The 286,351-nt window shown below is 39.8% G+C and overlaps 7 protein-coding genes across 24 annotated transcripts; 4 read left to right on the top strand and 3 right to left on the bottom strand.

Annotated features, from left to right (window-relative positions):
• Positions 1-31,259: 31,259 nt before the first annotated feature.
• Positions 31,260-46,681, top strand: NIPA1 (NIPA magnesium transporter 1). Its single transcript, XM_021546611.3, has 5 exons — positions 31,260-31,489; positions 34,653-34,700; positions 38,594-38,684; positions 39,936-40,096; positions 41,350-46,681. Exons 1-5 carry the CDS (start codon positions 31,330-31,332, stop codon positions 41,859-41,861), a joined length of 972 nt encoding a protein of 323 aa, XP_021402286.1. The 5' UTR covers positions 31,260-31,329; the 3' UTR covers positions 41,862-46,681.
• A 3,555-nt stretch (positions 46,682-50,236) lies between these two features.
• On the top strand, positions 50,237-63,096 carry NIPA2 (NIPA magnesium transporter 2). Of its 3 annotated transcripts, none has more exons than XM_021546671.4 (8): positions 50,237-50,426; positions 53,389-53,445; positions 57,199-57,259; positions 57,625-57,840; positions 59,533-59,589; positions 60,404-60,494; positions 61,029-61,189; positions 62,124-63,096. In XM_021546671.4, the coding sequence occupies exons 4-8, from the start codon at positions 57,702-57,704 to the stop codon at positions 62,759-62,761; spliced, it is 1,086 nt and encodes a 361-aa protein (XP_021402346.1). In that variant the 5' UTR covers positions 50,237-50,426; positions 53,389-53,445; positions 57,199-57,259; positions 57,625-57,701; the 3' UTR covers positions 62,762-63,096. The 3 variants fall into 3 exon arrangements, with proteins under 3 accessions (XP_021402346.1, XP_031360019.1, XP_031360020.1); XM_031504159.3 differs by lacking the exon at positions 50,237-50,426 and adding an exon at positions 50,461-50,849; XM_031504160.3 differs by lacking the exon at positions 50,237-50,426 and adding an exon at positions 50,475-50,597.
• A 2,280-nt stretch (positions 63,097-65,376) lies between these two features.
• CYFIP1 (cytoplasmic FMR1 interacting protein 1) lies at positions 65,377-140,216 on the bottom strand. 3 transcript variants are annotated; one of them, XM_021546665.4, is made up of 31 exons: positions 140,058-140,216; positions 122,647-122,770; positions 121,999-122,088; positions 121,125-121,202; positions 119,983-120,084; positions 118,323-118,504; positions 117,419-117,515; positions 117,153-117,281; positions 115,620-115,724; positions 115,367-115,458; positions 113,979-114,096; positions 113,175-113,297; positions 110,550-110,675; positions 110,082-110,248; positions 108,182-108,329; positions 106,625-106,772; positions 104,811-104,967; positions 104,169-104,265; positions 103,705-103,781; positions 103,501-103,609; positions 102,802-102,921; positions 100,681-100,880; positions 93,758-93,845; positions 82,803-82,946; positions 81,173-81,263; positions 72,685-72,815; positions 70,355-70,427; positions 69,139-69,233; positions 67,773-68,011; positions 66,718-66,865; positions 65,377-66,255 (listed from the first exon to the last, which is right to left on the bottom strand). In XM_021546665.4, the coding sequence occupies exons 2-31, from the start codon at positions 122,761-122,763 to the stop codon at positions 66,091-66,093; spliced, it is 3,756 nt and encodes a 1,251-aa protein (XP_021402340.1). In that variant the 5' UTR covers positions 122,764-122,770; positions 140,058-140,216; the 3' UTR covers positions 65,377-66,090. The 3 variants fall into 3 exon arrangements, with proteins under 3 accessions (XP_021402340.1, XP_021402338.1, XP_021402339.1); XM_021546663.4 differs by lacking the exon at positions 106,625-106,772 and adding an exon at positions 106,171-106,324; XM_021546664.4 differs by lacking the exons at positions 106,625-106,772; positions 140,058-140,216 and adding exons at positions 106,171-106,324; positions 130,771-133,631.
• LOC110479391 (fibronectin type III domain-containing protein 9) lies at positions 84,978-92,674 on the top strand. 2 transcript variants are annotated; one of them, XM_021546672.4, is made up of 2 exons: positions 84,978-85,406; positions 87,706-92,674. In XM_021546672.4, exon 2 carries the CDS (start codon positions 87,827-87,829, stop codon positions 88,496-88,498), a length of 672 nt encoding a protein of 223 aa, XP_021402347.2. In that variant the 5' UTR covers positions 84,978-85,406; positions 87,706-87,826; the 3' UTR covers positions 88,499-92,674. The 2 variants fall into 2 exon arrangements, with proteins under 2 accessions (XP_021402347.2, XP_085413499.1); XM_085557373.1 differs by lacking the exon at positions 84,978-85,406 and having other exon boundaries at positions 87,372-92,674.
• A 6,157-nt stretch (positions 140,217-146,373) lies between the features above and the next one.
• TUBGCP5 (tubulin gamma complex component 5) lies at positions 146,374-169,999 on the bottom strand. Of its 5 annotated transcripts, XR_013339505.2 has the most exons (25): positions 169,729-169,997; positions 167,312-167,365; positions 167,119-167,227; positions 165,114-165,210; positions 164,413-164,523; positions 163,788-163,867; positions 163,170-163,305; positions 161,481-161,598; positions 159,996-160,085; positions 159,223-159,316; positions 158,658-158,904; positions 158,341-158,543; positions 157,555-157,670; positions 155,988-156,256; positions 154,927-155,125; positions 153,575-153,763; positions 152,827-153,009; positions 152,476-152,560; positions 152,252-152,372; positions 151,448-151,626; positions 150,587-150,712; positions 149,961-150,049; positions 148,754-148,854; positions 147,557-147,672; positions 146,374-147,269 (listed from the first exon to the last, which is right to left on the bottom strand). XR_013339505.2 is itself a non-coding variant. In XM_077781520.2 (24 exons), the coding sequence occupies exons 1-24, from the start codon at positions 169,887-169,889 to the stop codon at positions 147,626-147,628; spliced, it is 3,204 nt and encodes a 1,067-aa protein (XP_077637646.1). In that variant the 5' UTR covers positions 169,890-169,999; the 3' UTR covers positions 146,374-147,625. The 5 variants fall into 5 exon arrangements, 2 of the variants coding, with proteins under 2 accessions (XP_077637646.1, XP_021402274.2); XR_014949467.1 differs by lacking the exon at positions 164,413-164,523; XM_077781520.2 differs by having other exon boundaries at positions 146,374-147,672; positions 169,729-169,999.
• Positions 170,000-197,972: 27,973 nt separating this feature from the next.
• Positions 197,973-204,954, top strand: CHST7 (carbohydrate sulfotransferase 7). Its single transcript, XM_085557300.1, has one exon. It carries the CDS (start codon positions 198,265-198,267, stop codon positions 199,666-199,668), a length of 1,404 nt encoding a protein of 467 aa, XP_085413426.1. The 5' UTR covers positions 197,973-198,264; the 3' UTR covers positions 199,669-204,954.
• A 13,027-nt stretch (positions 204,955-217,981) lies between these two features.
• On the bottom strand, positions 217,982-284,750 carry SLC9A7 (solute carrier family 9 member A7). Of its 9 annotated transcripts, none has more exons than XR_014949532.1 (17): positions 284,408-284,750; positions 253,836-254,035; positions 252,453-252,530; positions 251,713-251,789; positions 250,970-251,082; positions 249,548-249,653; positions 249,114-249,260; positions 245,677-245,777; positions 245,260-245,348; positions 245,034-245,147; positions 243,117-243,228; positions 241,611-241,764; positions 236,231-236,290; positions 231,522-231,585; positions 228,668-228,782; positions 225,440-225,518; positions 217,982-219,723 (listed from the first exon to the last, which is right to left on the bottom strand). XR_014949532.1 is itself a non-coding variant. In XM_077781517.2 (17 exons), exons 1-17 carry the CDS (start codon positions 284,673-284,675, stop codon positions 219,475-219,477), a joined length of 2,121 nt encoding a protein of 706 aa, XP_077637643.1. In that variant the 5' UTR covers positions 284,676-284,750; the 3' UTR covers positions 217,982-219,474. The 9 variants fall into 9 exon arrangements, 7 of the variants coding, with proteins under 7 accessions (XP_077637643.1, XP_085413334.1, XP_077637644.1 ...); XM_077781517.2 differs by having other exon boundaries at positions 225,440-225,545; positions 228,700-228,782; XM_085557208.1 differs by lacking the exon at positions 231,522-231,585.
• Between the last annotated feature and the right edge of the window lie 1,601 nt (positions 284,751-286,351).

Here is a 286,351-nt window from a genome sequence, read left to right as displayed (position 1 = left end):
GGCAGGGCTCCATTTTCAGATCAGTGCTCTTCAATATTTTCATAAATGACTTTGAATACTAAGTGAGTTTGCCAGTGATGCTAAATTGGAAGGAGTTGTGGACTCTGCCAAAGACAGAGAGACCTTGCAGAGAGATCTTGAAAAATCAGAGGGCTGGGCAATGAATTTCAACAAGGACAAATGCCAGATTCTACACCTGAGATGGGGCAACCCTGGATGTGCATCCCAAGTGGAGAACAAGATGCTGGAGAGCAGCAGGAGATCTGGGGGTCCTGGTTGATGGCAAGTTGAACATGAGTCAGCAGTGCCATGGGCCAGCTGTGTCCTGGGGAGCATCAGGCACAGCATCACCAGCTGGGCAAGGGAGGGGATTGTCCTGCTCTGCTCTGCTCTGCTCTGGAGCAGCTTCACCTTGAATATTGTATGCGTTTTTTGGGCACTGCAATATAGAAAAGGTATCAAGCTCTTAGAGAGTGTCCAAAGGAGAGACACAGTGATGGTGAAGGACCTTGAGGGGAAGTTGTATGAGTAGGGCCTGAGGTCACTTTGTCTCTTCAGCCAGAAAAGGAGACTGAGAGGAGACCTCACTGCAGTCTACAACTTCCTCATAAGGGAAAGAGGAGGGGCAGACACAGTTCTTTGTGTTGGCTAGTGACAAGTCCCAAGGAAATGGCCTGAAGTTGCCAGGAGAGGTTTATGTTGGGTATTAAGAAAGTGATTTTCACTCAGAGGGTGGTTGGGCAACAGAACAGGCTTCCCAGGAAAGTGGTCACAGCACCAGCCTGACAGAGTTCAAGAAGTATTTGGACAACATTCTCAGGCACATTGTGTGACTCTTGGGAGTGTCCTGTGCAGGACCAGGAGGTGGACTCAATGATGCATGTGGGTCCTCTCCAAGTCAGGATATTTTATGATTCTGTATTTTATGTATGGAGCCAAATCTAAAGAGAAATATGAAAACTTGCTTGAAACCACAGTGCCCACTGGTTGTGCCTACTGATTGCTAAAACAGTTTGCAAGTCATATCTAAATAGCATAATTTGTATATGCAGCATTCACTGCCAGCTCTGGCTTTGCTTTTCAAGATTATCATCTTTAGACAGTCTACATTGATGTCCAGAAGTTTTCTTTTATTAAATAAAAAATGGCAATAGATTTTGCTGGAACTCAATGTGAAGAATTTGGAAAGTGCTCAATGATCCGACTCATTAGATTTGAATCACTGGTCCAATTAGGAGGTACACACTCACTTCAAGAAAAATTGTATTTGAGTGCATTAACCATGGAAATTCAAAGCCAGAGATACTTATGAAGAATTTATGGGTTATTTTGTATATCCAGATTTAGATTTCACTTCTGATGAACATTTTTTTTCCATTTGAAATGCACTGTAATAGCATGGGGCAATATCAAATGGCATTCTCAATTATAAAAATATGCATCCGCCACATTTTCCAGAGAGTAAGTATGTCTGGTACAACTGCATGAATAATTTATTTGATAACATTATTAAAAACAGGTTTTTTTCAAATAATCAGAAAATTTATAGTCTCAGGAACCTGAAATTTGTCTTTATACAGAGCATTTGCAGTATTAAGTCCAGCAATAGCTGTTATTCTGATGTTATTTACATAACAATGGCAAGCTGTATTACTTTAGACTGACCAAAGTAATGAAGGTCTGACAGACTTCAGAAAGCAAGTTCAAGAGGAACTGTTGAAATGATACCACTCTAAGACTTGTGTTTCACTCTCCTGATGCATATTTCCATCTTAAAGCAGGGTTATATGATCCTGCAAATCAGTTCTCCAGGCATCATTCTTAGTGCTGTAGGTTGCTTGAGAAACCTGCTTTACATCCAAGATAATCATTACGTGGATCTTCATTTAGATATTAGGAAGATACTCTACCCTGTGAGGGCATTGAGGCACTAGTACAGGCTGCCCAGAGAAGCTGTTGGAAGTTGGAAGTTGGAAGTGTTCAAGGCCGGGTTAGATGGGGCTCTGAGCAACCTGGTCTAGTGGAAGGTGTCCCTGCCCATGGCAAGGGGTTTAAAAAGAAATTACCTTTAAGATATGTTCCAGCCCAAACCATTCTGTCATCCAATGATAGCCTTGCCTTAGAGTCACCAACCTCCTCAGGAGCTGCAGGGCAGAGAGCTAGTGAGCTAGGTGCAGCTCACTGCATTCGCTACAAGTCTGTCAAAATCTGTCCCCATCTCTCTTTCTTCCTCCAGAGAAATTGTTGGACATGGAAAAATCTAGTTTCTATGCTTAGATACAGTCACTCATTTACTTGTATCCACTTCTAGGCATATTCTATATCAATTAATTCTTATTATAGATTAAAGCAAAAATTAAAGACATCAAAATGAAAGGCACATTAAAACCAAGGGGTCACATTTTCTGGTCTACCTCTTAGAACACCTACAAACAATACAGAGTACTTTAAAAATTTTAGGCTGTGGGCAGGAGACCTCTATTTTGTTGTAAATGTGGTAGAGGAACCACACTGCCTTCTACAAGAGGCAAGGTGCTGTAGAGGTGCAGGATGTAGAGGAATAATGTCTGGTGGGGCACATGGGAATTGTGAAAACCTGAAGAAGGTAGGGCTGGTAGCATGAATGGTACCCTCACCTCCAATTTGTAACACTGTCAGGCCAGCCTAAGGAGGTGAGGAGGGACATTAATTGAATAAAGTAAATCCATCATAAGAATCTGAAGCACAACAGGCAGAAGAAAGAGAAGTATCTTTGGACAATCTGTGCAGTGCCATATTTCTTTCTATTTCAGTTGTGAAAATTAGTTCATAAGTATTGATAAGACCAGTTTCACAAATTGAAGTAATTGCATTCTCAGCAAACTAAATCTAAATGCAAAACTCTAAAAGCCAATTAACAAATGGTGAGAACAATTTTTACTTTTTTTTTTTTAAATGAAAAATGGACAAAAATAAGCAAGTATATGTTTACATAAAAATAGCATCTAGTCCTACCTGCAGGTCTTCTTGGTGTCAGCATGAAATCTTTACTAATTAATAATTATTTTAAATGTGTACACTCTAGGGAATCCATTCTAGTTATAACAGCAATGGAATGTGGGGCGTTTTTGTCTCTCATTAGTGAATATCAAGAAGTGTTATGCATGTGAATGGGACACAAAACCATCTCTGTAAGAGCAGTGCCTGGCTGCTCACTGCAAGACAATGCCTGTTTTGTTTGTAATTTTTTTTTGTCAAGAGCCATTTGTGTTGAGCAGTCCCACTGAGTTTGGAAGCCTTTGTGTATTATTATACACAAAACACAAAATCCAGTCCACTTCAGGCTTAAAACAAGTCTCAAAGAATTCCCTGGCTTACTTCTGAAGGATGGAGGCTTTCCCAAAGAAAGTAGGAAATTTCTATAATTAGCCTTTATTATTGCAATACTCTGTGAATTGAACAGTTGGCCTAAATTTAAGTTTTATACAATTAAAAGCTCATGGTAAGGCCCATTATTTCTTTACTGTGTTATTTGCAAAGAATGCCATCAGTTCAAATTGGTCAATATGTATTATTATGCCACACCAGTGCTTTCTGCAGGGGGGAAACAGAACAGTAAGGACACAAGAGGATTCTCCTCCTTTCCCATATTCACCAATATTTCTAAACAGTCACAATAGCACTTTCTACTAGCCATTTTCATTACTGAATAAATATTATTTACATAAGGAGAAGAATAACCAAACAAAGGAAGCAGCTTCCATGTTCAGAAACCCAAGCCTCTTGCAATCAGTAGCCTGTCTTTCCTCACGCTCCTCAGAACAATGAAACAAGATCTTCCATCTCTGTGGATGGCTTTCTGTTCCTTTCTCATTTTCAGTGGTAACAGCCCTGCTACATCTCTTCCATTTCTCTAATGATTTCCTTTCCAACCTAAATCCTTTTCATTCTTCTGCACTTCCAAGGTGATTTCACTCCTACCTTTGCTGGGCAGTCTGTAAGTTCTAGCGTGGAAACTGTGTTGTTTCTCCATTAAACAGAATTAGGTTAGCCCCTCCCCATCTTTTATTATTCCAGTTCAAAATGACAAATATTGCTTACAGTCAAAATTTTAACAAGTTCTTCTCCTGTGACAATTTTTCTTTCTGAAAACACTGTTGTGTGAATCACAGTATATTGCAAATCTGACACAACTCAGTTGCAGAGGTGGTGTTGGAAAAGCAATTCAGAGTACAGAGGAGTGGGGAAAAAAAAAGGAAAAACGGTGAGAATAAAGACACAATTTCCACAGGTAGCTAATTAGAATTCATTGTTAATCAAATTATAGTTAATTATTTTTAATATTATAGTGAATTCCATCCTCATTAAACATGCAGTAACATTTTCATCAGCTTCATTAAGCTCAGAAATTCAGCCTCATATAACCTTACTCATACATGTAGCATCACTCACTCAATGCTAACCATGCTAGATTTTAGTCTTCCAGAAAAACACAGGCCCAGAAGCTTGCTTTCCAGGTTATGTCTTCCATTAAAGAAGAACAGTTGTTTTGCTTCCCCCAGGCCAGACCCAGTGTTTCTATCTGGGGAGTCTCTTGCTTTACAGCCCAAACCAGACTGATCAGATTTCATCCTCCATCTCTAAAGGCATCAACAATAATGAATTCTCTGTGGCTCTTCATGTTATTTCTTTAAATTATCAATTCAAAATAATCACTTCATAAAAGATTCGAGCTGCATGTTGTTCTCTGACTTGCAAAGTAGTTTTGGAAATGCCAGCTTGAGTATGCCCACTAGACAGATCTTCATGAGGCTTTGGAAGCATACATCACACAGATATTCAGATATCAATTACAGACCTGTTGAAATTAAAAACATTTGGCATACAGTAATGTATGTCAGCAATTCAGATGAAATATATATATATTCCATACACTAAAAAATACCCTCTTCTATGTACTAGAAAATAGAACTTCCATAGGCTGTCTATCATTTTCAAATTAAATATAATTCTCAACTGAGAAGAAGAAAATAAGAAAATTCTTGCATTTAAAAGGCCTTTTCAATTACATTTCAATTACAAGGAACATTCTGTATAAGGTTAGCTAATAATACTACTTAAAGATTTATTACAGTGCTAAAGTATATTCATAAAACTGATCACCTAAAAATATTAGATTTTAAAACTGGTCAAGATGTAATATAAAAATCTACCCAAACCATAAGGAAATGCTAAGGGTGGTAAAAATCAACATGGTATTAAATTATGGAAATTGAAATGTATCATTATTGTTATACTAACCTATCTATTGAGGGCAGAATTGTCCTAATACTGTAGAAATAGATTATCAGTATTCAAATATCAGCATTCAAATTTTCAACTTAACCCTTCAATGGACAATGCAACACAAGTGCTTCACAATAATTTAAAATGATGGAGGAATGATCAATAGGTACTTTCAGCAACAAGACCATTTTGAATTTTGAGTTTAAACATGAATGTTGCAACTTGTTCCTAATTTATTATGCACAACTAGATCATTGCAGAAACCTTAGAACCAAAATGAAAGTGATTGCCAGAATGAGAAAAAGCATTAAATCTATTTGATCTCAAAAATAAAAACGTATCATGCCCTTTACTTAGCGTGGGTGGCTGCAGCAGAAAGAAATTTTACTAGATAGAGATGAGAACAGTAACCTTTAGCCAATGATCAGTGCATAAGATAAATCTCCCAATATATGAGAAGGAAGTGGGATGCTAATTTTAATTCCTTCCATTTAGAAGCTACCAAGTATTGTATTTCTCTTAATGCCTGGAAGGTGGCCAAAACTACTTTAGATTTTATACATTGCTCAGTATATAGGGAAATCCTCTGCGAATGTTGATAGGAAACCTTTACTCATTTAAACAGGAAAGGAAGTGGTGTTCCTACAAAGGATTTGTTAACCTAGAGCCATATGGTATCCTTTCATACCAAAATGCTTTATAAGGATAAAAGAACCAATTTACTTTAAAACAAGAAAAAGTTAGGACAAGTTCATCTTTTGCCATGGATTGTCCTGGCTACAGGATTTTGGGAGGGGCATTAGCAGTGCAATAAAAAGGTCAAGGGCAGGTGGGTCAAAGCACAATCCCAGATATAATGCTTAGGGTGGGGGAGGAGGAAAGGGAATAAAGACAAAATGTTAGGTCTTTCCTTTAATATTTTAAATAAATCTAAGCCCAAAATAACCAGGCTACTTGTACTAATTAATCAAGCAACTGTCCACAGCTCTGTTTACAGAGAGGTGTAAAAAATGTTGTGGAGAATCTGTGTTGGGCTTCTCCAGCATGCCCTTTCATAAACAGAGTTTTTTGCAGCTCTTCTGTTTTGCCAACCCCACATATTACAATTTTGGGAACTTGTTTTCTCCTCAAGGGAAAATTGCATGATATTTCAGATATGCTAATAATGTATGTTGCGCCAATAAAGTTTGGGGTTGGGACGCCAACAATGTTAGAGATCTAAAATTAAATGAGCTCAAACAGGAAGGAAAACAATCTACTGGGACAATGTGTGCTTCAGCTTGTTCCTGCACTTGGTCTTCTGTTGATTTGTGTTATGTTGGCTACAAGCACAATAAACCCCCAACCAACAGCATTTGCACCTGTTGTCTTTTCTGCTCTCAGTACAGAAGTATTAACACCACTGACCACTGCACAGGACCCGGGCCCATCATATAATGCTTTCTTCAAAGCCATAGTTCTGCATGCCCTTTCAACTAGATCACAGATTTGTCTCTGACACATCATTTCAACATGCCAGTTTTTTGAAAAATCAGACTCAACATGCCAGTTATCAGTATTTTTGAAAAATCAGACCTTGAATATCTTTTCCACCTTATTCATATTCCTTTGAAGAAAATTAGAGCCTAGGAAAACGCTGCTATGAATCTTCTCATCTGTATCAGTTTCAAATTACTGCTGTATTTGCAGACATGGAAGATTACAACAAACATTTATGAAAACTTTGCTATAAAGTTGACGGACTGCTTCTCTGTGATAGAAAGCTGTGATAGCCATGCTGGGTGGGAGTTGTCCTGCTTTATCACAAATCTCAGAGCCCTTCCTCTACAGCTTCCCTATCACTCACACAAATAACCCCTGGCAATTGTGTGCACTTCTGGCTCTGTATACATATGCATTTCAAAACACCAAATACTCATCTTCCACCACCTGAAGAGTCTGATTCCTGCTCCTACTTCTTTCCAGAAGGACTCCATCTTTCACCATAATCCATTAAAGACAAAAGTGATTTTTAGTTTTTAGCCTTTGTCACTCATACCATCAACCCTTTCAATTACTGATGGTATTTTAAATTATTTTCAGTTGCTTGATAATTCACTTTTCTCTTTGATACTATTATTTATTAGCACAGCCTCAAGAGAACCTCAGAAAATCGAAACTGGCTTTGAAGGCATTTGAAAGCAGAGCCAAAAGGTAAATCTTGTTTTACAGCCTGTCACATTTATATTGAAGTAGTTCTGATTCTGATATTAGTAATGTTTGTTAATATCTTTTTAATGTACAGTATGTCATAGGTAAAAAGGTCTCCTTACTTTTATAAGTTACTCAAATTATGCCTGCCTTCCTTCCTGTTTTGAGGACAAACAGCTGAAATCCCATTTGAAATATGCTGTTGTATTTACTTCTTGTCTGAGAAATACAGCTGCAGACACAAGGTTTGACCAGGAGTAAATCAGTTAGAACTGTAAAAAGTAAAAGTTAGAACTGATTTACAGGGATATAAACTAGATATAATTGGATATATGTCACTAAGATTATGCATATAAAATACAGAAATATCAGATATGATACTCCAGAAATATATTGTTTTGTTGTAATCAGTGACCATCAATTCTCCTCCCACTTACACTGTTGTGAAGTACAGGTAGGATTGATTTTAGCTGGCATTATCCATTCTGAGATAGTCCTTTGGACTATTTTTAGTGACAAGGGATAGACACCTCAAATGCAACTCATTCTACTCCAAAGTGAGATGGAGGAATTGCACTGAGAAGTACAGGCATCTTTCTTCTCACTACACAAGAAAGAAAGACAGTGAAGTGCAACCTAAATCAAGATTGTAAGACTGAAATATACAGATGGTGCTCAGAATAACTCTTGTCATGGCTCTTTCTGTGACCTTTAAGAAAAATTTGCCACGTTTATAGTTTTATTCTTTTTATTTTTTTTTTTTTAATTAAGAAGAGAGGTCACTGGACTCTCATCTCATTTCTAAAATCAATTTTGATAATAAGTTAAATGCAGTAACTCCAGTAATGTTAGTCTTGTTACATTACATTACAGCTGGCTTACTCCCAGGAAATTACAAACTAGATTTGGTTAGCAATTCATGTCTTGACTGTAAAGTTCTCTGTTCAGAAATTAGTAGTTCAAAATTGTCATTACAGCCTCTCTGTAATGACAGTGCTGCTCCTCTGCACTATCAGAATACTTTTTAGCAGGAATTATGATGTCCAAATTTAAATCAAATTTATTAACCTTTGTCACCTCAACAAAAATATTACTACAAACACAATGATTCTTGTCATAATACCTTTACAATGTTTAATAGAAAAAAAACAAGCTATGATAATATATTTATCGTGTACATAATAATCAGGAAAATAATTTAATTCCAAAATACAACATGACAATATATTTTAAAAAACAGTTACTGAATCTACTTAGGAACCTGGTAAGGCAAAAACATATCATTTAAGCTATAGAATCATAGAATATCAAGATATTTTATGTTATTCTAAAGTTGGAATGGATGCATTAAGATAATCAAGTCCAACTCCCTTCTTTTCACAAGATTACCTAAAACTTAGCCATATGACTTCTTAGACCCTGACAGGATTGGTGCCATCACCATTCCCATGGGGAGCAGGGCAACCACCTGTGGTGAACCTCTAGTGAAGAACATTCTCCTGATGTCCAACCTAAACCTCCCCTGACAGCATTTTGTTCCATTTCCATGTGAGCTGCCACTGGTCATCAGAGAGGCGTCATCGCCCATCCCTCTGCTGCCCCAGTATAATCTCTTTTTTGAGACCTGCAATCTAACATGAGTTTCACTAGGAAATGCTTTCTACTGAAGACTCTTCTACAGTGAGATTTTTCTCTAATGCTCCAGCCCCGAGGAATAGCTCCAGACATTTCTGTTTTAAAAATTACTTTAGAATAATAATTTAGGCTGTATTGTCTATTTTCATTGTTCACTAACTGGTTAAATAATAGTAATTTGCTTGAATCCTTCCTTTTGGGTACCAGATACAGGAGTTATTCAGAACAAAGTCCAAAAGTTCAGGGAGTTACTCCACCATTTAATGCAGTTTTATCACAAGAACACTTCACAGAATAGATGAGAGAAAACTCTGCTACCACAAAGTGAAGGCAAGTTAACTGGAAACAAAAGAAAGGATCTAAAAAGGCCTACCCATACAAATATTACTGCGCATAAACTCACTCATGCCCTAATTTTTCACTTTTTACCAATTGTCCAGAGTATTAGAGACAATGCTGAGGTAACATCCTCACCACTTTGTCAATCCCCTGCTGACAAGTATAGTGATGTAAGAGATGCTGAAACATACAAGGTTGTATGTACTCTGGAAGATTTTTCATATATTAAGAAATCAGTGTAAGTTTTAATTATCTTCAACATTTTGGAAAGCATATGTTACATCTGATTTTAGCATCTTTTACTGGTCTGTGGAAGAGTCTCACACTGTCTTAGCTGAAAATTAGCTTCCCTGATGGAGTCCAACAGGGGCAAAAATAGCCAACACCTTGGATCTTTATAAGATGAGCAACAAACAGGTCTCCAACTACTTCACATAACTGTCATAAGTGGCTTTGTGGATGATACTTCAAGTGGTCAAAACTACATAAGGACAGAAGTTTTTCCATTTATGCAAACAGCTCTCATTTCAGTAGCTAACACAGCACTAACTCCTCTGCATGTAACAAAGGCTTGCTGGCTGCTGACTCTGGTCAAGTGGCATTTCAGTAGCAATGAGGACATCTGATACAGCTTTAATATTTCACTATTCTAATTCAAAAAGTAAATCAGTTGCAGTGCTTTTGCAGCTGCTTGGTACATTGGATGTTTTCTAGATTAATCACCACATAGACAGACAATTTTGATAGACTGACTCTAAGTGATGCCTTGCCTTACTTCACTGGTATGGAGTACCTGCTATTAAATCTACATGGCAGTCTTGTTAGCTTAGTTTAGCTGGAAAGAGCTGCTACTGGGCTAAATTAAGTTAGAGTTTGAACTCTAAAGCATTAATGTCCATCAAAATGGACAGTAGCAATTAACATGTCACTAATTCTAGTACATCCAAAATATTACTGCAACAAAGTAAAGAAAGATAATAATGGGGAAAGTACAAAATAAATAACCCTGCAGATGAAAATCACTTTGCATGTATTAATTCAGCTTTGCTGTTCAGCTTTTCAGAGTCTTGTTTCAATACTGTGCTGGTGATACAGAGTAAATATGATTTTGCCCTGTAAGACATTTTTGCCTGTTATGCAAATATTACATTCAAATTTAGCTCTCAGAAGCATCCTATGTATTTTCTTGACACATTCATCCTGGACATGAGAAGAAGTGGAAAATGGTGTCCAGTTAGTCTCCATTAACAACCCAACTGGCAACTAAAATAACAAACGATCCATTTGTTCACTGATCAGTGCCTTTTGTAATGAAGGCATCTTGTAAAGCCATCTTTAGTACTTAAAAAAATTCATCATCTAACTAAAGATTGCAACCTTTGAGCGGTCCTGATTTTCCACAAGACTTTTAGAAAGCCATACAGACCACACAAGTTCTATTTTCATCACTATAATGTATAGTAATTTGTTATGGACTTCAATAAAAATATATCAACCAATTTATGTTTGATTTTTTTTATATGGCACAATCTTGAACTAATATTTTATTCTCAGAGTTCTCCAATTCTGAAAAATATCTTTGAAATATATTCAAAAGCCAGTGTACTACCAGAGAGCACCAACAAGGTTAAGTACAGAAGAGATTGTACAGAAGAGAAAGTGCTTGGATGAGATGTTATAGTCTCTGCCTTCAAAAGTCACATCATTCAAACTCTGCAAACATTTTCTCTCCTACTGTACTGCTATGTCGCAGATAAGTCTGGAAAATTTTTATTGTTGCATCTTTTGATTAGAACTTCTCAAAATTACTTAGTTTGCTAAAAATATTCACCAGGATTTACAGTATACTGCAAAAGCAGGTGAATGACCTCCAGAGTACTTTGCAAAAAAACAACTAAAAAATTCTGAGTGGCAGCAACCAAATGGCTGATGCTGAGACTACCTCTGGACTGCCAAAGTTTTAAACAAAACCTATAATCTCAGTATGTAAAAACATTGCAAGAAAAATCTCAGATTATCTCAATGAACTTGAAAATCCTATCCTCTTTGATTCTAGAACAGGTTTACTTGAGTTCAGAATCAATGTCTGGGAGAAGAGCCAGATATTTATGCAGCCATTGCATTTGAAACTGTACAACAATTAGGTTTAACAGTTTTGCGTATTTTGGAACTCATCCACTTCACAATGGTGACATTGTGGAGATCAAGGACAGAAGAGGGTGGGTTTTACCCACACTACCATTATTGGAGAGAAGAAACATTTTAGGAGCCTCAGCACTGGCTGCATGCCTTACAGATAAACAGATTTTTATTGCTAGCAATCTACCCTTATATATACATTGCAAAACACCTGTTTTAATTTCTAGAATACTTTGATCAAAACAAGGAAATTCCTTCTATAATTACCAAGGAATTACATTTCTTAACATCAAGAAGGTAAGAGGTATGGTGACTAGAAGCCCATGTAAGTGGTTAATAATTCAATGTCTGCCTTTACAAGAGGCCTTCCACCTCTTCATGAAAAAAGAGTAGCTGAAGTGCTCCCCTTGTGATTTTTTATTAGAAAGGGTCGCAGCTTACATTTCCTGGAGTTCAAGCATGGCCATTTTTGCCTCTCTGTCCAAGGCCTGTTTATACAATTTAAGAGAGGCTGGACTAGCCCAAGCCTTGGCTCAGAGACTGTGTCACATGAGGCATCTGAATGTGTCCAGAGCAAAGACCCAGTGGCCTGGAGCACGGCCAGCACGCTGAATAAATGTCACCTGAAAGCAGCCTGGAAGACACACACTGGGGTCTGAGTGTTCATTCACAGTGGGGGAGGCTTGGGGGTGGTGGTCTTCTCTGCAGCAGGGGCAGAAGGGAGGCGCTTGCCAGCATTTCAGGCCAGAGTACTGGGAGCTGGGATCAAGCGGCTCAGGTGCTCCAGGTCAGGAGAGCAAAGCTACTGCAAACAGTGGAGTGGGAAGGAACAGCATGAACCAAGAATTGGCAATGAACTACAGACCATAGAACCAGAAAAATTCTAAACAGAAAAGCCTAATGTTGCAGATTCTAAAATGACATTAATAAAGCACTTCAGTGCAACTAAGGATCAAAAGAAGACTGAGACTGTAATTATTGTACTACCCATTTGCAGAGGTGAACAAGAAAAAGCTGGCAAGATATAAGGGTTCCTCTTCACTGAATATTTTCTAATCCCCACAGTGTTACACTATTACCTTCCACATCTTAAATGAACCTAACTTCTATGATTGTATCATGCACACAACTGTAAACCTTAATTTCAGAATTATTACATCATCCAGTCCATTTTTTTCAATATAGCATGGGTTGTAAAATTTTATGCTTTCAGGATCAAAAGCACTTGGCATAAAATATGTACCCAGTCTAGCTATGAAGCCATCTAGAATCAAAGATGTGTCAGGGTCTGAGTATATCCTCCTCCATTTCCCAGGGGTTTGACTGCTTGGGCCCCAGGTTGTACAGCTGTCCAGCCTTGAACCAGAACTGTAAGAAGTTTCCTTGGTGGGACCATTCTTCTCTCTAGAGATTCTTTCAAGGTGAGACTCTTGTCCTTGGTCTCTGCCCAAACTACATGGCAGCTCTACCACACCTAGTGTCTATCAGTGTCCCAGACCTTGACTTGCTGTCTTGATTTCCAGGCCTGACCTCAGGCTTGGTTCATCATTTCAGTCTTGTACAGTGATCTGGACTGTTGGATGAGCCTGGTTACCCTCACCCCTTGTCAGTGAGGTCACTGCCCCTACTTGCCCTGCTGCCACAGCTCTCTCCCTTCCCTTGCTGGGCAGCTCATGATTGGACCAGGTCTTCCATTGGGAGTTCTCTCCAACAGGTCATTACCTCTGCAAAACAAAATCAAAGAAATACATCTTTGATAAGTAGTAACTATTTATTCTTGATGGTTTTCCCAGCAAGAACTGAAGAACATCAATGCCTCCTCACTATAAGGAAGGGATTACATGTTTTGATCAAACTGCTGTTTGATTTCCTGTAGGGATGTAAAGGAAGTTTTTGAAGATATTCACTCTCAGGCATTTCCTTTTATCTCTCAAATAATTTACAAGCCCTTTTCTACATCATTAGCTTTTCAACATGCTTATGAAACATTATGAGCAGAGAAGCATCTCCTATTTCTTTATGTTATATAGAGCACATCATACAGACATCCTGTTCTGTCACATTGCCTGTTTCTGGAAGTCCTCTGCCATATCAAGATTGCACATTCAGATGCTTGTTCACTGAGGTGCTTCATCCTACTCACAAAAAACTGCTTTTGACAATACACTCACCCTTCCTCTTCTTTTTCAGCTCCCACCCCCTTCATTGCCTTTTTTGTTCTTGGGCCAAATTTGATGCAACCCCAATTATGCAAGGGTGGGTTTCTCTGCCCCATGAGAGTAGGACACGTGTGCTGCCCTTCCGTGTGGCAAATGGTCAGAACAGCTGTGTTGCTTTAATGTGGTGAAGAATTGATGAGGCTGGTTGGAAAAACAAGCTTTGTCATAAATCTGGTTCATTGAGGAGATAAAGATGCACACAAAGACACTCTGATAAAGGTCAGATGGCCCTACAGGTGCCTCAGTACATGGAGGAAGAGGATCAAAGTGTTTATTCTACCTCTTTTGTCAACTATAAATTTTGACCAAAAGTAACTAAGACCCTCATTAAGCTCCATTAACATATTAGCTTACTCACCCCTTGAGATGCAAATGAAAGAGAGCATGGGACGTGTAATGCACATATAACCAAATAACACAATAGCTCTATCCTACTGGGATAGACAAAAATTATCATATAAAAGGGGGACTTCACACAGAAAGGGGAAAAACATCTTTGCCTGCTCAAGGTCAGTCAATAGACCATGTCTCTCCTCTTCTCCCAGAAGGAAGTCTTTGCATGAGCTTTGCACCTCCATCTGCATTGGAACACAGCTACGAATATTCAATTATAAATATATCGCATGATTAGATCTTGCTAATCTTTCTGTGGCAACACATATGAACACTCTGTAGCTGGTGCATTAAATACCCACAATCCTGAACTTGCTTGCCCAGTAAGCAAGTTATATTCAATAAATTAATGAATCTGGAATGTTTGTAGTCCTTACTGAATTGATCATACCTTCAGTAATGCTATAGCAGTTTTTTACCTGTTATTTTGCCTAGCATCAGTGTAAATCCAACACCTAGTTATCCAAAAATGATAGATAAGACATCCTAAGGCCAGACAAATGTTAACATCTCATTCTTCCTATAATTTCCAAAGTGTTTCCAGATGTATTTGTATAACTAATGCAGATATGGTCTCAAATAACTTTGTGAGAATTAACTTAGACCTGCTAATTCCAGAGTATCCATGGAAAGGTGATTCTGAAGGAATACTAATTCCACATCTTTTGACTCCTGGAAGAAAATAATGGAGATTGTAATGATACCATGAGGTCATAGGAGCACTGGAGAAGGCAACCAGCACAATGGGATACACACAGCTGTTGGATGGAGCTGCTCACATAGGCTCTATAGAGTTGACAGATTGGAATTTAAGTCTGCAGCCCCAGAGGGCTGATCATATGAAGGCTGTAAGACAATTCAGGTAACCATTATACACCTAGGTCTGCACCACTAACAGGTGACACTACAAGGCTTGGGCACAAAGTCTTCAAAAGTTATAGGCAAGAGACTTCCAGAGCATGTCCTCCCTTTCCTACACACATTATGGCCTTTTTACACAAGGTTTACTGGCTTGTATAGTACGCTGCACAAGAGATATCAGGGCAGCTCTCAAGTGTTTGTTCTTCTTTGTGCCAGAGAAGATGGAAATGGTGCTGCTGCACTGGCCCCTCATCCATGGCATAGCAGGAAAGTGCCTTAACTACTAGACAGAGACAGGGCTTAGATTTTTTTTTTTTGTTTCAATCATAAAGAAAAATAGGTTGAATTTTTTCTTTAAAATAAAGAAGCTCAGCTTATTTCCCTCAACCGTCATCTTTCCACAATCCCTTCCACTTTATCAAAACATCCACACAATTATGCTTCAGACTGGTTTATTTCTTAATATTTCTTTCAGCCTCTTTAAGCTACATTTCTGGATCAATGCCAGTACTAGCTGTCTTTCTAAGAAAATTAATTTGAGTCATATAATATCCTGGCTTCCTGATTTTATCTCTCTATTATGCTTTTTCAGAGATATACATTTGTTTGTGACTGTTTTGAGAGCTCAGCTCTCTCTTAATTTAAATGTAGCTATCATTCATGTGTCTCGGGGTGACTTTAGGATGCTGAATTGTATCCCCATTTGTCTGTTTAGCCCAGAAATAAGTTTTGCACTATTAAAACTATATCTGAGAGTGAAGAGGGGAAGAAGGAGAGGTGGTGGAATGTCTGAGGCAGTTGTATTCAAGAACATTAGAGAGAAGAGTTTTCCTTCTCACAGATGGTGTTGTCTGCAGCATGGACATGTGGGAGAGAGCTCTCCCTTGCTTTTTAGTTAGTTTTATTTTTAGCTAGCTGAGGCAGAGATGTTCCCTGGACTGTGGTTTTTCTTTTTCTTGGAACTGTTCAAACCTGCTCTGGACTGAAAACCCAGAAAAACACCAGGAGCTCACACCTGTGGCCCGTTGGGGCCCAGGATGTGGCATCCAGCACAGGAGGGACTGATAAGAGACTAAGCAAGCCAAGCCACCTCACAGAAAGGACTTTCTGAATTTTCCATCTCTTCAGAACAGCAAGAGGTTCCATTGTTTAATATTATTCATTTTTATGTTTGTAAATATTTTGTTGCTTATTAAGTAAACATTTTTTTTCCTGCTTTTCTCCAAGGAAGTCTTCTCCTGAACCAGTAGGAGAAGGGGCCACCTGACTCTGCTTTCTAGAGGGACCCCTTCTGGAGTTTCCTCCCAAATTTGCCCTAAAGCAGGAAATCATCTTTCACTAGTCTTGTAACTGCAGGTGTTCCTGCAACAGACTTTAAGAGTTGATTGAAAAAGGACAGCCATTATAATTGCAAAATTCATATTATCCTAGTAGTCTCAACCTATTTTAGGCTAGATTTAGCCTAAAATCATGTTTTATATTGTTGAAATACTCTTAATTACTGTCAAAATTGTCTTGAGTCCCTGAATTGGGAAATGGCTGGATCCACTTCTGGCATGAAAGGCAAAGAAAATCAAGATCTTGCCTGCTGTTGCTCTGGCTGCCTGGCTGACTATGTATGATGGCTCAAACAGTGGCAAACGTTTGTCCCAAGACCAAGGCCACTCTGGAGCTGACTGCCAACTTTTCTCCCAGAAGATGCCTCACATGGAAGACACCTTGTTCTCTGACTGTGCTTTATCCTCACCTTTCATGAACAGGCAGAGCAAAGAGCACCACATGTCCCAGCCCAGCTGCTGCTCTGGGCACCTCTCATGCACTGTTTCTGCTCCTTCACTCTTCAGTTGTAATGCAGCACATTTTCAGCAGCCTCAGATATTGCTCCTGCTTCATCAGAGTAAAGATTGAGCCAAGAAATGTAATTATTGATTTATATGTAAGATACCACTATGAGCAGGAAAACAAATGATTCAGTGCCTCTGCCAGCATTGGTCTTACTAAAATTGTTGCATGAGTTAATTTTTTACCTCCATTCTCTCAGAGATAATCAGGTCCTTTTCTAGTGCAAAAAGGAGATAATGAATCTAGTTGGAAAAAAAATCAACTTCAGTCTGTACTTGAAATTTGAGGAGAAAAAGGGAAAAAATGAATTATTAAAAAGGAAAAAGCATTTTTCCTTCAAATAGGCCTCATTTATATGTCATTTACTCATACAATAATTTTGCAGGAACTGGATTTTGGGTGGAAAGACTATTTATGAGGAACAGGAAAGAATGCTTGCCTGTGTTAACAGCAATTTTATCCTCAAGTTTTATTTTTCCAAGAGAGGAAGAGGCTATTAGAGACATGTGTTTACCTGTGAGTAAGAAGCAGCAAGGGCTGTACCTGGCTACCCTTCTAGGCACCCTTGTTCTCCCACACTGTGCTACCAGGGACTCCCCTGCCTGTGCTGGTTTTAGTTTCTGCTATAGTGCGACCCAGCCTCTCAAAGGCACATCCATTCTCCTCAGCATCATCCACTCTTTTACTAAAAGAAAACCTCCTGCAAATCCTGCTCCTCAAAGGCAATAAGTGCTCCAGAAGAGAATTCAGCTTCAACATTTACAGATAACAAAGGGTCCTCGAGCAGCAAAGGGATAATTAACTGTTGTCATCTAATCCTGCCTGTCTTCAGCCTCCAATCTCCTTTCTGCTAGCCTGTGCTTTGGGCTTTAGAGAAGGGCCTGAAAGAAACCTGGACAAATGGAAATTCCCAGTTGACACTTCCTTTCTTTAGATCTTTTTCCCTTATTCTTTAGGAGTAACAGTCTACATATATATTTGCACATAGGTTAATACTGTAAGGAATTATCTACATTTGATTCTGTCTAGAGTGTTTGATGCATTTTTTTAAACTTTAGCTTTGTTAACCACACAGGTCTTCTGTTAAGTTTCTGTTAAGGCAGAAATATCATAACAGTAATATTGCTTACAGTTCAATTATCAGTACAAGAAACTGTATCAAAAAATAAGATCCTCTAATTTTAATTCAGTCTCCCTTGGGCTGAGACTGAGAAGTTTGAGAAGAAATGCATCGTTCAAAGTTACAAGAAAGTGAAACAACTGTATCAAACATTGCATAGCTGATTATTTTTTCATCACAGACTAGACCACAAACATCTTGCACGTTAGTGAGCACATACACACAGTATCAAAAATTATCAGTTAAGAGCAACAAGCTACCCAGACTATCCTTTGAAACAGACCAAAAGCCCCAAAGGCATCAAGCACTGTGAAGCCCTGAAGGTCTTTCAGTAGGAGGAACAAATAAATCCTTTGTTCTTCTCCAGATGTTTCTCTTCTCACGGATACATCTAAGACTTTATCCCACCTGAACATCAATGATGCTTTCAACACTATAATTTCACCAGTTACCATTCCAGTGGCTGAACATTCCTGGAATAAACATGCCAAATGGATTCTGTGTGACTCTTGTTCTCAGATCTGCCAGGTGAATCACATTAAAAAGACTTGAAAATGTGTCCTACAAGCTGTGGAGTCTCTCCCATATCGCTGAAGTCTAAAAGCACCTCACAGTCAGGATTTTTCTTAAGCACATGCAGGAGCATCCAGAGAAGAGTGTATGGGAACTCACTCCCATGACCTCTGATGCATGGTTATGGGACTACCTTCTGTGGAGACAGACTCCCCATTTCAACCAGAGTTTCTTGCCCCTCTCCATACTTCCTTCAGCCTTGACTCTCTTCTTGCCCACTTTGCCCACCACTTTGTCCTGCTGGTACAGAACAGGAGCCAGTCCCTTCTGCCTTGCTGCCACAAGGACCAGTGTGATCAAAACTCAGCAACTGCAGAGGAAGCAGCTTTTCTCCCTGCTGCCCACAGACATGACTTTCTCTTAGGTATTTAACACACAGCATTCCCATGTTGAAGCACAGGTAAGTATCCACTATGGGGATACTACTTCATACTCAATAGTGGCATTCTCCATTTTCCTAGTCACATAGCACAAGATTAAATCAAGACCTGTACAATGATCAAAAACATTTCAGACACCTTAGGCCTCCCTTGCCATAAAGGATGGGAGGAAACCTACATGCTGGTGTAATCAGTCTATACAGGTACAGTAAACCATATAGCACAGGTACAGCTGCTGGCCTAAGAAAGCAATTCTGAAATGGCTTAAAATGAGATTTGCCAGGGTTTGGGATCAGCTCTTGTCTTTGTTCTGAAGGATAAAGTCAACTATCTCTCTGGAAGGAACATAAAGTATTCCTCTCATATATGCGTTCAAGAACCTATTTTTTGCCTATTTCACAAGAGCTGCCTGTGTATTTGAGCTTTCCAGTATCTTGCCCTTGAGTGAGCCATAACTTACAAAAATTCAGATTTATGCTGGGCAAGAAAGGGAAGAGGACCCTGGGAACCGAGGGCTGCAACTCTGAGAGCTGAAAGTATTTGGCTGATGTTTTGCAACAGATAGCTTACCTTAAACACTACATTTCCTTCCCTAAGTGTATAGAAATTTATTTAAGGCATTACAACAAGGTTTTTAATATAGCACTGATGCTTTCCTATTTAAGAACCTCCAAAATGTTGGCCTACTGCCCAAGAATTCAGCATAGGGCTGCTATTCAGGGCAAGTTTAGGATTTACCAACCCATCTGCCTATTTCCTTTGTGACAGAGCTCCACATTGTGGGAGGAACGTGCACAGGAGCAACAAAAACAAGGGATGCTGAGAAGAGAAAGCATTATCCAAAATTTACTCTGCTATTTCACTAATCAGTTTTTTGCAATAATAATGTCAAGCAAAAACTCTAATCTTTTCATTTTTAAAGACAGACTTACTATAACAACATTATTTTATCCTAGTCTTCCCAAGCATGTTAGATGCAGCACAGAAATGGGGAAGTAGAGAGCCATCCAAGTTCAATCAACTATTTAAATACAGACCCAGCTAAAATGATGGTAAGTTTAGATGTCTTGTAACCACAGGCATGGATCAGCATTCAGAAACAGCTATATCTCAAGTAGTAAATGTGTTCATCTTGCTGAAGCAATGATTTACTTTAAAAGTGCATGTGTTAGAATTTTCTCTGATGTCATTTCATACCTGTTTCATTTATCTATGAATTTTAGACTTTAAAATGTGAACGGCATATTTACCTCTATTATTTTTAAGAAAAGTTAATAAAGGAGGTACTGCCTATTAGTTATCTAAAATGCAGGATATGAGAATCAGAATGCAATGACCTTTAAAAATGAAGTTGCTCAGTACCATAAAATTTTGTTTGTATGCCATGACTGGGTGACATTTTGTTGTGCCAATTTTGTACTTGGCAAAAACTTCAATTAAAAAAAATTCTTTCAGCCTGTTAGGGACAGTGGTCAGCCTATTCTCTGTAACAATTTTTTCTCATGAGGCCAAATTCTGCGTCCGCTGGATGGCAAGAAGTTTTTAATATCAGAATTACCCCCTTTCACTACCATTGCTGACACATTTTCTTGCTGGGGAGCAGGATCCATGGCACTGGAAGAGCTGCACTGACTGCCAGGGAGCAGCAGCAGCAGAGCTGCTCTATCAGGGAAGGCAAGCCAGGAGCTGAGGGTGACCACTGGGCAGGCAGTGCCTTCTCCAGCAGGGCACAGTCCCTGGGCTGGGCAGGCAGGTGACTGGCAAAGGCAGGGTGACAAATCAGTCTCAGTCTTGGAGATACAGCAGTTCAGGCATGTCAGGGAGGTGGCTGGGAGCACTGCTATGATATAGCTCATAGGCCCTGACAGCAGTACAGGACAGTCCAGCCACCCCACAGGTGTTGAAGAAAATTACAGACCTGTCCATCTGCACCCCTAAGCCATCTGACATCTTTCAACTTCTCCAAGAAGGGAAGATCTCTGCCTCATAGTAGTCTCCTTCTTGACTCCTTCTTGTACAGGTTCAGTGCTTCATAGGTTTATGATGCAATATTGCTATATCAGCATACACTTTCACTAGAGGGTCAAATTAAAATTGCATGGAAGAGCTAAATTTGGCCATTTCTTGTCTGAAACACCATTTAAAAATACTTTATGCTTAACCCACATGGGCCATCTAAACTGTCCAGACTTTCAAACAAACTTTAAAAACACACACGCTTCTGTTAAGTTGCTGATTCACTTTGTAAGTATTTCTTACATGGAAGAAAAACAGTTTCACAGCAAGGATATTGTTCATTTAATTCTATCATATAGGTATGGGGTCAAAGATAATGATTTCTGTTGCATAAAAGTTCAATAATCTATATTGATCTCCCATTTCCTCTACATTTCACTGTAGGAAACCTTTTGCAGCAATATTTAAGTGTCTGACTAGAAAGGAGATAAAAAACACAAGGCTACACCCTTTCAAAAACATTAGTCATTGGAACACAGGTAAGTAACCAAAAATACTTAGAGGAGTAGATTAGAAGAGTTTGAAATTTGAAAACATATCGTAGGGGGAAAAAATCCATTAAAGAAAAAGCAGAGAGGGAGCTCTGAAACCTCCGACAAGGAGAGGGAAAATTTTTCTGTTAAAATTTGAATCACAAGTGAAGACCAGCAGCCAAAATTACAGTTTTCCTGGCTGTTACGTTTTGCATGAATGATGCAGATTGTGGTTCATGTCATGCGGTGACAGGACACAGACCCAAGGCTCCCTCTGTTGGAGGCAGCACCGCCGAGCACCACCCCAAAGGACAGGGCAGCTGAACAGCAGGGCACTGCAATATTCATACCTAAGTTACTGCCGGGCAAGTCTGACAGGCTGGACAACTGCCAGGAGGGGACAGAGAAGGTGGGGAGATGATACCTGTAATTTTTTTCAGAGCAGATATCTATTCTGCCAGCTTCCCTAGCTTGTTCCCTGGGAGTCAGACAGGTACTAGCACAACTTGGCCCCTACAGAGGTATTTCCTGTGACAAAGGAGAAGCCCCGTCACATATGCACACAGTGGCATTCACACAGTGGCATTTGGGCGTTCAAATGTTGTCTTGCTATTTTGGAGTGTAGAGAAGTGCTGCTTTTCCCTTTGCAGTGTGGAAGGAGATGCACTGAGCCAGCAGTCCTCAGATTGCTTTTCTACATCCCCCTCACCATAAGTGTGTTCTGCATTTTGGATGCTCCTCCCACGTAAGAGCTGCTTTTGGTTAGGATGGATGCAGGGTGATGCTGGCTGGAGTGTAGCAGGGAAGGTGGCAAGCAGAGGGCAGAGGGAGAAGGGGACAAAGTGGCCCCTGACAGCCAGGCTGAGAAAGGACTCAGGAGAAGGCTGTAACTGCTGCAAGCCAGAGCCAAATCAGCACCCCTGAGCAGGACAAAGAGACAACAGAAGAAGAAGGCTTTTCCCTGCAGCTGTCAAAATCTACAGATTGCCTCAACCATACTTTATTAGTGAAGCCTGTCTTTCACCCAAAGGGAGCTTTTTAAGCACTTTGCTCCCAGGTAATTTTCTTGCTTTCCTACCTCCCTGCTCATCTTTCAGCAGCTCCCCAGGGACAGGCCATCTTCCCTCACCAGAAGATGTATTCCCCAGATCCCTAATGAGGCATCCATTATCAGTTTTAGAAGAGTTGTGCTAAAATGCCTTGTCCTCTCCAAAGATCATAAGCAGTAGCCCACAGCCCAGCATCCAATTAATTAATTAAGATGTGTAATTTTAGTGAAGAAAATTGTTGTCAGGCAATGAGAAAGCCAGGCAGGATAAGAAAAGCAAACATAAACCAAAACAAAATACCCAGAAAAAAAAAAAAAAAAAGAAGTGAAAGTGTTGACTCATATTCATTATTAACTCAAGGTCTCCAGAGAACAGTTCTGATGTGAAAGTTAGAAAAGGCAGGTAAAAGACAACAGCTCATCAATACAGAGAATTATCCTGCTCCAAGGAGTGACAAAGACTGATGTTTTCCCACATGATGACAATGGTGTGACCAAGAAGAACATGTTGCCCTGGGGTGCTGAGGCTTGCATGCCAGATGTGTTAGGCCTATTTATCCCCATGGTTATTTATCCCCATGGTAGCTCCCTACTGTGCACATTCACCAAGGAATAATTGCTGGGTACTCAAAAACCTGTACGCTTTTGCTTGCAATCCTCTGTGCATGCAAGAAGATGCCCTAACATGAGTGAACCAGGGGAACAGAAGGCTCACAGTCCAGATGCTCAGGTGGCACTTAAATGTGCCACTTTCACCACGCCGCTGTTAGTAGGTTCACTTGCCCAAATTTAAATACTGGAAGAGCTTAGTTCTGAATCTCGGAGCCTAACTGTAATGCATTCATTTCACAGTTCAGATCAGCAAGTGTTCACAAGTATTTATTTTAGCACTACTGCAAATAGCAGGTGGTTTGTTTTCTTACTTGCTAGAAAAAAAACATTTCCATCCACTTTTTATCAGCACCTCAGCATGGGGATCATTTCTTCAAGCCCCTGTGTGGTGGTAGCCCACCTTGAAGCAGCAAGGCAAGCTATGGCTTTGATTTCGCTATAATTGTTCTTTCCATTTAGATCCATTGATAATTTTTTGCTTTTTGAGGAAATTCTAACAGCCATGGATGAAAGCCTTCTCTGCTCTAATATGGCAGATGTTTCAGCACCTGTCCTTGTCCCTGGGTATAACAGAAGATGTTAAAAGGAATGGTAGGAGGAGGAGGGGGGCAAAACAAACAAAACAAACAGATAAAACAATGATTTATTTAAGGTCCCAAAGAGGGAAGTCTCCCAATATCAATTTTGGGGTTGGCAAAACTGAAGTCAGCCAAACAGAGTCCAAAAGAAACATTAAGGTAGAGAATTATTCTGTTCCAGCTACTGTCTAAAACTCAGACAGGAGGGAGCTTCGGGCGCTCTGGCTGTTCTATTGCTGAAGTAGCAATTATCTTCCTTTCACAGCTCTATTATGCAGGCAGTCTCATTTGAAGAAAAGATGTCCTGAAATAAAAGATTTTTAAATTCTCTTTTGTTCACAGGTTCCTTTTAAAAACTGTTGTTTTCTTCTGTTTCTTTTTTTAAAGTGGCATTTATTTGACAAAGGAACCTCATAATTTCATTGAATTTAAGATTAGATCATTAAACTTGAGACACTATTATTGTTATGGTCATCCATGACTCTCTACCACAAGATCTCATTTCAGCAGTGGTTATCATTAAAATCATAATCAAAATACTCTTAATCAGTAAAACTAGAGACAGTATGATGTACATCAAAGACCATTTTATCTCTCTGCAGTCTATACACAGGAAGACTTGCCTTGAAGGTGTCTGCAGTATTTGCTGGATATCTCACATAGCCAGTAAGCATTTCTTGGCACTTCAAAGTTAGTGACAGGTAAGCACAGGGATTCCTGTTCTCCAAACTGATTCTGAAAGTTTACCACCTAATACCTTTTGTTCAAAAGCCAGTTGCTGTCAGGGTGCCAGTAATCACAATCTCCATATATCCTGGACAAATATAACACTGTGACAATTATCAGTAGAACTGTGAGAGGGACCAAACCCTTTGGAGTAAGTATTTGAAGAAAAAACATTATCAAATGAATCCTTAAGACAGATGTATGTCAAAGAGAGCCTCAAATACATAAACAGAATAGCTGAAATAAGAAGAAACTTAGTAATTCAGTTGTCCCATTCCCTTGTTCCTCATCTGCTAAGGACAAGAAACATGGCTTCCAATTTCACCTAAGTAGTCAGCATTCTTGTCAGCTACTTTGTATGAAGTCAGACCAAACTCAACCCAAACATTTTAGTCATCATTAAAACCCCAAATATGTTAGGATCCATGATGTACAACAAGACATTAATGTTGACCTATCACATAAGAACTTCTATGAAAATGACATTTCAGCATGGACATTGACAGGATCTAGAGAAGATAGATTTCCCTAGAAGGTGACAATACCATTCTGAACTTATCTGAGATCTTGATGCCACAATTAATACAAATGAATATAGCCATGTCTTATTAAAAGGTGCTGACAGCATGTGCAATGATTGTCATTGGATGAACATCTGCTGAGCACAGTAAGATTAACCTCATGACAAATGGTTTCCTTCCAGCATAGGTCAATAACTACAACAGCTGGCTTTCATTACAACTCTTTAACCAGATGTTTTATATATTAAACTCTATTTTAAATATTAAGTACGGTCCTGGTTTCTGCTGGCATAGAATTAATCATCTTTCAAGTAGCTGGTAAAGTGTTGTGTTTTGAATTTAGTATGAGAATAATGTTGATAACACATAATTTTTTTAGTTTGTGTTGAGTAGTATTTATACTAAGTCAAGGAATTTTCAGCTTCTCACGCACTGACAGTAAGAAGGCTGGAGGGGCACAAGAAGTTGTGTGGGGATACAGCTGGGACAGCTGCTCTAAACTGGCCTAAGGGATATCATATCCCATAGCACAGGGTAACATGGTCAGCATATAAACTGCTGGGGGAAGCTGGCCCAGGGTCCCTGCTCAGGACATGACTAGGCATTGGTCAGCAAGGGGTGAGCAACTGCTACACATCTTCTAGATATTATCATCATCACCATCATCATCATCCCCATCATCATCATCATCATCATCATTTTCTTCCTTTTCTGTCCCATTAAACTGTCCTTATCTCAACCCATGAGTTTTCTCACTTTTACACTTCTGATTCTCTTTCCCACCCTGGCTATGTGGTTCTTCATTGCTGGATGGGGTTAAACCACAACAAATATTAATTACTGCAGTAGCTGTGTCTGCAGCTGCCCTTATCTGTAGCGGATCACAGAAAGCCTCCTTCCATCATGGACTATCTGGAAGACTCTCCCTAGAAACAGTTTGCATCAGCCTATCATCATTTCTTCAGCTAAAACTCTGTTTAGGCCATTAGCTGGGAATCCCAGCATCTCTGCATTGTTCTCCCAGAGCAGACAGACTGTTTCTTTGTGCTCCCAGATGTAATGATGAGTGAGATTTCAAATGTTGCTTTGCTGCTGGGAAGGTACATATTTAGTCAATAGAACATATTACTATGGTGGCATACTGCAAACACCTGGAACTAAATAACCAGGTCCCAGAAGCACAATGGCTTTACAGTTTGCAAATGCATGGTCAGTTGAAAGTGAAGCTTCAAGAGGAAACTAATTAAATAGGGGCCATTTTCATGGTATCCTATTGTTAGGGAAAAAATCAAATTCAAATATATTGCAATGCATTTTCAGTTTCCCAACAACAGTGACCAGTGAAAACCCATTCAAAAGCACCCACATAAAAATAAAATTTATCATTACATTCCAGCTTCAGAGTACAGTTTGCGCTCAAGAGTACAAAGATTGATCTCTGAACTGCCAGCTGGTTGCAATATTCCTTGAGGTGTTTGCTAGAAAAAATGTTTTGCCAAAGAACAATCGAAAATCCATACTAGAAAATCCATCCATACATTATTGGAACTACCCAGCAAGTCTGACAAGTGAGTTTACTTGATTAATTAGAGTGCCTCAAATGTTCCTCACTTGAGAGAATTTTAATTTTTCAAAACTCCAAGGTATACCCTAAAATGTAGTCTTCACTCATGGAATTCAGAAGCTGGCCAGCTTAACAGGAAGAGACTTCCTGTAACCACAGGTAGACCACAGGTAATTCAATTATTACTATGCTTTATTTAGGTATGTAACATATGAAGCAAAAAAGGTCACCATGTCAAAGTTTATAAAACATACAGACAACACCTGTAAGTCTGAATCACATGCCAGAACTCCCTTTATCTCAAATAGAAGAACAGTATGTCTATTTAACAGACAAGGTATGGGAAAGACAGGCAGGCAAATTCTTCACTGAGATATTGTAATAAAGCCAGAGGCAGGGAGGGCTTTAGGATGATTGTGATGACCATGCCTTGGAAGCCCAGTTGTAAAGGTTCATGCTAAAATACCATGCTGGGCTTTTACCGCACTCCTAATACAGGAGGAAACAGAGCTGGATCTACATATGCTATACTCATCACATTAAGATTTTGTAATCAGCTTTTGGAAATCAGCATAGAAAAGAATGTCCTGGTCAGAGTTTGCAATTAATGTAGGTGAACTATAACATCTGCTACAGGATTAACTGGGAAATCTCTGCTTTCTTCTGTGTTCCCTAGTCATTCTGCAGAGCAAATGTGAGCAGACATGATGTTAATTAGCATGGATTCTCTGCAGCATGATCATGCACACTTATCAGGACTAGCTATCTGACTTCTGCCTGCTGCATGAAGGACAGGTTTTCTCTGAAAAGATCTGTTTTCCTTGCAGGAAAGCTGAAATGGTATGGTCTGTTTGCAGTAGTCTTGCCATACTTCCTGTGTCAATAACTTAAAATCAGTCTTGCACCACCTCTTCAGGATGCTGAGATTCTCCAAGTACCAGAACTATGTGTGGCCACTGTCATTTAGCAGAGAAGTTGTTTTCCATGGGCAAAAGTGGCAGCAAGCCTTCATTACTCATTCAGACCAGACCTGTGCATCACTAACAAGCTTCCTTGCACCAGCCTTGGACCCTTTGAAAAATGAAACCACCCCTCACTTTCCTGCTTAAGACTGCTCTGAGTTGTGTTGATTTGCAGCCCGTTCTGCCCTTGAAGAGAGCTGGTGTATGCCAAGGGCTACCCTTCCTCTTGTAACCCACTGGACAGAGACACCACAGAAGCTTGTGTGAGCTCAGTATTGCAGATAGAAAGCAACATTTCATTGCAGTCCTAGACAGTCAAATTCAGTCACCAAGGCTGAGCTTAATTTTTAGTTCTAGCTGCAGAGGAGCCAGTCTTGTGGCCATTGTCAACAGTGCAGTAGAACTCAGCACTACAATTTCATTTCACAAAGATCACTCTGGACTTTAAAAGCCCAAATCTGGGCCCAAAGACTCAACAAATCCCTTGTTAATGAAACAAAGAACCAAAAAGCTGACAAGACCCATCTTTGCAGAGCAGTACATTTCAGCAGGCTTCCATTCATTCTCCCATCCATAAATATGTATGCCCATAGCAAATCAAGGGCTGGACTGCCACAAAGGTTCAGGTCCCTTCCCTTCCTTTCCAAAGCAAGACCACCCGCACCAGTGATGTCACACTTATACCAAAGCCATGTTTTATACTCCAAGCAACTGATCAAGACTGCCTATAAAGGATTTTTAGGTTTCTTTTCTGGCCTAGGTTCAGTGGATAATTACACAAGTCTTCATAAAACTGCCCTTACTTTGGTCTTTGTTTCTCAAGAGCTAGAAAAGTAGGATTGCTGCTGCCTTCTCGCTGTCTAGTTTACAATCTCGCTTCCTACTGCTTCAGTTGCTGGCACAGTGGATCTTTATAGTGCTTCTGCCAAGGAGATTTACTGCTGTTGTTTCAGGGTCTGATTGAGCTGTTGGTAAACTTCCACTCTGCTCTCCCAGCTATTTTATAAGGAGCTTCAGATTATCTTCTGGGCTCGGTTACTGTATTTTCCTTCTATGTCAGATACAGAATTATCTGATTTTCCTCTAGCTTTGATAAAACAGCCCAACAACTGATTTAATTTTAAGAAAATCTTTTTTTGTACATAAACCAACCATAACAGAGGAATCCAAGGCACTACAGAGGAAGCAGTCAGTTCCTTTAGATTAGGCACAAGCATTTTTCTTCCCTCTAAAATCAGGGAAAAAAACCATCCTAATCACAAATGGCCCATTGCCCCTGAAGAAAACCATGGCATCACCTCTACCAACTTTGCACACTCACTTTGAAATCCAGCTTACCTCAATCACTCATCCCTCCATTTGGAGACTTAGAAAAGTCTAACAAATACTCCTCCTACCTCTTGGCTGACCCTAAATACCCATGCTAAAGGAGGGGAGCAGAGTTTTTTGGAGGAAATGCCACATAAATCTGAGGTTCCTCCTATGCAATTTGTGTGTTCATGAGACATCAAGCTGATATCAGTAATACTGAGCATTGCAAGGTCAAAGCCAAATTCACCCAAAGGACTACATGATGACACAGCTTAGGCAGGAGAAATGATGCTATCACAATGAAACTTAGCCCCAGAAGACTAGATGGACCTAAGGAGTTTATATGTGCCATACATTTAATAGTTTAAAAAAGGTCATTTTATTTCCATTCAAATAATAACAGCTGTTTTTCATTGAGGTACTTTTATGTCTTGGTCCAAATTATTTGCAAACTTAATAAAGCAGATATTGGGTGATGTCAGGCTGTTTTTCAAGATATTTGCAAATGTAATATTTATCATTGCTGCACATATTGAGTCTATGACTAATCCTTAGGAACATTATACCTATTATATGGCAAGTGCAAGAATAACTACTGAATAAGGCAGATTCGGTATGTTAGAATTGCCTATCCAAATACATACTTTGGAAAGACATATATAATATTTATAAGTAGGATATTAGTTTTATAAGTGAGATATTAAAATGACATGGTTGGAGTGGGTTGGATTGAAATTGTTTCCTTGAGACCTCTGGTACCTGCTTTTGTCTTAGTTCAACCACACCAGAGAGAGATTTTGAGTATAAAAATTGTCCAGGTTTGAGCTGTGTTTAGAAACTTGTCTGATAATTAGATGCAAAGGCTGTTAAATATATATTATTTTTTCCACCGTGCAAGCATAAATTATTTCCTGTAATAATTTTTTCTGTACATGTTACTAGGCTGTATATAGATCAGAAATGGATATTTATAATTAGCCTGTATTTGTCTTCACCTCCATCTTTGTTTCCAAGTGTTGCTATGGATAACTGTACTTCCACCTCCTGTGTACTCATTTTGCAGGTCTTGTGAGTCTCACAAGGATGAATCCTCTCTTCTATTACATTCAGTATTGATACAATGACCTGATGAAACAACCTAGGTGAAAATATGGGCAGTACTGCAGTAAGTATTACATATCCTGCCATTAAGCCTTTAAAAAAATCATCACAGTTCTTGTGCCTTCCTAGGACAGCTGCCTCAAGCAGTGTAGGCAAATCAAGAAATATGCAGACAAGAAAAATATTTCCAGGAATTTGCCTCTTTTCTAAACTCGTATTTCCTGGGAATGCCAAAATACATTCTAAGAACCATGCCCAATTGCTAAAACTTACAAAAATTTCCACTTTCATTTATATTAAGCCAAGATACCATAACTCATTTCCTTAGATGGATGTTGCCACAAGAATGCATTATGGATTGATTTATTTCAACATGTATCTAGAAATAGTATGAACTGCAGTGAGATACCTGCCACAAAATATTTTGCTGAGCAAGGAAGATTACTTTCATCTCAGCACTTCATCTTTGAGAGATTGAGTTCTCTCAAACAGGAGTGGCCCTGTGATGGCCCAGCTGTATTGCTGCCAGAGGGATCTCCAGCCCACCTCTGCAATGGCAGGATGTGTTCTGTTCTTGCCCTCCCTGGAAGATGCTGAGTGATAGCTGAGAGAGGAGGTTCATAAATGCAAGCATCTGACCTTGGCTGCCATTTGAAGAGAGTGAACTTGTTTCTGGAAATAAAAGTGGATTCTTGGATTTACCGCAGGAGTGATTACGTGTCCCCCAGTTTTCAGGCAATGTGCACGACTCCCGGCAGAGGCCAAGCTTTCCCAGTGTGCAGCCACACAGCGCCTGGCTGAGCGTCCGGCTCTGCCCCTGACATTGACCCGGCAGGGTGGATGGAGCCGCAGCTCCAGGTCACAGCGGCGGCTGTAAGGGCAGCCTTGACCCCCGCCTGGTCCTGCCGTCGCAACATCCCTCCGTCGGGCGGACCGGGAAGCCAACGTGAATTTTTAGAAACCCCACGGGAAAGCGAGAGCGCTGGAAAGAAGCGCTGCTCCCACACCAGAAACACTGGCCCGGCGGGACCCGCGTGTCCTGCACAATATATAACACAATATAACCCTCTGCACGTCTTTCCGCATCCCTTCGCCCTGCTGTCATCCTCTCCTCCTTCCACATCCTTGTGCACATTTCTCCACATCCCCCTGGTCTCCGCATCCCCCTACACCTCGTCCCGCACCCCTGCCCATGAAGGCTCGCAGCTCCGAGCCTCGCCCGCTGTCTGCCGCCGCCGGGGACCCGCCGCAGCGGCACTGGGGGCGCGGGGAAGGGCGGCCCGGCGGCCGCGGCGTCCCGCTGCTGCCGCGCCCGCGCGGGACGCGCGCCAGGAGCCGCGGCCCCGCCGCCCGGAGCCGCCCCCGGCGCGGCGCAGCGCGGCGCAGGGCGGGTCCCGGCGCAGAGCCGCCGCCGGGAGCGCTGGGCCCGGCAGCGCCGCGCCTGCAGCTCTCGCCGGGGCCATGCGGATGGCGGTCGGTGCGGCAGCGGGCGAGGGGGCGGCGCAGAGCCCCGGCCCCGCCGCCGTGTCGCTGGGCTTGAGCGTGGCCGTGGTCTCCAGCCTGGTGAACGGCTCCACCTTCGTCCTGCAGAAGAAGGGGATCGTGCGGGCCCGCGGGAGAGGTAAGGGCCCGGCGCTGCGGTGGCGGCGGGTGGCAGCGCCCCTCCCCGGGCTCCCGCCGCCCCCCGGGAACCTCCCGGGAACCTCCCGGGAACCTCCCGGGTGCCGGGCCCCGGCCCCGGCCGCCTCCCTCGCCCCGCAGCCCTTCCCCGCGCTGCGGCGGCGCCGGCCCGGAGCCGGCAGCGCCGCCGAGGGACCCGGCCCGCCCGAGGGGAGGGAGGACGGGCTTGTCAGAGCCTGGGGGGGGTGGCCGTGTCGCCTGGTGTGCGGGACACCTTCCCGGCGTCTGCACCGGGGAGCCGGCTTCAGTTTGTCACCTTAAGCGCGTTTGACATCAGAGGTCCATGGCTGGATGGAGGCGCAAGGGGGGTGATAAATGAGCGGAGAGGCCGCAGGTGGGGTCAGTCGGGATGTATTAGCGGGGCAGCTGCGAGCGGTTGTTAACTGCGCATCAGCAACAGCTGTATGATGTATGGTCAGCGCGCTGGGCTGTCGCGCTGTAACACAGCACTGGGAACTTGTGTGTTGTCTGCACTTCTGTCCATACACAGGTTCTTCTTTCATGTATTCGTGGGACTTTACCACCAGTTTCTGTGGTAAAGTTTTTTTGGATAGTTTCCTGCCATGAACAGCACCAGCACATCTCGTCACTTGTTATTCCAGCACTTCCAGAGACACACGCAAGTTGTATCAGTCACATGGTGGTTTCCTCTTTTTGAGAAGAGACAGAGCAGTAACATGAAATAATTTATTACTTAAATTTTTCATATGGAAACCCCACACTTCATTATTATTTCCTGAGGTGAACTTATTCAGGAGCTGCCTCTGCTGTCTAGACAGTTTAGCCAAAACAAAGCTGTAATTTCACAAGTGTGAAGGTCTTCTGAATTTTATTTTGAACTTTGAGCTCCCCAAAGCATGTAGCTGAACAGCATTTGCTAGTTGCATCTTCATGCTTTGAATATAGGAAAATGCAATTTAAAAAAAATTATTTGTTTTTAGTATCATGCTTTTGTGTAAGGGAAAGACTGTAAACACAGGTTGCATCATGCCTTTGAATTGTATTACTGTGGTCAGTAGCCATTTGTTTTTGTAGGTGATGGCGTCTGTGTATGAGCATGTGTCCATAAGTTCTATGAACTCTTTTTTGTAAAAAATCCTTCTTAGTTCCAGGAAAAAGTATTTTCTCGGTATACGTTGCACATCTATAAATATGTACATATACAAATAATATACAAATAAGTATTATATATATATTTGTTTGTACTTGTATTTCCATTGCCTGCTGCATCTAGCATGTTCAGGATGAATGCAGTGGAGAAAAGCAAGCTTGGAACTATGTCACTATAACCTGGCAGCCTAATCTAAAAAGTATTTTTTGCTTTTTCTGCAATGATCTTACATCTAAAGGCATCAGACAAACTTTTGTTTTGCAAGCATAGTCTCCCTTTCCCGCCAAGATGGCTGTAACCCATGTTTTGATTGTGCACAAAGAGATGATGTTTGCATCATAAATACAAACTTTTTTTTTTTTTTTTTTTTTTTTTTTTTTTTTTTTGTAAGGGAAACAGTGAGCAAACACAAGAGAAAAATAATTTTGCCTCCCAAGGCAGCTGGAGGAAGTTTCCATTTTGAGTGTACTTACTGAAGAGCTTTCAGTGGAGCACTGGGTTAAGTGAGTGATGGGCATGTGCCTGCTTTCTCAGTGTTAGCAGCTGTAAATTTTCCTGTTTTGAAGATACTACTGGTGTTTGTGCATCTTGCTGAGCATTTTGTAGTTCTTTCTCTTGGCATGCTCAGTGAGGAGGCATCCAGGAAAATACCCCAGGTTTCCCTGTATTTCATGTTATCAAGCAGTAGGGATCCGCCTTGAATCTAGCAGTTGGAGCTGTGAGCCTGAGATGGCCAGTGTCAAATGATGTCTTCTTTCCATTGTCTTCAGCAGGTGTTGTATAATTAACAAGGAGGCACTTCACGTCTCTTCTGTCTTGTCTCTTGAATCAATAATATAGTATTGATGTAATTAGCAATCCTTGTCTAGTTAGAAACAGCAGTGGGTGACAAATATTTTGCAAAGTTACCCTACTTGAGTCAATATTTTCTACAATTTCTGCCCCCAGCAGTGGTTTTATTTTATATGCAATAAAAAAAGTCTAAAAAATTACTACGCCCACTCTAAAGCTGGCCATTTTCATTAGTCATATTTCATCTCTTTTCAATTGTATAGTGTGATTTCCAAGTGCTTAATACTTTCTCTGTCTCTAGAGTTAGTGATGACTGTGTTTTTCTTCCATTTGGGATTTCAGGGTAGGTACAATATTTCCTACTACTCCAGCAGCTTTTGAGAGGGCATCTTCCCAAATTATTGCAGAGCTGTTTTGCTCGAAAGAGGAGCAAAATATAGGAGTGTGACTTGATGCCAAGGTTGTGCCCAGAGAAGGCCATGCTTCAGTTTAGGAAGTGGTTATGAGCCCTGATGTTCTACAGAAGCAGAACTTCTGTGGTACACAGGCTCCACCTGGGCACATCCCAAGGCAAGAGCTTATAATATGACAGTGAAAATAATCATCCTCCAGTTTGGGAGGCACTAAGGACAATGCAGAATTTTTACTCCTCACTGAAACAGTGAGCTGTGTTAGGAATTCAGAGGCTGTTGTAGCACTTCCCAATGCTTAAATGCAGGAGGATCAGGCAACACCATGATCCTGTCAAACCTGTGTACCAAAATTGCCAAAACAATTTCCCAGCTGCAATTTTTCTGCTACAGTTTCACTGAGGTTGTGTTAGCAAACTAGCTGAGCCAATTCATGTTCTGTGTCCATAGGTTTACAGTTCTCCTAGAAGTGATTCTAATTCCTATGTTTAAATGTCACCCTCAGAAGCACTTGGTGATATTTTGGATGCTTTTCTACACAATACTGCATTAGTATCACATAGGTACTTCAAACTGGGAACCAGAACTTCTGACTAACACCTTATCTTAAGAAGGTCTTACTTGGAAACATAAGCCAAATCCAATATTCTCTCTATTTTTTTTTTTAATCTCAGATTCAGTTGCCTTGAAGAATAGGTTTAAGATTAAGGTCTTTAATAATCGAGAGTGTTGTTTCATAGTTCCAATATTTTGATTTCATATTTTTCTGATACATTTTCCTATACTTCCAGGTACTTCATACTTAACTGATATAGTATGGTGGTCGGGCACTATTGCAAGTAAGTATCTTTAAAAAATTAAATTTTTTTTTTAAAGAGAGCTTTGCTTAGATGATGATAGGAGACATCAGGAAATCTGGGTTCTCGTCTTGAATCTTACACTCCCTTTTCAAGGAATTTTCATCCCTAGAAATATTCCACTTTTAGTAAACTCTTACTATGGCTACCATGCCTGGTGGTGTTTGCAGAGGCAAAGAGCTGGGACAAACGTAAGTCAGACATCTTTTGGTACTTGCAGCCCTTGGCAGCCACATACTGCTCTGACTCTAGGTTCCTGTATGGTTTGTGTCTCTGTACTGCACTGGCCAGCTCAGTTTTTAATAAAAGTCAAAGCTGAATTAAAAATTGTTGCTCTGCACAAAAGGGCTCATTGAGCACATGTTATGTTGTAGATCAGAAAGCATTTAACCAGCCTCCATTAAAAAAAAAAACCCAAAATGCTTTTGGTTTCTTGTTCAACTGATAGAGTTTTGCTTTTAATTGGCAAGATTAATGCAAAGCCTTCTGTAGTGCTGATATGAGATCAGTGTAATTTTACCCTTAATATCTTTGTAGCTCTGCTAACACCAAGTTCATTCTCTGATGTGAATCTGGAGCATGGGGAGCAACTAGCTTTCTCCCCTTACACATCAGCCTGCCCACAAGCTTAGAATCATACCGCACCTTTAGACTCTAATCCAGCCTTTTGTGAATTATTTGGAAAGTTCTGATGCTCTTTCTGAGAAGTATATGAGTCCAGTTGTGCCCCTGGTTTTGTGGTAGCAAGGTAAGTCCCTGATTTGTGGTTTTGTTATCTTGAAGCTATGCAGAAGGAATGAAAACCAATCGATCCCATTGAAGGACAAAGGTCACAGCAAGTGTAGAAGCCAACAGAGCTTCAGAAGGAAAATCCTCAGCTCTCAGCTCATTTAACCTAAGTTTAAGTAGTTCTTTGACAGCTTCCTCCCCTGACAGGATCACTACTGCCTAAGTAGAAGTAAATCTGTGCATCAGTCACTGTTTATTACTCCTGAGGCTCCTGAATTTGAGAATTCATCATTTAATCTCTAGCAGAAGGAGTTAAAAAAAGGGAGGTTTTATTACAGGACTTATCTTTGGTGAATCAGAGAAAACAATTTCATGCTTAAAAGAGTTGACAGAATTTAATTAAGGCAAAACAGCTGAAGGGAATGGCATCAGTTGGCTTTTTTGCAGTAGCTAGACACAGGTATTTCAAAACAAAACCTTAGTAGCTTTACCGAGGAACCGAGCAAGAGGAATTATTTGTGGATATTACAGATTCACAATGGCAGCACAGTCACAAACAGCAATAGCAAGGGCCAGGGTACCTATGGGATGCAGAGAAAGGTGCTATTAGGGGAAAAGTGTTACTTGTGGAATTAGCAATACCCCCAGTTATCTGGGTGAAATGATAACAGTTGACATCATTTTCTCAAGCAGAGAATTTGGAGTTTGGATGACTAACAAAAGCCACATAAACTCTCTCAACTTGTTCAGATGGTGAATAAGTGTTTCTGTGTTGGCATGCTGACTCAGCATAATGATGCCCAACTGTTTGGGGGCCCTGGGATTCACTGGATTACTGAAGACTTCAGAGGAAGGGCTGCACATTCTGCTAAGGGATTTTTCCCTACTCTGTAGTCAAAAGAGTGATTGCAGCATATGTACAGGTATTTCAATGATCATTAAACTAATTAATTGGCTAATTAATTAGTTTCAGTGCAGGTTTTGATAGCAGCATAGATGTGGCTGGTTCTTATAGTGAAAACATCTGCATTAGTGTTGTATTACAGATGGGGAGTACACTTGTGAAGTGCATCTCCTGTTTGTCACCATAGATTGGGCTGTATTTAACATTTCATAGCAGAGCTGGGGCTCCTAACCTGGTCTTTAAAATGAAAGTAGGTTGGAAGATGAATTCTAGGAACATACTTAATGTACTTGATGCATGTGAGCTGCAAATAGACTTGAAGTTAGTGGGAGCAGGCTGAAGTTAGTCTGAAATAAACCCCCTGGCATGCCTAGAATAGATATCCTTTGCTGTACAGGTCTACTCTTGGTCTCCTTGCTAATGGAAACATGCCAGTGTGCATCAGGTTTTTTGTTGCAGTAACTTCAAGGGTACTGGTACTTGTTTATCATATTAAAAGCTTGGTGTGCCTTCACAAACTGAAGTCATGTCTTGACTTAACAGCACTCTGATGTATCTGATGAGGAATTTCTGTTCAGAGATGACTGGATAGGTTGGCAGCAAAGGTCCTCAACATCAGGTAGATGGTAACAATCACTGAGATTCTTTTTTTTAATTGATGTTAACTAGTCCTGGTCTGTCATTTGTAGTGGTAAGGGACTGTTAGTACTACTGGTTATTACTACATGGTGATATGGAAAATCTCCAGTAAGATCAGTTGCCTTACAATATGTTCCATGTGACTGAAACTTTGGAGATCTACGTTATGGATTGATGTTTGTCCATCTGTTAAAGAGTTCTTCCAACAAAAAGTTAAGACACTTGATCTCCAAAAAAAAGCAACCTTTTGTCCGAGTCATTTGGAAATGTATGAAATCTGCAGAAATGCAGAGTGCACCATTCTCCATCCAAGATCTGCCCCAATGCCTTCAGATGCCTTGAAGATAATGCCAGAGTTGCTGCATAGATCTCCAAACAGCCTGAGGCTGATAACCGAGTTACTCTGTTCCCAGGGACAGGGAGAGACCACCACTGTCTTTTGTGCCTTCGAAATGCTGTTCATCAATTTCTCCATCTCACTCCTGCATATAGAGAAAGCCTCGGTGAATTTAATTAGTATAATTTTTCCACACTCTGCAGTTTTGTGAGTTTGTTTGTCTCCTTCATATTTTCTGTAGGCTACACAGGTCTTCAGCTCTACTGATAATGTGAGCTAAATTGGTAAATTAATTAACATTTGCAGAATGCTTTGCAGATGTAAAAAATTGGGTGATCGTAATGATATTTGATAGTTGAGGGCAGTGCCAGCCTGAGCACAAATACATCTTGGATTCTTGAAATGTTTTTAAATGCTGATAATGGCTTTTAACTGCAACTGGAAATTTGAGCAGTATGTAATTTGTGCTCAATCTCTAGCTTCTTGCCAATTACCACAGACCCTGTAACTATGCAAGTTGACCTATTATAAACTTGCCAGCACTTGCAAAACCATCCAGCTTTTATTTTTTATCTGAAAACTTGAACACAACTGTTTTCACAGCTGTGATGTGCAACACTGTGGTATATCTTGGAATTTGCTTTTACTGGAGGAAAGAAAAATAACGTTGAGGCTGTTACTGTGTTTTGTCAGGCATGTTCTTTTTACAGTCAGGAATGACTCTGGATGTTACACAGTGTTATGAAAAGTTGATGTAGTATATTGAAGAGCCCTTATGCATGTGCTTAGTGTTTCAGTAGAAGATTCCTCAGCACTGTCTCCATTTCCCCCAAAAATACTAGCACTGCTATTAGGAACTATAATCAAGTACTTTTGTTTTACGTGAATGCATATTCTAAAGATGAAACCATGGATTAGATATACTTTTACTCCTCATTCAAATATTTGAGTGTAATACTGAGATTATAATCCATGAGTGTTTCTAATTCATAGTTTTATTTATATTTGACTAAGAGAAGTTACAAATTAGATTATTTACTGTGCCCACTTGGATAATCTTGTGTGGCAAATATAAATCCTGTATTAACAAATACAACACTATAGAAAATTTCCAGCCATTTTGTTTATGTGCAAAATTAACAGAACTAAGAAAATTGTAACATCTGTTTTCCAGTTAGGTCAGTCTTTCCCAAACAGTATTGGGCAAGTTTTGATTACTTATTTTTACAAAGGAGTTTAAAGGCTTATTTCTGGTTCTCTTGACAGTGGCACTGGGTCAAATAGGGAATTTCTTGGCCTACACTGCAGTCCCAACTGTGCTAGTGACGCCCTTGGGAGCTCTTGGCGTTCCATTTGGGTAAGAGTTTGCTTTTCTTGTTCTTATCTGGATGTCATTACTATTTAATAAAATGTCAGATGGACTCTGTGCTCCCTGGAGATCCACTGAGAAATGTTAGGCTTATGGCTGTTCATGATGTGTTACAATGTCACCTACTCCTATTTTTCCCCAGGAAAGTATGGCTGGGGGAAGGCAGTGGTGAAGAAGGGTTTTCCTGAATATCTTCTGCTTTTAGCTTTCACTATTATTTGGAACAGATAAACTTTTTTTTTTTTTCCCCTCCCTTGTCTGTGGTTATTCTGGACTCTTCTGCCTGTCTCTTGTTCACAGTTCCCTTACTATGCTGATCTTTCCTTTTGTCTCACAGTCTTTCTCTACCCAGCTATCCACAGCTGTGGATAGCTCACTTGTGTTTATTGATACTGATTTCATTTCATTGGATCTGGCCTCTTTCCAAGGAGAAAAACTCAAGAGAGTTCCTTGTACACGCATGCCCCCAACTTCTTAGAAGTTATGTTTGTGATAGGCACAGAAAAGGCAGTGAGTTTAAAGAGTTTAATATGTAATGAATATTTTGTGAATAGATGAGCTACAGTTGTGGAACCACTGCAGTAAAAAAGCACAACTCTTTGAAAACAAAGCCTTGAGATTTTTCTGTTGCCTGCTGAATTGTGACTACACTGATCATCTGCTTCAGAGTGTAGATGGCATTGCTTCATGTCCCTCTTTAGTTCTATGACTATGAAGCACACTGATGGTGCTCTAAGTACCACCTATTATTTTTTTTGCTTACTTTGGTCAACTACATATCTGAGCCCAGCCCTGGGATCTTTGTAACCAAAGGTTACTTTTATCTCATGACTGCTTAGCACCTATGAAATGGGCCTTTTTGTCAGCTCATCAAATTGGTAGTGCGTAGATGTCTGCCTCTGGGGCCAGATGTCTGGTTTGAGAGGTTTTGGTTGTTTGGGGAGGGGTTTGAGGGGGTGATGTGGTTTTGTTTTTTGGGGTGTTGTGGCTAGGAGTTTTGTTGGGATTTTTGTCTTGTTTTGTTGTGTTGTTTTGGGTTTTTTCCCCTAAGGTGAGATGTCAAGTATTGAGTAAAACTGGAAATGGATTAATCTTTCCTCAGGTAAGTCATAAACACATTTTGAGAATTTATCAGTTTTTGATAATACTCCTTTAAAGGGGAAATTCATATGGCACAGCACTGTCAAACATTATTAACAGGATGTAGTCAAATTTCTATTTTTCTTCCTCTTTTCAAAGGTCCATCTTAGCTTCTTACCTGCTGAAAGAGAAGCTGAATATTCTTGGCAAGCTGGGGTGTTTGCTGAGCTGTGCTGGGTCTGTTGTTCTCATTATCCATTCCCCAAAGTCCGAGAGTGTAACGACTCAGGCTGAGCTTGAAGAGAAGCTTACAAATCCAGGTAATTTGTTTTTTCATTAATTCATAATGATTTTCTGAGGTTGAGCAGGAGCATGCTTGAGGAAGAGGCTTACCACTTCTACCAGGTAGGGAAACTGACTTATGAAGAAGTCATGACATGACAGAGGCAGATCAGTACAGGTTTTGTGTAAGAAAACTATGCCCCACTCTTCTTAGAACTTGTCGTATTTATTGGGACATGTGTGCAGAAAGGAGAGCATGGATACTTTTGAAAACATTATCCTGCACAGCAAGCTCAGACAATGGCCAGTTGAACTTGTAATTTTGTAACATTATGAAAGACTGTATCTTGCTATTTAGAAATGAAAAGTATAAATCTAGGACCTCCATTTAAGTTGTTTTATACAAACCAAAAAATACTGTCTTTCTTCTCTCCTTTATTTCTCCATGGTTTTTAAATTAAAAGTTTATACTGAATACCGGTTATGTGCCGAGATTTATTTACACAACAAAGGTATGTAGAAATAGGCTGTTGAGACATATGCTGAAATGCCTGTTCTTTCTCACCAGCTGGTGAGACACATACTGGTACTAATATGTTCCAGGCCAATTTTTATTTTTCTTGCTTAAGAGCTAAACTGCTTTGTTTTTTGTGGTTTTTTTTTAAGTGAGAGATACTCAAACCTAGTAACATCAGCTATTCAAAACGTCTGCAAACAAAGAAAAAAAAAAATTTTGTCTTAGTTTACCATTTAAATCTGAACAAAATGCATTGGCTATGTATTTTTTAAAAACTGTAAAGCATGAAATGTCCTTCACTGGTCTTATACATGTAGTGATGGTATAATGTAAATAATATGGCCTCATGTTTGTTGTCTCTACTCATGTGCTCACCTTAGTGGGATCTAACTTTATGTTTAAGCTCTTTGCTGGATCCACACACTGTGCCTTAATGATTATGAATGAGGTGTTATCCTTCTGTCTGTCTTAGGAGACTTTAAAGAGTATAGTGCTAATGGAAAAGAGAATAAGATTAAAAATGCTATCTGAAATCCATTTCAAATGTGCCGCAGTGTGTAATTTTCTACATTTGTTTTTCCCAAAGAACATGACAACATCAATCGTGGATGCCAATATTTCTGGAAGCTCAGTGATTTGGGTCTATCTTCAATAGCAAATCTTAATTGTGATGTATACCTCAAAGCCACTGCTAGGACATGATTTGCCTGCTAAAATCTTTAGAAGACCAAGAGTTCTTATCTTGATACTGTTTGTTTTCTTTTTGTTTTCCAGTTTTCGTGGGTTATCTCTGCATAGTGCTGCTAATGCTTCTCCTGCTTATCTTCTGGATAGCTCCAGCTCATGGACCTACTAATATTATGGTTTACATCAGTATTTGCTCTCTGTTGGGCAGTTTCACTGTTCCCAGCACAAAAGGCATTGGGCTGGCTGCTCAAGATATCTTTCACAATAACCCATCAAGCCAAAGGGCTCTGTACCTCTGTCTGGTACTTCTGGCAGTATTAGGATGTAGCATTATCATTCAGTTCAGATACATCAATAAAGCACTGGAGTGTTTTGACTCCTCTGTGTTTGGTGCCATCTACTATGTTGTGTTTACCACCCTAGTCCTGCTGGCTTCAGCCATCCTTTTCAGGGAATGGAGTAATGTAGGAGTCGTAGATTTTTTGGGCATGGCTTGTGGATTCACCACAGTGTCTATTGGAATTGTTCTTATACAAGTCTTCAAGGAATTCAACTTCAATATTGGAGATTTAAACAAACCTAACATGAAGACAGATTAAAATATTTCTGAGGGGAAACTGGATGGCTCAGGGAAGGATGCAGAGCCGTTCATTTCTAGGTCACCATTTCAAATAGGATTCAGGTTGGTAACTGCCCTCTAACAATTTGGTGGCCTATGTGAAATGAATTGGAGGCCTCCATCCAGTTTCAAAGGAACAGCTGTCCATGTAACCTAGTCAACACAATAAATGACCTTAATTGGAGCTACTAATTGAGTCAGCATAGAGACCGATGTATTTCCTCACTGTAAAAGGTAGTCCATCAGAAAAGCTCTGTGAATATTCTGACAGACTTGTGTGAAAGCTTGTATTGTGACTTCTGAGGTACCATTTCTGTGGGCAGAGGACATCAGTTTCTAATGCACTCAATCTGATACCTTTCATCATAAGTGATGTATACCTTAAAATAAGAGGGGAAAAGTAAGTGGAATGGTTTGTGAATCTTGGTATAACAACGTCTTCACTGTCAAGGCTGTGAATTTGTTGGATCATGGACTGTAGATTTGTTCTTTTTAGTGACTGTCTTGGCAACTTTGTCTGCCATGTGGTGAAGACACAGGGGAATTGTAAATTGAAATCTTTATAGAGAGCTGTGGACCCTTAAATATCTTTCACTAATTACTTATCAGCTCATGGTAGTGTCCAGGTATGCATTTTTCTTTGTAACTTACATATATTAAGACATACTACATTCATCTGAGACTTTTAATTGGGAGCAGGTGGAAAGACTGTGAAGGATGTGGAAATGATGCACAGGCTCACTGCCTACATGGTGGCTCATCTGTAAGCAGCTCGGAACTGTTTCAGTGCCTTTGCAATCAAAAAATACTGCATAATTTTGAATGTATTTTTTTCAGATGGCCTATACCAGTTTAATAATTCAATTTCATTGTCTATAATATTGGACTATATTCAAATTCTAAACACATAAAGCATCTAGAAGGACCATATGTTTTTGGAAGAATTTACAAACCTGAACTGAAACCCCTGGATGCCTTGACAGCTTCTGAAAAACTCACAGTCCTAATAGGAAGAGGAGTGTTGAAATCAGTCCAGCATACTTTTAGTTTAGTTTAGTGACTAAATGCAGGAGATCATTTTGTGAAACAGCTAAAAAATAGGGACCACAAAAAGGAAATTTAAGAGAGAAGAGCATGAGATTTCTCATAGCTCAAAAAAGAAGATCTGATGTTCTTGTAACGTGGGAAAAGGAGGTTAAAGACTGAAAAAAAAAAACCCGAAAGCATTCAAAGAGCTGAGTTTTAGGTAACTGATGGGAACATTAATAGTCAGATCAGTAATTCATAGACTTGTGTGAACACTTCAGTTGTAATATTTTGACAAGAAATACAGCCAGCTTAAGCTATGATGAGGATGACTCTGAACAGCTCAGTTTAAACCATTTACAGAATATTGAGACATTAAAGAATGAAATAGTTAATTTCATGTTCTACTTATATTTGGTAGCAAAAACATCATGAGTCAAAAAGCTGAAAGCTTGAAAAGCAATTAATGTTTGTTTCCATCTAAGTACAAAAATGCAAGAGTGCAGTGCAGCTCAGCATCTCTAGTTCAGAATATCTCCCAAGAAAACAGAAAATCCCAATGTGATTACAAGACAGTATTTGAGAAAAATCAGAATATTTTATCAAGAAATGATGAATGTCATTTTGTAGCTGCCTGACAGGACCATGGATGCTGATTAGTGAGGAGTGATACTGTCTGCTCTTGTGATGTTTTTTGTTGACCTGAATTGAGATTTCCTTAAAACTCGGCCTCCATTTTCATTTAAAATGAATCTTGTAAGCCCTATTAATGGTAACAATAATTGCAAAAGTGAATCCAAAAGATTTAGTGTTCTGAAGGTATTCTTCTGAGGGAGTAAGAGCCCTACTATGTTATTTGCAAGGTTGTTTTAAAACTCCATATTGCAGGGAATGGCTCTGAGTTTGCAGAAATGTGCATTGTTATAGACCAACACACAGGAACTGGGTATCTTAATGAAATAGAATAGCTCTAATAGAGAAAAGACCATCTTCTAGGATTTTCAAATATTGTGCAAGGTTTTAGAAAGTCTTAGAATTGTAGATGAGAGTAATTGGGCTAGGAAACCTGGTAAAATTAGCCTCTGTCCAGTATTGATTGGAAGATGGCATCTTGGTTCTCAGCAAACATTCATATTTAGTCATATTAATTCCCCCTTTTTTTTCAATTGAACCTGGAATTGCACATAGGTTATAAGACCTGTACTAACCTACTTTTTAAAACAATGTTATCTCTTTTCTGAAGCAGTCAAGTTGTCTTTTCAAAATTCAGCTTCAGAGATCATGAGTTGTATGTTGGTTTTGTATTAGCCTTCAATCTCTGAAGACTTCTCTGAAAATCTTTAGGTCAGAATGGAAATTATTGTGGTCTCATCCTACTCCTTCTTTAGCCATATTTGTTTGTCTTAGTTGTTTTTAAAATTAATTATTAATTATTTATAAAGTGCCTGTCCTAGTATGTTAGATGCATATGCAAATTATTAGTAAATGTTAGATTCAGAATAACTTGATTGCCCTGTCTAAACCTTGACATTTTCTGCACCACATGAAGTTTACTTGGTAAGTGCTCACTATGCAGAGGAAGAATAAAGTAACAACCGTGTTCTGTGGTCCTCTGACCATTGTAACCACTGATAAGTATCAGCACAGTTTTCTTCTCTTCTCCCCAGCTGCTCCTCATCTGTGATGAGCTTTCTAGAAATGTCTGATTAATCTTGATGTTTAAAACAAAGATGTCAAAAGCCAGCACATAAGGTGAAAGAAATTCTCGTGGCCTTGCACATCATTTGTATCTGCAGCCTTTTACTTCTTGAATGCTAAGTAACTGGAAGCTTTATTTTTGCTACTTCGTTCAGTGTGTAGCAGTGCTCTTTCAAGTTCTGCTGTACCTGGATCTGGTTCAGTTCTAACTTTAGAAATGTATTAGCATTTTCTGTTGTCACTGTTGATATAATTCTTTACCCCTCCATCCCACGCCCTCCTCTTTCTAGGTGTCCTACCTTTTTTAGTCCCATTACTTTTCTGATTTAAAAGGAGGCACTGTAGAAGTTGAATTTTAGCTGTTCCCTCTTTTTCTCCCCTCCCCTTTGACAAGTAAGCACTTTGAATAAGACAGATAACCAAGTTCCATCATCTCAGGGAGCAAATGTGCATAGTTGTCTCCTGAGCTCTGGCATCCCTCATGGGTCTGCTTTTTTCATGTTCTCATTGTGTTATATGCATTGATAGCTGCAAGCCAGATGACTTCAGTTGTGATTCCAAACTAGAAGTGGGAGAGGCTACACATAGAAAAAGTGGGCTCATTACAGTGGTGGAATGCATTTGAATTATGTTCAAATCCACAGGAAAGGTGTTTCACTCTGTATGTCTGACTTCTGTTATACATGTCAAACATATTTACTTGGTACTCACTTGAGGATAACTCTTTAATAATTTTCCCTTCAGTGTATGGAGGATTTGCATTTGTCAATCACGATCTCTATTAGGTATCAAACACAAAACCCCCTCAAATGTTCAGTAGGAGAAAAGAAACCTTTTTGATACAACAAAAAACCACATTTGTTACACTTCAAGTACTTCTGTAAAAAAAGAAAAATATCTAAACAAGTTATCTGCTGTATTGACTTTCCAGGACTCTGTATGTGTAAATAGAGCCTATTATTAGTGAACTGCAACTAACATCAATAAGAACCTATCATCACAGTTTGACAAGTGAGGCTTCCTGTTAATAATATTGATTTTACTGGAACATATGTATTTTTCTGAAGTAACTAGCACTGAAAAATCAGAACACTGGATTAAGTTGTTGAAATACTAGAAAGTGAGCTTGAGCTTTCATTTTATTTTTAAAAAATACAGGCTTTGCATTTGAAAAAATTTGGAGTTAATAAATAAGGGGTACTTTAAATGGGAAGTTGTTTGCACATTGCAACCCCCCCCCCATCCTTTTTTCATATATATAAGACATCAAGGATTCTACAGATATTCCCTGGTTGTCTTGAGATGGTGTAACTGCTGAAGTTTTACTGTTAAATCAAGCATTATCAAATATTTATCTGTTACCTGTTATCTTTGTAATAATTCTTTGGTGCTATCTGTGGGCTTACAGAATGCAGAATTTCAATGTGTACTGTGTTAGGCACCAATGTTGTCAACAGTTATCATTACTAATGCCCAAGTGTATCAGACAGCAATGTTGAAATGTTATGGATTAAGAAATTTCTTTTTAAAAGCTGCAAATAAGTTTAGGGTTTCTTTATTGTTTGTGCTTGTGTTGGGTCCTTCCATGTCCACATCCCTCCCCAGACAGTTGCTCTATAGAGTGGAAAATATTGGAAAAGATTACACAAAAAGGGTATTTTTAAGTCAATTTTTTAAAACTGTGTAACTTTCTCTTTTTTTCTTTTTTTTTTATTTTTTTTAATTTCCCCCCCCTCCTTTTTTTCCCTGGAATGTAAAAAGTAGTTCTAATGGGATATAGGGAAAAGGTAGTTGGCAACAAAAATACAATGCCAGATTTGGTTGCTTCAATGCTCTTGCAATATAGTTACTACAGATTACATAAAAGCGGTTTATTTTATTAGCTTCCAAATAATGTATATATAGATTTGTTAATGGCTTACAAGTCAAGCTTACTCTTTGCTTTTTAAAAAATAGTTATAGGCATGTTGTATTTGCCTTGTGTAAATTATAAAAGGCTATTTATTAAGTTTTCTGATAACTAATCTATTTATTAACCTGTATTGTTTTAAAATAAATGATTTATTTCTAGCTCAATGCTTGTTTTGTGAATTGTTTTTAGCAAATGGGGTCGGGGGGAAATCAGGTTTCCCACACACTGCTTCACAGGCTAATTCCAATTCATAAGCCTAAACTGTTTCCATTACCCTTTCATAAAATAGCAACTTTGCTTTTAATCAGAGTAGCAGATTCTTGCATGAGTACACATCAGTTGGTCTGCGAAGGGCTCAGTTGCCCTGTACCGGTACCTACCAGCAGGCTGCAGTCTTAATGTCTCCATTGGACTGAAGGTCGCTCACAGGTAGAATAAAGACTTCTCTGGCAAAAATATTTGCTGGGGCTTGTGTCACTTCAAACTGTGTATTCAGGGTTAACATGTGCTCTATTCCTGCACTGCTGTACATCGGGTACTTGCTAGAGCTTCTATTTCAAGATTTACTGCTCCACAGTTGGGTGTGCATCAAGTGGCAACAGCTGTAAAGAAGTCTGTGTCACAAGTCTAATTTACTGTCTGCAATAATAGCTCTCTGTAGAAAGAATTTCTTGGAAAATTACAGTGATTGCCCATCTCATTCTTCATCTGAAATTCCTAGCCTCTTGTATCAGGTACTGGCAAATAAATAACTTAGAGTCTCTCTCTCTGTGTGTGTGTGTGTGTGTGTCTTAGATTTTGGTTGGCTGGGTTTTTGTTTTTTTAATGGGATTTATGATTAAGAACTGCTTCATTCTGTGCATTTGTGTTTTAGGGGATGCATTGATAATATTGCCAGTCAAAATTCAAAGTTATCTTTAAACAAGGAAACTAGCTCCTCAATAATATTAAATGTATGCAGTGGAAAAAATTGGTATGTATTTTTTGTTGCAATTTTATTTTTAAAGGTATTTATGATATTAATGGAATGTACAAAGATAGACCAGAAACCTTGAAAGGCTTTCAGTTCTGCATGCAGCATCTCTGACTTTTAAGTACGTAGGATAAGGAGTCTGTATGTTGTTAGCAAGAAAATTCAGCTATCCCTGTCTTGTGCATGTCAGGAGCTAGGCCCCTAAGGTAGCAGCATTGTGGTAAAGGCAAATGTGCCATTTACACCACTGGTGTTGTTGAAAGTCTGGGACGTAATCCTAAGCATATTTTTCTCAGCAACACAGTTAATTATCTCAGCAATGCAGTTCATATTGGAAGAGCATTAAAGGCAAAAATCTCATTGTGTTGAAAGAAAAAAAAGTTCCTGTTGATTTTTGTGAGGTTTGTTCTATAAATTTAAGTCTTAAGCAGAGTCCCTTAAGTTCCTTGTGACACTGTAGATGTTGCACAGGTAGACTTACAGATGTGGTTTCTTTGTTCTGCTCAGCTGTCTTTACAAAAAAACAGCAGAGGAGTGGTCAGCAGAGACCCTGTTAAAGCTTCCTGAGGTTGTACAGGTGTATTTTTGCTCTTTGCCCTTTTAAATTTTACAAGATATTTATACACAAAGTAGATACTAAGCCCTAAAAAATCTGTCCACAGCCACACAAAAGGACCTACATTGACCACTCTCATTAAATTCCTTGGGTGCAAGGATGGTTTGTGCACCTGAGAACAGGTTAAATTAGGCAGGTTACCACCATTCTCATGCTTGGAGTTTTTGCCAGATACTCAGCAAACATGCCTGAAATTCTGTGCTGTTGTAAATTACTCTGAGATAGTTTGAGTATTTTCTATTACTGAACACGTCCCTTGGCTTTGAAATAAATATTTAATGTGACAGATTTTGTGCAAAATGGAAAGCATTGAATTTGCACTTTGAACAGTTGCACGTATGTTAAGTAGAACTTGAAGCTGAAAAAACACAAGAGAGGGGATTAACAGTACAACTGAAGTTCCACAAACGTCTAAACTGCTTAGAGGTGTTCAGTTAATATTTTTAGGTACTTATTCATTATTGTTTTAGCTTGGTTGAGAGGTGTTTTTGAAGGGAGGAGAGCAGAGGGAGACAAGAGTGGAAGGGGAAGACTAAATTGACTTGCTTCAGACATTACTTTTAAATCATACACATCAGCATTTGGCATTATCACAGGCACATGAAGTTCTTTGGCTCCTTTAAGCTTTGAATCTAGCTATCAGTACTTAGATGCTTTGCTTATACTGTACTGGTTTAGGTGGTACAGGTTTTGATCTTTTAAACCATTTGAGAAACCATTTTCACCAGCTGTTAACTTTTTCAAGGACTTCACAATTTTGATATCTTTTGGTAAAACAGAAAAGCCAGTGTCTTACTGTGTCAGTACATAGGCAATTACTGTCAATTGCTTAGCAGTTTTTTTTAATCTTAAAGTATATTTTTATATACTCACACACATACAATACTATTTTGTGAGTGCAAAGTTCATGTCAAGAATACTAGATTAGTTTTATATTGGAGAATGGAATGTTGTCTTAGAGAAAAAAATAGGCCTAACATTTTTCCATGTGCTTTGAGTGGTGTAGAATTTTAATTTTTGTTTCAGAGCGAGGGACCATTTTTAATGAGATATAACACAGCAAGTAATGTGATGAGGAGTGGCTTTGTCATGGGTATCCTGCAAGGGAAAGCCAAGATTGGTTTTGTTTCCAGGTCTTCCAGGTGTAGTAAAAATGAAGGAGCTGCTAGTGCAGACTGGGAAAATGTCAACACAAATCCTGAGAAGACTAAAAAAATAGGAACTACTATCACTAAGGGATGTGACAAAAGTCTTGAGTTTGAAGAGGCAGAGCTGAATCCTACATGTGGACCTACCACAGGTATTTTGGCAGTGTTGGTTGTTCAGATTTAATGTTACAAGGCAGCTGGGTAAAGCAATCCTCAGAGATAGTCGTGAAGAAACCAAAGAATCCTCTGAGCCTGATGCTTGTTAGCACTGTTTCAAAGACAACAGTCCTGTGTGAAAGGACAAATATTTGTCTAACTGTATTTATCCATTTACTTTTAATGAGATTAAAACAGCTTGGTTAAAGTACGTGCTGAGAGTGGGTGACCTGGATTAATTCGATTCATTAACCGTTCCCTTTACCTGGCTCAGTAAAATGTCTCTCTCCCTTACAGTAAACAGCTTGTGTTTATTTCAACTTGCAAAAGAGAAGGCTTCGGGGTGACCTAATTGCAGCCTTCCAGTACCTGAAGGAATCTTACAGGAAAGATGGGGCAATACTATTTATGTAGTGACGGTGCAGGAGGGAATGGTATCAAGGTGACAGAGGGCATGTTTTAGATTAGATATTAAGAAAAATTCCATACTGTGAGGGTGAAGAGGAGCTGAAACAGGTTGCCCAGGGAAGTTGCGGATGTCTCATCTCTGTAAGCGGTAAAGGCTAGGCTGGATGGGGCTTTGAGCGAGCTGCTCTAGTCGAAGGCGTCCCTGTCCAGGGCAGGCTGGGTTGAAACTGGATGATCTTCAAGGTCCTCTTCCGACCCAAACCGTTCTGTGACTCTACGATTTTCTGCGCGTGTAAAATCCGCGCGGCGCGGGCGGGCGGCGGGTGCCCTTCCGCGGCGGGGCTGCGGGGAGGGCCGCGCCGCGCCGGGCGGAGCTCGGGGCCGCGCCGCGCCCCTTCCGGCGGCCGCTGCCGGAACCGCGGCGGGAGGGGCGGGCGGGCCGGGACACCGCCTCGCCTGCGCTGCCGCTCCCCCCGCCCCGTCCCGTCCCCTCATGGCGCTGCAGCGGACGGGCGCCGGCCCCTCCCGCCGCCCGCTCCGGCCTCCCCCGCCCCCGTCTCGTCTTGGCTCGCCGCTCCCGGCGGGGCTGTGAGCGGACCCGAGCGCAGGTAGCGGCGGGAGAGGCGGGGAGGGGGCCCGGCCGGGGGAGGCGGGGCTGCCTAGCGGAGCTCGGCGCAGGGCCCTCCGCGCCGGGCGCTGCCGTGAGGAGCGAGCGGGGCGCGGGCCGGCCTTGAGTCCGGCTGTACGAGCCCCAGGGTGGTCTGCCCGCGGTGGGAAAGGTGCGCTTTGCTCTGAGAGGCCGAGGTTTAAAGCCCTGAATCGCGCTGTTTGCGGGGCTCTCCCGCCGGGCAGAGGCGTGCAGGTGCACTGTGCTGGGTCTGCCCGTGCTGGAGCCGCTGTGCCCCGCTCTGGCGTCTGCCTGTGCTTAACCACGGACCTCAGCGGGCTCATCTTCGGTTTGGTCCAGCCTGCTTCCAGAGCACCTGCAGCAGAACTTCGGAGCCCTGGTGGATCATTTTGACGTGGAAAAAGTAACCATAGCTTTGCATTGTAGTTCATTGTAGTCTTAAGCTGACCAGGGGAGGTTTAGTTTGGACATTAAAAGGAATTTCTTCATAGGCAGGGTGATGAGATGTTGGAATGGGGTGACCAGGGAAGTACCTGGTGGAGACACTGTCCTCGGAGCTGTTTCAGAAAAGACTGGACATGGCATTCAGTGCCAAGGTCTATTGACATAGTGGTGGCTGGCTCATAGGTGTGACTCCATCTCGCATGTCTTTTCCTGCCTAGTTGATTCTGTGATTCAGAGTAAAGATTTTTGCTCATTCATAAATACTTTGTGAAGATTTTGCCTGGATCTAACTCCTTTGTCCCTGTTTTTTTTTTCCCCAATCTTTTTCGAACAGTCAACTTTCTCTATTTCATTACAATAGCTTTAACATTGTTTGTATTGAAAACGTGATAAATGTAAGTCAGTGTGGTTCTATCTTAATGCCTTTGATGTGCCTTGTTGTGTACAATTAGGACTTTTTCACAGCTTCATCGGCAGAAAATTATTTCATAAGGTTTTGTTGGTATCACTGGATTTAGAATTCAGTGTCACACTAGTTCTGCTTTTGTTAAAGTACTTAATTCTGATGATAAAATTCTGGTGACAAGAAAGCATGTTATAACAGGTTATCAGTCATGTCAAAAGAGTAGCTGTGACTAATGTATAGATTGGACTTCAGCTTCCTGAGTTATCTTAAATTTGAACCTGCCCATATTAAATACCAAAGGTAGAACTTCAGTGACCCTATGCTGGTTATTCCTCCCACAAGAGTGGAATTCATGTGCCAGGTGCAACAAAGATGAGGCAAGTCTTATCTTGAGTCTATTTTGATAGCTTTCCGTGAAAACAGTCAATGCAGTATCAGTTATAAAGCACTGCCTGTAGTTTGTATTCAGTTAATGAATAACACTGTTACAGTGAAGATACTTTCTAGCTTTATGTGAAAGTGCTTTAATTAAAGGTCAGGTTTTTTATAGAACAACTACAAGCAGCATGTGCAAAGAATGGGTTTTTGATGTGGAATTTTTTTGTTTCCTTCTGGGTTCATAAGATGAAGTGCTTGTTGCTTTTGCTTTATAAATAGAAATCTGCTCTAAAGTATTAATTTTCCCTATAGTTTATGTAAACCTTTTAAAATAGACAACTTTAGGATAGTTAAGGTATGGTTTGCTTTCTGAGTTATATATATATGCATATATATAATGTTATGTATCACATGTATGTGCATATATATAACATAAATATGATTTTAGCTTGCCTGTGTATAATATGTAAATAATTATTTGTATAAATTTAGGCAGTCTTTAATTTGACAGAGCTGGAAGACTGTATCCTGTATTGGGGCAAATGTGCAGTACAAAATTGAAGGTATTTTTTCCTAAACAGTGTGTACAGAATCCGTAGGTACTGCGTGCATCCGTCTTGGTTTTTTAAAGGTGCACTAAGGTTTGAACTCGTTTATCCTAACACTCTGTTGTGTCTATGCATCAATATTCTCTCTATACGTATGTTTAAAATACACGCTTGTGAGTGGATGAAATATGACTGAGGAAGGCTTGGATTTAATAATTAGGTATATCTGGGGGGTTTTGGTAACCTTCTAAGAACATTTCTGTGTTCATATTCCCCACTGCCCCAGCATTCTGCGTATCCAAAGGAGGGCTGCAAAGACAGTGAAGGGGGTAGAGGGGAAGCTGTATGAGCCACTTGGTCTGTTCAGCCTGAAGAAGAGGAGGCTGAGGGGAGACCTCATCAGGATCTACAGCTTCCTAATTGTGGGAAGCAGAGTGGTAGGCACTGGTCTCTTCCCTCTGGTGACCAGTGACGGGACCCAAGGAAATGGCCTGAAGCTGTGTCAGGGAAGGTTTGGGTTGGATTTGAGGAAAAGGTTCCGAGCCCAGAGGGTGGCTGGTACTGGAACAGCTCCCCAGGGCAGTGGTCACAGTGCCAGCCTGCCAGAGTTTAAACTTCTGTGTGTTCAGGCACATGGTAGGTTTCTTGGGGCTGTCCTGTGCAGGGCCAGGAGCTGGACTTGATGATCCTTGTGGGTTCCTTCCAACTCAGCATATTCTGTGATTCTATATAAACATTATCTTAAAATTCACCATATCAAAGCAAATAATTAAAACTTGATATTAGTTATTTTGCAATAAAAATGCCTTAGCACGTTAGTTACAGAATGAAGCTAGGAAAGTGTTTAGTTCAACATTAATATGGTACCTTCTAAAGAATAACTTACATCACAGGTTAGATTCTTTGATTTGTGAAGTGAAAAGCAAAGGGATGAAATAACTACAGCTTCAGGCAAGATGTGTCTAAGGAAGATCAAATCTAAAATCACACTGATTTGTTGTACAAGTGTTTCTAAAACAAAAATCCTCTTCCTTTTTGCAGCATAGATGGACATTGTAAAGTCTTGTGTGTCATGCATGAAAATTAAATAGTCTTGAAATAATGGACATAATTTTTTGCCAAATTCCTAACATGCCAATTAATGCTATTTTTGATTTCTGTTTTAGAAACCTAACTTGGAAATACTTAAGAAGTGAATGCCTCTGGATTTTGGAGTAAGATTGGTATGTATTATGAGCCTTCTAGAGGCTCATCACTGAATAACTGGATTTCTGTTTTTTTAGGGAATATTTGTTTCATGTAGTTTTATGTTTGTGGAAAGGAAGAAGGGAACACATAATAACCAACATGACACATAATAGTCAGTGTGTATTGGTTAAAGCAACTTGTTGATTCAACCTCCTTTTCTTCCCTGACAAGCTTTATGGTTAGGAGGGCATTAAAGGTGCTTAATTCCAATGTTAAAAACATAAAACTTAAGCAGAATTGACAGTAAAATACCAGAGAACAGTTCAAAAGATGCAGAATGGCTGTACCTAGAGTATTATTGTCTTGTCAAAGCAGGCTTTTGTTCAAAAATCTGTCATGTCTGAATCTTTGGCTGTTTAATGTTATTGATCTGGCTCAAAAAACAAAGAAATAGTCAATACCATTGGGCAGGGAAGGATTTCCAGTATGTAACCTTGGTTAAATGTTTTCAGGAAACATTTCTAAAAAAAGAGGGTTTTTTAATAGGAATAAATGTAAGGTATTACACCCAGGCAGGAGTAATTTGCTATGTAAGTGCAGGAGGTTATACTAATAGAGAAGTTGAAAATGAATCAACAGTAGGTGACTGCAGAAAAAGGGCTATAAACCCCACTTAGTTTGGATGTTTAAAAATAAATACAGTCTACCATTTATTGCAGAAGTGATAATAACTCAAGCTACAATACTATATACAGCTTTTGAAATTGCACTTAAAAAAAACTTTTGGGAAAGGACTCAGAAGGTGGCACAGCAGGAGGCACTTGGAGGGTAATTCTGATATGTGGATTTGAAGATAAAGGGACTTGTATCTTTTTTTCAGCAGTGGAATTTGGTAGTAAAAGTAAAGATGATCAAATAATGAGAGTTGCTAATGGCATCAAAGCATGGCTGCCAGATTTTGAAGTTTCCTTTGCAAGTATTTCATGGGAGAAGCTTGGCTGAATTATGTATAATGAGGAGCAGCAGTGAATTATGTAGTACATGGCAAAGGGTTGAAGTAAATGACCTTTTAAGGTCATTTTTTTTTTTTGCTTAATGGCATCATCCTAATCATAGTTGAAAAGAGCAGGTTTAAAAAAGATTCTTGAATTTAAATAATGCAGTGTATATTTAGGTTATTTCTTGTAAGTCTTTTAAGACTGTCTACTTTACTCCAGGGGGCTCGTGGCCAAGTAAGCAAAGTTGGAACAATGCACCATGTCTGCCTTTCCAAGCTCTAATTATTGCTTACATATAATGTACAGCTTGTGGAAGTGATACTGATTTTCTTTGGCTGATAACTCCCATATTCTTACTTATGCTTATCTGCTTTTAAATGTAAAATATTACTTCTCTCATTAAACCACTTTTAATGTTTCCGAATATTTAGAGAGGTCAGTTGCTGCAATTAATGTAACATCTTTGTAGCACTGTGTTTGTGCTGCTTTTGAGAGAAAATGACTTCTGAGCAAAGAGGCAAAGAAGTGTTATCCTGTGTTTTAGATCAGAGAGTCTGTATCTTGCTAGCATTTGTGATGTATTTGGTTACATCTTGAAAATAAGCAAAAAAAACTTTGTGGCTAATCTGGATTTGCTTATCTCCCACAGGTTTTTTTTCACATTCTGAGTTTCTCCATCTCTCCCTCTCTGATAACCTTCAAACCCAGTTCCCTGTGTGGTCTGTCATTGCACTGTTGCACACTGGGAGTTATGACTCATGACACCAGCAGATCCACAGGAAATTAATTTAATGAATGGCTCTTGGAGGCATTGTAGATGTTGTAGTTTCTGTGAGTAGGAGAGTCTCAGCCCTTCTTTATTTCTCTGAAATCAGAGGAGGAAGCTAGTACTCCTCCATGACACTGCTGGTCCTGAGTGGATGAAGTGTTCTATGTGTTAAAATCAGCTGTGAACTTGATTAGAGAACCTTTGCAGAACTACAAGACTGCCAGCTTTATTAACTCCTACATTTTCTGGCTTTTCTGTTTATAACGTAGTAGTGGCCCTGGTTGCTGGAATGTAACAGCTTTGGCATGTCCCAAGGCAGAAAATGAGAGGCATTATTTATTCCAGACACTGCTCATTTCATGGCATTTTCTCATGCTCGTAGATAATTTTTCTTGATTATGTTTATAAGCATGCATTAGTTCTTCTTCTAGTAAGTCTCAGGGTTAGAATTAAAGCCCTGATTTCCTAAAGTGTAAAACTTCCAGTGCCTGATACTGGTTTGACCTTCCACGTCAGTTCTGCACATGCAAATTATATCTGCTGCGTACAGAGGCAACCAGATCTCTTCAGAGGGAAGCTGGGTCCACCATGACTGTGTGACATGTGTCTACAACTGTAGACATCTGAATAAAACTTAGGAGGAAATAAGGCAGTCCAGCCAAAGCAGGAATGGGACTGGCTATGTCTATGAGGACAAATAAATGTGATGGGAAGAGCTAGCAGCAATTTATCTGAATTGATGTAATTTAAGTGGTTGCGAATTGAGTCATTTACAAGGTTAACAAAATGGGTGACAGGGCACTTCAGTGTATTTGAGACATGAGGGAAAATAAAAATACTAGTTTTGAAGTATAGCATCCTTTTCAAGTGTAAATTCATAAAATTACCTGTGAGCACACAAGTTTCTTCATTCTTCTGCAATCAGATTCTTCCTCTGCTGCAAAGAAAAGCAGCCTGCGCTCCTTCCTTGTTTCTGGAATGCAGTGGGTGGAAGGCGTCAGGATGGTACTAACTGATGCTCTTTTCCTCTGTCAGTGTAGGTGAAGGTATGCAAGCCAGGGAGAGAAGAAAAGGAAAAAAATTGGTTTTGCCAATATGGAGAGTTCTCTTTTATAAAAAGCTACCCAAGTAAAAATAATCCCATTAGTAATATACCTAAAGTAGCAACTGTTGGAAAAAAACAGTAAAGCATAAAACTTTGCAAAACAGCCCCTCCCCCAGGTGATGCTATACCACTGTCACATTTTGCACCAGCTGGAACTGGAAGAACATTCTTAGCTTGATTACCTGAACAGAGTGCCTTACACGTGCTAGAACAGATGGTGGAGAGAACAGTCACAAAAGTCGTACGTCTTTTCCTTGCATTGAAAACTTCAAGGGGCTGAACCTCTTGTTTGAATTTAAAACCAGGATAATGTTTTATGTAGTTGGTGAGATGGGTTTGGTCTGTCTCACACACTGATGGTTTGTCTTTCTTAGTTTCGTTTGTTAGGTGGTTTTGTGTCATGCAAGAATCTAGTTTATTTTTAAAAGTTTATAGAAAGTGAAAGCACTCTCTTCTAGATAGTTTACGTAGTTTCTCCTACAAAATAAGATTTAAAAATTACTGTGCAAGGATTAAGGGAAATGGATTTGAGAATTTTGAACTGTGGCTCATGCAGTATTTTGAGTAGTGCTATGTTGAGTGCTTATTGTTTTTCTCTACTTTTTCACAGCCTAACTGGGTGTGAGTAAGAGGATCTGTGCTCAGTTGTAATGCTGACCTACCAGTAGCTCTCTGTTAGGTTTTCCTAGAGGTGTAGCAAATTAATGAAAGTTTAAAGCATAAAAGTACAGGGAAAAGTAATATTGAAAGGTGCTTCACACAAGTATGGGAAACTGTAAAATAATTTAACAAAGGACTTATTTCTTGCCAGATCTTCCTGTTAAAGAGTAATTGCATACGCATGCATGTGAGGTTTGTTTGTATTATAGAAATGGCTATGTGATTAAACAGCCTTCTAATACTCTCATTTTTTTAGGGAGCTTATATGGAAGAAATGCTGCGACTGTTCTCAAACTCTCTTACAGACTGATTTCAATGTAAGTAATTTTTTGATCAGTATCATGGTGTGCCAGACACAGACTTGCATGCTCAGTGAAAAGAGAAATAAATGACATATTTGTAAAATTTCCCTAAAGCTTCTCAAAGAATTTTTGTTTGTTTGGATTTCAGTTTTTATATGCCAGGTCAGAAATCCTTCCTTCCCGGTGTTCAGACTTAGTTACTTATTCTTAGTGCAAGCTTACACATGCTTTAGATTGCCTTTTTTTTTTTTTTTTTTTTTTTTGCTAACCACTCTTTGCAGAGCCACTTGCAGGAGTCATGTGAGCTGTTGAGGATTTTCCTATGCAGCACCTTTTTCTACCAGCTTAATTCTAATGTGTTTATTTTGCTCATGTTTCAGTGTTGCATCATTTTTTGTTGAGTATCAGAAGTTGCGCTCCTCATTGATCAATGTGACAGTGTTCAGTGGTTTACGAGATGAGCCAAACTCGTGGGAAGTATGACTTCTGTATTGGTCTGGTGTTGGCTATGAGTTCCAGCATTTTCATTGGAGGAAGTTTCATCCTGAAAAAGAAGGGTCTCCTCCGGTTAGCCAGGAAAGGCTCCATGAGAGCAGGTAAATACATACATCTTTTAATACATTGCTGATGTTTAGGTTTTGCTGTTTTAACAGAAGATTACTTCTGTTCATTAAACTAATGATCTTGTTTTGACTTTTTTTGTTTTTTGTTACATGTATATGAAATCTGAAACATGGAGCTGCTGTGTTTTTTCTCTGGTGTCAGATACCCTTAACTGTGTGTGTGGCACATGCTATTTAATGCATATGTAATGCCCTCTGGGGACACTTGTCAAAGGATTCCTTTGTATGTCAGTTAAGTCTAAATTGTACTTGCAAATTGCAAGCAGCACTCTTAACTATGTGCTCCTGAATGAGTGAATTTAAGAGAGTTTTAACCATGTTTGGGTGTCAGGAGATTGTTTGAGAAAACTAAAAATCATGTGTAGGAACTGAGTGTGCTGAGTAGAGCACCTCAAGGGTTCCTACTGGAAGCAATGCTTTTAAAAATCCTCATCAGTGATACATACAGACAGTGGCACTGACTGAGTGTGCTGGCAGTGGGGTTGTGGTCCACAGCGAGCCGAGGGGGGCACTTGGTGCTCTAGAGCAAAGGAAGTGGCATCCAGAGGGTCCTGGATGGCCTTGGGGAGTGGGTGTGTGCAAACCTCATGAGGTTCAACAAGAACCAGAGCAAGGTGCTGCACCTGGGTCAGGGCAGCCTCTGATATCAATACAAGGCTGGGGGATGAACAGATGGAGGGCAGCCCTGCCCAGAAGGGCTTGGAGATAGATACTGGTACATGAGAGGCTGGACATGACCCAGCAATGTGCACTCACAGCCCAAAAAGCCACGTGTCCATATGAAGTGTGACCAGCAGGGCAAGGGAGAGGATTCTGTCCCTCTGCTCTGGTGAGACCCTACCTGCAGTGCTGCATCCAGCTCCAGGATCCCCAGTGTGGGAAGGACATGGACCTGTTAGAGCAAGTCCAGAGAAGGTCCATGAAAATGATCAAAGGGACAGAACACTTCTGAGGATAGGCTGACAGAGTTGGGATTGTTAAACTTAGAGAAGAAAAGGGTCTTGGGAGACCTTATAGCACCTTCCAGTACCTAAAGAGGCTTATAAAAAAAGAGATGAGACTTAGTTTTGGGTTTGGTTTGGTTTTGACCAGGGCCTGTATTGACAGGACAAAGGGCAATGGTTTTAAATTGAAAGAAGATAAATTTAGGTAGGATAGTTACAGCATCCTCAGATGATTCAGAAGATTGACTCTGACTATTTTTATTCAGTACCTGTCATCTTTGCTTCTAAAAGATGGTTGATCTTAAGATACATAATTCATGCACCCTGGATTGGAATCAGAAAATGTGCTTGCACATGTAATCAACCACATCCAAACCATGCACAATTTCTGCAGAGCATCAGTCTTAGTAAGAGACACATAACTTGGCTTTTCATGTAATTTCAGTGATTTGAAAGAACTGTTTCTCAGGGTAATGCAGATATGATCAAAACTGCCATTTCTAACACAAAAGAAGTAAAATAACTGGTTGTAGGAGGCACAGGCACATCAGAAACTGAAGATGCTTTGATTTCAACCCTTTTACCTAGAGAGCCTAGGTATCAAATGCTGCTCATGTTTTTAAGGGCATGGGTTGTAAAAATTATTTTATGTCATGGCAGTGTTGTAAGTGATAGGGTGTCAATGTTTTTAGTGGAATAGCCAACATTCTTTCAATTTTAGGTCAAGGTGGTCATGCATACCTTAAGGAATGGCTGTGGTGGGCTGGACTTCTTTCAAGTAAGTATCAAAAATTATATCAAAAATTATTCATCTAAGTATTAAAATTGCAATCTGCATTATATAATTTTAATAAATAACTATGCCACAGATGGCAGCATGGTTATAAAAAGGGAACCAGATTACATTACTACAATACATGGTAGTATTGTATTACTATCACCTGGTGATTTGATGGATGAATTTCAGATTTTAATATAACTTCTCTCACACCAGAAGCTCTTCCTTTAATATAACTGCCCTCTTTGTGCAGTGGAACTAGGCAGACATTGAGTTTTGTATGCCTTTGCTACCCATATGCATTTTGGTTTTTGTCTTAGCAGAGAAGTGCTTATATATATATAGGATTTCTTAAAGGGAAACATATTTTGGGATTATACCCGTTTTCTTAGTCTTTGTCATTGCTTGAACTCTCAAGTTACTGTCTGTATTTAGGTAATTATGGCTTACTGTATGTGCTGTGCTATATCCTGCTATTTCAGATTTCTCCATGCAGAACTTCATGAGTCAAGCTGGCAGGCTGGGGAACTACAGCACAGACACTAAAATAAAACACCTCCTGATTTGGTAGAATTAATTCTAATACCTGTTGTATGTAGTTCACAGTCTGCTTTTAAAACTTAATAGTGGGGATGAGGGGCAGGGGTGGGTCCTGCTAGTACTTTTAGCTGAATGCTGTCATTAGAATTTTGCATTGTTCCCTTGCTGCATGTTTGTGTCTACATGAACACTGTAGACACTTACTTGCCCTGGATCAGAGGTTTCTTGCAGGAGACAACCTAACTCCTGGGTTTTAATTGCTGTTCCTCTGCAGTGGGAGCTGGCGAAGTAGCGAACTTTGCTGCCTATGCTTTTGCACCAGCTACGTTAGTGACTCCTCTAGGGGCTCTCAGTGTTCTTGTAAGGTAAGAAACACTAACAGAAAGCAGTGTGACTTGAGGCAGAAAATTATTTCTTTAGAAATATGTCACTGAACTATGCTGCAATAGATGCACTCTTCACAATGGAGTGCTTATAAACATCAGGAATAACTTTTAAGTTTCAAAATATGTAGTGGTTATGTTATAAAAGGGTTCTATGCATCTATGCATCTACATGTCCATCTCTGGAAAAAGCCATTGTCTTCTGCATTTCAAAAACATGGTGATCCCAGCAGAGCAGTATTTTCATTCCTAAGTAAAGATTTTTGTCATTCGAAAACTATTTTTGTAAGTTCTTAGATACAGCATTTTTTTGGCAGGCATCATAAAAAAGGGGTTCTAGGCAGAGATGCCAGATATTAACAGGTAGTTCTGCCCACAGCAAGTATCTCAAGATAGAAAACAGCTATTTTTAAGCTCAAGATTGTGTTTGCAAGTGACTTGTACAGTCAAAACAATCTAACTTGATGAGCAAATGAATATTACTAATCCCATGTTTGTTGGTGCCTTTATTTTTAGTGCCATTCTGTCATCCTTCTTTTTAAATGAAAAGCTCAATTTACATGGAAAAATAGGATGTTTGTTAAGTATACTGGGATCAACTGTGATGGTAATTCATGCTCCACAAGAGGAAGAAGTAGAAACTTTGGATGAAATGTCCCACAAACTAGGTGATCCAGGTAAGAAAAATGCTGGTTTGAGCTGTACACAGCTCATCATTTCTTCATTTTATAGTTTCATTATATTCAAGTTCCAGGAAGATGGCCTGTGTCTCCTTCATGTAGACATGTCCAAAAGAAGTAGAGATTTGAATTCTGTAGCATAATTCTGTAGGGAACTTTGCATGATGGCGAGATGAACTTGTCTAGCCTTGAATAAAGTGCCTTGATGGCAACCACTGAGGTGGTGGTTTAAACAAATGCAGCAGCACAGGTGGATAAACAAAACTTCTATAAATTTTGATTGAAGTGTGTCACCTCTAAGCCCAACTTTGACCTGTCCTTAAAATGAAAAGGTAGGTGTTGTGGTGTCTGCTGAGAATTAAAGTCCTGTAGATGAGCTGCTACGCCCATGTGGAAGATGAGGCACACACAAATGCACGTCTGCAAAATACAATTTATACAAAGGCAATTCTCATCTTAAACATGAGGAAATAGCCAGCATAGAGATTAAAAAGTTGTTCTTAAGGAATGACCTGATTATTGGAAACTTGCTGATGAATACAGCCACCTGCCAAAACATATCTCCTAAAAAAGACTCAATTCACATTCAGGCCTGTGTCTAGTGGCATCTACACTTCAGTGAGACTGGGTGTAAGGCAGTTTAGTAATCTAATCCTGTAGTAGTCTTGCCAGTAGACTGGTAAAGGTAATACAGCATGCCAGAGCTACAACCTTTGTTTTGGCTTGCTCACTCTGAAATCATCTAAACCGTGATGTTGGAGGAATAATGAGAAACATCCTGAACTCTTCTGTTTAAGCTGAGTCGGTCCCATTGTTAATGAGTGTTTTCCCTGCACCCCTAAGATAAATACCCCTGCTTCTGATAGATAGAGTCCATAAGTAACAACTGTGTCTATAAATAACAAGATTTTTTTTTTTCCTCCAACCACAGGTTTTGTGGTGTTCGCAACACTCGTTGTCATTGTGTCTTTAATTCTAATATGTGTGGTGGGACCTCGCCATGGACAGACCAACATTCTCGTGTACATAACAATTTGCTCTGTAATTGGAGCCTTATCAGTCTCCTGTGTCAAAGGTCTGGGCATTGCTATAAAGGAACTTTTTGCAGGAAAACCAGTGCTGAAGCATCCATTGTCTTGGATTCTGCTGCTAAGCCTTACTGTCTGTGTGAGCACGCAGATCAACTATTTAAACAGGGCTTTGGATATATTCAACACTTCAATAGTGACTCCAATATATTATGTAATCTTCACAACATCTGTTTTAACTTGTTCTGCCATCCTTTTCAAGGAATGGCAACACATGGGGGCTGATGACATTATTGGCACCTTCAGTGGCTTCCTGACTATTATTGTGGGGATCTTTTTATTGCATGCCTTCAAAGATGTTAACTTCACCCTAGCAAACCTGCCCCTCTCTCTGCGGAAGGATGATAGAGCAGCAAATGGCACTTTGCTGAGCACATATGACAGCTTTAATGATGATGAAGAAAGTTCTTCCTGCCTAGGTGAAATGCAATCCACTGAGAGTCTCTCAGCCAGAAGAAATGGAAGCCTGTCAGCCTTCTGAAAATATCTACGTGTTACTTAAGAAAAGAACAATTCTGTAACCCTGGAATTTTTTTTTCCCTGCTGTGAAATGTCTGAGCTTGTCTGGAAAGTCATGTACTTTTTAACAGTATGTGTAGACAATCGTTGATTTTTGAGTTTGATTAGTTTGGATAAAGAACACTGAAATGTTTTTTATTTGCCTTACTTTTACTTTAAAAAGTACTAAAATGACCTCAGACCACAATTGGTTTTGTTGCTTAAGTTATGTGTAAATACTTTCATTTCTTTCTTCTGTTTTAAAGATGTATTGCACTAATTACAATTTTATCAAAAATAAATGGCTTTATTTCTGCATTGGTGGTAAAAAGGTTGCAGCAAACCTGAATCCTTGTGCCCTGACTGACCACAGAGTGACTGTAACCGTATTGAAACAGGAGCTGCAGCAACTACTCCTGTCCTAGTTTGTAGAAGAAAAAAGGGAAGGCTACCAAGCACAACTGATCCTTTGAAAATATTGGTTAGGTAAAGCTGCATGCAAAACTTGTTGGATTTGCATAAAAAAAACCCCAATTTTACCAAATCAGAGTAACTGGCCAGCAGAAACAGGAAGGCAGGAGCTTGTGTTCTGAGTGGACAGGTGAGATGGTAGCTCCTGCCATGACAATTTATGCAGAAGGAAGGCTCTGAATCAGTACTCATAGCCAAAGAAGCTGCTCCTTCTTCTTCTGTAACAGATGTCAGGTCTGTCTGTGCTGCACCATGCTGCCCTGGCTCTGCAGACCTGTTCTTGTTCCTGATGTTACAGCTTGAACTCACAGAATTGCTGTTTTGTTTGCTGCAACACTGAGATTTTCAAAAAGAGCCAAAAAAAAAAAAAAGAAACATTAATGATATTGCTTTAAAAAAAGGGGGGAGGGGAGGAGTGAGGCAGGTAGATGGTAATTCACTTTAGTAAAGGCAGAAAATAAAAATAAGGGAAGAACATTTTATAAGAACTTTCTACCATGCATGTGAAAAATGGAAATATTTGTCACAGAGACTAATAGTTACTGTTCCATTTAGTCAGATTTAGTGCTTACTGTTTAAGAGAAATAAAGATTTTTTTCTAGGACAGAAAAAAACCCAAGTTATCACCTGTGAAACAAAATTCTGCTGCCTTCCTTTCTTACATGTCATAACATACAGGAGGAGTCAAACAAGAAAACTGTCAAAGGTGTCAGAAGGTATCAAACAATAAAAAGATTTTTGATAAGAACTAATCAGAAATTAAAAAGTTATGCCTTTTGTGCACCTTGCTGCATTTTTCCTTTTAGGTAGGAAAGGTTATACTAGGCAAAGAATATTTAGCTTCTATCAAGTCTATAATCCTTTTTGAAAAATAATAAAATTTTACATTATAAAAATGGGAAACAAACATCTCCTAGGACTAATGTCTGAATTGTCTTAAACTTTCTCCCCCTTTAGTGATCATAAAATATGTATTTATTAGTAGTTTTAAGATGTTAAGAGACCAATTCTCTTACTGCTGAAAGCTAACTGGTAAGAATCAGAAATGATTCACATCATGATTAGTTATTTTTAAACAGTTCTTAAATAAAAAGAACTTTATTAGTTAACCATTTCTGTACCAGTGCCAAGCCAAAATCTCAGGCGTGTGAGACATCCTTAAACCAACAATGATGTCAGCAAATTAGGAAAGTTGTTAATTTGTTTAACTAAGGCTGGAATCATTGGGAAGCATCTGGCTGACCAAAAGTCTTCTGTGAACTAAAAGACTGTTTCTTAAAGAAAATAATATGTAAAACAACTTGTAAACAAAGTGGTGTGACAAAACACGAGTGCTTCTGACTTCTGTCTCCCATGCACCGGACAGCCTTGTGTACACTCTCACCATGAGAGACACCACTCCAGAATGGCAGCTCTCAATCACAGATGTGCTAGGGAAACCTGTGATTGTGAAACTTGCTGATAGACTGCCTGGAAAATCTCCATCCTGTTTTGCTGAGGAAATTTCAGTTAATTTCCTTCCTAAAAATCAAGTTCTCTGCCACTCCAGTACCTACACGTTCCTCACTTCCCGTGTACCTCTTCTGTCAGATGCACATTTCTACCCACTGTTAAAATCAGTTCCATGGCTGTGAAGCACCTGGAAAGAGCTGAGCAGGAGAAAAGATGTACTGTAACCTAGCCATGAACTACTAAGAGGGAAGGAAGAAAAACAGGTTCTCAAAGGGATGCATTCTTGGTTTCACGCTATAGGTTAGAAACAAACCAAGTAACATCTCCACAAACCCATATCCTGGGTAAAACATGTAATTATCTGTCTCTGTGTGTTTTGGCCATCTTAACATCTTGGTTAGGGCTGATCCCAAAGCCAGCTGACAGGATCCTGGAGTAAGCAAGCAGAAGTTACTACTTTTGGCTGAATGGTTTGCTTTAAAATTTAACTTCTAAAGTTGCAAAGTTTTACAATTTTACTGATGCAATGTTTGCATTATACGGCAAGTGTAATTGAACAAATACTTTCCATAATAAAGAATGATTAACATCATTAGAGTTTATGTACTGGGATAGATTACACCTGATCACTGTAGTCAAGATTCTCTTAAACAAGAATTCCTCATCACTTGTAAATGTGTTTGTGTACACAGGTATTTATTGCAAACCAAAATATAAACTGTGTTAAAGCTCTCATTAGGAAAAAGTAAACAGTCCCCCTTCTAATCACTCAAACTTTCATCTTTTTAAAAGATTAGACTCATATTGGCCACCTCCATGTTAAATAACTTTGAAACACTTTAAATAGCCTTCATATCCATAATTACTGATCTCTGAAAATAGATTTGCAAACAGGAAAAGGAATCAACTGACTAGAAAATTATTCACAAAGCACAAGCAGAGTTTGTTTTGTTATTTTGTTGTTTTTTTTTTTTAATAAAGGCAAATTAAGCAATTAAGGCTCTAATACAAACAATTATTGATTTCTAAAAATTTTTTCTACAGAACCATTTTTTACCCTCCACAGCCATTATTTCTGTAGCTTCAGGGGAAGATTATACCAGTCCAGTCTAAAATGGCCACCTTGGACAGGAATGCAGAGATTTCAAAAATCTTACAGGCTTTTAATCAAAGTGTATAAAATTTTAGTCTAGAAAAATAAGTATGGATTGTATACAGTTACTGTGCTTGGAGACTGGAGAGAACAGTGTGCCATTCAAATAGCACAGGCATACTGAAAAATGCAGATGAGAGTATTCTTCAAAACTGTTGGTGTGGGTATTATTTCTTGCTTTTTTTTCCTCACACTTTTAGCCTAAAGAGGTGCAAAAAGTATTGTTAGGTGAGAATCTAGTTGCTGGCAAGGGACTGATGAATTGGTGGCTGGAAGCAGCGCACATGTTCCACGGGTGTGCTCTCTCCATCACCAGACTTCAAATACTTGTCCAAAATAGCAATTATTTCATCATTTAGAATCTGGAACTTGCGAATTCTCTCAACCATTTTCTTCAAAGGCTGCAAACATCAAAAGAACAGACCCAGGAATTAGCTTTGGATATGAAATACCTTAGCCAGAAAACCAGCAAATGCTGTTACCTCATCTCTCCCAGCAATGTTTACAAATGTTTCCCTTGCACTGCTAAACCAGTGGAAATACACGGTGCAATTTGGTTTTTGACAGTGCTGTTTTGAGTACAAAGAAGCTCAGTTTACACCTGCCTTGTCATTTTGGGAATGAACATATATAAGATGGAAGGCATTAAGAAAATCTAAAATATTTGTGACATCAGAATTCTGCTTGACCAGTCTTCCAACCCCACCAGCCTTAATCTTTTGTTTCTGAAAATCCTGGTGTCCTCATTTTCAGCATTCATTCTAAAAAAGGATTGCCACATCTACGCTGCATCTGAGTAAAAACAGCTCAGAGTTGTTGTCTTAATTACTAAGGTAAATAAATACAGATATTTTTCAACTCACCACATTCTTGATAACTTCATCTTTGCCATCGTGCTTTTGGACTTTCAGCAGGTGGTAGCAGAAATCCAACACGTCAAAGCGCCGCTGCTGTCCCAAAAGCACGATGATCATACATCCAGCCCAGTGCAAGCCATCCCCAAAGCACTGCCTGGAAAACACATCACAGAGCAGGTTTCAACTACATCTTCAAAACACAGTCACAGCAAACACTCAGTAATCAGCCACATCACTAAATAATAAATATGTTAGACATTAATCTAGAAAGCAAAAGCTCTGGTATATTAATTATCATTGGAGATATCACAAACAATTAAAATAGATACTTAACAAAAAACAAAACAAAAAAAAAAAAACAAAAAAAAAAAAAACAAAAAAAAAACAGAACTCCTCCTCCTCCTCCTTGAATTTCACATATCAGAGTTACTCCAAAAACATTTACTCCCCATTAGACTCCTGTGCCATTACATTTCATTTTCAGTGGAAACAACACTTGCAAAGAAAACAAAATGGGAATTCAACACCACTCTGCTTTTTTAGGCTGCAGGCATGAAAGGAAGTAAATGCCCTATGCTCTTTTCTGATTGCTCAGTAAACAGCATGTTACAGCTCAACAGTTTTTCAAAATAAGTATATTCTCAAAACCAACAAAACCAAGAACAAACAACAGTTCCTGGTTAACTTGTGTTAATCATGTTAAATTCCTGATCTTAAATTCAGAGAAAAAATACTTGTTAAAAGTTAGATGCACAAATATTCTGCTATTTTATTTAAGCCGGGTGTCCATAGGGGCATGACCTCTATTGAAAGACACTTGCTAGGGCCTGTTTGTCACGGGATCATTCATTATACACTGGCAATACTTAAAATAGAGGGTTATTTTCACTACAGATAACAATAATATCTGTGTTTGTGGATGATGAGCCCCTCATGGTGATGGCAGCACTTCTCCCTGGTTCTGCACTAAGCTCCTGCAGACAGGCACAGCCCCGCTGCCACAACAAGGACAAGCCAAGCACTGTTGCCACAGGGCACTGCGGGCAGCTGGCAGCACGTACTCCACAGTGAACTCGTGCGTTCCCACGGGGATGCAGTAGACGAACTGCATTGCGCTCCAGAGGCGATGGAATTCCACACACTCATCCACATGCATCACCCCGTTGCTGGGCAGGGGTCCACGCCAGATGGGATCGTCCAGGAAGGAACGGATCCTCGTCAGGATGACCTCAAACATGGACAGCCCGCAGCAGAGACGTTCTTTGGTCAGCAAGTCGCCTTCCCTTGCGATTGCTATTTGCTGGAGAGAAACAAACAGAGAAACAAAGCATAAAATCTGGTAACAGCCACTTCACCACAGAATTTTATTTAAAAAAAAAAATAATGTACATTTTTCAGTTTCACGTGGCTCATTCTAGGAGAAATGTCTTCTGATTTAAAGTGAGGTCAGACACTGCTAACCTGGGGATCAGATGAGTGGAAAAACATTCAGAGAAAATTGTAAAATCCTTCTTAAGCAGATTTAAAGTAAGTAACACTAACTGCAGTAATGCTAGTCCTGGATTTATCTCAGGGAAGTTTAAAGAATTTTTTGTCTGAATGGAGGCAGAAAGCAAAACCAAAGAGTTCAGTGCTCTGCTGTAGTTCCTGCGTGCACTCTCTTGCACACCTCCCTCAGCTGCTGCTGTTAGAGATGAGAAAGCTCCAAAGAGGAGCACCAACAGGCTCAGACAAAATCCAAAAGAGGAATGCTGCTTGTGCTTGTCCCAGCTTGTGCCATCACACAGACAGCTCTCTCCTAGCACAGCAGCATCTACTGAACTGCAGCACCTACGATGACAACAGCAGTCTGAACTCTGGGGCATCCTGCTCTTACTTTCTACTATTCACATCTCAACCACTAGTAAACTGCTAAGATTAGCAGGGGATTAATGCACCCTCACACCAGGAGAAAGGAAAACAGTGCTGAACCTGCAAAGGCAGTTCAAAAATGTTCTCTTTGGTCATTGTTTCCAGGAGACCTCAATTCAAATGACAACTCACTTTCTAAGAGTTTCTTAGTTGCTAAGATTGACAAAATGTTTTAAAAACATATATACATGTGCACAAGAAAACCGATTGCTTTTCATTTTGCAGGAATTTGCAGGAGGAGCTCCAGGCTGGACCTTACACTGGAGGGTATCTCATGATAAACGTATCAATTAGCATTTTCCCCCAAATGTCACTTCTGTGTCACTTCTGCCTCGGTTTCGAATGTTTTAAACTTCTAAGCTTTAACAGCTTTTTCCAAATTTATGGATCTAAATAAAAATCATTTGTGTGAACAAGCTGGATGTGCAGGTTGAAGTTCTGACAGAACTATTAGGACAGGCTTTCTGATGCTCAGAAATTTCTTGAATTGCCTCTGACACAAATGAGAAAGATTACCTGGGGTGTGCCAAGTCTTTCAATGAGAGGAACCAAATGTAGTGAAGCATATTTTGATTCCAGTCTCTTCATTTTAGCATCAAGTCTTTCACCCTCTGAAAGAAAAAAGAAAGTGAAGAGAGAAATCATAAATTGCAATTAACCAAGAGAAATCTTATTTTAACACAATCTTTACCCAGCAAGGAAGAAAATTGTGTTCTTTTTAGGCAATTTTACTATTACATAGCTGGTAAATCTTCCATGCACTTTAGAGCAATACACACATATTTTAAAATGCTACATTACATGTGCAAACAGAAAGGAGGATTTGTAGCAGAGTACATCTAATTAAGTAAATTCAAGGAAGAATATACAGCTCTGTTATGCTGCTGTTGCCAAGATATTTGACCCCCCGCTTGTACTAAGACAACTAAGTTGTCTTTATGCATAAAATGTTTATCTCTAGAAGGTGAGGTAAAATGAGGATGCCATCTTGTGTATAGCAAGGCTAAAAAGCAGCTGGCACTTCCTCAACACCGGCAAGTGGGAAATGTTCTTTGGCAAATGGGAAAATACCATTTACAATGGTCTGGTTAGTTTTATGCAGAGATGCAAGTAGCTATCGTGAGCTTGGAAATATTCTCAGAGTTTTGTAGCTGAAGGGATCTCTCCAAGCAGAACAAATCAGCTTCTCCAGCAGTGAGAAATGGAAAACAAAGGACACAGAGGAGGAACACAAAAAGAAGAGAAGGCAAAGGGGAGGGGGAACAGGTCACTTTCTGATGATGAAAGATGAGGAGAGCAGATACCATAGGAAGCAATCCTGCAAATATTCACTGCTGCATACTCAGCTTAGTGAAAAGCAAGTGAAAAATCTACAGGGATCACCTTTATTTACTTACTTGCTGACAGACTCACTACACTCCATTTAACTGACAATTCTATAAATTCTAAACAGCAGCTTCAAAAAGGCCTCTCCTTGTATCCACAAAGCAGGATAATACTGCCCCTGGGCATCCATCCTGCTTTTTTTCATGGCATTCCTCCTCTTCCCCTTGTAATTTGCACAGAGCATCCCCAGGAAACATTTGTTTTTCAGCCAGGCAAACAGACCTGGATCTGATACCTCTGTCCTGTAATTTCCAGCGCTGTGGCTAGAGGTGCTTACTGGAAGCACGTCAGCAGGGAGGGAAAGGGGAAAGCATTACCGAGGAAGGTATTTTCACTTTGCCGATACCTTTCACGTGAACCCTGGGCAGGATGTTTTGGAATGGCGCCGCGTGCAACAGGTCACACACTTCCTCCAGAGACTGGGACAGAAAGAAAACGAGAGGCATTTAGGACAGAAGCATCAGTCCCCGGAGCGGGATTCCAAAGGCAGGCCGATGCCGCTGCGCAAACACCAGAGGGCAGCGAGCCTCTGTCACCACGGCAGGAGCCGCTCCGAGCGCTGCCTCTCCTCATGGACCACTCCCAAGGACCACTTCATTCCACCAGGTCACTCTGAACTCCCAAAGAAACTCCAGCAACTCCCCTCCCACCCTCAGCTGGCAGTTCATAAAGGTCGGGTATTTATTAAATAAACTAATGCAGAATGAGTAATTTCGGTGGGAAAGTGGCAGACAGCTCCCGCACAGACAAAAGGGGGAAGAAGATGACTCACTGCTTGGTTATTTTTACCAGAGCCACAACCCATGATCCTAATGGGAGCTTATCGTGGTGGGAGTGTCTCCCTGCCAGGCAGGCTGAGACATACGACAACAGCAGAGAATCATGTCTTAGGAAGTATTCTACATCTTTAGGGACAGGGGAAAGGAAAACAGATGTCTCCTGTTTCTTTGCTCCTGTGTGTACACACGGAAAATGCAGATGACCAGAAGCAGATGCATGACTTTGCTATGACCCTCTCCTCAGTTTTGAAGCAGAGACCATACTAATTTGTAATCCCTCAGCACTAATATTAGAAAAGTTGGTCATCATCCATATTCTTAGCAAGGTGCTGGGGCTCATGCACCTTTTCCAGTTCCTTTTCTAATTCCTTGGTGTCAACCAGGGAAATGCATGAGACCCACCCACTACCACAGATATACTCAGAATTACACTGAGCTAAAATCTAGATTAGCTATGAGGGATGACCACAATGGAAAAATATTTAAATACATGACAGGACATGGGGGCCTGACTGAGGACAAAAACAAGAGGTGAGGCAGCGAGTACGTTGGTGACTGGATGTGTCTGTAGTGGGGTGTGTGACCGGAAAGGGTAACCTCGGTGGTGTCCCAAAGAAGGTACCTCCATGCTGGTGTCACGCTGGTACACCCTCAATGCTCCCAGGAGGCAGTGATGGCCCTCGCCTGCCTGCCCTTTCACCACGCACCCCCTCAGCCTGAACCCAAAGGAATCCAGCTTCTCATTCTGTTTCCGCTGTGCCATTATTGACTACAGGTTTGCTGCGTGACCCCCAGCCCTACGATTGCACTCCACCATGAGGGAGGGATCCTCTAACACCATGAGCAGGAATCCTGAGGAACAGCCTGTCTTCGTTACCTTATCTAACACTGACAGCTTTAATACACCCCAGAGAAGCCTTCCGTGAGGGTTTATTTTTGTCCAACAGCAGGCCCCTAGCCAGCTTGCTGAGGAAATGACGTGGCTCGTTTGCAGTCAGCAAAGATCTCTGCATGCTGCCCAACCTCAGCAGCACCATGAGATGGCACAGCCTGGGCAGGGTGCCTGCATGCACAGCAGGAAGAGACACTCCCCACTTAACATTCAACACCACCATGTGGGTAAGGAAAAGGAAGCCAGCAGACCTGCTGCTGTTCTGATCCATTATCAATGCCCACCTTTCCTCTGTAAGTACCCAATAGCATTGAAAACAAAGAAATTACAGGTCTGAGCATTTTGTTTGATCAACAAATAATAATAACATGGGAGAAGGGTGGGAAAAGAAAACTGGAGGTAGGGATAAAGATAAATTATAGCACCGTGCTGCCAGCTGTGGGCAGGTTTACACAGTGTAAGGTAAACTCTAGATATATCAGAAGCAGCTGAAAGACTGACACATTTCAGAGTTTTGTTCAAGCTAGGACAGATGAGTGAATTTCTGCACCACTGTCAGCCATCCAAGCAGCAAGGAGGACGTCCAAGGATGTCGACGTTAACCTTGTGATGTTTCAGACCTCAGCAGGAATGACATGCAGGAAAGGAATACAGCAGTACCAGATGCACAGCTCACTGACATAAAGAGTGGCCACACTGGGACTGGCTGCAGGAGTGGCATATGTGATTATAATTTATGGTGAAGATTGCAATGTCAGATCCTCAGGTTCCATACATGAGGCAATGTCTCTCACCCAGCAAAGTCAGGCATCGCTGTATCTAACAGACATGAAAGCCCCTGCAAGACTGTGAGAGATGAGTGCAGGGAACTGTTCCTACCCATCTGCCCATCAGTAACAGCAAACTCACAGATTTCAACCTTGTTATTGATGACGTTAGTAACAAAAATATGAGAGTACATTTTGAGAGACAGATGGATTTTAAACTAGCACAGCAGGCACCTACCAGACTCTGTTCAATGAGGAGGCAAAACAGGACAGCATTTCCCACTTCCCGTAAATTCTGGAAGCAGACAGTCTTCAGTTCTGCATATTCAACAATGTCCTTCAACTGATGGTGAAAAAACTCCAAGATACCTGAAATCAGAAGAGAAGTCAAAAAAAAGTCTCAGGAGCCAGAACAAACCTAGTGATGACCACACAGGCACACTGCTACCTCAGGAAAGCAGACAAAAGATACTGGCCATGTGAGTAAGAGTCATAGAGATGAGGATTAATTTAAATTTCTGCTTCAAAAACCCTTTTCTAACCAATTTGTCTATTCAAAGGTTGCACAAATGTGCCTCCATACACTGTGCCTCCAAACACCACAGGCGCAGGTTTAGACTTCCCTCTCCATGTATCAGCACATGAGGTTACATCTCCAGATGTGCAGCCCAGAGGAAACTGAAATGAGCAGCATTTAAATGCATTAAAACTCAGAGATTATGAAGCATTATGCCAGTGCACTGACCTTTTTAACTGGATAAATCATGCAAAGTGGAGTGCCTAACTTTCCACTCCTGGAAAAGGGAGCCAGTGTAAGAGCTAAGAAAAAAATACCCAGGAGCAGGAAGAGAGACTAGAGCTCTCATCTGCTTTAAGCCCTGTTCCAGCCACCATTCCCCAACCTGCTGCACTACTGACACACTCAATTCACAGCTGCTATTTTTATGGATGACAGAGCCAGCACAGACCTGAGACCTCAGATAACAGGGAAGAAGGGTAGTGTCAGGCTATAACTCTGACAGTGCCAGAGGGCCAGAGCTGATCTGTGACCTCTCAAAGCAAGTCAAGTTCTGCAGGCAAGGGTACACCAGATCCTGCTGACAAGCATAACCAGAACACAGTTTCTGTCAAAGTTTTGCAAAAGCTGTTAAAAACAGCTAAAATTATGATTTTCAAACCCACATAGTCTACATAATCATGTATCTTTTCCACCAAACTTCTCCTAAACAATGGCAATGTGTAACACGCTGATGGACAGCCAGTCCTTGCCCTCCAGCCCCAGAAAGGCTGTACAGTCCCTTGGTTAGAGAGAAGCCCAAGAAAACACAGGCTCAGTAGCTTTTGCAGAGACCCAGTCTGGTTATCTTTCAGAGGTTAAAGCCATGTGCAGGATGGGAGAGGAAGAGAAGCAGAAACTACAATAGGTCAGATAGCTCTTCAGTTTTTGCAAGTTAATCCTTTGCAGCATTGCTCTATCTTTCTGCACAAGCCTGTCCCTTCTAAAAAGACACCAAAACACGTGACTGAGAAGAAAATGCATCATAAAAAGCTTTCAAATTGCATGCTGCACATAGCAATTCACTTCCATTACACTGAATCAAGCCAGATAAATCTCCACCCAACTGCATCTAAAGCAATTGAGAGAAGACATGGAAAGATAACACAGACGCCCTTCAGCCCCTTCCCATGAGCTCCTTTGACACAGCTGATGAACACTTCTCATGCAGGAGATCAGACCTGGCTATCTACCCAATGAGGCAATGGCTGAAAAGAGCACACAAACATGAAATCCAGCCTGCAGCGTATCTCTTCCAAGGAAATTCTTCAAATTCAGAGGTGTTGGAATGCATGAAATAGAAGCCTCTGGGTCCCTCAGAGAGAGAAAGGCATGCAGGGATTGAATTGGAACCTTTAGAGAAACTGAAATACATTAAGCCACACAGATATGAAGTAAGAGTGTAAGTTTAAGTAAGTAGAAATATATCTTAAGTGCCTTAAGAAACTGTATTAGCTAGTAAAAAGGCCTAAAGCCTAGCTTAAAGTTCAGTAGTGTTACATTTCACAAAATTAATTTAGCTCTAGGCATAATGAAAACATAGCAGAACACTGCTTGCATATCTAGCTAGAACAGATAGAATTATATATGTAGATTTTGTGTACTGACACTACTTTCGCACATTAGAATCAAGCTCGAATTGGTGCAGGAAGAATGTTTTAGAATAATTTTTAGCTTATTGAACGATTTATGAATAAAATCCCCCTGTACTGAGGTAAAAAAAAGAAAGAAGGAAAAAAAAGGTGTAGGAGCTGCTGCTGCTTCTGCTCGGGACATTGGGACTCTATTCCAGAAAGCACGGACTTTAATTCTCTGAACTCTTCACCTTTGAGACTTAGGTATTCATGCAAAAACAACTTTACAGCAGCCAAAGCTGCTCTTGTCTCTTTGAAGACCCACTCAAAACTTGACACAAAGGAAACTGAAAACATACAGTGAAGGAAAGAATTACGTAGGTAACCCACATACTTCTACAGAAAGCCTCATATCATTAAAATTAGTAACACAAAACATCTGTAAAGTGTATGATCATAGGATGCACATCTGGCTCTGTTAACATCTCAAAGAACTGTTTGTCAATAGAAAATTAACAGTAAATGAGTGCTTCCACATGGAGATGAATTTCAGACCTAACTTTAGTACTTTGGTGACTTCAGAGAAAAACAGAACTGAAAAACTGATGGAGAAAGGTCAGACAAAGTGAGTGCTTGCTGAGCTTAATTTCTTCCAAAGTAACACATTTACAACTAGCTAAAGAGCAAACAATGCCAGCACATCACCAATTCCCACCTCCCCACAATGCAGGGACTGTGGAATGGAAAAGCTGTGGGAATGGCTGTCCGTGCTCACTGAGCACTGCAGGCTAGCAGCCAGTCACAATCCCCAGGTGTGTGAGGAGCAGTGAATACTTGTGTTTGTCATTTAAACAGACCTGCCCACCATGGCAATAGGATGCTGCAGTGCTGAATACCAGGACTCCTGTTTTAAAGATCAGACTGAAAAGGTTGAAAATTTTTCCCAAAAAAGTTTTTGATGCTAGAAAGAAAATGCAAAGTTAGGGGAACTGAAATCAGCTTTATCACAAACTTCCAGTGTGTTTTAGTTACACACCCTAGTTTTTCTTTTGTGTTTGTTGATGAAAGGATTTCCACATCTAGAAAGAAAGGTTTTCTAAGGATGAACTGCAAGAAGTCAAATACTTTCCTCATTCCAAGACTTTCTGCAAACAAATGTCTGATGTATTATCCTGGATTTAAGTCTGTGCCATGGAGGAAATCAAACTAGAACATCTACTCATGTTTCTGGTCTTATGATCTGTGTCACATACACAGAGATTGATGGTGAACCATCAGAAGGCCTGGAAGACTCCGTGAAACACCACAAGGAACTGTGGACTTCTCCAAAGGGTCACCATGGAGAGAAAGCACTATCCAAGCAAACAGGATATTGGTGACATGCGTGGCCATGGACATGCTCTTCCCTTTAGCTTGTGTGGTAGGTGGGGAGCAGCTTGGTGAGAAACAGAAGCTGAGCAGAACAGCAAGGAAGATTCTGCTGCTGCAACATGGAAACAACCATTGGTCATGACAGGGATCGCAAAGAGTAGGGTTTTCAGATTCCATTCAATCTCCTACCCAACCTGTGGATTTTGTGGGGAGTTTCAGGAAAAAAGACTGACATCTGGAAAGGTAAGAAATATTTTTTCACGGTCAGTGAAATCCTGAGAATAACCCATGTCACCTGAAGCAAATATGAAGGAGCAGGATGGCACAGAGAGAAACCACAAGCAGCACAGAGAACTGTGGCGAGAAACAAGAGATTCATATTGAAAGTGTGACTGAAACAAAAATGAGACATTAAGTCCACTCAAAAGCAGCAGAACAGTAAAAGTCAAAGAGGCTTGAGGTTCATACCATAAAAATTACTAACTGTCTTTTACAGTCACTCCAGGTGACAGAGCTCCTCTCAAAGTTCTTAACAAAGTTCCTTATTTCTTCACTCTAAGTCCCAGTCTCCATATACAGATATACAAATATGCACACCCACACACATTCATGAACAAATTGTGATATTATTTTGAAAATCTGACAGCCAGTATTTAGCATGCAGATGCTCCAAATGCTGCCATCATTAGTGTACTTCTTCCCTTTAGATCAAGAGCTTGATTTACCAGCAAAACAAAATAATGTTTACAGAGCTACACAGGCAATTTCTTATGAAAGACCAATCTGCTCCCCAGTGGAGTCCTGTGGCAGAAATAAATCATGTTTTCACTAATGTTTGAGCAATGCCATTCCAAATTACACTCTGTGCACATTACACAGAAGTGTATTTTTATGAAAGATTATGCATGCCTACTAAAGCCCTGGAAAAAGAATAAGTGTCTTAGGAAAGTTAATTTCACTTAATTGCTTGCAACCTTCCTTCTTCCTCTAATTCTGTTTGTGGGTGGAATTCATAAGTTACTGAATTAGTTATATATACAGAGAACTTTGCAAGGTAAATGAATCAAGGTTTTTTTGCTCCCCCTCTCCAAGAAAGCAGTTTTAATTAAATCCCTCTATTCCTGCAGATGGGACAACATTAGGTGTCATAATAATTGATTATATAATCCCAGTTTCTGATTTGCACAGAGCTCAACAGAAGCAAAGACTGTTGATATAGAATAGATCAGTAAAGTACAGGAGATTAGTAAAGGATTAGGTTCCCTCTCTGCTTCCAAAATCCTATCTCACCAGCACTCAAACAGCAGATGCCAAGTTTCAGCTGTGCAGTCTGTACACTGATTAATTTAGGAAGTCAGAGAAAATCAACACCAACTCAAAGCTGGTTGGATTCCTTCACTTTGGTCACCTTTCATTTCTCAATTCACACCTACAGACTGAAATCAAACAGAGCTTGTTCCAGAGCTTGTAACAATTCTGGTAGCTAAAGATTAGGACAAAAATGAGGTATTAATTATAGAACTGAATTTCTGACTACAAACTGGACCTTGATTATAATTCTTGGTCTAGCTGTGTTTTGAGTTATTTTCTGCAAAGAACTGACTTGACTATTATCAAATAAAATCTACTAATCTGCAATAGCACAGCTGCTCCCAAGAAACTGGGTGCTATAATCACCTTTAATTTATGTTCACTTTCACAGAGACCTTCAAATGCTGCATCCAAATACTTCTTTGGCTTACAAGAGGCATCATTAACTCTGCATATCAACAGTGCTGCCATTCATTCCCTTCAATGGAAATATTCATCAGGTTTAAGCATATACATGTATCCAGGACTTATGACCATGGAGCCTGTGTACTGTGTTCATTTTGCTAGAAAGGAATATTCAATTTTTCTGCATATCTAATGAATTCTTACCACCCTCTTAAAATCATCAAGGTGATCTGGCTTTCCTTTAAAATCTTTCCAACAGTCTGTCTCCACTGGGCAGGTTTCAGGAAGACCTATGAATACATTTCCTCTATCCAATGTGGAGTTAAGCCATTGTGCCCTTACCTGAACTTTTCTCCTCCTTATCTGAGGTTGATCAAAAACCTGGGATAACATGTAGAATTACAAACCCTTCTGCTATGCCCCAAGTGATGCTTCCCTCACAGCCTCCAGCCACTGATGCCCTTCCCCACGTTTCCCAGACCAGGCTTGCTGCAGTTCCTATTAGACTCTGACCTGAAATATTCCAGAAAAAGAAGAGGTGGAAGACTCTTTTTTTTGCCAGACTGATGTGCAGAAATAGTTCCCACACTGTTGCCAGCAGCACAATCAGCCCAGGGAGAGATGGGAACACAGCAGCCAGTGGGGCACACGGCTTTGGAGGAATTCCCCAAAATGCCATGCCAAATTGTGGGATTTCAAGAGGTCATGGCCTAGAATAACAAGTGCTTTGTCCTGAACCAGCTTTGAGTTTTCTGTTTCTTTGGTTTGACTTTGTTATGCGGCGTTTTTTTTTTAAAGAAGAAACATGGAAATGTTACACTTAGGAAAAAATACACAAATTGGCTACTTTCTCATGAAGTTTGTATCTTGCTAAGGTCCTTGATATTTTAAAAAGTTTGTTTTGGAGGGGTGGTATACCAATGACAAGAGCCTCATCTCACAGCAGAGCTGACAAACTACTTTTCTTCATGGTATTCAATGACACTTCAGAGTGGCAGGATACTCAATTCCTTAAAAGCAGAAATGTTCAAAAAATAGCAGAAGCAAATGTTACCTCTAAGATGAAATTTCAAGCTTAAACTCTTACAAGGCAAATATTCCTTTAAAAGGTCCCTTTTAAAATCCTTATGCTTAATGTATTTTTAGACAAATATTTTTATGACTACAAGATGAACAAGTTCCCCACTGCTTTAGACTGTTCCTATGGAAACAAACCCATTGGCAAAGAGGAGTCCTGAACAACTCTGATACCACTGTCTGTACCCTGCTCCTTTTAGCAGCAATAAATCACCATTTAGAAATCCACAAGTCTAGAAGGCTGATTATGAAGGGGCCAAGGAATTGCAATCAGCAGAGTCCAAAAAAACTCTCCAATTGAAAAGTCTAAAGTGCATGAAAGAGCTAGAGGCTTACTAACTGAGTGTGCTTAAATCCATGGAGAATAGACTCAGGAAATTAATTCTGAATTAATAAATGCATGTTGAATCAAGATAGATGAGAATCTACATACTTCATCTAAAGTCTGTTATCACGCTTTTGGTCTATATATATCAGTTGTGCCACTTATAAAGAAGTTATTAAATTATTTGTTATGAAAGAATAAAAGCAGCACACAGACATACCCCACAGCACTCAGGCTTACTACAACTAACAACTTCTGAGGAAGCTTTTGGAGGCAGAGGAGGGAACAGACAACAGTTGGTGTGTATTGGCTTGCATTTTCTGTGACAAAACACAAACAAGGTGTGGCAAAGACTGCTAAAGCGGAGAATTTAGCACAGAAATGAGAGGACAGTGACTCAAAAGGGAGCATGCTTTGAGCCTGCCCTTCTACAGCCTGGCAGTTCCTATCCCAGTGAAGGCTAAAATCTGCAGCACATCCTCATCACAGAGAATGTTTTCCTTCATCAGCCAGTGCTGTTCCAAGGGCAGACAGCTCCATGGTGTGGAGGTGTCAGGGAGCACAGGGCAGTTTCTCCCTGATGTGAGACAGCAATGGAGGTGTCCTGATCTTCCACAAGCCTTTTCTGTCTGGCAACTTGGAAAGGAAAGGGAGAGACAGCATAACTGTGCTATAAAGGCTGTCAGCATTTCTTGGAAGAGACTCTCCAGGGGGTTATTATGTGTCCTCTGCTAGAAATAGTTCAGAACAGGAAAACTGTATGTGTTAAGACAAAACCTGACAGGAACATTGGCAGTAAAGGAGCAGAGAATGAGGCAGGGTTTTGAGAGCCAGTCCAATTCTAAAACTAAGTATGATATTCCATAGTAAAACCAAGAGTTGCTTTGATCTCTTGGTACAGTAGGCATCTAAACAAATGGCATTTCTTTTGGAATAGTAAATATGAGGTCAAAGTAGTTCATTACCCTTGCACCAGTAAAGCTCTTCCTTTCCTGTAGGATGGATTGTCTTTCAACCTTAAGAGAAAGTTTTCTCCTAAAATCCCTGGGCATCTCCTGCCAAATATTTAGCCCTTACAGGTGAGAATTTCTGGCAAGCTTCCTAATGTCACCTGTAGCATCACAGATCTTGGTGATGCATTATCTCTATTTGAGAATACCTACTGCTTTTGCGGTCAGACCTTAATGAATGGCTAAAAGCCTCAGAGAGATTATTTTTATACTCCTAACTACCATGATTCATCCATTTCTATGCTCCAGGGAGAAAAACAGGAAGGAAACACTTAGTAAGACCTCAATTTCGTTTAACATTGGTAATGAACGTCAAGCAAGCTGTGGGAAGCAGAAAAAACCCAACCTCATTCCAGAGTGGCATTTAATAAAACTAAGTGACTCTGGAAAAATAAACTCAGGAGGTGGGTGGCACATGGAAGGACTAATTTGTGTTAATTAGAAGTTGTGAAGGAGGAATATTTTGAAGGGGAAAGCAGATTCAGAATTTCAGTGAACAATGTGATAAATACTAATTAGCCAATTATTTTTCCATAGTGGCAAGCAGCTTTCAATGCCATTTCTTCTTCTGCAACTGTCACACCTCCTGTTGAGAGGCTAAGATGCACCCCACACAAGCCACAACTATTCTGGCAGGACCAGTTTACCTCCCAGTATCACTCCTTTTATCTTGCATTTGGTGAGGGCAAAGGAAAAGAGAAAAGAGGCTGTTCTAGAGAACCGGGTTATCTAAATTAGACATTTAAACAGAAAAAATGTGAGAGGCTAACTTGCTGAGGTAAAAGCTCAGCACGCTTATGAGAAAGGCAAGAAACAGAAACTATTGTGGACATCCCAGCTCAAGATCAATTATGTCATAAACTGTGTGTATACAGATTGTCATCCTTTTTTCCTACATACAGAATTCTTAAAACTTTCAGAAAGCATAGCATTCAATGATTCTTTTGATGGGAAAAAAAATACAAAAGCAAAGCCAGGCTAAAATCTGATTATCAGGAAAAAAAGGAGGGAGGGAAAAACAGATATAAAAGATTCAGAAGATAGTGGTTAGTATCATCTTATTAAGGCTGCTAAGGTAACATCAAACACAAACTAACCTGGAGAACCATACTCATGTCTTGGTAACCTACAAATCTTAGGCATCACTTCCATTAGGGTCTTGACATACTGAAGAATGGTCCCTTGTAACTAAGAGAAAACAGATGTATGTAAACATGTCAGTGCTGTTGAACTATGAAACTTTAAAACAAACTGCATTCAAACTATACATGAACTGAAGCAGCTCTAAAAAATCTTGCATTTAATTCTGCCAGTCATCATCTTTAAAAAGGCAACTTTTTCAAATTTAAAGACTTCATATGGCATTAACCATCTTTGTACAAGAAGAATGGCACAACAGCTAAGGCCAGGAAGGTAATAAAGGAAAATATGTTTTTCTCTTACAGACTCTTTACTGTCTAACTAACTTTTAGGGTTTTGGTTAAAAAGTTGCATTTGAATGTTTTCAAAACCATTCAAAAAGCATCTGAATGTATTCAAAAGCAACATGAAAAAAGCCCTTGTGATTAGGACTGGCTGCAACAGCCCAAGCTAGTTCTTCTGGGCAATACCAGTTGAGATAGTCCCAGCCTGCAGTCAGCCTGTCTTCTTACCACTAGACACCTCTCCCTTATCTGTTCCCCTACATCTGAGCAGCCGCATCAGGCATTAGCAGGATACCCTCCCCAGGCCTTTTAATCTTCTTTATAAGTGACCAAGTGTTCAATGCCACCTTTAATGAATTGAGACAATTTACCACTAAGTTATAAAAAATTCCCTCTCATAAAACACAGCAAACCAATACTTGACACTCAAACCCTGAAAAACAGAAGTGTTTTCCTCTATCTCTGAAGACTAAATTACAGCATTTTTCAAGTAGGATTTAGCTTTTCTAGAACATCAAAAATGTACTTAGAACATTGTGGGAATTACTGTAAACAAACTGCCAAATGTGTCAAGTGCCTGAAGTACGATTACAAACACCACGGCTTTCCTTGGTACAGTTGGATTATTTTGGCAGCATGCTCCTACAAGCAACAGGGAGGAAAATATAATTTCTTTGGCTTAAATTAACCTCAGTGCACTATGGCTGTATATATAGATTCTAATAGTATAGCAAACAGCCAGCACCTCAGCCTCCTCCCAGTTATAAAGAAGGCCCTTTCCAATACAGGATACCCAGGCTGTGTGGATAATGTCTTCAAAACTGGCCTGAGCAGCATTGCTAATCAAGCACAGAGGTTAAACTCCTGTTGTTAAGGAGTGATGTCATTAATGAGAGCCCTGAAGTTAAGTGGCAGGCAGAAAAGCACACTACAGCTGTTCTCAAAAAATGTGAATGAACAGTAAAAAAAAGTGAATGTACAGTATTGTCTTTAAGTTGAAATAAACTAATTTAAAATACTCATACATTTCCAGGGCCTACCTAGGCCCTAACAGCTCAGGGCACAAATTGCATGAATCTCCAATGAAGAATCCAAATTTTCAAAACACTGCTCAGGGCACCAAAGCACTTCTTTCTATTGCTCACACAAGACATTGAGTACTGTCAAGCACAGCTTATATCAAATTTCAATGGAAGTTATTTTAATTATTTTTTCCAGGATCTCAATTTCACTTTGTTTTTCCTGAGACATTTCCTATAAGAAACCATGTGGACTAGCAGAAGAATAAAGACAATTAGCATACCAGGCTCTTGACAACTTTCAGCAATTCCTCCATGACCACAGCAATGCCTTGATATCCAAGAAGTCTACAGATGACTTTAAAGTGAGGGGGACCAACAAAATTCCTGTAGTTGCTGTAAATGCTGGAATATGCCAAATTCAATGCCTAAAACAAGAAAACAGATATGATTAATGAAAATTTTGTCTGCCTGTAGCTCAATAATAATGTAATTTGAATATAACTTTAAAGTATATTAAAACTGAAATAAAAACTTTGTATCTCACTGTCTTTCAAAGAGGTTTAACTATACAGTTTCTCTTTCGGCAGTTTCTCTTCAGGCAGGAACATCAACAAAAATCTCTCTATCAGCAAGACAAATTTGTAAGCACTTTTTTTTTCAAGCAGACATCTTCCATTTATCATTTATAAAGCCACAAACACTTTCTCTTTTGTACTTTTCTATTTACACAAGCATAAAAAGGTAAAAGTAGTCAATGCCATGTCCATATCCCTGAATTTAAAGCACAGCTTCTATTCCTTTATCTTCCATTTCATGCGCAAAACATCTTGAAAGAAATTACCTCCATTTTCTGTTCATAATAGGTGTTTTAAGTCTCTGAGTACTCAACTACAAAAAAAAATCCCTCTCTAATTAATTAATAAGGATCTTTCCTTTTCAAACCCCTTTGCTGTACACAAGATCAAAGCAAATTTAAGTCTGGATATAACCTCATAGAAATTATTTGGAAAAAAAGATTTGTATAAATAGGACCAGGTGCTTTGCCACAGTCACGTTTACTTCCATGAAAGTGAACACAGCTGTACAGACTGATGTGATGTGAGGATTTAGGAACTGCTTGCTGAAGGTGCAGATTAGGCGGGGTTGACTAACTTAGCATCCTCCGTTTCTGCAAGTGGGTTGTTCTCCTAATAACCTGAAATATAATTTTAGCAGGAATCTTGGCCACCTTTCTTAGTGTGTTTCCTTCAGTTTTTTCGAAATTTCATTCTCTCTAAACAGCATACTGTTAAACTTTCAACTTCACACACAATTGTAACAGAAGATTTTCCATGAAGAACATTCTCTTCAATCCAGATCCTGCCCTAACTACCCATGCAAGTCAACACCAGATACTGTAAACACACAGCATTAAGCTAATTGGAAATCAATTCAGAAAACTCTACCGAGCTCTTGAAGGATTTTATTCTTATAAAGGACTTAAAAATCATCTCTTGAAGCAATCAGAATAGAATATGCACATTTTTATTTATGTTGCATGTCTCTATATAAACACCAGTTTCCAACTGAGGTCTTAGAAATATAAAAATTCTAGATGCAAACTGAAATAGACACTTGGATAACTATTAGAATCCTAGTATATAACACAGTCCTGCTGTTACATCAGAGCTGACTAAAAGGCCAAACTCCAAATGTGTCCCACCAGGGGACAGCCTAAAGCTGCGTCCCACTAGTACCACCTGTGCATTTCCATAGCTCTCCACATACAAAAATGAGGTCTGGGCCAAAGACAGCAGAGAGAACTGGTAAAACCTTAAGAACATATGTGCAGATGAATATTCTGATAAACTAAGGACTTACACAACTGCCCCTAAGAGATGAGATTTCGTTTTTTGGTTTTGATGTTTCCAGTTAGGTAGCTCTCCTACAACAAACCTGTCAGAACTATCTATTTCAGCTACTGCACATGGAGAATTTTATTTTAGTGGGTTAAGGTCTTTTACTGCCATAAGGTTAAGGGGAAGGAACGTCTCTTCACACAGCAGGAATTTGTCATAGAAAAGCAAGTCCTAAAAACATGATTTTGGTATTTAAAACATTTGTCACTACCTAACAATAAGAAGCCAGCCAATCTAAAAATATACCCTACATGTAAACCTCACGGGGAAGTACCTAAAATTCACAGTCCACCTGTAAACATTGGATTAGTGGATCTTTCTAAACTGCAACAAGGAATTTAAAAAACATTACACTCCAACACCACTTCCCCCCCAGTGAGACACAAAGGCATAAAATCCTTAGGGAAGAAGCCATTAACTAGAGGGGAGTGGAGGTGGAAAGGGAGGGAGGGGAAGTTGCTGTTCATTATTTTTTAAGCTATACTTGCTCCCTCCCCTACTTAAATTAAAAAAAAAAAAAAGAAAGAGTTGTTAGTTGCTGATGTCATCAAAGTGCTAACATTAATCACTCACAGCATCACTGGTCCACACACAAGAGTATATAACAGGGATGCTCAGGCAGCATACTGTCAAGGGGAGGAGAGGAAAGCAAGAGAGGGGGGAAAAGACACTATTTTCTTCTCCTGTGTGTGGTCTTTGAAAAGCAAGGCAACAGCATCTTTAGACAAGATGTGCTCTTGCAGGAATTTAAGTGGAAGAGACAAAGAAATCATGCCACCAGCAGCATCAGAGAAAAAAACTGAAATCACCAAGCAATGAGAATTCAATCCAGAGATTCTGAGGAGAAGAAAGAGCAAACTGGCAAACAGAGATCAGTCAGGAAATAATTCATGTAGAAAGGGATACAAAAAATTTGGTGCTTGCAACATTTCACAGCAGCATCACCATAAAGCAATTCTGTTCTGGAATTTCCATCAGGGAGCGACGGTAAGTACTGACTTTATGATCCATAAAACATCAGATGGCTTCTCCAAACATTTACATGTCAGTAATTGTGTGTTTTCTAATAACTGATGGTTTGTAACAATAGAAATGTGTTATTGTTATTTAATTACAGTTTGTTCTACTTACAAAATGCTAGGAGGATTAAACTGTTGAAATTAATCATTCCTAGGCTATGTTAAAAAGTGTTCTAAAAAATAGATTATAATTTTAAGTAATAGGGATCTACCAGTTAAACATAAGGTAACTGAGGAAGTATAACTCTGATCTCACTAATGCACCCTATTATAATATCTGCAGTAGCTGGGTAGATGCCAAAATGTGTCTGTTTGGTAAGTTCATCTGATAGCAAACTCAGTTCCTTTATATTGTTGCTGTATTAGAAAGGGTGCCTTTACCACAGAACTAGAAAAGCAGCATCTACCCAGATCAGTCATATCCATGGTTTTACACTGTCATGAAAATAAACATACATATTTTTCTTCCCACTTCCCAGTAAGTAGAATCCAAAACCCTTGAGCAACAATTCTCATACATAAACAGGCACAGAATTCTTACTATTAATGTAATGTCACTATCTAAATCCCATTAAAAATATCTTATAAAATATACATTTTCCAAGCCTCCTATCTAGTACAAAATACTTGTATTACAGAAAAATTTCAAAATATGTTATGAGCAAATCTCACAATCTTTCTTCCTCAGAAGAATTTTTAATAATTAATTGTTATTTAGCAAGGAAATGTAACATTTTAAACTTGATCTTAAAAAAGTATATTTGATTTATTTTTCACAACAAAGTCATAAACAATGAAATACAGTGTTACTGTCATGGGCATTTATAGCCATAAAAAAAAAAAAAAAAAGAGAAACTATCAAAGTGTAAAAAACTTCCATGAGTGCCACTGGAAACTGACAATCAAACTAAGGGATCAGATTAAATTGCTGAGGTAAGCTCTTTTTCAAAAGTTACCATCACGACAGTAAAAGAATAAAACCCAAGCCAAACAAATGAAAATATCCACTGGTTGTTATTATATATTTTTTAATAGATGTGTTTAGAGAAATTGCAGAAAAGAGATGTTTTCCTTTCACTATTCACAGTGGTTACATATGCTGAGAATCTCAAAATACTGGCAGATTTTCTAATTTGAATTGAGGGCGAGGAGGAGTATAAATTCAGGGCAGACAGACTATGGGATTACATAAAATTACTTAAAACAGCAGAGAGCAGAGAGTAATTTCTTTAAAATCCCCACTATTTATCCAAAAGGTAAAACATAGTGAAAGCTGTGTTTCACTAAGCTTGACAAAGCTTTTCCAAGAGGCTGACCAGCATCAAGACTAAATATTGTGATACTGATACCAGCAGTGTTCACAGCCACTGCTGCAGTGTAGCTGCAGTGGCTACAGATGTGCAATTTACCAGCAAAACAGAGAGTATCACATAATCATAGAACAGTCTGGCTTGGAAGGGACCTTAAAGATCACCTAGTTCCAACACCCCTGCCACAGGCAGGGACACCTTCCACAGCTTGTCTGGGCAACCCATTCCAGTGCCTCACTGCTCTCACAGCAAAGAATTTCTTTGTAATATCTAATTTAAATATACCCTATTTAAGCTTAAAGCCATTTCTCTTTGTCCTATCAATATCTGCCAACATAAAAAGCCCCTCTCCAGCTGTATTGCTGTATCTAGACACCAGAAGATGCTGTAAGATCTCCCTGGAGCCTTCTCTTCTCCAGGCTGAACAGCCCCAGGTCTCTCAGCTTGTCTTCATAGGGAAGCTGTTCCTATGTGAACTTGTAAATAAGAAACTAACATAAGATATCGGAGACAAAATAATACGTGGTCAGGTTTCCACATACTCTTTTGTTCTTCAACTGATTGTGACTGGCAAAACTAAAGACTTGTGGATGGTAGAGGCACTTATTCTTCTATATCCACTCCTGCTAACCCCTCTTCCCACTTAACATAAAATACAAGATACACAGACTAGAGAAAAAAACACCTGCTGCATTTTTTTTACAATCACCTGGGAAAAAAATGTGAAAGGGAGTGATTCCCCAATTGTAAATTCTCCATCTCTCAAGATACAACTGGTCACTTGTACAGGCAGCAGCTCTGGTTAAATTTCTCTAAGTTTATCTTTACCCTTTCACTTGGAAGAGAAATACACATTTTAAAACACCCCAGACTTTATGAACTTTCATTCCCATTTTTACACTGCAGTGCCAAAGATGAGAGCATACCTTCCTAACAAACTCCATTCCTACATTACAGAGCACTACGATTAAGATCCAAACAACATCCTTGGTGCTGCAGCTTCTCCAAAGAACATCTTCCCTTTCCACAGGGAGATCAGCATCAAGAGAGGGGAAAAAACCTCCCAAGCAACATCCTGATGGGAATAACCATCCAAAACATCACAGGAAACACAGCAATGGTAATTTGGCCAAAAATGGCCAGTTGTGTCGACAGCTTTTACAGCATCATGTACCACCCTAACTGGAACAGCATGCTGTCCAGCTACTCCAGAAAGAGCTTTCAGAGGGAAGAGAGGGTGCCCACCACTCGCTCCTCCTTTGTTGTCGAAAACCTGACTCCCCTCACAACATACATCATGTGCGTGACCTGCCAGTCCGCAAACCCCTCCAGCGACCAGTGCAGAGTTTTTAACACACTGGAACGAGACCCAGCCTCGGCGAGCAGCACCAAGAAAGAGCTGGCGCTGGGCATCTGGCTCACCAGCAGCGTCCTGCTCCTCACCATCGCCGCAGTCCTGCTCTACGGCTGCCTGCACCTGCTGTGCCGCAGGAGACACGAGCGCTCGCAAGAGCGCAACAGGACCTCCAAACAAGAGCATGAGGAGCCATGGACCAAAAGCGCGGCGCACGCCTCAGATGAGCTCAGCAGGCAGAGCCAGCACACACAGGATGCTGAGGAAAAGCATCCAGGTGGCATCCAGCTGGCCACAATCATAGAGAATCCCTCAGTGTGCAATGAGCCCATTGTGCCATCTTCTAAAAGTCAGGAGCGTGTCCCAGTAACGGGACATTGCTCTGCTATAAAATAGAAATGTTTTGTCCAGGAGAAGATTTTTGCTACGTAAGGTACCCAGCTACTTCAAATGCATCACATGCACTGTTGGTGCTCACAACAAGGAGCTCCAACTGCTCGCTGCAGCACTCCTGGATGTACATCTGATATCACACCCTTTCCAAGAGCCTGCAAACAGTATGCAAAGGTCCACATGCCCAAGAAGTGAGCACTTCAGACACCCTCCGTTATTTAAAAATGAAGCATGTAGCAAGTAATTGGTTTATAGTCTAAGGGGATTTTTTTCATTGCTTTTATTTAGCCTAAAACAGCAAACAAATATAAAAAGTAACCAAAAGTGACCAAAATAATTTTTGTTAACTAGCATGAATAAAACTGAGTAGGAGTTTTCAGATGGCAACCCAGACTGCTACACTATAGGCAACTGGAACATACACACAGAGTGCACTGGTTTGCCAGTGTGAGTTTTACCCTGACAATCCCAGCTGCTTCCCAAAACACACACTACAAGCAGTACTATACTTAGACAACACAATTCACTGCCCATGGTGTTGTCCACTCCTCCCATGTGCACTGAGGTCAGTCATAGAATGTAAGAATGTAATTAATTGTATCCTCCCATCTGTCTTATTTTCCCTCAGTCTAATACATGCAAGATAGTGACTTTGTAAGGATGTGTCTAATTAAGGATATATCCTGGGTTATTTTTCACTCTTCTGCTCCCACCTCAAGCTACCTTCTGCTCCATGGGCCAGAGACTCCCTGCAGAGAAATGGAATTCAGAGATGCAGCTCCTGGTCCTTCCTTTTCTCTTTCCCTTTCAGTTTTAATGATAACATGTGTTAATCAGCTGCAAATTTCTTTCCAATTGCACAGTACATTCTATGTAATGAAGGGGGGCAAAACAGTAAAAACATGCCAAAATGCATTTTATTTTTGTAACAAGAAAACCTGCTGATCATCTCACTCTGCCTTGAGCTTCATGGCAAAGTGCCAAGGTCCTTTGGACAGAAATTTGCTCACCCTCACAACGTGACAAGTGTTGTCTGATTTACATGTACAAGTCACCCTGTTTAAAACCTCTGAAGTGCATTTGTGTTCCATAAAAACATAATAAATCTTAGTATTGCTGTATATTATGCCTAAAAAAACCAAAGGTGCACTGTGATCGCAGACACTTAATTGCTCTGGGTAGGAATGTATGTGTGAAGTCAGCTCTCTCTCTGACACAGCTCGGCTGCACCAGTGAAGGCTGGAGAGCTGCTGGCTGGGCAGCTGCCATCCCTCTCCACCGGTCCTGGCAGCTAAGGGGGGTTACAATTTTGGCAGGAGAGCTCCCCATGAATATTTCACAGCAGGTAGTGGATCTTTTCAGCTACTCTATTTTGACAACAATTCCCACAACTTGTGAAATGCACCGACTCTGAGTGCTAAGGAGAAGCTGGCATAAGTGTGAGGAATCTTTCTTTACATTTTTTTTTTTTTTGAGTAGGATAAGCATGACACACGGAACACTTGCTGAATGGGGGCGAGTATGACTTTCAGAAAACACTTCAAAAGGCATTTTTATTGTGTGAAGTTAGCAATAACGTGTTCTCCACCTGCTGCAGAGCACTTCCTTCAACTGACATGTTTTTCTTTGTCTTGCACGTCAGTCTCAAAACTGTGAGAATAACAGTTCACTGCTGTTTCAAATGACAGTGTTACATGAAGCCAACACAACAGGATTAGTGCCATAAAGGGGTGCCTGGGTAGCGAGAACAGAGAAAATGCTTTAAAATTATCTTGTAATCAAATTAACATTAACACTTCTCTGATTGGGTTTTCATCAAGAAAAGATTATTTTAATATTAATGGGATGAAGCCAAGAGACACACAGTCAATCTCTGCCAATATTTTGGGCTCTTGGAGACCTGTTTATTTCCCTGTATGTCCGTTTCTTTATGTGGGTTTTAAGGCAGTCCAATACATATATAGACATACATTATATTGAATACACATGTACACACCACACCAAGAACAAGGAGCAGTTCTGCTTAAAGCAGTTTTGAGGCAATTCACCTACTGCATTTTGTTATTTATACACAAACACAAATAACCAAAAGACATGCCTATATCTGACTGAGAAGGCAAAGAGCTACCATGGTAGTGCCTCCCAAGGGATTTACCTTCTCTAAATATAAAACCATGCCACCCACAGAGTTTGCTGTGTGCTACTAAGATAAACATTTATACCATCTCACAAGCAATGGACCATCTTGCAGCTGCTGCAAATGAGCAATTCATGCAGAGTGTCATCTGTTTTCTGCTCTAGTTTTGAAAAACTCATGTCATCACATGCTCACAGAACTACACGATTCTTTGTTTCTTGCTGAGAAAGTTTTATTACAGATTAATTCAAGTTCATTCAGGCAGTTCTGTATTAGATTTGATTATTCACTACTCACTATTAACAATCATCAAGTATGGGGCAAACATTCCAAGTGATTACCAAACTGATAGCAAGTTGCAACATAGTGCAAACTGACTTTAATTTGTGCACCAACAGTAGATAAAAAACATTATATTCACAGTGAGAAGTATCTTTCAAACATGTGTTTTTCACAAAATAAACGAGTTAGCAACTACAAAGTGCCAGAGACATAAAAACATGACAATATTTGGAAAATGCTGTATAAGACAGATAGAAAGCCCTTCAATTGTGGTCTACACAACCTCTATAGAACCAAGTATTTCATGGAAAGTTAGTTCAATTCCCCAGAAAAGATACTTTCTTATATGTATATTATAAAATATTTAATGCATTCACCCAATGTTGCCGAATTCCAACCTGCTAACATTAATATCATTAATCCTACACGTACTTTACCTGAGTAAAGGGATTTCAGTGATCGTGCTCAACCAAACTTTTAAAATAATCCAGCTCACATAAAAGGCTAAAGAGCTTTTGCAGGCTGGCTATTTCCCATCTGACAGCTCTGCTTCCATATCAACCAGAAGAAGGAAGCTGTATCTGTGGGTTTTTGTTTTGCTAATTACATGAAGATACCATTCAGAAAACTTTAGGTGCTAAAGAGAATGTTACTACAACTCTGTGCTAAGTATCAAGACTCAGTAATGTAGACCAGATGCTTTGATCCATTTAGAAATATCTGGGAATATGTGAATGCTTTGAGACACAAACAAAAAATTTCTTTAGTTACTCCTGTAGTAGTGCAGCCTCTATAATGTAACAATTCCTATCTGTACTGGCTATATAAAGTAGAAATGTTAAAAACTCCATCCAGATATCCTCAATTTCAAAATACATTTAATTCAAGAATAAAAAATATGCACTTGTTCAGATTTAAAACTAGAGAGAGTCCTGAGTATTTTCTAATATAGGCCTATCTAGTTATAAAATTTGCCCCAGAAAGGCAAGAAAGACCTACCCCCTTGATTGCTGCTGCTCATACACAAAAATATTCAAGAATTCTGAAAATATATAGCTCTCAGTGGGAAGATTGCTAAATTCATTTTATTAATGTAACCTGACTGACAAAAAAAAGGGTACCCCAGTTAATCTTCTGTCACTCACCCCACTGTATCATCACTTAGATAAATTAAGTTAGCAATCTCTATGAAATTCAGTCAGGCTTTTCTTCTATGCTGCATCTGGTCAGTTCCTAAAATAGTAAGGAACACAATAATTCTAATGTAAGAAAATTCCACTTTCCTATAATATACTGTTCCTTTTTTGGAGAACAATTACATAAAACACTATTTACAGGAGCAGACAGTCAGCTGTTACATTCCACATTAAGACATGTAAATCCTTTTCTACCTCCTTTATATTTTAAAGGCATGAAAGTTTTACAAATGCAGCAGATATTTTAGCACTGAAATTCATAACTGTTGAGATATCTCAAAACCTAGATTACTGGGTTGAAACTGCACCATACAACTATGCTATGATGTGCAGAAAATAAGAGTAAGACAAGGACTAATTATGTTCATGTTTAAGCAGGAGGTATACTGAGAGCAGCCACCCATAAGACTTACAGCTCACTTGCATAAATTAGACATATAACTGAGTACATATTTTAAATAATTTTAAATAATAATAAATATTTTAAGCTTTTTTATTGTCTGCCCTCTAATTTAATCTTTATATTTTTATTTATCTTTTCCATACTTCATCTTGCTACCCTGATAGTCAAGAAAACATTGCAAATTTTAGAGTGACACCTTATCATATAGTTCCAAATGATTTGCTGAAGGTTTGCACTGCTGGTTTTTACTGCTGTTTGAAGTAGATCAATATTTCTGACTACATATAAAAAATGCAAATATATGTTAATGTACTTTGTCTTTAACTGTCATTAAGACACAAGTAATAATTCTGAAGAATAAGAAAATAAATCTGCAGTGATCAGGGAGAACAAATCTATCACACATGAGCATAGCATTGGTCCTGTGAGAGTACAGGCTAACTTTCCTCACTTGGGTAGCCCACAGCTGTTCTCTTCTGCCAAGTATTCTTCCAGTCTGTCACCCACACAAGCTTCTTTCCAACCTCAGTACTGGGGATTGCCATAGGGACAGAGTATGTGACTGCACATCACGTACCCATCTATTGAAAACTTGCACAAACCTTCCCAGCCACCTAACTGCAAAGCAGGAAATATGATGCTAATACAGAAGATGAGATAGCCAAGACACCAAGGTCATCACTGCAAGTTTGCAGCTCTGGGGTTGTAGAGTACAAAGAGACATTACATTAAAAAAAAAAAAAATTAACTAATTAGGTATCTGATAGTTTAAGATGGTCAGAATCTATAGTCCTTTTAAGTCAGATAACATCTGAAGCAGTTTTTCCTATCTATTCCCTTTTCTTCTGTGATCACAGTCTTCATCACTGGAACAAGGGAGAGCTGCACCCAAGACAGGCTCTTGTTCTCACTTTACCAGATGAGTAATTAATGAGTAATTAATCTTTACTTTCAGTCTGCTCTGCCACTGTAAGCAACTGAACAATGCAAGGTGGTTGAGAGAAGAGTTTATTTTTAGCTTTGTCAGATAAGACTACCCATCAGACTAAGCAACTGCACTTTGGCTGAAACATATGGTGAGCTTCACAGCAAAGTCTTAAAAAAAGCGTATGTTCAATTTAAAATACACATAAAATGCATTTCAGTCCATTTCTAATAACTTTCATATACCATAGTTTCTATAATTTAAAAAAAAATCCTTTAAACATTAGCAAACCATAAAGATAAAGGGAATTAAATCCAACCTTTGATCCATAGAGATACTGTGGCTGTGCATTAGGCTGTTTATCACGCTGAAACTCCTGAGAAAATGGCAGCACGGTCCGAACAAATCTATATACAAAAATAAAAAGAAGAATTCATTATTTATATTTATGTGAGCAGGTGTGCACCTAATGCCCCCTACCCTGCAGAAGACTGCTTTCGTCTGCACACACAGTCAAAGCCAGACCAGCAGCCTTTTAGCCCTAATATTAACTGGGGAAGCACACAGCCTGAATTGCCCAAAAGCATGGACACAAATAATACTGCAGTTCAACAATTACTGTTCTTCCTTCCCAAGGTGTGCAGGATCCCAAAATATTCCTCACCACTAGCCCAGGCCAGCAAACAGAGAAGTAACTAACAAAGTAGCAATAGCCTCTCACAGGGCACAATATGGTTGCAAAATTAAGTCCTTGAGAAAGAATTACGCCTTCAAAGAGGAACATGGCATTCCTGTTTAATGTTTCAGAGCTTTTTACCCCAAAATTCACATCAGGAGAAATATGTTAGATGTTAACTTTTTTTTAAAAGTCATGAGGAAGGGTATAATCCTTGCAGCAAAATCAATGTTTCAAAAGTTTGATCATACTTCAGTGTGAGCATTTACCAATAAAAATCATGCTTAGCTTTACGTTTGTATACTGTTAAGAGGATGGTGAGAGAACTACAAAGTTATGGAGCACTGCCAAAGACAGGATGAGCCATTCCACTCACAACTGAGGGCACCAGAGTCTGAAGGACCACTCCCAGTTCTCTTGTGAGCAAGCATCACAAACCTTCCCCCTTGTTCCATGTTGACTCTGTAATGCACATTTGGCAGCACCTCAGTTTTAGTGCAGGAAGAGGTTAATCAATATCTACTACTATTCTGAGTCTGCTTAACTTCACTAAACAGAGGAAAATTCTTAGGGGATGTGTGTTTACAAGCTGGATGGCTACTTTATTTTTTACCTTGACTAAAAAGTATCACTTGATAAATGGTGCAAAGCTGTATATAAACAACAAAGAGGAAAAACAGCTATTTAAGAAGTGTACATTAAATGGTTGTATAGTATCAGGCTGGTCTGAGTCATAACTGAGCAAAACAAACATATCTAGGAAAATGTTTCAGGAAAGAAAACTTGCCTTACAAAATAGTATCATAAAACTTGCCTTACACAATTATATCTTGATCTTTTTTTGTTTCAAGTATTTGCATTTCATCAGCACATAAAATTAATTATTCATTATTAATTCTTCCTAGAAAGAACAGAGACTCTCTATTTTTAACATATATCTGTCTTCTAGCTAAAAACAAAAACAGCCACGCTAATCAAAAATCGTTTCACCCAGAACAATATAAATTACATCATGTTGCTTAAAATTACTTCCACTGTGTTTTATTTCTGAATCATTCCTGTGAGAATCTATAACTTCAGAACAATATTTCCTGCATTCTCAAAAAGAGGTACAGATACTTGCTCATACATAGTTTGGCCACTCTTCCCAAAAATACTTGTACTTGCTGTAGTCCAGAAAGAGTTTGCATTTAGAGCTTTTGAGGAAAAATACATTCTTTACATGCATTATTTTTAATACTATATATATTATTTAGATCTCCTTACACTTCTATTTCCTCAGTTTGCAAGTTTCTCCCATTCTCTCTCACTTACACAGAAACTGAAAACTCCTTTGAGAGAGATTACTTGAGTCTGTATTCTGCAGATACTTCATTAATGAGTTTACCAGAGATGATGCAAACATTTGATGGAATTCAAAGTAATCTGCAACATACGACAGTGCCAGAGATTACTCTATTCCCCCTTTTTTTTTTCTCTAAATCCCACTCCTTTTTAAACTGACGTCAATTTTCAAGCCCTAAGAGTATCTCTAAAATAAAATCATAAGAGATATCATGTTATTTGAGATAAGGTTTCAGTGTGCAGACATTATTTGGCAAAAGCTGATTTGTTACTACTAAATTAAAACACTCACAAGGAAAGGAGTATTTCAACATGTAAGTGGGTGCATCTCATGATATAATTCCTAGATTTATCAAAAAGTTATTGTATGTGTATATGTCAGTTACAATGTAATTAGTGTCTGTGAGCAAACCAGTCAGTGCAAGTAAATGCTCAAGTAACTCGTGTGTTTCCTAGTGCTCCTCTGCATGTTTGGGGGTTTCTCCATCTCTAATGCTTCAGAGTAGTAGCAAAGTAGTCTTAAAGTTTTCTTAAAGACTTGAAGCAAACACACTTGCTTATACTGTCTTGGGTGAAAGAGGCTAAGATAGGAAGAAAAAGAGTAAGGAGATAGGGGCAAAATAGAACAGCCACTTGTTAAATTATGGAGAGGCAATGTCTAAGATTGAGGCTACAGCAGCCGAAATGGTGCATCATCCTAAAGGAATGTGACTAATCCAAACATATAATTCAGGTAAATATTAGAAATTTCTTCCCTAAAAAATGAAGGGCTATATGAAAACCTTACAGTTCATCTACAGACTAATCCAAACATATCATTCAGGTAAATATTAGAAATTTCTTCCCTAAAAATGAAGGGCTATATGAAAACCTTACAGCATCATCTACTGTTCTTCAAAGTTTTTCAATGTCCATGTGTATTATGTGTGTGCTTTCTTTCTGACATTCTGCTGGTTGGCTTCCTTCTGCTCCCCCTCCAAGAAAGAGGAACGTCTCTTTGAAGGATTGGAGCTCTTTGAATATCAAAGCTAAAGCTAGGCAAACTTTTACTTTCCCCTGGATGCTGGTAGGTTACAGGTTTCAGTATATTCCAAGACAATCAGTTTCATTTTTAATCAGTGTTGATGATCTCACAGCAATTTATCCATTTTAATCAGAACAGGTTGCAAGCAGTCAAAGCAGATTAAGCAGATGAAAAGCCTACTGGCTTACCAAAGCTTTGCAAGTGATTGCTAGAGGACAACATGAGCCCCCAAATTAGGCGTTTTAGGGATCAAATAATTTAATATTAATTTTTCTGTGATACCTACCAGGAAAGAGTTCATAGTGAGCACTTCACACACTAATCTAAATGATTCTATGATTTTACTATAATCTATTTAAGGAGATAACTGAAAGAGACTGCTTTGGTCAATGAGCCTGCTGCCTTGCAGGCACCAGGTCAGACAAACCCCATACATAAACTTTCTGAGCTTCATCTTAGAAGTAATAAGATATGACAGTCTTCCCTCCCTGCTCCTACAGAAAGCATTCCTCTGCACCTCCCTGTGTAATTGGTATGAACACTTTTTGCTTCAGGCATGGTCAAATTAGTTTGTCCTGTCTAGCAGAACTAATGGTAGCCCTACACTCCCTCTCAGTGAACACTAGATCTGACTCGCCCTTCTCAAACACAGCTGCCAAGATGGAGAGAACAGAGGAAACAACAAGGAAAATACTGCATGAGAGAGTAAGAGATCTGCCAACCCATTGCTGTCACTTTTCCTTTTGGCAGAAAGACTTTGGCTGGTTGCCTGTTATTTTAGGAGGGGAATGGTAGTTGACTACAGTCACCCCTACTTTCCATGAGCCTATATCCCTGTACCATTTGGATCTTGGTAGCAGAAACTAGATGGTTTTCACTGCTACTTTTCAGGTTTGCTCCGGCACTATGTGCAAGGGCTGAGAATTTTTCTGAACAGTGACTGTCAGAGTATATGCAACACAAGAAGACACAGCTGTTGTCTCTGAAAACCAGTCTCAAAAGCAGTATGAGAGAGAGCGAGCTTGCAAAAGGAAATGGGAGAGGTTGTCAGGAAGAGAGAAAAATAAAAAGCTGGTCTTTTTGTTCCTTCTGTGACAAATCTGTACCCTTGGAAGAAACATGTCAAACTGCACATTTGGAAGAGTGCTATACACATGAATTTATACCAGAGAACACAGATTTGGGTAATGTGTTAAAGGAGATGAAGCTACTAGTTTGACTACTGTCTCCAGAAGCTTGTATCATTTGTGTCAAGAAAGCACAGAATATCTTCAATTCAAATAAATATAAGGCTGTCTCACACTTGTTCCTCTGTTAGTCCTTAGTACAAAGCAAGCTGTCAAGGAAGGAAAATATCAGTTTAGAAACAATAAAGAAAATAAAGCAGAAAAAGGGACACTACAGACAGTGGAAAAGGAACAAAGACTGAGTGTTTGAGTCATTTGAATCTAGATAACCTAACTTGACAAGGAAAAAGTTGAGATGCAGGCCTAAGCATGACAAATATTTCTGATGTGGAAAGACTTGGCTTGAGAAGACATGCCATTGAGGGCCAACAGGAGAGTGGGCTCTTGAAAAACAATCCCAGGCAGTACAGAAAAGACAACAAGTGGGAAACACCTGTTTGTGGTCACTTTCAGTAAAAGAACTGGTGTACAAAAGCTTGAGAGCATCTAAAAGAGATGCAGCACAAACTTCATGTCAGACTCCTCACTGGAGCACATAATGAATGCCAAAGCCTCACACAGCTTTATAAAAGGGATGGGACAAACCAATGGGGAAAAATAAATACCCCTGTAAAGGGCTACAAATGCACTAACATCCCACCATTTTTGTTTTACAGAAACACCTAATCGCTGCTACAGGCTGGCATGTCTCCTGGGAGAAATATCACCTCAAGCCTCCCTTGTTTTCATATTCAGCCCCTTCGTGGCTACTGACAGCATCAGGACACTGGACTAGAGACAGCTTTGTCCTCACCTGCAGTTCATATGCTTGTGCACTATCCAAAGGTTTGTTTTCTTTCTTTCATGATGGTCAAAAAGTGGATTAAAAATACCCTTGGATTTCACTGCTAAGGCCCATCTGCAAAGGTACCCTCACTCATCTCTCCATTCCTTCTCCACAAACTGTTGCCCCTGAGTCTGTGCAGCTGGCCAGCATTAATGAGGCTAAATTTCAGATAAATGGCAACTCCAATTATTAAATTGCTAAATCTTTTAATAGCAGTCTCACTGTTTAATCTCAGTACATTATCAGATATAAAAAAAATTTCCTAAGTCCCAAATAATTAAACATGCAATGTGCTTCAGCACTTCATGAAGAGCTTTAGCTTTTGAGCTAAACCTGCAGGGTTTCTAAATAGTTGAATGCTTCTACATATATATGAAATTACCATGTTCAAGCATCCTTGGGAAAAGAGCTTCACAAAGTACTGGAAACAAGTTAATCTGACCAAAACATTAACTTTAAAAGAAGAACCCTTATATCAAGTTATCATATTAAAAGAAGACTAGCCACAGGTATTACACATTTTCTAGGAATTCTGCCTCCAGCCCCTCACACTACCAAGTAACCTCTCTGCTTTTCATCACAATTATTTCTCTTTCTTCCAGCCTTTAATTACTACTTTTCTTCCCTCGCTTACATGTAACCTTCATGCAAGACAAAACCTATGAAGAGTCAAGCATTAAACCAGCAGCTCTCACACAGCTCCTCACAGTGCACTCCTGTGTTTGCACTCAATAACCTCTATACTTGAATGCAGAGAGAGTGCATCAATTTAAAGTTCATGCTAACAGCAAGGCAACAATGAACATGCTTAAGGACTATAAAAAGGCTAAAAACTTCCTGTTCTCTCTCTCACCAAAAATATCAAAGGGCATTGTATAGCATGTACAACACATACATTAATTCTCTCCATACTGCAGCTTTTGACTGAAACCAAAGCACTTCTGTGATGAAATCAGACACATGGTACACATACTGCCTAAGATCTGGCTCCCTTTAACATCTCTTAAATTAATTATCCTGAATTAATTACCCAGCAAGCTGAGCCTGACTCAATTCTTGCACAGATTTTTAAAACAGACAAACCACAGTGCTACAGGATTCTGCTAATGTCCTTTGGCACCTCACACTCATTTCCCAAGCACTGTGGTCTGCAGTATGTCAGCTTTTGCAGCCAGGATTAACACAGACTAAACTGTACAGGAGCTACTGAATGCCTTTCAATAAAGCTGATGGGTGGAAGAGTAGCATTTCATCAAGATTTTTATATGATTCTTTATACAGCACACTATTTAAATACTGATCTCCAGATACATTAACTGCATAGAAGCTCCCTTGGAACTAAATTCAACTTTCCCATGCAAACAGATTCCTGTAACAGAAGTTTCTCGGGTAAAACTTAACCACAAAAAAATACACTTTTTTTTTTCCTTTGCAGACAGAATCTTGGATCTAAAGTACAACATAACCATCACAGAACATGTCAGACAAGGAAAGCTCTCCAAGGAGACAGTAAAACATGAGAACAGGCTTCCTCCTCTTCCTAAAGCTCAATATTCACTATCACTTTACTGTTACTTTATGGGGCTTTAACCAAAACCTGAGTAAAGACTAAAAGTAGCACAAATCCTAAAAACAGCACACAAGCAGGAAGCACAGATATGCAAAATCTTGAACACTGTGCTTCCCCTTCCCCCTCATTCAGACCTTAGATCCTACCTTCCTCTTTCTATTTCCATAACTCACTCTCCTTAAAGGCTACAATTGCAGTTTGCAGTAAGTACTGAACTGTTCCTTTCTCCAGAAACAATCTTTTTCTTCACACTAGCACAGAATCAGGAATATAATTTTATTTCCATCATCTCACCCTTGAGGATCCTGTTTGAAAATAACTTCCTGATATACACTTAGCAGTGTTTTGACACACTCTGTTTTTCAGTGTATCATAACTATGTCAGAATTTGGATGCTGTGGTTCCATTTGCCTCCTATTGTGGACAAATAACAGGCTTTCATACATTTAGCAGTACTTGGTAAAATGACTCATTCTGCTTCATTTCAAGTAAAGCCTTAGAAGTGGAAAACACCAAATGAATGGAGATGAACTTGTCAGCACTTGCTAAGAAGGAAGTTGCAAAAGGGTGGTAGAATAAATAAAAAGCTGCAAACAAAAAAGCTGCCTTGCTAACCTGTTAGTTGATCCATTGTAGCAGTAGTTTGGAAGGAAATCATAATTGAGTTCCCAAAAGACATGGAGAGTGATTCTGCCGTAAGGGGCTGAAACATTGTGGTTGGCTTCTCTGAACATGGCATCAAAGCTGTCCAAGGTCATATATCTACTCAGAAGCTTGTGAGTCATTTTGTTTATCTCTATCAAGCCATCCAGCTCCTACAAAAAACAAGAGGAAAGAAAGAGAATGATGCATTTAATAAAGTGGAGAAGCTGAACAAAGTACACAAATAAACTTGAGGGAAGAGAAGACTAGAAAGAAGTCAAAAGGAGCAATTGACTCTCTCCCAGTCTTACTTTAAAAATAAGGGCTGGAAATAATCAGTACTCTTGGGATGGTTTCTTAAACCTTCTGAAACTTTAAGGGTGTTCAGATGCAGATAGGTCTCAAACACAGATTTCTACCAACACTTCCTCCACGGAGCAAAACTTAAAACTCCAACATTTAAATATGGTCAGACATAGGTCAGAAACACCTCTCTGCATTTCCTACTTTACAAGCAATCACAAAGTAACTTCTGCTCAGTAGAGTAACTGGTGAACTAACCATTGTAGTGGTAATGTTATTCCTAACATCACATTTACCATAAATGCTTCTCATGGTATACTTCAGTGAAGGAGATAAAAAGATGGAATGAAAGACCAGATCAGACATTAACAAATGTTGTGAATGTATCCACAAAATCACTAGCTGCAGGCTACATGACTATATATGTGTACTGCATTTCATAATGTTTCTCCTCTTGACAAGAAATTCCTACAATCTGTTTTGGAAATTTCTTTAAAATAAAATAAAATAACTCCATATCTGACATCAGACACTGAAAACATCAAGCACAAATAACACAACCTTTACTTCAAAAAAATCCAAGCACTGCTTTAAAGATTAATGTGCAATGACCTACTGAAGAAATATCCAATGTCTTCTTCTAGCTGTGTATCAAACTACTACTATCTTCCCATGGAGTGCTCTCTGATTTTAGTGCTCCATATTTCAAAGGAGTTTTAAACCTGTGAAGAAGTTAGTTCAAGAAAACTGAACTAAGTCCAGTTTGAGGAGAAAATAATAGCTTAGTCTTGTAAATACCTCGATTTATTTTATTTATTGTGAAAAACAGCAGAAACTACAAATTACTTAATCTATCAGGATCATTTTCTTGCTGAGGAAACCAACCAGTTTTCAACAGAAAATATTTTGCATAAATTAAAAAAAAATACAAAAAAACCTAAACAAAACAACAACAACAAAAAAAAAGGACCATGGCAAAGGGACAACTCTTAGTTTTGTCACTTTCTTACTCAAAGAATAAGAACTTGTGACCTAAGGAACACATCACTGATGGTTTCTGTTCACTCAGCCACTAAGAGTGTACCACACATAACAAAAAAAAACTACGTTTCAATAATTCAAAGCTATAAAACCAAGCATTCAGAAGTCTAGGGGCTCTATGGTCTCAGTATTTGATTTCTCTTCAGTAAAGAATGAAATTAAACCATGATAGTTAACTGCATGACAAAATATCATTGGCAAAAATCTTATTATAGAAAGAACAACAGTAAACTCTTTTGTACAACTTTCAATTTATTTTAATTTTTCATTCCAGCAGAACTGAATGTGCCTGATATTTTTCTTGCTGACTGCATGTTTACATGTCAAATTTATGCTGTCTTGAAATAAAATTTGTTTCTTAGCATTTTAATCAGGAAACTAACTCAAAAGGACACCTCAATATTGCACAGATGCTCTTCCTCCATAGGCACAAGTCAGATCTCTTTCCTTCACAAAAAAAATTATTTTTGTCTTGCTACAAAACCAAGCTGCCTGAGTAAATCAACGAATTCTGATTCTACCGAGCACAAGGCTGTTTTTTTGATGTGCAATTAATTTATAAGCACGTGTAGAAATGGGCGCTTACAAAAATTTAAATCACAAGGTGATCGCTTTCCTTGTTTTCTCACAGCTCTGCATACATGCCTTCTCTACACTTTACTCCCAAGGCCCTCAGCTGCAGTAGGTTTGGGGTAGTTCCATCTCAACTGGTGTGTCAGTGATCTGGTAAAACGGCAGCACAACACTCACCACGATGGAAGTCAAATCCTCGCTTTCGAATCGGCCGATGGCCAGCTCCATGGACCGGTACATGGCGGCCGAAATGCGCTGAGTGATCAGTCGGTTCAGGTCTATGGACCTGCCAAGGAGCTAAAGGAAAACATGCCGTGAGGCTTTGAACTGACAGCCAGGGTACAAGACAAACTGTACAAGGACTATGAGACTCCCCAGATTAACAGACTGTCACTTTGTGAACTTGCATCCCAAACACACTGAAACAAAGCAGATGGACAAAATTTATACATTCATGAGCAAATGTGGTACTCCAATTTGCATCCCAATTCTCACAAAAAAAAAAAAATTAAAAGTACACATTGCATCTACATTTAAGTACTTACATCAGCATCTTATGCTTCAATGACATTGTGCCAACAACATACTGAACACTGGTGAAAGACATTACTAGGAAGACAATGCTACCACCCATGGCATTCCTATTTGGCTCATGTTTTCCTAACTGCAACAGACATTTGTTTTAAAATAGGATCTTGTAAGTTTTCCTTCTTAATTTACACCTTCACGTGACAAAAAAGCAGATCTCAAGTGTTCAGTTATGCTACTGAGATGACAGAACATGAAGCACAAAATGAGTTTTGTCTACCTACATAAATCAACACCACTGGAAAGCTGCCAATCAACTCAGATACAAGATGGCAGGAGTTAACTCACTTGAACGTGTCTCTGTTTCAACAGAGTCTCGTAGCGGTTGGACTGCAGCAGCTGAATGGTTGCTCCCTGGTTCTTACACTCTGAACGCAGCCGTTTATCCAGAAGCAGGCTATAAGAAAGGAAGAAAATGCTTAAGGTATAGTAAACAGCAAAGCAGAACAGAGAAGTGTTAAGAAAAGCTCTCATACTGGAATAAATAGCTACCTGCCAGCCATTGCCTTGTAGTATGCAAATATTTGGTCTGCCAGCTTGTAGACAAATTGGTCAAAACACAGGTTTACCTTGGGGAGAAAAATATGATATGTCTAGAGATACTTAAAACTTAAAAAAACAGTTTATCTAAGACCTCCCACTGTTGATCAAACATAGTTAAGGAAGTTAACAGATCCAAATTTTCCAGTACAAGAGATTTCGATCAATTTTCACCATAAATGTGAGGGATTTTTGTACAGGTCTACAATTTCCAGCATTATTGTGAGGCATTTTTGCACAGGTCTACAGCTTTCCTCACAACATATCACCCAACCAGTTACTCATGCTCTGGTTGGTCTTCTCAGTTTTTCTATTATCTCCAGCTGTTCTGAATCCCTTAAAAAGGCCTTTCCCATTAGCATAATTTTCACATTCAGGTACAGATGATTTTTCTCCAGTAAGTAAGGTTACTTTACCTCTGCCTCAATTTCATCATAGAGGAACTGCTTCTTAAATTTGGTAAGTGCATAATGAGCACTGTCATTATAAAGGTCCAAAGAATACAGAACATACCTGCAAGAAAAAGAATAAAACATGAGAGTTACATGTGCACAAAAGTCATGATTCTTTAGGATGGTGCAGTAAAGATGATGTAAGCCAGTCAATATTGTAATCCACAACTGTTTCATGAAAACAGGGTATTTTCCTTTTTCAGTTTATATAAAAAGGATCGCAATTTTTCCTTTAAGAAATTATTTGTTGGTTATAAATTATATGTATGAAATCTAAAACTTGTTTTCTAGATGTAGCTGTTCATGGAACTAGGCTTTAACCACTATACATTATGTTTGACATCTTTCAAGAATAAATAAGGAGAACTCAAAGAGCAAAATACATGGCTGGTGGAATGATATGAAAGTTTTAGCATTTCAATTATTCACTTCAAAAACAAAACTTAAGAGACTGAAAATGGGCAAATGTAAGACAAAAATTTTATCAAAGTTTAAAATACCTTCTCAATGACTACTTGTTAAAACCAATTAAAAGAGCAACATTATAATAAGGAATGGCAATCATTAAGAATAATCATTCAGTGGAAGATCACAAATGGGTCTTACTCCATCATTGATGCCTCTTTGGTCTCCAAAATATGATCCGTCAAAATCCAAGGCATAGACATCTCAATTGGAAACTGGATTCTTCTGCCCATGGTCAGCTCTAAGAAGAATTCCCTGAACCACAGCTGGGACAGATCACAGCATTGCTGCAGGGTTTCTTTCAGAATGAATAAGAGAGAATTACACTTCTCATACAAATACATCAGGTACAATACAACTGTGATTCTGATGGTGCAATGCAAAACAAAAAAAGCAGGTGCAAGTCACTAGAGCTGTACATAAGCCGTATAATCTAAAGCAAATTCAAAATGTAAAGCCCATGACTTTTTGTAAGAGTTTTGAACTCCTCACTGGCCCCCAATGTAGTGCCTTCTTACAGAAAAAAAGGAGTGGAACTGTATGAGACTATCAGTTAAACATAAAAACTGGGTACATCAGTAAAAATGGATTTCAAGTTTAATTTCTCAGTTGGGGTCTGAGAAAGCCATACACTGAATTTGGGAAGCAGTAAGTGAAGGAGGCAAAATTGCACTGGAACTACCAGTACCACCCCTCCCTATGGAGGACTGAATTGCTCCACATGTTCCTGTTGGTTAAATGGGCAGGAAATGACCGACAGACAGATGAAATAGGGATTAAAACAAGAAGTTTCTAAGGATGCCATCAAGGGCACAGAGGTGTGCTTCCCACCTCTCCAGAACATTTGGTACAATCCTGCCTTTCCTGAAGGCTCGTGAACTAAAACAGGAATGCACTTTTTACACTAAGACCTTCTGAAGACCTTTTGCAGCACTATGACTGGTATCAACAGGCTCCCTCTTCTCCAAGGGTAAAGGAGACCAGCAGCAAAACAAAAATGAAAGACAACACAGCATGGTGATGACAAGGACTAGGTACACTCAATGTCAGTAGGTGAATTCTTTAGGACAGCATGTTTCCGATTACAATTAACTGAATAGTAAGAGTAGTGAAATGACATCAAATTTACCACAACAGAGAATTTGTTTCCTCTGTACTCAAAACAAAAACAAAAAAAATTTCCCAAAACACAAAACCTACTTCCTTTAAAAAAATTTCAGTGTGTATATAGGCTTATTGTTTATGCAAGTACATACATAAAGAAAATAGAAAAAGGAGGTAACAATATGAAATTTGACGCATTATAAACAAACGTATAACAAGTAAAAATAAAAATCCCACCACAATGCTAAGTACCATCTCAGAAAAAGTTTGCACAGACCAAGGCTTTTGATAAATAAACCAAAGGTTAAGTTGACTAAGGCAATCGGAAACATTTTCCAGATCGTGTTAGAGGTGTTAGGACATGCTAAGCTGGACACTGATCATCTACATATCTTACCACTGAAATTTATCAAATGAGTGTAGAAGAAAGACTCGCGATGGAATTTTTCTATGTCCAATATGGTGGGCCCCTCAAGGCTACTTCTCAAGGTTTTCTTGGAACCACTTTTGTCAGCAATGAGGGACTCTAACATAGTTCTCACCATGTAAAGCTGTATCATTAAAGGAAACAATTATGGTGGAAAGGGGAGGGAAAAAAGGAAAATACACATGGTACATTAGTTGAGCAACACTGAGAATTACTATCAGTAAGCGACTGCTCCATTTCAAACTGAAAACTGGCACTGTGTGGATAAAAGCCTTTGAGGCAAGAGGAACAGATGCAACACTAGCCTACACACCAGCACAAATGCCTACCCATGCCAAGGGGACCTCCACTGACAGCAGCAGACCATTTGCAGTGGAACAGTTCACATCACCACAAAAAGTAAAAGTAATAAGTAATGTCTTACCACCAAAGTTTAAAAGAGGCGGATAGATGTAGGACTGCCTCAGAAACTTGTGTGTCACATGCAATAGCTTTTCCAATCCCAGAGACTTGAGCTGCTTCAACAGCTCAGCAGAGTTTAAGGACTCTGTCATAGTGCGAACCATGAAGAGCTAAAAACCAACAGACAGGGGCAGGCAGGGGAAGAGAATCCGTTAATAAAAACACATGGGTAAATAAGGAATGGGAAGAGAAGCAGAGAAACCATGTTAGTTTGTTAAAAATGAAAAGCAGCACAGTAAGCATGCAGAGCAGGTCATACAGAAAGGTTGTTCAGAAAAATCACTGAATCTGGGGCTCCCTCAAGCAAAGGGAAAGTTACCATTAATTTCAGAGAATGCTCAGAGAGCCATTAGCTTATCAAATTATTTCAAAAATGATTTAGCACCAATTACCCATTCATACACAGCCATTTTAGAACCACATGAAACTGAGGAAAACCTATCTAAAATGGATATATTTGACCTCTTGCCTTCCTGTCAACCCAGACAGACAAATGTGCCAGCCCAAGAGCAGAAAAAGCAGAGAGAACCACATACTCTGAACAGCCTGTTGCAAAGGTGAAGTAAAGTCCTTAAAGCACAGGATAAGCAAACTGGTGGTGATATTTAACCCTTTCTTTCACCCCAGGAAATTAGAAATCAAAACATTTTTTCTGCAATTATCAAAACAAAATCTTCATTAAACCAATCTTATCACACACTAAGCAGCTTTGTATTATCCAAAATTATTAACCATATGTGCTCTCTTTCCCACACATTTTAGGTATTAAAAGATTGTCTTCACAAACCACAGTTGCCTTCAATTTTTCACCCCAAGTACTCAGTACCTCATTTTCTCAGATGAGCTACAAATATCAGACCATACATTCTCCAAACATATCCACAAATGAAATAAGAAAGAGAACTATATGGAGGTAACAGGCATGAGTATCTAGGTATGGGATTTTGATGACTACCACAGAAACATTTGAAATATCTCATTTTAGTGGCAGCAGCAGACAAATTAGATTCTAAGGACCAGCTTTATCATTCATTACTGAACAGTGGGATTTTGTCAGAAGTCATATACATTCCCACATTTTAACAGACATTAATTTATACTTTAAAATATTTTAAAACTACTAGACATCTACTAAATAGTGTGATTTAAGAAAAAAAAAATTTCACTAGCCATACCAGAGACAGAAGTCAGTCTTGAGTCAGTCAAGAAATAATTCATACAGTTCAAAATTATTATTTAAAAACATTAGGAGCGCAATGAGAAAATATTCGTTCCCAGAAAATCAAACTAAAGAGATTGAATCCTTGGAAAAATTATGTATCAGAGTAGAAAATTACAGCAATCCAGGCAAAGGATCTTGGTTATGTGCATCTAATTTTGCAAATATAAATCAGAGTAGATTTTTAGCATTAAAAAAGACCACAATAAAACCTGCAATTGTAAAATAGTTCAGGACAGAAAGAAAACACCTCATGCAATAATTGTTGACAGGCATCACAACCACCAGACAGGAAAATACCTGAGTGCTGGAGGGCCCAACTGCACGTCTTGGGACTTTGATGTCAAAACCACTTTTGGGATCCTTCTCTCCCCTTAGAGCTGGGTCATTGAATGGCTCGTGACCTGCTTCCCAGTCACACACTGTCTTCCTTATGGCCTGCAAAACACTGAACACAATTCCCACGACTTCAGACTGCAGCACATCCAAGTGCCCTGATAGAACACTTCTCATTTTTTTAAACATTCTTCCATGAGCACAGAAACTTTGCAAAAGCATACAGGATCTCAGGATAATTCCAACCAAGAACAAAGAATTTCACCAATGTTTTCAAGAATGACACATGCACAAAATCACCACTCTATGCTGTTTGTCAGAAAAGGTAGACTAGACCCCTTAAAGAACATATGGTTCCAACTCTCCCCCTGCCAAGGGCAGGGACACCTTTCACTACATCAGATTGCTCAGGGCCCCATTCAAGCTGGCCTTGAACACTTCCAGGGATAGGGTACCCACAACTTCTCTGGGAAAACTGTTACAGTGCTCCATTACCCTCCAAATAAAGGATTTCCTCCTAATACATAATGTAAACATGCCTTCCTCTTTCAGTAAAGCCATTGCCCCTTGTCCTGTCACTATCTGCCTGCATAAAAAAGTCCTTCTCCCTCTTTGTCATAAGCCCCTCTAAAGTACTGGAAAGCTGTAATAAGGCCTCCCAGAGCCTTTACTTCCTCACACTGAACTACCCCAGGTCTCCCAGCCTGTCTTCATATCAGAAGTGTTCCAGCCCCCTGATCACCCTCATGGTCCTCTGGACCCTTTCTAACAGGTCCACATCTTTCTTGTGTCAAGGACCCCAGAACTGGATCAATCAAACCAAATTCATACTAATATGAATACATATTCACAATTAATCCAATTAGCATTCAATCAAACCAAAGCAGATTATTAACCAAATTAAAGAGAGACAATGATGGCTTAAAATTTTTAAAAAGCAGAATTCCTGTTTCCAGAAGACATTCACATTCCAGAACTCAGCTGAAATTTACACAGTTTCATACTTTTAGGTCCAAATACTGAACTGGAACTCAGATACTTGCCAGGAACACAGTCAGACATAATCTGTGGCGTGCTGAATTATCGAGAAAACGTCTCATCCCAAATCTAAACAGGTATGAAAGTAATATTTTTCTATTTCATTAAAATCCTGTGACAAAAACACTCTCCCTGCAAACCTGATAATGTGGAGTAATTTATTTATTTTTAGCTTATGATGATATTTTTGCGGCAGCCAGAGCACTTAGCAATAGCCTAATTAGCTAAGGACTTTCACCTCTAAGAGCTTTGCAAAGAAATGTGGGAGTAAACTAATGATAAACAAGTCAAGATTAAAAGCAAACAATTTGGGACAAAAAAAAATAAGGTCAGGAAATGTCACCAATCAGCATGGCCAGATGGAGCACTGGAAGAGAAGTGTAAGGCTAATAAACCAAAAGCAGCAACAGCTGAGAAATAACACAGAACACTAAGAGATGAAGAAAGAAGAGAGAATGGGATAAACATAAGACACAAAGGAAACAGTGGAATCATAAACTGAAACCTTTCTTCAAAATACAAACACTGATTTTGCTTTCATTATTACAGCATTTGTATTTTCTTAAAATAAAAATAAACAACAGGGAACACAAGACTTCCTAAAGTAGTCCTAAGAGGCTCAGGATAACCTGGACTCCTGCTGCAGCCATTCATTTTTAACTTCAGCCTGCTCCAACTTCAACTTGTATCCAACCAAGCTAACCATGAATGCCAGACAGAGTGGGAGTACAGACTTAGGTAAAATTCAACATCTGTGCAATTCTGCATCTAATTTACTAAGGTCTGGAGAAAAGAATAGAGAAAAATATGAGAACAGTAATGCTACCTCTGAATGACATTTTTCTTCTTTTTAATGGCTTGTCTTAATGGCTCCCTAAGTGTGACCTGGGCAAAGTCCTGAAGAGCTGCATAAATTGTATGACGAATGGCATGATTGAAAACACTTTCCATTCGTCCCATCAGCACCTGAAGACCTTTGATCATGGCAATCACCTGCAAAAAAAAAAAAACCAAAACAGACAAATGTATTTTTCTTAATCTGTTTCTATATTTGCACAAAAGATGGATTTTTAAATACAAAAATTGAGAAAAGAGGAATTAACAAGTTACAAATGACAAAGGATAGATTTGCTGTTCTCCTCCTATTTACTGAATGGAGGAACACAGCCTGTTTCAGAGTCAGCACAGGGCAGGCTGTCTTTTTGCACTGGGTATGCAAAATGCTTATAGAGAATGTTCTCTTTTGTATAGAATTAATCATTGGAAAATCCCTATAGAAAAACATTTCTCTTACCTCAACCAAAGCAAACTTCTCCTCACTAGTATAATTGTATCTTGTTGCTCTTTCATACTCTTCTGCATTGTCAGGACAATCTTTATTAGAATATTTGTCAGTTGGGTGCACCAGCTTCCAAGAGTACTGCAGTTCACAAGGCAGAAGAGGAAGAAAAAAAGATGGGGGGAACAAAAAGAAACAAAAATGCCTGAGAAACACAAAATACAGCTGGACACAAATAACATGCTTTAAGAAATACTGCAGTGTTTTAATATATAGTTGAAGAATAGTATTTGGTAATATGTTCAAATCTTGCATAAATTCTGAAACTACTACCTGGTGGAAATGCCAAACAATAATTTTCCTAAAAACTTTTCCTGAAAACCATCGATTCTGTATTATTCCAAAGAAATGGAACTCAAAGTTATGGTGTTTTTTACTGTGCAAATGTTAACACAGGCAAAAGTTTCTTCTCTGCTTCAAATATGAGAAACACAGAAAGACTTCAGAACGTAAGGAAAAAAATCCATCAGACCCACAGATAAAAAGAGGAGCTTTCTACTTGATGAAATATTCACATTTAGATTTGGAAACACAACAAAAAAGCTTCAGGTCTGGGTTGTTGTTGGTTTGGAGATTTTTTCAGGGGTCTTGATTTTAAGTTTATGAGGCTGAAAGGTGTGGAAATAGCTGTATTATGTGTGACAATATAATCTGCACAGCATGCACTTCTCTTAAATACTGCCTTTTCAGCCACTGCAAACACAGCTCAAAATGTTCCTGAGCAGTGTCAGGCTGGCCTAATATCCATCAAGGTACATCAAGTGAAAAATCCTAGTCACATTTAAATACAATTTTCTCAAAGTTTGAGTTCAGCACATAGCAAGATCTGGTTGACACCACCTTAGCATAAATAATGGATTACAGAGTAATATACTATATTGTGCCTACTATAATGGATTAACAGCACCAATTCACCTATGGCAAAGAGGAGCATCACACCCTGCAACCTGAGAGCTACAAAGAGGGCACTGGGGAAATTATTAAATAAAGAAGTTCTTTGAGGGCATTACACTGACTGGGTTAACATGCACAACAAACATATGCTGCAAGTTTTTATCTGAACATGATGCATGTAACTATGTTCATGGATACTCAGTGAAGGTGGAGACAGGTAAATAATTAGGATACTCTGTATCAGAATAAATTCTCAGTAGGACAGGAAGAAGGTGAACACAAACTTGAACTTAGATGAGAAATATTTATGGGAATCCATTTAAACTAGAAAGACAATGAAAAGCGGTAAGAATACTCAAAAAACCTGCTGTGAATCCCAGAGAAAGTTTGTCCTGGAATGAGCAGGACAGAAACAGAGCTAAGAATGAGAGACTTCTCGCAGAGATATAATAAAATAGGAAGATTTTCACTGTGAGGAGACCCTGGATGCAGCAATTTGTGATGACAGAAATAAAGGGTGCAAGTCTAGAAGCTGCAGAGGCAAGAAATAGATGACAGCAAACTCCTTTAAGAAGAGAAAAGGAGAACAAGATTTCACCATTAAACACACTATGGACTTAGAGATAGGATAATACAGGGAAAAGTATGACTCATCTACTGGCTTTTAAAAGAGGCAGTTAAAAATACAAATCAGAGAGAAAACTGGTTCACCAGCTATGCCCACTGTGGAGTCACACAGTGCAAATTATTTCATGTCCCTGACACATCTGAGGCAGAAGAGGAGCAAGTCTGGCTCCTCTCATACAGTAAGTCACGTTTCAACCCTTCCTAGAACACGTTTTGGTTCAGCTAAGGCACACAGCTTTATCCAGCATCTGCAGCATAACAAGGACTCCTGCATCCTTCTCTTCAATTACTACCTTAAGCAGCTTCTTACTGGAAAAAAGCACAGTCACTTTTCTAACTGTTTTAAAAATAACACTGTTTTAAAAATAAATTACTACACTATAGAGAAACAACTCAGTATGTTCTTTATTTCCCCTCCCTCATCTCCTCACACATTTTCTTTTTCCTGCCTTTACTTTCCTTTTGACTAAAAGCCCAATATAAAGCCAATGGGAGCCCTTCCATCCATTTTTGTGTGTTAAAACCATACATGTTTCTATTTACTCAGTGGTGATGTCTACACACAGCCAGCTGGAGCTGTTCTGTCACCTCCTCAGTGACTGCATGTCAGTACAGATGTTTCTAACAATATAATTTTAAACAATGTTTATTAGGAAATGATGAAGTTTTAGCCTACAAAATGCTTGTATCAAGAGTGACATTAAAACATCTTGTGAAGGTTCACAGGTGACAGCCTATCCATTAAATTGAACAAGTTGAATGTACTGTGTGAGCTACGAGCTACTGGATGTTCAAAGCAGCAACATTACTCCTAGATCCTGTGGACTTCATGTGCCATCCACTAAGAATGAGGTTTGAAGCAGAAGGAGAAAAGGAGTGAAGGGAGAGGGAAACTAATGGAACAAGATTCTTGTTAGGACCCTTCCAACTCAGAATATTCAGTGATCCTTTGAAAATGCAACATACATTTTTCAGTCCAGTAAAGCAAAGCAATTTTATTCTGTCGAACCTCACCAAGCCACCGTTTTTTCATCTGTATTTATTTCCCATGTTACATACCACTTCCATGACATGGGCACTCCACTGGGAGAGAAGCTGCAGGCCTTGGAGAGAGAGATCAAAGAGCTTCCGATATTCTGCATCTGTTTTTTGAGCTTCCTGTCGACCAGATCCAGTCACCACCTAGACATTATAAAAAAAAACACAAAAACTCCACACTCAAATCCACATCAGAATGTGCTGTGTTCAGCATCCACAAATTTCTACATCCATTGAAGCACTAAAACAGCATCATGCACCAACACCTGCCTTTCCATCTAACATCAGCTTTTTCTTCTAGAGACTTAGGAAACTTCACAGATTTTGGTCAAGAGGCACAAGAGACAGAAATCACTGGTATAATGACCACAATATTGTTGCAGATGAATTTAAGATATCAATTATATATGGTATGCATAATTATTTGTTGTCTCTATATACTATGTATGTATAAATGTGTGTATACACCTGCATTTCTGTATTCTTTTACTAATCTTAGCTTTGTTTAAACTGTTACAAGCACTTGTCTGGAGTAAGGACTAGACAGCACATTCTAAATGACACACAAAATTTTCTAGGATAAATCTGAGATACATAGAGAGAAAGAGGCTGAAGGATGTTAGAGTTTGTATGATGTGTCATTATTATGTTAAATTTAAATAGTGCAAATATAATTCAGAGAATGGGAATTAGACCTGCAGCCAGTTTTTCTTGACTCAGGTGGCAAAGGTTGTCATTTAGCTAGCCAGAGATTTACCTGCTTTTCTGATATTTTATAAAAACTGTTAATGAGTGATGTGCACATGTAGCTCTAACCCCACTCACCTCACTGTTGCTGTAACGAGCCAGTTCAGATATGAAACGCATGTGGTCTTCTCTGATCTGGATCATCTGCTCACATATATTGTACTGGGGACTGCTGCTGGAAGACGTGCATGTCCATCTGGTTCAGAAGACAAAAAAACACCCACTGAAATCAGATTTAACAATAAACAGCACAATAGATACTGCAAAGAAAGATCCATAATGCATTACTTTTTTTTATTTTACTCATTTTCCTTCTCTGTTGTTTGAAGCATTTTCCCTCTTCACACCTCTACCCCTGCAGAAGCCATTAGTGATGAACTGCCCTTCTGAGTTCAAATAGCACTTCATCCATTTAAGAAAAAACTGTTATGTTTTATTTTCTGCTTTGGGAGTTTTTCTTTTTGTTTTTTAAAGGCTGCTGCTATGAAATACAAACCAGTACCTCTCTTCAAGGGCACTTAGGAACAGACCAGAAAGGATTAAAAGGTAGGGCAGAAGTACAGGCATAGACTTTAAGATACATCTAGCCACCTGCAGATACTTTTTTGTTTATTATTCTTGAACTCGGAAGAGTGTACAGTATGCTCCCAGCTATAAAAAAAGCCATTATCAAGACTATTAACATGTTACAAAGAGGCACACACAAAACATGCTACCAAGAATGTCATGTTAAGTAGCCTCATATTTTAGTAGCTGAGTAGGCCCATTGCCATTGATTTTCTCTTAGCAATTACATGCAAGTTATGTGGGGTTTTTTTTCTGCAAGAATTAAAATGCAAAGCACAACATTCTAAATTGATGTAACTGCATAGAGGCAAGGTTTTGGAGGAGCACAGAAAGGTTCACTAAAACAAAGCAAAACCAAAAACCATGGATCCATTAATGCAACAACTGGCTGCATTTTCCAACTATTTTGCTGTGCTGCACACCTAGCCCAAAAAAAAAAAAAAAAAAAAATGTGCGGGGGAGATAAGCTAAGTTGCTGCTTGATGTACAAATGTACACATGCCTATTCACCCATGCACTACTACTGCTCACCTTGCTTAGTAAAATCCTTCATTTCTTTTAAAGAAAGTTTCATATTTAAAGGAAAAAATAAAAGCTAAATTAGTGTAAGATAGAATTAATTTCTTCCAACCCAGAGTATAAGAAATGTCACAGACACAAGAACGAGCTCAGCAGCATAGAAAGGTTTTCAAACCATTTGTTTCTTTAGTTGTAGCCATTACACTAATTACATTAATAGTGAAATACCCACACCAAAAAGATGATGAAGCAAAAATCCTATTAATTACCACAGACCCATGGACTAACAGGTGAGTATGAAAATCAAAATACACTCTTTTAAACAGACCTTCCCCATCCCAGATGCTCCATTCTTTTTTCTGTTCCTTTCTCCTTCCTACCTGGATTTATTTTCCTCGTAATGGGCACTGGTCTTAATGTATCTTGCAAGTTCAATCTGCATGTCACCAAACAGTGGGACAACTTGCAACTGCTGTACACAGGGAACAAATCAGATTAAATAAATTAGTGACACAAAGCATAGTGAAAGGAAACCATTATTTACCCATTTTATAACCCAAAGTGATCTTTTTTTCTATTTAAATATATTTAAAATGCAAGAGAAATTTTCTTTAAAATCACATCTTAACCAACCTTAAAGTACTTGTCTATCTTGGCTAAATTTATCCTTTTCTTTGCATCCAGCTTATAGATGTTGCTGACACTTCCATCCATCAGGTATAATCCAAAGCCCATCACCTGAAAAAGGAAAAAATTAAGCCTTCCATGAAACGACCTCTGAAGTAAAAACCTGTACATATGTTCTTCATATAATTAAAAAAAGTAACATTTTAAAACCAGTCCTGAAACACCCTACCTCCTTCAAACAGAATATATTTTTATATATGTACATTTCTGTACAATTATTTTTTTTACCTGTTTTAGCAGTTTTTACATTGACATTAGCCTGATCAGTTACCCTTAAAAGATGATGCTTGTTTGTAAGTTTAGCATAAAAAAAAAAACTAACTGAAATGAGAGTCTGGCTATTTTTAGAGCTTTTCTTTGATTCAAATTCTGTACATGCAAACTGATCTGGTAACAGAAGTTTAGATCTAATATCTTTGAATGATTGCTTCTCTGGCTTTCAGTGCTTCTCTGAATTATACATGCAAGAGTTCAGAAGCATCAAAAAAAAAAAGTCTAATTACATTTTGTCCAATGTATTTAATTAACATGAGGTTAGGAATTTATTAGGAAAAGGTTCTTCACCCAGAGGTTGGTTGGGCACAGGAAGACTCCCCAGGGCAGTGGTCACAGCATCAGCCTGACAGAGTCCAAGAAGCATTTGGACAACACTCTCAGGCACATGGTGTGACCCTTGGGAATGGTACTGGGCAGGGCCAGGAGTTGGACTCAATGATCTTTATGGGTCCCTCCCAACTCAGCATATTCTTGGATTCTATGTAGTATTTATTTACAGGAGCCAAGCACAGCAACTTACTGTGTTCTAAGCATCTCTTCTGAACAAAAGGTCTAAATACAAAAGTCACACTGGGCACCCTTGTGGATAGAACATAAATGCTCTAGAGTTCATGTGTGTTTTCAGAAGACTTTCACTTACTCCTAATAAACAGAGCTCTTCAAAAGTTAAACATTGAAGAGACTCAAAATATTTGTCATGAGGCAAATTTTTATCTTTTACTCTATATCTTTTCTTCCACTGCATCATACAGCTGATAAAATCAGCCACATCTCACACTGCCCAGGCACCCTTTTACTACAGGTACATAGTCCAGCTAACTAAACCGACTTCCTAATTCCAAGATACTTGTTCCCTGAAATACTTGATACACAGCCTCACTTCCAAAAGCTTTTTAAACAACCTTGCCACATATATAAAATTAAATGCAGTAGTTCCATTCTGCTGTCATTATACTTCATAGAAATACAATTCCATAGAATTGGATGCAGTTCAAATGGGTCAACTTCAATTTATGAAAAACAAAAATAGATTAAAAGCTTTCATATAATTTTAGCAAGTAATACAACAAAAAGACAGTGATGGGGAAAAGCAGTAATTTGACTTATTTGTTTAATCTGGTTCATTTTAAAAAAACAACTGGCAACAATCTGTACCCTGCTTCAACATATTTTTTTTTAATTTTGTACCCAAAAGAAACCTACTTTCAAAAGCATATGCTTCTCACTGGGTGTTAGATACATTTTGTTTTCATAGTAGTCCACACACAAATTCACAATATCTGCAAGCAGCTCTTCATAGCCAACAATAACCTCCAACTGCTGCTGCAAAGACTGGAGAAAAAAAGAAGAAGGGTATTAGTTAACTAGTTACACTGACTGGGAAAAATGTTACTACCAAAATGGAAGAGCTTTATTTTAATACTCTTGCAAAGCATTAGGTAACTTTCAAGAAGACAATTCAAACTTACTTGTGTTATCTTGTTGTGGTTGGCAAGGAACATGGAAAGGTTCTGAGACTCCTGAATGGACTGAGGATCTGCCATTTTCCGCAGGAACTGAGCAGCTCTTTAAAAACAGAAGAAAAACCGTATTTCCTTTGGCCAGGACTGTTTGCAAGTAAATATATCTCCTCAAAAAAAAAAAGGTGAAAAGTTCACTAGAAGACAGAGATGGACCTAATTTATCCAAAATAAACTAGTTTGCTATCCCAAATTCCTCAATATACCCCTACGTACGTGGTCCAATAAAAAAGGAAATGAAAAAACAAATTGAAAACCATTGACTATATCCTTCAGCTGGGTGCAGCTGTGGCTCTATAGATCCAAGCCACTCAACAACCTAGGAAAAGTCAGTCTTAGAGAAACCAAGTGTTTGGCCTTCCCTGATATACCTGCAATCACAGGTATTTTAAACAGAAAAGCTGAAACATCTTGAAAACAAGTATAACAGCAAAGCTGAAGCATCTTAAGAACAAGTATAACAGCTCTCAGTATACAAATGTCAAAAATGGATGCCAAGAATAGAATAGATCAGAACAGGTGTAGCACAAGTGACCAAAAAGCCTTGTTCCTCTCAAACTTAAAAACAGAAGCTTTACTGAACAAAGTGCATGCATTGCATTTAGCATACACGAAGACAGAAGCATTAAAGGCAGAAAAACCTTCTGCTGCTGGAAGAACAGCATGAAGAAAACAGATGTATTCAACTGCCTAACTGCAGTCAAGCCTCCCCTAGTTTCAAGGTAGTTTGTCCCACACATGGAACACTATTCTTGAAGAAAAAGCTGTCAGAAAAAAAGCAGCTGCTGCCATCTCGTGGGAGGCCTGAATCCTGGCAGCAAAGGGCTGGGTCCTGCTGCCCCTTGCCACTTACCGCTTGTAGGCTGAGTGGTCGTTCTTCACACTGCACTTCATATTTTTCAACTCATCCAGCACCGCAAACATGTTGATGAATTTGCCCAGTGTGATCAGATAGGCTTCAGACACAAAGTCCTTCCTTCTCTCAGCGTGGCACAAACGCCTCACCTCCCCACAAAACCGTTCAATTGCATTTCTCTAATGGGAGCAAAAGACAGAAAAACAAGGAGTAAAAGCCATGACATTCCCAGGAAAGAAGTTTCATCATGTACCTAGGTACAATGAAAAAGCTCCAGTGAAGCACAAAAATGTTTAAAGTATGCAAAACTAGCAAGGCATGAGTACAGGCTTTTCAGCTCCTCCTCTGTGTATCTGATGTGTACTGCAAGTGTCACCAGTGATTCTTGCCACCAAGCTTGCTTGACCCAAGAGCCAAGGTTCTTCTTTGCAGATAAAAGTAATTAAAAGTACAAATAAAAAAATAGGGCAATGCAAGAAGTAGTATTTTTTAAACTAAAAGGGGGTCAAATTAGATTGGCTATAAATCTTTTTACAGTGAGGGTGGTGAGGCACTGAAACAGGCTGCCCAGAAAAACTGTGGATACCCCATCCCTGGAAGTGTTCAAGGCCAGGCTAGATGGGGCACTGAGCAACCTGCTTTAATAAAAAATACCCCTTTTTCACTGCAGGGGGGTTGAATTATATGTTTTTAAGGTCCTTTTCAACTCAAACTATTCTGTGATTCTGTGAAGTTTAAAATCCCTCAGAAAAAAGGGATTTCATGTTCTTTAGTGAAGAAGTATATAGGAATTAAAAGGCAAATTATAGGAATCCTCCCTTCAAACAAACAAAAATCCACAGCACACTGTAAATGCCAGGTCTGTTAAGTCATCCTGGCACATGTTTATTTGAGGGCTTATTTCCAAGCAGGGCCACTTCAGATGGATTAGAAATACCAAAAAGACACAACTTCAAACATAAAAAGAAATCTGTTCTGACTTTAAAGCTCTAATCTGCTTGAATGAAAGAAGATTGAATGAAATGCAAAATTTCCTGTTGTCTTCCCCAACCGGGGGTCTTACTGAGTCCAACAATCTCCTACTTCCTGTGTGCTCGGCCTCACAGGCTCTAGCTGCACCATCTCTGAATAGTGCCTGGAAACATCCTCAGTCCATTGAAATAGATGGCAAGCTGCCAGGAGGGAGGAGAAGGCAAGACAGACTGCTATTCTCCAGCTCGGGTGGCTGGCAGGTCACAACAACTGGGTTAGCTTGCCTCAATTATGAATCTCCATAGCAATGTTGCACCTGCTGCTCTGCTGTCCAGACTTGTGGACCCCTCACTCCCCAGCAAATGGTTTTTGTGCTGAGATGTTTTTTTATACATGCGAAACACATTTCTACTTCCTTTCTTCCTAAAGTGACAGATCTCTGTCCCCATGTGCTGCCTAGGGACTATATGCAATTACATTTGATTTTATGCTGAAAGTCTTAACAGAGATTGACTCAAGTCTTTGAGACAGGCATTAAAAATTCTGCCCTTCTGTGAGAGAATATGGTGTGTTTTTTCTAACAAATAATGACTAGGCTCAGTACCTGAGAACACAATATGAAGTATACAAAGCAGGAATATAAAATTACAAGCCTACTGACAAATTTTGTTTTCATTCCTTTTACCTGAAAATACATAAAATTCATCAGTTTTGTGACTTCTGGCTCCAAAACTTCCACAGTTTTCTCATAAATTTCTACTCTGTTAGGCTGCTCGTTGCACTTGACCTGTGGATAATTAAAGAGGTTGTTATACTTGGAATTTTCCACAATAAAGCCTCAGCAACTAAGATCCTGAGCAAATGCAGTATCATCCTAAAGAGACAAACTTACAGACAAAAATTTCCAAGTTTGGTAATCTTATGCTAATCATCTAAGCTTAACTGAGTGTAAAAAAACCCAAAACAACCTAAGCTTTTCCTTCTACCTTACAGCAAGTAATTTAGTTGTCAAACACCTCTATAGGGTGTGCAGGGAGTAACCTTTCCACATTAAGCCACTTGCTCAAAATCATGCACTAAAATAGAGCCAGAACTGTAAATTAAAACAGATTACCTGACTTCCACTCTAAATATTTAAACCAGAGGATAAGCCTTCCTTGCATTTCAGTATAAAAATAATTGCATTACAAATCTTTAAAAAGGAAGGAGTCAACTCATGGAAGTAATTGTGTTCAGTTTTCTGATGCCTCTTAATATTCTTCCCACCCCACTCCTGTACAGCCACTCCCAGACACTTGAAGCTGACTTGTGCCCTATTCACAGTATGTTTTTTTTTCTATACAGAACAAGAATGCACTGTGTAGCTCTGGCCTTTAGAAAGTGGCTGTCTTGAAGCAGTAGTGTCTAGAAACTTCATGTTTGACCTGAACGTTAATTGTTACATGCTATGCTACCTGTTTTGAATTTAAGAATTAAACTGGGGAGTGGGAAGAGTCCATTCTCTTGACTGAAATGCTGACCTCAAGCAGATCCCACAATCAAAAGTTTTCCTTTTAAAACACAGTACCCCTACACTGCTCTTGATTCAAAAAGTAAGACTAACACAAACCCCATGAGGTATTGCTATAGATGCCTTATAAAAAAAATAAAGTCCAACTGCTCCCCAAGTGCTAAAAGACACTGTTCTATGGCATGCCCAGCTTAACAATGCAGGAACCAAAGTAGACTCCACTTTGGATCTCACTGACAAAGCTGTCTCTGTAAATCCATCCTAAAACAAGACAGAAGTTTTCACATTGCATTGACAGTAGAGTTTTCAACCATTACCTGGGGAATGGCTCTTGAGCAGCTTCTCCATGTATATAACATGATTGCATATTCCTGGCCTTCTTCTAGCATTTCGTTCTGTAGGGCAGACACTCAATACAATTAGGAATTGTAATACAAAAGGATTATATCCATGTGTCTTCTGTCAATTCCAAGCTTTTGTCCAAATGAACCTATTTCTCTTATCAGAATATATATACACAAACACATATGTATTGCATGCTGAATGATATATCATCAATTATTATCTCCCCACATTAGACTAGTTTATGTGTTGCTCTTTCTTCCCAAAACTAATGACACTATGATCCATAAGTATAAACAGAAATGCTGATCTTGGGGTGGGGGAGGGTGATGGGATTTATTCTTCTTTTTAAATTCAGGGAACCCAGGTAGAATGTTCAAGGATGAAAGAGTCAGCACATGCGAAGCAATTTTTTACCTGGCAAAGGAGAGGTGTACCAATATCCAAATAATCAAAACAGGTAAAGGAGTAATCATATAATTTTAAAAGTAGATTGATGTAAACATACATGATTTTCAGTAGCATGTAACCAGGTGCTTTATCTGCCCATTCCACCATTTGTGAACTGTACTCTAGAATTATAAGATGTAGTATTCCTAATTTTCCAAGAATACCATGAAAGAAGGGAACAATATTAGTTGCTAAAGAGGAAAGGCAATTATAAAAAATTTTAGAAGTGCGCTTGAAAAAAAAGAAAAGCCACACACTTTTTCATCTTATTTCCTCCTGGAAGTAGGTAATAGGTAACCTGTTTCCTGTGACCATAATTCTTTCAATGAACTGCAAGAAGACACATTCCTCTCCTTTTGTTCTATGTAATACAGATGTGTGTATCAAACATCTACTTACCATGCTAGAATGGACTGTAGCTTGCTCAATGTATCTTGCAATACCAGTGACAAATGCATTTCTGTCTTCAAAATTAGTGTTGAAGTTTGGCTGCAGAGAAAGGAAAACATGGAATTAAGTCTTCTGTAGCAGCATGTCTCCTATGAAGGAAAACTGAGAGCCTGGCATTTTCAGCCTGGAAAAGAGAAGGCTCTGGAAGACCTTATGGCAATGTCCAGGACCTAAAGGGGTCCTGCAATAAAGCTGGAGAAGAACTTTGTACAGGGGCATGTAGTGACAGGACAAATGGGAACAGATTCAAACTAAGTGTAGGTTTACATTAGGTATTAGCAAGAAATTATTGACTGTGAGGGTAGTGAGGCACTGGAACAGGTTGCTCAAAGAAGTTGTGGCTGACTCATCTTTGGAAATCTTCAAGGCCAGGCCAGCTAAGGCTTTGAGCAACCTGCTCTAGTGGAAAGTGTCCATGACAGAGGAGCTGGACTAAATGATCTTTGAAGTCCATTCCAACCCAAACCATTCTATGGTTCTATGAAAAGAATTTTTATACATATTGCCAATATGAACACAATTTGGTTTTGGGCAAAACATACTCTTTCTTAACAGCACTGGGAAATGTAAAAACCTTTTCCTATAATGAGAAAATACCTGGTAGAGAAGAGATGATGGTGGGGGCTCAATACACGGTTGCTGATCCGGCAATGGTAATTCCTCCAAGAGATCCACATTGGACAAGGCATCCTCCAAAGTTACTTGAGCAGTCATTTTGCACCTGGTTAGAAAATACATACATAAATGTAGATATGTAGATGTATACACATAGGTATAACTTTATATGTGTTACTATATACATGGTAAACAAATGAGTAACATGAAAGCTGGCAACTATTTATGTTGTGGAAAATGGGAAGTTTCCCTTCAACCAAAACAGAAGGGAAACAGTCAAACAGAAACCCAGTTGATTTTTAAATACAAGTTTAAATAAAACTTTTTAGACTAACATCCCTGTCCTTATTTTTGGAACTAAAGAAATGTTTCTCCTCCCCCACTACTGGACACCAGAAATACATCAAAAATAGAGTAAATGATGATTCTAAAGCTCAGTTTTGAGCCAATGTACTTTCAAAACTTCACATACTACAGCTTCTACAACCACGCCATCTTCAGGAGACCAGGCTGTCAAAAGGTGCCAGCAGTCTCCAGTCTTTCATGCCCTAGGACATCCAGTTCTGTTTTGGGTAGCAGATGATAGACTCCTCAGGGCCATGGCAATCTTTATTAACCTTTGACTGCTGCTGCTGCCTGGGGTTCTGAACCTAGAAGGGCAATGGGAAGAAATCTGGGCCATCTGTGACCAGTGACCAAGCACTGAAACAGGTTGCCCAGAGAAACTGTAGAGTCTCCTTCACTGGAACTTTTCAAGAACTGTCTGGCTGCAGTCCTGTGCTCCAGGATGATTGCTTCACCGGGGAGGCTGGACCAGGTGAGCTACTGTAGACCCTTCCAAACGTACCTGTCCTGTGATATTGTGAAAATTTAGGAAGAAAACATAGGATGGAACAACTCAGTCATCCACTTTTGTATAATGATTTACACATTCTCATCAGTGGAGTAAAAAAATTTTGATTTTTAAGGTAATATATCTAATCAGGATGTCTTATTTTTTGTGTTATTTTCCCTCATTTACCAGAGAAAAAACATATCTATGGTGCAAGGAGCAGCTGAGTACTGCTCTCAGCTCTAACCAGGAGGAAAGGAACACTGAGCACCTATATCCTAGAGGAACAGGACCCTGCTTGGCATGTGACACCCTCGTGGAGTTGCTCCATCCCCACATACAGGGAGGGTACAAGCAGATCCCAATGCAGCTTTGACAAAAACTCACTGCAAGATAGCTGGTATGGGCTGGTGATCCCACCACTCACTGAACTTTTACTGGCTGAGCAGAAACACCTCCTCACTTTCTTAATTATAGATTCCTGGAGAAAGATAGATCCACAGAAAGAGCAGTTTTACCTCCAAGGAAGGGCTCAGCTGGCAAAAAAAAACCCACCAAAAAACAGAAAAAAAAAAACACCAAAAAAAACCCAAAACAAAAACAAACAAACAAACAAAAAAAACCAGAACCAAAACCCAAACCCAAGGAGAGAAAACAACCAGGAGTGATTGATTACCTGTCTATCTCTAGAGACCAACCCTGCATACCAAGCCATTGCTGCAAAGCTATGGAGAGAGCTTGCCAACAACTTTATAAATAACAACCAACAGAAAAATTCATACATCTGTTTCTTCTTGAATGCCCAGCCCAAACCTTGCTCCCAGCCTGAGCATATCAGTTTTTCTTAAAGTAAATAAATAAACCAGTGTTCATATTGTGCAATTTGTGATCCTTGCCAGAAAAGGGATAAAGGACTGGACTGACAGGAGTGCTGGCTGGCAAACCTGTGCCAGGATGTTTGCCCAACACCTGCCTACACCCAGATCAAGCTCCAACAAAAGAACCACAATTATTCTCAAATTAGAGAATAGAATTATGCTCAAATTAGAGCAAAGAACATGGTGTCCTCCCTTCAATAAATCAACACATGCCAAAAAACTTGCCTATGGCTGGGCAAAAGTCCTGTGAGGAGGTCAGACTGAACAGTTTTACCCTAGAGAAAACTGAGCTGCCAAGTCTACAGATTAGTCTCTATCTATAGGCACTTTATAGATGAGTCTGAGTATCTAGATATCAAGCTTTAGCTATAAAAGAAAACATTAACTGAGAGGCTCCTCCCAACTTAAAACTTTTCATCCTCTTAGCCTCCCTGTCAAAATAGAAACACCCAGTGTGCAGCTGCTCTGGGATATGACAGGATGGGATCAATGGGCCCATAGCCCTCTCCCCAACTGGACAGGCAAATGGCCACAAAGCATTGGCTCCAAGAAAGCACAACAAAAATTGTTATAAAACCCATAGTGAAGAATGGCCAGCTGTTCTATACCAAAACCTACTGCAACTATCTATGTAAAGGGGAAGTGTCACTGCATGCAAGGTTAAGTATCACCACCCTCTCCCCAGTCCACACATCTTCCTTCTCCTCCTGAAACACGGTCCACCAATGACTTGGGCCCCTCCTGCTGAACAGAGCCACGTATTCACAAAATCCAAGCTCCTGACTTGTACCTCCTCAGCACTAGAAGTGAATATTCTGAAGATGTGGCCCGTACATCCCAATTCTGAAAGCACACCTGCATGCTTTTGTCCTCAATGTTTACAGATGCACAGGAGTATTCCTCCAGCATCAGCTATGTTCAGACTATAGGACATTAGACTTTCTGTGGACTTGTTTTTTAATACTTAGAAAACAATTTAAAACTAGAACCCAAAATCCCAGCTGACTTACACTGCCATCTGTTTAATAGCACAGGTTTGGGAAACGCTCACTAACAGGCCAGGGGCAGAAGTAAGAAACAAAAGCTTCCTGCTGCCCTCTGGGTTGTGACAAGACATACAGGAAGGAACATATTTTCAAGTCCATCGGCATGATTTCCCAAAGATCAGCATTTCTCAAAGCAGGAAAACAAAAGCCACTGGGCACAGACATTTGTAAATGCCTTCTGATTCTGAGGTTGCTCGCTGACATCTCCGCTTTGCGATTCTGCCAAAGGTATCCACATGCCCAGTGTTTGGTTGGCCAAGTTCAATGTCCCTGTTCCCCAGCCTTTGCACTCCAGTATCTAACAAGACATGAAAGAGGAAGCAGCTCCTTCCTGCCCAGTTTTGACACATTTGCAAATGTTGCAAGGGTGTGATGCACGTTTCCCCCCTGCCCCTCCAGAAGTGAGCAGAGGAGTTTTGACAACAGCAGTGGCAGGGTGACAGCTGGAACTGGCTCAGGGGTTTTCTCCCCTTCTTTATCTTTGTTGATAAACAAGTTCCAAAAGACAACAGCTGTTTCTCATGTACAATGATGAAGGGCTGGCAAAACTAGATTTTTTTTTTTTCCAGAAAAATTAATTTAAGAAAAGCTAAATTTCCCAAGACACAAACTTGGATAGGTTTGCCTCTTTAATAGTCATGAGCTTTTAACAGATTAAATTACTGGGCAGGAGAGCTAATATTTTAACAGATTCCTTTATGGCAGAGAACATAAGAAACTTCTAAGACATGCTTTAAAAAAAGTTTGATTAGGATTTTACATAAATGAGAACAGACTAAAATACTGTAGTCATAGTCATCATTATAGTTATATGAGGACATTTATCCAAACTGAGAATTTTTTTCATACTAAATTCCTACAAAGCTGTATTTTCAGTTCTGTACCCACATGAGATTTCCCAGGGCAGCTTTTCTCGGGCAGAAGACATGTAAGCATTACTTCTGAAGTAATATTTTTCGTTTTGGTATCTTTGGATCATGACCCATCCTTAAAGTACTAAAGTAAAAATGCATGAACAAGAACATGTTTTCCTGGTTGTACACAATTTAATTAGTGAACATTCAACATTCATGGTCTGACATTCTCCCTTGAGGAGAGAGAATCACATACACCAGCAAGATATTTTGCTAAATGCTGGTGTTTGATGAGCACACACAACTTCCTAAGCAGGAAAGAGCAATGCCTATGCCAGTTCTCAGCTCCTTTTTCTGGATTTCAAAGCAAGAAAATCCCTGTTTAAAAAGATCTTCAGCCTCACAGTACCAAGTCCCACCATGTCCAAGGGTCAAGAGATATCAATCCCAGGGTTTGGGTTTTTTTTAGAATGTTAGTGAAAGGCCACAGACTAGCTTAAACTAGGATATCCTGTTTTTCTTCATTTCTGAAGGAGATGAACACCACATGGGCCTGACCTGCTCAGAACAGCTTGTGCTGTAGAGAAGTGCACTGAGCTGTCTCTCACATTCTGTCCATGTGAAAAATCAAGCCAAAAAAAGGAAGCTCCTCTAGCATTGTTTACATTTTGATTTAACTTCAGAACCAGATTATTATTGAAAATGTTCACAAAAAAAAGAGTTGGCAACCTTTTTTAAACATCATAATTTTGCACCATTGCTCTCAGCCCTGCAACTGCATGTAAGCAGTGCCCTGCTAACAACAATTGATTTGATATCTAGAGGAGATGATTGTCAGTCCTAGTAGAGATACCATTTCCACATCTTCATCCTTACAGAATAATGTCTAAGTCTTTGCAGAAGGTCTATATTCTTAATTCCAAGCACATCAGAAAACAGCCAGTATGCATCTCTCAGCCATGCTCTTTTGGGCCTCCTGAAACTTCAGATTATTTGTAAGAAAATATGAACAGGAACAAATTATGGGGAAAAAATTTTTGAACAAAAAAAAATAATTAAAACTGACAAGAAGAAATAGTAAGAACTACAGAAGATAAGGACTGAGAAATCAGATAATACAGCATTAATTTCAGAATCACTGTGAGAGAAAGAGAGAAAGGATTGCTGTAACTATTCCGTTCTCAAACTTAGAGGTAAAAAAATCCCCCAAATACTAGAGAGCTAAGTAACAAGCTTTGAAGCTTTCTTTCAGTGATAGAGTTAAGCAGGACTCAGCCTATTAATAGCTAAAACAGGAAAAAATATGCTTGATGATACAAGACAGCTCTTATACATGTTCAGTAGGAGTGCATAGAATCCAACAGATATAACTCGTAGCTAGCAACCAAGTTATATAAATGTAGGTAAGGCAAATGAACTTAGATAACTGTACCCTTACTGAGATCTTCTTATAAGTGCAGAAATTACCACACAGTTCCTCTTTAGCCTATGGCCAGGACTTCCCAGAAATGTCCTCTAATGGTCTTATGAAATTATCCAGCTGAGTTTCAAACAGACATTGATTCCCAACATAAAAATTCTATCTCAAATAACTAGATTTGATGATATCTAGTTACTGGTGAAAAATAAAGCCCTTCACCACAAAAGTTACCAGATGCAATGTTACGACTGCGTTAGACAAGGTAGGGAGATGATGAGGTTGGTATCATGCTACCACAAAACATTTCAAAAAACCCGAAAGGTACACTGAGTGTCTTGAAAATACATACGGAAAGAATGGAAAGTCCTTGGAGAATACCAGTACATATGCCATTTAAATTACTTGCAAACTGTCATTATCACCTGTACTATGATTGTCAAGTGAACATTCCCACAGAAGTCTGATAAACAGTATAATTCAGTCCTTTAGCTGTAAAAATAAAGGCAGAAAATATCAAGCTACTGTGAAAGCCAACTTCAGAAGATATAGATACAGCAAGCAGAGGCATTTACTTTATGACAATTCTTACTTTACTTTATGGAAGTTGAAGTAACAATGTTAAACTTCCCTGACATAAACAAAAATAATTAAAATCTAAATCCCACAACTGACAGGCACTTTTTTTCCTTTGCATCACTTACTCAAAGGTTTCACACCCTGAGGACATGCTCACTTTGAAATCTCTAAGGATTTATCCTCACACATCCATCAGAGCAGTACCACAGCAGGCTTCCCTCTTCAAGCACGGTGGATTGCAGCAGGTAATAACCTGGAAACAGATTTCCAGGTGTTTTTTGCTGTCAGCTCCTTACAGTACACCTCCTAGGATATTGCTGCATACTGGAAAGATCAGACAGTGACCACAACTGTGCCTATTGCAATTCTTGCTTTACTTTATGGAAGTTGGAGTTAAAATGTTAAACTTCCCTGAAACAAAAATAATTAACATCTAAATCCCACAGCTGACGAGAGCTTTTTTTCTGCAGTGACAGTAGAGTAAACCCCTCCTGAAGTCCTGTACTCTTTGGAGCAGCTCTGCTACTGTCTCTTGACAGACCCTCTCCCTCCTTACCCCAAAAGCCACATCCATCCCAGCACCTCTGACAGCACCTGGCCAGGCATGTGGGAAGAGCCAAGTGTGCAAAGATTTGAGCCACTGCTGAATCTCGGGTGAGAAGAGTCAGAGGAATATCAGCATTGATCTTATCTCACCATTCTTGATACCATGCTATACACTATACTAGTACCTTAAACACCTCTGGGAAAAAAAAAAAAAAAAATTGTTCTCCACATATTTAACTTTATTTAACCAAAAGCTCACAGAAATCTGAGTTTAAACGTAGGATGCATGGATTCAAAATGCAGATAGTTACACTTTTAACAGCCTGAACCAGTCCAGGAAAAACACATCCTATAGTCATCAAACTGCAGGGCAAGTTCCCAGCCTGGAGAGGCGAGTTTGGGGCCCCTGGTCACAAAGGGTTGGATCAGCAGCTCTGGGCTGCAGCTGGCAGCCTGGGCCTCGCACCGTGCTCTGAGCTGGGGTCAGCACAGCCTGACCCACTCAAGCACAGTTTCTCTCTCTTTCCCCACGGCAGGAGAAGTGACCACAGAACACTCAGAGGTCTCTGAATGGGATGAGCAGATGTGCTCAGCACACCCCACCTCCAGCTGCGCCCAGCACAGTGCAAGCCCTGGACACCAGCAGATAAAACAATGCAAATCCAGCAGCACATGCAGATATTAGCTCGAGAATGCAGCCCAAGGAAGCAGAGGTGTTTTGGGACATCAAGGGAATTGGTTTTGATTATGTAACCCAAAAATCTCTCCAAGACTGGAATTTAAAGCGGCAAAAAAATTATTTCATATTAAAAATATGGAGAGGCATCATGCCAAAGAGTGAGTTAATTAAGGTGGAGTTTCAATGACAAAGAATTGCTGGACTGCAGAAATTTTTTTATATTTTCTGACTTTGCAGAATGAAAATATTGTTTCATTTGACTGAAAAATGATTTTGGGAGGGGATGCCCCATGTCTTTTTTCAGTCCACTGGACACATTTGTTTTTAAATAGATGCATTTGATCTCCAAGTGCTTGTACATGTTCCCAGGCTCAAAATAAGACAAAGAGGAAGTATGTCTACACTTTGAACAGCAACTTCCTTTGACATTCTTTCCCAAGTCTGCAAAAGCAGAATCTTTGCATCTTAAATTAAAATATAGTACCATGGCTACTGAAGATTAAAATTGCTGTGCAATCCATTAATTGAAATATGTATCCACATGAGTGGCTCTGCCTAAAATAAACTATTATATATGAATATAAATATTAATAAACAATTTAAATGCCTTTTGTATAAATAAATCAAAGTTTACCCTACTTAAAAAGACAGAATTCTGTGATGAAAATCAGGAAAATGTTATGTACTGCAGTTAAAGAGGGAGAAGCATATTATTCACAAAAAAAAAAAAAAAAAAAAAGAGCAGCAAAGATATTCACAGTCCACACACTGAAGCACTGAAGGAAAGAAATTCAAATGAATATATATTTAAAAAGATGATTGACTGGCCTGCTGAACTGAGGTCTTCAGGACCAGCCACAGCAAATTCTATGGCAACTAATGACAACATTCCCGCAAGAATAGAATTGGTCAGCCAGCAGCAGAAGTTAAGTTTTATCCCTATAGCAACACAACATTTTCATGTTTCTTCTGTCCCATTGTGTCATTTTATTATGCTACTGTATTGCAAAAAATCAATTAAATAATTTTTCTATTACGAAAATTTGATTTGATTTTCTGTGTAATGTTCCTGCTCAATTTAAGCCATGAGATTCCAATCACAAAGGACCCTTGTAATGGAATGAGAACAAAAGGAATGGATTTTCTCTTCCAAGAACAGCACAGCCATTACAAAATTATTAAATTTTATTTCAAATCTCCAAGATCTCTCTCAAAAACTCCCTTTTAGTTCGATTTTAATTAAATTTCTAACACTTCAGCCATTCAAGTGCTTACCTATCAATTCAGACTGAGAAGAAAATATTTTAACACCCTGATAGCCAAAGCACTTCAGAGAACAGCAATACGATGGATTTCTTTTTCTGTGCTCTGGACAGGACAATCTGCCTTTTTGCCATGCAGATCAGCGTAAGATGTTCCTTTTGGGACTGGAGCTCCTTTCCGTTCCTAAGCAACAGATTTGCATAAGCTGAAGGAGCAAAGCAAAATGCTTTTCACATCATTTACTGGCCTGCCTGATTAAAGTAAGAGACAGAAGAAAGCAAACAGCAGCTGACAGTCCTTTGTGCAACAGATTTGACATACTGCTAAGCTTTCAAAAATACATCTGCAAATGGAATTTTTTAAAAGGCTTAATACGTGAAAAAGAGAAAAAAATTCCAGCACTGTATTTTCCCATCCAAACATCATAGCAAGTCCCAGAAGAATGGCCATATAATAGAAACGATTAATTTAGTATTAGACTGCTACAGGGTGATGTGGCTCACAATAACTGTAGGCTTCCAAAAGCAGCCATAGACTGGGGGAAGAACATGAGGCTAATAGCATGGGAGGCTTTTTTTTAAAGAACATCTCAGCTTCCTAAATTAAAAGCTCTTTGTGTTCAGTCACATGTGAATTTTTCATGCAATCCACAGTACCACCTGTCCAGTTTCTGTTCCCTGCAGGGAAACATCCCAGCAAGCAATCCCCATCCCTGACATCTCTACACAAGCAACGCCTGTGCTATGATTGTGCAAGCAAGGTTCAAGTGCTCAGTGATACACCAGTCTTATCACCTGGAAAACTGAATGCTGGGCAGTATCAGTAAGCAACAGCAGCACCATTAATGCAACCTAAAAGCCACACTTCAGTGAGTCAGTACTGTTCCTCCCACAGGATAATCAAGGTCAAAAGGACACCAGTGTTAAGGATGCTGTCATGGGGCTGAAATGGCTTGCTGACACACTGACCACCAGAACTCAGAGAACAATTAGTTATGCTTGTCAAGTAACTTCCTTTTCAATATTAATTCAAGCACTTTCCAATAAAATGAAGGTTTGGCACTCTACTATCATCACAGCAGATTAGGAATGGGGAAATCTCAGGCTCTTTGAACGAACCCTAGATCAAGACTGGTAATTGATGGTAGTCCAGAATTGCCTTTCCTGAAACCTGCCACCACGTGTATGTCTACTAACTACTCTTTTTTACAGCATCAGTAAGAAAACTCTCCCACAACTAGAGAACACAGTGCAACCTCAGCACTCCTGTACCATAGCACCTGGCTGGAGTCACTATATTTTTGCTAGCAAGGCACCACAAGAGTGAATTTATTAGTGTTAGCAGCCAGCAGGAGCACATGGATGAGCACATACTAATTCTACAGCAGCAGCATCTGTAGTGGATGATGATGATGCAAGCAAGTAACAACCAGGTATTTCAAAGGGCAGCCCGGCCAGTACCATGCATCTGCAGCATCATTCCACATCTTGAAGCTTTAGAAGATAGATACAATTTCCAAAAGTTAAAATATAGGGTGGAATGCTATCCCTCTGTAGGAAGCTGGAGTGGAGGATGCACACACTTCAAAAATGAAAAATTAATTTGCTCATTCCACTTATTTGTTAATCCATTGCGATGGCATGGGGGAAGCCTAAGCCTCTAAAATTTCCTCCAAAAGTATCCCACTTAGATGAACAAGTAGGGAGGGCTTGTCTCTGAAGTTTGCCCTGCAGCATGCAACCCCCCTCTGCAATGGCACTAGTGCTACAAGAATTCACAGAGATGCTTTGTTTGGTTTGCTTAATTTGTGAACCTAAGTCTGAAGCCCAAAATATGTCACAAATGTAAAATAAAAAAAATCTGCTGTTGATGGGGCTAGATGGCTGAGAGGGTTTGTGCTGATTTACTAATTAATTCTCACAGAACGGAGTTAGTTCTGAGTGAACTAACTAATGTACAGAATGAACCCCCTTCTGCAATATTTGACCTCTCTTCAGACTGCAATGAAGCTAGAGATTTAAGCACTGTTTCATTCTAGTTTAGGTGTGCTGAGATCTGTCTTGCTACACTTACTTGCCTTACCCTATTAATATTCTCTGGTATTACACCTTTGACTTGCACCATTTCACCTTCCTGACCAACTCCCTCCCGTTCTCTTTTTTGCATTCTTTTTCTCTCACCCAGTTCACTCCTCCACACCCCTTTTTAATCTTGTTTGCTGCCATTTTTGCATTCTGCTGATGCTGCTCTCTCCCGCAGCTGTTCTCAACAAGCATTTCTCCTGTACTTGCTCCTGATCCTGCTGCTGCATGGGTGGTAGGAAGCAGTGCTTCACAGCAGTGCTTTGGACCAGACTGAAGTTTAGCACAGAAGCCAAGCACCGAAGCACAGCACTTACAGCATGTGGAAACTACAACTACAGTTGCGAAAAGCTCTCTCACTTAGCAAAGATAACACTCCCACTGTGAACATTCTGCAAAGAATGAGAAAGTGAGCAGCATAAGCACTAACCACCCCAGAAAGGAGAACGGAAATCAAGTTCACGTGGAATTAGCCTGGCATGGCTCAGGATGAAATCTTCCATCACAGACTGCTCACACCTGCTCAGCATGGGTTTTGCTGGCTGCCCTTTGTGTCTGGTGTATACAGAGTGCTTTAATCAAAAAGGGCACACCTGTGTACATGGGCTGAAAGGAGCCGGGGACAGGGGAACTGAGCACCTCAATGGATGGAAGACTGTCATGTCACAGGTAAAAGAGATGAGCCTCAAAGATGAAGAGAAATACAAGAGTCTGGAGTCTTCAGGTTTCCATCTAAGCAACAACACAACTCCTCAGCCTTAGACAAGCTGTTTATTTGGACTCATAAGTAAATGAGTCCAAATAAAGGTCCCTTTGTTTGAAAGGGACCTTAAAGACCATACAGTTTGTCCCACATGCCATTGGCAGGAACACCTTCCACTAGACCAGCTTGCTCAAAGCCCCATCCAACCTGGCCTTGAAGACTTCCAGTGATTGGGCACCCACAGCCTCTCTGGGCAACCTGTTCCAGTGCCTCACCACCTCCACAGTCAGGAATTTCTTCCATATCTTTTGGCTAAATTTCATCTCTTTCAGTTTGAACCCATTACTCCTTGTCCTATCACTACAGTTCCTGATAGAGCATGTGAGTTCTGTACTTTTATTTCACAAGAACAGAGAGAAATAAAGAAAAACAACATTGTTTTCTCAGGGGAGGTGAGGACAGCACTCTTTTCCTTAGCCCAGTTACACAGATGGTTGCTCCAGGGTCAGTCTTACAGCTTCTCAGGGGAGTCTGCTTGGCAACACCCCTGCCTGTGGGAAGGAAACCCACCACACCACTGCTGGGAGCAGCCCCCCAGGTCTCCCTTCCACAGTGCTTCTGCATTTTGCATCCAGCTTATGTTCCCCAATGACATGTCAGGCATTCATTACATCCAGTAGGCTTTTTCAATGAAAGCTGAAGCTCTGGCTTCAGCGTTGCCTTATTTTGAGTTTAAAAATTTATTTTTTGCCTTATTTTGAGTTTAAAAAATGAACAAAGGCTTTAAAAAAACTACTCTGAAATACAGGCTGTCTGCTGTCATTCCCACTCCTTCTCTATACCTATAGGTACTTGGTAAGTCAACAATACAACACTCTCCACTTTCAGTTAAAAAAATTACACAGCTTCATCTGAAAAGGAAGTTGGAAATATTTTAGGCAAATTTGTACTATCCATGCTTAAAAGTAGCTTTTTATTTATTATCTAAATCAGTACAATAATAATGCACAATTTTGAAAAATTATGGTATTTAAAAAGAAAACAAAATTTTAAAAACACCAACAAGCTGTTAAAAAAATACTATGATGTGCATTTCTGTGAGGAGAGTGAATCAGACAAGAAGTAAATAATGGTTTAATAGCTCTCTTTAAAAAATCTAAGGAAATAGTACAGGACAGAGTAGAAGAGAAAACAAAAATAAATAAATTTTAGTTTCTTAAGCTCTCTTTTTCCTCAGAAAAAGCTCATCATCTGTAGTATTTTATACAAGAAAATATATTATTTCAGTGAAAATTCACCCAAAGCATTACTTCAGATATCACCTGACAAGCATTCACATCTATCTTGAGCCATGTGTCATGACAGTTTGCCTGAACGTCACCTCAGAATCTACAATTCAGTGTACTCTCCTTATTGATTTAGTATCACTGAAACCACTTAAAATAATTAGAGTTATACTGAAGGAAGGCTATAAATAGCTTCAGGTCAATAGTATTTTTATTTCTTGCCAACAAAGTGTCCATGTCCCTATCAGAATTAAAGTATTTTAAAGTGAAGTACAGCACTTATATAGTTTTACCTAAACTGTGGAAACAAATCTCTTGTATAGGTGTAGTACATAAAGCAAATATCTCCAAAAGACCTTGTGTCATTTGCACAGCTGGAAACACTACTTAGCATGGCAACTCTTGAGATTCATGTCCTAGCACAAAACCACAGTACTGGTTTTTAAATCTATTTGTTTCTAAAACCAAAAGCACCATTTAATTTTTTTTTACTTTAGAATAAAGTAATTCATAATAACATCACAGAGACTCAACCCTCCTAATAATTTGCAGAGAGTGTAATCTAGTAAGTATAAGTCTATACATTGCCTGAATTCTTAAGATGATTTCAGTGGAGGGAGAGGAGTAATGGCTTTTTTTTTTTTTCCACCAAATGAGTAATTATTAGCTTCAAAAAGTTTGTTTGTCACTCTGTTACCTCCTGACTAACACTGCTGGAAAAGAGACCTGCAAAAACCAGCCATGTGAAAGGCTTGCAGAAAGACAGACTGTTAAACTGAGAAAATCTCACAGTATATGGTTCAAGCAAAGAGAAATCATACAAGTTCACCCCACAAATAACTACTTTGTAAGCTGGGAGCACTCACAAACCAGAAAAAGGAGGGCACTGCAGCCTGCTGCCCTGACATTTACCTCTGATGAAAGCAAGAACAGAAGTGCCAATTCCATATGTGTTACCTGACTACTTGAATAGAAAAGCTTTAGTAAAGTTAACATGTAGGACATCCACTCTTGTGGAGAGCACTCACTTTAAGCTCTGCCTAGGCCAGGGCACCTGTCCTGGCAACACACACACAGAGAGCCACAGAACAACCACCCAGTCAAAGAACTACCATGTTCACTTTCACTTCTCTGCAGTCATTGAGAAGACTCACAGCTTGACTAAGAGGGCTGCAAATCCACAGCAGACCACAACTGGCTAAGTCCCACATGGTGGGTGCCTAGCAGGCAGCTAATTAAGCAACAAAGGGATTTCCACCCTGAGAGTCCTCCCTGAGCTCACCATCAGACTGATGCCCTCCTGGGGTCCTTTCCAGCAGGAGCAGAGGTCTGGCAGAATGAAACAGCTACAGAAAATGTGGGGAAGGGACAGAGCAGCAGGACACAAGTGCTGCTTCTCAGGAGCAGGGACCACCACCGTCTCCCAGCTGGGAAGGCTTGGAGAGATGGGCTCCCTCTCCAACACCCTGAGCCAGATCTGTGCTCAACCTGGCTACCCACAACCTTTAATCACCTCTCCCACAATGGTCTTTCTGCAGAAAGGTATAAGTTCACTTGATACCTAGTGCTCAGTCTGAGGGAAAGGGGGTTCTTCTGAGATGGCAAATGCCTGATGATTATTTGTGCCATACCAACCTTTACCACAGCTCTACTTTTTACAGTTTAAGTCCAAGATAACCACTTTTTCCTCAAAACATTGAAGTGTGTGAATAGAGGATTTTCTTCACAAACATTTGTGAGTGCACATATATTTATAGACAGAGGCAGACAGTAAACAGTACATACTAATGCAGAGAAAAATCTTTCAAGTCTTATGAAGAAAACAAGCTTCAGGATTTTTGCCAGTGTGTTTATGATAGATAATGAACTACCCAAAATATCTCGTAACATTTTTGGTGCCAAGAGATAGAAAGATTAACTGCTGTTTTGAAACCTCTGTCTTCTTGTAGCAAGTCTCATCAATGCATCGTATGCTATTTTTACCACCAGAAAGGCAGTGATGTGGATTAATGGAATTACGTTTTAACAAAGCAAATCAATACGCACTCTGTTATCAGTATTACACAGCAAAGTGTGCCCCCGAGCCCTACTAATGTCAGCTTCTAAGGGCAGACGTGCAGTAAAGAGGATACTGAACTGACGTATGTAGCTTAAAATATAAAGCACCATTACCAAGCTCTTTGTGAGTTTTTGTAGGCATACAGTCATATTTCACAACGTTGAAATGTCCTTCTTTCATTTTACTGTCTCAGTTCTGCATAAAAACGAGGACAAGGATAGGCGGCTTTTATTTGCTGTCTATACAAATAACAGTGTAGCAAGATGACCTTCAAGAGTCAAGTCTGCCAGAGGCCACTTGTAACAAGGTATATTTTCTACAGATCAAAAATTTATAACTCTGTTACATTTACTCCTCTCTCTTTGCCTTTATCCCTGAGAATATGTTCACAGGGAAGCTCGAGACCGTTCAAATGAATCACAATCCCACACACATTGATGGATCCACCTTGAAGTGGCCACTCACGCCTGGGCTGTGCCAAGCTCCTGCAGCATCCCTAGGTAAACAAGCACTGGGTTCAAGCGTAATTGCTTATTAAGTTGGGGCTTGCCATAGTAGCTGCAGTTATTTTAAAATGTATAAACAGTGGAAATTCAGGAGCTCACACAGTCACTGTTTCGAGCAGTGAAGTCAATTGCACAGCTGACTTCCGACTCAGCAGGGTAAAACTCACTGCCCAGCATTCAAGTTTACTTTACTTGTTGGCACACCAAAGGAACCACTTGAAGAACCTGCCCAGAGAACGCAGGGCAAAAACTGTAAAATGAAACCCACTTGACAGGCACATAAATAGGCATGGAAATTACATTAAAACTAATTTTCTCTTGTATAGCATTACAAGCAGTTGTAGGAGCTTTCAGGTCAGAGGTTGAATACAACTGCTCCCACAAAAAACAAGCTTTGTGGGGATTTTTTTGTTCCATCTTTTTGTTCCAACCTTGCAGCTCAATTCCAACTACTCTGGATTTTCCACCTCAACCTCAATATCTCGGAAATCTTCAACAAACAAACTTGAAAATAAAAATCTGATTATTCTGACAAGAGAGTTATGGCAAGATTTTAAAACCTACACTCAGGAACAAGCCACCTTCCAAGAAAATTCTCTCCCAGAATGAATAAACAAAGCACTACCCAAAATTTAAGGAGTATGTCAGGAAAACATCTAACATGGAACACATAGCTATAACAGATTTCTCGTAATTATTTAATTATGCTACAAAGTCAGCATCATGGACCAAGAGAATCTGTTGGTTTAAGCCCAGAGGACAATTTCTATCTAAGACAAACTGAGGAAAAAAGAATTTTTTTAATAAATATGAATATTTGAATATTACAGGTACATCACTAAAACACTATGAGCTTTTTTTATAACTCACACATTCAGAAGATAAAAACTGAAAAGTCTGAATTGTTTGTCAAACATCACTCCACTCCCTGCATCAGTACCCTCAAAAGAAACTGACAAATCCAAGACCTGCAAACAAAACAAAGTCTTTCAAGCAGGGATGTTGTGGCGGGGGAGTATTTAGGTGTTTTCCTAAGACTCAGAGAGGTTTATTTTCAGAATACATAAATAAGCTGTGACAACCTGAAAACCAAAGTACATTAGAGATAGTCCATCAGGTACATAGACCCTATTAAAAAAAAAAATCTAAGTTGCTACAAAGAAAGACTGATGTACACTTTTTAGAAGGCAAGCCAAGCAAGCTTTCATGATACTGGGGTTAAGCCTTCCCAATGCTATACAGACTTCTTCCAAATTCCTCCTCCTCCCTCCTGGCAGCTACAGAGACAACTGGCTGCCTACACAGCCAGACTTCACGGACCAGTTGCCTGCGAAAGCTTAAAGAATCTTTTACACTAGAACAGGAAAAACTCTCTGTTTACAAAAGTTAAAAAAAAAAGTTTTTTAGAGGTAGAAGTGGGACTTAAATGAAGTCGAGAATCAGAACTTAAGTAAGGAGCAGCAATGCTTTTTCTATCACATAGCTCAGACATTCTCTGAGCATAAAACAGTTTAAGTACAATTAATAAAAACATAATTCAGAGATTGCCGACTTACACTACAGTATTATCATAAATTCAATTTTGAAGAAAACACTACCACACAAGACTGCATACGTACATGATCAGTAAGCTTATTATAATAAAGTTATGCCAAATAAGTAACTGGAATGCAATAAGGACTAGAGTCCTCATTAGCCTAAGCTTTCCATTTCCCACAGTTTACAGAAAAGGCTGGTATGACCTTCTAATTAAGAAGAAATTCCTCCAGCTAGCTTTCCTCCTCCTCCAATACATGCTCTCCAGCCAGCACTTCAGGCAGACTGGCTGCATCCCACAAACACAACTTCCTCCCAACAGCCTTCCTGGCACAAACAACCATTTACATGTCTAAATGCTACCTCAACCTGCCATCAAAGAGCACAGGAATAAAATTCAAGGCAATGAGAGCCTGCTGAAATGCAAAAAAATTAGCAAAGATGTTGATGAACTACAGGGATACTCAGAAAGATGAAGTGCACGTCTGTCTTCACCTTTGCTCATTAGAGAGGAGGGATGAGGTGGCAGACCATCCATGTGGGGATTTTCAAGCTTATAGCGCTGTTGTCATTACAGCATAGTTATTTTTGCTGGATAATTCTCAAGTTCCTCATGAGGAAGTTATTCCCCGTCCTTACACAGACACTACAGATCACCTCCTTCCTCTGAAGAGGGAGATGAACCTGAACTGAGCTTTTTACTTTTATGTTTTCCCCATCCAGACAGCCTAGGAGGCAGACCTCTGACCACTCGAGTGCTGCAGACACAAGGGCCACGCGTGAGCGGGAACAAGCTAAACCTTACCCCCAGAAACAAAAACCAAGAATGGCTTTTAGGTAACCACCGCTGAGGAACCCAGCCCGCCTGAGGCCACGGCCGCCTGCCCGCGGCTCGCACGGCCCTTGCCGCCGCCCCCAGGCTCCGCCCGAGCAGCGGGACCCCCGCGGCACCGCCGGCACCTCCCAGCTCCGCGGAGCGCCAGATAGCGAGCGGGCGGGCGAACCAACCCCGGACAAGCGGCGGGGCTCACGGGTACCAGCCAGAGCGGCGCGGCGGGGCGCGGAGCCGCCCGGCGCCGCAGATGGAGCGTCCGAATTCGGGGAAGGGGCCCGGGAAGCGCCGCTCACCCGCTCTCCGCCGGCTCCCGGGAGCGGCGCTGCCCGCCGGCGGGAGGAGCCCGTCTGTCCGTCCGTCCGTCCGTCCGCTCGGCCCGGCCGCCGAGGGTCGCGTCGGCCCGGCGGCTCCGCTCCTGGGCCGCGCCTGGCAGGGAGTTTCCTGTCTGAGTCACTTCAGCCGGGAGTTGCGCAGGGAAACACCCTTCCTGCCGCTCCAGCTCCTCCTCCTCCTCATCCCAAACCTGCCGCCCCTTCCCGCCCCCGGCGGGCTCCGGCCCCGGCTCCTCCTCCTCCCGGGGAGCCGGGAGTAGTCCCGGAGCTACCGCAGGCGGCGGAGCTGCGTCCGGGACTGGCCCTTTGCTGTTAATGAAAGCCACTTCTTCTGTGCCCTGTACACGGGCCAGTCTGTCTCTCGGAACACAAATTACGCCCAGGACGACCGTGCCCACTCCTACAAACCCCGCACAGTGCCATCCGGTGCCCGCCCCAGCACCACTGCAGGAAAACCAGCCCCAGGGGCACCGGGGCCGGCAGTACCAGGTCAGTGCCGGGGCTTCCCACTTCACAACTTTGCTAGCATGGCAAGGGAAAGACGCCAGCCGTAAGGATGAAAAATCTAGCCTTTAAAAATCAAACGGGATCGCGTGGGAAACCCCTTTAAATATCCTGCAGAAGGTGCTCATGCCTGTGGTGTTTGCATCTGAAATAACCACACTTCATTAAAATCAAAACCATAAAACCTAGGCAGGTTGCTGTTTGACCGTCTGCCACTTTAACTTTTCTATAAACAATATCAAACATATGTACTTTCTCATTTTAAAGTTTTCTTACTTTTTTATGCAGTGTTCTTCCATTGAAGTTCAGCTTTACCTAATTGTTCAAGATTCCATCTAATGAACTTGACACTGCATGACAAAATCAAACTGCCCGTTCTTTTTCACAGAAGCTTGTTAAGATTGCTCTTTCCAGCCACTATTTTATGGCAGAGGGAATCCACAGACTACTCCATATAGGGAACAGTCACCTGAGAGCATGGAACTTCCAATTTCTCATCAAAGCCTATTTGCTTGTATTTGTCTGCTTTCAATTGCATCCAATATTTTATTTATTCTTGAAAACCCTCTCTAAAATCATAATCAAACGGCATACTGTTGCCATAGCAAGTACTTCTAAGTCTCTGTTTTCAACAGCTGTTCAGGGGAAACTGTGCTATTAATGGTTTTTGTGCTGAGAACAGAATAATTAGTGCTTTACTTCAATTATTGGTTGCTGGGTTTTTCCCCAAAAAGTTTGCACTGCCTCAAGTTTCTTTAAATAACTTTTTTTGTAATAGCATCTACAAGAAAGCCTGTGAAGAGTGGGGATAAGGTCCTAGACCAGCAGTTTTCATTATTCCAAGTATAACCTAATCCAATTATTCCACCCTTTCCATGTTATCAAGAAGTTCTACAGCTTGTGGAGAAGTTATGCATCCTTGCAAAATGTTATTATTAGCATTTCATCATATCACAGACACATCTTAATAGCCATAGGTTTTTCCTAGTACTGCAACATAGTCTTTTCTACTCAACAATTCATTTTCTAGGACATGGCTGCTATTCTTCTCTGTGTATATTCATTAACATTTTGAGTGTATATACCAAATGAATTAATTTAAATTCCTTTCAACCATCACAGCTCTTTATCAACCTAACTTCTTAACCCAGCTCAAGCAGAAGTGTAAGATACAACCAGAACTGGATGCTTTCATTTCTAAAGTGTCACCTGATTGTCTCCAGTGCCATCCATCCTGTGCCCTTTTCTGCAAACTCTGCTTGGGACAAGTAAATTACTCATCTTTGTAAAGCAGGATTAGTTTTGTTTCCTTGTTCTGAGCAAGTGCAAATTCCAAACAGCCTTGTCTTAACACAACCACTCAGCCTACATCAGCAATGAGACATCTGTTACCAGGCCACAGCAGCAAGGACAGTAAAGTCGAATGCTCCCCATGAGATCTGATCAACAGCAGCTTGCCCCCACATGGACAATACTTCATAGTCTGCCAGCCTGTCCCAAGCAAGACCATCACTGTGGCTCCCCTACTTGCTGAAAGCCAGCTGCCTGGAGCAGCTGCTTTGTATAAAAGCAAAACTGCCAACTGGCACCATCCTGTGTCCAGGAAACAACAGCTTGTCACAAGGATTGGCTGATGCCCCAGATCTTTCTATCTCCATCTAAATAACTGTGTGGTCAAAGGAGCTGCTTCCCCACTGCTGGGGCAATCTGCTTTTTATTAGCATTCCTATACATAAGATCAAATTTAAAAAGTAGATGATGGTACACAGCTACTCAATATTTGTGCTGGTTTTTTTCTTATTATTTGATGTAGGAATTACATGGCAATCACTTTTTACCATCTGAATGTCTATGGCCTCATGTAACATATGATATGCCCATCAGAACCATGTTAAATGAGCCCACATAATACCATTCCAGATGCCTGATTTAATTCTGTAATGCTCCCACAACTCCCTGCTCTTTCCACTTTAGTGAAACTTAAGGATTGCAATGACAGTATTTAAGATGTTCAGCAGATCTCCATGACCTGCTTCTCCCTCTACTGTATTCACCCTTCTCAATTATCCCTATCACACTGAACACAGGCCTTCTAGGTGTAGCGAAAGAGGCATGTATCTACATATTCCCAATCAAGCCCCTAATTGATATCCTAGCCTCTGGAAGTTAGGTGTGGTTTTTATCAGGCCAGACTTATGACAGTTTGAGATCCTTTCTTGGGTGGAATTTATTTTAACCCATGCCTGTCAACAATCTTTAGGAGGATCTGCAACCGTAATGTATCATGCTCCTGGCAATTTATGTACCCTGTAACTAAACCATACAAGTATCAGATAATATGGTAGTAACAAGCTTAATGCAATTGTCTGAAGACTGGATTTGCCTTTGATCAAGGCACTATGCTACAGGACAGCCACAGGTCTACTTCCTGAATTCCATCTAATTTCACTTTCTTCTTACTTTTCTTCTATGGTCTTTTAAGTATTTATCCAAAGGCAATGAAAGAATCTTTTCCAGGAACCCACAGGATTACACTGAAGAGCTTCATTCCACAGCAGCCTGAGAACTTCAACAGGAATCTTGTGGTTCTGCCACTGGATGTCTATTATGTCTTAACTGGTGATGTTACTCTCTGGTTTTGCAGACATTTTGGTGTTTAAGCTTAACAATATATCTAGTTATTAATTTAATTTTTCTTACCTGCTGAGTTCAGAGATTCTTCATCCTCATAAAGAACATAGGAAATTGTCATGACCTGACACATAAAGCTATTTAAGAAATCATGTCAGACAATAGACCTGATGACCTCAAGAACGAGATGTCATACAAGAAAATAGGTAATTGTCTATAAATCGTGTTTAAAAATTAAATCAAACTTCTGGCAACATATCAGCCACCTGTCCATACTCTAAATAACTGGGCAAGATTTTTCACACCAGAAGTCAACACAGACTTGGTTTTGTATGTGGCAAAAGGTTTAAAGCTCAACAAGGAAGGCATGGTTCCACACTGCATACAGTAACACATTATTTCAGCTCTCAGGAGACAGACACTTATGAAGAGGACACAGCACTTGGGAGAGCTTAAGCAGAAGAGATCAAGCATCTCAGAGGTCTCAAAGTCAGAACCTGACCCACAGCAGGAAGCCTACACTAGCTACCAAAACATGTAACTCCTATTAGGAGCCCTCCACTTCAAGCCCTTACACAAATGCAGTGATCCAGTCACTCATACCTACCTTTAATTCCAGGAAAAGTCAGATTCCTACCCCCGAGTGCCCATGTCCTGCCAAGAGCACAGCAGACAACAGCAGGTGTGCTGCATATTCATAAATACTCATTAGCACATGACACCTGCAGCTCTCTGGTTCCCATTTCCCTCCTAGTGCTGAGTGACACCATCTGAAATGGATCTGAGCAAGCAGGGTTCCCTACTTCTGCTTTCCAGCTCCCTGAAACACTAGACCAAGGCTTTATTGTAAACTCATAGGGATTTAACTCTATATGTGTGTACAATGGGCCTGTGTCCCCCCACCCTGCTTTCCAAACCTGCTGCACACCATGCTGCCAAGCCATACCAGAGCCCACCCAGCTCCCTGATAGACATGAACACACATTAAAATATTTCTTGATTCCATTACAAATTACATTCATTTTGGTCATAAGGACATCAGTGCAAAAGTCAGGGCATGTATGTTAGGCAATTTAGCCCCGCACTTCACCCCAGCCCTGCCCCTCTATCCCTTCATTAGCTCTCTAGGCCCTCAGACCCATGATCCTGTGTAGCCTTCCCAGCAAAAAATGCACAGTGCAGCAACAAGACACTACAACAGCTAGCAAATACCAATGCAATCAGTGAGGAAAGGTTTTTCTGTAAGTGTGCAAAGTAGCACAAGAGGAAAGCTGAAAAACTTGCAAGTCTTTAGTTAGTAAGATTAAAAAGCACGTCAGAGAATTTTTTTTTATATTTTTAATCAGCCTGTAATATAGCAATTCTATCTTTAATCCATGCTCCCATGGAAACCATCTGATCATTGACTGGTTGCTAACTTTTTTATATCCAGAGTTTGACACAACCAAAGGTCCTCAAAGACCTAGTAGTTAATTAGGGATTATTAAAACTAAACAGCAAAGAAAGCACTGGAGAATCTACAAAATCAGAGCTAAAATGTGGCCTAGAGGTAACAGAAGCCCAGAGGAAAAAACAAAGGAGAAGAAAGAAAACTAGTCAGATAAGGGCTCCTATGCTACAACTTTGTTAAATCTGCATCCAGAAGTTAATGAGAACAAATAAAGGTAGAAATTAAATTGTGACAGCATCCAATAATGGTGTGCTCTTTTCCAAATAATTTTATACTCCCTTAGAAGCTTAGAAAGTTCTGTTTCTACATGCTTTGCTGAGTATTTTATGCTTCCCTTTAGCTAAACTTGACAATTCACAAAGCAATAGACTATGACAGAAGTCTTTTGAATCTATACACACAAGGAATAGATTACACCTTTCCTAACATCTCCAAAATTGCTCACTTGACATTCCAGAAGTGCAAGTAAAGCATATTCAAACGTTTTGTCTCCTCTAAAAGAGAGGAAAAGTATCCAAAAGTTAAAATTCAAATAAATTCAGAACGAATTGGCAAAAATAGGAATTTGAAAACGAGGTCAAAAAGCATCCAGAAGGAATGGATTCAGGACAGAATCCAAGTAACAACACTGTTCTGTAAAGAAAACAGAAAATGTTACAAGGAAATCTGAGTAAATATATAGATAAAATACCCTGTATCTCACATAAAACCCTTTTTTCTCCAAACAGGTAAATAACCATTTTAACAACTGCCAGGGGACTGATGGAAAGGTCCTGGTGGCATCACAGGACATGCACACTAAAAGACAGGACTTGATTTTTTTTCTGTGGCTCTAAAGAAAAAGGAATGCCATAGGATTGACTCATTGAAGGGAATTTGTCAGCCAAGTACTGCTGACACACAAAAAGTTAAACACTGAGGATGTCCATGACTAGAATCAGTAAACTTTTCCAGAGGCAGACTTTTCACTGTGCTTTTTGGTGATGAGAGATGAGCAAATCTTGGAAGCTGACTGAATAAACAGCATGCAAGCATCACTTGTCTACAAAGTGCACAGAAGTCTCCTCTGCAGAATGCAGCGTTAATTCTAAGGCAGGAAATTGGGTGAAACAGCAAAATCTTTCACTTACACAAGGTCATTCACATAAGTAAAACTGGCAAAGGGATTTACTAGAAATTATTGTTTCAACAACATGAAGGATTGAAGGATTTTTTTCTCCCACATCTAGCTAATATTATCCAAGGTAAGGCTATGAAAAGAAGGAATTTCATTGAAGGTAATCACTGTACAGGAAGCAGAAATAAAGCAACTACATTAGATAGTTCAAAAACCCAGAGTACAAGACATACTCAAAAATGAACCAGTGCACAGGAGTGCTGAACCTCCATATATGTCTATTAAAGCTCATTATGCTACTCAAGTTTACTCTGAGTAAGAAAGTTACTCAACGATGTACTGTCTCTGCTAGCAATAAATAAATAATCTGAAATCTTAAATGAGAACGAGTCATGATAAACTAGAAGTACAAATTACTTTTGTTAATAGGTGTCCATCTACCACAGAAAACATCCTCTTGGAAAAATGTGTCAAATGGTAGCAAAGGACAATACAAACACACTGTTCTTTAAAGCAAAACCTCCACTCAGTCAAACAGAAGACATGTTACAGGGCAGCAGAAACTTCCTCAGTGATATCCTTGAAAAAACATTTATTTTCATTAAAACATTTCATAGCTATAACTTGGAAGAACCTTGAGATCTCCTGTTCAAACACAAACACAAATATTCACTTTCATATATAAAGCAGTTATTAGTTTACAGCTGAAAGAAATATAACAAGCCACACACAGTTTCAGTAGTAAAATACTTAATTTACCTTAAAAAAACACACTCAAACTTTAAGTTGCTGACTGAATTTCAGTAGAAACACACACAACAGTGAAATTCTAATTATCAAATCTTTTATTTATTCAGAAACATCATTTGGTAAATAACTATGATTGATTTTATCTTTTTTAATACAGGTGCACTGATGCCACAATTCCAGAGAAACTTTAAAGGAGAGGAGACAGGGCAAGTCATCTCGTGCAGAACAAGATTTACTCGCATTTACGTGTCCAGAAATGTACACTCTGTACCACAACTTACTGCTTTACAGGAGATTCACTATTAGATGCAAACATTTGTTTGCAAAAGGCTTAGAAGAAGGATAAAGGTCAAGTCATATCTGACCACCTTTGAAACATCTCAACAATCCAATCATTAAAATTAATACACTTACACTTTCATCTTAATCCTACTTAAGCCGACCACAGTTACCACTAAAATTAGCAAGCATTTGAACATTTAACATAAAAAATACTGGTGGTTTATGTTCTGCTATAATCCATTTTGATAAATTCATCTTGTATTTTTTACATCAGCTTCTTGTAACAGTCTTCTTAAAGATTTCTTAAGAACCATTAAGTAATGGTTCTTAGCCTTTATGCAAAGGAAAAAAAAAAAAGGCCAAAAATTAATTTAACCAACCTTCTAAACACCAAGATTTGAGTCACACCACTCCACACTGCCCTGTGACCTATTCACAGCTGAAAAATTAATGGAAAAAGAAAACCATCAATTACTCATAATTAAAGAAAAAAAAAGTTCCTTTTTTCAGCATGATATAGATTTAATGTATTTTCAGGTAAGATTGTTTACATGGAATGAATTTTACACTATACATGTTTTTTGATGTTGAAGCCTATACAAACACTGCCCAACCAACACACTTAAATACCTGTACATTATTTACATTTTAAAATATTTTACACAGCTCCAAAACACTGGCAACATTTAGCTATACACATTTTAAACTGAAGTGCAAAATGCTTACAGTTCTTTAACACTGAATTTCAACATAGATCCTCTTATCAGTTCTTCTTGAATTCAGTGGAAGTGGGTGTTAACTTTGCTCCATGCCAGCCATCAGTGACAAAGCTAAAGATTCCACTGTGAAACAAACCATAAAAATGTAGTTAATATTTGCATTTGCAGGACTCTGCAAACATTTCTTGCAATATTCATTCTGTCCTTTAAGAGAATACCAGTTTACTTTTTAAATTGTAATACTGTAGGACTTCATGACAGTAACACATTCTGTAAGTCTCTGACAGCTTAGATAATATTTCACCACACTCATCATCAGCTACCCAGTAGTTATTTCATGCGGTAACAACTGGTAAGAAATTAGCTCCTTTGTCTGAAATACTGTTGTACATAAAAAAGAAGTTGTGGAGGTTTATATACACCAAGCCATTCTCAAGGATGGCTCTGCAGACAAGCTCTTGTAGATGTGAGTAGCAGTGATGGCAAATATTGCCTGTTTTAAACACAGGTTTTAGATTGGGAAAGACCTTTAAAATAATCAAGTCCAAACATTAACCTAAGACTGCCCAGTCTACCACTAAGTCATGTCCCCATGGCACATCTACAGGTGGTGTAGAAACCTGTGAGATCACTCATCTGTGTCCCAGTTAACCCTGATGCCCCACAGCCTCACTGAGCAGTTGCCCCCCTAACTCAAACTGGCACAATTTAAGCTCGTACCAGGTTGTAAGTAGAAGCACAGATATGTCATCCTCTGCTGTTTCTACTGCCAAGGAAATAACAGATGGGCAGAGCCAAGAGCCCAGTGCAATTGCTGCTGAGACACCATAACACTAAAATCCTATCTGTTCAAGATATATCACAGCTGTCATTCCCAATATCAACAAAAAGAATGCTCTTCTATACCCCCAGAACTTAGTTTCATTAGTTTAGAAAACTGCTTGTCATTTGCTTGGCTACAGATCTTCCCCTCATCAAGTAAACAGATAAACTGAAGACAGCTGTCATAGAAAAGCTTGGCACAAACATTCTAAAAAAGTAATAACTTTAACTTAGTAAGAGGCTAAGTCTTGGCGTCCCTCTATGCATAATTCACAAAATAAGATTATTTTAAATGTGCCAACAAACATTAGAACAGATTAAAACATAACACATTCCTAGCAAACTTGTGTAAGCAGGTATGTGAAAAGCCTCATGTACTTACAATGGGGAAAAGAGCCTCGACAGACAGCTTTGTTGAGAACAGTTACAAGAAACATGTGACAGTTTTTAAAATCAGATTCCATCTTCTCTATGGATTCCATCCTACAAAACAGTTTAACAGAGGAATGCTTAACAGACCAGCCCCTATGTTATCTTCAAAATATGACCAATATTTCACAGTAAATGAAAAAAGTACTCTTTACATAGAATTCTGGCTTGAACTTACAATACTTCAGTTGTGCCTGCAAATGTTAATTCTAAAAAACAAAGGCAATTTTGACAGGAGAATCTGGGTACCAAAGGGACATTAGTAATTTTGTCATCATTTTAGAAATCTCTGCAGTGACTTGAAGGAGCACTGTGATTCTGACACTTATCATTCCTACATAGGTTTGTAAGCAAGAGAGCCTTTCCTGGTCCTTACTGCTTTGGATGTCCTTGGGGACCTACACAGCCAGTAAAACAGGGACACCCACACTGCTTTCCTATCTGGCAGCCACTTGAATTCCACTTTGGACTCTGTCAGCCAGCACTCACCAGTCAAGGGAGAAGACATAGTTCACAACAGTCACTCCTTTCCTTTTTCCCCTCTCCCAAGAAGATACAGAGATGACAGCAGCTATGACTTTTTCCGGCCACATGCAACAGCATGCAACCACATGGCCTGAGTATCCGTCTTTATCAACAGCACTCACAAATTATTTCTGACACTCTGAACGAGAAAAACACCCCAAAACCAGCAACTTCCTAATGTCACAGCAGAATGAGATCTAGGTTTTAGGTAGCATCTGTGCCAAAGAAAATTAGTCCTGAAAAATATGAAGTAAGCCAGTCCACGCCAGCTGGCTTCAGGACTTCTGAGTGTTTGACAAAGCCTTGGAGACATGCTGAGTACCATTCATCCTTCAAGCAGCAGGCTGCACAAACAGAAGTATAAATGGGGAAAGAACTGGCTGCAAAAAGGGATCTGAGGGTGCTGGTCAACAAGATCTCAACAGGAGTGAGCAGGGAGGATGCCCAGGCAGCCAGGAGGGCAAACCCCACCCTGGGGTGCATCAAACACAGCACAGCCAGATGGACAAAGGAGGTGACTGTCCCACTGTATTCAGCATTGGTGCAACCTCACCTGGAGGTGCAGTTCTGGGCACAAAATCATACTCAGAGCTGCAAAATTATGACTATGTACAATTTTAGGTATGTGTACTTACTTCCAAGCTCCTAAACCAGCTTGCCAACGGTCTGCAAACATCAGTACTAAATTTAACACTTTCATTATAGCTTCCTTCACAAAGCTCACCTAAAATAATTAAAACACAAGGAGTAAGTCAGATATTCATTGTTAAGCATAATAATTTTCATTATTACACTGCAATACAAAGGTTTCACACTTAATCTAGCCTGTAAAAACAATCTCCTAAGTACAATGTGATTCTTCCAAAGTGAAGATGTTTGTATTTGCTCTCCAATTCATTTCCTAGCTGACTTCTTGGATGTGGACTTTTCACAGACAGTATGTGGGATAAAAGGTTACAAAACTACACAGGTACCTCCATTCCTGCCATACCACTATGTATAATCCCCCTAACATTAACAAGCCTTGGTTATAAATAAATACCAATATACCCAATATAAAGAACTCAATTTTATCCTCTTTCCTTGATAGAACTGAGCTGAGAACAGCAAGGGAAACTGGATCTCAGTGTGAAAAGCTACCACTTCCTCAAGAGTACCTATATATTGCTTAGTATATTGCAAAACAGACTGCATAGTTAGTACACAACTACTTTCTTGTCCTGATAAGTTAATACATCAAATATACTAATTTTTCACTCACCTTTTCTCTCAATAAGCAGCGATCATGAATTGTAGATAGATATCGGTAATGAATCTTTATCAATTGATCTAAATCTTTGGCTTCTTCTACCTGATGCTGAAATTCCAAGCCTGTACTGTGGAGAATCTTAAAAAAAAGACCAAAGTTATTAAACTCAATGCTGTACAGAAGTGATTATGACTCCCTTCCAATATATTTTTAAAGAGCCTGATATTGCATGTTTCATTTGCTCTTACCTCTCAAATTTTAGGATTAGCTTCCAAATTACCATCAATAGCAAAAATTTCAAGCTCTTCTCATAACTACACAGCCACATTCCTCACAGAAACAGATATACTGCCACTTCACAAGAACACAACTATCCTCAGAGGCTGAACTGAAGCATATACTAGTTTTATTAAAAGCAAAAAAGGCAGATAGAGCAGATATGTATCTACAGGCACTGCCTTTGTATTTGAAAAGTCACGCATACACTGTGTACTAGAGATTTTTGAGAAGAATCCAAATAAAACTAAAACTAAAATATCTGCTGTAGTATTTTTAGAAGTATAATAGCTCTTAAGTTACAGCTTACAGAAGCCTCATCTTACATTACTGTGCTTAAATCATCTATAACTTGGAGAAACAGATTAAAGAATCGGTAACACCCAAAGATCAATCATATGCATGTAAAACTTCTAAAGCATTTTTAGAATTACTGATTTAAAATGGCCAAGTTGAAACAAACAGATGCAGAAAGGAAATTATATTTACATTTTGCTTTTTACCTGAGAGGGTTTTTTAGGTTTTAAAGGAAAATTAATACTTCACCTCCAGTTACAAGCTTCATTAATATAAATGAAATTGTGATATAAGACAAACCCTAGTCATGATGTAGTTGTGCAGGCTGTTGACAAAATGCATAAGTTTCACTCTTAAGAGGAACATGCGATGTATTTGTTGTTTTATACTTTCTTTTTGTGGTCCAAATACAGGAAGTGTTCCTTGTTCTAATGAAGTTTCTTCCTTAACCTGTGAGTTTTCTGCAGCAGAGACTAATTCTTAAAAAAAGAAAATAGCAAGAGTGTTGCGCTTTTTGGGAAAAGACTTAAACAAAAAGTCATAATGTTTAAACAGTAAAAAAACACATACTATTAGGAAGATAATTACTTAGCTGATGTTCAAAATATAGATGAACCCATCAACTTCCTAATTTATTCTTCTAAGACATGAAGTTTATATCCACTTTACAAGGGACAGGAAGAGTATAAACATTAAAAAATGCCTTTCCTCCAACAGTTTACTGTTTTTCAATCTCAAACAGAGTATTTTTATAATCTTGTTTTCTTAACTTGTTTGCAAGGTATTACTCATAAAAATTAGGGTGTGGTAGACAAACTTTCTTTTAACTGCAAAGTCTGTAGAATGAAGTAGCAAGTTTCCAATATAACTAACTAGACTTGAATCAAAGAGACAAAGGGAATGCATGAATGGCACTGTCCCTGAGGCTGAAAAGAAGTGAAAGACACACCCAGCTTAATACACATAATTTGCGACACTGAGATTATTATTTTATAGAATTAATCAAAATTCTAAGTAATTTATACTACTTACTGCAGAAAGCAGAAGACAAGTCATATTCTTAGACCACAAAAAAGAGTATCTTTCATTGAAGAAGTATCTTACCATCAAATCGTAGAACATCTAGACTATACTTGGCCCACTTTATTTGCAGTAAGAGCAGAAAAACTTGATTGTAAATTTTTTGGCATTCTAAGCTTATAACTATATCCACAGGCCAAGGAACCTAGCACGAGGAGAGGATAATAAAGATAGAAAATGTAAGTCACTTTGATACAACATTTCAAATGTGTTCTAGAGTAAGAACTGCAGCCATTTTAACTCACTACCTTGTAACTCAATGTCAAACCATCTAAGGTGTGGACAGGGAGTTTCTTCTTTGCTGTATCACCACTTTCAAACGATATTGACAACCTATGCAAGGAAACAAGTGATGTAATTGGTGAGAATATGTTTTAAATGAGTAGTTAGTTTCACTAATTTCTATTTCTCACTGCTAACCATTAACTGTCTGATTTAATCAGGAGGACTTGGGTAGGAGAGAGGACAACAGCTCAAAACTTCATTAAAACACATAATTTTAATGAGTACATAATAATTAATATTGTGCTATGCAAGTTAAGTACATTAATACAGTTAAGTGCGAAAGAAATGTAACTAAAGCATGTTTTGCACTTTACCTTGCACTGTCCTCTGGATAGCGTTGTCCAACTGCTTCTTGTAGGTGAACATTTAAGAAAGCAACATTCTGCCAAGTTTCCTTTTCTCTAATTTTGTCAAAAATAGATGTATAGAAGTCATACATAGTATCTCCAGCTTCAAGTAAGAAAAAATTTCTCATTGCCTGCAAATATTCCACAAGCCTGAACAGGAGAAACATATAACATTTCCTGAGTCTCATTATACAAGTGAATACAAAACACAACTGTTACAGAAACAAAAATCTTAAAAACTCTTCACAGCAAAAACTCAGTATTGAATACAAACATAACCAAGTCTACAGTGAATCCTTTGTTTAACCAAGGCATTTTTCTCTGTAAGCTTTAACATCTCCACTAACTTCACTGGAAGCTATCTTAAAGGCTAGGTAATTCTCAGAAATAGCAGAGATTGGAAATGCTGTCCCTCTCCATCAAATTAATTTAAAATGACTACACTACTAAGAAATACTTTGGGAAATAATATCCCCACCAAATATCCACTAATGACAAATGACAGCTTTGTTTTGATTCAAGCTAGACCAAGTTTTCACCCAAGAGTCTATCATGTCAGATATGATACCTTCTCTCCTTAATGACTTTATAGCTGTTTATCAAACTGAAGTAGAAACACAACATGGAATTGCTTCTTTTAGTGATGACATGCCACTGGTAAAATAAAAAAAAAAACAAAACCAAAGATAAGGAAAAAGAAACCTACTTTTCTTACCTATAATCCTTCTTTAAAGTTTGCATCAAATTACCACAGCATTCCAAGTACTGCTTGTCTATGTGAGGATAAAGACAAGACCTCAGTGTCAGTTCAAAAGTCTGGCAGGTCACAGATTCTGAGGATCTATCCACACAGACATCCCCACCAGTAAACTTCTCATGAAAGTCACTCTGTTCCAAATACAATCTTTAAAATAAAACAAGATACTTAGGGAAGAAGGCTCATTATTCATACAAGGTATAAAACAATGTCACACCTTCAAAGATTTTAATCAATTGGGTCCTCTGCTCTGAAATATATGATGCAGGGGTAATAAAAGATGATTATAAGCAGAGCATGTATCCAGCCTATAACGTGATCCATCATACTGTTTGTGTATAACCAGACATGAGAGTACCACAGAGGACAGCATTCTAAAATCACATAATTGCTTAAGGCATACTCCTGAAAAACATCTTATCTATAATATTATATGATGGGAAGAAAGTGTCTGTGTTACACATTTGGTAAGTTTGATTGTTTTTACAAAGAAAGCATCAAATTATTGTAATACTTTGTAAAAAGTTACTTGCCAGTTGTAACCATTCTAAGAGGAAGAGAACTCATAGTAGCTATTGCCAGAATAGACTGAATGAGCTAGATGTTGAATTAATGTAGCAATTTTGACAACTAGAATAGTCCCAATAAACAAGGGAAACCAAGTCGTATCTATGATTCCTTTAAAATAAGTTCCTCCTTTTTTAATGTCAGTTTTAAAACATGTAAATACACCATTAGTATTTAGTATAAACAGCTATTTTCTTATTTGTAATCACATAATAATATTTTCAGAGTTTATCCTTCCTGCTAATTTCCAACACATTTATACTCTCTACAGGACTTCCCTCACTATGAAGACTTAAAGAATTTTTATGCAAGTAACATAAATTTTGGAAGCCTTTTACAGTTAAATGATTTAAGTGCACCAAAACTGAAGCTGCATTCTTCTAAGAATATATGTGGTGCAAATCAAGGACATTGTGTACAAAAACCAAGGAAACTAATTGAAAAGTTCATATTTTACAATGGCATTCACTATTGAACCACTTATTTGCCAAAAGCCTGCTATGATAAAGACGATTCCAATTTTCTATGCTACCAATTGCAACCAGCAGATTCTTCACTGATTTTGTTTTTCTTTAACCATGCACAAGCAGAGTTTCTATTTAGATTCTGTCACTGATTGTTGGTGCTCGTCTTTATTCTGAACTTGCTTGTTTTCAGTAGCAGCAGCAATGAAAATGTTTCTACCAAACGCCACCAGGCTGAATATCGCTTTCAACAACATAGCAGGAAGATCATTCATTTACCTGGCAAAATTAATAGCCAGCAGTGGGTCATGGACATCATCCAGTTCCAAGTGTCTTTCTGCTATGGACTGCATCTTTATCAGGCTCTGCTTTGTGGCCTGCTGTTCTGTAATAATGTCTGGAACAGACTCCTCCCCGTGCCGCAAGCGAGACTGTACTGACTCCAAGAATAGTGTGTATAAACTCTTCCGTTCAGCATCTGAATTGGGCAACACATTGGACAAAACATCATCTGAACTAAAAGAACTCCACAAACATTCCCAAGCTAATTTTTAAAATGCTACATTTAGACCACTGTTCAGAAAACAAAATATTCTTGATTACATATTTAAAAATATAGGACTAGCCCAATGCCTAAGATCAGGCATATGGTCAAGTGTACTGCAGAATGGGTATCTGAAATATTTTTAAGATTGTTAAAGAACTTCCTACTTCAGGTGCAAAGACAATTAATTTTTAGTACCTGACAATCTTTCAGTATGTACTGAAGTAAGCCTCCAAAATAATTTAACTACCTCTACTTTTAAACATGAAGCAGCAAAATAAAAAAAAATATAGTTTCCTTAAAAGAAAAAAACCCAAACCCAACATTAATTGTAATGTTGTATTATGTTTTGCAATCACTCAAGATGAGCATCCTAGATGTCCAAACATCTTTGATCTACTTATGAGTAAGCTTTAAAAAAAAGAATTCTGCATGTTATCTTAGATTATTCAACCACTGAGTAATGGAAAACAATTATTTATTAAAAGCCACCAATTTTGCTATTACAACATACAAGCTGATTCTGTATCATAACAAAAAAAATGTTTTGTAAGCACATGAAAAGAAGTTTGAGTAAAATTTAAAGCAATTAAAAGAACATGGAAGTTTCAACTTTGCTCTTTTCACTTTTTTGCATTGGAAGAGTGTTTTTTCATCAGACCTGAAGTTACCAACTACAACACTGGCATTCAACGGAGTGTTATAGTATTCCAAAGCCAGGGGAAGCCCACTACCAAAAATACAGCCATGCTGTTAGACAGCCTAAGGCACAATGGTGTACAAGCTGAAATCTCACCTCTTGATGCAGCCTGCTGTGGGGAACCGTCTTTGCACTGAAGGTTCTTCAAGAGCTGCATGGATTTTCCAGCCATGATAATTTGCTTTAGCACAGGCTTCAGAAAAGAAACCATTGTGTGCTGTCTGCTTGAAGGGGCCTGATCACTGCCAGAACTGGCACTGGCATTATCACTCATCTTCTCTTCATTCTCTGTCTTTTCTGACACACTATATAATGTGTAGGTAGCATACCAAAAATCTCTGTGATTAACTGGAACGTTTTTGTTTCTGCAAAGAAATAAAAAGCTCTTGAGTATTTTCCTTTCCAAAAGGAAATTTCATTACTAGAGGATATGTATCCCCTTTGTTCAGTGCTTTGCCTTTCTCTTAGAACAGTCATGAAGCATTTTCCAAAACAGTGTAAAATTAGCTCATCTGTATTTGCAAACTATCTAGGAAAAGGATAAACAACTAGCTCATGGGAGATAAAATAACTGTACAACCAAATAAACCTCAACAGGAAGTCAAATAGAGCAATTATAATTAAATTTGTCCAGGACGTTAATTATTCAAAGTGGCATGCATACTTAGTGTCAAAAAGATGAGCAACTGCTTGCTGACTTATTTAAAACCTCAAACTGAAGCAACTACTGCTAGGAAAACTGAAAAATTCTAGAGTAGGTGAAACTCAATTTGTAGTTCACTTTGGATTCTTTTGTTGTTTACATCAGATACTCAGTTTGGTCTTTGAAGTCAGATGGAAAAACCTAAATTAGATAATTAAAATTATGTAATTAAAATGAAGCATAAATGTAAGTTGAGATCAGCACTGTTGGTAGCACTGAAAACACAATTATAGAACCACAAAAAGAGGACATAATAGGGATGCTAAGGATCTCTGCTACTAAGGAATTATTAGTACTGCTAGAGCTGTTGTCTTACTTCATGCTCACCTCAATATTGGTTAACAGACACAGGTTCAATAAAGTTTGGCAGACAGGGAAAAATGGATTTGCAATTACAAGCCAGAACTTTAATTTCTATATTCACTTTCCACTCCAAGCTGTCAAAAAAGGGACCAACAAAATGTAGCATAGCAAGAGAACAAAAATTAACAGCTCAACTAATGTTTAGGGTATGCGCATGTAATTCAAGACACCATATTAACTTTACCACAAGTCAAATGCAATGAGCATTTAAATTCCAAATAGCACTTGATTCATAACAACTTAAGATCAATAGAAGAATTTTAAAGTAAATTTTGTAATTTTTGCGAATGTCTTGGGTTTGAAAAATGGTTAACTGCTTTTAAAAAAAGGCAGTACACTTGACCTGCTCATTATTTACTATAAATGGAAAAAACCCCAAAATAATTGATTTCTACTCTACAACAATATGTGGTAGAGATCCATACCTATGTAATTTCCCTGATGGGAAGTTTGAGACAAGTTATGATTAAGAAATTACTTCTTAAGCAAAATAACAAATGTGAAAACCTACTTTTACTGTTACCCTTTATCCTAGGTTCTACAACAGGTTTACCTGCACAGCATTATATGAGTCTTATATCAAGCAAGCATCCCTACCTCTGAATAATAAATTCCTTTGCAGGATCAAACAAATTACCATGGACTATCCACTCATCCACTGTTTGTAAGTATGGCCTCACAGTTTCAACCCAGAGAGAGAACAAAAGCGATACCTGAATTTAAAGGAAAAAAGAAAGTAACTGGTTGAAGTTTTTAGATCAAGCATTGAAAGCAATACGGTGAAGTCTAATCTCTTATTGTGCAATCAGTCCGTAACATATATATAACTACACTTAAGGATTTTAAAAATAAAATGTCAAAATAAAAAGTGCAGCCTTTTTTTTTTTTTTTAATGGAAACCTGTATTGTTCATGGTTCCCCTTGTTACTCTTGTCATGACAAATCCAAACAGCATTTTTTACTCTGACATATCTGAAACAGTAAGGGATAATCATAAAACACTCTGTGGTTTCATAACATCAAAATCAGGAAAACAAAAGGCTATAATGACATCAACTATATTTTCAATTTTTACAGTAACTTATAATCAAGTTACTGTAAAAATCCAAACCCCCATATTTCAGCATTAACTGAATTATGCAGTTGTACAAATAGGAGGGAAAGCTATTCCAAAGTTGCCTCTTTCAAAACAGCTTCCTGGCCTCTGATTTTCTAGAAGTCCTTCCCCTGGGTTCTCAAGAAACACTGCTCTCGATCTTCTCATAAATCCATCCAGGCTGAATGAACTCATGTCAAAAAACAATGCATTAGTTACTAAATCTAGTAACTAATTTAGTTAGTTCTAGTGTGTTGTTCTATGAAGGAAGAAATTATTTCCCCTACCGTTTGCTCAGATGCCTCTCCAACACTGTCATATTCAAGAATAGCTTTGTATAGGGTATTAAGCAGATGAGATGCTCGTACAACATTTCTTGTGTCAGGTGGCACTTCTGCTATTCCCGTGCTGAACACCTTGTGAAGTACCTTCAGCTGTGCCAGTCTGGGAGACAATTTATCTATTACAATTGAAAGTGTGACTGTTTTATCTGGAAATAAATAAAAAAAACCCCAAGATGCATAAAATAACAGAACAGAAATGTAATTTTTGTCAGTGTTAATTATTTGTGTCCCCCTCATGTAAAACTTCCCTTGCACTGTACCTTTGTTGATTATGCATTTTTCAATTTCAGTAAGTTCTTCTTTAAAGCTAATGAAATATTTATATAAAGCCCACATAAAAGCTTGGTAGGTTCTGAATGGGGCTTCAGTAGTCTTCTTTGGAGTGGAAACTGTTCCATGCATTATGCTTTCTGGGCTGTGTCCCATCACTTCATCAATAAACTTCTGCAGTCTAAATACAACTTGACCATATGCTGCTATCTGCTCCAATACAGATCTCAGGCAATTCTAAAAATAAAAAAAAAAAACAACCCTTTAGAATCATCTAACAAAAACTATAGTTCATAAAGGCTAAATATTGAATTACAGTATTATTTTTATGAATTAAAATATTGTAAAATTCTGCAATTGCTATTGTTTCATCACATTCTCAGATCCAGAACAGCCCGTTCAGTTTTATTAAGCCAGATGCTCTTATTTAAATAAAACACAATTGTAGAAATATGCAGAAAATTTGTAGAAATTTCCACAAGCAGTTTAATTTCCTATTCCCACAAATTACATCTTTCTAATGACATAGTCCTCTGAGATTCAGAAACAACTTACATGGGTTAAATGAGTTACAATAATATCATTCCGCACAGTCACTTTTCCATCACTCAGCTGAAATATAAAAAGCTTTTTCACTCCTGAAAGTAGCCTTGAAAAGAAACAAAAAGAGTAGTAATTTTTTCCCTTTATGGACTTATATGTAATTAATAAAAGAACTAGCTCTCCCTTGCCTAAAAGTTTATTTTCTTTGAGTAACAGGAGACCACAGATCAAGTACAATGCTATTGGTACTGTAAGCTGTTGCTAGAACAAAAACTATTGAACACTGGCATTAAGTAAATATTTCCTAAAGTTTCTTTCCAGTTGAGATGATTTCCAGATATAGGATAACTCAGCCTGCTTTCTAAAACTGGACACTTTTATAAATCTATAGGGACAAGATAAGAACAAATTAGTTCTTTTTAACAAGTAGACTTGAATAATCAATGCCAAAAAAAAAGTAGTAAGCTTCTTCATGAATCACAGAATGGAAGGGACCTTAAAGATCAGCTAGTTCCAGCCTTCAGGACATGAAGTGACCCCCTTTCACCACACCAGGTTGCTCAGAGTTGCACCCAACCTGCCAGGGATGGGGCATCCACAACTTCACTGGACAACCTGTTCCAGTGCCTCAAATGTGAATGGTTAACACACACACAGCATCTTTACTGTCAGAAACAGCGTAAATTAAAAGCTCAGGAATAACTCCTTCTTTGGACATCTTCAAAGACAGCCCTCTCATTTCCTAGAGAGAAGTTAAAATGCAAGCTTTGTGATGCTGCACTTACCAAAGAGTTTCTCGTATAACCTGGGTTTCTGTGACCAGTGTCCTCTCTTCTGGCACATACAAAGGATCACTGGCGTACAAATGGTGGTCCCTTAGAAGAAAAGGAAATTAAAACAATTTAATTGCTGAAATAACAGCTGAATCAGCTGAAAGTAAGAATGAAGCAATAATCTTCAGGCTTAGTTTTGTTCTGTTCACATCTGAGCAGATTCAATGTACATGGGGACACTTTAAGTATATAAAAAAAGCGCAGTTTGTTCTCATATTGCTAAGCAAGATACCATGGAAAACACCCAAATTATTATCTCATCTTGCACAGACAAGAAATTAAGTAGCAAATGCCTGAAGTATTGCACTTCCACTATTTTAAGGGTGGGAGGGGAGGGAGGTTGTAAGTTTGGGGGTTTTTTTTTAATTATTCAGTTATTCCTTTTCAGTTATTTCTCATTCAGTGCTGTGAAAACTTATCATTACTTTCTAGAAGAAATAGTAAGCTAAAAAGTAAAATACCAATTTCTCTATCTCATATAAAAAAATTTTCTCTTTAACTCACAAGTTTACTTAAGAAGTGGAAACTTTCATAGCCATCTAAGAATTTTCTCTTATTATCCTGTTTTATGCAATTCTTTGTAAACCTTTCTCAGTACCTTTTCATATTTCAGCAAGGTATAGAATGATTATTTACATTTTTAGTATTTTTGCTCATCAGTGTCATCAGTGGCAAAAGTTATGCAGTCATACTCAAAATCAAAAAGTTCAAATTAAGTAATACTAGTTATATATCATACATATATGTAAAACATACATCTCCTAACAACACTGCAGCAGCAGCAGAGTTGCTTTGTTCATGCTATCCATCTTCTAATATTCATAGCAAATTGTGGTTCATAACTGGCTAGACAACCACCTTATACTAAAATAACTCCTTCATTAAAAAATTCATTAAATTCAGAAAACCAAGGGCAAATCTAATGAACTTCATTACTGATATATCAAAAATTGGGACAGGAAAGAATTAGACCCCCTTTTATTTTTAATTCTCATTTTCTTTCCAAGGCCATGGCAGATTATGACAATATACCGTTTTAAGCTCCTCCCCCACACAAAATTTACGTTTAACTTTGTAAGGGAGGCATGAAAAACGTTTTAAAAATTTAAACGTTAGGAGACTCCTCACTTCTGGGAAAACTTACTTTCTAAGGGTCAAGCCAAACAAAATTCAACAGTAAGATTCACATCTTTGAAAAATGAAACCCTCCTCTCTGACATGAGAAACTTAATAAACACTAAATAAAAAGATAAGAATCTATTAATAGAAAAAAAGTTAATTTGTTAATCTTATTAGTTTGTACCCCTTTAATTCTGTTCTTAAGTGAATTGTAATAGCTACAGTATCTTTATGCTTCCAACAGTAAAGAAGTTTAAAAAAGTCAATACTTAGCATTGTATGCCAGGAAGGAATATGTAAGTGATATTGTTTTCTTACCAGACTGCAGCCAGGTTGGAATGCAAGTGCAAACTATGTGAAAAGCGAGGAGCCCTTCCTGTCCAGTACTGAGAAACTACGTGCTGCTCCAGCCAGCTGCGGGCATCAGGCTCAGCAACTGTGAAAACATGTGACAGGCAGCAAGGTGTTTTTATTTATGCAGGAAATGCTTACAAAACACAGGAAGAAGTTATTAATAAGGCTATTCACTCAGCTGCAGAATCACAGATCTTTTCAAATGAACTACCATTTACAACCACTTACACTTTATTGCACTGGGAATTTAATACCACTGTGCACAAACTAATTTACACAGAAATGCCATATTTCCCAAATGATGCAAAAGTTCTAAAAAATAAGCTCAGCAAGTTCTAAAAAAGTTCTAAAAAATAAGCTCAGCACTGGTGAGGCCTCACCTGGGTACTGTGAGCTAGGTTTTGGGTGCCACGATGTAGGAAAGAGCCGTAAGAGTGTCCAAAAGAAGGCTACAAACACAGTGACAGCCCAAGAGGGGAAGCTGTACGAGGAGCAGCTGTGGTCATTGGTCTGTTCAGCCTGGAGAAGAGGGGACACCTCACCATGGTCCACAGCTTCCTCATGGAGGGAAGTGCAGGAACAAACACTGATCTCTTCTCTCTGCTGACCAGTGACAGGGCCTGAGGTGATGGCCTGAAGCTGTTTCAGGGGATGTTTAGGTTGGATATTAGGAAAAGGTTCTTCACCTAAAGGGTGGGTACTGGGCACTCAACAGGCTCCCCAGGGAAGTAGTGATAAGCACCAGCCTGACAAGAGTTCAAGAAATGTTTGGACAACACTCTAAATCACATGGTGTGACTCTTGGGGATGATCCTGTGCAGGACCAGGAGTGGGACTTGGATGATCCTTGAGGGTTCCTTCCAGCTCAGGATATATGATTATATAAGCTTGAAGATTTACATGGTTTCCAATTCCTTCTCAAAAAATGTGCTTCTCTCTCAGGCAATCCTCAAATGCTATATACAAAAACAGGTTGACTTAAAAAATAAACTGCCAAATGTCATCAACTTTATCAATAAATTCCTGTTTATTAGACATTTGGTACTTTTTCTAAAATGTCATTGTCAACAGACCTTTACCTAATCCTAGTTAAGATAGCTACTGCTTATACAATAAATATATACTATGCAGCTGTCATGTTCCAGGTAAACTGTACCCCACAATATTTTATGAAAAAGAATACAGCTACATTTAATACTCCCTGAAGCTATTCAAAAGAAAGCCACTAGTGCTTTAACTAAATAAATCTTTCTTTTTTTCAGAAACATGTCATACCTGCAAATGAGCCAACTATTTCTGTCAGAAAATAAATTTTGTTTAGGCATTCTGATACTTAATATCTAAAAATAACATTATTTTCATACAACTACATGCTGCAGTAACTCTAAGTTTTCATTTCTATATTGGAATAGTCACATAAACTTCCACAGGAATGAACAGAATTCTTCTCCATTAGCACTAAGAGAAACCAGATAAAGCTTTCCATATTGTTTCTTTACTGTAAAAAATCTCCATCAGTAATGAACAGTAACATGTACTTTATATTACAATTACAGATCTGTAACACAATACCTCACAAAAGAATAAAAGAAAAGCTGCATTACCTTGTTAAACTTTAGTACATATATCAGAAGAATTACAGCTTATTCTAACCTTTCCAGGCAGCATTAGGTGCTGTCTTCTTATTTGGATCTTGGTCTTCTAAAGGTGTCCTGTCTACCTGAATACCTGAGTCCTCTCTACTCAAGGGCTGAGTGTCCTCTTCCTCGTCACTTTCTCCAGACCAATCCTATGAAGTGCAACAAACCCTTCAGGACACTTCAGTACAACATAGCAGACACATTTAAATTCAGCTCCTATTCAAGCCAAACATTAACTATTCTTTTTTACATTATGAAGTAAATTCAGGACTAGGACTAACATAACTGTCTAACAGAGAATGATTTTAGTTATACACAACATTAATAACCAGCAAATGAGAAATCTGAAAAAGACCACAGAACTGCAGCAAGCTCTGATTAGGTGGAAGCAAGGGTCAGCAGAAGCAGATAGTTTAATTGCAGGACTAAGTCAAAACGTTGTGAAAAACAGAAGTATTTATATTACTGTTATTCTGCTTGGGTCTGTTTTATTTCATGGTATTGAGCAGAGTACTGGGGAATCCTGCAAGAATCAACATGCAGAGCATACAGACTAGGACAACTCAATCAGGTCTCTAACACTTCAAACCAGTTTATACAGTTGGGGTTTTTACCTTAAGAAATTACTTACTGGTGTATCTACACCTGGGCCAAAGTAAATTTCTTCTCCTTCCATCAAATACTTTCCCCAATCAAATTCTTCTTCCTTTTCTAAGAGAAATATAAATATAAAAATAGTAAGTACCACATACTGACCTTCTTTTCCTCTAGAAACACTTCCAAAGTTAAAATTTTCTTGATACTCTATAGCTAAAACAGAAGACATTCCCTTCCACTTAAGGTTACACCACTGTTACAGAAACAAAGTTATGCACTTTCAACATGACATAAACTGTGACATCTCAACCCTTATTAACTCTCAACTTTATTGCTTATACACTCAAGATATGAAACACAGAGTGCCATCAGCACATTTAACTATATTATGTTACACTACCCTACACTTCAATCCTGGCAAAACATGCAAGAATGCAACACACCACTTATTGTGACTAGGAAGTCCCATTTAGCTCAATGGAAACATTCTAAATGCATAATTTAAATATGCACAAGGATCCCAGACTGTAAATGACATAAACCAAGAACTGTCTTACTCTCCAAAAAGACACCACATACCTATGATGTGATGTGAGATACTTTCAAAGTAACAATCACACTTACGACATATGATATCTTAAACGTGAAGCTTACTCAACTGTAATTAGTGTTGTTTGAGATAACTTCTTCATATTCACATTCCTGGAATGGGCTGAAAGTGCATTCAAAACACCGCCGAGGGAATGTGCAGAGATCATTCAAAAAGGAATCTTAAGATGCAAGATTTTCTTTAGGTTAGTCTGAAATATTCTCCAGTCTATCATAAAACACTGTAAACAAATGGGGGATGGTATCCACTCAAACTTAAGCACAAGCCTCATTTTCAGGCACTGAGTGAAAAAGTCCTACTTTAGAAAGCAGGCAGCTGGGATCTCCCTCTGGAAACCTTCAAATATATCTCCCTTTCCTTGATTATGTAGGAAATGTAGGAATTTACATCACCAAAACTTTTTCAAGAGAAGTAATATTGAAGTGCAAGACAGAGACTCAAGATAGAAATACAATGTCTGTCTTTGAGCATGTAAGCACTGCTGAACAGGTGGAGAATGTTTGTTTGTGATAGTGGTACAAGTCAAAGAGAGTTCCCAAGGTACTTCAGTGGCTGGAAAACTTAAGTGATGCAACATAAACAGGAGTAGGAAAGACTTGCAAGCTATTTTAAATGTATAAATTATAAAGACAACCAATAAAGCAATATGAAATGAAGGACATAATAAAATGAAAGGAAAAATGTCTATCTTATCAGATTGCAGCGAAGATTGCATCTTTCATTAGCCATATAAACATCTTGCAAACTTACCCACTTCTTTGACTCTTGGTTTTTCCACATAGGTAGTGTTGGATGGCGAATCAGACAAACACAACAGAAGAGACAGTATGGAATAGTGTGTATCTGTCTTTAAAACACATTAGGAAAAAAAGTAAGTCTGTAGGTGGTCTAAAAGATTTTGCTTAGTAACTAAGTCAGCTTATTTTCTGCAGGAATGCTCCCCATTAGTTCCCATTTCCCAGTCCTGAATTACACGTATAACATCTGCAACATGTCATTGAAGGTTATCCATTCTCTTCTGCCTATTAATTAACCAATCACTATACTAATCCTTCAAAAGGACAGCATAGGATAGCCACAGCATATGTTGCCTCTTACTGAGCCAGTAATCATAGAATATGGAAAAGATGCAAGTACCGTGAAAGTAAGAAGTCACCTCAGGACAAGGGATAATGGACAGCCACATAAATGTGGATGAACTGGAAGGACACAGGTAATGGGCCTGCAGGAAACCAAGTCGTAGCTTCCTTTTCACATGGCCAATTTTTTCACACAGAGGCTAAAATGAAGTTAGCTACCATCACTACATTTTAATATCATGTTCACGTTATCTTCTCAGATCTGAAAATTTACACAGATCATTAAGGATGAATCTTTAATTCCAATATTGCCGTTGTGAAACAGAGGCCTTCAATCAGGTTAGAATACTGTGCCAACACTGGTATGGTCCAAAGATTTGTATTATTGTCCATTCCCTAAAATCTGTTTACCAATGTACAACCATTTTTTACTATCAAAAGATTTTTCTTTGCCCTCATTGTAACTTTACAGAGATCTTCAGCCACCATTTCACATCTAGACATTCTGCTGTCTAAATCCTTATACATTTTCACACATTCATAAACACACAAAGCTGTTTTGGAATGAGTTCCAGTTGCATTTTAGAAAAAATAATTCAAATTCCTGATAAAGCAGCATGATACTGACCTACTAGAAAAGGATTATAACATGTTCCTACCGAACATCACTGATTTTGTCAAAGAAAACCAGTAGGTCATTGACAGAATAACATGTGTGAGCTAGTGTTCCACCTACCAATCACAGAAACCAATAAATAATTAATCTTCCCAGTTATGTGTCACTGCTAAAAACTAAATGCCATTTAGCTTCCAAAATACAAGATTAATCTATGTCCAGCCACACCCCAGTTGCATTTTTAAAAAGAAAAGGAAATAAGAATAAACTTAAAATACTTGGAACATTAAAGCATTAAGTGCTTGCTTAGGTATTTGGTTTGGTTGGTTTTAATTTCATTCAAATCTCAAAGCAAGCGCTACTAAAGGTACATTTTCAAAAATCTAGAGACTACAGTATAGTAACTGAATATGTGTAAGGTATTAAGGGCTCCTGGGTTTTCCCCACAAATTAAAAGGAACCTAGAACACGCAAAGAAATGTCAGTTCAAGGAGAAGTAAAATCAGACTGCAACTCAGAACACATGACTCTATTAAATAACACCATTATATGGAGCACCACCTCTTAAATCAGAAGCTTAAATCTACCAACAGGAGAAACTTTCTAAGATCCAATTCATTATTACACTGGAAAGAAAACTGAGACAACTTTCATGATATTCATCCAGTCCATATCCTAAAATGATTTGATACAAAGTGTATCAATGGTGAAATACACTCAACAGTCTCAATATGGAAACTATAGGAGTTCTCAGTTCATTCTTATTTTAGTACAGACAGGAATCCAGATTCACCTAGACTCCAGCTACAGCATTTGTACAATGCTGACTTTAAAACACCTGCTCTACAATGAGATCGTGTACTTTAAGTCATGAAACTCCACATGCTGAAACTCTGAGAAGATGAATTTTGATTTCTGGAAATCCATGACCTGAACAGCAACTCCAAAGTCCACTACTAAATCATCTGAAATTTCCAACACGTTACAATTGAAGCTCACACTGTCAGTGTAAATGCAAAAGGAATGGAAAAAAAGAACAAGGAAATTGCAACATACATACCTTTGTTTCTTCAGTACTTGGGAGCGGCAAGTTCAGAAATTTTTCTGTTAATCTTTTCCAGCTTGCAGCTTTTCCAAGGTCAGAATGAATTACCAATTTTTCATGTATTCTAATAACACAAATAGTATCAAGAAGGCTTTTTAAAAATATATATAAAACCAATGCATTATTAATATATAGACATAAAACTTACCCTTCAATTGTTCTCTCTACTTTATGACTGTTCACATCAAGAAAACGGTGAAATCTGTATAAGAAATCTGTATTAGAATATTTTTAAAAGGAAGCTGAAGTAAGGAAGAAAATAAAGCTGATTTACGTATATGAAGACAATATTACTGGTTTAATAATGCACACTTAATTCAGCAACAGCATTAAGTATCAATAAAATTAAATCTTGACATCTCTTAGCTCAAGAAGGATTAAATATAATTGCCTGAAAAGTAGAAAAAAATTGAATGCAGGTTACATCTAACCACCATTCTAAGCTGAATGGAAAATTACCACTGTACCAGCAAACTAAGCAATTAAAGTATGCTGTCTGCTATGTCAAGTAGATCAAGGAGATCAAGAACTATGTTGTCAAAGGCATTGGTGTCAAAGGCACAAAATTATCTGGGAGCTGCATCACAGGCATAGGCAAAACAAACACCCACATGGGAAGGCCTCTAAACCCAAAAGAAGCTCCTTTTTTAATGGATAAGGGAGAATGTCTAAGTGAAAAGAGAGCTTGATCAAAAATAAAGATAGATATACCTACAAATGTGTATATATACGTATAGGGACAAAACAGGAACTCGTGAAAGGTAAAATGGACTTTGGAGACTAAATTAAGCTACGAATAGGTTCTTCAGATACAGAGATTAAAAGACAGGGAGTAAGATGTGATAGCACTGAGCACAAGGTCAAGACACTCTATATGCCCTCAAAATAAAACCAATGTTTCCAGCAACAGGTGACAGAAAGTGATAATATTCTCATGACCACAGACAGAAAAACTGCTGAATCCCAGTTATGAGCAACAGTTAAGCTAAATAGACTGAAATTCAAAAGAAATATGAAATAACCTCAATTCAAAAGTAATGAACTAGAAAGTGAAACTCTAAGGCAGCTAGCAAGGATTTTTATTAAGTAGCACTGCAGGATGAAGATAGACCCATGTTAAAGAAAATAAAAAAATACTTTGTTAACTACAGACACATTAAGCTGATTTCAACTGTGTATAAGGATTTGGAATAAGAGCATGATAGAATATAGCTCTAAGTAGGTGGCATTTAGATTTAAGAAAATATATAATTTATTACAGCACATTAGCTTACATAGGAAATCATTAATTCAAAATCGTGGTAAGTATAAGAACTGGAAGATTTAGAATATCACACTAAAAAGACAATAAAAAATTAAATTAAGAATCTGTCCTGAAAAGAAAAATCAAGCTGCAGGGAAATTATTAGTGAAAATTCTTTAGTCGCTTACTAAAAGCTTCAATTAATGACTAACATACATGCAAAAAAATATCATTTTTTTAGGCAAGTTGGGAACATCATGAATAGAAGAGTATTAGAGTGCTGCATGGAAATAAATAGGTGGATCAAAGAACTACAGCACAGAAACATCACCAAATCTAACAATACAAATCACAAGTTTCACAAATTCAAAACAAAGGAGAGTTTCTGATACAACCTAAGGTCTCACTGTTTGTAAACGTAATACTAGATAATTTCAGGCTGATGTTCCATGCACATTCTTGGACAACGATTCTGTCATTAAAAAACCTTCCTCTTCCCACCTGAGGGTTTCCTCAACCCAAACTGAGGGTGCGATTTACATGCTAAAATAATTTTATTTGAGCCTATTAGTAGTTAGGATTAACAGATGCAATGCAGTTATGCTACTGCTCCTCCAAAAACGCATTTAATCAGGATGAAAAATGTAAAGTAGTATTGATTTTGCATGGATTAGCTACTAGCTGCATACGATTTCAAAGAGGCAGCAATTAGTGACAGTAGGGGTAATTGAAAATACATCGTGTAAGAGTTTCAGAAGCTTTCACAGAAAACATTCTGAGCTGGAAGGGACCCACAAGGATCATCGAGTCCAGCTCAAGGGGGTTAATACACTGGAACAATAACTGTGATAACTGAAAACTGTGTGAAACTTGAGCAAGGGCAGTTTAGGCGGCAGTCTAAAGGGCTACTACTATGTATTGCAAATTAATGAAGACCACGCTTCTGACAAGCCCAAATAACACCAAACACGTTCTCTTCCAGCAGACCGATAAGCCTCTCACACAAGCAGCACAGCCTTCTTAGCCAGAAGGTTCATCTCAATTTGGCAGAGTCCTCCTCGCTTGCTCTTTATACACAACCATAATGAATCTCCCTGCAACGAAGTTTTGGGCGGCTAAATGAACACGCTGAAAGGCACCTTCTAGCAGAGCAGGAGAAAATCCCTAAAAGACCCAGCTCCAAGCGCGTCGGAGCAGCAGACATAGATCCCGCGGCAGACTCGCACACGGCGGACGGCGCTGCGGCAGCCAGGGCGCACGGCGGGCCCGGCCCCGTCCCACGGCCCGCGGCAGGCACCGGGACCCTCCCTGCTCCCGCTGACCTGAAGTTGGACCAGGCGAAGCTGAGCGCCGCCTGGAAGCGCTCTCCGCCCAGCTCCTCCTCGGGCAGGCTGGTCACGCAGCGCACCAGCGCGCGGACGGCGCGCTCCTGCTCCTGCTCGAAGCGGCCGCGGGGCCCGGGCGAGGCCAGCGGCGCCGCCATGGCCCGGCCGCGGGGCGGGGGGACGCGGGGGACACACGGGGACACACGGGGACACACGGGCGGCACCGCCGGCGCGCCCCGGGCGGCCGCCACCGCCTCCCGCCCCTCCTCTCGCGAGGCTTCCCTGCGCCGCGCATGCGCGTGGCGGAGCGGGGCGCGTCGGCGGCGCCCGTGGCGCGGCCGGCCGGGGGCGGGAGGCGGGAGCGGGAGAGCGGGGCCGGGCGGGAGGGTTCGGCACCGCCGGTCCAGCCCGACTGCTGCGGCTTCCCCCGTCACGGAAAGGACTCCTGTCTTCCGAAACAACCCCGTAATCACCCGGGATCAGTAACTGGCAGTTGCTGATTGATTACAGAATCTCTTCGGTTGGAAGAGCCTTTTGAGATCACCGAGCCCAAACACCACCATGTCCACAAGGCCATGTCCATGTCCAGCCCTTCCTTAAACGCTTCCAGGACAGTGACTCCACTACCTCCTTCCTTTCAATATCTAATCGCCCTTTCTGTGAAGAAATTCCTTTTACTGTCCAATCTGAATTTCCCCTGGTGCACATTAAGACTATACTGTTTGTAGGATGGTTACTCATCCAAAGAAGGACCTGTGTGCTCCTCCCTGACTGAATCCCTGCTTTTGCACAGCTGGAGAAACCACTGTTGGTGGGTGCTCTATACACAGATTATGAGCAGGACATCAGGAGGGCTGTGGGAAACCGATTTCTCCCAGTTCCATGTCAAACCTCTGCTGAGGAGTTTAAAATGCTTTTGTCTGTTGACATGGTTTTGTAGGACTGCAAGGTCAACAGCCTGACTATGAAATTCCTTCTGGAAATAAACTAGCTAAATCAATGGGAAATTGTATTATTGTTCAGTTCCTGTGGAGGAATTGCTGCAGTTGTCTTATCCTTCACTGTTAGGCCTTGTCCTTGATTGAATCAACAATTACCGGGTTGTAATCCACCTCGCCAAAATTTTTTATTCCTCTTCTCCATTAAGAAATACACCAGCACAGTGAAAGGAGTAGTCAGTAGTGGATCAGGAGAAGTGGTACGAAGAAGACCTCAGAAATGCCCTAATAAAGTTAAAATATATTTAATGTACCAACATAATGTGAAGAATTATGTAAAAATGTAGTGGTTAAGATAAAATAACTTTGAAATTCTTCAAGTTAGGGCATAGTAAGAAACACTAGCACATTTTTATCTGGGTGGGCTACAACCTACCTTAGGGTTGAGATGCAGAACTGCAAGGAAGTGGTGGCCTGAGTGTAGAGTGCTCAGCATGAGCATGAGATCAGAGGGTCTCTGCTCCAGAGCCTTTCTTATAAAGCCTTAGCTTAATGCACATTCAAAGGAAAAGTCTAAAACTTTACTGGTGTTCCCCAATCTCCTCTTGATGTTGCCTGTGTTTTCCATATTAGATTAACAGCAGTCTTTTCTTTTTACTCTTTAGCTGATGTAGCCAAACATCAGTCATAATTTGTCCTGCTATATTTTAACTGTCTGCACAGTCAGTAGACACTCCAGTGGTTGGTACTGTAGTAATTAATAACTGGAATACTGTGACTGGCTTTTAAACAAAATTCTTATATGCTGAGACTTTAAATGTTCTTTATACAACATAACTGTGGTTATCACTTAACCCCTATGTATTTAAGCATACCTGTGCTACCCCTGCAATCACTGTTCAGACTGGAAGTTCCAGGCTTTGCAGCATGTGTGTCACTTGTGTCCTTTGTGGTGAGAGGAGTGTGGCAGCCACCTATTTCAGCACTCCATCACAAAAGAAATAGTGATATTTTTGCAGTGAGAAGGATTCCAGATCTTAGCAGCTGCCCTGTCACAAGCTGAGTATCATCAAACATGGACTTTAATGACAGTGGTGTCTGAAAGGTTTCCTGCTTCCCAACTGTCTTGTACAAGTCCATTTCCCTTCATACCACACCCTCAGCTGTGCTGTCTGTGGAGCAGCATGGTGAACCGAAACAGGGAATAAGTTAAAAATAGTCTTGTTTCTGCTTTGCTAGGGGTTTTAACTCTGATTAATTCACTGATCTATTCCTTTGGAGGTGTCAAGAAGAGGGAAGAACTACAATCCCAGGCAGTGGAAAGCCTCCAGGCAATGAAAGTACGTACACCCTTTGTGACTGGTGAATCAGAAATCTGTTGCTGGTTTTCAAAACAGGATACCAGGGCTGGGGCAAATGTATAACATCTGTGCTGCCTCAGTCATGAAAGGCTTTAATGGTACAAATATTTTCCTTTTTTCCCTCATCACAAGCCTCATTTCTATTTTTGTTTTGGTATTGGTATTTGATTTCAGCTGGGTGAGGGAACACTGGGCAGGGAGAAGGGATGAAGACGTGCTCTAGAAGCAAATTTAAACTGGGTTTTTAAGTAAGGTTTAATACTAGGAAGCTTAATAGTTTACTTTGTTATTCCTTTATTTTCATGTGGTAACTGTCTCTTCTCACCCAACTATCCTTCCACATCACACTGCTGGAAATTAGAAGTATTTAAAGTAAAATCTTCCTTTCTCATGGGATTAGATTATATTTGGGAGAGGTGTCCCTTTTTGTCATGTCATATTACAATGTCACCTGTGTCTAGTCACATGTTGGAGGAGGAATTACAATGCAAACCATTGGTGAACTGTGTATCCTTTAGAGAAACTGCTCTGAGCAGGCAACCTCTCCTCTGCTTTTCAATCCTAACTGATGAGCCAATTTGCTGAGCAGCATTCTAAGGCAGGTGAAGGAGTGCATGAGGTGAAACACATCAGGCTGCAAGGGATTGTTCAACAAGCCAACCACAGGAGTTCATGCTTCATGCTTCACTGTTAGCACCTCTGTTACCAACAAAGCTTTGGGTAAATTCCACAGAACAGATGGACAGTATATTTAAAACACTGCATTTGAAGAAGTACTTAAGATTTAGGGATTGGGGGTGTAGTGAATCTATAGAAACAGTCATTTAATAATTAGCTGGGGGGAGGGATACAGAACACGTTGTGGCTTCACTTTAACACCGTCTTTAGGATATATGAGACTGATGTGCTGAGCTATGTTTTTATGGTCATGCAAAAGTCAGTTCAGGCAACTGAATATTAGAGGAGGCTATAGCTCATCTTTACACTATAACTCATGCAAAATTGCCTCTGAAAAGCAAACTGTAACAGGAAGGAGGGCATCTGATAACTTTCTACTGCAGTGTCTTTGAAGTGCACTCTAACTTCTTAAACTCAATTCTTCATTTGATGGAGTTTTGCAACTGAATTTAAAATTTAAAATTTAAAATTTAAAATTTAAAATTTAAAACTGAATTTTAATTTAGGATAGATTTTTAAAAATGCTGAGGTTGATGTTAAGTCTGCATTTTATAATGGTTTACACTTCCTGTTAATTGGATGTATATTTAAATAGACATTTCAGGGCCTTAGTTTAGAGTATCATTAATTGTAAATCCAAAATATTTTTTGTGCAAGACAGATAAAGATTTGGCATAAGGTTCAGCTTAGGTTTATGTGATCCATCCCATCAGGGCAGTAGGTGTAGCTGTAATACCTTGTATTTGCTTTTATGGAAGACCCAGTCACAGGACATAGAAATCCTGTTGTATCCCAACTATCACTATGTCCCCCTGACCAGCAAATTGTTAGAGTATTGAAATATCTGCCAGTGTTCAAGAAGCATTTGGACAATGCCCTCAGATACATGATGTGCTTCCTGGGGCTGTCATATGCTGGACCAACCATAGGATTTTGATGATTCTTATGGTGCCATCCAACTCAATATACTCTATGATCTCTACTGTTACTGAATAGTTACTGTGAACTGTCAGGCTGTAGCATAGTGAAACTGGATCTTCATTTATTTGCTAAAATGATGATGCTTTACTCTGACTTTTTTATTGGATATAGTACATTTTCCTTTACTAATATTGTTGCAAAACGTATTGCAACAATAAAAATGGAGTTGCCCTGGTCACAGGTTTTCTTACCTGTTTGTAAATTGGGTTGGAGAACCATTCTTTTAATCCTTTGTGGGAAGAAAGCTTGACCTCCACAAATGGTAGCAAGTGTTTCAGTTTGTGAAGCTTGTCACAGCAATACTGATTCTGATTTCTCCATTTTTCCCACCCATTTAGTCCCCTAGACAGCTTTACCATACACTGCTTTATTCTTTTCCAAAACCAGAAAAAGAGTAGATGCTTTCATCTTTCATTGTACCCTTTCTAACTAAAAATATATTGCTCTTCTTGAACTGTCTTGATTTTTTTCCTTTCATTATAATGGCACTGCCTTAAGTTTCCACCCATGACAGATAATTCTGCAAGTGTATTGTTATTCTAGTTCTATTTGCGGAAATGTTATGACTTGTGTAGTGGTATGGTTGCTTGGTTTTGTCAGCTGCACTGATATGCAGACATAGATAAAACAGTGAATGGATGACATTCAAGAAAAAATGAAGTACAAGAAATTAATTTAGCTTGTCCTTGAACTGCAAATTTCTAATGAACATAGAGCAAGTGATGTAATTGCTATATAATAGGCTAACTTGTTGGAAACCTGGTAATTTAATATGACTTTAATAGAAGTGCCCAGTGACAAAACGCAAGGGAATGGCCTGAAATTGTGTCAAGGGAGCTTTAGGCTGGATATTAGAAAAAGTTTCTTCACCTGGAGGGTGGTTGGGCACTGGGACAAGTCTCCAGGGCAGTGGTCACAGCACCAGCCTGACAGAGTCCAAAGAAGTGTTTGGACAACACTCTCAAGCATATGGTTTGACTGGAATGATTCTTTGCAGGGTCAGGAGTTGGACTTGATGGTCCTTGTGGGTCCCTTACAGCTCAGTATATTCTGTGATTCTGTGAAAACAAGTTGAAATAATTGGAAGAATCCTTCATTTTTCATTTGAGATAATTGCAAGAAAATTGCAAGTTCCTTTACCTGTGCTGGCAGCAGAGATTAAGGCAGCTTTCTACCCCTGGTAAATATCTCTGCCTAAAAGGAAGAAAAATGACAGATGCTCAGATGTTTCTCAGGAATTACTATGGATGTCTGAGAACTGATCTATGACATTTGGAAGGATGAGAGATAGTCCAGTTGATGAAAGAGGTAGACAGACCTCAGAACAGTCTAAACAGACTGTTTAGACATACAACTCTGAGAAGAGATATTTGTGGGATGCCTGATGAGAACGAGCTTGGTGACAAAAATTGTCAATTTTTCTGATTCTCTTATGTTCAAGAAAGCAGAATTCTGTGCTTTCTTTTTGGTACAAAGAACAGTGCTGAAGACTAAGATCCTTCCTGAGTTTTCCTTTTAAAATCAAACAATCTGCACCAAATCCAACACTCATATATCACCCAAACCTTTTGCCACAGTGGGGAAGAAATTGATGCCTGCATGCAGTTTAGTCACACAACTTGTGCAGGTAGCACATCACTACAGAAAAAACAGTATTTGCATTAGATCATGACTGCAATTTTATAGACTAGCATTTGCTTTATGCCTTACAGTATAGCTGGCTTATGCCTTTTGCTGAATTTAGCAAATACATCCCTGTGGAGATGCTAAATTAGGATAAACTCTATAAATTATGAAGGTTTTACTAACCCATTTTTCTAGATTATCAGGGAAGTAGGAATATTCATCTATGTCATGGTTTAATTCTACCCAGCAGCTAAACCCCACTTAGCTGCTTGCTCACTTTCTCCTGGTGGGATGGAGGAGAGAATTGGAAGTGTAAAAGTGAGAAAACGTGTGGGTTGGGATGAACAGAGCTTATTAGGGAAAGTAAAAGACACACACATAAGCAAAGTAATACAAAGAATTAATTCACTGCTTCCCATCATCAGGTGTTTGGCCATCTCCAGGAAAGCTGGACGTCCTTTTGCACCCTCGTACTCCTCACTGATGGGGTGGGAGGAGAGGCAGAAAAGGCCTAGGCTCTACATAAATGTTTCTCAGAGATAAGGAAAACATCTCTTATAATCAGCACTGTTTCCTGTACAATTCCAAAACACAGCCCCAAACTGGCTGCTCTGAAGCAAATTAACTGTGTCCCTGCTAAACGCAGCACAGTCCAGCTGGTCTATGACTGAGTATAAAGTATATAAAGTATATCATTTGGGGAGCAGCAGGGGAGGAATGTTTATCCAGTTACTTAAACATTTTCCCATGAGAGTTATGAGGCTAGAGTTATGAGACCAGAATTTGCCCACCATGACCTCTTACAGCATTCCCAAAAAAGACACAGTCAATGAGGGAGGATTTGGGAAATGAAAATAAGGTTCTTTTAGCATATCATTCCCAAGAGATAAACCCCAGGTAGCTCTGTGCCTAGAGAGGATTATATTTGCATCTGTACCCAACCACCTCTATGCTCAGAGGATGTCCCACTGCATAAAACAAGTCTCACTTATTGGGAGCCAAGCTGGCCTCAGCAAGAGGTCAGCGTAATCTGGAGAATGCAATGGCTGCTTGCAAACTACAGAAGAAAACAAGGCCCTAAAAAGTCTTGTAGATCACATCAATAATGAAAACTGAATTGAACAATGTGAAATTAATGAAACTGGGAAAAATTCAGGTAAAATAGAGAAATGTTAATCTCCTTAAAATTACTGTTTGCAGGTGGCCCAGTTTGATCAAATGATACATCAAAAATCACTGTCATCAACTTCCAAAATTTTTGTGACAGAAATCTGGCAGGGCTGTCTCAGTGCTGTTGGAAACAGAAGAATTGATACAGGGAAAACCACTCAGTGTAAGAACTACTAGGGTTTATTTCTGCACCAGAAAAACAAAAAGCAAGCATACAGTAATGAAAACCTATTTTAAAAATAGTAAAGGTGTAGGTTCTTGTTATAGCTTGCTACAGCATGTGTTCCTTGAGGTCTTAAGGGATGACATATAGTGCCTAAGTAGCAATTCTAATGCAAAATAACAATGATGGGCACGTTTGGACTGGTTCTGAGTCTAGTCAAAATGGTGAATGATTAAATCAGATGTTGCTGTGTGAATACACTGTTGGTTCTCTGAGCTCTAGTTACAGATACATAAAGTGCCTTGAAACTCTCCAGAGTGTGCTGCAAAAAGACACTTGAGGAAAATCTAACTATAACTGGCAAATGTATATGCCCCATTGGTTGCCAAACATAGTCATAACACTGTCTTGTCAGTGGAAACTCACTGACATAGAGAGGGCCATAGACACCTCTTTAGTAGCCCACCAGTAAAAGAAAGAAACTCTCAATGTCTCAGCATAAAAGACAGAAACACTCAGTGTTTCAGCATCTGAAGAGCTGCTTCAGATTCATAACAGCAGCTGTGAAAATGAAAATATGTAAAAGCATGAGAGAACTACTGATAAAGCTGGGAAAATAACAGCAAGAGCGAAACAGCTTAACAGGAAGCAGCAGAAGAAAGAAGACCGAAGCAAGCTTCTAAAAGCAAAACAAGTGAAGATAAGCAGTTTCTAAAAATTGTCTTGAGCTCTGTACAGAGCCGCTAAGCAGGCCACCAGGAGTGGCTGCAAGGTCCATGGTCTGCTTGCCACTTTCTCCTGGTCTGACACAGAAGAGTTCTGCAGGTGCGAAGATGTACAGGTTGGTATCAGACAGGAATGTAGCTACACTGCTCTGGGAATCAAAGTCCAGAGACAGCACAGACACTTTCCTATGACTCTGAACCCAAGTGAATGACAGAAAACCATCAGGTTCAAATATGTTCCTACACCTAACTCACCCAGATGTGTCTAGACCACACTCCAGCTGCACTGAGGAGCACTGTGCTGTGAAATACAACATTGAAGTGTTTCTTCATAGAGATGGCATGCATGATTCCATGATCTCTTCCACTTATGGTCTGCCTCCATAAGGACTAAGAGTGAGCTCTGTGGGGCAGTTTAGGTGCTTGTAGGCCTTACTAGCTTGGGCACAGGCCATACTCACAGAGCATGGCACCTGCCAGTGCTAACTCTTCACCTTAACTGCCGTATTGTTTCTGTCCTGCTAGCCATGAAGAGGGTGACTGTAGTGAACAGATGGATTCCTTTAGATTATCTTATTTATTATGAATGCCCTGATCTGTTGAAAATATTACTCAATGAAAAAAAAAAAAAAAATTGTACTTCAAGAAAAGAAATCAAAATATATTGCTAAATGCATTCCAAAACACCTGATTGCACAGTATTACAGGAACAGCAAGAAAAAGTAGTTTCACTTCTCTGTATAGGCAATGAGCAATGAATGTCTAAGCAACAAATCACCTTCATAAATTAAGAATGTCTCTCTCAGAAATATATGCTTTCAGTGCAGACTTCATACTTTTTTAGTGAGGGGACATAGAAAACCACTAGGGTATCTATTAAGAAAGACTCATTTATTCCAAAGTAAATGATCCTAGGAAATTCTCAGAGAAGAGTCTTCTTACAATATTAAGAATTCTAACTAGGACAAGCCCACATCAGCATCAAGCACAGCAAGACAATTGAAAGACAGATTTAGGACATCATCAATATGACTTCCATAACAAGTGATAATATGGATGCCATCTGGAAAACACAGAAAGGGAGCTGGAAATGGATGAGCTTCTGTCAAGTTATTTTCTATTTTTTTTCAGCTATTTTTTGTGCAAGTTCCTAGCTGTGATTATTTTTATATAATAAAAATCTTCATAGTCTTAGCATGCTTATGGGTGGAGCAGTTCTGAGAGTTAAAGGCTTTGGGGGAGCAAATGCTTAGCTCTGCAAGGTTTCAGAGAAAGGTTTTAATCTGTCTGGAATTGCTGTAATTTGCTGTGATGTGTCCTAACAATTTTTTAATACATTTTTCACAGCCACAAACAGCAGAAAAGCTATAAAAGGATTGCAGTTTCCAGAGTATATTGTAGGTTGTTCTTAAGATCAGGTGTACTTGAGTAACTGTGACTCCTGTAGGTCCCACAAGGACTTAACTTGTCTGAAGACAAGCCATTCCTGCCCTGCCTGGTTGTGTATGCATGAATTCCTTTCTGAGGCTGGCACACCTGGGTAATTTAATTGGACTTAGTTCTTTATAATACTAAGATGGAACACTAATCCTTAAAGGAAGAGCACCTCATTTGATCACTTTCAAATTCACAAGCCCCTTCGAACTTGTCATCTTCCTGTTAGCAAAAAAGGGACCCTGCAAGCTGTAGTGGTAATAATCCCCAATTTAGGGTAATTACTCACTGTCTAAAGCTAGTTACAAGCTATATTTCTTGTTCTCATTGAAACCACCATAAAATAAGTAGCTGTTGAGGCTTGCAGTATAGAAAATTTATGTGCTTCAATTCTCATATATTCAGGTCCTGTTTAGCCTCTTTGTCAAAAGGGAGACGTTTGCACAAGGTAATTGACCCATCTATTGGTAAGTTGATACTAACAGAGGGCAGGCCAGGTGGCCAGCCTGGACTGTCCAAAGCACAGTGGCAGATCACAAGCTAATGCTATTTGAGACAGTGTTTCACAAATTGGGCAGTCATAAATTAGGACTGTGTTTAGAACTGAAGTGTCATGACCGTGGGATACAGGATGTCTCCAGAATAGTGTTTATATTCAGCTGAATCACCAGTGTGCCAAAGAAATTAATTGGAAAAGCTTTGCTGTAAACAGCAGGTTGTAGCTCAGGGGATAATGCTGGAGCACACAGCTTTTCAAAGGAATCAGTTCCTGACTCCAGCCAGCTGCAAACATGTCCTGGCAGCTCCTGGCTGAAGAAACAAGGAGAGGACCTTGGGAATCTTCTTAAGACACAGATAGCCAGTAAAGTTTGTGGTTAATCTCTTTCTTTTGTTTGTTTTCTGTATCTACTTTCTAGTTTGTTAATTTATTTTGCTTTTCATCCGGTCATCTAGCAGCTGTTACCTGCCTTGGTAAATACTTTCAGCAGAAGCTGGCAATAGTTCAGGTGGCTTGACTTCAAAGGAGAGCAATATAACAAATATCCATTAGATTGCACCTAGGCATTAAGCCACACATGCTTAAATTAGACTCTCCTGCTACCTTCTGGAAGGAAGTTGTGCAAGGAGAAGCTATGAAAGAAGTGATGCCTTCCAAGCAAGTCAAACTAGGATAGAAGCCAGATTAATCCTGGCTAGATAAAACATGAAATTTCAAGGCAAAAAAGAAACAAAACACAAAAACAAAAACAAAAAACAATGAGGAAATGAAATAGAAATAGAACAACTATAACAAAGAGCAAGAAAATCAATCAACAATGAAGTGAAATTGTTGACCAAGAAGCAGACGGCAATAAACTGGGGCTTCTCAGCTTCTAAGAACCCTAAAACTAAGGTAAGGAAGCTCAGCACTGTGAAATATCATGATCTGATACCCGAAAGCAGGCAGATATTCGGGTACTTGAAAGAAGTTCTTATCAAACAAGCTCAAGCTGGTCATTTAAACAAATGCAGAAATTGAATTCTTGCATACAAAACTCCATGAAGTCTACAACAAGAGAAGAGGGTGGAAAAAGCACAGAGAGGATGAGGAGCACTTTGCTTTGCAGTAAGTGGGCTTCCAGCAAAAACCCACAAGCCCAGCTCACACTGCACAGGCTGAGACATGCACCTCTCGTATTTTGAATCTGATCTGTGTGTAGGTGGGAGTCAGAAAGAGCCTGGGGGCAGGAAGAGGATCTTGCTTCCTTTAGTTTAAGGGCATGAACCCCATAGGACACTTTTAGTTTAAAATACTGGAAACTTCCTCCCATGAACAGGAAATACGCTCTCTTTGGCAAAGAGAGACAAGATTCTTAGAGAAGGCTGCCAGAAAGCAGTAACTCAGGTTAAGTGCACAAGCTACATCTGGAATGGGGATATTGTTCAGTATATTTAGCAAATTAGGTTATTTCAAGGTAATACAAATAGAAACTGATTGCTCTTATTTAAAGGGTGGTGAAAAAGGAAGAAGCACTAGACTCTTTTATGAGTTAGAAAAAAATGACTTGGCTGAAAGAGGCAAGTAAATTATTGAAGGTATGCCTGAGTGTAAGTAGGAGTGGACATACCTAAAGTATGATAGTATCCCATTTCCACTTGGCCCACCAAGAGATTTCTTGGACCATATTTGTCCTCTCTGACATATACGGACAATACACAGAAGCCTTTTTAATTTCTTTAAGGACTTCTAGTAATAAGTCCTTAGAAGAAAGAAATAAAAAATGACTTCTAGTAAGAAGTTACCATATCTGAAGATGCATGGCCAAAGTCTGCCATCGTCACTTAGCTGGAATTTCAAAACATTTATAAAATGTGAACTAGTTTAGACAGGGCAATGCAGATTCAACCCTGTCTTCATGGGTGAAATTTGCTAGTTCAGCAGTAAGCTGAACACAGAGGATTCATAAAGCTGTGTCAGGAGAGTTTAAAAAGTAAATACAAAGATGAGAGAGGATAAGTCTGCTCCAATTCAACATTCTCAATGCATACATCTGCTTTGGCACTGGGCGCTCTCCCTGCAGTCAACTGAGAGCAACAGATGTTTCTGGGCATGACTCATCCCATTCAAAAGCTGGTACTTGTGCAAAGTGCACCTTGAGATTGCCACTCTCTCCAGTGACTGAGGAGGGCAGACAGGGTGATCAGCTCAGCCTCAAATGTTTCTGCCATAGATGCACAAAAACAAGTTAGAAGATTGAGTGTTCCAGCTTCAACCATTCTGTGAAGTTCAGGCCAAGTGCCAACAAGTAAAATTAGAGCAGCCAAAGGCAGTTGCCACTCAGCTCACCCAAAGTAGCTGTAAGTCCAGTCTTTCAAAGCATTTTAAATGAAAGCATGATGGGCGTGAGGAGTCAATGCTATTATCCCTTAATTTACTCATGTGGGTGAAAAAATGCAAACTTTGACAAAAGAGTATGTGCAGAGGCTCATTAAGTGACTGTCAGAAAAGCAAAAGAATTACTGACGTGTCTGGCTTGTTACTGACAACCTTAATTTTGTTAAGATATTGATCTGTGTACCAGTAGCCATTTTTAAGAGATAGCTGAAACTGTGACTCTTGGGAACAGAACAAACAACTTTTTATGTTCTGAGACTTAACCAATTCCTAAATAATGGTTTTTATCCCTTGTGGACTGAGAAACAGGTGCTGAACTGGTGTCCGAGCCACTGAGAAATATAAAGTGCCTCGGGCTGGAGGGAATAAACGTGCAGCTGCCATAGGAAAAGGAAACAACAAAAATTACATTTCTGAGGAGACTGTGATGGCCAAAGAAGAAACTAACTAGGAAATGATCACTTTATTTGCCTGAAAGCATCATTCTGCCACTAGTTTCTGGAAATAGATCAACTCAGAGGAGTAAGTATAATCATCTCCAAGCCATTTATGAGCCTGAGATTAAAGTGGGCTGGTGGGGTGTGAAAAAAATATGGAGGTGTGAGGAAAAGAAAATGTTCATCTGCAACTGCTGTCAGATACAGCATCCAACTGCCCATAGGCTGATTGCATATACAGAGGAAATGTAATACATTTTGTAATCATCACAGGATTTGGTTTTCAGTATTCTTTAGATTTGCATTTTAATGCAATTGTCTAGGCCCTCCAGGAGCATCTTGACCTGTGATGGCCACAATTCCCACCCCCAAAAAAAAAAACCTTAAACATTCCTCCATTCTTTTAATCAATTTGGGAAGGAAAAACCGAATAACCCCCTAAAAAAACCCCAAAAACCAAACTATAAACAAAAAAAAAACAAAAACAACAACAACAAAAAAAAAAACAAAAACAAAAACAAAACAAAAAAACAAACAAACAAAAACAAAGAGAAGTAGCCTTTCTCATTTGCCCAAAACACTATTAAGTAATAGCAGGTAGCTTGGATAGGTGGACTTCCATGGCAGCAGTATTGGACTAATGCCTGCTCAGGAGAAAAGGGCACTTTATGTGCCCTTTCTCTTTTCAGCACTTTCAGCCTTGAGGATTCTATGAGTAAATCCAAGGAAAATACTTGGGTGTACAGTGACAATATCAAAAATGTATATTTACTAGACAAATAAATTTTGTTAAGCAAGCCAGGATCATGATAGAGAGAAAATTAAGGAAAGAGAAGAAAGAGAAACAAAATACCAATGTCAGAATTCTTGGTGTCTGTTTCCAAAACAGATAGAGAGAGAAAAAGGAATGCATTAGGTTGGCATTGGCAATTTTATATTCAACCTTTTTATTACTTTCCTGATACAGTTAGTTCATGAGGGATCCGATTCCTCACTTTGCTATCCAGTTTGAAATCAGGTAACTATGAAAGGTAATACCTGTATCTTTTACTGTGCTAAATGAAGCAAACTGGCTTATGTGGCAAGGAAGTAGATGATCTAACATGCATATTTAATATTTTAGTACAGTGTTGCTTAGTTTTTTTGTTCCTTACAGAAATATTTCTTCATGTTCCTAGCCAAAGGAACTTGCCATGCTCACAATTGCCAACAATTGCTGTCCTGAAGGAGCAGACAGGTCAGCACCTCCAAGTCCCATGTATGAGTTAAGGAACAGCAGCAGATGTCACAGCATGATCAATGCAAACTAGGAGTAGATCTTAAAAACCATGGACTCCTGTGCACTATATCAGCAAGGATATGGTGTGGACACCAATCAATTAGAAATCACTTTGTCCCAGATCTTTCTACCTTGAACAAGTGCAGTATCTCCAGGTCTGACCAGTGAATTTTCTGGTATTTGATGAATTCAACTCTAAAGTCACTCACACAAATACACAGGAAAAAAAAAATCAAGTAATGATTTTCTGGTAAAAGCATCACAGGAGGAGCCCACAGCCCTCCAGAAACTAGAAAAGCAAATTTTTTTTAATTAATAGATACTTCTTTTCAGCACACCTTAATAGTCTCCACTATTTTGCTGGTTTTTCATCTCGTCCCAAGGCATATTTACATGTTTGATTGTTTCTTTCCCTCTCAGATTTGCTGTGATATCATCAGCAGTTACAAATACTAGGCCAAAAAAGCATAACAAATGCTAGACCGTATTTATGGATTCTCAGTATCCCAGCCCTTTGCAGTTTCTGAAACTGGGGCCTGTCCCCTTCTCATCAAGAATTCCTGTGGACTCTCTCCTGGGCTGGCAGAGCTACTGGCTTCCATCTTCAGTAGCTTGGTTCAGATTTATAACTCCATACCCTCACCTCCAAACATGACTCTCTCTTAATTTTTATTCTCTGCTTTCTCTGCTGGCTGCTGGTTGCTTTAAGCAAATGAAAAATGAAAAAAACAAGGATGGTAGGTACTGCTTTAAAAGGAGTGCCCCCAAATCTGCCCCTCAAGTGAATCCTGCAAAGGTTAACCTGCATGACTGTTCTAAGTGCAGCTGCTGCTGCAGGAGCCTGGGAAAACCAGCCCCGTGACCCATTTTAAACAGACAATCCTTGATTCATGGCAGAAATCTCATTATGGACAAGCATTTTTTTAAGAACTGCTGAGTGGTGGGTAACAACATATCTTCAAATTAAATCCAGTTCAATAAATAGGACAAAATTAAATCATTCAAGGTCTGGTCTGCCTTGAGCTTTACTTAAGCCCTATGAATGATTAACAGATTAGAATGTGAAAAAAAGCAGCTTAATATGTCCACTGCAGAGATGCTTTTATTCCCCTGTGCTACAAATTGTTTTATCTCTAGATACTACACCAGCCTGCTCTGCCTGTAGGCCTGAGCAGATGGTGTGGCTAGAGGAGCACTGAATTTCCAATTTACCCTGAAACCTGGATATTTGTGTTGTGTCCTTTTAATGCTAATAGTGTTTTCAATTTTTGCAAAAAAACTATGTATTTGTCTGCATTTCACTCATCAGTAGTATTCCCAGTAAATATCAATATAAACAAATGCTGAGAGGCTCAAATTGGTCCCAAGCCATGCAGGAATTCAGCATAAAAGAAAAGGCAATAGCATCCAGATAGCCCAAATCCTGCCTTCATGCCTTATCTGTAACAGCACACTATCTGCCATAGGGCTGTCACCATCATTTAAATTTGCACTTTATATTAGGACATTTAAATCCTAAGTATTCCTGACAATGAACTTTAATTAATTAACAAAGCCAGTATTCTAAGCTTTTATTCTCTCAAATGGAACCTACTTTTATGCTTTTATAAGACTGCATAGCTGCATGACTACACCACTGCATGTAAAATACAAGTAACTAAAGTAGATTAATATAAAGCTCAATACAAGAGAATATAATTTAAATTCTTCTGGCATGGTAGGACCATGTTTCACTTTCAGCAGAAATGGAGAGGTGAGAGGGCTCAGCCTTGTGCAGGATGAAACCATTTGTAATATTGCATATGCTGTGCATAGCACTGAGGACAAAGAAAATCAGGCACACATTGAGACTATGCTCAGGTCTCAATTAGAAATATCAGTGATATTCCAGGCTCAGATGCCTCCAATATCACTGCAAAGCCTTTGGCACTTAAGTAACCAGAAAATTGTTGTCATAATTTGCATTTCATAGCTGAAACTCACTTAAATATAGGGACATATCAGAATAGCAATGAGAGGCACTGACATATTCATGTATTTTTAAATATGAAAAAGGCCACCCTGCTGTAGCAGGTGACATTTTGCAGTCTGCTCCAATACCCTCCTTCAATCATGCCAGCAGATGTTTTCTGCCAAAGTGCCTGAACAAATTAGAATCCTGCTGGCACAGGCGATTTTTCAAATTGAGCAGTGGGATTTAATTTAGTGATTCTCTTAAACATAACACCCTTAAACCCCTCTGTGGACTCACATGCTACATGGCCAAGTCAGACTCGCCTCAGGTACAAATCCCAATGACAATTAGCCTGCACCAGCTGTAAAAGGAGTGGGCTGGTGAGTACCACTGCAGGATGGTGGTATGTCACCTGCAGCTGCTGAGGCATAGACTCATGTCAGAAGAGAAAAGCTGTCCTAGGAATAGGTTTACCTGTGATATTGTTTCCTTTTGGTAAGGTTCCGTGTAATTTTCCTCTACAGAGATTTCAGAAATTAGTCAGGTGATAAATGACCCAGTTTTGAACAGGAAGGTTACACCAACTTCCTATGCTACTGTGAGCATGTGTAGTCATCTGATTTTAAGTACATCTAAAGAAAATAAGAGTTGATTAAATAAATCATTAGTTCTTGGTTGTAAGTTTTCAATGAATTGATGTTTGAGCAGCAAGCTTTGTTGTGTTAGAGTTTTTTCCCAGCAGCAATTTCTGTAATGACTTCTACTAAGACAAAGGCAATGTGGTTTTAAGACCATTTGGTGTGATAAGGCTGTGCTGAGAAATTAAGATCCTGAGATAATACTTTTCTGAGGAAATAAATCAGAACAGCAGTCTGAAAAAATCAGAACAGCATTGAAAAATGTGAGTGCTTTTCTAGTTGCTTGCATAAAAATGACTGCATTTTTAGTGCTCTGCTTCAAAGTCAAGTGGCCACGATTCTGTTACCTGATTGATCTGTAAATCTTGGAGTTTGGATTGTGCAAAACCCCTAAAAAATAATCAGATGAATCTGAGACATCTAATACGAGGAGAGACTGACTTTAGAGGCTCCTCAAAACATAAAATCACAGGAAAACATCCCAATGTCAACAGCTAAGCCTTCCAGATGCTCTCCAGTTCACCTTGAATCAGCAAGAAAACATCATTTTATGTGATGAGCTCATTGCCTGCAGTTCCAGACTCTGCACTTCCAGAATCCAGGTGCTGGGGAAAGAGTCACTGAGCCCAGTTTTTCCCACCTTTTCAGTCATTTATTATCATTGACAAAGGGACATCCATAGCCATGTTCTTACGCTTTTTTTGTTGCAACAAGGGCACTGACAGCTTTGCACATGCCAGATATAAGAGGCCCATGTCTATACACAGCCCAGCCAACATTAGCAGCCAAAAAGAAACAGCCAAAAAGATTAGTCCCAAAGTCTCAGCATCTTTCAAACATGTCAAATTTGCTGTGAATAGGCTGATCAGCTGGGCTCCTGCAACTGGTCTGAGAATGTCCAACTAACAATTTTAAGTTTGTCCAGGACGGCTGGAAAAGCAACCAACAGGGTTGGCCACCAGAAGTTCAAAGACTGCAGAAGCTCAGAGTATATCAGCAGCACTCCAGCCAAAGCTGCAGCAAGGTCCCCGCCTGCAAGTGATTTTTAGAGTTAAATGTTATATGACTGGGGGAGGAAAAAAAAAACTGTCAGTAAGGCAGGAGAGTGTAGGTGAGAAAATTTTCTCCAGATTTAACAAGATCTTAAATATTTTCATCAAGAGAATTTGTGAACAGTTTTTTTGCATCTAAAATACCCTGGAGACTGTTGCATTCTCTTGTTTAATTAATGTTTGTTACAAGACCTACTGAAACGATTTTTCTCATGTTGATATTATAAAGGCTCTGTGATAATAATGTGAGACCAACAGGAATAATCCCATCTGCACAACAAAAACTAAAGGGAGATCTCTAAGTGATTGAATTGTATTGTATTTCAACTACAAAATACATCTTTTTACATCAGAAACACATAATAAATTGCTTTGCTGTCAATAGGTAACACAGATGAGTACCCACTCTATCAAAATGAAATTTTAGTAATTTCCTGTTATTGCAGCCACATCCAGACTTTCGATGCAGAAGCGCATCCTTCCAAAGATGTTCCTTCTGGACTGATGCAGGCTGACAAAGAAAGAGAAAAGAGCAGACAGAGTTAATACAAGTAGGAGAACTGTGAGGTACAGACAGGAAATACCCTTTCTGGTTTTAAGTAATTTAGTTTAGTTTGTTATAAAACTTATATTGTTCAAAGATGGAGAAAATGAGTCCTTTTTGATTCCTGGACTTCAAAATTATGCATTATAAAATGATAGTAGAAAAACCCCAGTTCAGTTTGTTTGGAAATTACTTGGGATTGAAATATTAGTCATGTGCACTTTCATTTTGAGGGTTTTTTTTTTTTCCAAACTGAAATAGATAAATATATTTTTAATTTTACAATCCTTTTATGCTTTTCATTTCCTATAAATACGATTCAAGGTGGTTTGGATTGCAGTGAAAGCCTATGTATTTTTGCATCTGAGAAGCTACGTACTGACTGCTGAGGGTACTGATGACTGACAAATATCCATTCTTTGAAAATGTAAGATTTGTCACTATAATTACTAAACACATCAAATTATTTTTAATTTATTGACAGTCTTCCCATTCAATGGCAGCAGAAATTGAGACAGTATTCAGCAAAGCCACAACTTTGGTGTTGTGACCAGTTTTACTTTCATCAGGAGACATTTGGAGGCATCACTAATTAAATGAGAAAAGACATTGAATGCTTTTTACTAGAGCATGTTGGACAGAAGGAATTGTGGTTGAGGGAGTAAAACTCCATCCTACAACATGTCTGGCTGGAACTCAGATCACAGGAAGCTCTTATTTGGGCCATGGAGGGAAGGAAAACAGGTCTCTAAACAGAAACAGATAATTTTAATTACTTTAATTGTTTTTGCAGGAGCCCTTTAAAGAGAAACTCAATTTTTTAGGACTCCCACAGGATAAAGGTAAGTTAATGAAGTAAATAGACACAGAGCATCTTAGATCCCAGACAAAACATTTAAGCAAACTGATCTATTTGGCTTCCTTGCAGAATAACTGTCAGTATTCCCCAGAGGAAGAGGGATGGCACTGAGAAATCCCTAGGCTTCATCTCAACCCTTCAAGTCAGTAAAGCCAAACGACTGTGAAAAGTGGTGATTTAGACTTCCCTACAAAACCCTTTTGATGGTACAGTGAAGGTGCAGTACATCAAAGTCCAAGATACTCTTGGACTAAAGGCAGTTCATACTGAAAAGAAAAAATAAAAACAACAAACAAACAGTTTTATAAAAGCAAGAAACAAAATGGATCAAGAATGAAGGAACTGACTTTTAAGAGTTTTTCTAACTACCAGGCATGGCTAAAGTGACTGATATCCAAAATAACTATCAGTAAGTCACTGATGGCAGGGTCCAGGAGTGCTGGATGAAGGCCATGTACTCCTGACCAAGTCTGTGTTTTTAGAGGTGTGCCTCAGGAAATGACTTAAACGAGAGCCTCAAGGAAGGTCCTCAATGTTCCGCAGATGAAAGTCTGCAATGGTTGAGTCATTCAAGAAACAAGGTCGTACCACTGGTAAGAAATGCCTCTATTTCAAGTCATTCCATAGACCATGAACTTGGGTGAAACCTGTTTGAAAGCAAGATCAAGTAGATAAAACCCCCAAATAACTAAAATGTAAGCAACTGTTTAGCTCCCTACTTTGGCTAAGTTTGGAAGCAGCTGTGACTGACTCTTCATGGAGACTCTTTATTCAGTCTCCATACTCAAGAGGACATCCCACCCTCTTTGCAAAACAGCTGTGGAGGAGGCTCAAGAAGGCTCAAGGAGGCTCACAGAAGACAGACCCATGCCATGTTTGTGTTATGCTTGCAAGGGGACATAAAGACAATAACGCACTAGTATGTGTTTCAGCAACTCTGAGTGAGTACAAGTGGGAAAGCCTGGTCCCTTTCAGCAGCAGCTCAGCTCAGATGAAGGTGGGTGTCAGCAAAGTGACTCTCAGCAGAAATGAAATCCAAAGGTGCAGAAAATGTTCAGTTACAAAATGCTGAGCCCCTGAGGGCACCCACTGTCCCTGCCAAATCCCATGGGGCTCCCCCACCCTCCCATGGTCAAGGATCTCATTTCAGCCCAGCCTGGACTCATCAATCAGGTAAGGTCCCCATTAGAGTTACCTTGCTTGAGGTAACTTACCTTCCTCAGAATTCAGATGGAGGCAGCTGTGACAACAATTTCAAATACTTAAAGTATTAGGAAAATTTAGTAAAACTTTCTTCCTGCTTTGCCAGTAATCTTGCAGTGTTTTCAGGGGTATTTCCCAATGGTAGGTTGGAGGAGAAATCACTAATAAAAATCTCCACCCAGTAAAACCACAAAGTATGACTATTTCTCAAAACAAGATGTAAAGTAGGGGCATTTCACCACAGCACCAAAAAAAAAAAAAAAAAAAAAAAAAAAAAAAAAATTCTTCTGTAGCTCCTGCCTGGGCAGCTGCTTCAACTTCAAATGGATCAATACTTTTCCTTGGAACCTGAGTGACAGGACCATCCAGCAAGAGGATAAACATAAAAAACCCCATAGGTAAGAGCACTGAAGACAGTGAAGAAAGGACAAAGATAAAATCAACCACCACTGACAAGAAATACAGCGAAATAAACTAGAATAAATTTTCCTATAAGCAGAACAGAGGTATAGGGAGTTCAAATACATGTTCCAGCCTTGGCCATTCCTCATGGCCAGGAAGCTGGAGCAGCCTGATTTGACCACCAGCAATGCCTACATGCTCTTCTGCATACAGCAAAGACCAGCAGCTAATAAATAATGTGTGGAATTTGCCTGGACAGAGGATCAGGCTTTCCCAGACCATTCCCGTAGTCAGCCCAATTCTTCTGAGAGAACCTGAGGAGTATTGCAGAAACTTTGCTGATGTCAGCTTGAAGTTTTCAGGATGTATTTGAATATCTTCTCTTTGAGCTGCAGGGTTGAAATCAATTTTTGCAGCAGCTCAACAATTGCATGTAACTTTTTTATTGTTGTTCAGCTAGAACAACAGTTATCTCTCCTTAGAAAATCAACCTCTATATCCTGTAATGACCGTTTACTCTGGTGTTTTTTTCCTGTTCACCCACTTGTTTTATGAGCTAGGTTTGTGGGTTTTCTCTTCATTTTTCTAATAGGTATAATAAGAGTCAAGCTATTGAAGAGCAGATGATTTCTGTGCTAAAGCTTTAGTAAATTTTGTGAGGCAATTTTCACAGTCATAAAAAAACTGAAACTGCATTAAATTATCTACGTAGCTAAAGGAACAAAGTCTGACAATTAACATTTTCATACCAAAAACTGCCCAGAGAAAACTTCTCTTTCCAGAAAGTAGTGTACAAGTTCTTTGTTTACAGAAGTGTACAGTAAAACCAAAATGGTTTTCATCTAGTGTTTAAAGCATACAGGCATAGGGATGCCTCACTAAATAAATGGTGTGCTGCAGGTGCGTAGTTGTGCTATGATTGCTTTGGACAAATTTTGTGAAGCATGTAGTGAAGGCCCAAAGCAAAAGACTAACACCAATTTTCAAATCTGCTGCACTCATTAGACAACTGAAAAAAATAAATTGTGGACTGCTAACTACCGTTCCTGTTGGACACCCCCAATTAACAGCATAACAAGCCCAGAGAAGGCTTCCTCATTAATAACCAGTAATGACAGACAGGGAATTAAACTGGTTCCCAGGGGTTCCAGAAACTCAGCAATTTCCCAGAATCAGTATCTTTTTGCCTGCTAACATTTTCCTCATGAAAGTTAAATAATCTGGCATAAGCATATACAAGATTAATTTTCAAGTGAATTATACATACTGGCATTTGTCTTTCTTCCATATAATCACAGTAATGTATCCTGGGAATAATTTGCAGAAATTATTCAGAAATTCTGAGTTTGCAAAATTATCTTTAGAGAACTTGATGGGACATATTTATAAAGTAGGTGCAATGATTGAGCACTCAGCATTTACATTTGCATATGTCAGTACAGATTTGCACATATGACTGAAGTGAATAAAAAGGCAGATAGATGCTTGGTCCAAAACTATATTCTGTGCATGAAAGTGTTGCCTTAGGAAGTACAGGAGAATTGCAAGTATTTTGTCACAATAGCTTTCAGAGGGGTTACTCTGTGGGGAAAAAAAATCTCCCGTTAAAAATAGGTCTTAAATTTTCTAGTTAATTTCTTTGCTTGAGTGAACTGTGAAAGAATTAGTTCCCTAATTATACCAACACAATGGCTTAACTTGTTGAGCGTCGAAACCTTGCTGTTAATCAGCATCTCCAATTCATTAATTGTAAGCCTGTGACAATGACAGAAAGCAGAAAAAGATTCACAGTTTCTGCCATTAAAAACTATTATTTCCCACAAATTTTAGTATAGAGGTAGTTCTAGTACTCAAAGCTGTGAGACCCCAAACACATTACCATAGGAATAATTTTACTGTAGCTGCTACTGTTAATTGCCAGGCAGTGTGATGGAGGTGCTGGCTATTGGTGTACTTTAAGTGTTCCTATGCTGTGAGAGAACTGCCTTTCTGTTAATGGGACAACAGAGCCCACTCTACAGGGGACAGCTTTAAAGTCTTCAGATTAGTCATCCTTGGTGGAATTTAGGAAACCTCAAGTTACATTAGCATTGAGTTGGATTACAAGAATAGATGTTTTTTTCTTTTAATGTTGCTGATTTATCTGAATTTACATGGTTGTAAATACTAACAGACTTCCTTCTGAGCTTCTTCTTGAACCTCAACAAATACGAATAAGATTATTTTGCTCTGTCTTCCACCTCCTGCATTTTCTTATTACATTTCCTACTAGTATTTTCTATCATCTTCAATGATGGCATTAGCTTCTTTCTTAGAGGAAGTTAGAGGAGCTCACAAGATCACTGATGACATAACCATGTTTTAAATTTAAAAACCCCAAACCTCCTTGCTTCCTTTGTTGTTTTTTTTTTGTTGTTGTTTATTTGTTTGTCTTTTGTTTTTTGCCATTTCAATACTCAGATTTCACATTCTTGGAAAAACACAGACAATGTCACTCTGATAATTACACTGTAGTATATTTGTTATATTTTAATTTTTAAATAAATCAAAAACAGAAATAAAATGTCTGCTTGTCTTGGGCATAGAAGAGCTTCCCTAGCTAGGTATGTGTCAAGCTGCTGCAGCTGGTTCAGCAATGCTGCACTGAGTTATCAAGCATCCCTTAGCTCAAACACAGGCTGCAGTGCTGAATTTGGCTTAATATAAATCCCTTCTCAGCTCACTCTCTGTACCCAGCCCTTATGTCAGGAAGAAGAAAGCAGTAGCAGGCCTAACTTCACAACTTTACCAGTTCTTAGGAATAACTGGAGAAATTTGGGAGAGAAGGGAGAAATGCATTCACCCCCTTCTGACTCCATACATGCTGTTAGTCCCCAAATTCCACTGCCCTCTTCCCTCAGTCTGAGGGGTAGAGAAGTCTCATGCCTTTCTGCTGCCCCTGCTCTTTTGCAGAGCCTTTAGGTGGTATGAGATGCATGGTGGCTGTGTAATTGTATTAACCAAAACCTGAAGATGTACAGAATCACAGAATATGATGAGCTGGAAGGGACTCTCAAGGATCATCTAAGTCCAACTCCTGGCCCTGCACAGAACCATCTCCAAGAGTCCTATCATGTGCCTGAGTGTTGTCCAAATGCTTCTTGAACTCTGAGAGGTTTGGTGCTGTGACCACTTCCCTGGGGAGCCTGTTCCAGTGCCCAGCCACTTTCTGGGTGAAGAACTTTTTTCTAGTTTCTGAACTAAACCTCCCCTCTCAACTTCAGATCATTCCCTCAGGTCCTGTCACTGCTCACCAGAGAGAAGAGATCAGTTCCTGCCCCTCCTGTTCCCCTCATGAGGAAGTTGTAGACTGTCATGAGGTCTCTTCTCAGTCTCCTCTTCTCTAGGCTGAACAGACCAAATGCCTTGAGCCACTCCTCATACGCCTCATGCAGCATCCCCTCAAGGCCCTTCACCATCTTCGTCTCCCTCCTTTGGACACTCTCTAATAGTTTTACATTTTCCTTATATTGCAGCACCCAAAACTGCACACAATATTCAAGGTGAGGTTGCCCCAGTGCAGAGCAGAGTGGGGCAATCCCTGTGCCTGATGCACCCCAGGGCATGGTTGGCCCTCCTGACTGCCATGGCACAGCCGTGACTCATGTTCAAGTCCCTTTCCATGGTGCTGCTTTCCAGGATCTCATTCCCCAGTCTGTCCATACATTCTGCCCCACCCCAGGTGTAGAATCCAGCACTTTGCCTTGTTGATCTTCCTACTGTTGGTGATTGCCCAGGCCTCTGATTTGTTAAGTTTCTCTGCAGGGCTTCCTTTGAGGGAGGCAGTAGCTCCTTCTGGTTTTGTATTGTATGCAAACCTGCTTATGATCCCTTCTAGTCCTGCATCCAAGTCCTTATGAAGATGAGCACAAGGCCTATGACAGAGCTCTGCAGAGCCCCATAAGTGACAGGTCACCAGTCCAATGTTTGTGTTCACTGTAATCCTTTATGCCTGACCTGTGAGCCAGTTGCTTACCCATGTGCTTATCCAGCTGTGTGCTGGACATTTTGTCCAGAAGGATACTGTGAGAGACAGTATCGAAAGCTTTACTGAAATCCAAGCCCTTGATCACCTGGGTGGGTTACCTTGTCATAAAAGGAAATTGGGTTTGATAATGTCATGAAGCCATTCTGGCTGTGACCAGTAACTGTACACCTGGCTTCTCTCAAATCAGCCCACAGAGAAACTCAGAGGTCTGGACTTGTGCCAGTGTAATGATCAGGAGTACACAAGACCAATGTAGTTAGAATACTACACTTTCCTGCATCATTTCCTTGTCTTCCTTGCAAATGCTCAAGAGTGACATCAGGTGCACATGCAGAAAGCTTAATTGCTACCTTCTGAATGTGGCTTTGCATCTGAAGACACTTCCACCCGACTGCTTATCAGCCCCAGATTGGAAGTCAACTCTGCTTCTGTCTTACTTTCCACTTTCTTCAGATCCTCTAAATTTCCATTGAGTCTCTCAGAATTTCTGTGATGTTTTTGGCCTTTTTCAGGTCCTCAATCTCTGTTCCACTTTTGGGGAAACCTCTTACTGCAAAAAGTCCCTTCTGCACCAGCCATCTCGCCTGTACCAGCTTGTCCTTCCCGCTATTCTCAACATGCCCTTTCTAAAATGTGAGCTACTACGTCTGATCCCATATGTGAAACGTGTGGTATTGCACATGTTGGAACATCTGATGACAAAGTAACTTCAAAAATAAGGACATTTGTCCTAGCTTGTTGGCTTCTGGAAGGTTTTTAAGCTGCTGCTAACCACGGACTTCCTCTTGGCTGAAGCCTGTGAGTGACAACATGTGCAAGCAGAGAGCTCATTAACAGTCAGGATGTTTGAGGGCGGTGCTCTGTGTGCAAAGCATGTTTAATTTTATCAGCAAATCAAGCTATTTTTATTCACAAAGTACTCTGTGAAAATGACAAGAGCATGGGAGAGCTGAAAGATTGCGAGATATAGAGGCAACTATTTCTATTTTGAAGCCTCTGCTGAGAAGAAAAAAATTATTGAGGCTGAAATGCTGCATTCAAGCATTTACTGTCTCTCTTGACAGTAGAAGCATCGTAGGAGACAGAAGAGCAAAAATTAAGTTAGAGAGATAATACACAGGAAGCCAATGTTATGTTATATTAAAAACAGCCAGTACTTACAGTGACAAGCTTGGAAACTAGAAAGGAAATACTGCAATACTAAAGTATGCAGAACATGTTATGCCTATATTCTTTCCCCCACCCCTTTACAAAATAATATTAAGTGCAGAATTATCACCACAAAATGGCAGGAGCTAGATGCGAAATGGGTAGACTACTTCACAGATCACTGAAGAAGAACCTAGCTGTCTCCCTTGGGTACAGAACTGTCCTGATCTTAGAAAGAGATGCAGATTATTTGTATATTTAAATGGTGTCTTTGTGGTTTATAGAAAAAGCCTAAATATGGAAAAATTGTCTCTCTTATCTGTGCTGAAGAGACAACATAGTACGGAATTGAAAATTGAAAAAAGAGAAAACTGATCTCTTCCCATTCTATTCAGACCAGCAGTCCACCCCCCAGTGCTCAAATTAGGCACTTCTTAAGAAGTAGGTACTTCCTTCAGGAAGGCTGGCTCTCAACGCTTAAAATTCTAGCTCAGGCACCCACTGGGTGACAAAATAAATACTGGCTTTGCTGGAATCCAAAAACAGCTGTAACCCAAAACAACTGAAGTAAACACTTACAGCCTAATCCTCTTGCAGTAGAGGAACTGTTGTGAAGGTGGAGAACAAAACACTACTGTCATTCTTTTTGATCTGATAATCTTTTAGCAACTACAGTTTTATCTTTACTAAAATATGTAACTTGTGATAAAGCTATTTGCATCTTTCATTTTTTCTAGAACAGTTACCACAGACACACATAGTTTCATTTCTATGGTTTTGCATTTTTCTGATGGGTTGTCTTACTCTGTGAGATGTTTGATTCTTTACAAGACAGCTTTACTTCAGTTAGGCAGGTTTAAGACCTTGATTTTAGTTCTTAGGCCTAAGTATATGTCGTAGAAACCCATACAAAATTAGTTTAAAGTAACATGTCTTGCAGCGTGGCTCATTGGCCATCACTGGTGCTGATGCTACTGCCAACCCAAGTATTTTGTCTTACAAAGGGGAAATCCCGGCATCTCAGAGTTAGCCATTCTCATCATCACTTCTCAGGATCCCATCTTGGTAAATCTATCTAAATTATTATTTTGCAAGATGCAAAAGTCAGCTACTACAAGTTAGCTACACTGAAGATTCTCAAAATACTAAGTATAAATGGTTTTTGGATGGGGAAGGGACTTTTTGGACAAGATTTTAACTTGATTTTGGCAAGTGTGCTTTTATTCTGTAGTCCTCCTTTAGTTGTTTGAGAGTCTGGATGAAATCCTGGTATTATTGAGTCAGAGGTGAAACTCACACTGCTAAGTGTGAGATACTGGTGTATCTTGGTGTTTAAAAACATAAGCAGTGAAATGTATATTGAGGCAGAATTTCCTTTCCAATGCCATAATTCCAACATTATTCTGCTAAGGAGCTCACAAATCTTGTTTGGCACCTTCTACTCACTCAGCATGCTATAAAGGGTGGGAAGCCCAGTCTTTAACACTTATTAACATGGTAAAGCATTAGTAGGCAGACAACTGGCTCACCACCTGGACAGAAGAGAAGCATGCTTCTTCTCTCTTGCATTGATTTCTGGTCCTTGTGCTTTGCCTGACAAATTCAAAATTAGATTATTATTTAATAACTGGACATTCATACTATGTCCAGCATCTTCAGGCTGTGTATCTATGTATTTGTATGGATGGAGCATTTTCCAGACCCATGAAACTAATGGGTTGTTTCTGTTCTCAGTTGCATGTGGTGTCATTGACAAAGGCTGTGTCATGTGTCTAACCACAGGTGCTTATATACCATAAAGACTCTTCTAGGAGTCAAAGCATCATACATCAAGGGCAAGAACTGTGTTACCCTCTCTGAATTTCACCCTGCACACCATACTTAAATATTCGTATGCCTAGAGGTCAGGACTGTCAGCAGGTCGCACTACACCATCAGCAGGACAGGGACTTCACTTTCCTGATAGCTGGATGCCTGGACCAGGAACATGGGACCATGGTCCATCTCCTTATGTGAGCATCTTCCAAGGTCAGGCAAGGGCTGGGCTGGAGATTCTGAGACTATGTATTTTAATTGAAACACCTGAAATCAACATCTTGTTGACTTTCCATTTCCCAGATTTCAAATAATCTTAGATGTCTAAAAAACTAGAAGTCTACATTTGAACTGGTAATTTTATGCTCCTACTGTAGTAAATAAAGAGGGCTATCAGGAAGACATCCACAATAGGTTGAATGTCCCTCTGTGGATGCCCATTTCTTCCTTCCAGCTGCAAAGAGTGACCTGCTCAGACAGCTATGGAACTTACAGGTGTAAAAACTGAAGCAATGAGTCACAATCGAGATGTCCGCATCCCATCAGCACACAAACGTAGCCAAAAGTGTAGCTGAGAAACCCCGCAGCTCTGTAGAGCGCAGAACTGCAGCATTTCTGAAACTCACTGCAGATTTTAATAGCTGTCGTCTACCCTAAAAATACACTTGCACCTCTTCTCCTTTCTGTAGCGTCTTGCGTGTTCTTTCTCGGGAGCTCTGGTGAATAGCAGGACCAACCACTCCTCCTCGGGACACCCTCGGCTTGCCCGGTACGTGTCCTGACTAACACACCTCCTTTTCGGTGCGCCCCTTCCCGGGCGGGGGTGAGTCCCGCCGTGCCGAGCCCGCCCCTCCGGCCCTGCCCGAGGGGAGGGAGGGAGGGAGGCCGGGCGAGGGGCGGCCCGGAGCCCGGCGCAGCGGCACCGGAGCAGCAGCAGCCCGCGCCCCGCCGCCGGCAGCGGCTGCTCAGGCGGCGGCGGGGGCAGGTGCGGGCGCGTCCGCGTCGCGCTGCGAGGAGGAGCAGGACGAGGAGGAGGAGGCGGCGGCGGGCGGCGCGGCCGGCGGCCCGGAGCCGGGCCGGCGTGCCCGTGGGCGTGCTCCCCGGCGGGGAGGACCGCCCGCCGCCCACATCGCCGCCGCCGCCGCTAACTTTGCTGCTCCGCAAAGAGCCGCCCTCCGGCAAACAGAGAGTCGGCGGAGCCGGGGTCCGAGCCGGCCCCAGCGATGAAGGGCCGGCGACGGTGGCGAGGCGAACATCGCCGCTTCGCCGCGGTGCTGGTGCTGTACACGCTGCTGCTGCTCCTGTTGGTGCCCTACGCGCTGGACTACGGAGCCAGGCGCGGGCGAACGGACGAGGAGCCGCTGCTGCGGCGCTGCCCAAGCCTAGAGGAGGCGCTGAGTGAGTGGGGCTGGGAGCAGCGGCCGCCGCTGGACGAGGAAGAGGAGGAGGATGAGGCGGGCACGGCCGGGGCGGCGGGTAACGGCAGCGCGGGGACGGCGGGGAAGCGGCACATCTACCTGCACGCTACCTGGCGAACGGGCTCCTCTTTCCTCGGGGAGCTCTTCAACCAGCACCCCGACGTCTTCTACCTGTACGAGCCCATGTGGCACCTTTGGCAGGCGCTTTACCCGGGGGACGCGCTGAGCCTGCAGGGAGCCCTCCGCGACATGCTGCGCGCCCTCTTCCGATGCGACTTCTCCGTCCTGCGCCTCTACACCGCCCCGTCCGGCCCCCGCGACCCGCTGGCCCCCGCCCCGCCCGCCGCCGACAACCTCACCACGGCCAGCATCTTCGGCTGGCGGACCAACAAGGTGATCTGCTCGCCGCCGCTCTGCCCCGCCGCCCCGCGGCCCCGCGGGGAGATCGGCCTCGTCGACGGCGCCACCTGCGAGGAGACGTGTCCGCCGCGGGCGCTGCGGGAGCTGGAGGCCGAGTGCCGCAAGTACCCGGTGGTGGTCATCAAGGACGTGCGGCTGCTGGAGCTGGGCGCGCTGCTGCCGCTGCTGCGGGAGCCCGGCCTCAACCTGCGGGTGGTGCAGCTCTTCCGCGACCCCCGCGCCGTCCACAACTCCCGCCTGAAGGCGCGGCAGGCGCTGCTGCGGGAGAGCGTCCAGGTGCTGCGCAGCCGCCACCGCGCCGAGCCGCGGGGCCCGGCCCGCCACCAGCAGCAGCATCTCCTGCTGCCGCCCGGGATGCTGGGCGGAGGGCGGCCGCCGCAGCCGCAGCACCGCGCCGAGTTCTTCCTCGGCGGCGCGCTGGAGGTGATCTGCCAGTCTTGGCTCCGCGATCTCCTCCTGGCCCGGCGCGCCCCGGACTGGCTCCGCCGCCGCTACACGCAGCTCCGCTACGAGGACCTGGTGCGGGAGCCCCGCGCCGAGCTGCGGCGCCTGCTGCGCTTCGCCGGGCTGACGGTGCCGCCAGCCCTGGAGGACTTCGTGGTCAACATGACCCGCGGCGCCGCCTACTCCTCCGACCGGCCCTTCCTCATCTCCGCCCGCGACGCGCGGGAGGCCGTGCACGCCTGGCGGGAGCGCCTCAGCCGCCAGCAGGTGCGGCAGGTGGAGGCGGCGTGCGGAGAGGCCATGAGCATCCTCGCCTACCCCCTCAGCGCCGGCGACGCCCGGTAGCGCCCGAGCCGCACGTCCCGGACGGGCCCCAGGACGGACGGACGGACGGGCGGGCGGGCGGGCGCCGTCGGGCAGAGCTGAGCGCGGGGGTCACCGCTGTCAGGGTAGGCGCCCACTTGGCGGGCCGGGCGCTCCCTCGGGGGCTGAGGGACGCCTGCCTCGCCTCGGGCACAGGCAGCGCTGCAGGGTCCGGGCCGCCCGTGCCGCTGTGGCTTCATTGTGGCTGTGTTCCTTCTGGACTGCGTGGAGAGGGCAGGGGGATGTTTTATTTACGAGAAGGGTTTGGTAAGAGGTGTCCTCCGAGTCCGGCATCACTCTTGGAGGCTTTTAGCTTGAAATTGTGATCATGTACAAAGAACAGGTATGCTACAAACAAACTGCATGAAAATTGAAAAATCCTCCAGGTGAAGACTCTCAGCAAGGAACTAGAGGACCTGGAAGGTGCTCTTGTGAGAGCATTGCCCTCCTGGAGCTCTGAATCACACTGACCTCTGTCTTACTGCTACTGAAACACAAGAGGCTTCTGTGAAGTCGCTGCAGGGGTCAGCAGGGCCTGGACAGCCAGGAGGAGGGTGCCTGCTGCAGGGCAGGGCTCAACTCTCCTGCTCCAAACCTGCTCTGCAGGGATGGCCTCTGCCCCTGTTCATTGCTGGTGCTGTAGCGGGGGGGTGGGCTGAGGGAAGGGGAGCTGTGTCCAGCTCCGTCTGTCGTTCTGAGCAGCAGGGTAAGCATTTGCCTGCTTATGTGTTTTGAAGATGTTTGTGGCAGAAATCTTTGCTTTTCTAAAGAAATCTGTAATTGTTTTGAAAGCAGGATTTTTTATAATATACATACATTGATACAGTTTGGTGATATTCGTGTGAGATACAGGTGACTAGCGTGTTTCTTTGGAACACGTGTAGGGGCGAATGAAACTGGAAGGCAAATGCTTGACATTTCTGTTTTGTTTTCTCTCAGAGATGAGAGAATCACTTTTCTTCCCTTGCTTCCGGGCTGACACATTGCACCGTGCTCAGGGTCCTCCTGATCACATCCCTTCCAAACAATAACATCCTCTCAGCTGGCAACTCCTGGACAAAAGCAAATGTTTCTAAGAGGCTAAGACACATTAATCATTCCCAAATAAAATCTTACATTAAAAAAAAGTAAACAAATGAAGCAAACAAACAAACCAACAAAAAACACTGGAGTTTTATTTTGGATTTTAAAATTATATGTTCCTGCAGCTTTTGTGAGAAGAGGGTGTGTGTTTATCTTGAAGCGCCTTTGTTTCTTAATTTCTTTATGTGAGGATAGAAGGTTCAGTTGTAATTTAGGGATGCAGTTTCATAACTTCATAGAGACTGCTTTTGTATCTATTACAGTCTGGTAGTCTTTAAATGGCTTCACAAGAGTGTACAGGGATGTTTACATGCAGTCCTCAAATACAAACCCAGAATATGAGTTTCAAAATGAGAATAATCCAGGATCAAGACGAAAGCAGTATTTATATAAAGTGCTGAAAATAACGGCATTTCAAAGATGTTATGTTATCATGGAGGAGGTGTTTGAATTGCACGGTACATTTTTGTGCTCTGAGTGTTGTGCTGTACAGCATGTCACTAAGTTAGGATGAACCTTCATTTATTTTGGCTCTTTCTTCCCTTGATCTTCCCATCTGAGAGTATGTTGGCATAAGAAGCAGGTCTCTTTCATTATCTGACAGGAAAATGTAGTCATAACAATATTTTTGAACAAATTTATCCATTTCCCTGTAGCATACTTTATACAGTTTTGCAACCTTGGGCTTCTGCTTGAAGTATGAATTACAGGGTCTCATGTTGTGCTAGAAAAATGTGTGTATTATCTAGGGGATGTTTCTGCATTCTCTCACTGTGCCTGTGATGTCAAAATTTGTCTTTGGGTGTTCCAGTGGCATTTAATAATGATGTTTGAATAGACAGTACCTGTACAATGCCTTGATAACCTGTGTCAGGTAGCCTATTTTGGAAGGCTTTTCTGGGACTATACCCAGCCTGACTTGTACTGACAGGTTTGGAAAGAAATTAAGATTTTTGTGCATACCAGAAGATGATATGATACTTATTTTCTTAAATAGGATGGAAGATTAAAATCCAGTATATCCTCTTGATTTGTTCCTAGCAAGTTGCAGTCACAGAATTGTGTGATGCAACAGTTAAGCAGAGAATCTCATTACGCTCTTTTAGGTGGTAAATATCTTTCATAAGTCTTTCAAAGTTCACATTTAATTTCACTGAAAATTGTTCATCATGATGAGCAAAGAAGTGTTAACATTTAGCTTAACTTGTTTCTTATACCTGGGAGAAAATCCACTTACTGGAAATTATCTGGTATTTTCTCAAAGTGTTCCATGTTTGAGCTGCAGAGGTGGTGAAGGGCCTTGAGGGGAAGCCATGTGAGGAACATCTGAGGTCATTTGGTCTGTTCAGCCGGGAGGAGACTGAGAGGAAACCTCATTGCAGTCCACAGTTTCCTCATGAGAGGGAGTGGAACTGCAGGCACTGATCTCTTCTCTCTGGTGACTGGTGACAGGACCCAGGGAATGGCCTGAGCTGTGTCAGGGGAGGTTTAGGCTGGGTATTAGGAAAAGGTTCTTCACCCAGAGGGTGTTTGGGCACTGGAACAGCTCCTCAGGGAAGTGGTCGCAGCACCAAGCCTGACAGAGCTCAGTAAGTATTTGGACAATGCTCCAGGCCAATGGTGTGACTGTTGGGCTTGTCCTATGCAGGGCCTGGAATGGGACTTTGCTGATCCTTGTGGGTCTGTCCCAACTCAGGATAATCTATGATAGATGCATTTTCTGTATCAATAATTGTTTCTGTCAGCAAAATTTGTTCACTAGCTTGGTTGCTCTCCATGAGTGATTATTTTAATTTTTAAATTTTTGTATAATGTGAAAAGGGCTCTATTAGACAAAGTGTACGAAAATATAGCAGGTGTAATTTTCGGTTTGTATTCAGAGCACCTGAATTCATTAGAAAACTCATCTAAAAAGTCCATAGGGAATATCCAAAGCTGAGAAAGTAGCAAGTAGGCCAGAACGACATCTTAAAACAGTATGTGGATGACACTTGTTTAGTGACTGGTGATGTGACATCTGGGCTTCAGTCACTAGAAGGTTTTCTAAAATTCTCCTGCCCAAGGAGGACAACTAAGGCTCACCAACAAATGAATCCCACTTTTCAGGGTGTTTGGATGGCATTGGACAGCTTCATTCAGGGTGCTTACAGCATATACTTGGTCTTGAAACTCAGGCCTTGAAGAAAAAGCAAATGTACTGTCAAATGTCAGTGTTGGTATTTGTCTGGAAAGGCAGAAACATGCCTGATTAGGACAACCAGCATGGAGTTTCAGTGGCAGAGATCTTTGGAACCAACCAGAACTTGCTGAAAGCAGGACACCCATCGTTAGACTGCATTTTGAGAGCAGCTGGACATGTATGGCTTGAGCAGTTTGAGGTGAAGTCACCGTTCTACTGGATGATGTAGAAAATTGAGCTGTGACTGCTCATTTAGAGCAGAGCATGGTATGATAATCAAGAGAACAGTGAACACATTTTTATAGCCAACCTGAACTTGGAAGGCTTAGAATCACTTTGTCAGTGACACCACATGCAGAGAACAGAAAGTGCAGTCCTGCAGAGTGCAGGACTCAGCCATAAAGTTTTAGTATTTTGGACTGAGACTGGTGAAAATTACCTACTTATGGTACATTACATACAATGAAATAACAACTAATTTATTAAAAAGTCATAGTGGGAAATGGGTACCAAACTGACAAATGCTCACAAGACAACTCTGTTGTCTGTTTTTACTTAACTTTTGGTTGTCACATGTCCAAGTTAAGGGAGGTAGAAACTTGAGTAGTGTAATTATTCATAAAAGGCTGGGATATTTCCATGCCATAATTGCTTGTGGGAAATTATGAAAGTCTACAACCAAGAAATACTTGGGCCCTGCCTTATTTCTACTCCTTAGGATACGGAGTCCTTGTAGATAGCCACAGTATGTACTTGCATACTGCAGGTACAATAGAAATAGTTTGGTATCAGTTGCAGTATCTAACAAAAGTTAGATATGGTTGTGGAGTTACTTATTTAACAACTTCAGTATCGCATGAGTCATTTTAGCCCCTCCTCCCCCATCAGTCTGGGCATCAAGAAAAGTCCTGAATTTCTTCATTAAGTTCTCAGTACCACCACCTTCAGTAAAGCTCAACAAGAAAAATACTGCAGAGTTTTGGGTTTCTTATGGCAGCACAATTAAACCACCGAAACCTCGACAGCCAACAAGCCCAACAGCATGTTCTGTTCCTTTCTTGAGCACAGAGAGCTGTCACTGAGACTCTCTGATGGTGCATGTCGTTTTTCAGAGTCACCATGCAATCCGTGCAGCACTGGGACTACTTGAGATGTTGTTTTGTCTTTCCTATTTAACATTACACCATGGAGGATGACATGGGAGAAATATGATATGTCAAGCCTTGCACTAGCAGTTTTCAACATCCCACTGGCAGTGTGTGTCTGTGTGTGTGTGTGTGAATGAGGGGCCAGGTCCAAATTGTCTTTCTCTTGGCTGTGTTTCAAAGAGATGAAAGCTGGATGCAAACACATTGAGGTGGTGGGTTTCAATGCTTAAGGGGCCTGTTAGTTGATGAGATGTATATCTGGCAGTCTCGGCTCTGAACAGCAGGCTGGCAGCTGATTAACATTTTAGGACTTCCAGTCTGGATATTGAGTACTGTGATTTCTTGCTTCCAGCACTGAGATGTTAAGTTCTGCTGCTAACCTGGGGCACCTGCAGTGCCATTTCTTGTCGCTGTTGAGTGAGAATCCAGTCCTTCCCTGGAGCTTCCAAACTTGTTTCCCTGTTTCTGAAGGTTCAACTTTGCCAAACTTCAACTGTATATACACTGAAGCTTTTTGTCATGGGCATAAGGTTTAAGTCTCTTGAAATTTCAGTCAAAGCAGTTGCATATTCTTTTTAACTTAGGATGTGGTGGTCTTTTGCCTGTGTTCAAATATTCTCAGAGCTATTTCTTTGAAATCATTTGTCACTTCAGTGTTTTGGAACTCCATTTTGGGTAGGGGCAGTACCTCTGGGATGTCCCCTGTGTTTTTATTTTTACCTCTGATTTCTATTCTGATTTGGCCAAATATATTAATGTCTGTATAAAATTAATAGCACGTGCTCAGTAAAAGTGGTTTTGGTATGTGTGTGTATCTTTATTTTATACCAAATAAAATCTGCATTGGTCTTATCTCCAGTGAGCATGTGCAAACCTCTTTCTTTCCCATAGAAAACTCAGTGTGGTACAGAGGGAATCAAAACCATGTAATCATGGCAGGGGCTGCATCACTGGGCTGAGCAGAGAGGATTCTGCCATTCCTGGTTCCCACTGATGCCTGCTTCCCTATCCCCTCTTTCCCTGTGTAGTTCCTAAGAAAGACCCCCAAATCCAGTGCTCAGCTCTCCAGTGCTTAATAATGGAAAAGTCTATAGGTGGGAGCAAAAGGCATTGATGACAGATGAGGTAAACATGAGAGAATGGGGAAAGGAATTAAATTTTGGTTGAGGATAGTGGAATCTGTTGTGCAAAGGACTTGGGTGTGAGATGAATGAGTGACTCAGATTTGATAAAGGAGAGGCAGGAAGTTGTGGCTGCTTTAATTTGAAAAGTTACCTAAGAGTGTGAGGAAAGGAAGGAGCATGGAGAGAGCAAGCTAGGAGAAGTAGGGACCAACAACTGGGAATTGTCCCAAGTGTATTGTTTGGAAGAGATAGAGGAGGAAAGCTCAGGGCAGGAAGAGGGGGGAGAGCAGAGTGAGTCTGAGTCCAAATTTTAGGGGGAAACTGGTAGCTCTTTAAAAGCAGCTCTTGCCATGTTTCAGCTCAAATGGTTGTGCAGACAACTGGCAGTGGACCAGCCCCTTGATGGAGAGCTGGTCCACAGGGCAATGGTAACTTGCCCTCCCCTGTACCTTTCTCAGCCCACATAAACACATTTCTCCTGCAAACCAGACTCCCCTCTTTCCCTCTGTATAAGGAATTTATTAACTGCCCCCATGCTCTCCTAGCAGCATTGGGGTGGATGCATGGGAAGAAGTGCTGTCCTGCAAAACTCAAGTTTTAAAGCTCAAATTTGTAAAAATAAAGTCTTTGCCCACCTTCTGCTACTGCTGAGCTCAGTCTGTGAGTAAAAGGGATGATGTGAGAGCTGTCTCACCCAGCTGCCTTTGTCTGAGCTCCATTTGGGAGTGCCTTTGCAGTCAGACTCTTCTGCAGTGGACATTACCACTAGCCACCAGAACAGAGGAGTCTGGGGGAGGTCCTTGTCTGTGTCCTTGGTTCAAGTGACAGATGTTTGTACACTGGATTTAAACAGTCCCAGTTCTAGCAATGACTCACATGCATATCACTGACATCTATTGTTTTCAGTACAAGCTTTTAAAAAATGCCAGGAAACCTCTTGTCTATGCACACTGTTACAGAGGCGTTCAATGTCTGTGCTGCAAAGTCAAGCACTGAAGGAGTCAGACTCAGTGTCTGCTGCCTCTCCTTTCATGCTCCTTCTCAGTCATGTATCACAAGTGATTGTTTTTAATCCAGTGCAGCACTTGATCAGCACTCAAGGTTGGACCCACCTGGGACAGGAATGGATCGTGCAGCACGACTGGCACCATGAGCACCTGGAACCTGGTCTGGCACCTAGTCTGTGCCAGAGGTTAGAAAGTGTGCAGGAATCTGGTGGGAGACTGAAGGAGGTAAAAAGGATGGAGGCAGTATCTAAAGGCTGAGGTATTTAAAAGCTCTCAGAGGAGCTGGACTTGGTCCCTGGTGCCACAGTGTCTGTGAGATGTTAGACAAGTTAGATTTTCTGAAGAGGCCAAGTCCAAATCAAGCAGAAGCTGAGACACTTTTCGTAGGCTAGAGCTGGCTTTGCAAAACTGCTGTAGCAGCAGTGTTCAGGTGTGCCTGGTCAGGGGGCCCTGGTGGCTCAAGGGGTGACTCTGAACCCCTGAGTGAGCTAGTCATGAAAAGGGCAAATGTATGGTGGTATTAACATGTTCTTTGTTATAGGCACCCGAGCCCTAAGGGAGTGAAGTAATATTCTTAATAGATACAGAGAGATGTCAGGTGAAATAACTTCTTGGAGAGGACCAAGCTGTGTGATTTATTTAGTCTCGAAGTCAAGGTTGAAAGAGCACAGCAGTGCACAGCAGCATGAACAACAGTGTGGAAGAGAGGTAATCAAGCTCTGAACAATATTGGCAGAGGAACAGATTTTTACACATCAGTACTGAATCATCTCAGCCTGGAAGTTGGAAGAAGGTGGGGTTTTTTTAACCATAAGAACAGCACGGCAGGAAGAGATGGAAGATTAAACTCATTTTAAAAGATAGCTCCTAACTAGAAATAGAAAGGAACTGATATGGTAGACTACCATGTTACGACTAGATATGAAGCTGATGATACAGAAGCCCTGTGACCCATAGGAATTACAGTACAGAGTGCTGAAGTCTTCTGAAAAATCAGCTTTAATGTACCAGAGCCCTAGTTTAAAGGGCAGAGAAAGGCCAGAGCCCTAGTTTAAAGATGCTTTGTACATTTTGTTTGTGCCTGTGAAAAGGAGGGAATGCTGACTTTCACAGAAATGTTGTTAATTCCAGACTCCAGTTTTTTCAGGAGTACTCCACAATAGGTTAGTGTCTCATAGCATTTCCTATGAGGAAATCTGGAAACTGTGCCTCTGCCAGTATTTGAATAAAATATATTTGAGCTGTACAATAAATCAAGAGAAGCACAAGGCCCACACCATTTACCCAATAGTTTTTGCCCTTTTTTTCTTGAGATGAGAGGAGCTGAAGGGAAAGGAAAGGTGGGGTGTGTTTGTGTAAGCAAAGCCTGCATGGTTGTTCACTTGCCATGGGTAGAAATCCCAGCTGTACCAGCAAGTGCAGGATGTAGGACCACCCAGCCCTAGCACTGCCCTCTCTGTGGCTCAGCTGCCTTTAATGCTTTGCCATACAGCTGTAAAATGATTAGTCCCTTGTTTATTTATGCACAGGCATGAAACTAGTTTCAGGTGGGCTCTGGATAGGATCTGAAGTGCAGCACTTGTTGAAATAATGGGAAAGGGCTGTGGGAGATCAATCCAAGTACAGCAGAGGCCTGTCTGATGGAAGATTTGAAAACCTTTCCTTGGCTTTTCACAGTCATTTCAGCTGCTGCTTGAGCAGGGGTGACTTGGCTGAATTGTTGTGAGAATTCAACCCACTCTCTTATTTTTTCCCCTTTTTTATAAAACCAGTTTAAGAACATTGAGTGATACTCATAACTGTTTTTCAAATGGATTTAGAGATGAGAGTGTGGGACATTTGTCACCCGTGTCAAGCTGACTTTAAAATCATTAAGGACAAAGACTTCATCTAGCATTTATTTACTCCATTATGTCTGTATGCCTACTGTTAAAAACTGCTCTCAATAATCTGAGTAATTCTTGATTCAGTTTAAATCTGTTACTTCTCATACTGGATGCAGAAAACAGCCTGCTACCATAGCTCTGTGCTAACTTTTTCTTGTCACAAGCATGTACCTATAGAATTATTTTTTTTACACAGCAACAACTAGCCTCCCCCTGCCCCAAATACTCAGCTTTCAAGCTTATTAATTTCCAATTCAGGTCTCCATTTTACAGTTTTTGTTTCAATAAAGCACTTTGGTTTGTTCATCCTTGCATAATGATCAACTTCCATACTCAAATCCCAGTTCTGCCTTCATGTCCCCAAACCAGATAACCAGAGAAATATCTCAGTGATTTATATAACATCAATTTCTTGCATGAAAAGAGGTGCTGTTGCTAACCTGAAAATTGGTTTTGTCTGCTCACAAGATTTTTAATGTCTAAAATGTGAAAACTGCTAGAAAGCAGGACCCAGCCTCAAGCTGCTACAGCAACTGAGGCATTGCTTTAGCATTTATTTCATTTTGCACCTTTAAATTGTAAATTGGAAACCATATATTCCTATTGACTTGGTAAATTCTTATTAAAATATTTGCTAGTTGACTCTTCTAAGAACTTAAAATCACAGCAGTTGCATTTAGATTGGGTGATAATAACTATCTGATATTTCTAAAACTTTGTTCCTTAATAGGGAGTTAAAATCTTGACAAGCAGTGTTGCCTATGTGTAGCTGCCTTGATAGTTCTGCCCTGGAAAGTGGCCTTACTGCTGCTTTTAGCTCCCTACCAGAGGTTAACATATTGCTAGTAAATTGGTAATGCTACCTCTGAAGGAAGCAGCTAGTCAGCAATTTTAAGACTGCATAAACTTGGCTTATTTCTAAACTGAGTTTCAGGTTGCTTGAAGCTGTCAGAGTGTGTCTGGTCATGCCTGTACTTACAGCTTCACGGATTCCTGCCAGGAGGGATTCCAGTTCTGAGACACTGAGCTCCTGAGGGCTGACCTTGGAGCACTCCTCAGTATGCAGAGAGTAAAACTCCTTTATTGGCTACTGAGCAGTGAGTGATGCCCCAGTCCTTATAGCAAAAATCCTGTCCTTCAGAAGAGTTAGGCTGTGCCTTTAACAAGCATCATTTTAAAATTCTTTACTAGTGCATGAAAGAAAAGGTCCAGGGATAACTGGGAGAGAAGTCTCTTGTGATCTGTTACAGAATAGCTAGAATAATTTTGAGCTAGACATTTAATTAGCAATTTTTTTCATCTTCTAACGATGCTTTGATCTGGGGAATGCACAAGTAGTCTCGGGCCCTACAGAATAATTCCTGGGACTTATTTCTGAATGCCTGCAGGGCTTCATCACTGCTCTACCCATAAGTTCATTCCAATACTGAGAGGTTTTAAACTAGTGAAGGTAAAAAGCATCCAGAGAAGGTGGTAGTTACTCCTTAATCTAAACCAACTGTAGTATTAGATGTATCTAACTGTAAGCAGTAATTTGAATACCTGTGATATCATAAGTACAATTAATACAGAATGAAGTTTGCATCCTTTGAAATCCTTTACATCCTGACTTGACAGTCAAATTCTGTTTACATTTGACCATAATGTTTTAGTAGTTGATTCCTTCCTAGTGAAGGGAAATCTGTGGAAATTTGCTGGCATCCCCTTCTCCTCCCTTTCTAAATACCAATGTCCAGGGTAAATCACATCTTGCCCTGTTTATTTTTCCAGTAGGGTTCTACCAACGTGGGTGTTTCTTGTGCTTGAAGAGACTTTCTCCCATGATCCATTAGATGAAAGAGCACTATGGGGTCCCCTCTCTTTCACTGCCTGAAGCTGCTCAACACTGCTGCCTCTCTGGGGTCTAACCCCAAATTCCTGCTGTTGGCTGAAAAGCCCAACTGAGCTGGTTTTGGGAAGTTAAGTTTTTCCAGAGTAGCTAGTGTGGGGCTGTGTTTTGGGTTTGTGCTGCAGACAGTGTCAATAACACAGCCCTATTTTCCTTATTGCTGAGCAGTGCTTGTACAGAGTCAAGGCCTTTTCTGCTCCTCACTCACCAGAGAGGAGACGGGGTGAACAAGGACTTGGGAGGTGACAGCCTCCTGGCCCCAGCTGGCCACAGAGGTATCCCACATGATGTGGCCTCATGCTTGGTGTGTAAAGCTGGGGCAGAAAAAGGAAACGGGAGACATTTGGATGATGTCTTCCCAATTTACCGTTGTGTGAAATGGGCCCTGCTCTCCTGGAGATGGCTGAACACCTGCCTGCCTGTGGGAAATAGTGAATGAATTCCTTTTTCTGCTTTGCTTGTGTACATAGCTTTTGCTTTCCCTCTTAAACTTTATTTCAACCCACAAGTTTTCTTCCTTTTGTCCTTGCAATTCCCTCCCCCGTGGCACTGGTGGCGAGTGAGCAGGTGGCTGCATGGCCTCAGTTGCTGGCTGGGGTTAAACCACATCACTGACCATGGCTACACACAGTTCAAATCCCACTCTTCAGTTAACCCAGCTGGCACTTGGTCTGTCAAGGTCAGAGTACCAAGGACTTGGGTGGGATTAGGTGGCTGGAGCTCCACAGCCACATGAAACCCCACAGCATCTGGTGCAGTGTCTCGGAGCTGGCTACCTCCCGCACCATGGAGGGCACCAGGAAAGCTCTGCTTCCTACTGAGTGCAACTTCTATTTGCTGTTTGGAAACCTACCACACAAACTCACTGCTCTAATAGAAAGATTTTTTTCTGCTGCAGAAAGAATTTTCTGCACAGGAAGACCAGTGTAGTGAGAAAAGTGGCGCATAGCAAACCATGGAGAAGCACTTTCTCCTCATTGTAGTACAAAAACTAAAAGCACTGCTGAGCACATGAGGGTGGCAGTTCTAGCAAAAGACAGGTCCATCTCAGTACTGCAACTGTTACAGAAAATTCCATGCCATAAACCAGGTTTCTCTCTATAGCTGTGGCTTGTGTTTAATAGTAATTAAAACTGTCTCTAACAAAAGGTGCTTTCAAGATGTCTGTACATTTACCTCAGGTTATGATTCCCTTTTTCAGATTGTATGTAATCATTTAATATTTAAATTCGATTTCTTGTCCCATAACAAGAGAGCAGACATGGTTTTGTTTAAGATTTTTAATAGGGATGGATTTGATAATTTTATTTCATTGATCAAATGTCTCAGGACACATAGTGTATATAGAAATAGTCACATTTTCAAGTGTTACCCTATACAAAAACCGAATGTAAGCTGTCACTTTTTATTCTTCTTAAAATTCTTCTTGAAAGGAAAACGGCTTCTAACTGCAAAACACACATAGCTTATTTTAAGTGCTTCTCAGAAATCGCTTTGTCTTGGACTGTGGATTAGTTTAGCAGGAATAATTTTTAATTTGTGAACTCACTCTTGTTTAGGAAAAATAATAGATACCTGAATTAACAAAATTCAGTTTCTTTGAGATTATTGAATTCAGTTGTGGGAGAGGTGCCCTAGTCTTAGAACAGAAGCAATGTTAGATTGACAAATACCCTTTATTATGTTTAAGAAAAGACAGAATGGCTGAGGAAAGAAAGAAAGTCTGTGTGAAGAATGTCTGTAGCTCTTCCACCAGAGTTAAATTCTGATCACCATCTCTTTTCATTATTTCCACTCCTCCTTTTTTTGATTCAGTTCAAATATTCAGCTGATGTTAGCATACTGAAAAATTAGTTTCTATATATGATGGGATAATGCAAGACAAAGCAGACTCTCCTCTGGTATCTTTCCCAAAGCTCCACCTCACGTCCTCAGAGGACTGGCAAAGCCACCCACACATCACTGCTCTGGACAGCGCGGGTGAGCAGCTCCCGTACTGTATTTACAGTGCCACAGATGGTTTGTGAGTTTGGCTTCAGCTCTCAGCATTGTCTTTTTAATCACTCCTGCTGTCTTCTGAACACTAACCAGGATGATTCCAAGCTCTTTCTGACAGACAAGAAGCTATTTTATAGTCTGTTGCACTTGTAGGCACACATAAACTGGAAATGCTTTACACTAAGCACAACACCCCATGTTACAATCAACCTGGGGTTCCAAAATTAGCTGAATATTCCTCACAGTTTTCACTTTCCTATGATTTCCCTTTCCAGATCCAGCCCTGTAAATCTCTAGATGACAGTGCTAGTAACTTATCTCCATTGTGAAAACTGGTGAAAACAGAACAGAGAATTAATGGTCTGTTATAAATCCTCATAGATTCATCTTCCTAGAGTGACTAAGAGAGCACGAGCCAAGGCTTTTTGAGAAAGAACTTCCCAAATATTTCCTAGAATTAAGCATATTATCCAGACCTCATTTGTCTGCATAATCATTCACTCTTTTTAACAACAGATTTAAAAATTATAACACAGCTATGTTGATGTAAATCTATATTTATTTATCTACATAATGTTTACTTTTTGTCGTACTCGTACCTTGCAATCCTTCCTAGGGTGGAGATGCTCCAAGGTGGAAACCATTAATTAGATTTTAAGGAAGGGAATTCTAAATCAATTCTGTACTGTGAGAAGAGAGCTGAGTTGCTGGCTTTGCCTTGAGGAAAGACCTGACAGTATCAGCCTTTTTCACTTCCAAGATAAAATACAAAGTTCATGTGTATCGCAAATGTGTCAAGCCACAGTAGGTTTTGCATTACTATCAGCTAAAGAAGAAGAAAGACATATTTCTGATGACTACAAATTACAACTATGATTATTTGTTCTAGTGCAGCCAATGGTGTAACTCAATGTGAAACAACTAACTCCACAAAAGCTACCACCACCTTGTACCTGCTACTTCCCAGTGACTCCAAGGTCTATTTGAAGTATGGAAGTAATAAGAAATTGAAAGGTGATGCTGATCTAGAATAATAATACCATTTTCATATCTTACCTGAAACTTCTTGACAGAGCTGGCATTTCAAGCAGCACTAACATTTCTGCTCTTGAGAACAGAATGCTTGGATGAAGCCTCAATCAAGAGACTCAAAGCTGACGTTACTACAGTATCTTGTCCACATGAATGAAAGCTTAGCCAAACTTGTACACAAGCCAGCCAGTGGCAGAAAGCCCAGCAAATGTTTATTCCCCATTGTCCACTGCTACTATCCTCACAACATCAAGACCTTTCACAGTATTTTGCTTTCTCTCTCCTCCCCACTCACTGTTGTATTTAAATTATCCTTACCATTTTAATTCTTTAGGATACTGACCTCCCAAACTAGGACTTGGAGGCCTGCACAGTGTTGGTGTGCTGAAGACCAAGAAACCAAGCCCTGGTAGTGAAGAGAGCTGCTGTTCTCCTTACATCCTTACTGCTTCAGTGCAACTTCAGTGCAAATATTGAAAGGACAGCTGTCATGTAGCTGTCAACACGAAGACGATGTGTCAGGGAATACAGGACTATATTCCACTTCTACTAGCCTCTGCTTATATAATTACTTCAGCATTGTTAAAAGACATTTGGTGCAGTAGCACACCGTTTCTTGTACACAAGAAACAGTGTTTATCTCCTGGAAGGAAAGGGAAAAGATATATTACAGCCCTCCCTAACAGCAGTTGGACCACACCCATCTTGAATTTATCATACCATTCAGGCCTCAAGGGAACTGAACCACCAATAGTTTTGGACAGACTATCTACCACAGCAGTCCTAGTGAGGACAGCATGATATGCTTTGGATACCTAGTGCATTTTTATGTTTGAAGTAACTCTAAGACACCTCCTGAAACCTTACTGATATGTTTATATCATATATAACCAAAATGGCAAACTGAAAATTCAGACTAAATGCTGCTTCTGATTTTGAGCATTATGAACAGACCAAAACTAATTAACAGGCAACCTGTAGCAGTCGGCCTGTAACTGCAAAGGCAAGGCATAGCATCCGGTCTCCCTTAAAGGAAGGAAGCAAATCTGGGACATCCTTAGATGGCTTACATTCTCTTTGCTCCACCAGAACCAGCTATGGTCATGTGATTTTACCTCTCTTTCTTTACATCCAATATCCCAAACTTAAATCAGACAAACTTACCTCAAGTGACCCCATGTGCTGGAAGTTATTTCACAACAGCTATTACTAATCAGCTGATGTGATCCAGAATGCCTTCTGGTGTTCTGCTTTCTGGTATTAATCTGTGTCAACATCAAGACATTCAAGCCAAGCAATTTAGGACTGAAATTCAAAATCAGGAAGTAGAGGATAACCTCCCTGATTAAACTAAAGTCTGGAAACAAAAGTCATAAATATATTACAACATGGAGCTGCATGACCTACTTCTTCCTGCTTCAGTAATAACAACTTCAGAGATTTTACTAGTTAAAAAATAAATCCAATTCATTTCTCGTAGCCTAAAGTTAAGTATTTTAACATTGCAGCAAAAACCTTCTAAGTTGGGCATTCACTTTCTCTGAGGGAATGCAAATCTGGAGGCTTTTTATTTCAGTTAAAAGCAGGAAAGCAACCTTTAATTGCAGCATTTCAAATTATTGCAATTTAATTAATCAAATTTGCATAAGTTAGCAGTGTAGCATAGCTTTGAAATTGCACTCCGGCGCCAAAGTGAAGTCTGACTATTCTGCCTCCCTCTCTCCTTTTTTAAAATCTATACCTAATGTGTTTATATGTGACATTTTCAAGCTCCAAAAGATTAAAAAACTGCATGAAATGGGGCTTCAGAAAATTAAACTAAAAATTATTATGTTAATATAAGCTAGAACTAACCCAAATATTTTTAATTTTCTAGGACAAAGATTGCTGCTCCTTTGCATGCACCAATAACAATCCTTCCTGGCTCTGTACTACACGAGAACCTGAGGGAAGCACTGGCTTTATCCATGGCAAAATAGTAGGTGTTCAATAGGCCAGGGCTTCTCTCCCTCCCCGCACATATCTTTCTCCACCAGCAAGTTCCCTGATAGAGACAGTGCAGGCAACTAATAAAGTCTTTTATTCCAGTATAAATTATAATGAACTGTCTCACCCATTTAACATTCAGTCCCTAGAAAAATCTTCAAACCCAATGGCATTTTGGATGTCAGCAAGTCCATGTGGGGCAGTGCGAAATAGATTATTATCAAAAAAGTACCAGAGGAAGAGTGAATAAATCAGCCAAACCAGATAGATAATTTTTTTACCTGAAAATCTGAACTGATTCTAATGTTCAATTGCTTTGTTGCAACTGTTTAATTTCCATAACAAAAACTTATATAAACTCTAAGTATCAAATGAAGATATGAAATGTCATTTGAGTCTGCAACACTGATTCAAATATTAGATAAGCATTTGCATCCTGTTTGTATTATGTGCATGTTTCATAAGGCTCCTCCATGTTTATCACACTAATGCTACCTTAAGAACTGCTGTCAATATTACTATAGGCATTTTAGAATCAAGAAAACACAGTGGTGAGGTTACTGTAGAAAAATTGTTCAGTTACTTTCCTTACTCTGGAGTAGAAGCAAGTCAGTGCTACCCTGTGAAAGCCTTTTCATTGTGTGATCAGTTAGAATGGGGTGGTTTTATTACTTTTGCATTATCCCACAGCCCTTGTTTTAGATAAGGTATGCAGAAGGCAACATAACTTCTCAGCATTTAGACCTGCAAGGTTAAGAATAGCAATTGTTTACAGCGCTGTTCCCACAGTAGAGCTGCCTGTTTAAACCATTTCCTGGCTTTGTAATTCACTGTTTCCTCAACACTTTCCTCCTCTTTCACTTTGCAGGCTTATTTCTTCTGGCAGTTACTTTTCAGAATGGCACTCCCAAAAATTCAGACCAAGAAATATCTGTGGTTTTCCCCTGCACCATATTAAGCTCTTCCCTAAACCTTGGGAAGCAAGACCCTGCTTCTGCATTGAAAATAAGGTTTGCATGGGCTGCTTCTTACAATGAGTGTTTTCCAATATAGGGATATTTCAGTTTCTTAATCTATGTGATTTTGACCAATGAATGTGTTCAACATAGTCAGCAGCTTTTTCCTACTTTCTGCAAGTCTAATTATGACCAAGACTGTTCATAGCCAGTCCAGGGTATTTACTGGCTGCTTTTCTCCTGGATGGGTTGTCTTCCTTTTCTTCTAAAGTTTCAGTGGATCATGAGTTCAGTAATTTTGGAGAGGAATACTCCCTGCTGATGCATCTATAACTTCTCTGGTTTCTCCCCCAAAAAGGTCCTCCCCCAAATGTTAAAGAAAAGCATATGAAGTTCAGACTTGAGAGTATCCAAATTCCATTCCCACACTTGTGCAGAAGCAGACACCATGTCTGCCAAAGCTGAGGTCAAGCATGTTATTCCAGGGAGCTGCTTTAGAGTTAAAAGAAACACTGAACCTTTCTTTGAAAGGCATGTGAAGCATATTAGTTCTTATGGTTTTACTGTCCAGAATAAAAGACATTCTGCTGACTAATACTGTCTAAAGAGAGACTCAATTTGGAGTTAAATTGATATTATACATGAAGAACCATGTCAATCTTATTATAAAGATGAAAATCACAGAATCTGGCCTCCTAAGTAGCATGAGCAGCTCACAATATCTGTTAAGGTTGCTAGAATTCCTACTGTGAGAGCTTTCCCTCCCCCCCCAGGGGTAAAACATAGTAGCTATTATTTCATTAATAATAATTATAATTAATAATAATAATAATAATTTTAACCTTTGCTATTTACTAGTGTCAAATCAGCTCTTCGGAAGTTCAACCTCCAGTTGTCTCCTCCAGTAAAAATTCCTTCAGTCCTTTCCCCAAAGGCAATTCCTTCCTTGTAAAAGTAAATACATTTTTTTCATCTTTTCTTAGGTCAGAAAACATGCATTCTTGGAATAGGGCTAGACTTGGTCAAGTACGAAGTATGTGATACTTCACCCTTGCTTAGGCTTATCAGAAAAGCCAGTTTACATTGCATAGTAGACATGTAGCAGAGAGTGTAAACACACTTGTCACAGTGCTCCTCCTTTCTGATAACTGGAGACCGAGGATCAGAGCTGCTCCTGGAGCCGGCGTCAGCAGCACTTGGAGCACCTCTCACGGAAAGCACCCTGGAAATTCCAGTGTTGGGCCCCTGTTAGTAGCAATGCTCTTGGCAGTCACAGGATCTGCTCATGGCTCCTCAGCTTTAACTGATAAACTGCCTGTGCTCCCAGGGAAGTGAAGGGAATTGGCCTTTTTTTGCAAAACACATGCAGGCCTGAAAAGGAGTTGTTTTGCTCAGTGATCTGCATCAGGGTTTGTTACTCTGCACCATTTAAGAGCAAAGCTCCCTCATTGCAGTCTACAGCTTCCTCTCGAGGGGAAGAGGAGAGGCACTGGTCTCTTCTCTCTGGTGAACAGTGACAGGGATCAGGGAATGGCCTGAAGTTGTGTCAGGGGACTTTTAGGTTGGATATTAGAAAAAGAACCTTTTTCTAATATCAGAACACCAGAGGGTGGCTGGGCACTGGAACAGCTCCCCAGGGCAGTGGTCACAGCACCAGCCTGACAGAGTTCAAGAAGCATTTGGACAACACCCTCAGGCACATGGTGTGCCCCTTGGGGATGGTGCTATGCAGGGCCAGGAGTTGGACTTGATAGTCCTTTTGTGTCCCTTCCAACTGGGAATATTCTGTGATTCTATATTGGTCTTAGAATTCTTCCAGAAAAACACTCCTGGTTTCCTTGTGTCTTTTCTTAATAATTTGAGACAGTCATTATAGATCAATACCCTTTATAAATTTACCCTGGAGGGACAGACAGGGAGGTAGATCATTGATTAGAGAACACATTTGAAAGAAAGCAGACTAGACAACACAACTGCAAAGTTCTTCTGCAGCAGGAAGCTCACGTACTGAGGTTAGCCCAATAAGTTTAATAGTTAAGGAAAAACAGAGTGGGTATTTACTCACACACAATTTTATGAGAGGAACAACTGAAATGACAGCAAGAAAAACACACTTTTTGGACAAACTGATATTACATCACGTTAGTGGGCCACAAACTCTTTAAAAAAATAAATCTTTTGAGACATGAGAATGAAATCACATTTTAGCATGCTTTAAATAGCTGAAAGGCTCTTCAAAGCATACATTTTCAGCTATTGGCAGAGACAATGATTATCTCCTCATCTGGAAATTAAAAAGCATTTAGCAATAAGTTAAAGCTAGCCTACATGTAAGTGGGCTAAATACTAGTCAGAGATTTTTCCCTTTTCACATTTAAGATGATACTACAGTTTATCACTTTGGGAGCTTATATGCTGTTGTGCAATGCCCCACTGAAGTTTCACATCTACTCTGCAAAAGAGAATAAGGGTAAACAGCTTCTTTTAGGATAGTCACAAATGGTAAAAACAGTAGTATTTGTTTGTCTGTTTTAATTAGATGTTTGCTGTTTATCACACACAAGAACTGTAAGCAGAGTCCATGAATTCTTCTGAGAATTATGAAACCTCCTGGTTCCATGCAAGTCCAATACTGCTTCTCTCTCTCTCTCTTTATTTCCCTCCTCCTCCTATCTGCAGTTTTCCCCAGCACAAGTTTCCAACTGTCTTCATATGAAAGAAAATTTTACTTCATGACTGCTACCCGAGAGAGCCTGGCTCCAGGCTCACGTTGGCTTCAGGTACATCTTAAACCACAGGAAGCTGCATGTTTTTCTTTTGAGGCACTAGAAGTTAGGCTAAGAGTAATAGTCAAGTTGCCCAAAGCTAAAGGGACAAGTAGCTTTCATTGCCTTCCTATTTAAACAGCTGGCCAGCAAAGAAATCTTATTTTCCCTTTTTTTCCCTGAAATAGATTAAGTACATTTTGCAGTAACAGATTCCCCAGTCTTTCATTCACACATCTGTAACCCTAATGTTTACTGTCCCATTTCACTTGAATTTCCTCAGCCTCACGAGAGAAGTTAACCATGGATCTCTTCACATTCAGATACGCGCACAATCTTTTTTGTCTCTTAATAATTATCAAATTTGTACTTGTCTTTTCACATTCTCAAGCTAAGCCAAGACAAGCTTGGTTCTATGACAACATTTTCAAGTATCTCTCTTCAGAGAGAGCTGCTGCAGCTGAACAAGACAATTGCAGCATGCTAGTTATACTTGGATTTGATAAGCAGTTGGAAAGAGGAGAATAACCAGTTTTCTCATTTGTCTATTTTCAGACATATAGAAAACCCCACTGTCAGCAACTTGAGTAAAAAATAGGTGACATCTTCAGACCCCAGTAAAACCACTTATGTGTGTTAACTTGTTTAAATAAACACCCCCACCTCAAGTGACACAGCGGCCTGCAGTCTTCCTTGATCCATTCACAGAGCAAGAATTATTTTACTGAGTCAGTAATCATGCATTGTATTCCAGAGGAAATACTAGCCGGGTACCCCTGTTTGTAACTTCATGATCTGCTGCTCCTAAATCACGTTCCAGTGCTTCCTCTGAACTACTTTTTGTTCTCCTGCTGTCAAGGTTAGTGGTAGCTGTATGGGGGCCAGAAGAACCATTTGCAGTTATTGTTGTATCACCATATGTCACAGTAAGGTCACCATCATTCAGAATAAAATCAGAATCCTCTTCTCGGAGCTGTTCCTGATTCTGAAAAAAAAAAAAAAAAAAAAAGAAAAATCTCTATACACATGCACAGCACCTTTCTTTGCTCAGAACATAACAGAAGAATTAACCTACATGTCAATACAGAAGAGATAAGGTTCCACCTTAAGAAATGTTAAAAATAACCTTGAACCCAGTGTTTGTAAATCAGCTTACTGTTCCCTGTATAACTACTGCTACTGGGGAGAGATGAGAGGGAGCTGAAGCCAAGAACTAGGTTATGGAACGAGTGACCCAGGATTTAGTAGCACTGGAAGGACACCAGAAGTACGAGAGATGAGTGGTACATATTGGGTTTTGCATGACAATTTAGAGGGCAGTACACGAGGATCAAGTATAGTTGAGCCACTTACACACAGAGTTGCATCTGTTGCTAATTAGTCAAATTCATTAGTAAACTTTTCATGCAAGTCAATAAGAACACAGAAAGTCCAAAATCTCAATATTCAAGGATTCCTCAACACTTTTTTGTTACACATCAAGAACTAACAATATTTTTTTCAAACTATCTCCTTACTTTTGCCTATTACTAAAGAAAGAATTACTTGACCTAGTTCTTCAGAATGCTTCTGAGCCATAAAGGATGGATAGAACAAAATGCTTGCTTCATAGTTTTGTAACTAGTTCTGATGTATTTTCTTCTCAAAATCATTTAAGAAAGTGGCTCACAAAACCCTGTGAATTTATTTTGGCAGAGATGGGATGAAATATTTAGTCAGGGAATAGAAATTGCCAAAGCATAATAAAGCACTTCATTTCTCTATCACAACATAATACAACAACAATTGTACCGTGTTCCACTCCTGTTTAACGTGGTAAAGGGCAAAATAGCTGAATTGGTCAGCAAATGGGCTTTCTTCATATCTGAAGAAAATTCTAATTACTGCTATAAGCTTGCTTTTTTGCAACTGAAAGCAATTATTTCCCCACATGAATGGCTCTGTACGGCTTAGCAGGAGCTAAAATGTGTATTGCTGTTCCCTCGGTAGACTGGACACGGATCGGGCTACGTTCTCAAAATACATTATTTTCTTGCACTGCGGCAAAGGAAGGGGGGCACAGGCCATGTGAGATGGGATGTCTGTGATCAACGTGAACAGAAAGCTCTGCTTCTACTGCAGAATAGGAGTTCAGGGCATTAGAGATTGAAAATGCTGATTAACCTGTCCACGATGAAAAATGCAGCTCCTGGCTAAATAAAACTTCCTGGGAAAGCTTCCTGTCATTATGTCAGAAAGATAATCAGACAAAATGAAGCTGCAAAAGCCTCTAGATGATACAGAATATATAACTAACGAGGACTAGAAGAGGTGTCAGGAGTTTGCCAAAATCAACAAAAGAAATGGTGCGCTTCAGTGTTGTCTGCAAGACAAGCTCTACTTTGAAGGAATGCTAATTTCTTAGAACCTTTATGGCATCCAAATTTATCATTGCTTTTTTGTGACAGGGTTAGTCTGATAGAGAGCACTGTTCTCAAAGAGCAAATATAGGTTAGGACGCTTGCTTTTTTGGTCACAAAGAAAACACTGACCTACTGTCACCATCTTAAATAGGAAAAAAAAAGGGGGAGAAATTAAGGGGTTCAGCTATAATTGACAGAAACCGCTTTTGAAATCTTTTAGTTGCAAAAGAAAAAGGAAGTCTGATGTATAAGACGAAAATGATTTAAAAAGTCACAAAATAATCAGTTTAAGAAAATCTGCAATCTGTATATATATTGTTTTGAAGAAGAGGTATTCATATAAGGATGAAAATCAGAAAAATAAGCAAGAACCAGGAAGTTTGTGACTGTTGACTGATTATGTTTTAAAAAGTTGAAGAAGCTGCTAAGGTCTGTCACACATTCCCCTTCATGGTTTTTGCCCTTGGAGAAGCACCAAGGAGGGAAAGGCAGCGTTAACAGAGCACAGAAGGTATGGCTGTACAAGGGCCACATGTGAAGTGGCTGCAGCAAGCTCCCAAAGCACCTCCTGTCTCCACAATGCTATTGAACAGTGAACCCTTGCAGCCACCTATCAGATAAGAAACTGTAAGAACACACTACACCTGAGCTTCCCCAAAGGCTGAGGAGCTCTTGGAAGCATGATACTGAAAGAGAGGGTCACAGGCTTTGTAATATATGGCAAGTACTGACTCAGTCTTACTTGGTTTGTCCCAGGCTGCACTTACATGTGCCTAAACATGATCAGTTCCAGAGAAAACACTGAGCTTTCTCTCAAGGTAGTGAACAAAAATTGCCTTGTAGAAGCCAAGGTCCACTTATTTGTTTCTGTTCTGAAACTGCAAGCAGCTTGTATTTTATTTCCTATATTTCTCCAGAGAACACCCACGAAAAATCTCATGTACTATACAGTTTTACTATGTTTGCAAACAAAGAGGATGGGCAAATAAACCTATCTTGCTTCATGCAGCACAAACAATTCATTCAAGAAAGACAGGAAATGTATCCAAATAGATCCACAGAGACTTGAAATACTCCCAAGAATAACCCTGAACAGGCCTCTGTAATCCCCTACGGTTCTGTAGGAAAAGCTTCAATTCACTCAGAAAACATAGGCCTGAACAACACTACTGAACCTGACATACTAAAATGGCTAAAGACTGAATCCAAAACTCTGCAAAAGTCTGAATTCTGCTTTGATGTGCTGACCATAACCTTGAGGGACTTCTCTGCAGACTATCCTCTTTGTGGTGAAAGCTGTTCCTGCTCCTAAGAATACATACTGGAGATGGTTTTTGTTATAAAAGCTTATTTAAAAGGAGTTACTGCTTACAAAGCCAGTCTTTATTGCCTTCTAAGACAATGTTTAAAAAAAGCACAAGCAAAGTACGATGCATGTGCAAAGTGCTGGCACTCACCACAAATGCTGTTGCTGAGCACAACACAGGCACCACAGATAACAGAACTTGCATTAGAAGTTACTTATCTTGTGGCTCCAAAACAAAAACATTGAACACCATGCATGCAAAATATATTCCAGTTTAAACCTGATGCTTCATTTAGTTTCTCTCTTTCTCATCTGAATTTAAATTCACCAAGGAAACTAAGTAATTTTTGCTATGAAGCTACAACCACTAAGGAGGGGGAAGGGGGAAGCCTGGCTGAACAGTTTTCTTATCCATTTTGAGAGTTCTCTCCTCCAAAGATTGCAAATCAAGTTTCTTCACTGGGCTTGCATATTTATAAATGACTTCAATTCCTTCTAGTCTCATACCAAGTTGTCATACTATGTATATGCAATAAATATATATGTTTTTAAGTGTGGAAGAGCCCCGAAACAAACAACAACAAAAAATATCTCCAGGAGGGCTTCTTTCAGCTGGAATAAATGACTGATAGAACAGAAAATTACTAAAAATTGCAAAGGACATTTCAAGAGGAAAAGCAAAATAGGTGATCTACATCAGTTTGGGATAAGCTGGAAAGCCCTGCCAACAGGTCAGGCACCAAAGATAACACCAGAAGAGGAAAACTGTGATTAAAATTATACATTTCAAAATTTAACTGCTAACAGCAGCAACTTTTCATGCTTTAAATTCCAACTTGTCTGTCTGGGTTGGAAACAGCCTAGTGGCACAGTGTTAAAGCAGTGGGAGAATGTCAACAAGGAACAGTAACATCATCCCTGGAAATAATCCACTGTATCTCACCCCTGTGGACTGACTCAGAGCCCTACACATACTCCATGCAAATTGAGGCTTAGAGGACATGATCTCATGCTGAGGTATAAGTTGTGGGTGGGCTGCATTGGAGGATTATTTGACTTTCAGACTTCTGAACCCCCCTTTGGCATTTAATTAAAAATACCTACTCCCACTTGTGGAAGTGAGAGTGAATTCTAAGTAAGGTTATGATAAAGTCAGAGAAGAAAAAAAAAAACTAAAACAACAAAAGCTAAAAACGATCTACAAATATACAGTCAGCATAGCCACATACTTATTGCTTTCTTCTCTATATAGATATCATAGCTCAGACATGCACCTGGAATGAGATCCAAGATTTAACACTTGTTTGGAAAACATATTTCACAGTTATGTTATACTTTATTAAGTATTTACAGACTTTTTTTTTCTTATTTAACTGACAATCTTCAGTCTTTAATTCTCACAGGTGTACCATTTATTTTTCCTGGAAATACCTCAGAAAAGCACTATTCCAAGCAGTTTCTGTCCTCACAAAGACATGGCTGTCTCTGTTGCTTCACCTGCATTTAATAGAAAGGCGAAAGATTCCATAGCTTATAAACCAGTAATGAAATGTCACAGCCAAGCACTGTAGCAAAGTCAGCCATGTAAAGAAACAAAAAGACACAAAGCAACTGTAGGGTTCAGAAACCTTGAAAAGAAGCTAGAAATAAAACTTCAAAATCATATTCTTTCCTAAGACAAATGCGGCACCTCACTGAAAAGGAACAGGAAAGAGAATACAATAGGAAAGTTCTGTATTATACACCTTAACGAAGTATACAACATAACAAGCCTTTTTAATGAAGCTAATGTCCTGTGTGTGCCACTGAGCCAATCCATTGAATAGTAAGTTTCTATATCTGGTGGTAGCCAACAATGGTGAGTAATGAGGGGAAAAAAAAAAAAGAAGAAAAAGAGCCAACTATAAGAGAAAATGAGAGTCAAAGCTTGCATATTCATTCTGGTTATATCCTCAGTTACTGGACAACTACTCTGATAAGATCATACAAAGACAGACTATGGGTAGTGCACAAGTGGGCTAATTGATCTGATGGATGCCTTCCAATCTAAACATGTTTTAAGACCTTCAATGCCATTGCAAAGATGGGAACTAGGCCAATTTCTTGTATTGCTATAGTTCCAAATGGGCAACAAGTACCTCAAAGTTCTTTGAAATTTTTCTATCAGGTATAAGTAAGATGCTAATGATACACAGAAAGAAATGTAGGTAAAGATTTCAATGCTGCAATTAGAATTCATAACTCTCTAGGAAAGGATTAATACACAACTGGTCCAAGACTGCTTGAGCATAGTGATATAAACATCCCAGAGAACCTGCAAATTTGAGATGTCCCACATGGTACTATGGCTTTATTTACAAGCAGTTTATGAAAAACTGTAGATTTCAGAAGCACTGTACAGATAAGAATGACAAGTATCAGGATCCTACAAGACTAATATGAGAATAGAGCACAAATTATTGCAAGACATGTCTGTAAAGACAGTATGGTGACCTGCTAGACTGAGATAAGTAACTGATTAATGGTTTCTGAAACCTGATCTCAAATTTTGCAGTGGAAACAATGCAGGGAAGAGCTACTAGGTTTTTTTTCCAGCTGGGTAAATGTGTCAATGACATCTCCAAGGAGAGCTCAAAGTTTAACAGCAACAGGCAAAGAATGCTGTCCAAAAGCCTTGAGAGGGGACTGAAAATTTTGAAGTACTTCACTGAACTGGGTTATTGATTAGGCCTGAAATTTCCCCATATCCTTAAATGTTATTTTTCTAAAGTAGTATTTGAACAATAAGATAATTTCTGATCTTAAACAACAGAAGCTTTTGCCTCAGGGGAGACAATCTTAAAATTTTTCTGCCTAGGAAAACCATGACTTTCTTGCAGTATGTCTATCAGACCAGCTGAAACCAGGACATTACCTAAAAAGAAAAAACAACAATTTGCTGAAATTAGATAAATAAAAATCAAAACTAAGAGGTATTGAATTGTTTTACTTACATCATAAACCTGGGGACTTGTCAGACAGCGGGCTATCAGGCCACACCAGCTGGGCAGCGTTGTGGTCAATGGAGGGCCACTGTGAGTGAGAATTGGCTTTAAATAACTTCAGTAGTTAAGGAAAACACACCAATGCTCAAAAACCACTACTGAAAATAAAAAGACAATTGTACATAAATGTAGTTCTGCCTTTGAACTGTGATATGCAATACTTGGACATAAAACACCCTCCCAACATTTTCCCCTTATTGTTTCAAGGTAGGTTCTTCACTCACTAATCTTCTGCAAGGACTACTAGCTAACTTTCTTCTTACAAGTTTCAAGCAGTTGCAATGTTTCCAGCTTCCATGCTCTTAAGTAAAAAGGAGAAAGCAAAGGTGGTTTAGTGTTGAAATATCCAAGGGTGTTTCTGCTCTGAAGATGGGAGCATAGTGTCAAGGTTGCAAGCTATGGGCAGCAAATGTCCTAGGTGTGGCTTAATACAGGGAAATACAGAAATTCTGTCCATTCAATGTCCTCAAAACAATATAACCACTTATCTGCTGGTTACTGAGCCACAGAGGTGCAGCCAGAGATACTACCCTGGTAATACTCACAGACATTTCTCTAGTGTACATATATTTACCACACGGTGCCAGAAAGGCAAAGGGAAAACTGTATGAACCATGTACCACAGTGTCAAAGGAAAGTAGTGCTACCTAAATGACACTGAGGGGACATGGGTGTGGGAAAGTGTCTTTAGTCCTATTTTACAGGTCTATGCCCTGGTAAATCCACACTTTTCACATGAGTACTCCATACTGATCATATGCCTGAAAAAATATACCCAAGATTCAAAATATATGTCTCTGTTAAAAAGCAGCATATTGATCTTGACTAGCACATTAATAAATCAATTTTATTTTAAATTCAAATATATAAGTTGCAGGTATTCTAGTTAATTTCTTAGGCACAGAGATAATAAAGTCCATTTGTTAATATAACAGTTTCCCTCCCAACCATTAAGATTCTTAGGGCAAAGGGGCTGTTTTAGCAGAGCTACCCCTTCCCTTTAGCAGAGCCTGGCACATCTGTTTACTCGAGAGGAGTTATGTTTCCTCCTTTCCTCCTTCACTAGGAGTGTGGTTACACCCATTCCTGGAAAGTAACAAGCTCTTCGCCCTTGCACTAACCCAGGCTCCACGCTGCCCCTGTGCCAGACAGGCAGCAACTCAGCCGTGAAAAAACAAGCCCAGTTGAAGACATCTGCTACTTCATCAAACTTGCAGTTTTCTCCCTGTTTGACAGTTGTGGGTGAGCCCAGGGAACAGCCCACAACATTAAGTGAACTCTGCATTCCACAGGAATGAAGTTCCCACTCATCCATGCGTACAGAGCTCTGCAGGCAATAGTGAGCTCTGGAGCACACTTTTCCGTCATTGCTTACATCTTTTTCAAGTTAAGCTCTCTTGCAAAGAGTGAATTTTGAGAGAATCTGCCTTTCTACCCAGAAATCAAGTGAATGCACCAGCAAAAAAAACCCACTTAGACATGGATATAGGTGGCAATTCTAAAGATCATCCCATCTGTACAGTTTAAGCCCACCCAGCCAATGCTTATCTGAATGCCTTCTTCCAACAGAAGGAGCAGACTTTTATCTCTACATACAGTAAGACAGTTCTGCCTCTCAATGTCAGTTTCCTTGGCACAAACATCACAGAAATTTTCCTAAATATTGCTAGTCATCACTGGGAAAAAAAAAAAAAAATGCACTGTCAAGATCCTTTAAGTTTCTGTGAAACAGGTAATTAGGCTGTAATTTTCCCCAGGCACTCCCCCCGCCTTTGCTGTAGCTGCTAGGGAGGGATGTTCTTTGCAAGCGTCAGCTGAGGGAAGTCAGCATTGCCAACTACTCCTTTCATTGGGCACATCCCTTTTGTAAAGGCAAGGGAAGAGGACAGCTCTGCTTCCTCCTTAAAAAGACAAAAAAGAAGCAGTCAGCCACAGCCAGATCTTTCATGCTTTTAACACGGAAGTCTCTCTGGTTTTTTGGGGTATTTTTAATAATAAAAATTGACCTTGAGGCACTTTGAGGCCAATCACTAGAAGAGTTAACTTGGAATTATGAACATTTATGGATGTTTAAAATAGCACATACACCCCCGTCTGTGCTTTGGGTCAGTACTACTGCAACCGAAAGCATTGGTCACAAACAGATTTTATCCCAAAGATGCAAGTGCTATTAGGATCCAAACATTTTTAACATACTAGCTAGGTTTGTCTGGGTGTGAAAGCCTCATGCACAAGGCATGGAAGGAAACTACTATGCTCCAACCAGCCCAGCAATCTCTCATCAATCAAAGGCCAAGACCCCAGTGGAAAGACTCACATGCAATCTACAAGAACATTAGGGCCCTATCTCTGGTTAGTGTGTATATTTAGCTGCCCCAGAAATTACTAGGAATTCAGTCCTGACATTTCTTTGGGTTTCTAGGTATAAGTGACTTGCCATGGCCACAAGATTATTTTTGCCATTTTCCGCTAAGTGACTCTAAGCTGTTGAGGAGGAGCAGCTGTGACATACTCAATGTGTCATAATTAATAACATACTATTAAGTAGATTCAAAAAAAAACCCAAACCCACAAGCATGAAATACAGGACAGCTACACAAAAGTTACTCAGAATCTTAAACAAGGTTATCTAAATAGTATAATAATAGCTTCAGAAAGGTTGTTCAGTACTATACACACTCAGAGACACTCTGCTTTAACACCCATAGTACCTTCTGGATATACTTAAGGAGATCAGCTGGATCTCATGTAGATTTTTAGTTCCAGAACTTCCTCTTTAGGAATCAACCACAGATTTTGGGACTTCATCACAAAAGCAGATGGCTCTGCAGAGCAATGAGTTGAGGCTTAGATATATACAATGAACTGGAAAACTAGTTTGTGCTATTAGCATCATTGAAAAGAAGCACAGATTAATAGAACAAATTAGAGGTCCTGAAACAGTTAATTGTCTGTCTTATTGTTTAGGAAGGTACTTCATCTCTGACTGGCTTCTGTCCGCCAGCATGTGTCACACACCCTACATTAGGGAAAGGAAAAGTCTGCTGAGCCAGTGAGTCCAGCTTCAGTTCTGTGCCTTGAGCCTGTCAAATACTTGAGAGAGTCAAACAGGAGAAAGATCAAGTGCTTAAGGCTACATATGGGTACATGGAAAGGGAAAAAGTGAGCATTTCATGCCTTGTAAGTAGGCTGTGTTTTCAGAAGGATACTTATGATCAAAGCTATACCACAGCCTGAAGAGCCAAGCGCTTTCCTGCTTCGTTCTGTTCCTTCGCGCAGAATCTTGGCCATCCTAAAAGTAAGATAAAAACATATTCAATACTTCAGGCAGAAAAACACAGAACTATATACTCCAATAATTCATAATATAATGTCCTGTCAAAAAATAAAATAAAAAAAAGCCATATTACTTCAATACTTGAAACACAGAAGTACTTGAAACACAGAAGAAATCTGTTTAGAGACTTGCTAATACTGAGTTTACCTTCCCTAGAAAGACCAGAAAGAACTGTAGAGAACCAGGCTTTCTTCATTGCACTCAAGTTACCTTAACAACTCCACTACCACCAAGTTCCCTGGAGCCTAAAATCTTTTCTTGCTGTTAGTTTAGTAACAGATATAGAAATAATTTCCAAACTGATAAATAAGCCTCATTGATATTCCAAGACTGATACCTATTCATTACTTGGCTGGCTTCCTTAACTCTAGGTCTAGGTCTAACTGTATGTTTGATGGTTTTTCTTAAGCATATTGCTTCCTTGGAAGAACAAGTGAAATTACCATATCTGATAAATTCTCAGAACTCTGATGAAATTTATCACATTGAAAAGAAATGTCCTTAACAGAGAATCCATATAAAGATCACAATTGAGGGAGGTCATGCAAATCTCCGAAATGCTGGATCAACCTTCAAAGGGCCAACAGTGTTAAATGTAATCTCTTACCTAGCTGTGCTGCAAATGATCACACCAGCTGGTCTGCAGCTGCATTTGTTTTAACTTTTGTTACTGTTTAGGGTTTGAGTGCTTTGCTTTGTGTTTTTGTTTTGTTGTTTGTTGTTCAGATTGGAGGGGGGGGGGGGTGTCTGTGGCCAGAGGCCAGAGTTAAACACAGGAAAACAAATAAAACAAATGAATGCCTTGTATGAATCTTCCAAACTACTGGAAAAGGGCAAGACAGGATTACACTGCGTACTTCTGACCTGCAAAAAATCCATTATCCACCAAGAGTTAAACCAAATAAATTTTCACTCCCTCCCCTTCCCAAATGATATATTTTCTTTAACTGTGACATAGTGCTAATCTTGGCTTGGTGAAAGAAAGATGATTCCAAAGGGAACTGACTAATGCACTACATTAGCAATGCAATGCACAGCTAAAGAGGGATAGTAGAAAGGGTTAGTTTTTTATGTTTACATGGGAAAAAGCAAACATAATATTTCCATGGCAGACACTGAATGAGAACAGAATACCCATGCTCTGTTCCCATTAGAGCAATTCCTCAATTACTGAGGACAAGCTCAGTCTGAACTGGCCAAAGCCATCTTTCCATGATACCAATTCCTAACCTTGAAATATATATCTATGAATATATGCAGTAATTGTGGCCTTCACTGTAAAAACTCTTTTGAAACCTGGACTTCTTGTTACTTCCAGATAGTTACAAAACAAAGTTCACCCTTTCTTGTAGCCAACTCCGCCATTTCAGCATCTATTTTGTGTGCTGGACACAGGCTTTTACAAAGAACATAGAGATGCCAAGTGTAGTTTCTGAAATGAAAGATGTGCTTCCTGAGCAAGTATCTCTTACCTGTACAACATGTACCATGAAAAGAAAAAGGAAGGATTGGAAAAAAAGCCAAAAAACCCCACAACCAACTAAAAATACACCAAACAAACAACCCCCCCCCAAAAAAAAATAACAACCCAAAAATCAACAAGAAAAAACACCAGAAACAAATAAACACCACCAACAAAAAACCTACCAACCCCCCCCCAAAAAAAAAAAAAAAAACAAACCCAAAAAACCAAACCTACCCTAAGGCAGGAGAAACCACTATGAAAAATAGCTAATCCTAAATACATTATTCTATCTCTGACCAGCCTGAACACTGGCATCATCATACAACCCTTGCTCCCTAAACATCCTCTAGATCCAAAGTTGTCTTCTTCAAGTAGGTTCCTTCATAAGCCACCAGCTGTGCTGCTAAAATATCAGTGTCAAGCAGAGCTCTGGAAGAGTGCAAACCAAGGTCTGGACAGAGGAAATTCCCAGTTAAGCCTGAGGAAGAATTTTTGAGTTGTTTTGGTTTTTTCCAGATCTTTCACTCCTCCTGTGAATCAACTCAAGTTTATAGATGAGCGAAACTTAAAATTCTGCTATGAACAACATTCTTCCAATGATCTTGTTTACCAATAGCATATTTCAGGGGAAAAAAGTCAACTCTTGGGTTGTTACTGATGCGTGGAAAGCTTCAGTAAAGATTCACAGCAGCAGTTGGCTGAATACAAATGGAAGCTTGCCCGTGCTCCTTCTGCTTCACCCAGGTGATAGGTAGTGCAGGCAGGATACAGCTGGCATGTGGTTTGGTATACAAGAGTTGAGATCAGATTAGCAAACTTAATCTTGGATTCTAAGCAAGTCCAAGGGCCAAAATTTGGTATCAGTTAAGGAGGAGGAGCTAAGAGTGTTACCTCTGAACTGAGAAGAACTATTTATGCAGTAGCATGCCAAGAGCAAGCATGTTGGTAGGTGAGGGAAGAAGAAAGTGCATTGTTATACAGTGTATTAGTAGATTTGGGAAGGTTTGTGATGCCTTACGTGTATACAAAAATGTGACCATGACAGCGTTGCACCCAAAATCACTGAATGTTTTTCAGTGGGCATTACTTGAATATTACAAAGCAAAATCCCCTACTGTCTTACTAGCTCGGACAGAAAGGTTTTATCCATGCATACAACTTCTGCAGTTTTTTATTGTTTTAGTTATAAAATAAGATCAACCTATTATAGAAGTTATGTAATTACTTACTCCTTGTAAGACTTGAAAGCTGTCATTAGTAGGTGGAGGATCCTGATCTGGGTCAACCCCAACCCTACAGAAACATTAGGAAAACAAAGCAAGTGGTGTTACTGAGGGTTGCAAATGCTGTAAGTTTGGCAGAATGCATTTTAAAAGCACTTTAAGCACCCAGCAAAGCTGCATCAGAGAGGTTATAAGAATAGATTGAGGAAGAGCTGTCCATTAATCCCCTGCAGTTACATAGCTATAAACAAGATACTTTTTCACTCAAGAAATTGCTTTAACTCTATGTCAGCATCAACTTCTACTGCTTACCTTTGTTGCCAATTTTTTTAGAACACTGGAAAATACTATTTTGCCTTAAAAAGTGAATGGCATCCTCTTCAGTGGACAGTATCCCTCAGGTCCAGCAGGAAGAAAACAGAAACTAAGGATAAAGCCCAGCCTAAATACTTCTCCAGCAAATAACTGCCAGATAAATCTGTGAATGGCTGAAATACACTGTTTTTAACAGACACACTCCATGTTTTAACACACTATGGGAAGCAAAAAAAATATTTTATAAAGGGTCACAACATTAATTTGCTGCAAGTTTCATTCACCTAACACAACACAGCCACAGTGGACTAACACGTGGCCTGTAGTCCAGCCTCCCATCTGAGTGAGGCAGGGTTTGTGTAGCGAGGGTGTTGACACAGAATATGTTAAGAAGAAACTGTCTACTCACTTTTGCATAGTTAGAAACTGAATAGTTAGAATACTGAACCATCCTTGCACATAGGGCTCCTATCCAAGATTGGCATTTAATTCTTGTAATTATGTTCAGGTTTTTCTGGTCTGGTTTGGGGTAGACTGGATTTGTCTATTTTATATCCTATTCATGTCCTGTTCTCTGTCAGCTCTTGTAGAACCTAAGCCTCCAACCTTAAAAGTTAGGTAAGATTCTTAGTCTCAAACATGCTGTGTTTCAGTTCCACCATGTCACATAGTAAGTGTAGGAAAACACATGCAACAGCCATCTCGGACAATAAGATTTTGTTAACATTGTCACTTCTACTCCCTTAGAAGGGACTGAGCTGGTTTGGTGAAATTTCCTTGTCACTTAGACTTTTTGTATGTTTGCTAATCATTTTATAGCTATGGTGTTTATGCAACAGCCCTAAGAATCACCAGAAGCCAAGAGAACCTTGCTGGTCAGGCCATATAATTGGTTTGTCCCAGGGACACCATGCTTGGATCAAATAAAAGGAGAACACTTTCAAATAGCTTCCAGGGCAGCATTTTTTGATAGAACAATAGAAGAAGAAAAGTTTAAAGTCATCCTTGTAGACTCACAGCCAGCTCAAGGCCCCACATGAGTTAATGTAATTCAGAGAAAATCCAGAAGGCTGCTCTGCACCAGCCTCCTATGAAACTAGTGCTAATCCAGTCCTTTGCTTGGATTTTTTTTTTTCCTAAGCCTCTTGCTCTTTCCTCATCACTTCCTTTTTCCACATATAGAATCATCTTGAACTTTAGGCACATTTAGCCTGGAAATTCCTTGGCACTCACCAGCCTTAGAATGGAAAAGCTTCACCAGTTTAAGGGAACACTGGATAGAGAGACTGAGTACTGGATTGTAACCATGCTAAAATAAAGCACCACACACAAGAGCTCTGTGAGCTGAGAGCTGAGGTGTTACTGCTTTGGCTATCACTACATAAGAACAGGTTTTGACAGGGAAACCTGGTTCTAATGCAGAAAGCTGACAAACAACATCAGGAAACTGACTTAGTACAGTAATACAAGTATATACATAAGAGTATGCATTCCTTTATAAGTACACATGAAAATAAAAAAAAAAACACTTGTGGCTTTCCAAACTGCCCATGTGGGAAGGTTCAATGTGTTATGCAAAGCAACCAGGCTCATGTTGGCTGTGTAGCTGACACTGTGAATGGGGAGTTCAAGAAGTTTGTTCCAAAAAATGAACACAGCCCACATTCTCCAAATTGTTTTTACTCCCTGGGCTACCTATTCACTTCACAGTACATAAGAAAACCAAACAATTCAGTGTCTCAACTTTTACTTGACTTACAAGGTTGTGCATTTGTTTTGAGAATTTTAACTGCCCTTAGGCAGGGGAGTGGGGCTTAATAGATGACCAAAGCAGGATAATGACACTGTTCAATGAAAAGTCATAGTATATCACAGATCAGGAATTTGGGTTCACTGTTGTGCTGAAGAGGGAAAAAAAAAAAAGTTTCTATATTAAAATTGTTCAAATTTTAGGAAAAAAAACATACTACAAATGTTCCTTTCCATATTGAAATAGTATATCCACACAGACTTGTCAATTTAAATTTTTTCAGTTATTCTACAAATTAATTTTGAATATTTGTAAATAATTATTTTCCAAAAATCACAGTTTTAAAAATAAATTCACTCTTGAAGTCTGTTCCTCAGAGATTAACAACAAATAATTGCCATTTTGAATTCTCACAACTACTTTTTGTATATTTCAAACAATATGCTTTTGTCCTCTATTCTAGCATCAATTGTATAGGAAGTGTAACTTTTTGGTAGCAAGCCTTCCTGTTTAACTTTCAAGGTTAAATACCCTTATCTCATAGCAAGCATCACTTTTTTTTGCAGGCCCAGCCCTAGAATTCTAAGGAAGTGTCACTTTAATCACCTGAAACAAAACAATACCAAAAAACAGTCAAGTCTGTCCCAACCTCCTTTACAGTGAAAAGAAGCACAGAAAACACTTAGTTACTTCATCTTTGCTTAACTTCTTCAATAGTTAAAAGTACAAGTAAGGCTGATGCACTTATGTCTTCAACGTTGATTTTCTTCTTATGCTGAACAGAAAAAAAATACATTTTATATGCTTTTATTTTAAAAGCTTCCTGTCATTTACAGGTGCTACAAAGGTCAATATCAGTTCTCATTTATTTAACCTGCTTTATAAATTAGACTGTTACTGGATGGATTTACACAGATCCCCTCCCAGAGATCAGAGGCACAGAGAGGGCCTTGCTAAAGGCTGGACCATTTTGCTCAAACCCCACACTGTGAAAACAGTGTTTGACTGAAGAGGCACCTCTGTGATGGGGACTGAGTGGCACAGCAGATGTGGCACAGCCAAGGCCAAGGCAGTGCAGATGCTAGCAAGCATCTTTGTTTTCCCCTCCACTCTTTCTGAGAGCCCTTTGCAGGAGTTGTTTGGGGATTCCCCAAGGCTGTATAAATAAGTAATTCTTAAAAGGAAGATTTCAGATGAAGAATACTAGCAGTCTTTTAGCTGTAACAATGCATATATGTTTCAAAATCAGTGAAAAATCCATTTACTTCCCCCATTTTAACTTTGGTATCTGATAGACACCTTATTCCTCCAGTACAGACAATTAGTACTATGTAAAGTTCAGACACCTTTATTTCAGCCTTGAGAAGGTCATTAGAATCTGTAGACAAGAGTATGCTATAGTAAAAATTAATACAATTCAAGTGTATTTCTTCATTCCTCTCTAATGAAAAATTTTTTTTAAGGCAAAAAAAGCATTTTGTGCTTTAAGATCTCTGTAAGAACAAAGGAACTAGTTTTGAGCTCCTAATTCCCAACACCACAATACAGCATTTCTGCCATTAACTGATTCCTGGACTTCTTGGTCTTTATCCTACAGCTACAACTCCAGCATCACATGTAGGAGAGGAGCTACTCAGATTTGATCTCTGAAAACATTAAGCTAATGTGTAATTCAGTAATTCAAACACTGTGGGAGAAAGTGGTTCACACACAAAACTGAACTAAGTGGATGGAAATGAATGGTAAAAAGTCATATAGAACTACATCAAGTTCTCTGCTGCATCATTTTAAAATGGGTGGAATGATTTCTTCTGATGCTTCAGAAACTTTTCCAGTTCCAGCCCTACAATACATGGATGACAAGTTACTGAAATACCAGGCATTATTAGATTTAGCATGTGTAGTTACTATGGCAACAGCCAAGAATGACTGTAATAGATAATAGTTCTCAGATTGTCTGTACAAACTAACACATTGCATCTCTGGCAAATCTAGTGGTTTGCTGGAAACCTTCAATTGTGACAATGTACATGAAAGTTTTTCATTGCCCCATCCCACAGAACTTTCTTTACATAAATATTCTGTATGTTTTTATATACATACACATTGCCTATAGATGTCAGTTAGAGACTTATTTTAAATTCTCTCTCTAACCATTTATCTGTTCTAAAAACACCATACCAGAATCCTAGTCTTCTCTGGTTGTTATCTCTCTGTTTTCAAAAATATATCCCCAAAAAAGCTGGGATAAATCAGTTATGAAGTTCCTTCCAGCCTGAAGAGTTATACAAAATAACCTCAAGCAATGCTTAAGAGTATCTTTGTGGTTAAAGGCCATAAGATCAAATCCATGGTTTTCAGCTCTCAAGTCTTCCAAGGTCAGAGATTCAAGTTTTGCTTTATTAAATATCTATACACAGAGTGAAATAATGTGTTTTATAGTTAATTTTTTTAGACATGATGTGTGATCCACACTCTCACAGCTCAGAATAAGTGAATAGACTCAGAGTCGAGGAACATCTATAGTACTCTCAGAAAAGAAGCAGCAGCAGCATGCCACAGTATAGAAAAAGAGCACACACTCAGTGTTACAAAGATGAAAAAAGCCAAGCACCGGGTTAATGTGGTATCAAGGAAAGCACAGTGTCACCTGAAATACAGCCAGTGGCTTTCACTCATCTCTTCCACCGATGGAACATGGTCACCAACTCTGGTACAGTACAAGAATGCAACGTGAGTAACAAAATGCTCATGAGTTGGGGGCTCTACAGACTTTTCAGCAAAACAAAGCAAACCAACAAAGAAAATCCATACCAAATCAAAAAACACAAAACATACATGAACAATAATGGCAGAGCAATGACAAAGTGACCAAAAAAACCAAAATTAGCAACACCAGCAATTTATGATTGACATATCCAGTAATATTCTTCATTCATTCAGATCCTAGCTGGCAACACATCTGCATTAATGACAGACTACACCCCCCAGAAAACCAGATTCAGTAGCTCTCTTTGGTGCTGCACACAGACAGAGCCCATCTAAGATAATTCCTACCACTTCAGACCTGCACAAGGTCTGAAAGAGAGACATCACAGGAATCCATACATGTGTGAGAGGGGTCACCAACACTGCCTGGTGTCAGAGTGCTCCAAGTCAACTGGTAACAAGCACTAAATCACTCCATTGCTTTAACTAAAAATTGACGATCAATTTTTGATTTAATCTCCTGTCATAGCAGAGTCTGGTTTTACTCATTGCTTTGGCCTTTTCAGTTGGGTTTGTGAGGGCTTTTTAGGTGCAAATGAAAGCAATTTTGGGTTCCAGTATTTTTCACATAAATTCCTTATCAGCCTGTGGGGGTTTTCCCCCCAGATTTTTCCACAAAGGCATGTGTCAAGAACTGTATATTGCTTATGTGAAATAAAAACCCAGATGATCAGACATCCACAGAGGCCTCACTGTAGAAAAAGCAGGTGTACACACCCTGGTTGCAGGCTGACATCTTGACTAAATATTTAAGGCCATAACTTGTGATACAAAGAGCATGTACTCATCTAATCCTTGAATATCAAGGCAAATCCCAGGCTTTAGATAGCTTTGATTTGGATTCCAGGTTCAATAGCTCTTTTCCCATGCCAGCATACACTCTAGGTCAGAGTACTCTGCTCCCCAAGGCCATCAGTAAGATTGTTTTGCATGTACAGCAAAAACTAAAATTAAAAACTGCCCAATAACTTCCCTTCTATGACTTCTTTCTCTTTCCTGTATCTTTGCCAAGTTAGTATACTAAAGTTTTCCCAGATGTCTGTAATGAGTGCAGCATTTTTGGAAAATTTTAGCTATTTTGGAAGAGTTCAACAGTTTCTCAGAAGAAGGGCGAGAAAGAAGAGAACTCCCACCATCATGTTTTAAAAAATTAAAACCCAATCCCTAAAAACCTCTGGAATTAGGAAAAGTTGTCTCAAGTTGTTTATAGGATGCCTTTGGATATTTGTTTACTTCACCTAACCAAGATAATGACTCCTGAAAGGGCTGGCTGAGGCTTGCCAGAGCTTGTCAGTTCAACTCGTATCATCTATGTGCTCTAGATGTGTCTCAACCCAAATCCTTCAGTGTCTTCCCCACACTTTTTCTCTGTGGTGTGAATTGGTGTGTTTCAGAGAACAAGAAGAGAGAAAAGGAAACATGTCCCGTGCTTACTTCCAAAGGAAGAGTTAATCTCTTTCCCACTAAGGGAAAAGCCCAGAGGGGTGAGACTGGAGGCTTGCAGGCTGCACTGCCCCACTATTAAGGGAGATTCAAGACTGATGATGAAAAACTAGGGATTGGGAAAGAAGGAGGAAAACATAGAAACTAGGGAAAGACAACTGGAAGAAACAGTACAGAAAGATGGGCAAGGAAAAAGCTCACAACAGAGGGCAAGGGACAGCTCTGTGTCTGTGCATCTGTCTTCAAGGGCAGCAGAGGGTGGGTGAAGGCAGTGAAGGATCTAAGTAATACATTAATGGAAACAGGCTGCAAAACAGGAGGACATAACCTCCACCCCAGCCTGGAACACAGCATGAGGCTGGATCCCAGCAGCAGCACTTGCCTCCTGCCATTCCAGCACACCGAGGTGTGGTATGGAATGCACATTTTATCATTGCACCACCCTGGGTAAGGGAATGGAGTATAACCACCAAGGCAACACTTTAGCACCATCCCAGATAGGTAGTTCACCAAGCAGCTGGATGAGAGTTAATGTTTCCACATTTCTTTTTCAGTTTGCTCTTTTACAGGAAAAGAAAAAACACTAAATAGGAAGCTCTTTAAAGATTAGATATGCAAAGTTAGACATAAGGCACTAAATATCTATGTTGGTCTTGCCTGTGCAACCTTTAGCTTTTATGGTAAAAAAAACCTTAAATTATTGTAAAGTGTAAGGTATAATGCTTTGAGATTTATAAAAAGGTTTCTAAGTATAACTGAAATTACTTCATTAAAATGAGAAATAACTTCTGCATTTGCAGCAGGTTATGAAGGAGGGGAAGGCACTAATCCATGTGTTGCTTCATTCAACATGAAAAGAACCAAGTTACAAACCTCTAAAAAAAAATGGAAAACACAGTGTATTGCAATACAAATGCTAGGAGTTCCCTTTTTTCCTGTGACAGATAAATGAAACAAGAAGTCAGCTATTTTTTTGAAAAGAGGAATTTTGCCAGTGGTTTTGATTTACATAGCTCTCAAGTTTGCTGAAACTGTTAAAGCTTCAGCCAGGAAATTGTTTCTTTGTTTCGATCTTAAAGGATGAGTCTATATTTTTAATATCCAGGTCATGCTTTAGTTTCTAAGAAAAAAAAAATCTACTACTAAGAAAATGTAACTGTTTACCACTCAAATGTTGGATGTGTCTCACTGATAGTCAGCCAAGGAACTCTGACACATGATATCAATGTTTCTCTAGTTAACTCCAGTTAACACAGTTAACTCCAGTTTCTGGTGTTGGTTTTTAATTTTCTCAGTGTTAAGTGGCAGAAATCAAAAGCATTAAAAAATCCTGTTATATTTTTATTCAGATTTTGAAGCTGTGACCTCACTTTTCCAACCAGTTAACCAGTAAACTGAAGTTAAGTCTCTGCTACAAACCATAGGTCCTTTGCTTAGCTGTACATGAAAGCCTGGTCAGTGGTCTCTGGTAACTTACCCTAACTGAAAAGATACCTGCTCTTCCAAATATCTGAAATTTTCAGAACAACAAGAGGAGGCAGAGAATATTTGTTGCCTATTTTCCTCCTTATACTGCTTTTTACTTTACTAAAACTTCATTTTCATGGTAGCCTCTCTACCCTTTAGCTACTTTTAATATTTTGTATTGTGGGATGGAAGGGACCAACAGTAAGTAAAGAACCAAGCACACATTCCAAATGCTACACAACTAACAGTGTGGCCAGAAAGTGTGTGCCTCTTCCTCCAAGCCACAGCAGTGCAGTTCTGGATCCCTGTGTAGGCATTGCCTCTTGCACTCACAGCTGCTTCCCCATGAGCTCAGTGGTATCAGGCCAGGCTGACACTCCTGGCTGCAGTCAGCTCCCCAGCATGCTTAAATCATGCAGGCATCACCTCAAATAAGCCCCTTGGCTTTTGATGTCTGTCGTGGCTCCTCTGACTCGCCCAGACATGGGCCTTCTACAAATCCTGACGTTTATGTCCAACATACACATGGCATGAATTTTCTACATCCCTTCACTTCATCTAGGAAGCAAAACCACCTTTTATCTTGCAACACCTTTTCTGCTAAATAATCCTGCATGCGACCACTACTTATTTCCAGTCTCTGGCAATCGAATTTAATGGGCAAGTACCAAGGCTCAGCAAGCATCCTAGGGACAAGTTACCTACTGTACAGCCTCGGGACTGCATCAGCACTATGCGCTGCTGCTGAGGGAGGCACTGGGACAGCATCTCAGCTTCATCTCCTCCTGTTTGCTGCTTCCACTGAGTAGAAGTAGATGGAAAAGAGATAACTGGCATAATTTTATAATTCAGCTGGAAAATAATTTGTCTCTCGCTTTTTTTTTAAATCTGTACAATCAGAACTATTTTTCCCCCCAGCAGAAAATGTTCTAACCACTGAGTGTACCTCGCCGCCACCGTTTCTAACTCTCCATCAGCTGCACACGGCCGCCACCTCCTGGCACAAATCTGATTTCTTGTGGTCCCAGAGGGTGCCAGCTGTAAAAATGCTTCCTATGTAGAGTTCCATCGTTATAGATGTTATCCTTCCTTTGATAGGAAAGTTAACCCTTTATTTTCCATCAACCATGCCAAAAAAGTGACAGTTAAAATTACTGCTTACTCGCAAGGATGGGTAAAGATCCCCCTAAAACTACAGCTAAGCACTCAAAACTGTGCTTCAGTCAGCTACCTTTTGACAGTTACTTCTCTAGGAATGGTAGCATAGCCTTTCCAGCTGTTCTGCCTTGTTGGTCACACTAATCTTTCAGCCACACTATCCCCCAGCCACCTGGAGAGATAAGTCTGGAATGGATATGGGGTTAGTTCTCTCTGCCCACGGGAGCAGCTCATCAGCCAGGCTTATGGAGTCTCACTACTGAACTAGATTAGCTAAAGTGTATAATCTAGGATGCTTCTTGGTTTTGATGGAGGAGGGTGTGAGGAGAAAAAAAGCTGCTACCTAAGAATGACTTTGCATTTGGCCAAGGGTTGGGCCACATGCAAGAATTCATTCCTGTCCTGCTGATGACTGAAAGAGCCTTGTGGCAGAGGTAATGGTTGATTGCACTCAGGGCTTGTACAGCTTGTATTGTTTTAATTCCCCTCTATTTATCTCTGTATCCCAAACCACCAAAACTTCCAAAATTATAATATTCAACAATGATTGATTTGTAATTCTCTAGCACATCTCTTGAAAAATATTCTCAAATATGAAAGTACATGCAGTCAAAAGTACTAAGTATTAGCCAGGATTTATAGTCAGATATCTATAACATGCAATTTACCATTTTCACAGATCTCCTCAAAACAAGAGGAAACACACACTGAAGACCAGCAGTCTTAGATAACATCAGGTTTTGTTTAAAGTATGTTCACCTTAGCACAATCCAATAAAGAATCTACTGGACTTAAAAACCTTAACAGGCCCACTATGAAGAGCCAAAAGAAAAAAAACAGTCTTGAAGTTTATATGGAACTAGATTAATTCTTTCTTTTCAATATAGAGCTGCTTTATCAGGCAACACTATTTCATATTCTGCTGGACTGACATAGACTTAGATGTCTATTTGCAGAGCACCAGAACACCTTTAGGCTGAATCCCAGAAGCATCAGAACATTTTCTTCACCAGACTGCACTAGCACCTTCCTCTATAAAGTATCGTGTTCTAAATACCTACATATATAGATATGTGAATACTATGTTCTAAATGCTTCTAGCAAGTATCAAACAAGTTCTGTAGAACTATGCCAAAACAGCACAGCTGCCTGTTGAAAAGTGAAGTTTCCCCAGCACACAGCTGCATACCAACCTGATGTTCAGCCAGGACAGCATGGGGGTTGTACCTCCTCCAACAATCCACACAGTGAAAAACACGATGAGCAGAGTTGTTGAGAACATCATTTGGTGGGAGTAGGTAGCAGTATCTCGTATAGCCAGAGCAAATGCCATGGCTCCCCTGAGACCTATCAGAAATAATGAAACAGCACAGCTTCAGAAGTGCAGACATGACTGTGGACAGCATCTTCCCTTGCTCCCTCCCACAGAGTGTCAGGCAGAAAGCACTGGGCTCCAGAAGCTTTTAATTTCCTTAGATTCCCTGATAAATTATGCCCTGAGACAATTTACAACAGAATGTTCTAACTGTCCTGGTTTCTTATAACTTATAGAATCTACAAGTGCTGTGAAAAGGTGTAAATACTTCCAGAAACTAACAGGAAAGGAAGACAGAAACAAACAAGTTGTGAACAACAGCAAAACATTATGTAAGTTAAGCAGCTCCCTGAATTGGATGAAAATTCAGACTTTTCCAGTTGAATCCATAATTGGAATGTAAGCTCTTGGCCTGACATTTTTATCAGCTAGAAAAATATTCTAGTTAATTACATGGTCACAGGCAGACTATATCTTTCCTCCTCTCCTCTGCTCTCAGTTATGAAACTTCACTAGCAAGAACAAGCCATGGCATTGAACACCTGCAGATTTCTTATGCAGAGGAATCACAGGATGATTAAGGTTTTAAGGAACCCCTGGAGTTCATCTGATCCAATTCCCCTGTTTAAACAACCCCTGCTCCACCTGCAGTAGGCTGCACAGGACCATGTCCAGATGGCTTTTGAATATCTCCATAGATGGAGATGCCATAACCTCTCTGGACAATTTGTACAATGCTTGGACATAATAATAATAAATAAAATAAATAAACCTCATGTGTTCCAGTTTGTGCCCATTACCTCTGGGCCTGGCACTGGGCACCACTGAAAACAGCCTGGCTCTATCCTCTTTATACCCTCTTGTGTACAGAGGATTCCCTGGAACTTCTTCAGGATGCACATGTCTAGACACACAATACATAATTTGCCTTAAATTACAGACTTCAACAGTTATCTGTGTGACAGAAATTACAAGGCAATTTAAGTCAAATACCTTTGTCCAAGTAAATGGGAAAAGGCACCTATTTTCTCATCAGGTATCTCTTTCTGCACAACATGAACATCACCTCAGCTAGAAATAACCTTTTGGAAGAGATATATCCCAATTTTCCCATGTCCTTCACAAGCACTTCAAATTAAAATGGTCTATTCCCAACATGAGGTGCTGCCTGCTGTGAGCAGGTAGCATTTCAAGATGATACCCACCCCAGACATGGCACAGTTTCTGTAAAGGCTGAAAGACATATGATGGCATGCTGCAACAATCAGTAAAGCCTTCCCTTTAGGATGCATGAATATGGATCACAAAAACAGAAGGTAGCAAAGTCAATTGCTTATGAGTTAAAATTAAGACTTTTTGCATTGCCCAGAATTTTTGCTCTTACCTGAAAACATCATCATATGCTGAAAGCTCCAGCTGATCTTATGCCTTCTGCCCAAATTCAACAAGAAGGAGAGGGGGTAGATATGTGCAGCTCTGCCCAAAAAGATTGCAACCTGTTTGCAGCTGAGGGTTAAGGATTTCTTTTTCCTGAGGTATACAGTTTTTAGTACCTGGCTTTAACATGAAGCTTTTGTTTTAGTGAGATATTCACATCATGATATCAAGTGTTCTTCCTATAGCTGTGTATATAAAGCAGACTTTCCCCAATTTTATGTAACTTGTGCATTCGAGAGCAATTGCACAAAATGCAAATTTTTACTAAGATAACTAATTTTTTAGATGCACAGTGAAATTATACCTAGTATTAAAATGACCAATTGTACAAATGAAGACCTTACTTTGAGAATTCACACTTTAAACAATTATCACTAGCAGCATTCAATTTTGAGTTTTGGAGTAACAGAAACACAACTCTGTATACAGAGGGGAAGCCAACTTAAGACCAGCAAGTGGCCACCCCATTATGACTCCTGCAGAGGCAAAATATCCTAATGGCTAGCAAACACCAGTACAGAGTTACTAAGAATATAAATCCAAAAGCCATTTGTCAGCACTAGAATGAAGTTGAAAAAGAATAGTGAAAGTATTGCAGAAATTCATGACAGTAGGTGGTAAGCATCCCCATTGTGATGCAAAACATCCAGTGGCTCCAGTGAAGAAGCAGAAAGCTGAAAACACTCTCCACTGTATAAGGAACACTTAGGGAAAAATTAGAGTGGTGGGCTGAAATCCTGTAAAATGCCAACACGGCCAGAAGCCAAGCAAACACTGATCATTTGCTGCTGGGATGGGAACATTAGAAGAATAATACTTCTCCCATGAAAAAGAAAGAGTATAAGAGCTCTAGACACCACTGGGTTGTTGTCATAACTAAAGTAAAGCAATACTGTCAGCAGGGAATATCTCTAGAAAAATCAGATTTTGATTATTACTTTGTACAATAACCCTTGCACAACTATTCCAAGCAATTTTATACCAGTCCTTTTGAGGACTGCAGAAATCAGACACCAAAAGCAATCAAGACTAATGTATGCAAGAATAATAGCTAAGATTTTGCCAAGGACGCTGAGGCTCTAGCTGTGTCTTTACAGTCCAGCCTTTCACTTTCAACAAGGGGTGATGTCCCTACATTTCACCCCTGCAAGTTGTTCACTCAGTGGGGACCACAGGTCTTGAGTAAAACACCAGTGCTAGTATTAGTTGCCCTCCTCACAAAGGTAGAAAAGCACTCAAGAGACAACATGTAAGCAGAGCTTACATGAATGTGACTACTAACAAGTGTTCAGTTCTGGGGAATTTGAGAGTCAGGTACCAAGTCAACCAGAGACAATTGCAGAACCTTTAATTGTGTACCCTTCATGTAATGGTCTGTACCGCAGTTCAGTTCCTTTCTCCTCCCATCACCTGAGATGCTGACCTCTAGGGAATTGCTCAATGATCTATTCACTCACATTCCTATTTATGTATTTGAAGTTTGCCCCTTAATTCTCAAGGGGCCTCTGGAAGTGGAGAGAAAAATTAATCCTTTTCTAGGTCTCCAAAGTTCAGATACAAGAACAACACAAGCAGTGTTGGCTGTCAATAGCCAGAGCACACAGTAAAGCATATTCATTTATTTATTTAGTGAAATGATATAGCTTCTAACATTCAGGTACAGAGGCAACAACCATGTGGCACAGAGGCCATAGAGCTTTGATGTAAGGTGTAACCAAAGATTTTTCTCAAAATTATTGTTGCCTGCAAGGCATTATGAAAACTTAGGCCAGCCACCATTCTCTGTTTGGTAAAGCAACAGACATCACAAGTTTTTTGGCACATAAGAAAATAGAGAAACCTCACACAATGTGAAAAAGGATACAAAAGCTCCAATAATGAAAACTGGGCTGAATATGTGCTTCTGGAAAGTAAACAGTGCCAAGCCCATATAAGAAAATATGAAGTTCTCAGCCAGGAAATGCAACACCTCAAAGAGCTAGAGAGAAAACCATCACATGTTAAAGGCTGAGTGCAAAAGATGCTGTAAAAACAAAAGTACATGGACTACTACAGAAATGCACTGTATAAAAGGTAAAAGACATTCTTGCCTGCTTAGTGCGGCTTCTTGATTCAACTGACAAGTTATTGTATGTATAATGTGCCTGGGTAATTCCACAGAAGAGGACAGCCACCACACCTGTGTACAGAACAACATGTAAAAATCAGCCTGTTTAGTGCCAGCTCACCACACTTTCCCTTCACAAGCTCAATTTAATTTATACATAATTCTTATCCTTAAGATTTTATGATTCTTCCATTCAAGTGATTGAGATACCAGGTTAGGGATACGGTATCTGAACCAAACCATTGCCTTTGCTACACAGTCAGCTGCAACTTCAACATGGAACAGAAGGCAAAAAACCTTAACAACCCAGCTTTAGGCACAAACATATTTCTCATTGAAAAGCTTTAATGATAAAATAGCTGCTGAGATGGACTTCTGTGCTTGAATCCAAGCAACTCACCAGTAAATCCACAAGCTTCTGCAAGCAAGAAAGTGCTCCAGGACATCAAGAAGAAGAGAGCCGTTTCCAGCAGGGGGAAGCAGTGCAACTTGGTAAACTTTGTCACGTTAAGTCATTTGTTAAGGAATCAAAAAGAAATCCTTTGGCTTCTCTGTTCCCAGTACTTCTGAAAAACACTTTTATATACTAACAGTGCATACTTCTTGGAAAACAAAACTTTTGATGCTGAAAAAATGTGAATTCCAACACATCAAGGCAAACTTCATGCTCAACTTGCAACAATCAGTTCTGATTACTTTTGTTTTATATCCATAGCATAAAATGTGGCTCCACCTCTTAGAAGTAATATTATATTATTCCATGGTTCCCTTTGAAATGCTAGCAAGGAAGGGATATTTCCCTGCTATTCCTTTTAGATTGTGTGTGCCTTGGCTTTTCAGGGGATTGGTGAGGGAATGATGTTTTGTTCCCCCTGCCAACCTCAACTATAAGTTGCACTCCCACCTTCAAATAAAACATAGAATGCATTCAAAAGCATTTAATTTACAGAGCTGTTCTTGACTACAGCAACCCTAAGATGAACAAGAACTTTTCTTCTCAGATTTTTTAATAAATCTTTTCCAGCAAGTGTGGCTACTTCAGTACTTTTAAGGCAAAGCAATTACTGCCTACAAAATGTATTTCCTCTCCTTGTGCTGATATGTTTTAGAGAAAAGGCCACCTCAGAGCAGCTCAGTCTTTCAAAGGAAAGAAAAAACAATTCGTCTTGCAGAGGAGAGCAAAACCTGAGGAGCATCAAAGCATACACTGAATTAACAATTCATACAGCTCTGAAGAAGCAGAACAGATTTCGGTAGAGTTAAATTTAGCTCTTCACACACAACGAAAAAAGTTGTTCATCTATTTATAGAATCCTTTAGGTGCTTTTTTTTTACCTAAGCACTACTCTGGCAGCAGGTAAACACTGAACAGCATGCTATGTCTGTGGTGCAAACAGCTGTGCACAGTTCATATGAAGGCAACCAGTACCAGCTCTCCACTCACACCTACTTCTTGCTGACATTCTCTTCTGACTTGGACTAGGGCAGACATATATTCCAGACACACCTTCAGCCATGACCTTACTTTGTTAGAAGTTTGCTCTCAAAACAAAGCCCAGACAATCATTTAAAAAAAATTAAACACCATGTTGGCATAACATCAAATATAAAATGCAGCATACTTTTTAGACAGCTGTTAATTCTGCAAAGAAACCACCTCTAAAACTTTTGAGCTCATTTGAATTCCTCCTCACCACTTCCCCCAAACAGATCTATTTTCTAAAATCATGCTTCGGAAGCAGTAATATCCACCATAACAAAAACTTTCCCCACAGAGTAATCAGATAATCCCAGTGTCTGGATCAAGGGACATTCATGGATGCCTAAGGAAACTGGATAGCCACAGCACTCCATGGGAGAGGAAGAAGTTGAACCTTGTCCCCCTGAAGTTAGACAAGGGATCCTGTCAGAGCCAGTTCCTTATTTCCAGTCTTTTCTGGCAGTTTTGTGAATCAAACTGTTTATTCCCCTTGCTGTTATTATAAGTAACCATACCAAAATAATTAATTAAATATGAATTTAGAACCTTTGCTCATCATTTTGGAGGAAGATCAAGGTGAGAGGCAAGAAAAAAAAAGTTTTATTATTTCATATAATTGATCAAATTGAAATGTTAGCTGAAACTGAATTATTTTTTTTTCTTAACTATTTTCTTTATTTGTTAGACATGGTTTTGTATTTCACATCTTTTCAATCAGTCAGATGCTGCTATTTAGTAAAAATATACAATGTGGTACTATAACAACTATTTTTTAAAAACCACAGACAGCTTGCTGAAAGCCAGAATAAATCCTTGTACATTATCTGCATAATTTGGAAACCAAGCATTCTATCTATTCTCAAAGGACAGTGCATGACTGCATGAAACCTTTTACTCAAAGAGGTACAGGTATAGGTACTTCACACTATAGGAATATTAACTTAATCCTTAATTTATGGGTACTAATCAAGTATGAATAGTAAAAGGCAAATTTTTTTTGCTTCTACAGCATTGCATAACATTAAGGATGTTTCCAAAATAAAATAGTCATATAATTAAACAAACAAGGAAAAAGAACATCACAAAACTAAAACAGAACAAAAAGAAAAATATTCCCACCACACACACAAAATGCCACCCCAGAGGCTTTGTTCTGAACAGCCTCACATCACCTTCCTGAGCACAACCATTAGAAAAAGCAAGGATTGGTTGCTGCTTTAGAAGCATAACTTTACAAAGTGGATCTGAAGGCATTTCAGCCTTAATTAGTATCCAACCAGCAAGCCAAAACCCACAACAACTGCATTTGAGTAGTGAGAGCTATGGATGGCTGCTGGTAGCCTAAAAGCCAGAGGAAGAATTGTGGTTCTGGGTCACATAAATTGCAGATCAGTGGAACTGAGACTGAACATTAAAGCATCAACAGCACATCTTCCCCATTATACTTAAAGGGTTTCCATCATGCAGACTTGTCAGGCAGTTCTGCATAGTGTGTGTATATAAGATACAGTTCAGACAGTTCTGCTTCAGAGTCACAGGTTCATGATCCCTGTACAGAACAGCACATTTTACCCCTTTCAGGTCAGGGTTCAGAAGCCCAGACACATCAGAGCAGCCTGGGATATGTACAAAAATGGCCATACTAGTCTGTCAGAAAGCAAAGACTTCATTTGGTTCCTGAAGGAGCATCATGACTCCTGGAGTAGGTCAGGCTGAAGGTCTACTACCTGAGCCTAAAACAAGACCCACACAAATTGCATGCTAAGCACCTCAGAAATCTAACCAAATAACAGCAACAGGGATCAAGAGAACAGCATAGATCATGCAAGGCACATCATGTTATTGAGTTAAACTCTCATTGAGAATTGAGATACAATCTTATCCAAGATGTATGACATCAGATTTCTGGAAGGAAAAAAAAAAAAAAAAAAAAAAAAAAAAAAAAAAAAAGCAGGACTCAAAGAATGCTGTGGGGGTCAGAAATAACAGAGATTTTGCTGAAGGTAGAATCAAATACCATTTATCACAGGAGATGTCTTTCAAGACTATAAAACTATGTTTTATAACTCCATAAAAAGAAATTAAGCATTATTAGGACACGCCTGTTTAATGCCCTTCCTTGGTTTGTTGCAGCAACACCACTAAAATTTCTACTATGGCCTCAATTTGTTGGAAAGAATTGATTTCTGTGAGTACCTATAATGTCTTTCTATAGAAAAGAAGTCAAATGAATACTTATCATATCTTCATGCTCATAATTAAACAAGCTAGAGTCAATTCTGCTACAATGGGAAAAAGGAAAGCCCTGATAATATCTACATGTGCTATTTCTGTTGTAATAACCAAATATGGAAAAGGATATCAGAGCTGTCACAACTCCTGTCACTGCTCCCATCATGAAAGAACCACTGAATATTCCCAGGAAAACACCAACAGACTTGAAAAATGCTGCAGCATCAAAAGCATGGGTATTTTCACCTGTTGGCTGGTAAGCAACTATAGATCTAGAAAGAGAGAACACAATGACAAGTTAGAAGTGATATCAGGAAAGATATTTTTGTAACAACACTACCTGAGCAACAGGGAGACAATCCCATGCTGAAGGCATGTGTGTCATTCTGGCCTATATATGCATTAGGGGCCTTGGAAAATGTTTGGAATGGTTATCAATCCAGTTAAAGGCAATCCATTTAAACTTGAAATAATGTTTCTCAAAAAAAAAGCATTTATTTTAGACAAGTGCCAAAAGCAATTTAGTAATTTCAGAGTAGAAATTCCCATAGTAACTTACGAGGATAATACAATGGCAACAGCGTCATTCAACACGCTCTCTCCAAACAGAAGGGCATAGAGATCGACATCAGCATGCAGCTCATTAAATATTGCTAGCACGGTAACTACAGAAAGAAAAGATGAAAACAACACTGCAATGACTACATGAGCTGTGGAGCAGACTTTCCAATTTGGCTAAAGGAAGAAAATGCAGGAAGTGAAGTGCAGGATCAAAACTAAAATGGGAAACCTTAGTCATGTTTACCTACAAGTAAGCAATTCCTCCATCAGTTTTACACCAGCTCCATTAAGAGGTGGCTCTTTTGTCCTCCCACCTGCACAGCGCTCATAGCAAGGCCCCCATGATCAAGGGGCATGGGGCAGACAAAGTCCTTCTACCAAAGCCCTGTATTATTTTAGAACATCTTCCATTTAAGACAGTAAGCAAAATGTTGTGCAGCTCTTCCTGCTTTTAAAAGCTGGTATGGATTGTTGACATAGGTTTATTATTTCAGCCATTGTAAAATAGTACAAGTTATCCTAAGTGTTCCCTAAGTATCCATTATGCCACAGGTGTGAATTTCCACATAATTTAAAAAGGACAAGAGTGCTAAATATTTATAATCATTCTCCCAAGAAAATTCTGAGATGAAAGACCATGATCTTGAAGTTGTTCCCATAATATGCACTTCAAAAAATCACATGGTGATTTTTTGCATAAATTGTATGCAACCACCAGCTGTTCAGAGCTCAGCTCAATCACAGGAGCTACTTCCCATTTTCACACTAATCACCACTAGGCACCTCAAATAAACTGCTTTAAATGTCAAGCTTCATACTTCAGCACTCCCCACCCTGGCACCTGACCTTTGCCAGCCCTACAAACTGATCTGTCAAGTGGAGACTTCAATGTGATCCTGCTTGACTCTGAAGGATGTCTACATTGTTTGGGCAAAAGATGAAATTACTTGGCCAGAAAAGGATTCTTCTGCCCTAACTTATAAAACATGAAGTTTATTTGAAAGAGGAAAAGAAAATCCCCCACCTAAAGACTCTAAAAGCTTCAAATATTGCTCTTAAATTTCCTAGCCCCAAGCAATGTAGCTGAAGAAGGAAGTCCTGCTATCCCAAAAATGCAATAATTTCATCTATTTTGTTGCACAATTAACAATAAACCACTTAACAAAAAACATATTTAAGTATTTGAAAAGGAGGAGTGTTAGACTTTTCTCCAAATATACTATGATGTCATGCCAGTTTAGTCACAAATCAGCAGAGAACAGTTTACAAAATGTTTTTCAAAATGAATTTGCATGTATTGCAGAGAAGAGGTTCAGAGATGCTAATAACATAACTGAAAATAGAGTTCTGTTAATATGCAGCTGAAAATCCTAACAATAGCGTTATTTTGGAAGTTTATTAAAAATGTTCATCAAGCTACCTGGATCAGTGGCAGATATTATCGCTCCAAAGAGGAGGCAGTCTGTATAATAGAATTTATCAGACAGCTGACCCACCAACTTCATTAGTTTCACAACCCCATACATGAGATTCCTGAAGAGAAAGAAGATAAAACATTCCAAGTCAAACAATATGGTGCCTTTCAGTCAGGCCAAGGGAAAGCACAAACAACAATATTTCAGACAGGCTTGTTTATGCTACAGCTCAGTGGGACACTGCCACAGTGTAGCACAAAGCTCTCAAAGTGAACTTTCCTCTTTTCCCTGTGAAGCAAATCAAGCAATGTATGATCCAGAAGACATAATATAAAACCAGTAAATCTGAAATCTTCACACAATTAGCACAGAGTCTACATGTTTCTTCCATTTCCACAAAGTTCTCTCTGCTCAAAATTCCCCTAGAACTATTTCTCCCAGCACAAAGGCCAAAAGCTCTGAGGTAAGAATAATCTACAATAATAGATTACTTCTCTAGTGAATTTTTGAGAGACAAGTCAAGGTCACCAATACAATTCAGGATTTCTGTTAATCAGAATATCCATATAAAAGACACAGTAATATGAGCAGGATAAGAGATTGCAGGCAAGCAAATCAACATGACCAGTTATCTTAAACTAAATGTGTGTGTATATACATACATAAAATATATATATGTAGGCAAAGAGAGAGAGTGTTTATCAGCTTAAACTTTAGTGTAGAGAGGAACTGATATCAGTTTACTTACCCAATAATAAAACAAGACACTGCTGTTCCTAAAAAGGCATAAGCCAAAATGGACCCCAAATTCCTGAAAAAGTGTCTCTGCACAAGAAAAAGAGGTTTATATACTTCAGAAAAGTTATATTGCCCATTCAGAACCATGTAGCACACTACTTCATTTGTATCAATAGAGAGAAATACACTTCTATTTCAGAGAAACATTTCAATTACTGCTATGTAAATTCAATCTAACTTCAATAAATTGAATAAACCAGATCTGTGCCATGCATTAGACCCTACATGTAGCTTACTGACAGAAGGCTTATTGACAGAAACCAGCACCAATTCATGGTGTCTTCAAGCAAGATCACAATCTGGGCCCTACTGCCATTAAGGGTCTGGCACATCTTCACTGGGATTCAGGATTAGGTCTGCCTCTCAGCATAATTTATTATTGCATTTTGGACATTTGAGAAGGACCAAAACAATTCATAACAGAACATCTTTTACTTTAAATGAAACTGATATCAATGTCTGGCTAAGTTCAAAGGAAAATAAATCAGCAAAATTAAGTAAAGTTTAATACATTTTTACTCAAAAATATATGTATTTTCTCTTAAAACAATATGACCTAACCATCTCTGGAGGAAATGAGATTTTTCTTACTGTAAGTAAATGCCTGAAAGGAGACTACAATCCTGACCAAATCAGCAATCTTTCATTTTAAAAAAAGGATCTATTCTCCTCAGAAGATATTGCACTTACTTTTTTCAGGCTATAACCAGCATGAAAAATAATAGGAGGCAATAGAATGTTGAAGAACACTTCTGGGTCAAATGTTACCTAAAAGATAAAATATGAAATTTCAATTAGAAACAGACATACACAAATTGTTGGGACTTTTTTCTTCATTCATTTTCTGACAACAAGTATTTATGGTTGTTGAAATAGATAAGTTGAGCCTCTAAAACATTGGACAGTTCTATTTGTACATAGCAGCAAAAAGCTGCAGCTCTTGTTGGTAAATAGCATCTAGAAAGAACATGCATTACATCGTGATCTGGCAGCAGTCCAAACACAGTCTCCTATTTTAAAGAAAAAAATTCTAAAATTATGCTGGAAAAGATCTCTCCTATTGTGATACCTGATATTGGTATAGCTGCATATGAAATGCTATTTTAGCTTACTTTTTTGTGCAAATTTAGCCACTGAATAGTTAGTGTAAGCCTGGCAAATGAGATACAAGACTGGTCTTCAGAAATTTGGATCATACACCTCTTCCATGTATTTCAGTAGAAGTTCCACATATCCATGAAGGACTACACTACACTAAAGAACAAAAAATAACATTTTAAATGCAAACAGAAGACCCTCACACATATGACAATAACTAGGCTCTCTTCACCTGCTGCCTAAGCCCAGGTTAGAAGACAAACACTACAACTGTGCCCTCCCAGAGCAGTACTCATTTCCTTGAGATACCTACTGCAGACAGATACACATAGACAGCTAAGCTCTCTTCATAATCTGCAGAAAGAAGTAATTTTAGATCACAATCCTATGCTTCTAAGTCTAGCTTTGATACACACAAAAGGTGATTAATTCCTGACACTGAATAAAAAAGCAAATAACACATCTGAATAACTGCTGATAAGTGAATTTTACTTCTAACACCAGACTGTCTCATTTGCTGGTTTATTGGGTGGAAGCAGTAACTATTTCCTGACAATACGCAGATTTTAAAACCCTGGAAAAAAACAAAACAAACAAAAAACCCACAAACAAACAAACAAACAAAAAAACAAGGAACAATCACTTTGCACTAAGAAATTATCATTTTCCTTATATTGCATTTATACAAAGCAGCACAAGGCCTTTTTTTCTTTTTTTCTGTTCAGCTGGTCTCTGTGAATTCTACAGATACAGAGTTAAGTCTTCAAACCAAGGCCTTTAGGACAGCACTACATACATGTAACAGAGCACAGTTTCTCCAGCAGTGGTATAATACAGAAGGTGGTTTTGAATGAAGCATTAAAGTGCTGTTGCTGTTGACACTACTTAAGGTTCAAACGGTATGGAGGGAGGAGAGAGGGAAGCACAGATAAAGGAGAAATACTTAGTCAGTCATGCAAAATGGTGTAGCCTCACCTTTCTCAACATGTCATTCTGCTCCACGTTGTGGATCTTGCCAGGGCTGATTTCCCCTTTGAGCGTGTACTCGAAGAACTTGCCGCTGACGTTGACCAGCAGGGTGGTGAAGGGCCTGTCCTCCTGCGAGCAGCTGAATGGTTTGTCATGGCCACTCGTGGAGGGAGTCCCGTACCTCAGGATCACCCCAACTATGAGTCCTGGAAGAGAAGTAAAAACCTATGAGCCTGATCTGCTACTCCTGCATTTTACAAGTATCAAACATTATCCAAGGGATCATGCATGAACTTTACAAGTATATGGGCATCATAAACACGTTGAAGTGAATTGTTACTATCAGTTTGCTGCAGAGGAAGAGAGGCTCTGATCACATCAAAACTACCAGTGGATCTGAAGTACCTGCTACCTGACTGAAGTGACAAACAAAAGGTTCCATTTCAGTTTTTGTCTTCTTCACCCTCATTCACACCTCAAAAGTGTAAAACCCCTGTCACATGAGAGGCCGGACATAACAAATGCATTTCACCAGCCTTAGGACAGAACCGAGCAAACACTATTGCCAGAAAACAATGACTGCTGAAAACATGTGACAGTAACTGATCTGGAATTGTGATGTTTGCCATATTATTTTATGGCTGCAGCAAGAACACAGTTTTTAGTCTTATAGTTCTAGGCAAGTAAACAATGCCTGTTGCACAATCTTCTGTTTACTCCACAAACTTTAAAACTAGGACAGATGACATGCACAAAGAAGCCACTATATGTCATTTGCAAGCATTCTCTACATAAACAAAAATAAAAGAAGGTGTAAGTGAGCAATCATAAGAGGCCCAGGATTCAGGAATACAGGACAAATCGCTTAGGCAGCAGAGAAAATCCAGCCAGAAAAGACTATTAATAACAAATGCACCAGACACAGTAACAAAAATAATTTGTAACTTAATGCCAGGGGGCTGGAGAAGCACAAAGTTCTAACGGAGCACCATCCTCTTATAATATACTAAGAAAAGAACATCTGCAGAGAGAACATATAAGAACGGTAAAAGTGGTTTTGGTCTGGTAAGTAAACAAATTGATACCCACTTACTAAACGCTCCCCTGTTGGCTTAGGATGATCTGCAATTTAATCCTTGTTCCAGACAACTGCAAGATGAAGATGGATGTTTGGTGCTTTTGCTCACAAGTCATAGTCAGTGTTGGATTTGCTCCCTGTGACCCTCCCTCTGCATCCAGTTTCCCCAGAGAGTAAATTAAGCTCACAGGTAGTAACCAAAAAATAAACGAGGTAAAACAAACCAAAAATCTACTATGCATGACAAAAACATAGGGCAAAGAGTAACTAAGCTGCATCCCCAAAAAACCAACCAAAGAAGTACACCTCAAGTCCATACAAACAAAACTTTTAATGCAAGAAGATACAGCAGGTAGCAGCGGTGACACTAGTGGGAGGCTCATCTCCAGCCTTCCTTCTCTAAGAACAGAGCAGCAACATGATAATTCCAAAGTACCTGGAATATTAAGATACATTTTATTTAGAAAAGGGAAGTACATACTCAGAGAGAACACTGGAAGAGATCTCCTAAACAAGATATTTCTACTTACTGAAATTTCAATGCTAACAATTCAAAAACACAGATTTATAGAAGTATCTGCTAACACCACCAGAGCACTTTGCAGCTATATATGATGGATGAGGCAGAAACACAGCTCTGCACAAAGTGACAGGTTACAGCCAGTCACCTCCAAGCCACTTGCACTACCAGTTAAAGCTACAGACCCCTTCACCAACCCAGCCAGGCGAGCAGCCTAAGATTTCTGCTGCTCTCACCCTACTCACAGCTAGGAAAGGCTACGCTCACAGAAGACATCAGGAAGACTGACTGTGGTAAAAATTGATCTAACCAGCATCAGCCAGAAATCCTGCAGTAAATCAGAATGCAAAATAAAACTGTACAGATGAACTTATACATAGCTGTGGTATAAAGCCAATTCTATATTGCTACTCAGCTGAGAATAGAGGGGAACATTGGTAGCTTCTTAGGGTCAGAGACTATCCTTACTGAATGCATTGCAAAAACAGATGGGAAATCTCATTACTATTTCATTAGGAAGAGAAACCTGAGAACAGGAGGTAATTGCACTTTATAACTGGATATAATCCACTTGTACATTCTCCTCCACAGTAAGATATACCAGTTATATGACAATTATATTCAAAACTAGTACTTCACATTTGAAGTGAAACATTCTATCCCGTATCCTCGGTCTCCCATAGCCCAGCAGCAGAGCTACAGGGCATTTTTTACACCTCCTATTGATAAAAAAGCAAAATGGATGAGGTTTTTATACTGAGATCCATGCAGTTTAGGAACACATGGTCTTTGCTGTCAGGGTGCTCTCTTGCAGCAGGATGCACCTGGACCTTTGTTGAGGCAAAAGGCTGTCAGAAGCAGTCAAGTGGATAAAGCCACCCACAGCTCAGTCATTAAAGGAAATATGTATGAAAACAAAAGGGCCCCAAGGAAGACACACAGATTCCTCAGCCAGTTTCATTGGAAAAATACTAGACATTTGTTATTTCAAAAGATGAATTAGAAGAATAGAAAGATCCCTGACTTTACAAAGGTACAGGCATACTACTATATACATCATATAGTCCCAAACCAACAGGTTTTGAACATTGAAGTGAAACATTAAAGCACACATTTGACAATAAGTCATTAGTGCTTTTCCTAAAAATATTTGAAATCTTCACAAAAAACTATTTGGAAAAGTTTTCTGTTTTCCAATGAACATTGCATCTTTTACACACTAAAAAGTTCCTTGACTTGTTATGTGATTTCTACGTCGCATCTCACTTGATAATATGACATTAGCAAAGCTCAGACAGCTCAATCAGCTCTCCAGGATCACAAAAAACAAAATCCCCAAATGCTTTTCAGGCAGAAGAAACTGCCTGACTTAAAGCCTCAGGAAGGATGCCCTTCTAAGCTGTCTGCCATTAGGTGTCATACAGAAGACCAGGGCATCCTCTGTAATTCTCCCTGGATACTTGATTTCAACCATTCCTGAAACATCAGAGTTGCAGCTGAAGAACAAAAGTAGAATAGAGAGACACCTGGAATTTTTCAGTGGATAAGCCTAGACTAAGTCTTACTTACTGTTAACATAAGCATAAATTCAGTATAGCTCTGTTGCTTATTTGGAAGCAAGGAATGGCTGCTGGAACCTAGGAACAGATACAGAAGAATCAGTACATAAACTCTGTGTTACTCCTTCCCAAGGTGTTACTGCTGGAGAGTTATGGAGAACCTGGAACAAAAGCAAATATGTTTCTGACTGCTTAAGAAGACTCTAGCTCTTCTAAAAGAGAACCTCTAGGCCAAATAAATCCAGCAGTGCCTTTTATTGCAAGACTGCAACAAGATAGAAAAAGCCATAACTGGGTACAAATATTTCAAAATTTGAGAAGGGCCTTACTTTCAAAGTTTTGGTTGTGGTAGCTATTGCAAGAGCAAGTTTACTTCATTGCTCAAATACTCTTATGAAGAATTATCTCAAAAACTAATATGTAATAACCTGTATGCATGACTTGCACTCTCACTTTTAATAGAGAGCATTTATGCCAGCAGCTTGCCTGTACAATGCTGATCATGCAGGTTGTATACAAAGAATATCTTATTAAAAATGAAGTGTTAAATCCTGGGAATATTTTGTCCCTTCTGAAACAAATCACTATTGACAATGAAAAATATTGGATTTCAGATATAGTCATAGCATCATTTAGGTTGGAAAATACCTAAGATCACCGAGTCAGAAAATACCTAAGTAGGAAAATACCTAAGACAATCTAAGATCAACAGTTAACCTGGCACTGCCAAGCCCACCATTAAACCATGCTCCTACGTGCCACACCTGCACATCTTGTAAACACCTCGAGGGATGGTTACTCATCCACTTTCCCGGGTAATTCCAATCCTTGATCATCCTTTCAGTGAAAAAAAATAATCCTAATATCCAATCTAAACCTCCTTTGATGCAAATAGATTGGTCAACACCAATCTAGCAATACACCATTTAAAATGTCATCTTTACTTTTGGTTTGTTTGAGTACAGAAGTCACTGAAGCGAGAACATGAATTCAGAAATACACACATAACCACGAGTGCCTTTATCTGCTAAGAGCTGTGGTCTGTGTGATTTCCAGCCCAGCTCTCTGATGAAGCAGCCCTGAGGTTTCAGGGGGTGCCAGCTGGCAGCTGACTGCAGGAACCAGAGGCATTCACACTTCACATCACACAGTTTGATCGGTGAATTCAACTTGATCTGTGAAGCAGTGGAGTGGATCAATCCGTGAGCTCAAACCTGTTCAGATACAGGTTCCTTCATACACTTCTGGTAAAGAGCCAGGTGCTGAAAATTGAGGGTCCTTCCCTTCCAACCTTCAAACTGAAGAGACTTAGTAGAGATTTTACTGCTGTTTGCAGCTACACTCTGGGGAGACAGAAGAGGGAGGGACAGGATCTTCTGGAAAGTGTACAGTGATTCATATTAAAGGCAATAAACTTGTTGCAGTGTACGCAAAAAAAAAAAAAAAATTAGCACTTTTTTTTTTAAAAAAAAAAAACAATGAAGTGGTTGAGTACCAAAGCAGGCTGTCACAAAGGCTGCATAATCTCCTTCCATGCATATAGCCAAAACTCACTTGAGTATGGCCATAAGCAACCCAAGCTGTGGGGGACTGCTGTGAGCAAAGGGCTGGACAAAACTACCTCCTAAGGTCTTTCTCATGAACATTTGGACTCCTCAGACAGATACTTCCTACTGCAAAAAATTATTTTAAATCACCTTAATTGCTTTCTGGATCAGGTCATGGGGCTTTTTGTTGCTTTGGAGCTGGGTTTTTATTTTGTTTAAATGACAGACTGCTCTCCTAACTCAGTAAGTCAGAGCAAAATAAATAGCAATGAGTCTTATCATGAAAGCCAAAAAGACCCAGCAGACTAGGAGGGGGCTGCTTTTACTGCCTCAGTCCACCCTGACTTCCACCCGCCTTGGGCCTCAACTGACCCTATCAAAAGCAGGCAAAAGGGGTGACCAGGAGATCCCAGGCAGCTAGCAACAGGACAAGTGGAAATTGCCTAAAGCTGTGGCAGGAAAGGTTGAAGCTAGACATTAGGAGGAATTTGTTCACAGAAAGGCTGCTTAGACATTGGAACAAACAGGGAGGTGGTGGAGTCACCATCCCTGGAGGTGTTTAAGGAACAACTGCATGTGCCACCCACTGCCATGGTCTATTGACATGGTGGTGTTAGGTCCCGAACTGAATTTGATCTCAGAGGTCTTTTCCAACCTAATTGTGATTCTGTGATTCTGTCTTGCACTCAGCATAGCTAATCATCAACTACTGTCTCAATGGTGCAATGTTGCCTTGTGGCATTCACCAGCTTGTCACATTGCTGCAGAAGATGCAAACTTTGAAAAATGGGAAGCAGTTTATGTTCAGCAGTGTGAGCACTGAGCATAATAAATCATCACTATATTTCAGTTAAAAAAAATTTAAAACCAGCATTTTTCATCAGAAAAAGAAGGCAGAGGATGTCTATTCTTGAAGTTGGGAAGAAATTTTGAGGATATCCAAACCCTAAAATTCTGAATAACAAGTTCAAGGTCGTGCTTTGTCATTGCCTTAGGGCTATTTTGGATAAGGAAGTTAAAAGACAATAAACAAGCGGGTAGTTCTTCCTCCTTGTAGGCAGACGTAGCACTATGCTATCAAGGGCATCTTTGTAATAAGCATTTCATTCACTTTTAAAACAAGCCAAACTAAGCATAGTTTTGAATTTAAAAACAGATTACACAAAAAACCATTGGCACACTGTGCAGAACCAAAAATGAAATTAACTTGCTGGCTTTGTGCTGCCAGACACATGTGCACTGTGAACTCGTGCATTCTCACAAGCCTTTGGTTCCAAAAAACTCACAGGAGCATAGGGATATAATTCTTTTTCATGTTGTGTGATTTACATACTTGTATGTATATCAAAATGGTAAAAAACAAATTATGAACTACAGGAGTAGACAGGTATGCTTTATTCTGTAATGCACATTCTTACTGATGGTGAGGTTAAAGAACAGGTTCAAAGTAGAAGACCAATTTAAAAACACAACTATCAGGAGACTTAAACAGAAGACTCCTTTGGAATTTCAAAAGTTAGTTTCTAAGAGCTATTACGTTTCACATACAGCTTTACATTTGCACAGGAGAGCTATAGTGCCAGAAAAATTAATTTGTTCCAAATAATTTGGAGGGATGAGTAGACTCTATTAGCAAAAGGGCAGCCACAGAAAGATGACAATATGTGGCAAAATGATAGCCAGTAAGAAAAATTGCTGGTTTTATCCTCCCCTAGAATCTAAAATCCAGAAAAGACAAAAAAATTTAGAAGCGTCAAAAATACCCCTAAAGCCACAAAACACACATGCCCCGAGCCAACAGCATCTGTCAAACAGCCTGAACTGACAGGCAGCCCTGGAAGAAGCTGCTGTCCTGTGGCAATCACATGTGGCCTCTGGTCCAAGCACAGGACTATGAGTCAAAGCTCCTGGGCCAGCCCCAGCCTTAGAAGTGACTCAGTGAAAGACCTTGGACAAGCTACAGAGGACAGTCTCAACTTAGAAATAAAATACCACAGTTGTAAAGGGCACAAGTATTTGTCAGAGATTACAGAGTCTGCAACTAATCTCAACTCAGGGGCATTCAAGTTTAGTTACTGCATGAGCATTGTTTCACGCAACACAGATTTAAGCATTTAAAGCATTTGCTGTTAAATACTTTTTAAACAACATTTTAAAAGCTCCTTTATACTTTTCAAAATGTAAGTTTCCCTCCTTATTTATAAACCCAAATAGTGAAAGCTATACATGTACCAATATGTTCCTAGAGATGTGAGCAGCAATGGACCACCACAAAGACACCAACTTTTGCCTCACTGTGGCTCCCTTTCCTTCCTTCACACAGGAGTGACTCCCTACCAGAATGCCAGCTGCAACTGGTCCCAGTCCCCTGCAGCAGCAGCAGAGCTGAAGCATTTCTTTCAATACAGAATTCTAAGCAAGATGAGTAAAACCACAAACACCAAGATTCTTTCCCCCAGGCACATCAGTGACCATGCTGGCAGGCACCAATAAGAAAAGCAGAAGCAGCAGCAGGTTTTTTAATTTTATTTTTATTATAAGTATTCATATTTATATTATTTAATAATACATTAATTATATTTATATAATTGTGTAAAACAGAAAGCTTTCTATTTAATTCTTGTGTTCTGTTACTGCTTTTTTCTCCCATTTGCATGGCAGAACACTCAGCATATCTCAGACAGGAGGCCGCAAGTTCCTCAGAGTCTGAAAAATAATGTAAAATCTTTTGTTACAAAAAGATTTACAGTAACAGCATCTGGCTCAGGCACTAGCAAGAAAGAGCTTTTCAGTTAAAAAAAAAAAAAAGAGCCCAGAAAATAATTATCCCCCTCATAAAGCTTCAGCAGAAGGAGTTATTAATCTGTCATTGCAAGGAGTCAGGCTTCAATCTATAACCCAATTGAAACTCATTAAGCAGCAACAATCTCTTTCCTGACACTGTCATTTAATTTTGAAGGTTTTACTTAAGGCAAGGGGGAAGGGGCAGGAACTGCATGCATCTTGGTACAGTTTTGGGTTCAGAGATCTCACAATAGCTACAAGGAGGGTAGCTAGGTCTATTTTCGTACTAGGAACATTCTGACATCACATCCTCAGGCCTTTGCTCATTTGTAGAAAGTAATAGATGTGTGTGGAGGCCTTCATCCTAAAAACCATTTCTGGGAACTTGTGATTAGGATAAGGGGCAAAACAAAGTCTTAGGAGGAAAAGAACAAGAAGAAATTTGAGCAAGGTGAATAAAATAAAACATGTACCAGAAAAGTTCTCCTTGAAACAACTGAAAACATTACTTCTCTCTTCCCAAAATGTAATTCTCTCTTCCCAAAGATCTTTATGCATCAAGCCCTTTCCAGTTACTAACAATATAATCTTCTACATGTAGAGGGGACAAAGATTTCAAGTTGACTGAATTTTCAAGAAACTAAATTTTTGCTGAGGCAAGCCCCATGTTCTGTAGCTGTGGGCAGAAAACCAACCGGCACTTGTAGATAAAATGGTTTGCGGCTTACAGAGAAATTTACTGACCCAAAATACAGAAATAGCAGCAAGATGACAACTCTAGTTTTCTGTGATCATTATGTCTGACCATAGAAACCTTATTATTACAGCATCCAAACACACACAGTCCAACAGATCTATTCCATCTCACAGAAGCAATCTGCCCCTTACAGACATGTCCCAAAGCAGAGCCAAGAAGCCACATGTTTCCTGTTTCTCATTTCTGGGTGACTGCTCTGAGCACAGGCACCTCATTGACCATGGCCTTCTCACAACCACACCACAATTGTCAATCCCCCTGCACAGCTGTTCTAACATCCATCCCCCTATATCTGCTTTGAACCGGGAAAAAAAGCCTGCAAATGCTCTTTTAGGACCTTATGGACAGCTGTCCAGAGGAGCAAAGGAATCTACTATTACTTGCTTTTGTAAGTAGTTCAAAATTTGATTTAATCAGTTGTTTTAGTACTAACTGCAGAAGCCAGCAAATTACTTCTGCCACAGCCTGCAGTGCATGAGCAGTTTCACAACACTTCTGCTTTCTTGACTGATTCCCATGAGTTGGAGAAAAAGAAAGAATTCACTTTAAGCTGTAACAAAAAAAAAAGCTGTCCCAAAGCTCAGCCTGCTTACAAGCAGTACATTGTCCAGAGGTCCCACAGCTGCAGTTCCCAAGCCCCTACACAGCCTGTTACCACCCTCCTTCTTTCCCCCTGAACTGGCACAGGCATTACCTTTTTCCAGCCAAGCTCACCCTACAGCTCCTAGCCACGAACTTCTTGCTCTGCTCTCACTACACACTGTTGCCTCCTTGCCTGCTCCAAACAGATCACAGGTGCTGCTACATCCTGACATTTCTGCCATCCCTAACATCTTTTTTAGCACCAGTGATGCCAACAAGGTGCCCAAGCAATCAAATCCATTTCATCTCTTCTCTGCATGCCACCTCAACTCTAATCCCAGCATGTCTCATTGGTGGCACAGAAGTGGATGGGAATCTATGACTTCATGTTTTTTCCTAGGCAAAAGGTGTCGTCAGATGAGGGCTAATAAAATCAGATTTACTAGAGAAGAGGAGCAGCCAATTGCTGCTACATGGAATAATCTGGTCCACTGGCATCAAGGGCAACTACTGACACCACAGGGATTTGGTGCAAGATCCCTCGGCAAGACAGAAAAAGGTGAGGAGTAAGCCCTTCCAAAGGCTGATCCCAGCTACATGAGCAGAACCATCAGAATCATTCCACCTACATCAGCAGAATCCCATGAGCTTCCTCTTAAACAACCAATTTTAAGTGTGTAAACCATATTTTTTATTCATGCTGTCTTTTGGTCATTCATTCTTCTTCCCTGCATATTCTCTTGAACGACTTAAAGAACAAACATAAGAAATACTCAAGTTAAGACAGCAGGTTTTCCCACACAATTTCAACACAACAGCTCTCAGTCCTACACTAAAATTTTGGGTTTAGACATTTGCAAAACAACCACTATAAAGCAATTATTGCATCCCAAGGTAGATGAGTACCCTGTCAGGAAGATACTAAGCCAGCAGAAGGATCTTCATTTCACTTTTTTCACACCACAGCATTTTCAGGGCTGTTTCAGATAAGCATCACCAGAATACCCTCCAAAAATCCTTAATTTTTTTCTTCTTGTGACATGATTTATTAAAATATAACCATTTTCATCAATAAAATTATGTCTAACCAGTACAGTTGAAAAATTGCTGAAGTAACTTGCTCTTTAGATAATTACTTGCACATGATACTTTTAAAAATAATTTATACATTTGCCACCAGAAGTATGAATATCTCCCTCTTGACATAAAACTAGAGGACAGGATGGACCCACACCCATGCTCACAATGACAGAGAGTAGCAGGCCATGAAACCAAGCATTGCTGCTCACCATGCACATTCTTTATCCATTTTGCATACATGAGTTTAAGTAGCCTGCCACATCACTGCTCAGATATAACCTTCACAGCCTTTTCATTTCACTTTTCTATTTAGATTTTTCAAGTAAAATACAGTGTCAGCTAATTCTGGCTTCTATTCAATTTCACTTCTCCAAAGACTAAGAAAATTGCATGATAGAATAATGCAAGTGTCAGTGACAGTAACATGCAATATATTATAATGCATTTGATCCAGTTTGCAACTGCCATCCTAGAAGCACCTCATTTAATAGCAATGTGCCTGTTAGGGCCCTGGTATCAGATAAGTAGTTGAAACTAAGAGAAGGAAAAAAAAAAAATAAATCCACAGAAAAATGGTATGTGTAGATAAAAGGTTACACACCCTGCCCTAAGACAATCTATATCCATCAACACTGCTCATGGAGAGAGCTACCTCAGGGAGCATGCAACTGGATTTTTGTTTTTAAAAATCATGTGCTAGCACTGCTGCTTTTGGACAGCATAGTTAAGAGACAGATGACTAATTAAATACTTAGAGAAACTCCTCTTGAAACTTTAAAAAGTACTTATTCCAAGATTTTCTACCATGTGAATTTGCAGGTTAAATGTTATGTGCACTTCTTCATATCCTCACAGTACAAAAGCTTGACTAGTACTAACCTCAGATCTACCTCAGTGGAGGTAAAGTATCTAGAGCAACTCATTTCAACTCCTATTTTGCCTCCACCAAGCTTTGGTTTGGTACCAGCCCTCTGTATATCTTGACATTTAGGGAAACCACTAGAAGTGGTGAATAGCCCAGAGCCAACAGGAAACACAGCTGTCATCTCTTCCAGGCACCCAAGCATGAAAACAAAGATAAACCAGCCTAGGATTTCCCATATCTTCAAAGCACCAAGTCAGAAGATAAATAACTTTTCCTTTCAACCCACTGCTTGAGGCTTCCAGTCCAACAGCATTTTCAGCACAACATGATACTTCTTACACCTCAGAAGAAATGTTTTAATGTCTCAGAGTATTAGAGTTGAGTTCATATACATCTCATAGGCAGAAACGGAATGTCTTTTGTGCAATTCATGTTAAAAAAAGCCACAGGTGTGCTTTAAATGAAGTTCATTTTTTTCAGACACAAAGTCTCTGGTGCACTTGAAAAGAGCACAGATTTAATGATTTGCCTTTTAAAAGCCATTAGCAGTTTGCAGCAGCTCCCACACTTTTATCTTCCATGCTGTTCATCACAATGAGTGGGGAAAAAAGAAAAGTACACAACTGCAAACAAAACAAATTGAAGTGTTGAAGAGTTAGAACTGACTTAAGTCTGACAAACAAATCTAAAAGTTCAAGCTCAGATTCAAAATTTAAAGACCTATTAGGACAAAGCATTTGCAACTTGAAACTGTCATAACTACAGAGAAAAAGAAATTACCAAAAATTTACTCAAGCCTCCAGGGAAAAAAGAAAATATAAAAGGAATTTTTTTTTCCTTAGATGTCAGCTGAATGTTGCTTGCTAAAACCACTTTTGAGACCTAAAAAAAGCCACTTCCGGGGTCTAAAGACGGAAATGCTTTGGAAGAGTTTTAGAAAACTCCCAAACCACATAATAGAGCTTTTCAATTTCAGCTACACAGCTTCTTACACAAAAATAATTAAAAACGTTATCACCTCAAGCATGGATTGCATTGGTGAAATACACCAACATATTGACAAATACTTTTAAATTTGTGCATTACTTTCTACTGCTTAAGGGTTTGCAGAACGAAGGAAGTCAGCTTCTTCCCTTAGACTGCCCAAAAGCCAGGAGAGGCAGTAGCTTCAAAGACAGCCTCCAACTCAAGCTAGCAAATTTGGAGTACACAATGCAAGGGGTGAACACTTTCCACTATGACAAGTCCAACTGGTTGAAACCTGCAGGTTTTTAGGATTAGCGATCTTAAAAATTGACTCCTGTGTATACAAAGACAAAAACAGAGTTTAAATCAGAAGTTTAGAATGAAAGTTTATTCAGACTATATTTCTTAAGATTCTCTGTGGTTTTTTACTGGACACAAATGCAAAAAAATTGTCTTTATGGAGTAGGCTCAGCTGCTTTTTCCTAGCACATCCACAAACCTTTATCTACTGCTTTCACTGTTGCCATTTCACTGACAGATATGGGTTGCCCCTCTCATTCATCTCCTCTGTTCCCTGTGGAAAATCTAGGTGTCAGTGAACCATTCAGAGACAAGTGGACAACCAGAATATGCAGCACTACATGGACACTTCTAATACTCACCCTCCTAAAAAAGCAACTTGAACCTTGCCACTGTCCCCACTGATCAGGAGCAAACCCAAGGTCCTGATGTGCTATATAAAGTATTCAGTCTGCAAACTCCTTAAAAGTTTAATACAACAGGAGCATGGAGCCATAAAATTGATGACTGCTCTACCCATCACACATGCAAGCACACCTCTAATTTGAAAGAGTCTGGTAAGAAATCTGACAAAAGTAAAAGGTGGTTTTTAAAAGAACTGCCCTCACTCTGAGGTTGTAGAGTATGAGGCTTATTAAATATTAAGGCCAGACAAATTGCAGAGATGTCAACAAGACTCAAGATTTTGCAATTTAATACTGACAGGCTGAGCAGCCACTGTGGTATCCTCATCTAATATTGCTGTAGATTTTGCAAAAGGCATGATTGCCTAAAAAGTAATTTGATTTTTTTTTTCAGAAAAGGACTAGAAAATATTTCTGTCAGAGCAACATTTCACAGTTCTAGTTTCTGAGAAAATATCTCATAAAAGCAAGGCAAGTTCTAGCCAATAAAATCTGTATAATTCCATCTTGCTAGACTTAAGCCCTAGCCTCATTGATGCCTATGCTTTATAATAAATTTACTGTAAAATATTAACTAGAGACCTCTATAAAAGATTTTTAAACAGGATTAAAAAAAATTCAAGACTACTTAGATAAAAAGCAAACCAAAAATTTGACACTAGTAAGAACAGCTATTTTAGTTATTAAAATAATCACTTACTACACTAGGAAGAAAAAAATCCAAATAAAGTTATTAATATTTCCAAAGAGACTTCCATCAGAATTCTACCATTAGTTATGAAAGATTTAACTATATATTTAGCTAGGCTTCCACATTTACCTTGATCAAAATTACAGCACTGACTCACAGGATGCCAGAAACCCCACAGATGCCGGGGCAGGGAGGGCACTGTGACATAGCTCAGAGAGCTAGAAAAAGGGCTGGGTGATGGCAGACTGACTGACAACAAAGCAAAGGCAAAAACACTTCCCAAGAAGCAAAGTGCAAAGAAGCTGTAACCGAAACTACATAGAGCTGCATCCCCTGGCTTTTCTTTTCCCTCCATCACCGGTATCATTGCTTCATCTTAACACCAATATCATGTTTCTGTGCAGAACACAATTTTCTAAAATAAACTGAGGTGTTCCACTCTGCACAAACAGCACAATAAACTTAATTTCAGTTTGCTTTAGAAAATTGCTCTCCACTCCCAGAAATCAGCAGGCAGAACATGAGAACACTGCACTGGTTTAGACAGCTCAAACAAAAAACCCAGCCTCATTCCAACACATGCCTAAGATTAGCCTTGCTATACCTCACAGAAGGTTGCTGAGCACTAGGATCATGTCCAGTTTGTTGAAATTTGTTAATGATATCAGCAAGGTGGGTCTCTTCCAAGAGTGACAAAGCCTTAAAGCAAAGCCATGCTGTCTGCAGAGTTAGATTCCAGGCTTGAGCCTATAAGAGCTACCAGGTGATGCCAACAACCACAAGTCCCTTTTCACCAGGGGGCATGACTTGGCATTCTTGAACACCTAAGTATTTAGGGGTTTGGTTGAGAAGAGTACTGGGCTTTCCAAGTTTCACTGATACATAAGAGCATATGTGGGAGCATAAGAAAAGAAAATCCCAATTGCAGGCATCAGAAAGGAGCAGCTGAAAGCTGTAGTGAATGCTTTAGGTCTTGTTCCTTGCCACAGCTTCTCACCTGCAAGATGAAGCCATAGTACTGCTCTGCAAATGCATCTCAGAGTTTGATGGTTGTGTGAACCTTGGGAGTAGCCATCAAATTTCCAAATAATAGAAGGAAGGAAAAAAGCTTTACAGAAACATGTTACATGATAACAGCTTGATATACCACATTGAAGCTCTCTGTTAGAAGCTAACAGAGACACTATGAGTAAAGTAGGCCTTTCAAATCAACTGCTGGTGATGATTTGCTATTTTGGATACACCATCTCCAACAGTAACCACAAGCTGTTCCTGACTGCTGCTGGAAACACAATATCCTTCAGTCTTAGATAAAGAACAAGATGGACCAGTGCAACTGAAGCACAGGTGAGGCACAGTGAAACAAACACAATGATGCATTTTCTTGGAATGGGCAGAAGCAGTGCACAGGCTGATCTGGTACACTTTCAGAATATGACAGTCATTATTTTTGCAGTACCCAGAGACCTGGTTATTCAATATTCTGTGCTAGAAGTAGCATGGAAGCTGGTTCACACAAATGTACTATACAGTCTAGTTCCTTCAGTGTGACCTGTCAAAATCATCAAGTAGGAACATGAAAAGAATGTATCTGTGACATGGTTATAGTAATACAAATCCAGCCTGACAGATAACAGCTGGGCAACTTATGTCTACAGAAGTGCAAATACTCAATTAACAACATCTCTGAGCAATAATCACAGGTGTCCTGATGTCAGGAAATGCAGTCACACCATTACCTGTCAAACCAGGGAACACGTACATCAGCAGAGAACTGCAGAAAAGCATGACACTGTGTGCTCAAGTCTAGCACTAGAAAAGATTGTAAAGATGGCAAGTACATACAAAATAATTTCACTGAAAAGCTGAAGAAAAGTGTTTAAAATATGCACTTAAGTGGCTTATATACACTGTGTCTTTATCAAGAGAAAATCTTTCCCCATTGCTTGCTTCCTGTCATATCTCTCTATAATAGCTGCTATTTTCAAGCTCTTAGTTTGCTGTTTAAAGGCCTTCATGCAAGAGTTGCCAGTAACATACTACCAGTAACAAAATACTGTCCAGAGAAGACTGTCTTCAAAAAGCCCCACTAACATTCACCACTTCAGTAGGTATATCAAAATCTGGCTATATTTGCTTCTTGATTCAGCCAGAAGAGATTCCATAGTGAAATCTCAAAGGCAAGAAAACCTTCTTCAGATCAGAATATTAATATTGTTTGCAATAAATGACACTCACTGAAATGCTGTATTTTTACTTTATATATTTGGCTTGTGCACCTGCTAAACCAGCTCCTGCCAATGGAATCAGAAGCCCCAGGCAGTCAAGATATATCTGTACCAGACACACTACTCACACATACCCTCCAAAACACTTACAAAACAATTTCAATGTAATCCTCTGTTTTAAATTGCATTGTACTAGTTTCCTATGTTTTATCTATTTGAAATGTTGGTTGTTAACATGAGATATTCCTAAATTGCTCCACTAATGGAGCACTGGGAAGTGCTATATGCCACCTCAAAGTACAGCAACTGCCCCGTGGTCATTTACTCCTGATAAACATCTTCTGCAGAAGAGATTGTTACCACTGAGGATAGAATTGCTAAAGTGCTTTATCCAAACATCATGGACACCGACCTCATCAAGGGCAAATTGGAATATGAAGGCACACAACTCTTGGTCACAGCACTACTTATATTTGAGAAACACAGGGAACATTTCAGACTCCAGAAACAACTCTGATCTTCAGCCAGTGAAGCAAAGTATTCCTTGTTCAGTGCTTCTGGAATAACATAGTGCAGCATCCCACTCAGAATAGCAAGCACCTTTTGATAAGACTTGTCTGAGAAGATAAGCACAGCTAGCAATGGAAAGAAGAATTAAAATCTCAAAATTACAAGCTTTCAGTGAGAAATAAATCAATCACACAGACAGCATGTGCTGTACTAGTGTGTCTTGGACTATACACCCTCTCTGAGTACTCTACTGTGCTTTTAATAAAAAGAGTATGTTACCCAATGCTAACATTTTTTTTTCAGCCCAAATACTCCACAATATACTGACAACTGAATAAATGCCCAGGACAATCTGCCCATTCATGACCACTGGAGTTCATCATTCCTACTTATCCTTCATCCTTTGCAGATGCAGTAATCCTTATGAATGCAGGCTTTCTTCAGATTGTAAAGAATGGCAATAGGGCCATAATGAAAATCAATCCAAAGAAATCCAAGCTTTCAGAGCATGTACTGAAGATTTGCTGATCTGAGCAATGGTCAGCTAGAAAACATACACATTACAAACAAAACATAAAAATGGTGGAAATTGAGTAAAAATGGTTTATGAAGCACTGCATCATTTAAATGTTGCATTTCAAAAACTACATGTGCTTCTGTATGAATAGAGTTTTTTCACAGTACCATCCCTCCCAAATATGCAGAAGGGCTACCTTTCCCCATTCCTTTTTATTTAGGGATCAGTAACTCACAGAAAGAAGGAATGACAAAAATTAAGAGAAGTTACAGATAGGCTGAAACATTGCTGCAGGTATTGTAGAGTTTTCTGCTGCTTCTGTACAAAAGTATTTTCATGTCAGGTCCTGATGTGTTCTGAAGCTGCAGCAATTAAAATAGTTCCTGAGAAAAGAAAAATTATTGCTGCAATGCCTATTCATGCCAGGACCTCAAGAGAATTACTGCTTCAGTGAGCCTTTCCTCAGTAGCAGGCAAACCAGCTTCACAGTGCTTCTGCTAGAGCTCAACAGAAATAATTATAATAAAAAAAAAAAATCTCCCAAATTCTAAAAGTAAATCACACAATTGCAAATGCAACCCTTTGGGGTTTTTTTTTGTTTGTTTGTTTTGGTTTTTTTTTTGTTTTGTTTTAACAAGCTGTATCAATTTAAGCAAGAGGAATTATTATGAAATATGAGCAGGTTAAGTAACAATAAATGGGAAATCAAATTGAATAACTGCTCCTTACAGTGTAGTTTTACCTAGCTTTTACACTCAGGTATAGAGAACCAGTTTTGGGATTAGAGCTAATTATCCTGAGAAAGCAAATAGACTCTTCATCCTACCATATTCTTCTGGAATAAATAGTTGTAATATTTCAAAAGGAACAAGAGGACTTTGGGTATGAGCACAGCATTATCATTGTTACCATAATGTTTCGGCCTATGAGATGCAGAGAAACTGTCATATTTGTTACAATAGGAAAGCACTGACAAAAGGTGTGCCCAATTGCTCATGCTCAATGCTGACAGACTGAACTACCAGGTCATTGAGGAAACACTCAGAATGTCAGACTGCCAAGTTGTAGGCCACAAACAATTTTTAAAAAATTGGCAGACAATATCACTACATATATAAAATTCACATATTCGTCATCCTGCATAATGACTGGTCACTACTAAAGTATTTGCTTTGACGACTGGATTTAGTTTTGATTACTCTCTGAGTAAAAGATCATATTTTCCAGCAGTCTAAGTGGAAAACTTACCATTAAATTCAACTGAAAGTTAACAAGGTATGCCACAATCCTTCTGCCACAACAGTAACTAAAAATTGCACCAAATCAAATGGAAATAACGACTGAGAGGATCTTGGAATGTGAGTAATGCACACAATGGCCAGTATTAAGACACTTGTGGCAAACACCAAAACCCCACAAGCAGAAACCCCCCATTAATTGTTTTACCAAACTTGGACACCCTTGAAAAAAAAATTAGTCACCTCTTTTTATAATTGTTGACTAGAAAAAAAGGGCCACAAGAAGTCACTCTACTCCTGTGTGCCAGGTTAAGATTCATGGGCACTCCAACATCCCCACAGTCTCTAACTCACACTTCTCCCATAAGAGACGTGGCAGCCTGGGTGCTTTGAATGGCTATTATAAAGAAAAAAGGATGAATGTGTTGCAGGCAAAGGTGGATATGCAAAGTCAGCTCATGTTTAGCTGGGGCTCTGTGTGATCATTACAAGAGCAAAGAGCATGTACAGCATCAACTGCTTCAGAGTAGAGGTTCCTCTTTTCCTGGAACTGTAAAGACAACGCTGACAGAAATCACTGAGCAAGGACAGAATCACAGCTCATGATCTGATTCAGCAGTGAGTTTCCCAAGATATCTTGAGAAACCTTTCCTGTTGCACTTCAGACCTAGTGCAAAAGACTTTCCACCTTTAAGAGGCAAAAATTAAAATGAAAAGGTTTTCCAATGTTTGGATACTTTTCATGGAACTGTAAATACACACACACAATTTTTTTTTTCCATCCCATATAAACAGGCAGAGATAAAAACTGGGTTCCAGGTTCAGGCTGATGAGCAGCATTAGCCCAACTATTCCCCTACTCCCTGCTATCATCCTATACCGTATGATATACACTGTACACATACATACTGTAGCTGTACCAAGCAAGGAGGAATACACAGGAAAAAATCAGCAGCATAAGCAGGTAAATAAAAATATTTTTAAGGGCTGAGCAATTTACTTGTGGTGGTTCAGAAATGGCACAACTGACATTGACCTCTGAAAACTTTTGTTGCTATTTACCTCAAGAACCTAACCCCAGACACAGCCAGGACTCCCCTCTTTCATTAAGTTCCTAAGAGAAAGTGGGTTTTTTTTCAGGATTTCCTATTTATTATCTCAAAGATTAGAGATTACTGGACTGTGACCCACAGACTAAATAGAAAGGTTAAACAAACAGCACAGGAAAACAGTGAGGAAAATTAGACTAGGAAATCAGAATGTTTTTCTTCTTTGCAGAAAATGTCTAGTTTTTCAGCCATTGATTTGCCACTCCTAAAAAAATTCTTATCACCTCCCAATATTTCTGTCTTCCCATAGTCAGCATCTCAGTCCATTTCAATAAGCCTGAGTGAGTCCTCTGCCTTCATCGCTCCCTGTAGACATAATTAAGCCAAGCATTTCTCCTTGTGGTACCTTTTGCTGCAGGAAACTGTTCTGCAACTTCTTCTGGCCAGGCTAGGTGACTTTTTCAGTACTGGTTGACCTCCTGCTCACTGAAGCTTACAGCAAGACTGGTTGATTCTTAAGCCCATCAAATCCTAAGTCATAGATAATTTTTTATGGCCAGTATGACCACTTGTCCAACAGAACATGTCCTGCAAATGTGACATTCCAGTAGTAATTCCTAGTCCAAGGAACTTGGTCAGTCCAAGTTACAGTATGAAAATGAGCTTTGTTCCAGATATTACAGACATTTTAAAATATGATACTGTTTTCAAGTTAATTTTCCTTAACTTTGAAGCCCAGCAGTATGGAGTGGACCTCTGGCAAAACGCTGTTAACAGAAATAAGTAATGTCTTCCCAAACCTTCCTGGTTGCACCAGTCCACTGCCTCCAAGCCTCAGAAAGTCCCTGCTTGAACAGGAACTTCCCATAAATCTGCATTTGTCAACAAGCTGCTGTTTCAAGCCTCTCAACTAGTAAGGCAAATACAATGTAACAGGAAAACCATCTACAGTAAGAGCAGTTAAATTTAGGAGTGTACCTAACTATTAACTTCAGGTGTATCAGCTTTCCACCAGTCATATATTTATCTCAGTATATGATTCACAGACTTTTTATATTCTCCACACAACATACACTCAGTTTATGTATCAGGACAACAGAAAGATGAATTTAAGTTTTAGCTAGAAAGTTTTACTGATGTCATTAATACAATAAATACCATATCCATATGTAAAATGGTATATTTTCTATACTAAATCAAATGCAAAGAAATACTGTTTCCAATCAAGTGAAGTGTCAGAAGTCTGTCTCTGCTCAGAGTATTACACAAGAACAGACTATTCTGGAAAGGGAGCAATTCAGCTCTGAGGTGTGCTTGTTGTGTGTGGGTGCACACACATGGGTCAGCTGTGATCTGTTCAAGGATCAAAAATGCCACGCACATGTTGCATCATTGGGATTCTGGCACCTTGACATAATTACAAAAGCTCCAATTATTGTTCTTATGTATTGCCCTTTCCTGCACGTAAGTATTCTAAAGATCTTGGAAGGTTTAACTTACTGAAATACTGGTTTTTTTTTTACAAACTTGTTATAACTTTGTTACTTACTATAAATGTTACAAATTAACTCAAATTTCCTCGCTGGCTGTTCAAGGAAAATTCTATAACACAACCCTGGTGGTAAATAGCCTCAGTGGTCCAAGCTTTCGTCTCATAGCTATAAAATCCATGTTGCTCATGAGTTGAACTTTAGGCCTTTTTTAAAAGTATAAGGGCTAAAAACCAAGTCTTTGTCTTGACCCAGTCTATTAGCAAGTTAAAAAACATTAGTTTGATTCTTGTTATGATTAAATGGTCCTAGAGATAGTGGCATCTTTATCTTTCACTTTACTGAGGACAGCTGAGAACGAAGCAAGAGAGGGTCAGGAAAAAAGTTTCTTATAACACAGGCTAAAAAAATTTAATCTGAACAAAATTCTCCTGTACCTTGAAAACCAGAACATCAAAGGAGCCTATGTTGAAATGAAAGCCTGGACTGTAGATGTGTAGAGACACAGGAATTCATGCCTTACTCATGTGTTGCCTAGAAATATCTTCCACAGCTTAAACAGCTTACAGGTGAAGACAAGGCACAGATAGTTTCATTAGTGGCCAGGGGAACCAGTCTCAGTGATGAAGACTGTGGTAGCAGAAGGAAGATAAAAATAACAAGCTATTTCAGCCAATCCTCACATTCCCACGAAGCAGGGAAGTGAGCAAAGGTTTTCAGTTTAGAATGGAAAAAAAAAGTAGGTCTCATGTATGGAGAGGAATCCAGGCTGTCAGCTTTAAAACAAACTATTGGATGCACTGTGGAGACAAATGAAGTAACAAGGAAAAAGTGTTAGGAGGTTCCCACAAAAAAGCAGGCAGTCAGCATAATAGAATTTCTTGGAGAGCTAAAACACATGACAATTGTAATACCTACAGGAACCATAGAAGAGCAAGGCTTATGTGTCATCATCATGCAGATGAAGGAAGAAGAGCAAAAGGAGGCTAAAAAAATTGTTTAGACATCATGCTCCAAAAATTGTGGGTCCCAATCTTCTCTTAGAGCTGTGGTAGAGGTAGCACTGAATTCAGAAAAACAACTTCTGGCCAGGTCACAGAGAGGTAAAGGCAACCTCTGACTTTGGCTAGTAAGCTTAGCTAATCAAATGCTTCAGAGGTAGATTTTAGGGGTGTTTGACTCAGTTGGTGTTTTTTTGTTTGTTTGGGTTTTTGGTTTTTTTTTGTTTGTTTTTGGGTTTGTTTGTTTGTTTTTGTTTAGAACATAAGTTTAAGCAGTATCTAGAAGATTGAGATCCTGATAGGGGGCTTTAGCTTTCACAGGCTAAGGATAAAGTGATCATAAATGCAGAGTAGGTCATGCTTAAACCTCCTGGCCCAGCCTTTCAGTCTTTAGAAGAGGGGCTATATCATAAGTACAAACAAAAGATAAAACAAAGTTTCCTCTATCTGTAATTTGGGTTGACAAAACACTAACATCATAAGTACCTGGTGCAATGAGGTTAGATATTTGTGTTTGAAGTACAGAGAACAAAAAAAGAAAAAAAAAAGTAACTGTCCCATCTTTTATACTTTGGAAGAGAACCCAAAACCATTAGGATCAAAAAATGAAAATGTTGAAATAAGTAGACTTGAGCATTTGCCAGCAAAAGCAATAAACCCTTTTTATGGCTCCCTGAGGAAATGGGGGACATAATCAAGTACTAAGTATCACCAAGATATCTATGTTGACATTTCTCTGTTTCATGCAGGCACATGTATAATCAGAGAAGGCTGCAATTATATTTTGTTACTACATCTTAACAAGCAGATCATCATTAGGAAATCACTCACTAACTCTTCAGTCATGTACAGCTGAGGAAAAGATTAATTTTATATCTATATATCTCTGTAAAAGATAATCAGAAAGAGACTCTGTGTGTGTGTGTATACATATTGCTTCACCACAAGTGAACATGGTTGAAAGAAGGTTAAAAGTCTCTAGATATAAAAATCAACTTCATAAACAAATTTTTGCCAAGTCAGACATACTGCTGTGCAGAGATCAGAAGCAATAAAGGTTAGCTTGAAACAGTGTCCTGACACTCAGCTGCCTATGGAAAAGTCTATTCCAGCATTAAGGTTATTTCACACACACCAACACATCTTCAAAATACTCATCTTCTTCCAAGAATGATTCACTGTAACCCATGTCTGGTGGGAATATGTTCCCTGTAAGACACTACTATTGCAGATAGGTATGACAAAGCCACACCCTTTATGCTATGCAGAGTATAAACATGACTCTCAAAGTATAAATCTTCAAGACAAACCAAACAAGCAGAAGTGCCCACTTGAATTCTGTGAGCCAGGAGAGGATGCTACAGCCGACCCTGCCAGGCATGTCTGTGGAAGGTCACTTACAGTCAGCCTCTTCTCTTAATATATAACATTACGTAATCAACTAAAATATCAAAGATAACTCAGGAGAAACAATCAGATGGCACTTCCCCAACAGAAATAAACCTTTACACCAGTTTTCTTCTTACGTATTTTTCCTGTATTTTCCAGAGAGTGCAAAACTGCAGTGCAGCCAGTGATGCCAACTCCACTCACTGCTTCAATTCTTCTGTGAATACCCTTTCCTCCCAGCTAGTCAGGGAGCCTTCTGTGTTTGCCACTTTGAACTTTTCTAGGGTACCTAACTTCTAAAGCGTCAATTACATAGCAAGGCTAAAAGCCAATTAAAATAAGTTGGTATTCACTCACTAAGAAGGCATTTTAAAGAGAACAGTCAAGTTTTCCCATGGATGAGGAAAATCTTTTCAGGAGAAAGGCCATTACACAATCAGTAAGTACAATGAAGACTGTCACAAAGGAATGAGAAATAGGAAGGATTGTGCAGCAGTAAAACAACAGCAGAGAGGTACATGACACTTAAAATGTAGGTTCCCTTTCACTACTGAAGGACTTGATGTCAAGTGCTAAGAAGTGTATGCGTGGGGGAAAATAATTTCTTAGAATTAATGTGGAAGCAGTAGCATTCATTTTAATGGATTCAGAGTAAAAACTAAAAGCTAGTCATATCCATGTGGGTCACTTGCTATTTTTAAAACTATCATCAGTTACAGCATCCTTCTGTTAGTATTTCATATTCAAAGCAATGGCAAAGGTTAACAGCAGTTTTCATATTGAATCCAGTTCTTGAATTAATGGAACAGCCTCTGAGCCTCAGAAGCAATAACTAATCTCAGTGTGTTGGCACTGCCCATGGACATGGCGTGCCTGGCTGAAGAGCTGACACAGGGAATACTCACATGTAGGTGACACCAAGCCACATGAGCAGCTTTCTCTTCACCTAGCTACTGATGGCAAGAAATGCAGGTGCACACACCACACTTCCATAAGGAGCCAGCACATTAAAGACTGTCATCTCATGCACAGACAAGTTAATTGCATTTTAGAATCCTTTTGTATCATCCTTTGTTTCCATCCCTTTCTTCATTTAGAATAGTCCCCCAGTTTCATAATAAAATAGCAAGCGAACATGTCAAGCTTACTTAAAAAAAATCTCCTCAATCTTAGCTTGTTTTTTCTTAAGTCTAAGTGAGAAGTGAAGACATCTATGGAAAAGTGGAAAGGCATGGCATTCTGAATAAGCAGACCATTTTATTTAAACATTTCCACAAATCTAGCACACCAAGACCCACACCTTTGCTGTTCAAACTCCCCTCTCCAAGGAGCTTACAAGGTAACGGAAGAGGAATCAGTAACACACTTAAAATATGCAACAGGTATTCTGGTGGCTTCAGGTGCCTTTAAAACTATCTACTACAGACCTATTTCAACAAGAAAGAGACATTTTGAAAAAAAACTACAGAGAAAGTGGCAGCTGTGGAGAAGTAATCCAGGCTACAGCAAACCTGCAAGTCCCAGCAGGGTGGCATTAGGGCCAGGACCCTCCCATGGCAGCAGATCCACCCCATTGATGAGCCTTCGGGGTAGCAGTGTAGCCAAGCCCACAGGCACCCCTGGCAGCAGTGCTGACCCACAAGAGCTCTGCCAGGAGAGGCTGTGATCTTCCTCCACGTATCACTCACACATACATCCGCATCAAGAGAAATAAAGAGCTTCCACCCAGCCTTTGAAAAGTAACATAGAATACCAAAGCCATGAAGAAAGCACAAGAAACCACACACCTCCTCTGGCTGAGAGCAGAGTTAATCTCAACTTTAAATTAAAGAAGCCTTCAACTCTTTCTCCCCAGTAAAATTAAAAATTCCCAATGGTTTCATCCACCATAGGCTCTTTAGGTACTTCTAAAGTGATTTGTCTGATTTCAGGACATGGGGAAACAAACAAACCAACAGTTTCCCACAATTTGCTTTTCTCCCTTCATACTCAGTTAATTGCAGGCTGAAGTGCTTTTTAATAGGGGAGAAAAATGCAGTGCATTTTAGCTAAATTACCTATGTCTGGTAGACAAAAAGATCTGAACTACTGAGAATGACTGTGTATTCTTTACACCACTAGTAAAAAACCCCTCAACATAAACACTCTCCTAAAAAAATTGCTTGTATCACATTCTTTCAATGTAGGCACCACTTAGTGTAAAGCAAGGCGAGAAAGGCTATATTCAGTTTTTAATGGGGATAAAGCTTTAATCCTGAGTCACAAATAAGTACTCTGTGTTGGGGGAAAAAAAAGTCAGTCTACAAGCTGGTATTTCTGGCTGTCAGCATGGAAACAACAGACTTGAGTTAAATACTGAGGCTGTCTCTTGAACACACAGGGACAGTTCAGCAGCCCAGTGCTGGACTCGCAGCATTCAGCAGGTAAGCAGGGAGAGAACATCCATGGTACACAACACCTGTGAAAGGCCTAGATAGGAACCACAAAATATTTTTAGTTCTGGTCAAGATGCATAGTTCTGGAATGCAAACTGTGTCCTCCAACTGTTTTTTTTTTTTTTCTTTAATAATGATGGAGCTGAGGTTCCTGCTTCAGATATCTGGTTTTTAAATCAGTTGAGGGTGAAGCTGCTACCTCTACCTAATGGAGATGATGGTTGTTCAGATAGCCGCAGATAGGGGTGGGAATAGCTCCCTACCAGAAGCAGGAAAATGTTTCACCCAGCTCTCTAAGATGTTTTGAACTACTCTGCAGAGTCCATATGTAAGGGGAGCCCAACCTTCCTAAGGAAGGAATGTGCTGCTATGCACCCACAAAGCAAGTCCCTCACCCACAAAGGGACTGAAGATTTAAGAGAATCATAGCTAGCTGAACCATGAAAATTTTCTGTCACAGGGAATTGAGCCTTCCCATCACTGCTTCCAGAGCTATCTCCAAGCACTGCAGGAAACCATCCAGCTTGGAGTCAGGGCCAAACCCTTGAGATGGAAGATTTTGGGTAAGTCAGAGGCAAGACTTACATCTGCTTCCAGTTGTGCTGGGAGCACACAGAGCAGAGGTCTAGAGCTCTCTTTAGTCACTCTGTTAGGGAGCCCAGAACACATAGTGTATTTTATAAAGGTGTTTCACAGATACTCCTAAATGGTGCCCAGGACTGCCTGTACAGGTGACCCAGAAGCACTTCCTGAAGTATAGATAATTATTAAACTTACACTGCAAAGGAATACACATATATAGCCACTTCTATTCAGCACAACATTTTTAAATTAAATTTCTAAAAGAACAATATCTGAATTGTTCATTCTGTTTGAATGACCAATTATAGTTCATTACAGAAAATTTACAATGCAGTATTGTGAAATCCAGAGATAAGATTACACACTAGTTGCCACACATATTTTTGTTAACACAGCCAAAGAAACTTGCCCTATCACCTTTCTCTGACCATCTTAAAACAAAGGCCTACTTTACCAAACAAAAAGGAGACAGGTGAGAACCCAGGCCTCTCTCCCATCAACCTCTTGCCAGAAATATAGACACTCAAATACTACATAAAGAAGCACTAAGATGGGGACACCATCAGCTCCTGAGAAGTAATTCTGGGAATCCTGTTGAACTTGATAGCTTTTGTATATTCCTTCAACATCTCCTTTTCTTTTTTCTCATCTGCACCAAGAGCAGAAGTTACTAGAGTTGCTGCAGGTGCTCTGCATCTACAGACCAGTTCAGTCCTTGTGTTCTTTCAGAAACAATCATTGGCAGACCTATTTAGAGATATTTCTATTGCAATGCAGCAAAGAAAAATTGGAAGTGGTTCCAAAAGAAATTTTCTCAAGTGGACAAAAAAAAACCTCCAGCTCCTACAGGGCCCAGACATGTACAGTATTAATCTGTCATGGAACCACCTCACTCTGACAACAAGCTTGTACACCAGACATGAGGTTACTTCGCCTCAGCTCAGCACAGTCCAGCAAACACAACCAGAGTGCTCACACAGGACCAGAAGGCAGGCAGGTGTGTGAGCTCTGCAGTATAACAGATTTGGCATCTGTTTGTGATAACTTTCTAATTTAAATGAAAATAACAGGACATGCAGAGGAACACCTTCCCCCTTCAGCCTCTGCATGGTTTCTTACACAGTGCTGCAAAGCAGTACCAGCTTTAACAGCCAGCTGTTCCACCAAAGGCTTCCTCATGCAAAAGAAATCCAAGTTGCCATTTCTCTCTTCTTTGGCTTATGCCATGATCAGGGGGTATTCTAGTGCTGATTTGACAGAACTTCTCATGAAGATGAAGTTAACAAACATAAAAATTAACTAATTTGTCTTAATGAAATACACTACCCTTATAGAAACAAATTAACAAAACCCCCAAACCACAGAAACAACAACAAAACCCCAACCCACAGAAACAAACAAAGAAACCCAAAATCACTGCCCTGAGGACTATAGATTAATTGTACTCCAAAGATATTTCAGAAACACCTGCAATTATAAGCTATCCAACTACCCCTGCCCAAAGAGCAGATCTGAAATACATGCAGATTAATAAAAGCTATATAGCATTTCTTCTAAATTTCTCTCAAAAGAAGAATTTACAATTTTTCTACCCAGCCATACATCATAAAGCAAACTTAAAGATTTGTATTGCAATTAAAACATACTGAGCAGTCAAAAAAATTTAGCAAAACTCACTTTAAAAGCCTGTAACAATGTGATTTAAAATAATATTCAGGAAGAACAAGCAGGTTGCCAGAGAAAGGATAATGTTCTCAAAACTGGGTGCTCAATTATGATCCTAAATCTAGTATTAGGAGGCTTATGTCAAAGTGGCTTATTAAAAATGAAGACTAACATTATTTTGCTGGCAGTGGGGATGAGTTAGGTCATCTCTAGCACGTGTAGATAGATACTACAATTCTAACAGAGAGCACTGCAGCCAGATGAGCTAAAAATAGACCTTTTCTGTATCTACTCTGTGGGTACAGAAACTTAGTCTGATACAGAGTATTGCAGAACAGATACAATCTTTTTTATCATGAAGATTTACAGTTTCTCTCTCATTTCTGTTCCCGGAAAGGTAACAGACGTATTATATTCCTCTTCATATATGGATTTTCTTTCACTGTACCCAAGTCCCATTTGCTTTTACTTTTATCTGCAGCACCAGCACATGTGGCCCACAGACAAGAAGGTACCTGATAGGACTGACACCTATGCTGATTCATGGGTGGCCAGTTATCTGAATTGCCACTTATGAAAAGGGACAAAGTAATTGCCTAGTGGCAGTGATACCACTGCATCTGCCGGGAGACATCTACTTATCCAGGTGGCTGCCTCCTAAGGAGCAGCCTCAGGATGCCCACCATCACCTCCCATCCTTAGTCCACCCTGAGCTGCCCAGGTGCACAGTCTGTGTCTTGTTTCTCCTACTACAAGGTGACGCCTCTCAGTACAGAACCAGGAAGCCTGCATAACAGAGTCACCACCAAACCTCTTCAGGAAAAACGTGTCTCGAACACGTTATCCTCCAACTCAGACCGACATCACAATCATTATCACTAGCTGAAATACACAGTCAGCAAGGTTTCAATTCCCTTATTTCTCTGTTGTGGATTGGGGCTTGTTTGGGTTGGGTTGGATTTTTTAATTGTTCCATAACTTGCATTAGCAATACTGTTGCTGGAGCAGCTGACATTTGCTAGTATTTCACTTCCACAGAGCAGCACCCTTGTTACAGTTTCAACCTTAAACTTCAATTCTATTTAGCATGAATAGAACTTGTGCTTTTGGGACTACATGCTCTTTCTTTGACATATTGCCTTATGATTTTGTGTTTAAGGCAGAGTGATGAAACATATGCACTTTAAATAGCTATATAGCTTTTTTAAAAGTACATTTCTCAGATAGCAAGTTATCAGCAAAACATCTATCAGTTTAACCACAGTTTAAACAAAGAAGAAAGAGGAGACTTAAGCCCAGTTAGCAGACGTGTAACAGAAAATTACTACATCACTTACTAGGTTGTTCTTGGTGCTCTATAGAAAGTCTGTGAAATGTTAAAGTGAAGCCAGGTCTCAGCAGAGTTTAACCACCAGCATGGAGGTTAACCATGTTAGGTAGGAACTGAACACACAAAACATGCTTCCTAGGCTGTTTGCCATGAAAAGCCAAGAGTTAGTTTGTTTGGGAAGGAGAAAGCATGTATTTTGATATAATAAGGGGACTCATTTAGAAGGCAAGTATATTGGGGAGCAAACTATGAAAGCAAAATTATTTAAGTGAGGACACACACCTAGTTTGAGCCAATTATTATTATTTGGATGCTGCCGGGGGGCTGAAAGAGACATAGCATAGTGCCTTTCCTAAGACAAAATTTCAGTATTTGCACATCAAATTGGGGACCAAACAATCTTTTCACAGATCAGGAACTGCGTGTTAGAGGAAACTAATTTGAGTCTAATGAGAGGCAGAATCTCTCCAGCTGAACAATTTCTCATTTCCCACGCAGCTCATCAAAACACATATCCAAATGCCCTTGATGCCCTGACATTTGTACCGCATGCATTAGCACACCCACATACACAAGATTTTCAGCATAAATTAAGCCACTAAAATGATCATAAAACATCATAAATGAACTTTCCAAAGGTGACAACACTAGGGTAATATCTAAACATCTTCAATACTACCTTACCCTGTCTCTTTTCTGATCAATACAGACAGTTAATCTACTGTCTCCTGGGCACTCTTCAGCTGCTAAGCATTATCATGCCAGTGCATAACTTACTTATATGCCCAGTTGTTAATTTGTCAGTTTTCAGCAGTGAACATATGTGAAGTACACAGCAGTGCAGCAAAGAGATCAGTGACTAAGAGCAAATTGGGATGGTTTAAGGGAAGCATCAGCAGAGGAAAATTCCACTGCTTTGCAAGCAATCACATAGCTCTCAAGAGCAGTAGTACTTATCGGGGAGGAAACGCTTCACTTTCCCCCTCCCCTCGAGTGCTGAATTTCTCATGTGTGGTTACCCTCAATACGCTTATACCGACCAACATCGGGCAGGTGTTTCACACGGTTCAACAGGAACAGATTCCGCTGGTGAAGGAGAAATGCCCCCGGCGCTTATGGCAGTAGCCAATCACCAGCAGACAAATAATTTTTCGAATGGATGGCTGCTCTTCGCCGCAACCCTCTATGCTCTGCGTAGCAAACTGCGCACCGAGCACAACCGTGGGGTTCCCCGCGGAGCGAGGGCTCTGCGTCCCCAGTTCAGGCTCACCTGCCGCCCCCTGCGCCAGGCATTGGCAGCACCAGGGAGAGCAGACGAGCGGGCGAACCCTGCTCAGCAGAGCCCTCGTTCCACCAGGAGGGCTCGGGATGAGCCGCAGACAGCGTCAGGGTCTCTGGTCAGTGTCACTGCGGTCAGTCGGGATCCGCAAACGCGAGCCGCAGGTGACAGCAGCGCGCTGACAGCCGAGGAGCACACCCGGAGGCTAAACACGCTCCTTTCCGCGTGGTGAGACCACAGCACGGCGAGGACAGCGCGATGGCGCTTTCCAAAGTCATCTCTGCGATGACCTGCGCGGCTCGGCACTCCCGGCTGCTGGAAGTACGGCCGGCGAGCTGCCTTTCTGCGGCGGGCAGGGTCACCGGAGCGCTGTCCCCGGCAGCGCGGCCACGGCGGCGGGACGCACCTTCCCGCAGGACACCGCTCCGCTGCCGCACGGGAGGCTGCGAACCGCACGTCCCCCCTCAGTGTCATTCTGTCCCCAACCCCAGGAAAGGCGCCGGCAAGGGGAAGGGATCCAGGAGCACCGGCGGAGGCGGTCGGGCTCTGCGGCGAGGGGCTCCCCCTGCCCGGGGCTTGGCCTACCGGGCGCTGCCGCCCGGCAGCCGCAGCGGCCCGGCGCTGCTCCGGCGGCACGGAGGGGCGCGGCCGGCACCGGCCCCCCGCCGCCCCCGCCGGGGCTGACACCGGGGGCTGAGGCGCGGGCGGTGCCACGGCCCCGGCCGGACTCACCGTAGATCATGGCCAGGCCAGTCTCGTGGAGGAAGCGGACACGCCGGTGCTTGAAGAGCCAGATGGTGAGGATAGTGAGGGTGAGGAGCAAGATGAAGGTGAGCAGGCTCACGCTGTCCTGCCGGTGGCTCTCCTCCGCCTCCTTCTCGGTGGCGAGCTCCTCCATGGCGCTGCTGCTGCCGCCGCTTCGCTCCGCCGCTCGCAGCCCCCCGGCCGCCAGCAGGAGCAGCGGGAGCAGCGGCAGCCGGCGGCGCAGGGGCTCGGCCATGGCTGCGGGAGCCGGGATGCCGCGGCGCCCCGTCCCACTCCCGCGGCGGCGGCCCACGGGCACTGCCCACCGCGCCGGGGGAGGGAGCGGGGAAGGGAGGAAGGACGGCGGGAGGGAGCGGCCCCGGCGCGCCGGAGCCCGCCCGCCGCCGCCTCCCCCGGCCCCTTAAAGGCGCAGCCCCGCCGCGCTCGCCTCGGCCGGGCGGCAAGCGCTGCTCCGCCGTAAGGACGGTGTCGCTGCTTCCCCCGTGCCCGGCCCGGCCAGCCCCGCCCGGCGGAGGTGTAGGGGTGGGCGAGACTTCTCCCCGCCCCCGGGGCTGGTTCTGCTCCGGGAGCTCCAGGTGCCGCCTCGGTGGCGCGGGCAGAGCTGCGGTGCCGGTGCCGCTCTCCCGCCCCGCGGTGCAGAGCGAACCTAGAGCGGCTCTCACACCGGGGCGGTGCTCGAAATCATCACCACAGAGCCCGCCCTGCCCATGGCCGGGCTCGAACTGCACCACGAGCGGACGGTCCCCGTGAAATCTGGAGATCTGGCAGGGAATAAGCACTGTAGTCTCTCTCTCGCTCTCTCTCTCTCTCTCTCTCTCTTTTTTTTTTTTTTTTTAATACGACATAGGAAAACTTACTAAACGTAAATTGCTGACTTAGAGATTTTTATCCAGGTACATCCTCCTGGACATTTACTTCTAGGTAACAAGACAATTGTAGGAAATGAATAGAGGACTAGTCAGCAATTTTCATTTGAAAGCATATGTTTACTGTTTGAAAATAATCTCAATTTAGGGGAAGGAAAGTCACTTTTTGCAAGCAACCCAAAATCAGCACTTTCCCATTTAGCTTTTTATTTTTCTTTTTATTAAATGAGTTACAACCCCTTTAAAAGATGAAATAGATGAAACATTGAGCAGCAAAATTATTTGTGTTTAAAGAAATACAAACAGCTGTAAAACCGGGTTTGTGTTTTCTTTTGGGGTTTTGATGGTTGGTTTTGTTTCGTTTTTTTTTTACCAGTTTTGGCAGGAGAGCACTTTGCCTTTTTCTACCAGAGGAATACCCCCCAGCTTCCTGTGGTGGTGTAAGCAGTGCTGACATTTCTGCTGCTGTGGCCTTTCTCACAGAGTTATTTTCAGTCACAACATCTAACATGCATTTTTAGCCATTATTTTGCATAAAAAGAAAGCACAATAACTTTGGCCACATCTTTAATTAGTTACATGCCAGGTCTTATCTCCTTTAGCATTGTGCTCTTTCTTAACACTGTTGCCATGTTTCTGAGGGTGTTTATTGGGATGCTCTAGTTACAAGAAACTTGTATCTCCTGCTAATGCATCTGGAATTATCTTTGTGTCATGCCATTTCTTAGAAATTCCTTTTTGTAAATATCTCAAGATGACAACTAAGTAAATCTACAGTTCTATTTATATGTAGTCCTTTTAAAGACAATGTTTATGCAAACTCTCCTTAACAACCTTAAAAATCCAGCATAATTAAGTGCAATTATATTTAAATATTTGTGCAGGGCTGAAAGCTTACTTCGATAGTGCCATAATCTGTAAACCTCTTAGAGATGAAAAGAAGTAATTTGCCTTGAAGACCTAACTCTTAAACCTACGTGAACCATTCAAAATTAGTGCCTCAAGGCTGACTTATGTTAAATCTCATATTCAAAATTAACATTTC

This window comes from Lonchura striata, chromosome 1 (assembly GCF_050655825.1).
Source record: "Lonchura striata isolate lonStrDom1 chromosome 1, ASM5065582v1, whole genome shotgun sequence".
In the NCBI taxonomy this organism is placed as follows: Eukaryota; Metazoa; Chordata; class Aves; order Passeriformes; family Estrildidae; genus Lonchura; species Lonchura striata.
This window is presented reverse-complemented; position numbering and strand designations above follow the sequence as displayed.

Coding starts and splice junctions, on each gene's coding strand:
- LOC110479391 (XM_021546672.4), top strand. CDS start 87,827: ATGGGAATAACCATCCAAAACATCACAGGAAACACAGCAATGGTAATT.
- CHST7 (XM_085557300.1), top strand. CDS start 198,265: ATGAAGGGCCGGCGACGGTGGCGAGGCGAACATCGCCGCTTCGCCGCG.
- NIPA2 (XM_021546671.4), top strand. CDS start 57,702: ATGAGCCAAACTCGTGGGAAGTATGACTTCTGTATTGGTCTGGTGTTG. Junction 57,841..59,532: donor GAAAGGCTCCATGAGAGCAG/GTAAATACATAC, acceptor TTTCAATTTTAG/GTCAAGGTGGTCATGCATAC. Junction 60,495..61,028: donor GCTCTCAGTGTTCTTGTAAG/GTAAGAAACACT, acceptor CTTTATTTTTAG/TGCCATTCTGTCATCCTTCT.
- SLC9A7 (XM_077781517.2), bottom strand. CDS start 284,675: ATGGCCGAGCCCCTGCGCCGCCGGCTGCCGCTGCTCCCGCTGCTCCTG. Junction 252,531..253,835: donor AGAATGACATGTTGAGAAAG/GTGAGGCTACAC, acceptor TTTATCTTTTAG/GTAACATTTGACCCAGAAGT. Junction 245,148..245,259: donor CAAGAAGCCGCACTAAGCAG/GCAAGAATGTCT, acceptor TTTTCTCTCTAG/CTCTTTGAGGTGTTGCATTT.
- CYFIP1 (XM_021546663.4), bottom strand. CDS start 122,763: ATGACTGCTCAAGTAACTTTGGAGGATGCCTTGTCCAATGTGGATCTC. Junction 113,298..113,978: donor CTCGTTACAGCAACAGTGAG/GTGAGTGGGGTT, acceptor TATAATGTCTAG/GTGGTGACTGGATCTGGTCG. Junction 103,610..103,704: donor TACAAGGCAATGGCTGGCAG/GTAGCTATTTAT, acceptor CCTTTCTTATAG/CCTGCTTCTGGATAAACGGC.
- TUBGCP5 (XM_077781520.2), bottom strand. CDS start 169,889: ATGGCGGCGCCGCTGGCCTCGCCCGGGCCCCGCGGCCGCTTCGAGCAG. Junction 165,211..167,118: donor CAAGTACTGAAGAAACAAAG/GTATGTATGTTG, acceptor TGTGTTTTAAAG/ACAGATACACACTATTCCAT. Junction 161,599..163,169: donor ACCTAATGCTGCCTGGAAAG/GTTAGAATAAGC, acceptor ATGTTTTCACAG/TTGCTGAGCCTGATGCCCGC.
- NIPA1 (XM_021546611.3), top strand. CDS start 31,330: ATGCGGATGGCGGTCGGTGCGGCAGCGGGCGAGGGGGCGGCGCAGAGC. Junction 31,490..34,652: donor CGTGCGGGCCCGCGGGAGAG/GTAAGGGCCCGG, acceptor CTATACTTCCAG/GTACTTCATACTTAACTGAT. Junction 40,097..41,349: donor AGAGAAGCTTACAAATCCAG/GTAATTTGTTTT, acceptor TTTGTTTTCCAG/TTTTCGTGGGTTATCTCTGC.